The sequence below is a fragment of the Schistocerca piceifrons genome, chromosome 7 (genome assembly GCF_021461385.2).
Source record: "Schistocerca piceifrons isolate TAMUIC-IGC-003096 chromosome 7, iqSchPice1.1, whole genome shotgun sequence".
Taxonomy (NCBI): Eukaryota; Metazoa; Arthropoda; class Insecta; order Orthoptera; family Acrididae; genus Schistocerca; species Schistocerca piceifrons.
In genome coordinates, this window is record NC_060144.1 from 18,012,398 (window position 1) to 18,295,945 (window position 283,548).

Here is a 283,548-nt window from a genome sequence, read left to right on the forward strand (position 1 = left end):
GGATTGGGGGTAAGAAATGAAAGAGGAAGCCGCCTGGTGGAATTTTGCACATAGCACAACTTAATCATAGCTAACACTGGGCTCAATAATCATAAAAGAAGGTTGTATACATGGAAGAAGCCTGGAGATACTGACAGGTTTCAGATAGATTATATAATGGTTAGACAGAGATTTAGGAACCAGGTTTTAAATTTAAGACATTTCCAGGGACAGATGTGGATTCTGACCACAATCTATTGGTTATGACCTGTAGATTAAATCTTAAGGAACTGCAAAAAGGTGGGAATTTCAGGAGATGGGACCAGGATAAACTGAAAGAACCAGAGGTTGTACAGAGTTTCAGGAAGAGCATAAGAGAACAACTGACAAGAATGGGGGAAAGAAATACAGTAGAAGAAGAATGGGTAGCTTTGAGGGATGAAGTAGTGAAGGCAGCAGAGGATCAAGTAGGTAAAAAGACGAGGGCTAGTAGAAATCCTTGGGTGACAGAAGAAATACTGAATTTAACTGATGAAAGGAAAAAATATAAAAATGCAGTAAATGAAGAAGGCAAAAAGGAATACAAACGTCTCAAAAGTGAGATCGACAGGAAGTGCAAAATGGCTAAGCAGGCATGGCTAGAGGACAAATGTAACGATGTAGAGGCTTATCTCACTAGGGGTACTGTGAGATACTGCCTACAGGAAAATTAAAGAGATCTTCAGAGAAAAGAGAACAAACCACTTGTATGAATATCAAAAGTTCAGATGGAAACCCAGTTCTAAGCAACGAATGGAAAGCAGAAAGGTGGAAGGAGTATAAAGAGGGTCTATACAAGGGCGATGTACTTGAGGACAATATTGTGGAAATGGAAGAGGATGTAGATGAAATGGGAGATATAATACTGCGTGAAGAGTTTGATAGAGCACTGAAAGACCTAAGTCGAAACAAGGCCCCGGGAGTAGACAACGTTCCATTAGAACTACTGACAGCCTTGGGAGAGCCAGTCCTGACGAAACTCTACCATCTGGTGAGCAAGATGTACGAAATACCCTCCGACTTCAAGAAGAATATAATAATTCCAATCCCAAAGAAGGCAGGTGTTGACAAGTGTGGTAATTACCGAACTATCAATTTAATAAGTCACGGCTGCAAAATACTAACGCGGATTCTTTACAGACGAATGGAAAAACTGGTAGAAGCTGACCTCGGGGAAGATCAGTTTGGATTCCTTAGAAATGTTGGAACACGTGAGGCAATACTGACCTTACGAGTTATCTTAGAAGATAGATTAAGGAAAGGCAAACCTACGTTTCTAGCATTTGTAGACTTAGAGAAAGCTTTTGACAATGTTGACTGGAATACGTTCTTTCAAATTCTGAAGGTGGCAGGAGTAAAATACACGGAGCGAAAGGCTATTTACAATTTGTACAGAAACCAGATGGCAGTTATAAGACTCGAGGGACATGAAATGGAAGCAGTGGTTGGGAAGGGAGTGAGACAGGGTTGTAGTCTCTCCCCGATGTTGTTCAATCTGTATATTGAGCAAGCAGTAAAGGAAACAAAAGAAAAATTCGGAGTAGGTATTAAAATCCATGGAGAAGAAATTAAAACTTTGAGGTTCGCCGATGACATTGTAATTCTATCAGAGACTGCAAAGGACATGGAAGGGCAGTTGTACGGAATGGACAGTGTCTTGAAAGCAGGGTATAAGATGAACATCAACAAAAGCAAAACGAGGATAATGGAATGTAGTCGAATTAAGTCGGTTGATGCTGAGGGAATTAAATTAGGAAATGAGACAAAGTAGTATAGGAATTTTGCTATTTGGGTAGCAAAATAACTGATGATGGTCGAAGTAGAGAGGATATAAAATGTAGACTGGCAATGGCAAGGAAAGCGTTTCTGAAGAAGAAAAATTTGTTAACATCGAGTATAGATTTAAATGTCAGGAAGTCGCTTCTGAAAGTATTTGTATGGAGTGTAGCCATGTATGGAAGTGAAACGTGGACGATAAATAGCTTAGACAAGAAGAGAATAGAAGCTTTCGAAATGTGGTGCTGCAGAAGAATGCTGAAGATTAGATGGGTAGATCACGTAACTAATGAGGAGGTATTGAGTAGAATTGTGGAGAAGAGGAGCTTATGGCACAACTTGACTAGAAGATGGAATCGGTTGGTAGGACATGTTCTGATGCATCAAGGGATCACCAATTAAGTATTGTAGGGCAGCGTGGAGGGTAAAAATCGTAGAGGGAGACCAAGAGATGAATACACTAAGCAGATTCAGAGGGATGTAGGCTGCAGTACGTACTGGGAGATGAAGAAGCTTGCACAGGATAGAGTAGCGTGGAGAGCTGCATCAAACCAGTCTCAGGACTGAAGACCACAACAACAACAACAACAACAACAACATTTTAAACGGTAAGACATTTCGAGGTGCTGATCTGGACTCTGGCAGCAACTGACTGGTTATGCAATGTACATTAAAACTGGAGAATTTGCAAAGAGATGCAACCTCGATAGTTGGTAAGAACTAGTGGTTTTTGAGAGTTTCATAAAAAAGTATTAGGCAACGACTGACAAAAATGCGGGAAAGGACTACAGTAGAAGACCAATGGTAAGCTTTGAGAGATGAAATAGAGAAGGCAGCAAAGCATCAAACAGGCAAAAAGTCAAAGCCTACTACAAATCTTCGGATATCATAGAAGATACTGCATTTAACTGATGAAAGATTAAATATAGAAATGCAACGAATGAAGCAGACGAAAGGGAATACAAACGCCTTAAAAATGAGACTGACAGGAAGTGCAAAATGGCTTAGCGGGAGTGGCTATAACGTAAACGTAAGTCGATAGAAGCATATATCACTAGGGCAGGTGGACGATACCTGCAGGAAAGCTTAAGAAACCTTTGAAGAAAAGAGAAGCAGTTTTATCGATATCAGTATCTCAAACCGAGAGTAGGTACTAAGCAAAGAAGGGCAAGTCGAAAAGCGGAAAGAACAGAGGGGCTGTACAAGAGCAATGAAACTAAAGCCGGCCGTGGTGGCCGAGTGGTTCTAGGCGCTACAGCCTGGAACCGCGCGACTGCTACGGTCGCAGGTTCGAATCCTGCCTAGGGCATGGATGTGTGTGATGTCCTTAGGTTAGTTAGGTTTAAGTAGTTCTGAGTTCTAGGGGACTGATGACCACAGAAGTTAAGTCCCATAGTGCTCAGAGCCATTTGAACCATTTTTGAAACTAAAGGCAATATTATAGAAAGGGAAGAAGAAGTAGATGAAGATGAGATGGGAGATACGATACTGCAAGAAGAATTTGACAGAGCACAGAAAATCTAAGCCGAAACAAGGTCTCTGGAGTAGATGACATTCACTCAGACGGCTGATATCCTCAGGAGAGGCAGCCATGACAAAATTATTCCATCTGGTGCGTAAGATGTATGAGACTGGCGAAATACCCTCAGACTTCAAGAAGAATGTAACATCTCCAATTTCGGAGGAAGCTGATGCTGAGCAGGTGTAGACATTACTTAAATGTCAGTGTAATAAGTCATGGTTGAAAAATATCGACATTAATTATTTACGGAAGAATGGAAAACTGTTAGAAGTAAAACAAAAAAGGAGAGAAGTTATTTAAAACTTTTAGAGAAACCAGATGGCAGTTACAATGGTCGAAATGCATGTAAAGCGAACAATGGTTTAGAAGGGAAAGGGTATTAAAGGGAAGCAGTGGTCGAGAAGGGAGTGAATAGTGTTGTAACCTATCCCCAATGTTATTCAATCTGTACATAGAGCAAGCTGTGGAGGAAAGCAAGGAGAAATTTGGAGAGAGAATTAAAGTTCAGGAAGAAGAATTAAACACTTTCTGGTTCGCCGAAGTTATTGTAATTCTGTCAGAGACTGCAAAGAACTTGGAACTGCAGTTGAATGGAATGAATTGCGTCTTGAAAGGAGGGAAGAAGATTTATTTATTTAGCGTGTGGCTAGAGATACAACATCTATCATGATTGAAATTTACACTTGTATGTCTAGATTACGAATGTAATCTGTAGTTTGTGGAGTCGCGAGAGCAAAGTCACTGGCACTGCCGTTATACTTCCTTGTCCTACATTCGTTGATGTGCTGGATCGTCTGTTGTGTAGCACCACAGTCACACGCGGGCGTTTAAGTTACGTTCCACTTGAAGTGGGAGGCTGCACAATTCCCGTGGTTGGTTCAGATTCTGTTTAGTGTGGACCATTGTCTGCGAGGGAGGTTGAAACCAGGTGGTGGCGTCTTCTTCACAGGAGACATTGTTGGGCAGCATTTGTCGTGAAGTCTCTTCTGCCACTCAATGGTAGTTTGGTAGTTGCTGTTCCTCAAGTTCATGCCATCTCTTGTTGGTGGTTTTCTCGAACGCAGGCGATTAGCATTTACGTTGCTGATGTCAGAACGTATCGCTAGTTCTGGATTGACCATTATTTTATTGAATTCTCTTAAGGGAACGTCTTTACGTATCAGATCTGGCGGGGGGATATGACTTAGTACTGGTAGCCAGTGTATGGAAGTAGATTTGATTGTGCCAGTGATAAGACGCATTGTGGTATTTGGTTGGGTATGTATGATATTTGTGTCAGCACTATTGAGCCAGACAGCAGCACAGTATTCAGCAGTCGAGTACGTCAACCCTAGAGCTGAGCATCGCAGAGTTGCGGCTGTAGATCCTCAAGTTGTTCCACATAGTTTATGAATTGTGTTGTTGCGAATTCGTATTTTTGCAGCAACATTTTGGAGATGATGTTTGAAAGACAGCGTTCTATCCAATGTGACCCCTAGGTATTTAGGGTATCTGTTGTATCTCAATTGCTGCTGCACACCTTTAACCCCCTATTAGCCATTTTGTTGTTTAGGTGAAAGCAACAAACTTCAGTTTTACTGGTGTTTGCTTTGAGTCCCCACTTTTTTAAATTCAGAGTAGGCTTCCTGAGGTCTTCTGTCAGGATCTCTTCCATTTGTTCAATGGTTTGTTTTCCGATAGTAATTGCCCAGTCACCTGCATATCCGAATTCCCTTGAAAGAGTCTCTGGCATGTCTGAAATGTACAGACTAAACAACAAGGGAGCAAGAACCGACCCTTGGGGTAGCCTGTTGTTCAATGATCTTTTATTGATTACATCTTTCCCCTTATACACACGAAATTGTCTCTGGCTCAACATGGTGTTCAAAAATCATGCAGTCTTTCTACAAGGGATAACTTTAAGGAGCTTGTAGTGTACCCAGTCTTTCCATACTGTATCAGAAGCCACTTTTAAATCTATGAATGCCACTGAAGTCTTGAGTTTTCGTTGATAGCCTGCTTCTATGTAAGTTGTAAGAGGCATAACTTGATCTGTTGTATTCAAGTGTGGTCTAAATCACGGCTGTTCCACTGGAATGACCTTGAGTATATCAGGACCAATTCTGTTCAGTAAAAGTCTTTCCAGGAGTTTATATGCAATAGGGCGGTAGCTTTCTACCTTTTCACTTAGGTTATTTTCCTTCAGTCTAGCGATAATCTTTGTCTGTTTGAAAAGCTTTGGTATCTGGCCTCTTTTAAGGATATCAGTGTAGAATTTGGCTAGTCAGGCAGGAGCCTGTTTTCCACATTGAGCGAAGAATTTTGGTTGTAGGCCGCCCTCACCAGGGGCTTCACCTAATTTGGTGTCACTGATGGCGGTGTTTATTTCTTCCACGCTGAATGTGTCATCGGGGAGCTACATTTAAGAAGTTTCATTTCTTTCTTTGTATCCTTAGTAAGATTTTTGCTTTTGGAAATCTTGACTATATGCGAGGTAATCTTGTTTGGATGGATTTCTGACGTTGTCTGTGCAGTTGTTTTTCCATCTCCAAGTTTCCTTAGAAGAGACCAAGCTTCTCGGCTTGTTTTTGTGTAGTCAAGTAAGCTAACTTTATCTTCCCATTTTTTCCTCCTGGCTCCATCTAGTCTGTGTAAAAGGTGATCTGCAGTTTCATGGTCATTGCTCTCAGTAAATTGTTGGTAAAGGTTTCCGATTTCCTCACTCCATCCAGGAATATATTCTTTGCGATGCCCTCTATGGATATGTTTCTTTGCTGCAGATATCAAAGTTCCTATAAATCGTTCATAAGCTTTATATGTAGGTGGTATTCGACGTACACAATTATCAAGTTCTTCTGTGAAGCAGGGCCACTTGGCCTTATTGAGATTCCAGAGTCGTCGAGGGCTGGATGTGATCGGGGGGATTTGGATGCCGATTACGTATACCACAGGTCTGTGCTGGCTGTAAGGGAAGTCATTAAGCACCTTTCGAGTAGTTGGTAAAGGTTTGTTTCCTTCATCTCTGGGCACAAAACATAGATCAGGGCAGTACCCTCTTTTCCAGGCTGCTGAGTTGAATGTGCTTCGGTCTTTGGAATAAAAGACGTGGAAGAGATTGTTTCTGTCCATCCATTCCACTACTGCTTCACCATTTTCATCATTAGTTTTGTATTTACAATTCTGGTGGTGACTCTTGGAATCCCCAATGTAGACTGCTGGGTGTGGTCGGACGTCTACAACATTATTGGGCCACTTGGAGTTCGGAGGTTCGTAGATATCTGAAACGTCAGTGTCGCCTACTCTAATGACAATGGAGTGGATGTTCTCCTCAGTGCTAGTAGACAGAAGACATGCATTATCTATAGTATTTCGCACATATGTAGCATTACCATAGGCATGATGATACGTTGCTCCTAGAAGATCGCATCCTGGTGTTTTTCCACTGGATCGCAGCTGCTGTTACTCACTGGTGTGTGTTTCTTGTATGACTGCCAGATCAACTTCATGAGAGAGTTGCAGTTTAGACAAAGCTTCACTTTTAGCACGACTAATACCTTCAATGTTTAGTTGACACACGCGTAGGACAGATCCCAGGATCCTAGTGGTATTTTGGTCCTTAGAAGGACCCTTTGAGAAATCGTTCGTAATCATCTTAATTCTGTGTTGTATCTTGATCAGGAGGTAAAAAGAGACTTTACATCTGATCGCCTATTCGTTGTTGCTCCCTTAGCACCACCCAGCGGTCACGTGTAGGGTACTTTAAGGTTAGACCTACTGACGTGAGCAACATTGGACCCCCAGGGTAGAAGACGAACATTAGCGAAAGAAACATGAGGTAATGGAGTCAATGCAGGCGATGCTGGGAGAACTATGAGTAGTAGATGAGTTTTCCTATTTGGACAGTAAAATAACTGACGATGGTCGGAGCAGAGAGGATATAAAATGTAGAATGACAATGGCAAGAAACACGTTTCTGCAGAAGAGGAATTTGTTAACAAAGAACAGAAATTTTTCTGAAGCCATTTGTCTGGAGTGTAGCCTTGTGCGGAAATAAAGCGTGGACGATAAGCAATTCAGACAAGACAAGATTACAAGTTTTGAAACGTGGTGCTACAGAAAATACTGAAGATTAGGTGGATCGCATAACTAATGAGGAGGTACTTAACAGAGTTGGAGAGAAAAGAAACTCGTAGAATTACTTGACTAAAAGAAGAGTTCGGTTGATAGGATGCTTTCTGAGATATCAAGATGTCACCAGTTTAGTATTGGAGGGAAAGTATGTGTGTGTGTGTGGGGGGGGGGGGGGGAGGGGAGAGTGAAAATTGCGTATGGAGACCAAGAAACGAGCAAAAGCAAGCTCATTCAAATGTATGTGGATTGCAGCAGTTATTCTGAGATGAAGAGGCGTGGAGAGCTTCATACTGAAGGCCACAACCAACAACATTCTGTATTCGCTACTGGATCTGTTGCTATCTTTGTATATTCTTTGTATATTCTTTCCAGGCATTGTGTGGAGTAATTTCTGATGATACGTTGTGTATTTGTTTGAAAGGACGTGGCGATATTTCTCAATTTAGTTTAGTGGGTGATTGTACTGTGTATACATGTTTTTAATAAATAAAACATATTGCGAGAAGAAATTTTTCCTTTTTTAGCTATTCTGTGTCCTCAACATAGTATCCTGTTCTCTCGGCCCCCTCTCTGAGATGCGAGCAACTGCGCCATTTGTCGCCGCACGCTATGGCTCGCCCCGCGCACGCTAGCGTAGTGCGTACATGTGTTGCGTCCAGGGTAAGGGCACTTGGATCGAGCGAAATTTTCTGAATCCTTGACCTTGACTGAGAGCATCTTGTGCGTTGCTATACAAGTAACCACACTTCTGTAACTGTTCTATGACCACCTCTTTACCCACACACACACACTCGCCTGTAAAGTTCCTCTCTGGTGCATTCCATCGTTATTTCGTGTTACGTTTAGCCTCTTCAGTACCTGAACGCTCAGTGTCCAGTCGACCACCAGTCTGTCAGCGCCTTTATTTTACTGACAGCAGCGCCTCTGCCTCTGGCCAACAACGGCGCCCGGGTGGATCACTCATGTCTGAACCTGCAACGGCCTACTGGGTGATACGTGGCGCTTAATTCCTCAGGAGAGGCGGAAACAAAACTTAAGCACACAAGAATTGCGACTCAGAAAGTACTAATAATTCAAGATACATTTTCCCTGTACGATGAGCCATTCGTTTCTATGTTCCCTCAGACCCTGTAAACTAGCGAAAATTCATTTTTCATTTATATCATCACCAACATCGACTGTAATTTTCTTTTATAGTAAGATGTTCGTCTTTCTTCTCCTCAAGCAAGCTTTTTATCCTCTCCACCTCCTCCGCCCCCCTTCAAAGACACACACGTATGCAGACACATGAAAGTCGCTTGCTCGGTGACTGTGCGGATACATACAGCCACTGCAATATCGTATTTATCCACCGACACCGGTCAGGCGACAGTCATGCTCAAAAGTATCCGAACGACCTGAATTGCATTTCGCATGATTCGCATGCAACCCGCATAACGCAGCTGTCTACCGGGTTCTCTAATCACTCCACAGTACAGTCATTTGACTATTGAAAATGGTTCCAACAAGTCACCCCTAGAAAACACTGCTCTGTATCCCAATAACTCGAGATGTAAAGTAATACCACGATACTACAAATATCAGGGAACACCTTATCACAGATAACTGTCCTTGAGGCTTCTAAGGTTACATTTATTACAATAAATGACATACCTGAAATGTTACCACTCTCATTATCACGTCAGATAAGTAATGCACGTAGTAAGTTCGTCGTATTCATGATTTCCTCTTCAAAGTAACATACCGTACTTATTATTTAACACAAAATGACATTAAAAATCTAAGTTATTCACGAGCAGCTAGTTGAGAATATGTTTGAACTTCAAATGACACGACGAGCCGTCTCGTTCTGCATATGGATTCAACCCAGGTCGTGCAGACTAAGCAAAGATTTCGTGACTGACGGAAACTAACAGTCATTCCTGACAAGGCATGCAGAGAATGATATACCTCGATTTTAAACAGTATCACTTAGCAAATATCAACTTTAAATTACATAACGTAAACATTTTTAACAGACACGAATTCCTACCCAGCATCTATTGTCCCTGTTAACGAACTACGAGAGATGTTAAATACTGCTTCTTCACAAGTAACTTACTTGAATAAGCTTTGTGTTGGACAGGGATTCGAATCCAGAACCAAATCGTATTGTTATCGAAGCACAATTAACTGTGACATATCGGATTTTCTCGGCAGTAGCTAGATGTTTAAACTGAAGTGACGAGACGAAACATTAAGTAATTCCTTCCTAGGACTCCAACTCGGCACCTATCGCTGTTATATTCTAGAGAAAATGATCATTAAATATAGGTTTGTTACAACAGCAGCGACATGTGAACATGTTTGGACTACAAATAATATGACGAAGAGTTCAGTGCTGACTGGGAATCGAACCCCACACATATCGTTGTTGACTACATACGAAGAGACGTCAGCTACCGAATTTTTCTCCAACAGCAGCTCGGAAAAACATCCTTGAACTTACAGTGATCTCACAAATAGTTCTGTGTCTCACTGGGAGTCAAAAACGTCAGATATCGTTAGTGTTGACAACGAATGAAAATACACTAAAAATCAAAATTATTATCCACCAGCAGACAGGTGTTCTCATGCTAGAGCTTTATAATACATAATAAAAACTTTAGTGCCCGGCCAGGATTCGAATCCATTCACGCGCAATATGTACAGATGTTGAGGAATCTGCAGTTTTGAACAAACAACAAATTATAGTCGAGCTGTATTGTCACGAAGGGATCAAATTCCGCGTTAAGGGCGGTCTGAGTTGCATTCCCAGTTCAGAACCAATTTTATCGACATGCAGAACCTCAGATAAAAGATGGAATAAGTGTCCTGTGTCCCTACATAGCGTTTGTTTCGTCACTAGAAATAAATAACTAGTATAAGAAAGGTACTGGTGATAGAGTTTCTACATGTCGCCACTCCTGACTTTATTGTGGTTCTACCTAACGTCTACTTGGTAGACAAGGAATATCATGTTTAATGTGAATTTCAGACCACAGTTCCATTATACCTTTTTCACTTGGCGTAGCCGGAAGAGAATAGAATCTGTCTCTCCCTATCAAAAATCATCAGCAGAAGTTGGAATAGAACACAGACCTATCATCAATCCAACAGCCCACCAAATATTCTTCTCTGCAACTCATTTTTCTTTCATAATGCCGTTGCGCCACACTGTATGAGAATTCTGACACACAGGCTCCCTGTAGCGGTTTGTAACACGTTCAAGTGCATTCATTTACTTGGTTGACCGAATCGCCATGAACTAGCTGCCTCGGCTACCCAGTGCATACATTCGACTCTGTTTTGTAATCACCGAAATAAAATCACATAACTGCCACCTACACAGAACTGCCAACAGTGTAGGATGCAGAAATTTAAAATAGGAAGTGTTCCTTTCCGCTTGAGCTACTCTATGGCGCTATCTGTTTGTTGAAAACGTCGTGGAGTGCAAAAGAAAAGCTGTAACTGTCTGACTCTCAGAAGTCTAGATCCGGCCGTATGCATTATCTCGCAGCACTGTGGAATGCGGAATTTCTGGAGAAATTGTTATAGACTTCTGGACTTGCTGCAGCCACATGTCAGCTAGCAATGTAAGGCTAAGCATCGTGCAGTGTAGATAAGACGTCGTGAGTTCGAGTATATTAACTGCTACATTTTTTAAAACGCAATTCTGCTGTCTGCTGAAGTTATCAATCTAATGGAACTTTGAACATAATTTCCTTCACTTTTCAACCGAAAATAGTCGCATGTGGAAAAATTGCTAACTTCAGTGACATTTTGTTCCTTTCAGGTTTAATAGACGGCCAACCAGCAGATGCATCTCGAAACTTTTGTATTATGAATGGGGAGAACACATCAGGCCAAAATACGTCAGAAAAGTATTTTCTACATTAGCTGTCGTGTGGCAGTGGCATTTTATTCTTCTTCAAACCTTGTGTGACAGCTTTAACTCGGAACAAGTTTTCTACATGCATGTAATCAATAAACTGCATGTGCATTGTCAGACTTATAGATAACATAAGAGAATTCGCATATATCGTTGATGATTAATTTCTATCTCATGTTTACTATTGTTTTAACAACACTAAAAGAAACCTTACGAAAATTGTGCACTGTATTATAAAAAATGAAATAAAACTACCCACAATAACCATACGACGAAAGTCTGTTTTAATAAAACTGAGTATCTGTAGACAAGCATGCCTCTATCAGCACGAATTCGTAAAACACTACGCACTTAGACTTCGATTGGGTCTGTGTTTAATTGGTATGCTGTGTCATACTCAAGAGGTATGGAAATGTGGCATTTCATAAATAAAGCTATGTATTCCTAGAAACCCGATTTTGCTTGTCAGCAGTGGAAAGAGGCGTTACCTGTTGGGCAGTATTGTAAGTTTTTCATCATTGCACTATGAGCCGAAAGTATTTTCTTGCGATTTCCTTTTTGATGTTTAATCTGACTGCTTGTAGCTCTTTCACAGAAGGGATAAAAACGTTACAGTCAGAGAGGGTGGAACTGCAAACCATAACAGACGCTTTTTCACAGGTCAGCACATTACCACACGGCTAGTGAAGAGGTATGTGTCTTGGTTTCCTCTTACGAAAGCCAATAGTGGCTAGAACTCGTAAAACGCTATTTAAACGACGAGATTAGCTGCGATTTCCACGTGCAACGACTTTTCTGGGCCGAAAACCGTAAATTTACGGTCTTTTGTTACACCTCAAGCGATAATAACTCAGATTATTCAATAAAAATGACAGGAAAACTCAAGATAACTTTGAGGCGTAATTCTGTGCACACCAGGAAGTAACTCGTCGATCAAAGAGTTACCAAACATACCTCGCCTTGTAGCCAAATCTGTTACAGTACCAGCAGGAAGAAGACGATCCGATGTGTTCCTACAGCGGGGTGGGATGTGACCACAGCTGGCGTCTCAAGGACACAGGTGCCACGGCCTGTTACACGTAATGCGTCTGATTCGCATTTCTGTGTCTAGGTTTAGGGACTGGAGCGTAGTTACTAATAATACTCAGAACTGATGCAAACTAAGCATCATAAGTCAGTAACTTTCATGGTTGTTTTGATATTTCTTTTGTAAGTGTACTCAATATGGATTGGGGGTAAGAAATGAAAGAGGAAGCCGTCTGGTAGAATTTTGCACAGAGCACAACTTAAACATAGCTAACACTTGGTTCAAGAATCATGAAAGAAGGTTGTATACATGGAAGAAGCCTGGAGATACTGACAGGTTTCAGATAGACTATATAATGGTAAGGCAGAGATTTAGGAACCAGGTTTGAAATTGTAAGACATTTCCAGGGGCAGATGTGGATTCTGACCACAATCTATTGGTTATGACCTGTAGATTAAAACTTAAGGAACTGCAAAAAGGTGGGAATTTCAGGAGATGGGACCAGGATAAACTGAAAGAACCAGAGGTTGTACAGAGTTTCAGGAAGAGCATAAGAGAACAATTCACAAGAATGGGGGAAAGAAATACAGTAGAAGAAGAATGGGTAGCTTTGAGGGATGAAGTAGTGAAGGCAGCAGAGGATCAAGTAGGTAAAAAGATGAGGGCTAGTAGAAATCGTTGGGTGACAGAAGAAATATTGAATTTAATTGATGAAAGGAGAAAATATAAAAATGCAGTAAATGAAGAAGGCAAAAAGGAATACAAAAGTCTCAAAAATGTGATCGACAGGAAGTGCGAAATGGCTAAGCAGGCATGGCTAGAGGACAAATGTAACGATGTAGTGGCTTATCTCACTAGGGGTACTGTGAGATACTGCCTACAGGAAAATTAAAGAGACCTTCAGAGAAAAGAGAACAAACCACTTGTATGAATATCAAAAGTTCAGATGGAAACCCAGTTCTAAGCAAAGAATGGAAAGCAGAAATGTGGAAGGAGTATATAGAGGGTCTATACAAGGGCGATGTACTTGAGGACAATATTATGGAAATGGAAGAGGATGTAGATGAAGATGAAATGGGAGATATAATACTGCGTGAAGAGTTTGATAGAGCACTGAAAGACCTAAGTCGAAACAAGGCCGCGGGAGTAGACAACATTCCATTAGACCTACTGACAGCCTTGGGAGAGCCAGTCCTGACGAAACTCTACCATCTGGTGAGCAAAATGTACGAAACAGGCGAAATACCCTCCGACTTCAAGAAGAATATAATAATTCCAATCCCAAAGAAAGCAGGTGTTGACAAATGTGATAAGTACCGAACTATCAGTTTAATAAGTCATGGCTGCAAAATACTAACGCGGATTCTTTACAGACGAATGGAAAAACTGGTAGAAGCCAAGCTCGGGGAAGATCAGTTTGGATTCCGTAGAAATGTTAGAACACGTGAGGCAATACTGACCTTACGAGTTATCTTAGAAGATAGATTAAGGAAAGGCAAACCTACGGTTCTAGCATTTGTAGACTTAGAGAAAGCTTTTGACAATGTTGACTGGAATACGCTCTTTCAAATTCTGAAGGTGGCAGGGGTAAGATACACGGAGCGAAAGACTATTTACAATTTGTACAGCAACCAGATGGCAGTTACAAGAGTCGAGGGACATGAAATGGAAGCAGTGGTTGGGAAGGGAGTGAGACAGGGTTGTAGTCTCTCCCCGATGTTGTTCAATCTGTATATTGAGCAAGCAGTAAAGGAAACAAAAGAAAAATTCGGAGTAGGTATAAAAATCCATGGAGAAGAAATAAAAACTTTGAAGTTCGCCGATGACATTGTAATTCTGTCAGAGACAGGAAAGGACTTGGAAGAGCAGTTGAATGGAATGGATAGTGTCTTGAAAAGAGGGTATAAGATGAACATCAACAAAAGCAAAACGAGGATAATGGAATGTAGTCGAATTAAGTCGGGTGATGCTGAGGGAATTAGATTAGGAAATGAGACACTTAAAGTAGTAAAGGAGTTTTGCTATTTGGGGAGCAAAATAACAGATGATGGTCGAAGTAGAGAGGATATAAAATGTACAGTGGCAATGGCAAGGAAAGTGTTTCTGAAGATGAAAAATTTGTTAATATCGAGTATAGATTTAAGTGCCAGGAAGTCATTTCTGAAAGTATTTGTATCGAGTGTAGCCATGTATGGAAGTGAAACGTTGACGATAAATAGTTTAGACAAAAAGAGAATAGAAGCTTTTGAAATGTGGTGCTACAGAAGAATGCTGAAGATTAGCTGGGTAGATCACATAACTAATGAGGAAGTATTGAATAGGATTGGGGAGAAGAGAAGTTTGTGGCACAACTTGACTAGAAGAAGGGATCGGTTGGTAGGACATGTGTTGAGGCATCAAGGGATCACCAAGTTAGAATTGGAGGGCAGCGTGGTGGGTAAAAATCGTAGAGGGAGACCAAGAGATGAATACACTAAGCAGATTCAGAAGGATGTAGGTTGCAGTAGGTATTGGGAGATGAAGAAGCTTGCACAGGATAGAGTAGCATGGAGAGCTGCATCAAACCAGTCTCAGGACTGAAAGCCACAACCAACCAACTCAAAACTAAGAAACTCATTCACAGACGTTTTCGTACCTGGCTGATAGTCGAGCGCAACAAACAAGTAAAAATAAAAAATAATGTCTGTGTGAGAGAGAGAGAGAAAGAGAGGGAGAAGAGAGAGAGAGAGAGAGAGAGAGAGAGAGAGAGAGAGGGAGGGATAGAGAAATGTAAAAAAGAATGAGAGAGAGAGAGGAAAAAATTGTTGTAAAGAAATTGAATCATGGTATGTAAAGAAATCTTTCATTAAAATGATACGTTCCACATCATTACGAAATGTCATATTCATGATCTATGGAACATGTATTAAGCTAATCTATTCTATTGTAATCTAATCGTACTGCTGACCAGCCATGAAGAGTCATGAATTACCGAAATTTTCGCCAATATCAGTAACAAAATCTAAACTTGAAAACAAAGGCGACAATTTTTGTAATAGACCAGGACTCCTATCAAGACCCTCTCATCCCTGTTAACTAACCACGAAAGATGTCTGATATACCTCCATTCATAAGTAACAAAGTGTGCTTGCATTTAAAGATGAAGCACATGATGTGAAGTTCTGTGACAGAGATACGAACCCAACACGTAATTGGATTGTTAACTGTGACAGTTCTATCACTTCTGTTATGGAACTGAATTAATTCACTAAATTCTCTTGACATTCCCTTTCCATTTGAATGACTCGTGCTCTATAGTCCTCATGTAAACTAAGACACTGAGGAAGAAAATTCAATTTTTTGGCTAAAGAAATACTATTATTCACATAAGTGACAACTTTTATTATCGTTCACGATGCGTTATGAGGCTGAGAGACCAATACCATGATGAGAGTGGCTTGCTGGCAACAGTGTGTCTGTAGCCCCTTGGTACCAACCATGTCTCGTATTGCAACGGCTCAATCAATGAGTTGTCAGTTCTAACCATGCCAGCATGGTAACTCAGAGTGTTTGGTCAGAGGGTTAGCTGCCCTCTGTGGTAAAAAAACTGAGTTAATGCAAAACAACGAACTGAAATGGGTGTCTTGCAACGTCCACCCCAAGCAGTTACAACGAACGAAAACGAACAAAAAATAAATAAATAAATAAAACTGTGCTAGGGGTCAGCGTGTGAGAGAATTTTTCCTGATTTATTTTATGGAGCTGCGAATTTCCAGAATAAATTCTGTTACGAAATCGGAAGAAAACCTTTACACATCAAATCCTCTTGGTAGCTCGACTCAGTAAGTTGCGTTAATGGTCATAGATCTCGGCTTTCTGACTGCCAAACTGCTTCACAATATAAGCGTCTCTGAATAAATTCGAATCGACCACCAACGATAAGAATTTCAGTCTTGTTCTTCACTTAAGACTCACATGCCAGGGTGATAAGTATGAAGGAAATGAAACTTTTGATTACTATAGGGCCTCTATGCTGAATTTACACAGTATCAATTAGGAACTCTCTGCAGACATTTGCTAACAGCAGCTCTAGCAACTTACTTTTTCCCTGGGTAGCTTCAAATATGTGCAATTTTGTGGCCTTAAACCCAATTGAATATTTTAAATATTACTTTTGAAGAGCTTTCACTTCTCCATTAATTAATGTATGAACCTCAAAACAAGCAATTTGCGTGAATACCTATAGAGCATGTTCTGAAAGGTACTGACACAATGTTTTGCATCCATTTACCATAGGGAATCAAAGAAAAAAACCAAACACATTACATTGCGTTTACTCTCTCTGCCTTGACTAACACATATGAATCTATGACAAAAACAAGTATTTGAAGAATCTCTTGTGAAAGGAAAAAGAATAGGATGTGATGCTTTAATTATAGCGCAGTGGATCAGAAACAATGAAATTAATTCTGTGCCACATTGATGTATTGCATACTAGTGTAATAAAATACTCATCAAATAAAAATGGTTTTGTGCCTCCGTTGCTGTCGAGTGTGAAACACAAATTGCAGACAGAATTTATGGGTCGCCACTCAACATCATTACAGCATTTCACACCGTCGAGAGTAAAGAGTGGAGCAGACGTCGGCAGAAGGCGAGGTAGCGCAATGCCTCAGTCCCTGCTGGTAGGCAGCAAACGAGTCCCAGAGAACTCAGACGCATGCGGTGTTCAGAGGCAGATGGTCGGCCAAGAAATCTCTCGCTAAAATATTGTTCAACCAAACTGTTATTACCAATGTGAGAGAAAGCGAAATATATTGTAGATTCACTTGAATTACACTCATAGCTTCAGCACCGAGAGGAAAGGGGCGATAAAAGTTTTGTCGACATGTGCTTTCGGTTGCCAGACGTTGTGTTAGCTAGTCACGCGTTTTACCTCAAGACTACAGTCGTATTCAGGAGTGATGTACTCAGACTGCAGTCAAGACTTCCTCCAGGAAGTGCCGCAGTCTACAATGTTGCCAGATTGAGCAAACTGCCGGACATAGAATTCTGAGGGGAGCACGACTGTATTGTCCACCTTACCTGAACGACTCACGCTCTTTTTTTTTTTTCTAAGACTGTATCTACAACACATATTGCACGCTGAAGACCCAGAAGAATTTTTAAAAAATTTGTTTACGAGAGCAACGTTATGGTTCAAATGGCTCTGAGCACTACGGGACTTAACTTCTGAGGTCAGTCCCCTAGAACTTAGAACTACTTAAACCTATCTAACCTAAGGACATCACATACATCTATGCCCGAGACAGGATTCGAACCTGCGACCATAGCGGTCGTGCGGTTCCAGACTGTAGCGCCTAGAACCGCTCAGCCACCCCGGCTGGCAGTGCAACGTTAACTATAGTGTTTGAAGTGTTCATAGTACTGTATACGTGTGCGTAAATGCCTTCCAGTACCCACTAAAGGAAGACAAGGATACACAGTCTAGCTTCAATACTATAAATACGCCTCAGTTTGTGGATGAACTCAGACTTAGGTTGATAATCATTTTTAATATGTAGCAGTACTGTACCCATTGGTGTTAAACTCTTTTTCAACCAACGATTCCCACAGCTACAGGAACACTACTTGTGATACCTCTTAGACAAAATACTTATACAGTGCTATCAGGTGGAAAGATCAACCTGACACAAACTGTGGGAAGTTTGTTTTACAACCTTCGTACCTGGATAAAGACCTTTTCCTATTTGAGATATCTGTGAACGTTGCTGCTTAAGACGATTTAAGAAGAAACTAAGTTCCTTCAGCTACGACAATCCTTAAAGAAATCGTCTTAACGGCACTAAATGGTGGTTCGTGAATCGTTTACAGGCTGTACTCTGCCGCATTTCGCTGGTTGGAAGGCAAAAAGCTTACTGACAGATTTCACAGAAGGAAAAGGGGGATGAAATGTCTCCCACTGGAAGGTCATCTTGTTTTATTTAAATTATTACAAAATCAGGTAAAACGAACAGTGAGGTTGTCAGTATAAGCACATTACTGTCGACAGTATGATGTTGCACTGCCCAGTGCTTCTGATGATAAAGGGCCCGTTTACGTCAGGCGTATTGTATACAGAAGTGGAAGAGAGAGCACCACTAAATTCTACAATCCGTATGCATTGCATACACACATAAATTACTGTTACAGTGTACTTATGGAGCCCAATGAGTGAACTGCGTATTTTCCGGTGAGAATGTGCACTGGCAAACAATCTTATCTACATTAGGTTACTTAAACTGGTGTCACTCTGAGCTATAATTTATGGTCAGCGACTAAGTGTAAGGTCCACGACTCAGATGCAGGTTTTGCGACTGTGAAATACTTTCCTACATTATAGAAGCGAATATTAAATTTGAACTAAAATTGCAAAAATTTTGAACTTGGATAGCTTAGAATGAAAATCTTTCTGTTTATTGAAAAGCAAAACAATTGATTTTCTAAAACATTCTCTGTCACACACACCTTGAAACAGGTCACGTCGAGCAAATCATATGGAAGAACTGACAGCGACGTATATCGGAAGGCAGTAAGATTCCTTGTCTTTCGGTTTGGCAGTATTCAACACCCATTTCTAGGTGCAAGTAAATGAAGAAAGGTAGCGCGTTTTTGTTATCAAGTAACGTCTTCATCAATTACTTTAGTTTTTATGTAATCTACAAGTAATTGCTGATGTTTGATATTAACATGAAAGGGATTCCATAGACAGGGAAAGAACCTGTTCTTGGGCAACTACTTCTATAATGACCAAAAGGCATTAAATGATCTTCAAGCACATGTGTTCCAGCAGCGCTATGTAGAAAATGATAGTAATAATTGTGGTATCACCGCCAGACACCACACTTGCTAGGTGGTAGCCTTTAAATCGGCTGCGGTCCGGTAGTATACGTCGGACCCGCGTGTCGCCACTATCAATGATTGCAGACCGAGCGCCGCCACACGGCAGGTCTAGAGAGACTTCCTAGCACTCGCCCCGAGTTGTACAGCCGACTTTGCTAGCGATGGTTCACTGACAAATTACGCTCTCATTTGCCGAGACGATAGTTAGCATAGCCTTCAGCTACGTCATTTGCTACGACCTAGCAAGGCGCCATTATCAATTGCTATTTATCTTGTGATGCATGTACCGTCAGACCGATGTTCACCAATTATGGATTAAAGTTAAGTATTCCAGAAGCTACGTACTATTTTTGCTACTATAAAGACCTTGTCCTGTTCCAGACCTCACGCCATCCTGCGTGAGCTTAAACGCGTGCCCTTCGGCCTCCCGTCCTTGTGGATTGGCTGTCTTGCCAGTCCACAAAAATAATGACGGAAATAATCGAATTATCCGCTAACTTCACACTTCACAGTGGATTTTCTCGAACTAAGAAATTTGCTGAATTAGGGAAAATTTCAAAATGGCTTTACATCGAGGCTAAGACGCCTGAAGAGACTTTACATCCTGCTGACATGTGAATAGCATAATCTCCGCGTCAGAAGCTTGCTTCTACTGAACCATTTTTAGGCTGGCTCTGAGCACTATCGGACTTAACTTCTGAGGTCTTCGGTCCCCTAGAACTTAGAACTACTTAAACCTAACTAACCTAAGGACATCACACACATCCATGCCAGGATTCGAACCTGTGACCGTAGCGGCCGGCGGTTACAGACAGTAGCGCTAGAACCGCTTGGCCACACCGGCTGGCGAACCATTTAATAGACTCGCACTTTTTCCACGGTGACTAATTTTGTAAGTTAAGCACATCATCCGTTACAGCACACTCCTGGGGCTGGGAAATGTGACCACAATGGTCTGGTGGGACGAACTATCACAGGTGCAATGCGTGGGTTCAGTCATTTACTTTTAAGAGGCACAAACTGATTAAATTTACCTCTGGTAACCTCAGAGAAAGAGGTTATAATCCAGGATCCGCATTAAACATTACGTTCCTTCATTACCAACTGGGCAAAGCCGGTTTACGTTGGGAAATGACATAGGCGGAAGTCATGGTAAACAGAAATACTGTCGCCAGTAAACTTACTTACACTAGAAAATTTTATTTTATTTGATGAACTGATAGCCATTTAAAGGAACAGGGCTCTTATTTTACTTGTACTTGATTGAACTAGAGATGTTGAAAAATTTGGTGCTGGGCTGTGATTCGAATTCGTATCTCCTCTTTCGAGGATCTGAATCTCTTGGAACAGTATAGTTCAATCATTTTGTTCCTTTCCCCAAGACTGCAATCTCGTCTGTCTCCTCCAAAGGTAAGTCTGATCCAGTACAATAATATTCATAATTTCATTTCAAGCCCTATCACGTGCACACCGGCCTGCTAGTGAAAATTAAGGTGCATTTTTAATGTGGGTTCATGTGTTGCCGTCAATCGCAATAGGTGTCGTTATTTCTGGTCAAACACGCACACATCTTACTGTTGGTGGGTAAGCAATTGATACTTAAGCTATATTCGTGAATGACAAAGAAGGACGGTAGGTGTGCGGTTTGATTGTCGCTCAGGCACAAAAATTTGTATCCTTATTATTGTATCCTTATTCAAACACCTAGCAGCTGGTAAGAAAATCCAATACATAACATTTGACTTTACTTAGTTAACAATCCGCTTACGTGTTGGGTTCATATCTCTGTCACAGAACTTCACATCATGTGCTTCACCTTTAAATGCATGCACAATTTGTTACTTCTGAATGGAGGTATATCAGACATCTTTCGTGGTTAGTTAACAGGTACGAAAGCGTCTTGATAGGAGTCCCAGTCTATTACAAAAACTGTAGTCATTTACTTTCAAGTTTAGATTTGGTTACTCATATTGGCGAAAATTTCGGCAACTCAAGACTCTTCTTGGCTGGTCAGCAATATGATTAGATTAGACTAGAATAGAATAGATTAGATTAATACGTGTTCCATAGATCATGAATATGACATTTCGTAATGATGTGGAACGTATCATTTTAATGAAAGATTTCTTTACATACCATGATTGAATTTCTTTACAACAATTTTTTTTCTCTCTCTCATTCTTTTTTATATTTCTCTCTCTCCCTCTCTCTCGCTCTCTCTCTCTCTCTCTCTCTCTCTCTCTCTCTCTCTCTCTCTTCTCCTTCTCTTTCTCTCTCTCTCACACACACACACACACATTTTTTAAATTTTTATTGGTTTGTTGTGCTCGACTATCGACCAGGTACGAAAACTTCTATGAATGAGTTTCTTAGTTTTGAGTACACTTACGAAAGAAATATCAAAACAACTATGAAAGTTACTGATTTATGATGCTTAGTTTGCAGTCAGTTCTGAGTATTATTAGTAACTACGCTCCAGTCCCTAAACCTAGTTACAGAAATGCGAATGAGACGCATTACGTATTCCAGGCCGTGGCAGCCGCGTCCTTCAGACGCCAGCTGTGGTCACGTCCCACCCCGCTGTAGGAACACATCGGTTCGTCTTCTTCCTGCTGGTACTGTAACTGAGATTTGGCAACAAGGCAAGGTATGTTTGGTAATTCTGTGATCGACGAGTTACTTCCTGGTGTGCACAGAATTGTGCCTCAAAGTAATCTTGAGTTTTCCTGTCATTTTTATTGAATAATCTGAGTTATTATCGCTTGAGGTGTAACAAAAGACCGTAAATTTACGGTTTTCGGCCCAGAAAAGTCGTTGCACGTGGAAATCGCAACTAATCTCGTCGTTTAAATAGCGTTTTACGAGTTCTAGCCACTATTGGCTTTCGTAAGAGGAAACCAAGACACATACCTCTTCACTAGCCGTGTGGTAATGTGCTGACCTGTGAAAAAGCGTCTGTTATGGTTTGCAGTTCCACCCTCTCTGACTGTAACGTTTTTATCCCTTCTGTGAAAGAGCTACAAGCAGTCAGATTAAACATAAAAATGGAAATCGCAAGAAAATACTTTCGGTTCATGGTGCAATGATGAAAAACTTACAATACTGCCCAACAGGTAACGCCTCTTTCCACTGCTGACAAGCAAAATCGGGTTTCTAGGAATACATAGCTTTATTTATGAAATGCCACATTTCCATACCTCTTGAGTATGACACAGCATACCAATTAAACACAGACCCAATCGAAGTCTAAGTGCGTAGTGTTTTACGAATTCGTGCTGATAGAGGCATGCTTGTCTACAGATACTCAGTTTTATTAAAACAGACTTTCGTCGTATGGTTATTGTGGGTAGTTTTATTTCATTTTTTATAATACAGTGCACAATTTTCGTAAGGTTTCTTTTAGTGTTGTTAAAACAATAGTAAACATGAGATAGAAATTAATCATCAACGATATATGCGAATTCTCTTATGTTATCTATAAGTCTGACAATGCACATGCAGTTTATTGATTACATGCATGTAGAAAACTTGTTCCGAGTTAAAGCTGTCACACAAGGTTTGAAGAAGAATAAAATGCCACTGCCACACGACAGCTAATGTAGAAAATACTTTTCTGACGTATTTTGGCCTGATGTGTTCTCCCCATTCATAATACAAAAGTTTCGAGATGCATCTGCTGGCTGAAAAGAACAAAATGTCACTGAAGTTAGCAATTTTTCCACATGCGACTATTTTCGGTTGAAAAGTGAAGGAAATTATGTTCAAAGTTCCATTAGATTGATAACTTCAGCAGACAGCAGAATTGCGTTTTAAAAAATGTAGCAGTTAATATACTCGAACTCACGACGTCTTATCTACACTGCACGATGCTTAGCCTTACGCTGCTAGCTGACATGTGGCTGCAGCAAGTCCAGAAGTCTATAACAATTTCTCCAGAAATTCCGCATTCCACAGTGCTGTGAGATAATGCATACGGCCGGATCTAGACTTCTGAGAGTCAGACAGTTACAGCTTTTCTTTTGCACTCCACGACGTTTTCAACAAACAGATAGCGCAATAGAGTAGCTCAAGCAGAAAGGAACACTTCCTATTTAAATTTCTGCATCCTACACTGTTGGCAGTTCTGTGTAGGTGGCAGTTACGTGATTTTATTTCGGTGATTACAAAACAGAGTCGAATGTATGCACTGGGTAGCCGAGGCAGCTAGTTCATGGCGATTCGGTCAACCAAGTAAATGAATGCACTTGAACATGTTACAAACCGCTACAGGGAGCCTATGTGTCAGAATTCTCATCCAGTGTGGCGCAACGGCATTATGAAAGAAAAATGAGTTGCAGAGAAGAATATTTGGTGGGCTGTTGTATTGATGATAGATCTGTGTTCTATTCCAACTTCTGCTGATGATTTTTGATAGGGAGAGACAGATTCTATTCTCTTCCGGCTACGCCAAGTGAAAAAGGTATAATGGAACTGTGGTTTAAAATTCACATTAAACATGATATTCCTTGTCTACCAAGTAGACGTTAGGTAGAACCACAATAAAGTCAGGAGTGGCGACATGTAGAAACTCTATCACCAGTACCTTTCTTATGCTAGTTATTTATTTCTTGTGACGAAACAAACGCTATGTAGGGACACAGGACACTTATTCCATCTTTTATTTGAGCTTCTGTATGTCGATGAAATTGGTTCTGAACTGGGAATGCAACTCAGACCGCCCTTTACGCGGAATTTGATCCCTTCGTGACAATACAGCTCGACTATAATTTGTTGTTTGTTCAAAACTGCAGATTCCTCAACATCTGTACATATTGCGCGTGAATGGATTCGAATCCTGGCCGGGCACTAAAGTTTTTATTATGTATTATAAAGCTCTAGCATGAGAACACCTGTCTGCTGGTGGATAATAATTTTGATTTTTAGTGTATTTTCATTCGTTGTCAACACTAACGATATCTGACGTTTTTGACTCCCAGTGAGACACAGAACTATTTGCGAGGTCACTGTAAGTTCAAGGATATTATTCCGAGCTACTGGAGGAGAAAAATTCAGTAGCTGACATCTCTTTGTATGTAGTCAACAACGATATGTGTGGGGTTCGATTCCCAGTCAGCACTGAACTCTTCGTCATATTATTTGTAGTTCAAACATGCTCACATGTCGCTGCTGCTGTAATAAACCCATATCTGTCGTACACTAACGGAAAATAAGTCGCAACATCAAAAGATAATTAATGTAGCGTAATGAAATTTCGGGACGACATTTGTCAAGGTAACATATTTAAGTGATTAACGTTATAAGGTGACAGATTAACGTAAGTGCGAGATAAGCCATTGCAAATGGGTAATGCTGGTACATTAATAACCTGGCGTAACCGCCAGACTGTTGACCGCAAGCATGCAAACGCACGAGCATAGTGTTGTAGAAGTGCTGACTGTCAGTTTGCTGGACGGAATTCCATGCATGTTGCATTCGTCGGTCAATACAGGGACGGCTAACGCTAGTTGTGGATGACGCTGGCGTTGTCATCCGATGATGTTCCACATGCACTCGACTGGAGACAGATCTGGTGATCAAACAGGCCAAGGCAGCATGTCAGGACTCTGTAGAGCATGTTGGGTTACAACAGCACAACTGGTGGAATCACTAGACTGACGGACAGATTTGCAGTCAAGGTGCGTGGGATAACCACTAGAGCACTCCTGCTCTCATACGAAATCGCTCCGCAGACCACAGCTCCAGATGTAAACCCAGTGTGTTCAGCACACACAAAGGCTGCTTGCAGGCTCTCAACTGGCCTCTTTCTAACCAACGCACGGCCGCCGCTGGCACCGAGGCAGAACCACTTTTCATCAGAGAACCCATCCCGGGTTCCAGTGAGCTCTCGCTTGACACCATTGAAGTCGCAAAAGGCTGTGGTTTGGGGTCAGTGGTATGTATGCTACAGGCGTCTGGTTTGGAGCTATCCTTGAAGTAACCGATTCGTAACATATCGTTGTGTCACTGCAGTGCCAACTGCTGTTTAAGCTGCTGCTGCAGATGCAGTACGCTACGCCAGAGCCGTACGTCGAACACGATGGCCTTCCCTCTCGGCAGTGCCGTGTGGTCGCCTGGAGCCCGTCTTCTAGCGACCGTACATTTCTGTGATCACCACCGCCAGCCATCATGTACAGGGTCTACATTTCTGCCAAGTCTTCCTGCTTTATTGCAGAAGGAATATCCACCTTCTCATAGCCCTATTACACGACCTCGCTCAAACAGAATGAGGTAATGACGCCTTTGTCGTTTTAGAGGCATTCTTGACTAACATCAGCTTACCTTATCAGTTCTCAAAGTTAATTAAAACTCACAACCGTTACAATCTGTCTTTAAAGCAAACCTTATTTGCATCCTCCTAGTCGCGTTAGGAGCGCCATTCTTGTGCAACTGGCGCGAAATTTCAATGCACATCGTTTTGTAGATGTAGAAACACCCCTGCCAACTTTCGTCTATGTTGCACAACTTCTTTTTGGTGTTGCAATTTTTTTCCGTCAGTGTATTTGACCATTAACGGCATCTGTAAAATATCCTCAGTACGTTGCAATTGTCAGTTGCCGTCAAAATACTGTTCTGTGTAGTTGTGAGTGGATTATATCGGAGCTACACGAATTTTAACTTGGGCAAATTGTTCGTGAGCCGAAATGTTTGAAATTTCAAACTGCACCGTATCGATGATTTATACCGCGAACACGGAAAGCGGGAAAACATTACTCGCGATGTCACAATGTGGATGAATGTGTGTTGAATGAACGTGGCTCTGTGCACTATGGGAGTCAACATCTGAGGTCATTGGTCCTCTAGAACTTAGAACTACTTAAACCTAACTAACCTAAGGACATCACACACAACCATGCCCGAGGCATGATTCGAACCTGCGACCGTAGCAGTCGCGCTGTTCCAGATCAAGCGCCTAGAACGGCACGGCCACAACGGCCGCCTGAATGAACGTGACAGACGGTAAAAAGTGAAATCGTATCGTCACTGAAAAGGATTGTGGCGACAAGTAAGAGGACGATAGCTGAAAAAAATCAGTGCAGAACTGAACAGTGTAACTGCGGTTCCTATCAACACTAACACAGAGAATTGCAGGGCAAGAAGGGATTCCAAAACCAATCATCAGTGACGAAAGTGGCCATAACAGGAAAACGTGGTGCTGAAGCCATAGAGCCTGGGCTGTGGAGCAATGGAAGAAAGTCGTGTGGTCAGGTGAGTCTTGTTTCACACTGTTTCCAAAGTCTGGCCAAGTTTACATTCGAAGGGTTTAACCCTTTCACTGCGCATTTACTCTCAGCGGCTCGTGCCCTGTGCGCGTTATTTTCACCCGGTGCGTATATACACGACTGTAGCAGTCTACCGTTATTATTGAGATAAAAATGAGACGCAAAATCCAGTTTTGTCGGTGTAAATCGTATCCTTTTTTTAAATCTTTGTTCAGAAAGTCTTATTTTGTTCAAAAAAGGTACTTTATTAGGGGAAAAAAATACAAAATACATTACACTAGTAATACTTCAAAGTGTGACATCTCTCGAAACAAAAATTCAAACATAAAGGCGCATTACATTTTACACAGATGTATCTTGTGTCACTTCGTTTACCACGTTTTGCACATACAATACACTTTCCCTGGCGCGACCTTCTTCTTTGAAGTTCCTGGGATTAGCGAGATAAAGTGGCGTTCGCTTAGGCGTAAGGTATTGTCACCATCGGCCGATCTCCTTCCATGACGTCCCTCTGTTTGCGGTTGGTGGTGAATCTCTAGGATCTCCTTGATAAATTTCTGTTGAAAATCAGATACTGAAATATTTCGTCCCGTTTGAGTTTTATACTATAATGCACGCGCATTGAGCAGAGACAGGTCCACCAAATGAAAAAATACTTTTTTATACCATTTTACAGTTTTTCGTACACATTCTCATGTCGACGGCCCCCATACTTTAAGTGTAGCTTACGATGCAAGCTGGTTTTGTTTTTGGTTCATTCGTGGTTCCGTCAATCTTGTCAATCGCTGTAATTTCGCTTGTATGAAGAGTTGAAAGCATCCTCACTTCCCGCTTGTCCTGCCACTTCAGAGCAAGAAGTTTATCTGTTGACATAAACTCGATCTCGTCTTTTCTAAGTTTTTTCGATAAAGCAGGCATGCCTTTGCGGTTTGGTCTCACAGTTCCACAGGCATTAGTCACTCTGTCATGCAATTAAGAAAATAACGTTGGGCTAGTGTACCAATTGTCAACATATAATATGTGACCTTTACCAAGGTAGCGTTCAAGTGAAGTGAGAACAATGCTTCCAGGTATTCCAACATTTACACCAAAGTCAGTTTCTTTTTTTACGTCTGTTGCTGCACCCTCAGAAATAATAAAGTCAAGAATATAGTTTCACAATCACATAGCACAACAAATTTTACACCAAATCTGTGGCATTTGAAAGGAATGTACTGCTTGAAGAAGACACAACCTTTGAAGAGAACTAAACTTTCGTCAATGCACAAATTTTTAAAAGGATAGATAGCACCTGGAAATACTTAAGTGATCCACAATTCGACATAATTTCCAGATTTTGTCATCTCCAGGGTCCTTACTGTTATCAGCAAAATGTAACATTCTAAGTAACAGAAGATATCTATCTCTCGGCATGACTTGCACAAACATTGGAGTAGACGGTAAACTGATCATTGGTCCAATAACTGTTTATTTCATCTTTTTCTCACTTGAGCCATCAGAAAATTTGCAGCAAGGAAACAGTAAACTTCGTCACTGTTTGTGTTTTTGCAACGTCACAGTCTTGGTTTTTCACTGGCATCATTGCAAAGGTGTTCATAATATAAGTTACATTGCTCAGCTATGTAGCTCACAATTTCTTGGCTAAAAAAAAAAACTTGGAAGCAGTCGTATACAGTACATAAATCATCTAAATTGACGATTTTGCAACCGGAACCACTGTTCTCGAAATTATACACTTTATGGTCCAAATCAGAGTCTTTCCATCTAAAATCAACTGTTTTGTGTCTCTTAGGAGATTTTTCAGGCATACGCTCAAGCTCTTCTTCGGAATCGGAGAAAGAATCGACGATAACATCAAAATCTGGATCTGCATTTACTGGTTCGACGTTTGTTGGTTCACAAATATTTTTTATATTTGTGGTGACAGATTTATCTGCCAGCTCGTCGTCGTCGTTATCTGTCCACCCTTAATCAGCTGGATTGGTTTAGAATACTCAGCAGCTCATCGTCTGTAAACGGACGGTAACGTCGCGTCATTTTATTCGGTAATCCAACAATTAAACTGCATACTTGTGCAACAGTTACTTCCGACTCGCTTGCCCGATTGTCGGCGTTATACGTAACTATACGACTGTAGCAGGGAACCGCTGTAAGTATTTTTTACAGCAAATAGTATATATACACCTGGAGCACTGAAACGATTAGCGTATATTTACGTCTGGAGCAGTGAAAGGGTTAAAATGGCGGGAGTTCGGCAAAGATTTCGGCAGCCATATCGTGGTACTCCATGGGCCCCGTGGTAATTCTGCATGGTCCTACTACTGCCAAGGATTATGTGACCATGTTGACTGATTAGTGTTGTTTCTCAGTCGTGATGCTGTGTCCCGAAAAGACATGGCCCCTCTCAACCCAGTTTACACCGCCCACAACTGGTTTTGTCAGCACGAGGATGAACTGTCGCATCTCCCCTGGCCATCACAATCACCAGATCTCAATAACCTTCAGCCTCTGTGTTCTACTTTGGAGAGAAGGGTGCGGGATCGCTATCCACCTCCACCATCGTTACCGGCATTTGCCCCTATTTTGCAGGAAGAATGCTGTACGATTCCCTCGGAAACCACACAGCACGTGTATTTATCCATTCCGAGACGACTCGAAGCTACTTTTTATGCCAGCGGGTTTCCTACACCATACTACGCATGTCAGTGTGCTGTATGTTTGGCGTTTCCATGCGTTTGTCCAACCCTCATACTTATACGGACAAATGACACAAATGGAAAACATTAACAAACGGGTGGTATCTTTACAGTTCTAAAGCTAAGCACAGACTCTCCAAATTGGTGCACTATGCCCACATTTATAATCTCTCATTTCTCGCAATAATTTTCGTGAAAAGAAACTTTTCAATTAAAATACGTTCATAATTTGACGAAATACACGTTTTTATAAACCTCAGAGTTATGATTACAAGAGTATTGTTGTAACGGCGACCGGAACAGTCACGGGGTTGAAGACGGAAACGCGGCGGGACCCGCAGAACAAACCGCGAACAACAACACAACAGGAGAGGACGGACACGACCAACGAAGGACCTTACGACAACAACAAGAACGAGACAACAGAGTCAAGAAAACCTAACTAGACAACTATGTCCACTCATAAATAAAACACGAAAGTAAATATGCTGTCTAGTGCGAGGCAATCTGTCCTGAGACATACGCAACGCGCAACGTTAGACCGACAGGCTGAGCTTTTTTTTTTTTTGTTTTTTTTTCTTTATTGTGATTTCATTCCCCTGCCCCCTATGGGCAGGGGAGGGCTGTCAGCAGCACAATCCGCCGCTCTTCAGCCGAGTGACACGACAACTAAAACAAGAATAAAATGATACATACATAAGGAGATAAAAAAGGGCAACATAAAACAGAGTAAGGGGAGAAAATGGAGGTAAAAATACACTGACACGTAGACGTTCTTGGGGGACAATTAAAAAAGTCACCAGAAAGTTAAAAAAACACAGTTGGCGATTCTTAAAACACAGAGAAGACACTGAATGCACATGCACAGGTTAAAAGTTGCCACAGTATTAAAAACACTCCGAAACAACACACTTAAAACCCACTTGGAGCACACACGACAAAGAATAAAACTACCAGGTGGGACCTGCCGAGGGAAAGGTCAGAGAGGATGGAAAAGGAGAGGAGAGTATGGGGCAGCTGGGGAAGTGGCGGGATGAAGAGAGGAGGGGCAACCGTGGGTTCACGAAGAGGCAGGAGACACATGGGCCGGTAGAGGAAAAGGGAAGACAGGGCAGGAGGAAGTGCAGAGACACGGAAAGGAGGCATAAGAGATGGAGGGGGAGTAGCAGGCTGAGCGACAGGCAGGTGCTTAAGTACTCTATCGGAGACGCCGGTATTGGCCGCTGCAACCACGTGTTCCATTGTGGCGCCCTCACTCTAAATGCGGGCCAGGAGGCGCGCGCCGCCACAGCTTATGGCGCGATGGTGCAGAGATCTCTATGGGTCTTCGATGTCCATGACGGCTGGCGGGTATTCAAATTCCGCGGCGCGCGGTACCAGAAGTATGGTACTGGTTATTCATATCTTATGCAGTTTTACAAAAGAATATTCTAGAATGTGAAAGGTTTTATTATTAATAACTTTTCAAACAAATTATTTTTGAAATAAAATACTGTTGTTTCAAACGTGGAGAAAATAGGGTTCCGATTGAGATATACCAAGGGTTTCACATGTGTAGAAATTTTAGGCACTATACAAGGTGATATTTTCCACCACGTACAAACTCCAGGGATTGGTCAATGAGAGGATACGGAACAAAAAAGGTCTAATGAACTTATATCCGGAAATGCATGGTTTCCTTGCTATAGACCATTTATTCAATCATACCTTATTACAGAGACTGAGGCCTAATACGCGCAGTAACATAATGCCACAGTTACAGTATGCATGGTTTCCTCCTAGAGGGCGGTACTGTTCTTCATACATCATGCCCTGGTGCCCTCTCCTACCATAGTAATTGGTAATTCTATGTCCAATGCACTTATCTTGCTGACTCGCCTTGTAGTGGATGTGACACAGTGTTGTACACAATGGTTCCGCATTCGAATCGAGAGCTTGCCGACATGGTGTCTACTTACGGAAAGACAAATGGCAATGGGTGGCGGGCAATGAGATAGTATCGGGAGACCTATCCCCCTGACAACCACAACAGCATTCAATGTTTGCAGCAGCGTTTCGCCGCATGTCTGAGACAGGGTCGTTTCATGAAGCAGGAAATCCTGAAGAACGTACCCTTTCGGATATCAGACTTGGAGGAAAATGTGATTAACACTGTGGAAGGCGACCGCCATGTCAGTACCAAGCAGTTGGTCCGTCAGTACAGGATAAACCAGTCGACCGTGTTAACATTCCCTATGACAATTCTTACTACGCTTATCACTTACAGCGTGCGCAGGGCTTACTAGCAACAGACTTCCCACGTCGGGAGCAGTTTTGTCACTTGTTTCTTCACCACGCAACAACGATCCATCCTTTTGACTGATGAGACGCCATCTTTATGCGGGATAGTATGCAGAGCCTCCATAGTATGGTGACAGCAAATCATCAGCATCGGTGCAGCTGGAATGTGTGGTCCAGGATAATTGACGACCGTATTTTGGGGCCAGTCTTCCTTCCACGTCGCCTAACAGGGCGGAACTATTGGCGTTTCTTGCGGGTGACTTTGCTTCCCCCGCTGAAAGAAGTGCCATTGATGATTCGAAGCTTATGTGGCTGCTACATAATGGTGCTCCAGCCCACTTCGCCGTTAATGCCCGGACGCACCTCAATCGTGTCTTCCATGGTCGATGGGTCAGACTAGGAGGTCCAGTTGCATGGCCTGCTCGTTCACCGGATCTCAACCCGTGCGATTTCTGGTTACTGGGCCACCTCAAAACTATCGTCTATGCAGAACCCATTCCAGATGTGGAGACACTGGAGCAGCGCACTCATGCTGCCTTTGACACTGTTCGGATGCAGCCTGGTCGATGTCAACTTGTGAGACAGTACATGCTACGGCGCGTACACGCATGTGTTAAGGCACATTGAAACCATTTTCAACACACAGTGTTGGCTGCATGGCACAGCGCGTATTAGACCGTAGTCCGTGTAACACTGTACAATGGAATAAATGCTCTCTAGCATGAAAACCATCCATTTCCGATCATAAGTTCATTAGACTCATCGATCAATCTCTAGACTTTGTACACAGTGGAAAAAGTCACCCCATATAGGCCACTCTTTAGGTGTAGTAATTTTATCATTTTTCTTTAAATAAAATATTTTTAACTAACTACACCATTACAAACAGGAAGCTGATAACTCAATGCTGAGTAAGAAAGTTTAACGCGAAATAATTTCGACTATTTCTGGAACATACTAATCACACATTACATACTTAACAGACAGAATAGAAGAAATGTAAAGTGTTATTTGGATCATCACTTCCTTATTCTGTTTTTAATTACTTCATTCCGAAAGAAATAATTACTGTAATTACCCAGAGCTGTTACAACCATTGATGTCGACAGCTACATTACTTGAAAATTGTGCCCCCTCCTGCAGTCTACATCTCCACCTGGGTTCAGCGCTCCCTCTGCGTCCTTGAGTGCTGAGCACTCTGCCTCGCTGTGCGCGTTCGTTCGCTCTCCGCGATCCCTACGCTGTAGCAGATGATAAAGTTCCCACATGTCTGTAAACACCTGGAAACCATAGTCAGACCTGCGTCTTCCTCAGAATTGAATCCCAACACCCCACACTATATACCCCTTCCTCGAGAACCCTTCCATTACTTCGTCCTAGCTCGTTACATTTTCTCACACTCCAAAATCGGCTATGATCTTATTGTGTGACGTGTGCGTCTGCGAACAAACCGCCATCTACCTGTATCTGCAAACATACTGCCATTCTTCTCTCTTCTTCCTTCCATCCTACCCATATTCCCGATTCCTACTCCTTCAACACACGAAAAGCAAGTGAAAACTGAATAACATTTTGCAGCACAAATAAAACGTGTCATAATCCGCGACGTGAGAGAACCGCTATTTACGTGTGTGTATGTGGGAGGGGGGGGGGGGGTGCGGATTACTCCAGGACAGCTTACTGAACTCTGTGAAATAACGATAAATAGATCCAGTACAGTACTAAAGTGTGAAAGTTTACCGAAAAGTTGTCAGTGGAAGAATTTCGTTGGAGTGCTCGCATAAAATACCATTCATTGTTTGGAGTGTTTGAAGAAGAGGACGAGTTATTGAGTTATTGTATGTAAAATTATATCATAAATTCGGCGTGAAACCGGAAAACGCACTTCAATCAGTGCCTCCAAAATCATTTCAAAGAACTTCGTAATGAAAAATGAATCATTAGGTACATGTCACTGAGGATGCTGTAAAAATAAAAACTGATGACACTTGCGCGATAATCACGTAATTTCTTTATTTTACTGCAGAGACGGCAACTTATCAAAAAGAAAATCAGAACTTAAAAATGTCTAGCTTGTGAGAGGAAGTAGGTGATGACTTCAGTTAGCACAGCTGCATGTCTGGAAAATATTTACTCAAAATGCCTGGTGGACCAAAAGTCACTACCCGTCGTAAAACATTGAAAACATGAAGGTAATCTCGTTTGTTTTTGATAATGGTAGATGTAAACATCAAAGTGCAACGCTATATTTTATCAGATAGCCATTGATAGAAACACCAGAGTTCACTGCTGTTAAATCAGAGATCTCTGACATTGCTCGTAGTTCATTCTAACAGGTTTTCGAATAAAGGAAGAGTTTGTGCTTTAAAAACGTGGTAGAAAGGTAGGATAATTATTGAACTATGAGAAGCAATAGTTATGCCTCCCAAATATCCTGACGCTGCACCATTGGATTTCTTCTTTTTGGGTTATGTTGAGGTGTATGGTACGAAACTGCAAACAATTGAAGACTTGACAGCAGCTATTTACAACGCTTTTGTACACATTGATTCTAAAAAACAACTATGTAATGAAGTATACTTAAGCGTTCCTGGTCGCCTGACGAAACGTATCAACAAGATGGAAAACAATTCAAGCAAGGATGTTATAAACAATCCTGTTGCTTCAGTATATTGTTCAGTTATTTCATAATTCCAGCTGTTTGTTTTGTATTCAGTTAGGTTGCGATGAGTGGTATATTTTGGCCCATCCAGTATGTTTAAGACTGGAGAACAACGGAAAGTAACTCTGAGAATAATGATAGCAATCTTTCTTGAAACCTGCCAGCGATTCATTTGTCAAATTAAGCTTACCAAAAGGTGACATGTATTTTCCTGTACTACCCATATCAATTTTACATCAGTTGCTCACTCCGTTTCTGAAAAACCAATTGAATGCACGGAAATGAATTTTCAACCAGATTTTGTCCGACCTGATAGCTGAGTGGTCAGCGTGACGTACTGCCGTCCTAAGGGCTGGGTCGGGGATTTACTCCGCTCAGGGACTGGGTGTTGTGTAGTCTTCATCATCATTTCATCTCCATCCGGCACGCAGGTTGCCCAATGTAGCGTCGAATGTAATAAGACCTGCACCAAGGCGGCCGAACGTGCCCTGTAAGGGGCCCCCCGGCCAATGACGCCAAACGCTCATTTCCATTTTACCAGACTTTAAATATTCTAACGTACTCGCCCGATTTGGTATGACCTATCCTTACCACTTGCCACGCACGGGTAGCTCTGACAAGTTTACAGTGCCTGTGAACCCAGGACCTGCCACGTAAAGAGATCCCAGTCATAGTGACGTTTAGACATCAGAATAATAGCTGTTATACATGACGTAAAACATGTCAGTGAGGTAGGGGTAAACCCTATGTTACATCAAACAAACGGACTATTACTTGTACTATATATATTTGTTGTAATAATCACCATAAACTGAGGGTTCAGGTTGAATATTTGGCAATGAAGGAAAAATTAGCAAGAGAAAATCTTAATGAATCTAATTTCAGGCAAGATAAACACATGAAAATTTGCCAAAACAATTCCCCACTAGCGTAATCTCAAGAGAAAGACAAATACTGACATAACTTCAAGCACAAAAAATACAAAAACTTTACCCCAAAAATATTACACTGTCAGTGTTACAGAATCACACAAGTGACTGTACACTGACTGGTCTATCTATTAAATGCCTTCCTCGAATTTAAGCCCCTGACATGGACAAAAGGGAATGAGAGAAACTACGCAAATCAACTCCAGTCTAGAGCAGATCTGAAGTGGACACACTCTAGTGACACCCATACTTAGCGCCTGAGCAACGCGGTATTTACTTTGTGCAGATTGCGGCGATAAGGGCGACCTTGGTCGGCTGCGGCGTGTGTCGGCGGCAGATGCGTCGACGCCTTGCGAACTCGTAGGCCTGACAGTTCCACTCTGGTCTCTACTGGATGTACAGTCGTAAATACCCTAAGTTTTCATGAGGCGGAAAACTATGTTTTTCCCAGCTAAATTAATTTCTGTGTCCACTCATAACGCTGAGCGATGTGAACACTGTTGCTCTCAGATGTTCCGCAGACGTTAACCAGCACAACTCGTAGCTTGTAGTCTCCAATGTGGCATATTACGAGGTATCAGAGCCTCGTGAAAACACACTGCTTTTTACAACAAGATGTCTCTTTCGGAGCCTTTCTATGAAGAGAGTCCCCCCCCCCCAACTACTCACTCGTAATTGCCTATATTGTTGCATTCACCATATTGTGAGTTCGCCTCCTGGCACGACTACTGTTGTCCAGTGAGTGCTTTTGCTGCAGGTCGTCGTTTTTTTGTCCAGTGGGGTTTCAGAAACGAATTGGGGTATACATCTTGTCCAATGAACGTTCGCCCGCCTTTTATTTGGTAATAAGCTCCGTCCAAACAGGAGCTGTACACATGAACATCATGTGTCGTCCTCGCCAGTATCACGTGATTTTCGACTGTTTATCTAAATACTGGCGACTCACACTGTTCTCCTTCTCTCTATTTCTCAAAAATAGCCTCCCGCTGCGTTCCTGAGTGCTTTCTTAAGTTAAAAGGTTTTTACGCAGCAGATGTGGGTATTACGCCATAGACATGTGAGTGTCACGTGAATTTTGTCTATGTCAAGCTGATGACGCACTTTCTTTGTTCTCACATTTCAGAGTAAATGGAAGGGCTGTGTTCTCCTTTGAGACCACCGAAATGAATCCGCTGCCACATTAAGATGTTTACTCGAGCGCAGGTGGGAATCAGTTGACTCGCCCAACAGTGATTCATTGTTGTGTGGTCCACGCGTCGCGTCCATAATTGATCTTCCGCAAAGAGGGTTCACTGGATTATGGCTTTCCTAAGCTGAGTTCCGTGTCGTTGTGCCCAGGTCAGCTGGGAAGCCTCGCTTACACTTCAGACCACTGCTACGGAAATGCTACCTGTCTATCAACACGCAAATTAGGTGGATTTTGTTGGTTCCGAGCTCATGTTAGGCATGCATGAATTAATTACTCTCCATACTATGGCTTGTGAGGTATCAAATTCATCAGATTGATGAATACAATAGATTTCTTGACATAAAAATTATGTTAGGCAGTATAAATTATCCTGCAACCTTACAGTATCTGTTGTGGATACACTGACACTCAAATATTCTATTTCAGTTACATAATTTTTTTAAAAAAAAGTGTACTATAAATTTGACACTTTCCTGTTCATTTATAATTTTGTTTAGAAGAAATCAATACAAAAACTCCCATTATTTGAGGTTCCTTGGTAGAAGATGCTTGTTATTTCGATGCTTAGAAGATTATACTGTATGGTTCAGGTGAAACGGCGGTATTTCTAGCAAACAATGTTGTATTTAGTAAATCGCTCCCAAACACTTACAGATGGTTATAAACTGCCTGATTCATATGCTAGGCCCTTTTTTGCCTCTAGCGAGTTCACCAACTTTCTTCATTACATCTAGTCATCTGTGTTGAATTTTTTGGCATAAATATTATATATATCCGTTATCATTCTGCACGTTGCAGTTGTCACAATGGCGAAGATGGCAGTGACTCTCCATGAGTGGTCTCTATGTCCGCTCGCGCTGACACTTTTTCAGCAGCTCAGGACTGGCCTAAGCTCAAATCAGTTTCCAAATAACGTAACAGAACGTAGGCTGCTTGTTAGAATGTAGCAGTGTGGTAAAAAGGCACGAAGCCAGCCTTGACAAAGGGTAACTTTTCTGCATCCAGAAAGGTCTAAAGGACATTGCTTACAAAGGTCGACCGCTCAAGAAATTAGATTTTGTTGATAGAAACATCCACTACCCACAATAAGACTCCAAATAACTAAACTTGTAAGAGAATATACTACTGAGACGGAGCTGCCATAATACTCTGAGCTGTAGCAGACAAAGTACACGTTACAAACGAACACGTTGATTTATGTAACAACTTTCAAAGAGTAAACATGTGTGAAATAACAGAAGATCGCTAGGTGTAGTTACGGTTGAGCCACAACACTTCTGAATAGACATGAAAACCTTTAAACTATGTGTGAGCGAAACGGGAAATATCAAACATGAAATCGTAAGCCTGATTCGCCCTGGAACAAACAGAAGCGAGCCACAGTCAGCGAACGAGAAATCTCTCTGGTGTAAAAGATAGACGAGCGCGGGCGAACTGCATTCGGTCGTGTTCGGTTCGCATTCGCTATTGTTCGAGCCTGTTAGGCTGGTTGTTGTTCTTTTAGTGAGTCATCAAAGGAGGTTCATCTTATTTGTTCGCTTCGGGGTTAGTAATATAGAGAGGTTTGGTTCAAATGGCTCTGAGCACTATGGGCCGTAACATGTGAAGTCATCAGTCCCCTAGAACTTAGAACTACTTAAACCTAACTAACCTAAGGACATCACACACATCCATGCCCGAGGCAGGATTCGAACCTGCGACCGTACCGGTCTTGCGGACAGAGAGGTTTCTCCTGCTATGTTGTCTACTTTGGTTGTAGACGTGTTGCATGTTGTCATATTGTTGACACGTTGCATGGTCAGTGGAAAAGTAGTCTGAAGAGAACGTAACGTTGGTGATAAAACAACAAAAAATATAATTGCTGTTTCTGGGATGTAGGAGACCCACAGCACAGATGCTGTAGGAAAAGAAATATGATTGGCAGAAAGTCGCTGAAGCATTCTCAGGTCCAAATGAGGACGTGAGAAAGGCGATAAATTCATTAGATGCCTGCATCAGGTGGGAATGGTAAGAATAGCCAGAAGATTTTTATTTATTTTTTATTATGAAGGAATACACAGTATATTTCCTTGAAAGTAAATAAGTGTGAAAAGGTATCTGTTATACCGATTAAAATAAAAAATATATACGAAATAGCTGGTCATGATCGTTGCTTACGTTCATGATAGCTGTAACTACATGGCTAATGTATGAGTTTTATGTCACAGATTTTTGAGCATAAATAAAAATCGTTTACTTGGGATCATGCTATCTGGCCTCGAATGTACCATTACGCTGAAGCGCCAAAGAAACTGATATAGGCATGCGTATTCAAATATAGAGATATGTAAACAGGCATAATAGGCGCTGCGGTCGGCAACGCCTATATAAGACAAGTGTTTGGCACAATTGTTAGATCGGTTACTGCTGCTACAATGGCAGGTTATCAAGATTTATGTGAGTTTTAATGAGGTGTTACAGTCGGCGCACGAGTAATGGGACACAGCTTCTCGGAGGTAGCGATTAAATGGGGATTTTCCCGCACGATCATTTCACGAGTGTACCGTGAATATCAGAAATCCGGCAAAACATCAAATCGACGACATCGCTGAGGTCGGAAAAAGATCCTGCAAGAACGGTACCAACGACAACTGAAAAGAATCGTTTAACGTGACAGAAGTTCATCCCTTCCGCAAACTGCTGCAGATTTCAGTGTTGGGCCATCAAGAAGTGTCAGCGTGCGAACCGTTCAACGAAACATCATCGATATAGGCTTTCGGAGCCAAAGGCCCACTCGTGCCCCCTTGATGGCTGCAGAGCACAAAGCTTTACGCCTCGCCTGTTCCCTTCAACACCAGGGATTGGGAAGTTGATGACTGGAAACATATTGCCTGGTGGGACGAGTCTCATTTCAAATTGTATCGAGCGGATGGACGTATACGGGTATAGAGACAACCTCATGAATCCATGGATCCTGCATCTCAGCAGGGGACTGTTCAAGCTGGTGGAGGCTCTGTGATGATGTAGGGCGCGAGCAGTTGCAGTGATATGGGACCCCTGATTCGTCTAGATACGACTCTGATAGGAGACACTATGATTGTTCGTAGCTTTACCTGTCTGTTTTGAGATTATCAGAGAACAGTCATTAATAATAAGGAATGATAATAGTATGTGATCAGCGTATACAAACTTTGGGCGCTTGACAATGGCTTTATGCGTAGGGTCCGTTCATTGTAAGTTTGACCGTGAGTGATTTTTCTGAAAATATTTCTTTATCGGACTTCGTAAATTGAATAATTTCAAAGCGTTGGTCCGTACTGGACCTTTGATACAATTTGTGACACGGAACCTTTAGCCTTGCCAAGACGTAGTGTAATTGGAACAATAGCATGCAACATAAATGAAACACAAGATTAAATAATATTAGTGTATTCACAAAATATTATACTAAATTAAATTACATAGGCACTTACATTGATTCTGTTGCTGTGTGCGACTATGACCTAGCGAGATTGCATCTCAATATAATACAGTAGTTGCGGTGCGGCAAACAATTATCTGCAGCGATGGTAGATATTCGTCCGGGTGTAGGGCTTCCAGAACAAAAAAGGAGCCATCTTCTCGACAAAACAGCTTAACTGCGTAATTATTCTAATGTTTTAGCGGTTGCACGCCACATTCGATACAACCGCTTATACTAATTAATGTCTTAAGTAATTTTTTATTTATATTCAGAACTTATCTCTACGTTTTTGCAATATATCCACGCCCATCCTCCAAATGTGCCTTTAAATTGCCCCCTGAACCGTGAGGCGAAAGGACGCACCTGCAGGCGAGCAATTCACTCTAAAGCACATTCAGTACAATATTTTCATACATATTGAAATACAATTCATGGTATACAACGTCTGAATGAGGTGCGTGGATGTTAGCATTGCGGATGCCTGGCATGCGCAGTCGTGTGCATTTCAGTGTGGCAGTAGCCGTTAGAGTGTTAGTTGAACTCGCGATACGGTAATCACAATTTTTATACAGTTCGAATGTGCGTGCGCGCAAGACATCACTGTGTCAGGAAATTCCATTAAGTTTTTACAGAAAATATGCACAAACATCTAAAACAGGTACATTAACCTTAAAACTACTACATATGTTAAAGCAAAATACATTTCATTATTGGTCGTTGTATCTCATGGAAAGTATTACATTTAAAATGTCTTTCTGTTTCAGATTAGCTGTCCTAATACGATGTGTTGTCGTTTGCAGACGACGTTAACGCAAAGACAAGCATTGTTTTGGTAGTTTGCATAACGTAAATGTTATTGCATATCGACGTCACTGTTCACAGATTTGACAACCGATATATAGGCATGCTCACTCGTTGAACTGTTTATTTTCACTGATGACACTGTTCTTCCTAGGTCATGCATCGCGTGATAGAATCCCAGTGGATTTCCATTCTACAACATAAGTTCCGTGAAGGCATGGATGCAAGACTTCAGACGGCAACATGCTGGCATCGATCCTCGATTTGTACAGTTGAGAGCGACCGTCGTATTCCGAGAAGTCCCATCCAAAATTCCTCCACCCGTGGAGTTGACTTCAGTGCTGTATTGCGTCACTACAAATGATATTGCACTTTAGATGAACAGTTCCATCGTGCTCACAGTTTATCTGGCGATGTACAAAGAATGTTAGTAAAACAAGTTTTTTTGCAATAATGTTTCATCGCAATCGTTCTCATAGCGATATATGAAGAATAGTTTTAACAACTTTGCACACATACTTCATCGCGGTTGCAGGCATTTCGATGTATGTAGAATGCCTTTAAAGCAGTCTCTTTCACTTAAATCTTGTGGTTTTCCACATTTTGATACATATAACAAGTTCTGATCACATTTACATACCAACATATTACATTTTGCAACTTCCTGGCAGATTAAAACTGTGTGCCGGACCGATACTCGAACTCGGGACCTTTGCCTTTCGCGGGCAAGTGCTCTACCAACTGAGCTACCCAAGCACGACTCATGCCCCATCCTCACAGCTTTACTTCTGCCAGTACCTCGTCTCCTACCTTCCAAACTTTACAGAACTCTCCTGCGAACCTTGCAGAACTAGCACTCCTGAAAGAAAGGATATTGCGGAGACATGGCTTAGCCACAGCCTGGGAGATGTTTCCAGAATGAGATTTTCACTCTGTAGCGGAGTGTGTGCTGATATGAAACTTCATTCTGGAAACATCATAGCGAAAATGAGCAGATTTGCCTCTTCAAAGGTACAGTATGTAATGCAAAGGGATGACACTCAATCAATGGTATTAACACGCCGAATCTATATCCTGCTTGTCAATGAGCAAGAGGTGAAACAAACTGCTGGAGGAAACGTTTCATTTGGGATCAGATTCGAGGGGCGACATCATAGGCTGAGTGCAACAGAAAGCTCTTAAAGCGACCCACGGCGTGGGACAACAAACGGGCCAGGTGACTCATCCAGGAGGGCAAGTACCGGGCCACCGGAGTGGTACGGAAATAATTTTTATAACAATGCGTTGGGGAATTTGCAGATGGATACAAACAAACCAGTGACACAGTCGATCATGTGAACTGTGCGTGGTATGTTCGTGATGTATGCATGTAACTTTTAGGCGTCTGGCATGGGCACAAAATGTCCGATTGGCTGACATGGACTAGGAAGGAGTAAAGTGCCGAAATTTCGACGGACTTTGATGATAGGCCCTTTGCGATTGCCAGAGATAGTTTCCACAAAATAAAAGGAATTCTCCTATTCGTTGGAAATAGCCGTGACGTGGAGCATGAAAGGACCTAGGTGGGGGACAATTTCGCTGCGAGAGACACAAGACCGAAAATTTCATGAACTGTTCTCAGAACCAGTATCAAGTGCATAACGGGGCACATAACGCTCTGTACGACAGAAAGGAGGAATTTTGTCAGAACACTGCGTTCACTTCGGCTGACATTCAGCTAGGTATTAGCTGTAGCGTCATTGAGCTCCAACAGTGGAGAAACGAAAGAGCCACATAGTTAATTGTTCTTGCGAGAACTGAGAGAGCCTTGTAATTTGCACACTGCTCCATCCATGCATGTGCATGCATATCGCCATATTTCAAGACTGGGGATGAGTGCATGTTTTCTCGCCTAAAGAAAATCATAGGTGAGTTTCTGCTGATAAAATCAGAAAAGGTTTTGATTAGCTTTTATAGGACGAGAGCAGCCATGCAGCAGAGAGCTCATCGCAGCTAAGGTAAATATCACGTGCAGAGGTGTAAACTTGTCGGTTCACCAGTTTGTGTCCACTGTGAACTCGAGCAACCTTGAGTAATCTTTTGCTCAGCTTATCACAAAAACTAACCATCCTCCATAGACCTGATTGGTTTTGTACAGGCTGATAATTGTTTCTGTTTTTGTTCCAGTTTTTGTTGTTTCCGCTTCTCTTATTTCCATTATTGTTGTTGCGGCGCTTCATGTGTGGGTTGTCGCTTGTTGTGTATGATATGTTATGACTATTGTTCAAAATGGGTTGTGCCTGCTGATTTTTGTACGTGTATTGGTTTGCAGAAGGAAGCTGTTGATTCTGCTGCGCTGCGTAACCGACAGCGGCCGGCGACCAGGATTGACCATCCTGCGCGTTTTGCATACCACTGACGTAAACATTGTGGCAGCTGTTTTGCCATGCGGAACGTTGAGCCTCATATAACATATCAACAGAATCACGTACAGTCAGAAAATATTCTGCATCATTGTCTGGAATGTGCAGTAACTTCTCTTTAATGTTAAAAAACAATCTGACTTTCAGTGCGCGGAGTATATCGCGCGTAGCTACAGGTTCATCAACAAAGTGTCCCATATTCAATTATTTCTCAAAATATCGGCGAAAATTGCCGTGTTTAGCACTGAAAGGCTCTGGTTCCACAATCTGTTTCCTTAGACGTTCTTGTACCGACTGCGACCAAAATTTGGCCAAAAAAGCTCTTTCAAATTGCTCATATGTCACGCATCTCGGCTTCATTATATGCCCAGACAGCTACGTCACCCTGTACGAAATTCTCTTTCGGTCACTCCATGCTCTTGGGTACGCATTTCTAAACGCTTTCAGAAAAAATACAGGACGTACAGTACATTTTTCTGGGATGAAAGGTTGAATTTGCCGATGTTTCATCAGACTTTCTTCTTCTTTGACACTGCAATGTCGATTGCTTTCACTGTAATTATTGTAGTGATCAGGTGGTGAATGGAAAGGAATGAACTGTCCATAAATGCCACGATTGTAATCAGGTGTCATGTGGGCGGGTGTGTACTTTTGGTGCTGTGAGGTGTGTGTTGCGTACGGAGGTGAAGTGTCATACATGTGTTTTCAATACCAAAGAGAGAATTTTGATTATTAGCATTACTACACTCCGGTCGTGCGTCATAGTTTAGTTGTTTCTGTTGTGCTGCGTTGGATTGAGCTGCCTCAGCTATGACATTTTTGTTATTTTTGACAAATTCGGCTACGGTGTCGTGCACAACCGTCGGTAATTATTCCCGTATACATTGGTCAAAATATTTATTTTTCTGATCAACCCAGTCATGAAATTCTTTGTTTGTGTTGGCAAAATGGTTGTCAGTGTGTAATTGCAGTCTGTCTGTAAGTTGTTTATCCAATGTGTTAACCTTGCCTTCAATTACAGTAATCCAAAAAAAAATGTTCAAATTTATGTGAAATCTTATGGGACTTAACTGCTAAGGTCATCAGTCCCTAAGCTTACACACTACTTAACCTAAATTTTCCTAAGGACAAACACACACACCCATGCCCGAGGAAGGACTCGAACCTCCGCCGGGACCAGCCGCACAGCCCCTGACTGCAGCGCCGTAGACCGCTCGGCTAATCCCGCGCGGCTACAGTAATCCGTGTTTTTATTGAGTCACGAACTGATGGATAAAATTTCACTTGAGTGGAAACAGCTTTGCATGTAGCGTTTAAATGTTTGACTTCAGTTTGAATGTATTTTATGTCTTTTGTGGTTTTTTCCTGCTGTAAGTTCAATTCGGAATACGTATTTTTAGTCAAGTTCGAGCACTTGGCCGCTCAGTCTCGTGTTAATCTCGTCTACTCTTTCACACAAAGTGTCGTTACAGGCTTTTAGTGCTCTTAATTCAGCCTTAATCTCGTCATGTCGCGTTTTTAAAAACGTTATGTGTTCGTCAGTGTCTTTTTTGTTTTGAGTCATCTGATTTTTGTTTTCAGTCATCTGATTTTTGTTTTCAGTCATCTGATTTTGTATTGAAGTCATGTGATTTTTGTTTTCAGTCATTCGCATGATAATAGCGTCAATATTTATTAACTGAAACTGCCACGTCGTTTGACATGTCACGGACAAGAATGGGGTCTAAGTTGGATTTAGCTATTTGACTAGTGGTAGGCCTATTTACGAAATTTCTGTCACTTGGCATGTTAACTGCTGATTGATCGTTACTATTGGAGTCAACACTAATTGTCGATGTTTTGTCCTATGTCCAAGCTGGATTCGGTTTGCGTCTGTTGTCTGTCGTGTTCCATTTTTGCTAATTTTTACGTGTTACCACCATGCTACACGTAATGTATATAACAAGAAAAATCTTCAAACTGGTTTGAGAATGAATTCATGAAATTAATTCCGTATGACATCAATGTTGGTTTAACTGAGCAAGAATTGCAATTAATGGTGACATAGTTAACATTAATGGCTGCTCGCCATTTTGCGTTTCACACGACACAGTTCGGCCATTTTGTGAAATGGTCTGACTGTATTGTTGTAATAAACTGTATGATGAAAATAACTTGTAATACGCGATCTTGCGCAAAAATGACTGCTACGATTACGAAAAATTTTGAGAAAGCTAGGGAGCAAGCTACAATTAGTGAAAGCGCTTGGCCTAGCGTGCTAATTTATAAATGCGATGTCTTACCTTCTATCCAAGTATGCAGTGTAGATTCCAGATTTCATCAACAGTTCCAATGGTACGTCTTTTTGTTTGGTCTTTACAAATATTCAGTGGCAATGGCTAGTCAGATATGGTCCCATTATTCATGCAACAAAGGAAAACAATGTAGCAAATACAATAAAAGATCCAGACATGAAGTCGCCAGTTTGATTTTCCTGGGTATTCCGGTCTGGTTTGAAAATATCAGAGAGCAGATAACAAAAAATAAGTAATGATAGTAGTATGTGATCAGAGTAAACAAACTTTAGGTGCTTGACAATGGCTTTTTGCATAGGGTCCGTTCATTGTTAAGTTCGACCGTGAGTGATTTTTCTGAAAATATTTCTTTATTGGAGTTCGTAGATTGAATAGTTCCAAAGCGTTGGTTCGTACTGGACCTTTGATATAATTTGTAACACGGAACCTTTAGCCTTGCCAAGACGTCGTGTAATTGGAACAATAGCGTGCAATATAAATGAAACACAAGATTAAATAATATTAGTGTATTCACAAAATATTATACTACATTAAATTACATAGACACTTACATTAATTCTGTTGCTGTGTGCACCTATGAGTACGCCTAGCGAGATTGCGTCTCAATATAATAGAACAGTTGCGGTGCGTCAAATAATTATCTGCAGCGATGGTAGATATTCGTCCGATGTGGACGGCTTCCAGAACAAAAAAGGTGCAGTCTTCTCGGCAAGACAACTGAACTGCGTAATTATTCTAATGTTTCAGCGGTTGCACACCCCTATCGATACAACCGCTTATACTAAGAAATTCTTTATACTAAGTAATTCTTTATTTACATTCTGAACTTATCGCTACTTTTTTACAATATATCCACGCCCATCCTCAAATGTGCCTTTAAAACATGTACGTAAGCAACTTGTCTGATCACCTGTATCCATTAATGACCATTGTGCATTCCGACGGACTTAGGCAATGCCAGCAGGAAAATGCGAAACCCCACACGTCCAGAGTGGCTCCAGGAACACTCTTCTCAGTTTGAACACTTCCATTAGCCTGCAGACACCCCAGACATGAACATTATTGAGCATATCTGGGATGCCTTGCAACGTACTGCTCAGATGAAATCTCCATCCCCTCGTACTCTTACGGTTTCATGGACAGCGCTGCAGGATTCAAGATATCAGTGCCCTCCAGGTCAGTCGAGTCCATGCCACGTCCTGTTGCGGCACTTCTGTGTGCTCGCGGGGGCCCTAAACACTATTAGGTAGGCTCTTCCGTCTAGAAGACTATAGCCTATCAAGTAGGCTACGAGAAAAAGTCGTATGTGTATTTCATATTTTATCAATCATATTTTATTGACGTTCTGTTCCTTGTATACACTTTATTCAAATTTTTGAACTGCTTCGCATATGTCACCGCAGACATCAGAAACTTTCTGAGTAGTAGGTATTCAAATACAGAACAATGTAGGCCTAAATTTTTTTTATTATTCTGCTCGTCCACAACCAGCGTTTTGCTCTTAAATTTCATCCTCACTTCAACGGGAAGCCAGAGAAAAGCGTCAGCGAAGATACAGGCAAAGTTCCTGCAGAATGTTAAGGAAAGCAGGAGCTGCGGTTCAGTGAGACATCTAAACTCTTTTTCTCCTTCGCCACTTATATTTACTACGCCAAAAAAAGTGTGGTCGCCATTCAAAATAATATTCTCTGAATACCATAGTTTTGCATCGTGGCTCGAACTATCTAGCGTTACAGCCTGTGTGCCTACTATTAGTAACTCCAAAAACAACAACGCAGCATTCACCGGCTGCACTCGTTGTCTCGCGTTGTCTTCCATTCCCTCCACAACGGCTGTTCACAGGTACAGTAGAAGCGAATGGCGGTCAACTATGGCGAATTGTGTGCGAGCGCGCGTTCGCCTTTCATTCCTTCAGGTGTATGCCAGTCTTGAGCGTAACAGCAGAGGTTGGCGTGACAGACTGCTACACGACGATCAAAACGAAAATAAAAGCCTTAAGACTAACTTCCAGGAAAAATCCTTTGGCGAATGTATTATTAAGGCCTCAAAGATTCATAATTCCTCCAAAAATATATATACTTTTGTATCAGCTTACGTGTTAGTGTCCTTAGCGAAAGGACTGCTGAAGATGAAGGTGAATGGCCGAGAAAAGGAGAGAAAGGAGGAATGTTATGGCGGCTGTCCGAGCCAAGGAGTAAGTAAGTAAATAAGAAAGTAAGGGCCATTTGTCGTGTTGTCGATATATGAGAGCGTACGTTGTTACACAAGAGCACCACGTCTTTGTCGAGGAGGCCCGGTGGCTTCCTTTGAAATGCGCAGCGGAGGAGGCCGCGGCCTTGACGTTTTGTCCTTGAAGGCTGGCCGCACCGCAGCGAGCGGTTTGCCTTCGTGGTTCCCAGAAGAGTGCGAGCACAGGTTTCGCGGCGCTTGGCGGGTCGTCAGATTTTTGTGCCGCAGGTGGCACAGCACGTTTCAGTGGCACACACCGTTCGTCTCCCTCCGAAAGCAGGACTCGTCGCCTGTCACATTACGCGCTGGCGTATCGTCTCTTTTGGCGTTTGTGGGTTTTGGGCGAGACATTCAACGCGGTTCTAGGCGCTTCAGTCTGGAACCGCGCGACCGTTACGGTCGCAGGTTCGAATCCTGCATCGGGCAGGGATGTGCGTGATGTCCTTAGGTTAGTTAGGTTTAAGTAGTTCTAAGTTCTAGGGGGCTGATGACCTCAGATGTTAAGTCCCATAGTGCTCAGAGACATTTGAACCATTTTTGAACCATGCATCGCGTCCAGACTCGGAGACAACTGAAACTTTCACGTACTACGAGGCAGGACATACAGTGCGCATAACTATCGTCAGAGGCAGAAGCGCCTGCCCTTAATCGATAGCCTGCTTTCATTAAATCCTCGACTCGTTCCACTTTCATCTCTGTTGAGCAGCGAAATCACAATCATTCCTCTTCGCTACATATCCTCCACTAGCAGACGTTCTGCAAAGAGCTTCTCGTGACAGCAATTTCTAATCGTGGATGCCAGGTTTTTCGTAAGTAGTAGTCATTGCTCCGCTCACACAGTTAATAGACTGCTGAGAGACGGTTTATTTTATTCGCCATCTATGTACATTACAAGCAGCTAGGACTATTCGAGTGTGGTAGAGTCTCTACCCGCGGATCGAAGACACACATCGTGTATCACATAGTCGATAGATGGATCTGCCAAGTAAGTGACGTTTGACACCCACGGGACATTTAACACCCATAGGAAACGGAATAGTTTCACCGGTTGTCGAGCAAGTTAGAGAGTGGCGGCCAAAGCACAGTGATCAGAAAAGCTAGCTGGGATAACTTAGACTACAAGAATGCGATCACTCATCCAGTCCGGAAAGTAGAATCGGTCAATCCTGCTACTAGCAGTGACAGCAAAATGCGTAAATTTGACCAACGTCGGACGTTTACACTCCCAAACACCTATCAACTCGTTTAAATCGCGACACTAATTTCAATGAGGAGACCCCGAGGACCCGTACATAAAAGGTAAATAATCCCCTCTTTATAAAAACGTGAACATTGCACTGTGCGACCAGATCGAGCATATAAGACAATCACAATGAGGTCAAAAAGTCTACAACCTGCCCTCTACCAGATTCGAGAACCTCTGCCTCAACAAAGGGAATGCCTTCCCGAAAAAATAAGGTAGTTGTCGTCGAAAATTCGGGCGCCACATTAAAAACCGTTCGAAATCCGGAGAGAGGGAACCTGGTAAACAGAACTTTCTTGCAGGAACATTATATCCGCGCAGGAGTCATATATAAACTGACGCAGCGAAGCTAGTCGCAGCTCTGATACCACTCGATTAACATTTAGTGTGACAAATGTGTGTGCTTGAGCCATAAACCAAAAGAAAAAAACACAGAAAGCACAACAGAGCAGTTTGACTGTTCCACCAGTCGCCGATCACAGTCCGAGAGCGGGGAGCCAGTACCTGAATCTCTGACTCTTCGTCAGAGTCTCTGACCAAGTCTGAACCTCTGCTCTTGGTTGTTCTCTGCGTCGCTGCACGTTCCGGCCATACACAATGTTTACCCCAGCTGCGACGCGTAGCAGCCTCCGTAGTAGGTGGCGTAGGCGGATCTTGTACCAGTTCCATATGAGTCTGTGACTTCCCAGAGTCGAAGGCCTGCCCCACTGTGCGAGGCACCCCGACTCCCCAATGTAGGGCAGTCAGAGTGAGTGTCAGAGACAGCGGGAGACAACTCTGGGGTAACGTTTTCCGCAACGGGACTCGCAGTAGGCAGCAAGTTTGGATCCCCATCGTCGAGAGCAGACAGAGGGACAGGAGCGCACTGCTGTGTTACAAACTGAACTTGTGGTGGAGGCTGCAAAGGAGACGACCCCGACACGCACTCGCTATGGGGCGGCTCCATAGGAGCCACCGCTGCAACAGCACGAATACCAGATACTGTCTGCCCGGTCTCCACCTCGCCTGCGCTGTGTCGTACCACACAGCTGGTAAGAGTGACAGACAAACAAGGCTCAAGGGAAGGCAGGACAGGGTAAGGCACGACTAGCGCATCACCACTGCTTATTATGAATCGCGGGCGCCGCCGTCCAAGCAGTATCAGGAACGGGGTCAGGCTTTGCTCGCAAAGGCGGGAAATCACCGGCAGTGGTAATGGGAACTGTCGGAAGATCGCCAGAAACGAGGTTAGATGTAGCCCAAGTTATTATCAGGGGGGACAGTGTCAGCAACCGTTAACTCACTGCGCTGTTCCATAGAAGATAGTAACACAGAAACTCCCCATGGACAGTTCGTTCGAAGATGGCCACTTTCATCGCACAGAAAACACACTCTAACCTGTCCACTGCACGTAACATGAATACGATAGCCACAAACTTGCAAATGAGATGAAGTGTTCTTTTTGATTTGCATTTATACCGAACGTATGCCGCTGTAGCATTGTACAGGGATAGGCAAAATAATGTGAACAGTGGTAGTAATGGGATGGTTGTGTTTGACAGTCAACAACGCAGATAAGGCACGTGTCGCGTTGGACTGTGTGTGTTCTCAGTACGGACCAGGCACCAGTGCAGGTTGTTTACGAGTAGCGCACACTTCGTATTTGCATTTAGAGGCCGAGGTCGACGCGGAATGGAAGACCTAACAGAGTCCCAAAGAGAGCAGATGGCGGGGGCCTGATTAGTTGAAGCATCAGTAACCGAGTCAGCCAACTTATTGAATGTTTCAACAGCAACTGTTTCAACAGTCATGACAGCCTACACAGAACATGGAAAGGCATCATCGTCTAAACGTAATGGTGCGTGCAAATCAAAACTAAATGACAGAAATCGTCGTACGCTGACACAAATTGTGTATGTGTACAAACAACACCAAACTACGGCGGCTAAAGTGACTGCAGAGCTCAACAGTCATCTTCGAGACCCCATATCTATCGACAGTGTCCGCCGAGAACTCCATAAAGTGAATATTCATGGACGAGCTGCTATACCGAAACCATTAGTGACGACAACCAACGCAAAGAAGCGTAAAACATGGTGTCAGGAGCTTAAATGCTGGCTGGCTGATAAGTGGAAAGACGTCATATGGTGCAACGAGTCAACGTTTTCGTTATTTCTAACACTGGGCGGGGTTTACGTCTGGAGAACGCAAAGAAGCCTACAATCCTGATAGCTTGATTCCAACGGTTAAGAATGGAGGGGGAAGTGTGATGGTGGGGGCAGCCATATCATGGCATCCTGCGGGGCCTGTCATTACTCTAAAAGGCTGCGTTACAACCAACATTTTAGGTCATCATCTGTGCACCATGATTCATATGCTGTTCACCTACAACGATGCCATATTTCAGGACGATAATGCACCCATTCACACACTCAGGACAGTACAACTGTGGTATGAAGAGCATGCAACTGAACTGCAGCGTCTTCCCTGGCCAGCACAGTCCCCGGATTTCAATATTATCGAACCCTTGTGGGTGGTATTGGAGCGCAGACTCCGGAGCAGACTTGCACCTGCCTCGTCACTACACTGTCAATCATTATATGCCAGTATTGCGCCGGCCAGTGTGGCCACGCGGTTAAAGGCGCTTCAGTCTGGAACCGCGCGACCGCTACGGTCGCAGGTTCGAATCCTGCCTCGGGCGTGGATGTGTGTGATGTCCTTAGGTTAGTTAGGTTTAAGTAGTTCTAAGTTCTAGGGGACTGATGACCTCAGATGTTAAGTCCCATAGTGCTCAGAGCCATTTTTTTGAGCCAGTATTGCAAGAAGAACCGCAGCTGTATTACAGGAAAAGGGAGGTCCAACCTCTTATTAATAAACCATTCCCAAGCAAGTAGAGGAGTACACATTATTTTGCCTACCCCCTGTAGCTTTTGGTGATTTGATCAACGTTCACAGTGACTGCCTCCCACGTCACCAAACTGCGTCGAAACTTCAAAAAAGAAAAAATGGTTCAAATGACTCTGTGCACTATGGGACCTATCTTCTGAGGTCATTAGTCCCCTAGAACTTAGAACTACGTAAACCTAACTAACCTAAGGACATCACACACATCCATGCCCCAGGCAGGATTCGAACTTGCCACCGTAGCAGTCGCGCGGTTCCAGACTGTAGGGCCTAGAACCGCTCGGCCACTCCGGGCGGCGTCAAAACTTCCATAAGATAAATATCCTCTACCTCCGGAGGAAGACTGAATATTCGAAGATTGGTATACGAGTATTCGAAGTCCGCAGCACTATACTCATCGAACTATCTCTCTGCCGGAAGAGAGCCTGGTTACCGTGCTTCAGTAAGAATTTGTCTACTTCAAGGGGATCTAGGTATTTCACAAACAACGCATAAATCTCAGTGTCAAAATTGGTGGTATGCTCTTGGACAGAGGTAACAAATATCAACGAACCAGTCGTGGATTTATAAAGCCCCGTGCTGCAAGTTACGTGTCGACTTATCAAGTGAAGAATTCACGTTGCTTTTACGTGTAACACTCTTGGATGCCATGCGAAACAAAGAGGGGTGGAATAGCCCGCTATCGGACACACACCCAAAGAAGGTCAATACGAGCCAAGGACGATATCGCACACACAAAGGCACAAACACCACTGAAGAGATAAACCAGCAAACACTTGCGGCGGAGCGGGTAAGCAAAGAACGACCTGCTGGCTCGGCGCACAAGGCGGAACTGCTATTAGACCGAGAGTAGTGGACCCGTATGTATAAGATTTCTATACAGGACGTACCATGACTAGTAGCGGCCGCTTGGGGCGCTTAGCCGAGAGAGGATCCATGGGCGCGCAGGTGCACGAGTAGTAAACTTGACGCAAGTGGAAGCGTATGTAGGAAAAGGGGGCCGGTCTTGTTCAGTCAGGTGCCAAGCTACTTGTGTATACTTTGACTGCAAACTGCCGTAGGCACATCATGTTGCTAACCTCGTAGAAAAGGTGGAACACACTGCGAATATACTGCAGATGCTTGCTACAGTTTGCTGGGAAGCGGAAACGACAGTCCTCTTAACTCTGCATAACGTCTTGACCCGCTTTGTCTGCGATTATGGCAGTCGTCTATGGCAAAGCTACGAAAAAGACTTCGGATAAACTCGACATCCCCATTCCACGGCGCTCCGTCTTGTTCTTGGAGCCATGAAATCAGCAGCCCTCAAACGCTCTGTTTGTGGAAGCTTCTGCAGTGCCACTCTCCTTACGCCTGCAGATGTTGCCCGATAGTTTTCTCTGTAACCTATCTTCCATATTTGATTGTGTGTCCCTCAAGACATGGTTCAATTCCGTGGGGCTCAAGCAGGCGGCTCACAGACAAAGGACGAACCGAACTCCCATATTAATTCGTAGCTATGAGAAGTGGCGCCCTCCTTTACCGTTACTCCTACAATACTCTAAACTCTCTTGTTTTCGCTCTCCGCTTGGTTCCTTCTTCACCCCAGATTTGGTGTCTTACTAGCCATCCGATTTCAGAACGGTGACGGACATTAATTACGACGTGGAGCACTTCCTTACCAGACATTGGCACGAGTACGCTTGCATGGATGGCACTAAAAGTGAGGCAGGTGAGGTATGCGCTTTCTTCAGCCTGTCTAGCGACACCTGCCAAATCCTTGCGCTGCCGCGTGAATCGCCTGTCTACACGGCGCAGTTAATGGCTCTCAGGGAGGCTGTTTATTACAGAAGGCAGACCTTCCAGCTCGTATTAATCCTCAAGGACTCCTAACGTGCGTCGCAGAAATTACAACAGCCGGCGTTTGATAGACGAACAGATGTGTCTCGGATGTCTTGGCTACCATAACAGACGGACGGACATTGGGCATTAGCGTCCGCTTACGTTGGATAAAAGGGCATCAAAGCATTCTTCAAAACGAAACCGCTGACCGCCTCGTTAAGAGGGGCATTACGGAAGGAGAGTTCCGCCCAACACCGACCCCTTTTACGGATTTCAACTCGACGGCCAAGAAAGCTGCTCATGATGGCTGGAACAGTGAATGACACGTGCCCCAGCACCAAAAGGGCGGCCACCTGGAGGCCATAGTACCGTATGTCTCTTGGCGGCCGTGATTCACCTCGCTCACCCGCATTAAGCTAGGACATGTGTGATCAGGACCTGAACCACGTCGTAGTGGGACAGGCGGTCTTATACAAAAGAACTGATTGCGAGGGGCTACCCCAAACCCACAAATGTAAATGCTTTACTTCACCAGTCTAATATATACTTCAGTATTATTTGCTCGCGAACTATTTAAAAGACGCCGATATCCAGCTTTGACCTATAAGTTGTGTGGATTTTTGTCTCCTATGGAACCGGCCCGGTTCGAAAACTAGAACGTCTGTTTGTGTTTTTACTTTGCATTAAGAACATATCTGTGTACACGACGTCGTTGTTCAGCTTTCAATTGTAATTTTCTGCGGATGTCATTCTTCTGTGGAGCCAGCTGAGTTCCAATCCTGTGTCATAATTTTGTGTTTTTCAATACAACAACGAACTTATCTTTGTTCTGCACACCCTTATCATTCTTCTGCTGTGAAAATTGCACTGATGTTTACTTAACACTATTTTAACTGCTGCTGGCTGTATTGTGTTTGTCTTTTAGTGTTTTCTTATTTTACATCAAGAACTTGAGTTTTTACATCGAACTCTTTTTGTTCTTTAACTTTGGAAACTACAATTATGTTAATATGCCACTTTCTTATATACTGTTGGCTGTGTAGTCTTTGCTGCACCAAGCCAAAACAAATAAAAATAAAAGGGAACGGGATGGAGCACTAATTCATAGCTAGATTGTGTGGAAAAATATTCTCGAACCGGCCCCGCACACAGTGCCAACTTTCAAAATTCCGCTGGACTTTGTCACTGGAAAGCTATAATTTGGATCCAAAACAGTTCAGTTACACAGTTCTCGTATACCATGTTCACACACACACACACACACACACACACACACACACACAAAGCAGTATGGCTTCACAGTTAAGTAAACAAAATCAGATGAATGACAGCGATGGAAGCTGAAGAAATGACTTAAAATACGTGTTATAGTCAACACTTGACCCTAGGTCTCCTTGCTGACTAGGCAGGAATGCTATTCATTTTTTATTTCTATTTTTTTTTCTTTGATCTCATTTTGTTCTATATTGATCATTGAAATTGTTCGGGACGGATGTCCGATGACACCCGTTCAGGTTCCTCGTTGGTCCGTTCTCTCACGTTTTTTTGCCACAGACGGTAGCTAACCCTCTGACCGAGCAGGCTGATCTACCGCGCCGGCTCCAGCACACTACCTCAGCACTATGGATAATACTGCTGCACAGAGTAACAAAATCGAATACGCTTCCCCAACACAAACTTCAGTTCATATCTTGAGCTTATTTTCTCCTTCTTAGATCCTCACTATTTCCAAGTCTCACCAGCATTGAAATAGCACCTGAGCATTGGACATAATGAGGAAATCCGGTACCTCTGGTGTAGGTGATCTACAGATCTTATAATTAAAATTTCCTCGAGACATATGATTCTCATCTTTATCTAGGATAACGATCGAACCTGAAGAAATTAATTAAAGTTTGTGTCACAGCTGGGACTTGAACGTCTCCTTGCTGAGGAGGCAGGAAGGTGGGCCATTATACAGCACCATAGGTAACAGGGCCCCACCGACTGTGCAAAATCTTAAGTAGTAGTACATTGGTGTAACTTAGGAGAAAGAGAGATTTCTTTAATTCTCGACAGTCGAAATGCGTTTTGTGTTTGTTAACGCTATTCAAGCCACCAGACAAAACAGTAAAATGGGTCAAGCACATGGTAGGATTCCACCCATCTCCTTTGACCCATGATGCCCTATGTGATATCACGAGTTGACAATGTGAAGGATGTAAGCGGCCTGTTATTAAACATTATCTGCAGCTGTCTTAGTAACTGCTGTAAACAATGAAGTTTGTGAAATTTGCTGCTTATTCCAAATATATCATGATTTACGAGAGTGTTCTGAGGGTGGAACCTGAGAACACAGCTTAAATTGTTGCTAGAGAAACTAGTAGTGATTTTATTTATATTCTTGTTTCCCACAAATAATTGGTTGTATCGCTCCATATATGGCACAATTTCCAAGGGTAAGGTAAGGGAAGAACTTAAAAACACAACTTTATTTGTTTTTTTGTTTTTGAACAGTTAGTTTTTGTTTGCATTTTGTCAGTTTATTAGATTGAATTTTTGTGTTTATCATTTGCTTTGGAGTTGTGTTTGAATATTTTGTTGTTTGCAGCATTATTTTGTGTGTGTGTGTGTGTGTGTGTGTGTGTGTGTGTGTGTGTGTGTGTGTGTGTGTGTGTGTGACCTCCTATGATTAATGTGGAGTTGTCTATGGTTATTAAGTATGTTTCATGAGCTTTTCATTTGTTGTGAGATTATAGTTAGTTTATGGAGGAAAATCTCTTTGAAATAAGGGTTTCAAATAAATTTTCAGTTAGCTTCATTTTCTTGGGAAGGGGTGAGTATTCAATTCCAGTTTTTTTTGCTTATTTTTGTTAAGTGTATTCTGGAGAAATTTGTGTGTGTTGTTTTTCGATTATATGGTTGCTTTAGGTCGAGTGACGGGTGTCAGGTGCCGCCATCTTCATTTGAGCTATGTAGGTTACGCAAAATATTCAGTTCCAACTTACTGGTTTTTTTCCTTTTTTTGCATTTTTTCATTCAGTTTATTCTAGAGGAATTCGTGTGCATGATAATTTTATCATCCCCAACCAAACCCCGGGTTCCTGCAGCTGTCTCGTTTATTTCATTTCATTAGCTGATAGATAATGGTCGTCATCTTGAAGGATGTAACCAATCCATCAAAGCAGGCATGGAATCAGACCTTGCTCTACTCCAAATGTAATCCATGGAAGTGGGCTTTCTGACTTATCTTTATCAGTTTACAAACTTCAGCAAATGATGAACTTGGCCTGAAGACAGGCTATGTTCATGGCTATCAATGAAAACTAAAAGGTTTCTTTTCCATTGTTGTAGTTCCTAATAACATCGAAATATTGCATAGATTTAAATGGAACTGTTAGGACGTCACATTGTTTTTGTGCTTCTTTGGTATTAATCACCTCACTAGGGTTTTTGTAAAGGTAGTTTTATGAGCCTTGTTTTTGTGACACTATATCATTGAGAACACCGCAACTGGTTTTCTAAGGAATATCAAACATTTATAGCATTGATCTCCATGGACTGACGAGGTACCATTCAGTTACCTGTAGGCTTATCTATTTAGGTCTGCATTCTCATATTGTCATTTCTGTGCTTAGTCTGAATTATTTTCCTCTTATGGATCCACCTTTCCTTGTGGTTAATGAAACATTTGAGTGCACTGAATATACATCACCATGCTCTTTGCTGTTTTCAAACTTTTTTTATAGTACTTCACACAATCTGTTTCTAGTGGCTATGTTCCACTAATACATTTTTCTGTAACCAGTTCACTCACTTGCTCATACGTGACTCACTTTTGTCTGGACAGTGATATTTCTTCTTTTGAAACTCAGATAATCGAGCCTGTAGGGTTCGTTCTGTTCAGATCATGCCTAATTCCTTTCCATATGTTTCAAACAAGACCATATATTTTGTTTTGGTTCATCTCTCACACAGCAATATAGTGATAGACAGACCTGCAATTAAAGCACATTATTCCTTTACCTATTTGTTAAAACCTAATTTTCCTTCATTCCTTAAGTAGGCAAATTCACACTGACCATCATGGCACCATCACATCATGGCATCGTCACATCAAGGTGAATTCACACCATCTGCCACGTCAAGTCAATTCAAGTCACGTGATCTTAACTCCCATGGCTGTCCTCAACTGGTTTTTCGCAGGAAATGCGATCTTTGCAATATGATTTTCAACTGTTCTTATGTGCAGAGTGCACATACACAATGCAGAGCACATTTTTATAAGAGTGACATTTATTGAACTCAATGTGTTGCAGCTTGCAGGGACAGATTGTATGTTAGAGAAGGAAGACAGAAGTGCAAAACAACGCCAAAAGAGTGTAGGTCCGAAAAATGTCGTTACATGGTACAGAATGGGCATATTACACACTATACAAGGATCTCAAGGGGAAAGGGATCTGCATTTGATATTTTAGAAAGTTGAAGTCTCAAGTTTTTTATTTGTTACGTTAAATTACACCCAGAATTGCTAAAACTAACATAGTGTTATGAGCTGCCATCACATCCCATGAAGAACTGGTTTCTTTAAGGTTATCTTCAGTTGCTAGTCGAGTGCAAATTTTTGTACAACAGTCATATCATCCTCAATAGCTTTCCCTTCAAGATTTATAGGTTTTCTGTACATCTTGTATTTGGCTTTTAGTAGTTCAAAATCCTTATTTGAACTGGGGTTAGCTACTGAAATTACATAAATATTGACCACTGCCGCTTGCAAAAATGTTTCACACACAATCCAGAGAGTCACTTCCAATAAGTAAGCCTGTCACAAACATATTTAAACAAACAACTTGTAGTGTGTGAAGGTTTCATTCCATTTCTTTATGAAACACTGCAAAAGCCTGACAACACCAAGATAAATTCCATCTACAAATACTAATCCATCTGATTCTGTCTATAGTGCTTTTTTCAAGTTGCAACCATATTGTAGTCCATTTCAAAAATATTAAATATGGTACTGGTATTAATAAAATTCCACTTTATAAATGAAGTACAGGTCAAGCAATTCAGTACGCTCATGTTGTACAGTTCACACTGCAAACTCACTGCTTCAATTAATTTTTCATAATTTATTATATACTTTAACAGAAGAACTAACAAAACAAAACAATTAACTATGAATAATGACCAACAAACAACTCATACCAGCCACAAAAACCACAATAAAACGAAATATAGAGATCTGTACATGGCTTTATTTTGGAAGGAAATGAGATTTGGGGTCACATGACCAACAACAGATGGATGACATCAACTGTTGCAACTTTCTTCCCAAGAAAACTTGATGGTGCTATGAAATGACTGATGGGACAGGACAGCCAATATGGATGCTGGCATTTGAAATGCAAAATGGTTCAAATGGCTCTGAGCACTATGGGACTTAACTTCTGAGGTCATCAGTCCCCTAGAACTTAGAACTACTTAAACCTAACTAACCTAAGGACATCACACACATGCATGCCCAAGCAAGATTCGAACCTGCAACTGTAGTGGTCGTGCGGTTCCAGACTGTAGCACCTACAACCGCTCAGCCACCGTGGCCGGCGTCTGAAATGCATTGCAGAATGTTTTCACAAGACAGGATTTGATGTGATGGCTAATGTGAATTGGCTTTATAGCTTCCTTCGACAGACTAAGTCTAATTGTAATATTCAAGTCAATATATTCATAGTAATAACTGTGTCAATGTCTCATTTTCTTGTCCCTCTTCAATCTGATGAATAATTTCCAAAATCTGACCATTACTGTCTGATTCTATAGAGTATGAATTTGTACAACCAGCCCTAGTTCATATTTCGCAATTAATGCACTTCATTGTAAAATATTAAGTACTGTAAAACTATGTATAAAACCCACTTTATATGTGTAATAGAGGGCAAGTAGTTTAGTACGCTCATGTTGTACAGTTCATACTGCTGCCTCACTGCTTCAATTAATCTTTCATCATTTATTATGAATTTCAAACAAATAAATAACGAAACGAAATAATTTATAACAAATAACGATCAAAAAACTGATAGTAACCACAAAAAACATATGGCTGCATCTTGAAGTGAAAAAAGTATGTCGATTAGAATCAGGTTGATTAGTAGGTAGAATTTAATTGTATTTTGTCAGGCATTTGTAGCATTTCGTAAAGAAATGTTGTTTGTTTAGATACATTTTGTGGCGGGCTTATTTATCGTTAAGTAGCGCTCTGGACGTGTGTGAAACATTTTAACAGGAATCAGTGGTCAATATGTATGTGGTTTCACTAGCTAACCCAGTACAAATAAGGCACTTGAACTATTAAAAACCAAATACAAGACGTAAAGAAAACCTATTAATCTTGAAGGGAAAGGTATTGAGGGAGATACATGTATTTAAAAATACGCACTAGATGGCAATGTAGCTTAAACTTAAATAATTTTCGTGGCATATGCTGGCAGTGCATAACACTGTGTTCCTTTTAGTAATTCTGGTAGCAGTTAGACATAACAATCTCTAAAATATAAAATGAAGATTGCTCTTCCTCTAGCTCATCATATAGTATTGAAATTCCCTTTCTGTACCACCTAATGACATTTTCTGGACCCAGAATCTTTTTTGTGTTGTTTTGCACTTCTTATCTTATTGTGTAACATGAGTGTATCATTAGGATGTAGAATGTGTCAGATTATTAAAATAATAACCAAATGTAAATGGTCATGAGACTCACAATAAACATCATATGTAAACCTATACATGAAGTTCCAGTGTACAGATAACGATGTAGATTATAATGATAGTTACACAAACAAATTATAAGGCTTACATTCTCATTTACATAAAACACATTATTAAGAATTGATATACAGTGCTACATAGTCATTTCTTATAGAAATGCTTAAAATTAAACATATTCACTAATTATTACACATTGTCAAAAAATTTCAGTAAATTATAGAAAGATCTATTCAAAAGATAAAGGCTTTAGCTGTTTTTTAAAATTTATTGTTACCTCCAATGACTGGTTGAACACAAACTGGAAGTTTATTATATACTTTTATGCTTGAATAATGTACTTTTTTCTGTACACTGCTGAGATTTTTTATATTTTTGTGATGATTATTTTTACTTCTTGTATCGGGACCATGACATTCACTGTCTGTCCTGTTTGTTGTCTGATTATTATTCACAAAGCACAATAATGCAAAAATGTATTGGCATGGCAAGGTAAGGATCCTGAGTTGTTTGAATAAGTTTCTGCAAGAGCATCTAGGGTGCACTCTACCCAAAATTCTGATGACTCACTTCTGTGCAATAAAGACTTTATTTGCTCAAGACTGGTTTCCCCAGAATATTATGCCATATTTCATAAATGAATGGAAATATCCAAAGTACACAGCTTTGATCGTTTCGACGTCATAAACAGGCAAAATTAAGCGCACGGCAAATTCTGCTAAATTCAATCTCTTACGTAAGTCGGTTATGTAAACTGACCAGTTTAGAGTGGTTAATGTGTAATTCCAGGAATGTGGAAGACTCAAGTCCCATATTTCTCTGTCACATCATTTTTTCAATATTTTCCAATTTTTTGTTTGCTGTTAGTAACTGAATGAATTGAGCCTTGCTAACACCAGGAGACAGACCACTGGAAGTGAAGCAATCTAGAGCTTCTTTGAATATATTGGTTGTAGAGTTCTCTAGGCTGCAGTTTGATACTTTCTCCGTCATAATGGTTGTCTCATCTGGAAATTGGCTGCTGTGTGCTTTTTGTGTCACACATCTTGGCAGGTCACTGATCAAGATTAGAAAAAGTAAGGAACCAAGCACCGAGCCCTGTGGTACTCCACATTTCACTGTGCCCCAGCCAGAGCAGGCTGGTGCCATTGCAGCATTAAATGCTATCTTCTACCTTCTGTCATCTAGATATGATTCGAGCCACATCCCTACTTTATCATATAAGCCATAGTACCCAGCCTTTTGTAAGTAGAATTTTGTGCACTGTACAGCCAAATGCTTTAGACAGATCACAAAACATTCCAACTGGTGACATTTTATTATTTACAGCTTCGAGGATATGGCTGACAAATAAGAAATTGGTGTGTTCAATTGAAATACACTTTTGCAATCCAAACTGATTTTTATTAAGGATTTTACGTTTATTAACATGATCCATGATGCTCTTGAACATATGTTTCTCTAGAATTCTAGAAAGACTGGTTAGCAATGAAGTTGCCCAGCAGTTGAAACCACAGCTTTATCACCTTTTTTGAACAGTGGTTTAAAAACTGTGTATTTGAGGCTATTGGAGACAGCACTTGATTTATCTACTCATCAAATAAGGGACTGAGAATTTCAAGAATAAATTTGCAGCAGTGCTTCTGTACTTTCATTAATACATTATCCACTAAAGTGGAATTTTTATTTTTCATTTGGCTTATTACCTTAAAAATCTCGTCTGTTGTAATATAAGGTACATGCATCTGATTGATTTTGTTTGGCACTGCTTTTTGAAGAATATTCATATTTTCAAGTATAGATCCTTTACAACCAGTTTCATCCACTATCAGGGTCAAAAAATGGTTATTGAAAAATTGGCAACTCTATTACCTGCATTTTCAATGCTTCAATTATGACACACTTCGATACTGTCGGTATTTTCTGAAATTTTTCCTGTCTCTCCTTTGATCACATTCCAAATAGTTTTTATTTTATTATTTGAGCTGTTAATTTCAGGTTTGATAAACATGTGCCTGGATTTTTTAATTACATCTTTTAGGATGCTACAGTATAATTAGTAGTGTTCCCTTTCCTGAGGTTTGTTAGAATTTCTGAGTGAAACATAAAGCATTCTCTTTGTTTTACAAGATGTTTTGATTCCCTTAATGAGTCATTGTTTATTGAACCACACTGGTTGGTACTTCTTGAGGTTCTCTTAAGAAATACAGCTCCAAAAAGGGGTAACAAATTCATTCAGAAACATATTACATTTATCATTGACACTTCTAGCCTTATATACGGTGTCCAATTCTAACTGCTGCAAATGGCTGCTGAGGGTTTCTAGATTCTCATTGTTGATTAGTCTAAACGATTTTTTGATAAACTACTTTTGTTAGCATGGCTTACATCATGCATTTTAACAGCCACCCATCAAGATCTGAAAGACCATTTACGATTTGTATTATGTATATGTTATCAATTGTGTTACTGTCTATGAAGATATTGTCTTGTGCAGTCCATTATCACTCTTGTTGAAAAGTCAGCAACTGCCCTCAGATTAAAAGTGCTCACTATATTCTCAAAATCTGGTCTATCATTGTTACATGGAGGAAATTTACGTTAATGTCACAAATCATGATAATTTATTTGGTTTTTCAAGACAGACGAGTTAAAAGTGATTCTACTTGCTTTAGCATTATACTAAGCTTTCCTGAGGGAGCTCTGTAAACTGTAACCACATAAATAGACAGAGTATTAACATGGAATTCAATGCAGTGAGCCTCAAAATGCTGATCAACACAATAATTTCTCGCATCTATAGACTTGTAGACTATATAATTTTTACATACATTATAGCTTCACCATTATACAATGAATTCCTTGTGTAATTAGCTGCTATATTGTATTTATATAGTTGCATCATCTCGATCCTTTCCTTTAAATGCTGTTCAGTAAAACATAATATATGGTCATTATTTATTGCATCACTGTCATTAATCCAACAGACAACTGATCCAGTTTATTTCTTAGACTCATTATATTCCGGTGAAAAGTATAAAATTTGTCATTTTCTAAACTCTTTGTTCTGATGTCACTGTTTTGTTTTAAGTTGTAAATAGAAATTGTAGGAAGTGTACCACACAAGTTTTTGACCAAGTTAGTCCTGGAACTGAAGCCAGGAAACAAAAATCCTATAGAGTTGTATGTTTCCTGGTTCTTGTGCTTCTTCTGCTTACCTCTGTTACTCCTGATGATGGTGGAGATGCATCAAGAGGTGAAGGGTCTTACACTGCTGAAGATTATGGGGGGACTAATATTGATGAAAAGTCTTGAGCCACTGATTAAAGGTCAACAACAGTTGAAGTTTTTGACACTACTACTGATGAATGCAGCGGTACAGTAACCATAGGTTTGATCACTGCACTTTGAGTTTTCATGATCACTGTTGCTGTGCATGAAGTTTATAGTGGCGACCCCTGCTGATTCTTCCATTATTTGCACTAGTATGGTTGGCGCTTCTAAACTTGCCACTGGTGGCAGGAGAATTGTGATGTTTTTTACATTACTTGTTGAGGGCACAGTTTTTGTTATTTAGGCACCCATTGCTTCTTTACCCTTGTTATTTCGTTGCAGACCATGAACTTAAATGCTCTCATACAGAGTTGCCAAGAATATGAAAGTGGCATTGGGAAATGATTTACAATTTTTTTGTAATTCCCTGATAGTGATCGTGATTTCAACATTAACACACGACTTTTTTTTTATTAAATCATGCCTCCATGGGATAACCACAAGAAAGAAGGCAGTACATGTATTATTTCAAAATTTACCTTTCAAAACCTCATTGCTCGCCTACTCTCATCAAGTAAACGTCGTTTGCATCTCCTATCGCAATACACTTGCTCCCAGATTGTAAGGAACTTCCACAGCTTTTAAAGACTTTCAGATAAAGGCGCCCCTCATTTTACAGTTCCAGTTGTGTCAAGTCTTTGTTGAGCATTAGACAAAATTTCAGTGATTCTTCGACCAGGATTATCTGCAAAAAAAATGTATTTTGCAATTATTCTGCTGTATGTGGTTACATGTACAACTGACTTTTTTCCCACTTTTGTACGAGATTTCTCACTATTTTCACACTCACCAATTTTTATTGTAATGCTTTTCCTTTGTATTTAGAGAAGAATATCAAATTTGTTCTCCCTTTGTATCACCAATTTCTCAGTCATTTTCACTAAGCAAGCTGAGTTCTTAGGACTAATATATCTTTCCTGTTGGCTGTCGTCCTGCACATATTCATCAATTTTGTGTTGCGTTAATACTGATTTAATATCCCGTACATAATTTTCTGTTACTGAAAATTCTTTACTGAGTGCTTGTAACAAACCAGCATTAAGTTCCGTGTTCACAATTTTTTGACGGTTACAGTCTGTTATACCACATTCACACGAGAAATTTATCGTATTGAAATTCGCCAATTCGTCAGGTGAGCCCAGAAATGTATCACTATGCAATTTCGGTCATCTTTTATCATAGTTTTTTCACGCACTATTCAGTTTACGTTAATTACATTCCGATGTTTAACACAGCGATTTGCTACTATGTCTACAGATTATGCTATCTTCCTCCTCTAACATGCAAGCTATCCCTTCAAGATGCAAACCATTTGATTCCAATAAATGTCATTTTCGTACAAATGTGAACTCCAGCGTCCACGTATATAAGCTATCACGTTGTGTATGTGCACTTTGCGAGTAAACAAGTTGAAACGCATGTTAAGAAGATTGCAAATAACGTGAAAACAGAAAAAAAAGGTCAACCGTGGAAGTTGAGATCACGTAACTTGAATTGACATGAAATGCCGTGGCGTGACGAACAGTGTGAATGCACCTTGACGTGACAGTTCCGTGACGCGGCGGTGCCCTTACTGCCAGTGTGATCTGTCCTTAATACATTGTCATTTTTCGTAATCATACAAGTATAATAATGTATTTGTAAACACATTACTAAAATGTATTTCATCAGAACTTTCACTTGATTTTAAAATGCTTGAAGTTACATCACATTAAACTTCCTGCACATAAAGGACTCGTATAAGTTAAGGGGAGCCCTCCTAAGGACTGCACCTTAAACACTGGAATATAAGTGCTAAATTCCAGTACCTGTACTAAAAATCTGTGCGAGCGAGTATCTGTCGATTTGACGATATATCGATTTAAATTGTCCTTCGATAATGAAACGTCTTTCGTACAGAGAATGTTGTGAAATGGCGGGAATTGTAGACGAACGTAGCGAAGTGTACAAATGTGCGTTTATGACAGTTTGACATACATGCGTTAAAGTTTTTGGACTGGTTTGGTTGAAATATCTACCGTAAACTCAGTTGGAATACGGGGAAGACTGTGTCGTCGGATGTAATTGTATTGTGTTATGTAAGATTGGTAAACAGTTCTTTGTTGTGTGCCGAAATCAAACTAAGCGATTAAATAGTGAAGATAATATTAATAGGTACGTGTCAACTATTGCCTCTTCAACTACTGTCTGGCAATATATTCAGGTTGCTCAGTGTTAGGTGTTAACATCTACGAATTTAGAGAAAAGCAAAGTGAGCCCTTTCAATTTACTCTTGTTACTTACATGTGCATTTCATTACATTTTATACGCTTTATCGTAGTTGAGCCGTAGAAGAAATCAAGACACTGCGTTGTACCGAGGATCCATACGATAGTGATTTCAAATATGAGGACGGGGAATTCTGTTAAAAGATCGTCGCTGCGTGCAGCCTCTCCTCAAAGTGACGAATCGCCGGAGAAGATAAGAAGAATGTCATTAAGGCTGAAAGGTACAGCAAGAAAAACAAAATCTGTTAAAAATGACAGCTGTTCTTTACGTGCTGTCATTTCTGATAATGACGAAGCGGTGGAGAAGATAAGAAGAGTGTCACCAAGACAAAAAGGTACAGTAGAAAAGACAAAGTCAATTAAAAAAGACAGATCTTCTTTGTGTTTAGTCTCTTCGTATAGCGAGGAATCGGCAGAGAAGATACGAAGAATGTCACCAAAAGAGAAAGGTATAGGAAGAAAAACAATATCTATTAGAAGTGAGATATCTTCGTTGCTTGTGGTCCCCTCGGATAATGAGTCGCCGGAGAAGACGAGAAGAGTGTCACCAAGACAAAAAGGTACAGGAGAAAAGACAAAGCCTATTAAAAAAGACAGATCTTCATTACATTCGGTCTCTTTGGATAGTGACGAATCGCCAGAGAAGATAAGAAGAATTTCATCAAGACAGGAAGGTGTAGGAAGAAAAACAAGATTTATTAGAAGTGACAGATCTTTGTTGCATGTGGTCTCTTCGCATAATAATGAGTTACCGGAGAAGATGAGAAGAGTGTCACCAAGACAAAAAGGTACGGGAGAAAATACAAAGTCAATTAAAAATGACATATCAGTACATTCAGTCTCTTTGGATAGTAACAAATCGCCAGAGAAGATAAGAAGAATTTCATCAAGACAGGAAGGTGTAGGAAGAAAAACAAGATCTATTAGAAGTGACAGATCTTTGTTGCATGTGGTCTCTTTGGATAATAACGAATCGCCGGAGAAGATGAGAACAGTGTCACCAAGACGAGGTACAGGAGGAAAAACAAAATCAATTAAAAATGACAGATCTTCATTGCATGTACTCTCTTCTGATAGTGAGGAATCACCGGAGAAGATAAGAGCATCATCAAGAAAGAAATACAGAAGAGGAAAGCCAGCAATTAAAAATGACAGTACAAGTTCTTCAGACAAAGGTTACGGTGGTAGTTCATGCGGAGATGATGCTGATTGCCAAGGAAGAGAAGAAAAGAATGCCTCAGATTCTGGAGTTCTGTGGGCTAAAAAACGCAAGAGTGAAGGTGTGCTTGATGAATCATCAGAAAGTAGTTCTGATGACTTTCTTGTGCCAACACAGTCACTTGACTTAAACTCTGATTTCTTCAAGATTGAGAAAAAAGAGGTAGCTTCAGACCTTTGTGTGGTAGAAAGTAGTATTCTTGCTAGCATAAACAGGTTAAGTGAATCTGACGACTCAGATGATTTGCAAGATTCGACAGCTGATGAAATGGAAAGAGTGGCAAGCAAGCAAGGACTGCAGAAAGGAAATGACATGCTCAAGGATGAACATTATTCTGCTGGACCACTGAGTATAAGGGTGAAGGATGTTAATGGCGTTAAACCACCTTCCGTTGGAAGACGAAAGAAGACATTTAATGCAAAACTGCAAAAGGCCTTTGATAAGTGCAGTAAACCAGAGAAAAGTCAGCAAGAAAAGGCACAGGTTAAATCCAGGCATTTTAGAGTTGAAACCTCTACCCCTGATGTAAGTAAATTGGATGTTTCACAACTGTTGGCTTTGGGAGAGGGTCTGGACCCTAAACCTAAACCTGTCAGGAAAACAAAAAAAAGGAATATTTTGAAGGATATTGGGGAAAGTGAAGAAGAAGGAAGTAGTGATTGGGAAGAAGTAGATACCAGTACTTTCAAAGGGCAGGAGGTTAAACACACCATTCCTAAAGAAGGAATTGCTGTTACTGTGCAGGTTCCCAACATGCATCAGAAAAAGAAGAAGAAAGGCATTGATGTGGCAACGTATGTAAGGCGTCAAATAAATAGAGTACGGAGGGATATACAAATTCTTATGCATAAGGCCCATTTGTTATGTTGGGTTGCTCATGGAAATTATGTGAATAAAATTTTGAATTCAGAAATGCTAATGGCATTGGCATTGTCCTTGGTACCTTCAAAGTACTGTTATACTGACAGACATATAGATCTTGCCAATTTGAAACGAATTGTTCAATGGTTTTCAAAAACTGTGGCAGTACAAGAGAATGTTGATGATAAAGAAGATCTCTTCATTTCATTGCAGGCACAATTTCAAAAGAAGGCCGCAAAATCAAGAAAAGATATGGTACTGATGTTCGTGTGTGTGTTGCGCTCTTTAGGAATTAACACAAGGCTTGTAATATCTCTGCAGCCCCTGCCATTAAAGCCACCACGGTCAGAAATAAGTAACTTAGCTTCAAAAAAAACAACTTCAAAAGGCAAAAAAATAAAGGGAGAGTTGAAAAAGAAAGCACAATGTGGGAGAAAAAAGGATGCACCAAATATTTCAAAAGGTCTCATGGGAGAAGAAAGAGACAGTGTGACTGAAGAAGAAGCTATGAGGTTTATTAAAGAAGCAGCTGCAAAGAAAGTGGCGCAGTCAGGGAAGTCAAATCAGAAAACAAGCAGTGAAAATCCTGTAGGCATTAGAAAAAATGTAAAGTCTGAGGCTGCAAGTGATTCGAGCCGATCTTTGAGAATCAGGAGATCTGTTATAAAGTATGCAGATGATGGTGACACCACAGACAGTGATGAAGAAAAAATTCAGTGTGAACAAGAAAGCATCATGGAAACAAAAATTGCTAATACAAATTCTACAGGTTCCAAGAAAATCATCAGTATCAATGCTGAAAAGATAATTGCAAAAGATACAAAGGAGAATAAAGCAAGCACCTCTTGTACAATAGCACATTCTTTCAGTAGTGAAAGTAATTCTACTGCTGAGGTTAAAGTCCAGAAAAACCGAAAAGGAAAAACTGACCGTAGGGTATTATCTTCTGATCCAGAATCTGATGAAGCTCCTACAGCAGATACAAAGAAGAAGAAAGACGGATGTGACATGTGGTTAGAGGTGTTTTTGGAATCTGAGGAGAAATGGATCTGCGTGGATGTCTATCATCGACAGATTCACTGTGTGCAAGAACTTGCTGTAAGTAACTCATTTTTCGTGTAAGCAGTTGCAGCCTGTATGAAAATTTGGAAATACGGAAGCGTCTGATCCCGCCCGTCTGCTTTGACTCATGACGTCACAAATATGGCGGAAACAATAACAAACACACACACTTTCCACAAGAAGCCTAATGACACTAACGGGACAAGTGCGGGAAATGGGGTGTTTTGGGTGGGGGCAAACTAAATATAAACAAATTTAGACGCCTTGCGTAGCTACAACGTGTAAGTGAAGACAGCCATGCATGAATACCCACCCACCTCCCCAGGGGTCGTAACCCCTGCTACCCATAGAAGATAAAGATGCTGCAGTAGCTGATTAGTGTTTTTTGTCTTTTTAAAAAAAAAATCTCACGGGATAGAACGAACAGATCAGAAAGATAAGTATAATAAACTAAACAGAAATTGGAGGAAACAGATAATTAAAATAAGTAATAAGTGTTTTTAAATTAAAATATATATATATCTCACGAGATAGAACGAACAGATCAGAAAAGTAAATAAAATAAGATAAAACAGAACTGGAGACAGCCACACTCAAACCAAACTCCGCGTCGTCATGACGTCACACACGACAACACCCTTACGTCACGGGTCAAAGCCAACGCGTGGGATTGGACGCTTCTGTTGACCCGAAAATTTTGTTTTTGCAATCATAAATAAAATTTGCTGACACAGCAACTTCTTATGATGAGAAAAAAGAGACATAAGTATATTAGAAAGCCGCAAAATGGAAGTCTTATTTCCAGATATAGGCTGTGGTTGGACCAATTTAATTTCCTGTCAGGGTACTCACGCAAGAACTCAGCAGAGTCCACGTGCTGTATATGGTTGTCCATTACACTTATTTTATATCCTCATGTTCTTTCCGTGTCACATGAAACTGTACGTAATAAGTTTTATCGGCATGCAAAGCGAAAACCGTATGGGAATATTATTAAAAGCATTATTAGCAGAAGTTTCCAGGTTTTGTCATGCTATTTGATCTATTCAGAGAGGTGTATCTTCAGCAAAGAGGGTTAACTTGCTCGCTGAGATGGTACAGTGTGAGGAGTAGATCCAACCTGTCGGCTTTGACCTGTAATATAAGGCTGTTGTGGTGTGTGATATCATGACGGCGCGGAGTTTGGTTAGCGAGTTTGGTGTGTTTGTAGATGTCTTTATGTTGCTGTTCGTGGTGCCCTCTAGTGGTGTGTCTAGGGGTTTCGTGTTGTATGGTGTATTGGGTTCAGTTTGGTGTTACTGCTTGTTCTGGGTGTGTGTGGAGAGGAATTGTTTTCAGTGAGTTAACGATTTAGTGTTTGTTGTGTGAAAGTTATTGTAGTGCTGTTAGCTGTAAGTCGTGTGTTAATATGAGTAAATTAATTTGTTGCTGCTGTTGTTAGGTACGGATATGGCTGACAAAATTAACATTGTGTGTTTGCATGCTGAGATGGGGTCTAGTCCGATGGAGCTGATAAAGTTTCTGCAGCTGTTTGGCTTGTTGACGGAGGTCGTGAAGTGTGCTGTTTGTGGTCATTACATGAAATTGGCAAAAGTTCTGACGCCTCAGAACAGGGACAGATATATGTTACAGTGTCTGATGGATGACCTATGACGCTCCATACGCCGCGGTTCGTGGTTCGAGATGTCTAGGTTGGGCATGCTTGAGATTGTGTTGTTGGCGTACTACTTTTGTTATAAATCCTCTCAAAGTTTTTGTGTGCATGAGACTGGTGTGAGTGAGAGGAGCGTGCTTGACTGGCTTTTGTTTTGTCATGAAGTGTGTTTGGAGTTTATTAAGTACAGGGGTAAGTTGGGTGGGCCTGGGGTTGTGGTGGAGGTGGACGAGTCACAGTTTGGAAAAAGGAAGTATGGGAGGGGTAAGTCTGTGGTTGGTGTCTGGGTGTGGGGGGGGGGGGGGGCTGTTGTATCGTGGGGTGGATGTTTGAAATGTGTTTTTAGGGTTTTGGAGGGGCAGACTAAGAGGGAATTAGTGGGGTTAATTGAGGAGTTTATAGAACCGGGTTCTACTGTAGTTTCTGATGCTTCTTATAGGGGGTGGGGTAAGAGGGAGTACAATCATAAAGTAGTGAACCATAGTTTAGAGTTTAAAAATTGAGACGGGGGCCTGTACGAATACTGTAGAGGGGTTGTGTGGGCCGTTAAGTCAGTTCTTGGGAGGGGGAAGAGGTGCTCTTCTAACATTCAGTCTCATTTAGACGAGTACTGTTGGCAGAAGAGCGCCCCTGAGGGCTTTTTTTGTTTTTGCTGTCAGTAAGATGTACTGGCTGAAGGTGGTTGGTTAGGGTGGCTTGTATGGGTGGGTGGCTGTGGCTCAGGCGGGACGGGGTGTTTAGTTGTTGGTAGTGTTTGTGAGGGGAGGATCTAGTTGATTTAGTTGTGGAGGATCTATTTTGTTGCAGTTTTTGTTGAGTTGTAGTGTCTGATTTACATTTTTTGATGGGTATTTTGTTTTGGGGTGATGTGGGTGGTTGGGGTGGGGTGTGGGTGGGTTGAGTCCTTCTTTTGGTTGTGTATTTTTTGTTGGTGTGCGTGCGTGCGTGTGTGTTTGTGGCTCTGTGTGTGATTGTGGTGCTGGAACTTTGTTGTGGTATTCTGAGTTGTGTGGTTTGTGGGTATGTAGTTGAAGGAAAGGTTTAGATTCCAATGTGTGGTCGTATCTGTGGGTGTTTTGGTATTGGAAGCCGCTGTTGACCTATGTGGGTGAAGGGAACTGTTAGATTCCAAGGTGTGGCTGTAGTTGTGGGTGTTTTGGTTTCGGGAGCCACTGTTGACGTATGTAGGTGAAGGGAACTGTTCGATTCAAAAGTGTGGTCGTTGGTGTGGGTAGTTTGGCATTGGGAGCTGCTGTTGACCTACATAGGTGAAGGGGAATGTTCAATTCCAAAGTGTGGTTGTGGGTGTTCTGGTATCGGGATCTGTTGTCAAACTATATAGGTGAAGGAAAGTGTTAGATTCCAATGTGTGGTCGTGGATGTGGGTGTTCTGGTATCTGGAGCTGCTATTGAGCTATATAGGTCAAGGGAAGTGTTAGATTCCAATTTTGTTTTTGTAGATGTTGGTTTGGTGGTATCAAAAGTTTCGGTGGTGGTGTAATTTTTGGAGGTTTATAAGGTGGTATCAGGAATTGCGGTTGAGCTGTGTAGGTAAAGGGAAGTGTCCGATTCCAGAGGATAAAGTGTTTAGTGGAATTTGGGGAGTTTTGTGTTGTCGGTTTTTTTCCGTCATTTTGTGTGGTTTGGAATGGTGGTGTGTGTCTAAATTTGTTTATATTTAGTGTGTCCCCATCCAAAAAGCCCCCAATTTCCCAAGCTTGTCCCAGTAGTCTGATTAGGTTTTTTGCGGAAGTTGTGTGTGTTGGTTTTTCGATGTATTTTTGTGTTTGTTGTCATGTTTACATAATGACGTCATAGGCGACATATTGGAGTCGTAGTGGATGGTCGTTTCCGCCATATTTGTGACATCATGGGTCAAAGCTGACGGGTGGAATTGGATGCTTCCGTATTTCCGGAATAGTAAGGGCCTCAGCAATGGTGCTCATGGAACTCCAGTCTTGACTGCGGCCCTTTGGATGAGGTTGGAATTCCATTCCAGTAAGTAATTGTTACCCTTTGTGTCCTATCTGTAAGATAAATTTAATTCATGTCTCAGTTATTCCACAGAAGTGTGTTTTATTTAACGGTATTTCATGGTTGATGCAGTCGAAAGCCTTGGATAGATCACACAGTATTCCGATTGGTGCCAGTTTGCTGTTAAGAGGTTGCAGAATTTGATCAGTGAAGGAGAAATAGCATTATCAATTGATAAGTCTTGCCAGAAACCAAACCGACATTGAGATAGAATGTTATGGCTGCTCAGGTGATCAACAATTCTCCTGAAGACCTGTTTCTCTAGGACCTTGGAGAAACTTGTTAGCAAGGATACGGGTGGTAATTTTATACAACAGTTTTTTCATCTTTTTTTCAAAAGTGGTTTCACATTGTCATATTTCAGTCTAAGTGGGAAAGTACATTGAATTAGCAGTTCATTAAAAATGTGACCGTGCCTAAGTATCCTCATCGAAATATTATCAATCCGAGAAGAAACTTCCTGCCAGATTAAAACTGTGTGCCAGACCGAGACTCAAACTCAGGACCTTTGCCTTTAGCAGGCAAGTGCTCTACCATCTGAGCTACCCAAGCATGACACACGGCCCATCCTCATAGCTTTAATTCTGCCAGTACCTCGTCTCCTGGAACCCCAGAAGAATTTTTTGCTTTAATATCTTTGTCTTCTTGATATTATCACCCTAACTGTGATGGAAATTACATGCATCTGACCAACTCAGACACTCCCAGCTTTATGCAGAGGTGATGATGCATCACTCACCGACACTTTACAGCCATTTTTCTCAGCAGTAGTAAAAAAAAATAAAGAGTAAGTAAGTCTAGTGAAGATGATAGCAATTTCCTCTGTGTTTATTACTATGTTTCCACGATGACTTGTTTCTATACCAGACATATATTCTACTTTTTGCCCACCCCTCCTTTTTATAACTTGCTAAATGGTTTTTGGTTTTTTGCTTCGTTATTTGAGTTTTCAGTTTCAGATGAGATGTAGCCTGCATAGTTTCAGATTTTTGTGGCTCTTTTTAAAATATTACAGTATAATCTGTATTTCTTTTCACTGGATCACCAAAAAACCTCAGGGATTCATATATATTGCTTTTTGGTATAGAGGATATTCTGATTCATTTAGTAATCCAGGGTTTTGTATTAGCGCATTGCAGATTGTTTCTTAAGATTAATTTTTTCCCCAATTATATAAATTCATTAGATAACTGGTTAGATTTGTCACTAACATTCCTTTACATATATACAGGGCTCAAATCCATCTGCTGCAGGGAAAGGCTGAAGATTTCTAGCCTGTCATTATTGAGTGACCTGTAAGATTTAAAGGAATGCATAGCTTTATGACATAGTCATTGTCATTTACTGTAAGCAGTTGACTGTTGTCATGTGAGTCCACTGACAATTTGCCTTACAGTGATGCAGCAGCTTCTGCCTCTGTCCAAGAAAGTACTGTCAGTTAAGCTCTAACAGGTACTTGTTATTCTAGTGAGAAATTTAATTACTGCCCTCAGATAAAATGGTTCTTTAAGAAGCTTTAGTTGTCTCATGTTTTTGTTCAACAAATGTGGTTCAGAAGGTGTTCTGTGCAGTTCAGGCAAATACACGTTTGCCGTGCAGGAGCCTTGTGCACTCCCAATAGTATAACTGACCTCTCATTAGAAGTAATTTCTGTTCCACATGCTTCAAAGTGGAAATCTACACAGTAAGTACTTATTCAAGGAGTTTAATATTACATCAGTTTCAACATAAATTACAGTTTCCAATTTCTCCATAACAGATCTACAGTGACTTACTGCCACTGATCCATCAATTTGGGACATTTCAGTTCCACTGGTAACGTGGGATTCTGTGAAACATAATACTTATGTGTGGCTTATAGATTTAGCATCATTAATGCCAAGATGCAGTAGCTCCATTTTGCTTCAGAGGCCCCTGATATTTTGGTGGCACACACACACACAGTTTATTGTTACTGGTATTTGTGGTTGATTGTTGTAGTTTGACAGTTTAGTGTCACACAATATATTTGAAATGTTTTAACACTGCTAGTAGGAACACTGCTGCTGGAGCCATTCAACAGAGTAGTACTTCTCAGATTGTCTTGACAATCTTATCACTTAGCCGGAAAAAGTCTTGGAAACAGACTTGATGTTTGTTTGAGATTGGTGATAATGATTTTAGTTCTTGAGGCTTCACTCCTATTTAACTCAGCACTTAATTTACTATAAGTTGTTTTCCCTGGCCTTTGAGATACAGGTTATGAGTCGTGTGAAATCTGCTCCCAGTGTTGTTTAAGTTCACTGTACTGACATTTTTAAAAAGTCTAGCAACTGATTCAATTCACTCATATGCTGCACTTATTTCTTGATTCACGCATGGCGTGTCTTTGTCCTTTCACCTCCTATTGTCACATTTCTTGTTTTTTCTAATGCTTTGTCTGGTAGCTTCTCAGTGTAAAAATGAAAAAGCATTGGTAACAACACCCCTGTACATCGCCTCTTCCAGTACCTGACACACCTGTTTCCTCACTGACAGTCCTTTTGTCTTGTGTAGGGTAAGCCTACCAACACATTTTAACCATTCCAATGGGATACTCCAATCCACTCTCTCAAATGCCTTTTGTCACTCAACATGACATATGTAGGCTCCACATTTCTGTTAGCATCTAGTATTCTTTGTCTTATCATTCTCAAACATCAGATAGCATCTCGTGTTCCAAATTCCTTTCTTGAATCACAGATGATCCTCCATTCTCTCCCCACCCCTCTCCCCTAATGTTCTCAGTAAAGGGCAAAGGACACACACGACCAGTTCGTGTTACATACGAAATCAACAGTTCTTTAACTTTTGCTTTCTTTGAAATTCTATTTTCTGGTAATGGGACTAGAATTGTTGTAACTAGATGTTCATGCCAAATGTGCTCATCATATTTGCTACTGATGAGGTTTGTTAGCCAGGATATAGCTCTATTTCTCCAAGACTTTGTCATAGATACAGTTGATATTATAATGTCAATCAAAGTAATGATAATTAAATGGACACTCTAGCTGCAAACAGGCGTTGATATACTTCATTGGGAACATGTTGAAAAATGTGTGCCCCGACCGGGACTCGAACCCGGGATCTCCTGCTTACATGGCAGACACTCTATCCATCTGAGCCTCCGAGGGCACAGAGGATAGTGCGCCTGCAGGGATTTAGCCCTTGCATGCTCCCCATAAGACCCACATTCCCAACATGTCCACACCACTACATTCGTAGTGCGCCTAATAGATGTTTGCCCATCATACTCATTACTCGTGGCAGATTAGATTACGTATCGTGCATAAACTGCTCCACATTATTGTGTTTCCAGTCGGGAACCACTCATATAAAGAAACACAGTTGCAAGTAACCTCACAAAGATACAGCTCCTTCAATGATACGGGCAGTAATAAAAAATATTATTATTATTATTATTATTATTATTAATATAGTATTACAGCTAAGTGTGTTGCAATGTGTGCTAAAGATATGAAACCTTTTAATGCTGTTTCCGGTGAAGGTTTCAGAGAACTAGGCCAAGAATTAATAAATCTAGGTGCGCATTATGGAGAAGTTAACGTGGCAGATGTCATGCTACATCCCTCTCCTATAAGCAGACATGTCAAAGAACAAGGTGATGCAATACGAAACAGTATAATGCCTTATGTTATTGCGGAAGTTATTAATAAAACATGTGCTGTGACAGTTGATATGTGGACGGATTCACATAATCAGGTGCACTATTTGATGCTTACAACACATTACATTAATACAGATTGGTCTCTTGCGATCAATGTTTTATTTACAACAAAATTCCCAGACGTTAAGAAGACGGGAGTAAATATTATGAAAGAAATTGAAGAGAGGATGGCTGATTGGGACATTTCGCCGGACATGTTGCGCAGTTTTGTCTTTGTCTCCGACCAGGGTGTCAATGTAATGAAGGCTTTGGAAAATCAGGAAAGGATTCCTAGTGCTGCTCGTTATATAAACACAGCAGTTAGCCATACTTTCGATGAAGACAACTTTTTGTTAAATCATGCCCAAACGTCGCATCAACAATAAATACTGCAAAATTAATTGTAAGGTACATTAAGAAAAGTGGCATCTGCTCGTCTTTGAAATCATCGTTGAAACAAGAGGTGTGCAAGCGCTGGAACAGTTTGTACACTATGCGGAAATCCTTATACACTCAGTATAATGAAGTTGCTGCTTTGCTAAGGGAAAAGGACTCCGCTTACAGATTGCAAGGATATGATAATGAGCTTGCAGGAAAAATTGCACATTTTCTAAGACAATTTAAAGAGGCCACAGATGAATTAGAAGGCGAAAAAGAACAGACAATCCAGTTAGTTCTTCTTTAGTTTCATAAACTGCAACAGATTTGCAGTGTCATTGACACTGATTGTCAGGTGAGTAATTACTACAAATAAAAGCACTGTTTCATTATGATACGCGATAGATTCATAATTAACTAGCTTAATTGATGTGTACTAACAGATATGTATTTTTTAACAGGAGGTACAAAGGATTAAAAATCGAGCCTTGACTTTCGTTGGTGTGTGAGAAGATTGTGATCACTTCCAGGCATAAAATTATTACGTTTCTTTAACCGTCTTTCCGTGATCTTAATATGCATGAAATAAATGAAATGCAAGAAATTCTTAGCAATGTGTAACAAATGTGTGCTACTTACGCAGGTACAACATGCAATCATTAAAATAATCGTTTTTGCGTGATTTACTTACGCAGGTACAACATGCAATCATTAACATAATCGTTTTTGCGTGATTAGTGGGTAGTGTATTGTAGAGAAACGGGAATGTTATAATTTGTATAATATTTCATTAATGTAAAACACCTCGCTTTTACAGGAACATTTCGACGATTTCCACATCAGTTCTGTATTACTTGTCGCTTTTGTTTATTATCATAGATCCTTCAAGCACTGTGTCATCACCACCCAGAAAGAGAGATCATTTCAAGGAATGGAGGAACCACAGATCATCTGCAGCAGGTGATGTAGATCTCTACATTTTAATGCATCCCGGAGATGATGATGACATCTTAAAGTTGTGAAGCAGACATCAAACAAATCTGCTAGGCCTGCTGCAGCTGCAAGACGTATTTTATGTATCCCAGCTGCAAGCACACGTAGTGAAAGGTGCTTTAGTAAAGCCGGCATGTTGTGTGTGTGTGTGTGTGTGTGTGTGTGTGTGTGTGTGTGTGTGTGTGTTTGTGTGTGTGTTTGTGTGTGTGTGTGTGTGTGTGTGTGTGTGAAAGAGAGAGAGAGAGAGGCGTTGGATTCGTACAGTACAGTGCAGCAGACCGAGGCGAGGTGAGACGTCAACTGTGACCAGTCATGATCGGTTATCCATGTGTCCAGAATCCGGACAACAGACATGGGGCAAGTACGTGACCGAGCCGAGTCGTGTGGGGCCGTACAGGAGCGGCTTGGTCCCCCTGTCAACAGGCGAGCTGTGACCGGTCAAACACTGAGTGCTGCAGCACTGTAGTAGTATCTGTTCCCAAAAGAACAGTTACCGTTGATGACCATGCAGCTTCGCTAGAATGAAATGATAATTAAATGGACACCCTAGCTACAAACAGGCATTGATATACCTCATTGCTGACATGTTAAAAATGTGTACCCCGACCAGGATTCGAACCCGGGATCTCCTGCTTACATGGCAGACACTCTGTCCATCTGAGCCACCGAGGGCACAGAGGGTAGTGCACCTGCAGGGACTTATCCCTTGCACAGATGGCTAGAGTGTCTGCCATGTAAGCAGGAGGTCCTGGGTTCGAGTCCCGGTCGGGGCACAAATTTTCAACATGTCCCCAATGAAGTATATCAACACCTGTTTGCAGATAGGGTTTCCATTTAATTATCATGTCATTCTAGCGAAGCTGCATGTCATCAACAGTAACTGTTCTTTCGGGAATAGATACTACCTTCGTATATAGTTAAAATATGGCTTCCTGGCCATTGATCTTGTGCGAACGCACACGCGTTGCCCGAACTCGTACGGAACTTGGTAGATTAATCTGCCACGAGTAATGAGTATGATGGGCAAATATCTATTAGGCGCACTACGAATGTATTGGTGTGGACATGTTAGGAATGTGGGTCTTATGGGGAGCGTGCAAGGGATAAGTCCCTGCAGACGCACTATCCTCTGTGCCCTCGGTGGCTCAGATGGATAGAGCGTCTGCCATGTAAGCAGGAGATCCTGGTTTCAAGTCCCGGTCGGGGCATACATTTTCAACATGTCCCCAATGAAGTATATCAACGCCTGTTTGCAGCTAGGGTGTCCATTTAATTATCATTTCATTCTAGCGAAGCTGCATGGTTCTCAACGGTAACTGTTCTTTCAGGAACAAATACTACCTTCGTATATAGTCAATCAAAGTGGTCTTCGGTGTGGTGATTCATTCGAACAACATAGCTTTACTGGGTGTGGTCATATTATATGTGGTATAAACTGTCATTGCTCTCTTCTGATATGAGATTCTATTCACGCATCCAGTTGTAGAGGAATCTACAGTTTAACATGGAACCCAGTACACATTTTCTCATATAGGCTCTAGGTATAAAGCATTGCCATAACTGAAATTCACTCTTCGGTGACAGAACTGTGGATCGTATTCCTGACCTTAAAATTTTAGAGTGATATTTTCCTGTACAATTATAAAGTCACATGTAGACGTACTTGTTATCCAGAGTAATTGCAGATATCTTGTCTATAGTACTAGTATTCACAACATTTTGTGTACGCAGAGCACTAGTGTGGTATTATGCAGAGCTACTATAGCGTTACTTGCTCACTTCTGTTGTTGAAAAGACCAGTACTACATTAAAGCAAGTCATTATCATTGGAAACTTCCATTTACAGTTCACTGTATTGAAACTACTTATGGGAAATGAAATGTCCATTTTACATTTCAACAGTAAGAACCTCTCATATTGTACCACTGTTCTGCTTTTGACATTTAAAGCATTAAAGGAATATGTTTTATTCCTTTTATATAGGCGAGTGGGCAGTAGCTGCAAGCAGTGTAATTGTGCTCTTAAATATGTTTCAAAATCACAGTCAACAGAGAACAAGAAGAGGTAGTAAAATAAGTTCCTAAAAGGAGTAAGTAGTTATACACGTTATGAAAAGCTGTCATCAACCCAAAGCTTGGTTCAGACCTAAGATATATGCTCCATTTGTGTAAAGTCTGCTCTTGCTTGTTTCTGAACTACGGATAAACTTTTCAAGAATCCAGCCAGTTATAGGAGCCTAGAATGTTCCATGCTTAGCTATTTTCGTGTTCTATAGATCTTGTTTGTGATATTTATCATATAGTATTTGTCGCATGAGTTAACAAAAGTAATACATGGTCACTGTGAGTATATGGCATCGAGCAGGCTATCAGTATTGATTTGTTGTTGTAGCTATTGGTTTTGAAAAACTCTGGTGTGTTGGAACCTATGTTACCATCAATAGCTTATTATTGTGCATGCTTAATAGGTGTCATGGGAGGACGTGTGTTTACGTTCGACTGTATTTGTTACATGAAATGCCTTTATCTCAGTCTACATTACCAGAGGCCTTTACTTGAGATCTCTCTCTCTCTCTCTCTCAAATTCAACTCTGATGTTCATTAAAAATTATGTATATTGGAGGAGGTAATATGTTTTATCAATTCATATTAGAACACTGGCTCTGCTGAGTTTTGAGAGTGAAGTTCTTTGTACTGTACAATAAGTTACTTGTATCCGTTTCTCTGTGACATTTGTTTTCCATTTGTATGCTGTTCCCTCACAGACTAAGCAGACCCGTGACAAAAGTTGCAACTTTTCAGTTCATTCTCACTGACTTTAAGTTCATGTGGAACATGAGCTAAACTGTGATCTTGCAATAGGAATGAATCCTGCACATATATTCTACCGTATCTTCCTTCGCCGTCGTGGTTACCGTGAGACACCGTTATACCAAGAGGAAAGGCGCGTCGATCTTAGAGCATGAGATATGATGACCTTAAGCCATAGACAACACACAACGGTCGCGGTAGCACCTGATTCCAGAATAGCTGCAGTAGTTAAGATCTACGAACTATCCCCTGTTGACCAGGTCCCCAAAACTTAACTCGTAACGAGATCCCTTCAAAGCAAATTGTCATAACGATCGTCTATAAAGGCTTCGTACAACGAGAGTACATGTTACGGTTTATGGAATAATAACAGATACGACCAAACTGTCTTGTCTCTTCTGCTTTATTTAACATAACTTCGTTCACAGTTTCATTTCGCATTCACCATTCATTCACCGAAACCCTTTGATGAACAGTTTTGGTTGCATAACACCAACAGTCAATGATAATGATACAGCTTTTCTCCTTCTTATAAATTGAAGCCCGCTCTCCGTGATATAATAAAAAAAAAACGGTCTCAATACCGCGTGCCTCGTGAGACGCGAATAGACTTATCCTGGAATTGACCGCCCTGTAGGTGTACTCAATTTAATGACCACACTTCACTGTCCGCTATTTCGCGTAACTGAATGTCCATTTGTTAGTCTGATTATACACTGTAGCTATTTAAAATTCGTCCCTATATTTTTCACAACGCACAATTAGCACTTCGTTACTGGTTTTCTTTTTTTTTCTAAGAGTAAACGGAAAAAAAGACGCCGTATCATCAGCTTAGTCGATATAAAGCAAAACACCTTAATATGCCCAATTTTACCTCTTCTTAAAGGATCGGCTACCTTACTCATTAATTTATTACATATTATTTCCAATAACGCTAAACAGGTATCGCCGTTATATTTTAATTGTATTCAAAAGCATGTTACTACTATTATGACCGACCAAATCGTAACAAATCGCGCGGCGTGCGTTTTTAACGATAACTTTACGCTATTCAAGTTCCGTTACAGCTGTCTTGACTCGTAATGTTACACGGCCCCCCAGACTGTGATGTCTTGAAGAGGGTTCCAGACAGAACAGGAAATTTTTTTTTTTTTTGTACTGTGACAGGAGAGGGTATTTGTTTCGGCGAATACACTCACTCTCAGATTCACTCAACAAGTCAGTACATACATTCTACAATATTTAAGTTGAGTTAATGGGCCTAGACAAAATGCCCTTAACTAAATTCCACATTTGTTTATAGGTTGTCTTAGAAGCACTTCGCACTAATCACTTCATATTCACATCACATTTTTTTTTTTTTCTTGGATGAAGCCCTCAGTTCTTCAACCGACTGTGCAAGGCAGGGATCACAGCCGGGTTCGATGATTGGCATCCTAGGCCAAAACCCTTATCAGGCCACTTGTTTAACCAGAGAGGATTTGGTCCTTTTCTTTTCCTGTTAATTCCACTTTTAAATCATCCATCCTCGCTGTTCGGTGAGAGGATAAATCGTATTTCAGCGTCGTCATTGTTGCTGATACCAAGAAGGTATCTCATGGAAATCGTCGGTACATTCTTTAATTTTCTTTGTAAGTTAGTATAAGTACGTATTTATCCATTAGTGCTTTTATTTAGTCCACTGAGTGTAGTCTTGGTATCATTCAGTGTTTCTTGAATCTATATTTTGCTCATTATTGATAATACTTCTTCAGGTCTATGTGAGGGAACAAGCCTTTAATTACATCAGTATCACAATCTGCCAGGAGGTAGCTCCCTTCATGAGGTATTTTCATTATTTTATATGGACCTGTATATAAATATTGCCATTTCTTATTCAGTCTTTTCCTGGTTGATGCTTTTGGGTGATTTCTCAATAAAATTTCTTCCCCTACATCATATGTGACTACTTTCTTCACATTTTTATCAAAACGGGTTTTTCTCAATTGTGCTTGATGCTTCAGGTTTTCGTAGACCTTCTTCACCATATCTTCTTTCTTGGTAATCTTTTGTTCTATTGCAGGTAATTTCTTCATCCATTCTTGCACAATACTTTCACCAAATACTATTTGGTTAGGTGAATAACCTGTCGATAAGTGTGGTAAGTCATTATACACTTTCTCAAATTCATAAATCCAATCGATCCATTTATAATGTTGTTTGCGTATGTACGTCCGTAAAAATCGGTTCAACTCTCGGAAGATTCTTTCAACCGGATTTCCACAAGGGTAAAATCTTGAGATGTAAATGTGCTGGATTCCTTGTTCTTTCATAGTGTCTCTCCATACTTTGCTTGTATAATAAGCAGCGTTGTCTGTCAAGATCATTATAGGTTTGCCAAGCTCAGTTATATAGTTGTTGATAAATTTGCGTAACATGGGTCGAACGTGGAGATTTTTCAAAGGATATAATTTCACATATTTTGAAAAGAGATCATAGAAAGCCAATACATATTTGAACCGTCCACGTGTCATGGGACATGGCCCACAGACGTCACATGACACCAACATTAAAGGTTGTTGTGGGATGATAGGATGTAATTCTATCTTCCGACAATAGTTTATGAGTTTCGCCTTCTGACATATTTTGCACTTCTTAATAATATTTGTAGCTATACGTCCCAAATTTGGATGATAGCAGTATTGTGCTATTTTGGCTGTACATTTAGCGGCACCAAAATGACCCCAATTCAAGTGAGTGTACCATACTAGTGATTCTAAATATTTATTTGGAACACAAACTTTCCAAACATCTTCTTCGTCCTTCCTCCGATACAGTATTCCGGATTTTAATTGATACTGTTCTTGAGAGTGACTTAGCGTTTTGCTTTCAACAGCATGCCTAATGGCTTTCCACAACTTATCATCTTCTTGCAGTTGTGGAAGACTTCGAGATAGCTGTGAAATCTGCCTCTCACAATATTGCCTTGATAAATTCATGACTTTAAAGTCAATAGTCCGTTCTTCACACTCGTCAGCATTCTTTCTTTTCGGTAATCTTGAAAGAGCATCGGCTATGATGTTGTCTTTCCCTCTGATGTATTTGAGCATAATATCATATTCTTGCAGTAGCAAGGCCCACCGGGTTAAACGTGAATGGAACATCCTTCCTGTTAAAATAAAAGATAAAGCTTTGTGGTCGCAGAATACAATGATCTTCTTTCCATATACAAAATAGCGAAACTTTCTAAGTGACCAGACCACGGCCAGTACTTCCAATTCAGTAGTACAATATGCACGTTCACAGTTAGAGAGTGTTCTGCTGGCAAACCCAATTATCTTGATGGTACTGATATCTTCTGGATTGTCCATCTGGAAAAGAGTGGCACCCAATCCTGTTTCAGAAGCATCCGCAGCAATATAAAAATCTTGATCAAGTCTTGGATGATGTAACAGTGGAGCATTAGTCAAAGCATTGCGGATGTTATCAAAAGCTTGCGTGCATTCGGAATTCCACTCCCACATGACATTTTTTCTTAACAGCCGTAACAAACAGTCTTGGCTTCCTAACTGATTGGGTAAAAATCGTCGAAAAAATGAAACTAAGCCGATAAATGACTTAAATTCCGTTCTATTCTTTGGATAAGCACATCTGTTAATCGCATCCATCTTTTTAGGATTTGGTTTTATCCCTTCAGGAGTGATTATATGTCCAAGAAATTTCAATTGGTTATGAGCAAACTTGGAATTGCTCAAATTTACAGTAACTCCGTATTCCAAAAATTTCGCAAAAACTCTTCTTAATAAGTCCAAATGTTCCTCCCAAGTTTCAGAAGCAATTAGCAAATCATCCACATATAAAGTAACTTCATTCAAAAGGTCTCTGCCCAGTACGGTATCTAATGCCGATATGAAAACACCACCGCTTATTTTCAACCCAAATGGCATGACAGTAAACTGGTAACTTCGGCCCAGAAAAACGAATGCAGTATATTTTCTAGATTCTTTTGATATTCTAGTTTGCCAATATGAACTACGCATATCCGAAGAAGTTAAGAAGCGGGCACCATAAAACTTTTGTACTAACTCTTCTAGGTTCTCCGGTCGCGTTTGTACAGGTATAATGATCTTATTGATCTCTCTGGCATCCAACACCAATCTGATGTCACCATTGGGTTTAATTACCGCCACAAGAGGGTTACAATATTCAGAATCTGAGGGCTCAATAATACCCCATTCTAACATTTTATTGATTTCCTTTCTGACTACTTCTTTCTTTGTCCATGGGATAGAATAGGAAGTACGACAAAAGGGTTTATGTGCATACGTCTTTATATGGTATTCAAAGTCTTTTATTATACCCGGACGTTTACTAAAAATTGACTGATATGCTTCCAACAAGTAGTACAGTTCATCCCTTTGGATAACAGATAAATATTCTGATTCTAACACCTTTTCCTGCAATGACATTTTATCCATCATTTCTTCAGAACATTCAATAAGGCATATATCATACACATTTTCATCATCAATACTGACATATTTTACCATTAGATTCATACACAATTGATTTGGAATTACTCGGCCCTTTCTCAGGGTGGCTGTCAAAACATTACCATTGGAATTAAATATACATTCACCTTTCTCTAAATTAATGATTGCACCAGTCTCACATAAAAAATCCAAACCCCAGATACATGGTACTGTCATTTTAGGAACAACCAGGAATGTACTTTCTATTTGAGCCCCCTGTATTGTAACGTCAACACGTACCTGTTTCACAACTTTTTGCATTTTTGCGCTGAACGCGCCAGACACGGTACATCCTGTGATAGGAAAAGTGGGCATTTTTACCCCTCGGCTTATCTGTTTTAAACAGTCCAACGTCATGACACTAATAGTTGCTCCAGTATCAATTAATATTTCAACATCAACATTATTTATACTTGTTGGAATTATTGCCTGTAAAATTTGTCCACATTTATTAGAAACTTCAGGTTTTTCTTCAATTAATTCATTCCTTATATCCTGATCATTATTGTACCTTAATACTCTCAGTTCAAATTGATGCCTGCCTTCCTTCTCCTGTCCAGTCATCCTAGGAAGGCATTTGGTGACTGGTATTAGTTTAATCTATCTCGTTGAGTCATCGGTGGGGGTTCATGAACTTCCACAATCCGTACAGTATGATCCGAGTTATGGTATTCACCCCGTCGCACATTGGAGGCTCCTTCGCCCATTGGTATAACTCCTTGTGCTGGATGAGGACTCGAGGCATTTGCTCCATCCTGCCGATGAACATTATGCTTCGAATTATCTTCCCAAGGTCGAATGCAATTGGGTTCATCACTTGGGTACCTGTTACTCTTATTAATATCACTACTATGCACATTCACATCACCATATCGAGGTTTACCTCTAGCACAGTAAGTATCTCTTCTATATTTATTACAATCATTGTTTTTATTGCAACCATAGGATGAAGATTGTCCACGCTCCTGTGATGCGGGTTTGACCTGGTTTTCGGTATTATTATTATCATACGTTAAATTATTATTATTATTATTCGTATTACTATGAGTGTGAGTCGACATTTGATTACTACTCATTTGTCTTGCGTCTTCCATAATCATATCTATAGAGTCAATCACCGACAAGAATTGTTCTACGTCGTGGTCAGGAACATTTATTAACTTTTCATGTATATTTATGGGCAACCTTCCCTTCAAAATTCTGATCACTTCCTTGTGAGAAATTGGATCACTCCAATAACGTGTCTTATTTATGTACTTTTCAAAATATTGCCTTAAAGTACTCCTTTTACTGTTAAAATACTCAGGTTGGTAAACCTCTTTTCTTAATTTCTCTTGTTTACTCGACGACCAGTATTTAGTCAAAAAAAGTTGTTCAAACTCAGCGCAAGTATGGCAACTTTCACTTACTTCGGCGGCCCATAATGCGGCTTCTCCGGTAATTTTGGATACTATAAATTGAAGTCGGTCATGTTCTGACCAGCTACGCGGAAATATTCTTTTGAAATTATTGATAACTATTTTCGGATGCAGGTTGTTCTTTTCAGTGGAGAATGTTGGGAATTGTCTACTTTTAAAAATGCTGTTCTCCACCTTTAAAGAAGACAAATATCCTCGCTGACCAAAAGAATCATCATCTTTACCAACCGAATCATCAACTTCCCAATGCAAATTTTCACCACAATTGTACTTCGTATTATCACATGTTCGGTTGTTTTTCGACCTATTCTCCGAACGTTCGTCCTCTGTCAACAAATTTTGTGATGACTTTTGTTCTAACTCCGCCAATTTATGATTGGTTTCCTTTTGCCATTTAGGTAACTCATCAACTATTTTGTCTTTTATTTTCTGAAATTCGCTAGTGAAGAGCTTAATTAATTTATCATTTCTACTTAGGTGCTCATTGATATTTTCATTTGGCTAGGATCCAATAGTAGTCTTAACCTTGTCTACAATTTCATTTCCTTTTATTTCTATCCATTCAGATAGATCTTCGTCAAGTCTTTTAGTTTGATCTACTAAATACTTGTCAATCCCCTTACGAGCATTGGACTCAAACTCGACTATTTGTTTCGAAAGCTCTTCTATCTGTGCGCTAGCATTGAAACAGCTGCTTTCACACTTAACCATCCTATTGGACAAGCCATCATAACTCTTCGAAACTACCTCATATTTCTTTTCTACTTCATGAAGTTTTCCCATTAAATTATTATATTGCCTTTCTAAGGTGTTAGAAAACTCTACATCTAGTTCTCCAAATTTCGCATTTAATTGAGTCTCCCAGTCCGCCTTTAATTCTTTCTTAGTATTTTCCAGTTTATAATCAAAGGTGTTCAGTTTACTTTCCAAAGAATCCATTTTAACTTCTAATGAACCAAATTTGGCCTCAAATTTTTCATTTAACTTTTGATTGTCCTCTTTTAATTGCTTATTATCTTTTTCTAGTGAACCAAGTCTTCCATTCATTACACCCATTTGAGTATTTATTGATACCAGCATATCAAACATTTTTTGATTAATATTTCCATTTTGAGGATCAACTTGCTGATCTACTTCCGAAACCTCAAGATCTTTATGTTCTCCCACGCTGCTTACGTTACTTATCATTGTATTTGAATCTCCTAACGGCTCTAAATCAATAACTGTATTATTATCTATACATGTCTCCTGTCCCACATTGAGCTCATGGGATGCATCATCCCTATCCTCTTCACTTTTCTCACTCTCTCCACTCATTACTCTACTCAACTGCACATTATCATGTATTCTTTTCGTTCGTTTTGACATGATTATTCACTACCAAGACATACACTTATTTTCACTATGTATTTATATATATTTATCTACCGAAATCACAGGTCTCAACTTCCCTTTTTTTATAATTATACAGTTATTTTAATCATACCTGGTAGTATCGCTCACTTTTAGCGATTATTGAAGAATACCTCTTTCATTGGACAGACTCACTGGCTGCTACAATATTTTCCAACTCTAGGGTTCGTGAATCCGGATGACACTCGACTCGATGCAGCAATCCTCCTCGATCGAGCCGCACGTTGTGGCGCCACTTCTACCGTATCTTCCTTCGCCGTCGGCGTTGTCGTGGTTACCGTGAGACACCGTTATACCAAGAGGAAAGGCGCGTCGATCTTAGAGCATGAGATATGATGACCTTAAGCCATAGACAACAACACGGTCACGGTAGCACCTGATTCCAGAATAGCTGCAGTAGTTAAGATCTACGAACTATCCCCTGTTGACCAGGTTCCCAAAACTTAACTCGTAACGAGATCCCTTCAAAGCAAATTGTCATAACGATCGTCTATAAAGGCTTCGTACAACGAGAGTACATGTTACGGTTTATGGAATAATAACAGATACGACCAAACTGTCTTGTCTCTTCTGCTTTATTTAACATAACTTCGTTCACAGTTTCATTTCGCATTCACCACTCATTCACCGAAACCCTTTGATGAACAGTTTTGGTTGCATAACACCAACAGTCAATGATAATGATACAGCTTTTCTCCTTCTTATAAATTGAAACCCGCTCTCCGTGATATAATAAAAAAAAACAGTCTCAATACCGCGTGCCTTGTGAGACGCGAATAGACTTATCCTGGAATTGACCGCCCTGTAGGTGTACTCAATTTAATGATCACACTTCACTGTCCGCTATTTCGCGTAACTGAATGTCCATTTGTTAGTCTGATTATACACTGTAGCTATTTAAAATTCGTCCCTATATTTTTCACAACGCACAATTAGCACTTCGTTACTGGTTTTCTTTTTTTTTTTTCCTAAGAGTAAACGGAAAAAAAGACGCCGTATCATCAGCTTAGTCGATATAAAGCAAAACACCTTAATATGCCCAATTTTACCTCTTCTTAAAGGATCGGCTACTTACTGATTAATTTATTACATATTATTTCCAATAACGCTAAACAGGTATCGCCGTTATATTTTAATGGTGTTCAAAAGCATGTTACTACTATTATGACCGACCAAATCGTAACAAATCGCGCGGCGTGCGTTTTTAACGATAACTTTACGCTATTCAAGTTCCGTTACAGCTGTCTTGACTCGTAATGTTACAATATCATGATGTATGTCGTGAAAACCATGAAAAACCTAAATCCGGGTGATAAGGAACTACAGTCTTAAATTATTTTGTTCAGTTTACACATTGTTAACCACAACCTATTGTGTTATACTTGTACTAACTAATGATAAGACCCCCCCCCCCCCCAAAAAAAAAAAAAAAAAAAAAAAATGTATGCAGTGGGTTTGCTTAGCACAACAATGATACAGGTAGCCATACAATAGTTGCAACCACACTGGAGAGGTGTCTGTGGAGAGATTAGACTAAAATATTGTTCCTGAAAAAACAGCAACTGCCTTTTCAGTGGTTACGGTTGAAACAGTGTGTTGGGTGATAGACTGATATGACCTTGCAACATTAACCATGGTAGTCTCAGTTGTTGGTACTGCAGGCAGCTGAACTTGAAGAGAAACTACAGCTGTTATATTTCCCAGGGATACACAGCTCTAATACTGTATACCTTAATGGTAATATTCCAGAAATAAAGTAGTCCCCATTTGAATCCCCAGGGGGCACCACTCCGGAGGATATCATAGTTAGGAAAACAAATCTGGTATTTTATGGGTCAGAGCTGGAAATGTTAGCAAATTTAAAAAGACAATTTGGTGGGCTGAAGCTAGGACAAATAATGGGAAGTAGTTAACTAAATGTTGTTGCAGAAAGAGAGACCATTAAGAAAGACCAAAATTTAATTGCCATGGGAGACTGCACTTCAGGATTAAGGAAAGCAAGAGAAGGAAAAATAATCGGACAACATGGACTGCAGTAAAGGAATGAAAGGGAAGCCTGGTGGTAGAATTTTGCACAGAGCACAATTTAATCGTTCTTGACAATGGTGAAAGAAGGTTGTATATGTGGAAGAGACCTAGAGACATAAGGTTTCAGAGACAGACATTTAGAAACCAGGTTCTAAACTAGAAATCTTTTTAAATAACAAATGGGGACTTGGACCATAATTTATTGGTCATGAACTACAGATTTAAACTGAAGAAGTTGCAGGAAGATAGGAAAACAAGGAGATGGGTACTGGAGAAACTGAAAGAACCAGTGTTTCTTCAGGCTTTCAATGAGAACATTACACAATGATTGACCTAAGCAGGGGAAACACATACATCAAAGACAGTTGAATAGCTTTGTGAGATGAAATAGTGAAGGCAGCAGGGGATCAAAAAGGCAAAAAGATAAAGCAGAGCAGAAATTCTTGGATAACACACTAGATAGAGTTCTAATGAATGAATATAAAAATTCTCCTGACAAAGTAGGCCAAAGGAAATACAGGCATCTAAAAAAGGAGATGGATGTAAAGTACGAAATGGCAAAACAGTAGTGTCAATACGAGAAGCGTAAAACTGTAAAAAACTGTATGACTGTGGGAAACGTAGATGCCTCATATAGAAAAATTAAAGAAGCCTTTGGAGAAAAGACAAGCCATTGTATGAATATCAAGAGCTCATATGGCAGGAAAGCACTAAACAACAAAGGAAAACAGGAAGGAATATATACTGGGGCAAAAAACTTGAAGTCTATTGTGGACAGAGAAGAGGATGTAGATGAAGATGGATGGGAGATAGGATACCGTGAGAACAACTTTGCAGAGGTCCTAAGTTGAAACAAGACCCCTGGAGTAGATACCATTCCCTCAGAATTATTGAGTTCCTTGACTGAGCCAAGCACAACAAAACTATTCCACCTGGTATGCAACATGTATGACGCAGGTGAAATTAAGTCAGTTCCCACTCCAAAGAAGGTGGTTGCCGACAAGTTTGAATTTTACCAAACCATCAGTTTTGTAAGTCATGGTTGGATGGAATAATGACACATCATATATGCAAGAGAATGGAAAAATTGGTGGAAGCCGACCTTGGAGAACAACAGTTTGGGTTTTGGAGAAATGTAGGAGCATGCAAGGCAGTACCGACTGTATCTTACAAGGTATGCTGGAGAGGGCAAACCTATTTTTATAACTTTGTTGACTGGTCTACAACTTGTGAAATTCTGGAGGTAGCAAGGATAAATCCAGGGACAGATGGGTTCCTTCCAACTTGTATGGAAATCAGGCTGCAGTTGTTTTTGTGGTTGTAGTCTTCAGTCCAAAGACTGGTTTGATACAGCTCTCTCCATGCTACTCTACCCTGTGCAAGCCCCTTCATCTCCAGGTAACTATAGCAGCCTACATCCCTCTGAATGTGCTTAGTGTATTCATCTCTTGTCCCCCTCTACGATTTTTACCCTCCACACTTACCTCCAGTACTAAATTGGTGATCCCTTGATGTCTCAGAATGTGTCCTACCAACTGATCCCTTCTTCTAATTAGGTTGTGCCACAAATTTCTTTTCTCCCAGTTCTATTCATACATCCTCATTAATTACGTGATCTATTCTTCTAATCTTCAGCATTCAGAAGACTTCGTGACACTTAAATCTATACTCACAACAAAAAGGTTCACACAAATGTTGTGCCTATCGCAACTCAGCATATCCTCTATATGGTGAGTAGCAACTTTCCTTCTCTGGTATTGTTAAATTCCAGCCTGGATTTTCCATTGTTTGATTTAAATCTATACTCTGTGTTAATAAATTTCTCTTCCCCAGAAATGCTTGTGTGGCCATCGCCCTTCTACATTTTATATCCACTATACTTTGACCATCATCAGTTATTTTGCTCTCCAAATAGCAAAACTCATCTACTACTTTGCCTTATTTCCTAATTTAATTCCCTCAGCATCACCTGATTTAATTTGACTACATTCCATTATCCTCATATTGCTTTTGTTGATGTTCATCTTACATCCTCCTTTCAAGACATTGTCCATTCTGCTCAGCTGCTCTTCCAAGTCCTTTGCTGTCTCTGGCAGAATTACAGTGTTATCCACAAACCTCAAAGTTTTTATTTTTTCTTCTGGACTTTAATTTCTATTCAAATTTTGTTTCCTTTATTGCTTGCTCAATATACAGATTGAATAACGCTGGGGATAAGCTACAACCCTGTCTCACTTCCTTCTCAACCACTGCTTCCATTTCATGCCCCTCTACTCTTAAAAGTTTCTGTACAAATTGTGTATAGCCTTTTGATCCCTGTATTTGATCCCTACCACCTTCAGAATTTGAAAGAGAGTATTCCAATCAACATTGTCAAAAGCATTCTCTAAGTCTACAAATGCTATAAACCTAGATTTGCATTTCCTTAACCTATCTAATATGAGAAGTCGTAGGGTTAGTATCGCCTCACATGTTCCTACATTTCTCCGGAATCCAAACTGATTTTCCCCCAGGTTGGCTTCTACAAGATTTTCCATTCTTCTGCAAAGAATTCTTTATGGTATTTTGCAACCATGACTTATTAAACTGATTGGTAATATTTACACCTGTCAGCACCTGTGTTCCTTGGAATTGGAATTATTACATACTAATAATATTATAAAAAAGACAGTTGCTGCTCACCTTATAATGGAGAAGCTGAGTCGCAGATACGCACAATGAAAAGACCGTCACAAATAAAGCCAGTAAGGCCTTCATCAAAAATAGACTACACACACACTCACACACACACACACACACACACACACACACACACACAAGGGGGGGGGGGGGCAACTCACACACAAGACTGCAGTCTCAGGCAGCTGAAACCAGAAAGCTTTATTTGTGACAGTCATTTTCGTTGTGCCTATCTGCGACTCAGCATCTCCGCTATAGGGTAGCAGCAACTTTCCTTTTTCATAATATTCTTACATTTCATCCTGGATTTTCCATTGTTTAATTATTATATTTTTCTTGAGATCTGAAGGTATTTTGCCTGTCTCATACATCTTGCTCACAGGATGAACGAGTTTTGCCATAGCTGGCTCTCCCAAGACCATCAATATTTCTAATGGAATTTTGTCTACTCCTGGGGCTTTGTTTCGACTTATGTATGTCAGTATTCTGTCAAATTCGTCACGCAGTATCATACCTCCCATCTCTTCTTCCTCTATGTCCTCTTCCATTTCCATAATATTGCCCTCAAGTACATCTCCCTTTATAGACCTTCTGGAGAGTCCTTCCAGCTTTCTGCTTTCCCTTCTTTGCTTAGGACTGGTTTTCCATTTAAGCTCTTCATGTTAATACCGGTGGTTCTCTTTTCTCCAAAGGTCTCTCTAATTTTCCTTGGGTGGCATCTATCTTTCCCCTACTGATATATGTGTCTAAATCCTTACGTTTGTTCTCTAGCAATTCCTGCTTACCCATTTTGCATTTCCTGTCAATCTCATTTTTTAGACTTTTGTATTCCCTTTCAGCTGTTTCATTTGCTGCATTTTTATATTTTGTCATTTCTTCGATGAAATTCAGAATCTCTTCTGTTACCCAAGGATTTCTACTAGTTCTCATCTTTTTACCTACTTGATCCTTCACTATTTCATCTCTTAAAGCTACCCATTCTTCTTCTATGGTATTCCTTTCCCATGTTCTTGTCAGTCGTTTGCTAGTGCTTCCTCTGAAACTCTCTACAACCTCTAGTTCTTTCAGTTTATCCAGATCCCATCTCATTTAATTCCTACTCTATTGCAGTTTCTTCAGTTTTGATCGACAGCTCATAACTAATAAATTGTAGTCAGAGTCTGGAAATGTCTTGCAATTTAAAATCTGTTTCCAAAATCTCTGTCATACCATTATATAATTTTTTAACCTACTCGTGCATTACCCCTATTTTTTATAACTCTGTATTCACCTGACTAGAAGTTCTGTTCTTTCTGCCACCAAACTTCACTGACTCCCACTATATCTAACTTTAATCTATTGATTTATCTTTTTAAATTTTCTGACCTACCTCCTCAATTAAGGAATCTGACATTCCACGCTCCAATACATAAAATGACAGTTTTGTTTCTCCTGATAACAACACCCTTCTGAGTAGTAATGCCCGGAGATCCGAATGGGGGACTATTTTACCTCTGGAATCATTTACCCTTACGATAGATCTGCGTGCCCTCTTGAAAAATTATGGCTGTAGTTTTGGCTTGCTTTCAGCTGTTCACAGAAATGCTGTTTTGGTTGTTGTTACAAGGCCAGACCAGTCAATCATCCAGACTGTTGCCCCTGCAACTACTGAAAAGGCTGCTGCCCCTCTTCAGGAACCACATGTTTGTCTGGCTTCTCAACAGATACCCCTCTGTTGTGGTTGTACCTACAGTATGGCTATCTGTAGATTAGACTGCAGTTATTACAAGTGAAAGGCATGAAAGGGAAACAGTAGTTGAAAAGGAAGTGAGAGAGTGTTGTAGCCTATCTTTGCAGTTGTATAGTCTGTACACTGAGTAAATAGTAAAGGAAACCAAGGAGAAATTTAGAAAGGAAATTGCAGTTCAGGAAAAATAATAAAAATTTTGAGACTTGTCGACAGCATTGTGATTCTATTAGAAATGGTAAGGGTCTTATAAGAGTAATTGACCAAATGAATACTGCCCTGAAAAGAGGGAATATGGAAAAATTGACAAAAGAAAACAAGGGTAATGCAATGTAGCCAAATTAAATCAGGCGATGTTGGTAATTGAATGAGGAAAATAGGCACCAAAAGTAGTGGACATTATTTGCCTTTTGGGCTACAAAATATCTGATTGTAGCTGAAGTAGAGAACACACAAAATGCAGACTGGCAATAACATTAAAAGAGTTAATGTTAACTGATTCTTCCGTTGCTTGTTGGTAGAACAACATAGTAAATGAAAAGTGCAATATGGTTTATGTTCTACGTGATTAATATATTTTGTTAAATGGTTTTGGCTTACAAGATCACCATCAGACTTTAATTGAAAATCATTGACTGTGATGGCCTTGTAAGTCAGAACACAGTTAAACAAATAAATTGCAATGTTGTACTTTTCATTTTTTAATGAAAGTTTTTATGAAAAAAAATGAGAAAAGTTGTTAGGAAGTCTGACATCATGAGGTGTTGGGTATTCTGCCAGATATCAGTATTGTTCTTGCATGATATTTTGATAACATGACTATCTTCACCAAGTGCTACCTGAAGCTGCTCATTGTGTGAAATGGGTCCAGTACTTACACCTACACTCCTCTCCCTCTATCGGTGGTTCCAGGCATTCTGTCTATGGTCCACTCCCACTAGCAGTATTCTTAGACATTACCACTTTGGTACGGAGTGCCTGTCTGTGACCTGGCATTCCACTTTCTGCCTGCTGCAGTTCCAAGTGTACTCTGTGTGGTCCGTTCCTGCTTAGATGTCCACAGGCATTCCATCTTTGGTCCAGTATGCCAGCCCGAGTGCTCCCACTAGAAGCACTTTGCGATGTTCCATCTTCATTCTGGTGTGCCTGGTGCTGTGTGTGGGGTTTGTTTCTCATGTCCACACCCTTAGTTCTTCTTTTTATGGAGTTCTGCTGCTGCCACAATTGTGTTTTTAGCAACTCCAGTGCAGGATCACAGTATCTACTGAGTTGGTACCCATGGTGACTATTCATCACCTTTATCTTCGTAGACTCTGTTATAATGCTGTCTCAGTATCTGGGAATCTGTGCCAAAACCCTCGTCCCATCATATTTCATGGAATAACGGAGTTCAGTGACTGATTTAGTCGGATGTGCCCACATCTTGCTCTTTGTCTAGATCATGTGACGGCTGGTTGAAGGACCTCCTGAATTTGTTTAGCCATATACCCAGTCTTGCAGAACACTGATCATAGATGCTCTGTTTCGATTGCCAGACTGTCTGTGTCTGACAAGGTGTGTGCTCTGTGGACCAATGTCTTCAGAACTCTGTTCTTCTGCACTGGGTGGTGACAGCTACTGGCTTGCAGGTATAAATCAGTGTGTGTAGGTTTATGATTCATGCTATGGCCAAATGAGCTACTGGCCACCCTTTTCAATTTGCATGGTGAGCTTAATATGCGGCTGGTGTAAGTTCAGGAGTTGCAGAAACTCATTGAGCCTATCCGCAGCAGAAACTTGTTGAGCCTACCCGTAGCATTAAGGCAAATCACAAAGGTATCATAAAAATACCTGAAGAAGTATTTAGAAAATACCTGAAGAAGTATTTAGATTTGTATCTAGTCGTCTCTAATGGCTCCTCTCGAAATCTTTCCATGACCACATTGGCAATCACTGTAGACAGAAGGCTGTCCATGGCTACACCTTCTGTGTGCTTGTAATGTTGGCCCCCACACAGAAAAGAAGTTGAGGTCAGTACATGCCAGGACAGGTCCAGTAGAGCATCATCAAATAGTGCCTCAATGGGGACAACAGCAAAACTCCACAAAAAGAACAACTGAGGGAGTGGACATGGAAAACAAAACCCTGGGTGCAGCAAACTGAAAATGGAACATTGCAGGGCATTTCCAGCAGCAGCAGACTGCAAGGAGAATACCTGGAAGTCCATCAAACCGAAATCAGAATGCCAGTGTGCAGATGTGTGCACTGGACTGAGGAAAAAACACCAGTGCTTGGCCTGGCACACTAGATCAAGGAGGGAATGCCTTAGAACATTTCTAGTGGGAGCGGACCACACCAAACCGAAAACAGAATGCCAGCACTTAGATAGATATATTGGACCAAAGAGGGAACACCTAAGGACACTGCTAACAGAAGTGGACTGCAGATGGAACACCTGGAATTGACGATGGAAGAGAGAGAGCGTAGGTTAAATACTGGACCCCTTCCACTCATTGAGCAGTCTCAGGTAGCACATGATGAAGACAACAAATCACATTGTTGAAATATCATGCAAGAACAATACCGACATCCAGCAGAATACCCAACACCTAAATTTGTCAGCAGATCGACAGAAAAGTCTGAAGAATCGCATATTAGGAAGTCTATTCTGGGGGTATTTGTCTGGGGTATAACCTCACATGTAAGTGAAACATGCAAATGTAAAACAGGTCAGATAGGATGAAACTTTTGATATGTGGTACTACAGAAGAATGCTGAAGATCAAACGGGTAGATCAGATTGGCAGTGAAGAAGCACTGAATCAAATTGCCAAGGGAACAAATTTGTGCCATAATTTGACTCAACGAGGAGATCAGTTGATAGGACAAATTCCGGGACATCAAGGAATCATCAGTCTGGTGGGGGAGGGGGGTTGTGGAGTATGAAAAACATAGATGGAGACCGAGGCATAGCTGCAGTAAGTAGGTTCAAATGGAATCAGATTGCAATTGTTATGCATAGATGAAGATGCTGGCACAGGTTACACTAGTGTCGAGAGCTGCAACAAACCAATCTTTGAGCACAAGGTTACAACAACAACAAAGGTAAGTTAGGCAGCAATGTGAGTTATTAATATTAAATTGAAGCAAAAATAAATAAAAAAGTGTGCCTTGACACCCGGAGATGACAGATGCTGTGTGTGTGTGTGTGTGTGTGTGTGTGTGTGTGTGTGTGTGTGTGAGAGAGAGAGAGAGAGAGAGAGAGAGAGAGAGAGAGAGATATTCTCTGCATCTCAAAGGCTACCCTGCCCAATAGCTGAGTATACTTTTAAATTTGTCTGTCTGCTATTCAATGTGTCCTCTATATGGTGAGTAGCAATATGCCATATTTCACAGTGTTGAAATTGTTACATATGATTGATTAATCTGGTTTTTACAGTATTTATTTGCTTGTAACTGCTTGCTTGAGAGACAGCTGTGTTTTCCAAATGTGTCCCCAGAACAGGACTTCTGGAGCAGTTTTCTGTCTATTATGCGTAGTTGTTTGCTATTCTGAGAGTACTGGAATAAACGAAACCACATTGTGGCAAGAAACTCCTCATCTGCTGCTACAATTCCCAAAGTGCTCTTGCCATCTAAAGTGCAATCCAGCAGACAAGTTGGTGCAGTGCACTTTTCATCCCTTACAAAGATAGGAGGGGAGAAGTTTCTACAAGATACCAGGACACACTTACGCAGCCACCAGGAGCACTTGCCGTATCTGTCTTACTCTTTATTCTGTTCCTCTGTAAGCAATATCACAGACAAGGCAAGGAGAACCATGTCTTCATGTGAGCAAGACTCAGCAGCCTGAAGTGACGGGCGATAACAGCAGTCAGTGGAGACTACAGTGCGACCATATATTCATACTTCTGCCTAAGGTGAGCAGAAGTGGTCCTTACACAGCTAAGCTTCTACATCAACATTTACACTGTGCAGTGCATAGCAGAGGGTGTTGTGTACCTGTACTAGCAATTTTCTTTCCTATTCCACTCCCAATGAAGCAATGGCTTTATTCAAGCCTTATGTGAAATGTACGTTGTCAGCAGTGGAATTGTTCTGCAGTCAGCCTCAAACACTAGTTCCCTAAATTTCCTCAGTGGTACCTCACAAAGCCCATTGTCTTTCCATTAGGAATTCCTATTTGAGTTCATGAAGTGTTTCCATAATGGTTGTGTCCTTGTCAAACCTACCAGTAATAAACCTAGCAGCACACCTTAATTGCTCAAGTTTCCTACTTTAACCTGACCTGGAGGGGATCCCATACACTGAGGAATACTCAAGAATGGGTCACACTAGCGTTCTATACACTGTCTCATGAGTAGATGAGCAACACTTTCCTAGAATTCCCCCACTAAACCAACATTGACAATTCACATTCCCTGCTATTGTCCTTGCATGTTTGTTCCATAACTCTGTAGTGTTATGACTAGATATTTAATCAACACAACTGTGTTTTCGAACGTTATAGGATTGTTTTCCATGTTCATCTGCATGAACTTTCATTTTTCTACATTTAGAGCAGGCTGCCACTCATCAAGTAGAAATTTTGTTTAAGTAATGTTGCATCTTACTAATGTTGCTCAACGATGATACCTTCATCTATCCCACAGCATCAGAAAACAGCCTGAGATTGCTGTTCACCCTGCCTGTCAGATTATTACGTACGTAGAGAATAAGAGTGGTCCTATCACACTTCCCTGGGACACTCCTGATGACACCCTTCGTCTCTGATGAACACTTGCCATCAAGACAACATACTGGGTTCTATTAGTTAAGTTTTCAAGCCACTTACATATCTGGCAACCTATTCCGTATGCTTGTATCTTCGTTAACAGTGTGCATTGGGACACGGTGTCAAACACTTTCCAGAAATCTAGGAATATGGAACATGCTCCTTGCCTCACCCATAGTTTGCAGAATGTCATGCGGGAAAAGGGCAGAATATTGCATGAGCTATGCTTCGGATATGACCTTTTCACATATTGTTTTCTCTTATGACCCGAGTACCCACCAGTGTGTGAAACATGCAGAACACAGGAGTCTATGAGTGTGTTTTATTTTCTGACCTGAGAGCTGGTCTGTCATTTGCACTACCTGCCCACTATTTTAAATGATAACATGAGTGATACAGGTTCTAGGTTTTGTGTATTTTTTGTGTAATTTACATATTAAATCCTGTTAGTTCATTGTTCTTGTTTGGTTTTTTATTTATTTATTTTATTTACACGTTAAGTTCCGTAGGACCAAATTGAGGAGCAAATCTCCAAGGTCATGGAACTTGTCAGTACATGAAATTACAACATAAAAGTAATAACAGATAAAAATAAATGTTTATGAACCCAAAAATGTCAGTCCATAAGTTTAAGTAAACACAGTGAACAATAAGATAAGAACCAGCTTAATCTTTCAAGGAACTCCTCAACAGAGTAGAAGGAGTGACCCATGAAGAAACTCTTCAGTTTTGATTTGAAAGTGCGTGGATTACTGCTAAGATTTTTTAATTACAGTGGTAGCTTATTGAAAATGGATGCAGCGGTATACTGCACACCTTTTTGCACAAGAGTCAAGGAAGTCCGATCCAAATGCAAGTTTGATTTCTGCCGAGTATTAACCGAGTGAAAGCTGCTTATTCTTGGGAATAAACTAATATTGTTAATAAGAAATGACAGTAAGGAATATCTATGTATTGGGAGGCCAATATCAAAATACCCAGACTCATGAACTGGGGTCAACAAGAGGTTCGTGAACTTACTGCCTGTTTCTGAGCCAAAAATATCCTTTTAGAATGGGAAGAGTTACCCCAAAATATAATACCATACAACATAAGTGAATGAAAATAAGCAAAGTAGACTTATTTTTGTGTCAAACTAGCACTCACTCCAAATAGCGTCCGAATAGTAAAAACGGTAGCATTAAGTCTTTGAACAAGATCCTGAATGTGGGCTTTCCACGACAGTTTACTCTCTGTCTGAGCACCTAGAAATTTGAACTGTTCAGTTTCACTAATCATATGCCCATTCTGTGAAATTAAAATGTCAGGTTTTGTTGAATTGTGTGTTAGAAACGGTAAAAATTGAGTCTTACTGTGATTCAGCATTAGTTTATTTTCTATATGCCATGAACTTATGTCATGAACCGCACTATTTGAAATCAAGCCAATGTTGCACAAAACATCCTTTGCTACCAAGCTAGTGTCATCAGCAAACAGAAATATTTTAGTGTTACCCATAAAACTAAAGGGCATATCATTTATATAAATAAGGAACAGGAGTGGCTCCAACATTGATCCCTGGGGCACCCCCCACTTGACAACACCCCACTCAGACCCCACATCACAGCCGTTATCAACATTGTGAATAATGACTTTTTGCTGTCTGTTGTTATAGTAAGAGGTAAAACAGTTGTGAGCTACTCCCCGTATTCCGTAATGGTCCACCTTCTGGAGAAATATTTTGTGATCAACACAATCAAATGCCTTACTTAAATCAAAAAAATATGCCAATCGTTCAAAACCTTTTCTTAAGCCCATCCAGTACCTCACAGAGAAAAGAGAATATAGTATTTTCAGTTGTTAAACGACTTCTAAAGCCGAACTGTACATTCGATATCAGATTGTATGATATGAAATGATCAATTATCCTTACATACACAGCCTTTTCAATAACTTTTGCAAACACTGATGGCATAGAAATAGGTCAAAAATTATCTACATTATCTCTTTCTCTCTTTTTATAAAGCGGCTTTACAACTGAGTACTTGAATCGCTCAGGGAACAGACCATTCCTAAAGGAAGAATTACAGATATGGCTAAATACAGGACTAACATGTACAGCACAGTACTTTAATATTCTGCTAGACACTACATCATAACCATGAGAGTCATTAGTCTTTAATTAGTGACTCAATCTCCCTCTTGTCTATATCACAGAGGAGTATTTTGGACATCAGTCTCGGAAAGGCATTTGCCAAGAAAGTTGTATGATTTCCTGTAGAAACTAAATTTTTATTTAATTCACCAGCAATGCTCATAAAATGATTGTTAAATACTGTACATAACTCTGATTTGTCCATGACAGAAATATTTTTACTACGAACATGTATCGTCGAACTTGTGCTGCTGACCAGGCACTTCCTTCACAACTGACCATATGGTTTTAATTGTATCCTGTGAATTACCTATTCTGTTTGCATGCCACATACTCTTAGCCTTCCTAATAACATTTTTAAGCACCTTACAATATTGTTTGTAATGGGCTACTGTAGCGTGATTACGACTACTTCTAACATTGTGATGTAATTCCTGCTTTGTTCTACAAGATATCCTTATCCCACTAGTCAGCTAGTTTAGCCAATCTTCGGGATTTTGCGTTCTTCTGAACTTCACATGCTTTTTCCGTTGTCTCTGCAACAGCGTTCGGACCTGTTTTGTGTACCATGGGGGATCAGTTCCATCTCTTACCAATTTATAAGGTGTGAATCTCTCAATTGCTGTTGCTATTATGTCTTTGAATTTGAGCCACATCTCGTCTACATTTGCATAGTCAGTTTGGAAGGAATGGAGATTGTCTCTTACAAAGGCTTCTAGTGACACTTTATCCGCTTTTTTAAATAAAATTATTTTGCGTTTGTTTCTGGTGGATTTGGAAGAAACGGTATTGAGCATAGCTACAACGACCTTGTGATCACTAATCCCTGTATCAGTCATGATCCTCTCTATTAGCTCTGGATTGTTTGTGGCTAAGAGGTCAAGTGTGTTTTCGCAACCATTTATAATTCGCGTGGGTTCGTGGACTAACTGCTCGAAAAATTTTCGGAGAAAGCATTTAGGACAATCTCGGAAGATGTTTTCTGCCTACCACCGGTTTTGAACAAGTATTTTTGCCAACATATCGAGGGAAGGTTGAAGTCCCCACCAACTATAACCGTATGAATGGGGTATTTATTTGTTACGAGATTCAAATTTTCTCTGAACTGTTCAGCAACTATATCATTGGAATCTGGGGGTCGGTAGAAGGAGCCAATTATTAACTTAGTTCGGCTGTTAAGTATAACCTCCACCCATACCAATTTGCACGGAGTATCTACTTAGACTTCACTACGAGATAAACCACTACTGACAGACACAAACACTCCACCACCAATTCTGCCTAATCTGTCTTTCCTGAACACCGTCTGAGACTTCGTAAAAATTTCTGCAGAACTTATTTCAGGCTTTAGCCAGCTTTCTGTACCTATAACAATTTCAGCTTGTGTGCTTTCTATTAGCGCTTGAAGCTCAGGGACTTTCCCAGCACAACTACAACAGTTTACAACTACAACTCCGACTGTTCCTTGATCCAAGCACGTCCTGTATTTGCCATTCACCCTTTGAGATTGCAGCCCACCCCGTACTTTCCCGAGGCCTTCTAACCTAAAAAACTGCCGAGTCCATGCCACACAGCCTCTGCTACCCGTGTAGCTGCCAGCTGAGTGTAGTGAACTCCTGACCCATTCAGCGGAACCCGAAACCCCACCACCCTATGGCGCAAGTCAAGGAATCTGCAGCCAACATGGTCGCAAAACTGTCTGAGCCTCTGATTCAGACCCTCCATCCAGCTCTGCTCCAAAGATCCGCAGTCAGTTCTGTCAACAGTGCTGCAAATGGTGAGTTCTGCCTTCATCTCGTAAGCAAGACTGGCAGCCTTCACCAAATCAGATAGCCGCTGGAATCCAGAGAGAATTTCCTCAAATCCAAAGCGACACACGTCATTAGTGCCGACATGTGCCACCACCTGCAGCTGGCTGCACCCTGTGCTCTTCATGGCATCCGGAAGGACCCTTTCCACATCAGGAATGACTCCACCCGGAATGCACACGGAGTGCACACTGGATTTCTTCCCCTCCTTAGCCGCCATATCCCTAAGGGGATGAATGGACTAAGGAATATGATCACAAAATTTGAAGAAGCAGGTGAATTAGGTGTTGCACCAGAAGAGTGAGGCAGCCCATTGTCATGGCAGTTATTCATGAAGTTGTTGTAGCTATAGACAACTGTGTAGAAAGTGCTTCAGATTCTGAAGCCAGGTGTCACGGAAACTGCCTGTCTTCTGGTCAGCTATTCAAAAGCTTCTGCAGCACATTTTACACAAGATTCAGAATGTGCAGCAAATGAAGCCACAAGATAGGCTACAACACTGTGACTTCGCTCTTTATTTTTTGGCATGTATGGGAATGGATGACATGTGGTCGGGAAATATCCTTTGGATAGATGAGGCACATTTTACTCTGCATGGTGCCATGAATGCAGAGCACTGTCACATATTGGGTTCTATTCTGTCACATGTTGTGCAGAAATGTCCACTGCACTCACCTTATATGAACATGTACTGTGATTTCAAAAGCTTGTTCATTCTCAATTATTATTATTATTTCTTTCTTTTCTCAGGCGTTATGTCTGGTCAAAAATGAAAAGTGACGCAGACCTTGATCAAGCGTGACTTAACAGTACGGTATATGTTACATTGCATTTAGGAACTTTCGGGTAATTGAACATGTATCAATAATTACGGATTTCTGTAGTTGTATATATAAGTTTGGATGTAGCTGTATTGCATTGATGTACTGGTGGATATTGTGTGGTATGACTCCTGTAGTTGATAGTATAATTGTTATAATGTCAACTTTATCCTGATGCCACATGTCCTTGACTTCCTCAGCCAGTTGGATGTATTTTTCAATTTTTCTCCTGTTTTCTTTTGTATATTTGTTTTATTGGGTATGGATATTTCGATTAGTTGTGTTAATTTCTTCTTTTTATTGGTGAGTATGATGTCAGGTTTGTTATGTGGTGTATCTGTTATAATGGTTCTGTTCAGTATGATTTGTATTCATCATTCTCCAGTACATTTTGTGGTGCATACTTGTATGTGGGACCATGTTGTTTTATAAGTTTATGTTGTAAGGCAAGCTGTTGATGTATTAGTTTTGCTACATTGTCATGTCTTCTGGGGTATTCTGTATTTGCTAGTATTGTACATTCGCTTGTGATGTGATCTACTGTTTCTATTTGTTGTTTGCAAAGTCTGCATTTATCTGTTGTGGTATTGGGATCTTTAATAATATGCTTGCTGTAATATCTGGTGTTTATTGTTTGATCCTGTATTGCAATCATTAATCCTTCCGTCTCACTGTATATATTGCCTTTTCTTAGCCATGTGTTGGATGCGTCTTGATCGATGTGTGGCTGTGTTAGATGATACGGGTGCTTGCCATGTAGTGTTTTCTTTTTCCAATTTACTTTCTTTGTAATTGTTGATGTTTTGTGATCTAGAGAGTTGTAGAATTGGTTACGAAATTGCATTCGTGTAGCCGATGTATTTATATGAGTGATTGCTTTGTGTATTTTGCTAGTTTCTGCTCGTTCTAGAAAGAATTTTCTTAAATTGTCTACCTGTCCATAATGTAGGTTTTTTATGTCGATAAATCCCCTTCCTTAAATGAAACAACAAGTTTACTGTTACCAGTCACCGTTGACTTTCACGGTGACTGGTAACAGTAAACTTGTTGTTTCATTTAATGTCAGTAACAGTCACGGTAAAGCCTAACCTAAAAATGTTCTCATTTAAATCCCCTTCCTCCTTCCTTTCTGCTTAATGTGAATCTTTCTGTTGCTGAATGTATGTGATGTATTCTATATTTGTGGCATTGTGATCGTGTAAGTGTATTGAGTGCATCTAGGTCTGTGTTACTCCATTTCACTACTCCAAATGAGTAGGTCAATATTGGTATAGCATAAGTATTTATAGCTTTTGTGTTGTTTCTTGCTGTCAATTCTGTTTTCAGTATTTTTGTTAGTCTTTGTCTATATTTTTCTTTTATTTGTTCTTTAATATTTGTATTATCTATTCCTATTTTTTGTCTGTATCCTAGATATTTATAGGCATCTGTTTTTTCCATCGCTTCTATGCAGTTGCTGTGGTTATCCAATATGTAATCTTCTAGTTTAGTGTGTTTTCCCTTGACTATGCTATTTTTCTTACATTTGTCTGTTCCAAAAGCCATATTTATATCATTGCTGAATACTTCTGTTATCATTAGTAATTGGTTGAGTTGTTGATTTGTTGCTGCCAGTAGTTTTAGATCATCCATGTATAGCAAATGTGTGATTTTGTGTGGGTATGTTCCAGTAATATTGTATCCATAATTTGTATTATTTAGCATGTTGGATAGTGGGTTCAGAGCAAGGCAGAACCAGAAAGGACTTATTATTATTATTATTATTATTATTATTATTATTTTAAGGCAATGACACATTGTGGACCTGTTAAGTGTACAGTGACATCTGCACGTTATAAGAACCTCATCGCTGCAACATGTGATTCCAACTTTGCAAGAACACAACTGTGTCCACACCACTATTTTCATGCAAGCCTCTGGCACTTGACAGGTGAAAGATTTGCTTTGAGAAACCTTTGGTAATTACCGCAACATCTCTAGGCAACTTCAAAGTGTAGGGCCTTTCAGATCCACTCCCCCTCCCCTCCCCAACCTAAACACTTGTGACTTCTGGTTGTGATGACATCTGAAAGATCATGTCTATCGGGGATGTATCCAGACTCTTCCTGATCTGAAGGCTAGCATATGATGCATATCACTCTGATTGTACCAGGCATGCTGCGAGCAACTGTCGACCATGCTGTATTATGGATGCAGCATATTGTCGAGTCAAAAGTCCATATTGAACACAGTGTATAACTTGTGACTGTATCCTAATAAATGTCACAAAACCACCATTACCATGTTTTTGACCATTCTTCCCCCTTTCCTGTATCCACACCGCAGTTTGACTGCTTACAGCACCATACTTTCACCTGGTGGCAGAAAGTGAAACTATTATTTTTTCAGCATACTCCGTGAATGCACCAATTAATGAACCTACAATGTTTCTGCATCCTGCAATGTATACAGCCCACACTGTGGCGCTCAGAATGCAATCAGTTTAATTGTATCCACCCTGTTTTAACAACCTATCTGACCGGTACATTGTGTAGGTTGGGTGAATGACAGAACACAGAATACCATTGTGGGAGGATAGGATATTTGTCATTTCAGGGCACTATGTGAAGTAATCAAGGCCCTGGTCAGGAGTGACACTGAGCTTTTTAATTAGCCTGTGATTTTGAATGATAAGAAATGTGTTCATCAGTGATTGTTTCAAAAAATGGGGTTTGTTAGAATTGCAGAAAGAAAAAGACACGGAGGATTAGTTTATGGTGTGTTAAAGTTGGATGTTCTCTCAATTTTGAGGAAAAGTTTGACATGTTGCAGAGAGGCTGGTTTGTCCTGTTTGTTGCAAAACTGACCAGCTACATCTGCATATTTAATTTTGTCAATTTGTTTCTGCTTGGATACATTTTCAGTGTTGTTGACAACTTTGATTCTAAGACAGTGCTTTCTAGTCTTTCTGAGACCTTTGCTGAAACAAAGTTGAGCACCTAACTAAACTTTTATTTTTGGAGGATACCAGTGCTGTTATTGTAAAGCCATGAAAAATAAATAATATTGAGTTAATGTTCAGTCAAATGAGACTCCTGTGTCTTTACAAAGTTCTTTTTTGCGAAACCAAGTAGGTGCTCTTGTTTCTAACTACCTTTTTATAACTCCTTAGTTGTTGGCCAGTGCACACTGTAAATAATGCTCAAAGTTAATTTGCTTTCTTGCTTTTATTTTCACTGCTGCCATAGCTAAGACTCAACTTTTGCAAAATGTTGCAAGTCAGTGTGTCATCTTTGCAGAGCTAAAGAAATTATACTTTGATTCAAATGCCCTTAGAGCCCAAGTATTTGCTTGTTATTTTCTAAATCAGGATAGTTCTAAATAGAATTCTTTACTGGTGGAGAGAGCTCATTATTAAGGCTAGGTAGGAAGCAAAAGAAATGAACAGAAGAGTAAAAATGGCGTGGAATGTTTTTTGTAAAGTAGATAGTACAGTTAATAAAATGTTCTGGGCTGTTATGCCGAGGTTGAATGTATTTCACATTTAAACTCAATGCATCTGTTGTTGCTATCAGCCCATGGCTGGAGTCTGGTTCACATCAATCTTCAGTACTGGGATCCAAATGTCGTTCAGTTTCATGCACTCCTCCTTCCTATTGAAATTCCTGGGTGGTATTTTACAATCTCTATGGCCTTTCTGCATCCACTTGTGACTGCAGTCACTTGACTCCTATCAAAATGAATGGGTCATCTCCTGGCTGCAAAGCATGTTCCGCAATAGATTGACAGATCAGTTGTTGCGGAACATGCATTACAGCCAGGAGACCACCACATTCAGTGTGATAGGACTCAAGTACTGGCAGGCATAAGCAGACAAAACATTGGGTTTAAAGTGAAATCCTTTCGGCCATGGCAGAATAGCCTGGAACATTTTATTAATTGTGATTTTTATGGCTGAGACAGTTTACATTTCACAGAGTAGATAGTATTTTCAATGCATAGCTTCCCAATGTGTCTGAAACAGAAAGTTTACAATCAGTGTGTTTTACCCATTGTGCCTTGCGACAGTAAGGCATGGACTTTGTAGTTGGAAATCAGTCAGCCCTGAGGGTTGCTAGTGAGCAGTGAAGAAATGCTTGATGAGAATTACTAGGAGGCAAGAAAACAAGCAAATGAATCAGGAACAAACTGAACTGAAATACGTGACTGCAGTGAAAATTAAATGGGAGGTCCATGGAACATGTAGCCAGGTTAGTGGATAGTAGTAGGTGGACCATACATAGATGGTGGCAGTCTAATAAATATTAAAGTCCAGCAAAAGAGTTGCAACTGAGATTTTTTGAAACAATTTAGAATCATAATAAACAATATTCAAACCCTTTCTGTTATAACCCATCAGAAAATTTAATTTTGTTCCTTAGGGGGTAATTACCTTTGTATAGTGAACTAATGATAAATTTATTTTCAGTCTCGAGCCAGCCAGCCTGTGCATTATGTAGCAGCATGGCAGGATGACGGTACCATCAGAGATGTGACTCGCCGGTACTGTCCTAAGTGGCATACTGTGACACAAAAGCTTCGTGTTGATGAGGAATGGTGGAAGGAGTCACTAAAACCATTTACAGGCCAAAGGACTGCTCGTGATCATCAAGAGGATGAGGACTTGTACCGTCAGCTGCAGGATCGGCCCATGCCAACCACTCTTGCAGAGTGAGTTTTTTAAACAGTATTATATATTGGATTATAGAATATAAAAAGTTTGTGACATTCATTAAATAATCTCAAATTTGACAAGATTGAACTTCAAAACCGTCAAAGGTAGACACACTGGTCTTTGACAGTATAGTGAGCAGATGTATATTTTTTTTATAAATTTGTCAACTCACTGCATAATATGTTTTATAATCTAGAGCTCCCTTAGAGTTTTGCTGATCACCCTGAGTGACTGTTAATCTTAAATTATTTGTACTGTTTAAAATGAACAAGATTATATTGTTGGGCTTGCCATTAGCACCAGTCTTTGACATGCGAGATTTTCATGTGTATCAGTCTTTTACACTTACATGAATCAGTTATTGGCAGGTAGCTCAACATAGTTGTAAAGGATCGTGAATAATTCGATGATAGTTTCAATACAGAAATGTGTGTTGCCTCATAACGTTCGCCAAACAGAATTGAGGCAAGTGTAAAGTCATACGAGGCACATGACTTTCAATGAAAAATATCGTAGACCATTGGTTTTCTTGTTCAGTTATCAAGACAGTAACATATTTGCAATGTAATCATAGAATGTGGGACCACACATCCAACCACTTTCAGATTATCCAAGCCCCCATGTTTTTTGGTGTGCTGTTAGCTATTGCATCAGCAATTCTCTCACCTGGGAAAACGAAGGGAAAGAAAATCATAAGAGGAGCGGACTTAGCAGCAGCATTTGCTGTTAAAACGTGGAGCATTACAATAAGGGCCCAAAGATTTGCTAATTTGACTGTGCTCAGAATGATATTCTTCCACTTCCTGCATTAATCCTCCAATTTATTGTAGAAAATAGGAATATTTGCTTTTTATTTGCAGGTTTGTTTCACTTGTAGTTAAGTTACAGCAGATTATGTAATTTTCATGTGTGTTATGGAGATGATTCATTTGCTGTTTTCTTTCCTTTCTGAAGAATAAATTTTATAGCATTTTTGCAAAAATATTAATTGTGCTTGTTGAGCAGTCCATAAATAATTATATTTTTCTTTCCTTTTCAGTATTCTTTTAGCAACTGAAATATTCAGTTACTTTCTTTCAGAAGGTAAAATCATTTCATTTGTGCAAGGTGAAAATAATTGAATGGCATTATTCTTTATGCACTATAATTTATAGTGATCACTTTCCACTCTGGATTAACTTACCAGATGGAGCAATCCTTCAAAGGAAGCTACCGTAATGGATGATCAGCAGAACTAATTGGACACTGTTCAGCCAGCTGGCTGTGTTCAAGCACCTAGGCACCGATCAGGAATGAGGGAACCACATCACACGTGTGATCCACCAAGCTGCCGAATTCCAATGGTCATCTTAGAAGGAAGCCTGTACCTTGCTGGACTGATATATGCCACTCACCACACCTAGGCCAGGCATATGCTTTGCACCAGTTGAAGTGCTGCTCAACAGTAGAAAAGCTCATAGCCTTTCAAGTCATAATGGGTAAAGACTGACACACACAATCAAAGAGAGCAATAAAAGGTCATGACATGTGTTCCTGGACTCTTATCAACTGATCTATTTGTTCTGGAAAAGTATGGGAAACCCTCAGAGGGCTTTTTAGTTAATGCAGTTGCTTACCAATAGCAGTGGTGCTGAAGCAGGAGAGCAGGAGTGTCTCCTAATAATGCCCGGAGATGTCGCCCAGATAATGGCAAAGCATTTTACGACGACTATTGTCACTGCCATTCAGGATCCAGCCTTCCACCGCTACCATGAGACCGTGGAGATTGGTGATCTGGACATAAGGTCCAACAGTGCTGAGTCTTACAACTGCCCTTTCTCCTTGTGGGACCGAATCCAGTACAGCATGCTGCAGCTCTTGCAGATGGCATCAAAGGAAATCCTCCTTGAATGTTTTAATTTGATATGGCAGACTGGACACATTTCCAGCTTCTGGAGGGAGGAAATTTTGAGACCTCTGCTCAAACCAGGAAGCACCAAATGTGTCCCACTAGTTACCAGAGTGCCACCTTAACAAGTTGTGTGGGAAAGACCTCAGAGCTGATGGTCAACCATAATCTGGCCTCTACGTAAGAGACCAGGCAACTCATTAGCCACAGCCAGTGTAGATTCAGGTGATGTCAATCATCTGTTGACCATCTAACCCTGCTAGAGGTGACTACTGTGCAGGCTTTCTTATGTAGATAGCATTGCATTAGGATATTTATTGAGATATTTATTACAGTAATAAGGTATATGACACTACTTAGAAGTGCAATATTCTTGGACAGCTCCAACTGTGGGCTTTCTTGGTTACCTCCCCATCTTCATTCGGTCCTTCTTATCAAGGATCAAGTTGGCGATGAAGTGTTGAATAGTTTTGAACAGGAGTATGGGGCTCCCCGTGGTAGCGTTTTAAGCATTACCATCTTTGTCTAGCCATAGGTAGTATAATGTCAATGGCGGGGAGTCCTCTATAATGCTTCTTACTTGTGGACAATTTTACAGTTTTTGTTCCTCCTCTAGCACTGTATCAGTGACTTGCCAGCTACAACTTACAGTGAAGAGATTGAAGGAGTGAGCTGCAAAGACAAGTTTTAAATTAGCTACAGATAAGTTAGTGTGTGTGTGTGTGTGTGTGTGTGTGTGTGTGTGTGTGTTTGTTTGTTTGTTTGTTTGTTTGTTTGTTTGTTTTAATTTTAGTTGTTCTTGTCATATTTTGAATTTATGTGGGTGGCATATGGCAGGCTCAGTTTGGTGATGTTTCTGAACCTCATTTTTAATTCCAAACTGTGATGGCTACCACACCTAAAGGTCATAATACCAAGGACCCGTAAATCACTTAACAAAGTGGCTTAGCTGCAGGTCTTGGGTAGTGGACAGGGCATGTCTTCTCCAGTTTTACAGGGCTTTCATGAGATTGTGACTAGACCATGGGTGTGTACTATAGAGATCAGTGCAACCTTCTTATTTGAAGATCATTGATGCTATCTACAATGAATGGATCAGACTAGTCATGGGTGCTTGGAGGACCAGCCTCTTACCCACTCCCTTTGCTGAGGCTGGGCCCACATTCACGATACGGCGCCAACTCCTCATGGTGCGTCAAGCATATAAATTCCTCGCTGCTCTCAGTTCGCCAGCATTCCGTACTGTTGTCAGTCCAGTTATTCAATACCTTTTTTCCCATAGTCCAAGAACAATAAGGCCCTTTGGGATCCGTGTGAAAGTCTTCTAGAGTCAGTTGATGTTATGTGGCAAGTTCAAACCCAAATCCAGAGTTGGAGTGACTGCCAGGTGGTTCCTAAAGAGGCTTAGAATAATTTTATATTTACTGTGATATTGTTTTTAATACCACATTTTACACCATTTCAAGTGAGTGTCACAACTGTGTAGCTGTATTGACAGATGGATCCAAACAGAAAGCCTCCATTGGTGGTTGTTGTTGTTGTTGTTGTTTTCTTGATTGTGACCTCAAGAATTTCCTGTGTTTGATGCAGAACTATACACAATCTTGAAGGCACTGGAGCAGATGAGATGTGTTGCAACTGCTAAATTTCTCGTCTGTGTCGACTCCCTGAGTGTCTTTCACTCTCTACAACACTTGTATCGAAGTGGATAAAATAGTCTCGGATATGTAAGATGCCCTTCTCCACCTACAAAGTCTGACAAGGGCGGTGGGCACATCGGTATTATGGGAAACAAAATGACAGATGTAGCAGTCAAGGAGCAAGTCTCAATAATAAGATAGCTTAGTCAGGGTGTATACGACCCGGGAGATCCGGGAAAAACCTGGGAATTTTTTCATCCGGGAGAAAACCGGGAAAAACCCAGGAATTGTTTATAACTCTGGGAATTTTTCATTGTTTTGGTTTTCAGTTAAATTTTTTGTGAATTTGACTGGTAAGAACCAATACTCCAATAAAGGATATTACTGTATCCCGCTACTGCAGAATAATACTGCAGCAACAAAACATGAACGAGAGGAAACAAACGAAAATAAAACTTAAGTTGCAAAGGAAATGTTCCGTATACAAAAATAAAAAAAAAAAAAAAAAAAAAAAAAGGTGCTCATACAAGTGTCTGCCAATAGCACAGTACGTCGAAGGCTTAGGAAGACTACGCAATGCTTCATAACAACACATTGCCTCCGATGAGAGTGACATGACCACTGTTAAAATTAGTGTGTTTTGAGCAGTTGCAGGCGGGCTTTTGCGTATGCGCAGTTTAGTCGCGTATGAGTAATACCTTGTCCCGCTTCTGGTTACAGAAGTGTGGCTGGGCGCCACTACCTAATATTGGCCCAGTTCGGAAATATAGTAAATCTGGGGCTGATGCACAGAGCAGTCCGAGTTGTTGTGGGGAGGTGGGTCGTCTCCACGTGACCTGTGTTTACGTTCAGTGATTTTGTTTCATCTTCGTTTATTGCTCTCACGTTAAATGATGATGAAACGGATTTTTGTGGCCGGGAACTATCAAATGAATTAAAATACGTTCGCTTAGCAACGGAAGGCTAAAATATGTTATTAGTTTCAGATTTTATTTCCACTTTTCTGATAGTCAAGCATTAATTGCCTTGCAGAACAATGAACTTTTTTTTGTCGGTTTGCTAAAGAGATTTGGCTTTTAATCTTTTCTGCTGAGGCAGTCAATTTATTTGAAACGAAGTGTTTAATTTCACACTCTTGGCGGGTTTCAGCTGTTCACTACATTTCAAGTGCATGTATGGCATTATACCATAATAAAGAACCAAACACGAGATAATACAGCACTGGTACTCCAAGAAAATTTACATCCGAATATGGACATACAAATGTGCACTTTAAGCCGAATTATGCATTTTAGTGTCACGAATTTCTGATGCTCTTGGAGTACCCTCTGATGTCTTGTTTCTTTTATGACATAATGTAAGATCAAAATGTTTTACACGTACGAACATATGGGCTTCCTGCATCATCGTAGCTACGCAAGCGAGATGACGCCTGTTATCTGGCACTCTCCTGCAACTGCTGAAACGAACCTATTTCTAACAGGTCGCGGGAAAATATTGCGAATGGTGGTTTGAAAAGAGTTACATTCAAAGCAAATTTCCTTTTGCACAAGATGAACTGTGTACGATGAGTTTCTTAGATCACAAAGCGTTTGACTCCATTTAAAAATCAACTCTTTGAGGACAACCATTTAGAAGAATTTCGAGCCAGATCAGACATTTACGTCGTTATTAAAAATTTTACTGGCACATTCGTGTGACGTAGCTTAATTTAAACCATGAACTTTTCTTATTTGTGTGTTCGCTCTAGTTAAGAGTGATCTTGCTATTGGCTGACTATATCACATGTCCTATGCTGTCATCAGCGGCGAGATCAAGTGACATGAGCTACAACTTGCTTACAAAAGTGCATCGCTCTCTCGATTTCAGTGCTTCGGAAAGTGACATGCGGTGTTTGGTGCAATTCAAATTTATACTTTCGTAATACGAAAATATGCAGCGTACATGCCCCCCACTCCCGGGAGTTCGTTGTTTGCAGTGCCGGGAAATTCTAAGTTGGTATATAAAACCATGAACATTCAAAGGATTGATGAGTTTTACAGTGCCGAAGAAGAGTATACTGTCACTTAACTCGAAAAAAGTGTATTTTCACCCGGGAGAATGTGTATTTTTAACCGGAAATTCCGGGAAAAATCAGGGAATTTTTTTTCTTTGTCCATGTATACACCCTGTTAGTGTGCCATTCCCCTCCATGGCATCACCTTGCTGTTGAAGTGCTAGTCATCTTTCAATGGGAAGATGAGTGGTTGGAAGTGACAGACAATAATCTGTATCTGGTAAAGTCAACAACTCAGCCATGGTGTACCTCCTAGTCACACAGATGGGATGAGGTACTTTTCACTTTCTTTTGCGTAGGACAGCCCTATGAGGCATGGCGTCTTGCTCCAGTGAGAGGACCCTCCAAAGTGTGATGCTTGTGGATCATGGTGCACCACATTTTACTAGGCTGTGTTTTATATCCAGACAAGTGAGTAGAAGTTAGTTTTTGTAAGTGGTGAGGCAGTCATGTTTCCCGGTGTAGTTATGTTAGCTTTTCTCTTGTATTATTGTGTTTTAATTACCAGTTTTAGAGAATTTCATTGCCCTCTATTCTAAATGACAACCAAATGAATGTAGTATGATTTTTATGGTTTCATCAATGTCTGACGTGTTCCCTAAAATTTTAGGGAGAGGTTTTAATGTGTCATCGTGGCTATGTTGTTGTTGTTGTTGTTTTGTTTTTTTTATCTCCCAGTCATATTTCCCTGTTTATGAAATGTATTCGCTGTTGCAAATGTGGAAACCATCTGCTATATAATGGAATGACAGCAATGAAAATATGTGGCTCAAACACAGATTTCCCACTTATCACGAGCGGTCATCTTACCTTTATGCTATTTGAACATCCCTTACAGCAAGACCCCCAACTTCCGTACGTTATGAACCATTTGTCTGCAACCTGCACTTGTACATTCATTATGTATGTTCCCATACAGGGAGACATTTTAATTGAAAGTCACTTGTCTGGTGTCAACAGATAAATACGATATTGCAGTGTCTTTGATGTTCAGAAGCATGATGCAACATTCCGTCGGACATGCATGCACGTACTTGTTATATAACACTTCATGTTGTAATGTTCACTTATGTTTGAATCTTCATGAAGAGCATACACAATGAAATGACATTCCATTGTATATAATACCTGTATGAGTGATACACAAATAAACAATACAATTTATTTGTGTGTGTGTGTGTGTGTGTGTGTGTGTGTGTGTGTGTGTGTGTGTGTTCTTGCAGTTTATGGGCACCCAGTAGTGAGGTTGTCAGTGCTGTCATGAAAATTGGTTGAAACAGATGTGGTTAAAAAGGCTGAAAGTCACAAAAGAAGTAGGAGGAAGTCCTGTGTAACTACACGCACTCTCAGCCAACCTCACGAATAGTCACCTGCTCAGTCACACTATCTCAGATCCTTCAAGATAAAGTAATAGCAGTGAAATGACATAAAATGCCAATTAAAACAGAGTAACTTAAGAGGAATGCTAAAATAATTGCTCAGGAAAATATAATATTTCGATGCCTGTTTTCAGAAGTTCGATGCAACAGGCACTGCGGTGACTACAGTGGTTATGAAATACACAAAATTTATTTGAAGTTGCAAATATGGACAACCATCAACTGCATTTAGGATATCTGTGCACACCTCACAGCCAGACCCATACTACCACATTTTGTCAACCATGTGTCTATAACCTGCACTCATATGTTCATTACATATATTCCTATACTGGAGCGAAAGTTGCTTGCTCAGTGTTGGCGGATAAATACGATATCGTAGTGCCTGTCTTGTTTTGAAGTGCGATGCAATGTTCCTTCGGGGATGCTTGCATGTCCATGTTCACAGGAACATTATATCGTACTTCTCATCAGCACAGGCACTGCAATATCAAAATTCCCCCTGTAGTCATTTTAGCTCTCTTGTGGTATTGTGTTTCAATTGTCAGTTTTAGATTATTTCATGGCCTTTACATTATCAGGGTGTATATGACCCGGGGGATCCGGGAAAAACCCGGGAATTTTTTCATCCGGGAGAAAACCGGGAAAAAACCGGGATGTTTTTAGAATTCCGGGAATTTTTTGTTGTTTTAGTTTTCAGTTAGATTTTTGTAATTTTGACTGGTAAGAACCGATACTCTAACAAAGGATATTACTGTATCCCGCTACTGCAGAATAATACTTCATCAATACAACATAAACGAGAGAAAAAAACGAAAATAACTTAAATTGCGAAGGAAATGCGCCTTATACAACAACGACACACAGTACTCAGCCAATTGAAAATGTCTCAAAGGCTTTAGGAAGACTAAGCAGTGCTTCATAACAACAAATTGCCTCCAATCTACCGGGAAAAGGGGGCGCCAAATTGATATTCTTAAGGAAAAAAACTTGTTTCACGAAGCGCCTAGCATCCAGCGCACGTTTCTCTATCGATTATTCATAAGATTTTGAAACGCTTCCCTATTAGTTTTTGAATATTTTTGAACACATTTTAAGTTGATTTCTGAATGAATCATAAGTTGACTTATGAATGCATGCATAGTGTACGTGATGTCTCTGTCAGGAGAATCCTTGTCGCATCTAGAAATAAACTTTCCGCAGACGAAAGGGGACGCGGCTATAAGAGCTGAGGGAGTAAAGCCGAACGGATGAATGCCAATCGCTGTCTGATTATGTGGTTGATTGGGTTTGCGAATGATCAGCATTGTTATAATTACTAGCAAAATCCATAGATTCAGACTACCAGAATGGAAATAAACGACTGACAGGAATAACATGTGAGAAAGATTACGTACTATCTTCTCAGGGTATCCAAGAAAAAGAAATTCTGACAGAAAATTTTTGGCCAGATCGCTACACTAGTAAGGACCAGTAGTACGGTTCCCGGTTAGCAGCCGCGTACATTGTATTCTGGAAGTAACGCGGAAAACGTGTTGCTCGAACACGTAAAAGCGGCTAACCAGAAAATAATCGCGGGATAACTAAACCTGTGATTCTGGCAGGGTTACTGAAGTTAATCGGCAAACAAATTTTGACAGTGGCAGCAATAGCTACAGAATTGGTGATGACAAGATTGTGAGAACGAGGAAGGAGAGGAAACGGGAACATCACACAAATTATGGAAGAATAAGATGATTCCCAAATTTATATAAAATTTCGTAATACTGCTTTTCGATCTCACGCTTGAGAAGCTGATGCGCATGAATGAAATTTGAAACTATTTCCTAACATAAAGCTTTTTGCTTGTAGTAATGCCTAATAGGCATTTGTTACTGGTACTTCATGGATTATATTCTGTCGTGTTATAAAAATGGCCATTTGTGCCAAAACAGTCTCGTTTATTTGGTGTGTTACAAAATTGCTCCCATATTAGAAAGGCCTTTTTTTTATCTAGCAGACAGTGACAAAATAGACGTAATCAGATCAAGAAACCACATCAATCTTGAGTATCATTTGTATTAACAGCTTTTTCAGTATTAGATAACAAAATTTCGATTTTTCATTTAGCAATACGTTTGACGAACTTTGTTGAGGTAATAGATTCTTTCGCAGAAAGGAAATCACGCCATGTAAAGCTGTACCAAGCTTAGAGAGAAAAAAATTCTAGGAGCTAAGGTTTGAAGAAATGTGTAATTTATTGCTTAACTCTTGTCAGTATTGGTTTTAAATATCCTATATTTAATATTATGTCACACAAAGCAACAAGTTATTAACTAATAGGCAATAAAGAGTTCAGATTTTCTGAAGAGTTCTTGTTCTCTCGATTACAAATAATCCCATCCGCTATTAATTGTGAGATTTTTTTTTTTTTTTTAAGAGGGAGAGGCTGTCAAACAGGCCGACTGGGAGAAGGAGAACTACCACAGGACATTTCAATTTCCACTCTCCTGAGTATAGTTTGGACGTGCGGTAGAAAAATGCTTTATGAAGAGTCGTGGCACTGCACTTTGGCATACTTCAGACCAAATAATATGTCTCACATTTCCTCGAATACATATGTTTTATGTTTCAGACTTTTCAGAAAGATGTGAACTACAAGATGAACATATTTTGAAAATTCGATTTTTTTTAGTATTGACCTGGTTTGCAAATGTCTGAGATCCGGGGCTGATGTGCAGAGCAGTCTGAGTTATAGTGGGTAGTCTCCACGTGACCCGTGTTTACATTTAGTGTTTTTGTTGTTTCCCCTTCGTTTACTCTCACGTCAAATGAAAACAAAACGGATATCTGTGGCTGGGAGCTCTCAAGTGAATTAAAACACATTCACATAATGACGGAAGGCTGAAATATGTCATTAGTTTCAGATTTTATTTTATTTCCATCCTTCTAACAGTCAAGCATTAATCGCCTTGCAGAACAATGAAGTTATTTTTGTCTGTTTGCTAAAGAAATTTGACTTTTGTTAACTTTTTCCGCAGAGGCAGTCAATGTATTTGAAACGAAATGTTTAATTCCACAGTACTGGCCAGTTTCAACTGTTCGCTGCATTTCAAGTGTACGTTTTCATTTTCCAGCACGTATGGTACTATGCCATAATAAAGAACCAAACACGATATAATACAGTACTGGTGCTCCAAGAAAATTTACATCCCGAAAAACACACAGAAAAGCTGAATATAAGGTCGAGGTCTCCTTCATTGGGAATCTGGACATAACGAATGTGCCCTTTAAGTATGCACTTCAAATGTGCACATTTTAATATGGTTAACGAAATTCCGATGCTCTTGCAGTATCCTCTGATGTCTTGTTTCTTTTATGACATAGTGTATGATCTTTCAATGTTTTACACGTATGTACATACGGGCTTCCTACGTCATGATAGCCACCCAAGTGTGGTGTCACCTGTTATCTGCACTCTCTGGCAACTGCTGAAACGAACCTATTTCTAAGACGTCGTGAGAAAATATTGCGAATGGTGATTTGAAAAGCGTTTAGTTTCAAAGTAAATATCCTTTTACATAAGTTGAACTATGTGCAAGAATGTACCATGAATTTATTAAATCACAGAGCGTTTGACTCTCATTTAAAAATCAACTCTTTGATGACAAGCCATTTAGAAGAATTTTGAACCCTGAAGATAATACATTTATGTCATTATTAAAAATTTTACTGGCACATTTGTGTGATATATCTTAAAGTATAACACGCGCAAAAACGATCAACAGTATATGCGAAAGCGTAGTATCTCTTGCAGCTCGAGACCAATATTATATGTGAAAGCTTTGCTTTTCTTGTAGCAACACTATGTATATTAATTTAAACAATTAACTTTCTCTGTTTATGTGTTCGTACTACTTACCAGTGATGTTGCTGTTGGCTGACTACATCGCGTGTCCTATGCTCTGAATATCCGCTGTCATCGGCTGGCGAGATCACGTGACATGAGCTACGAACGGCTTACAAAAGTACATCGAAATCTTGATTTCAATTATTCGAAAAGTAACGTGCGGTGTTTGGTGGAATTACAATGCATACTTTCATAATACGAAAATACACAGCGTACATGTTGCTGCATATCAAAGATATTTCCAAAACGTATCTTTTTCCCTGACTTTTGTTTTCTGAAGTGCCGGGAAATTGTATGCCCGTGTATAAAACCATAACCATTCAAAGGATTGATAAGGGAAAATATACCGTTACCCGGGAGAAAGTGTAATTTTACCCGGGAAATCCGGGAATTTTTTTTCCTTGTCCACGTATACAGCCTGATTATCTTGAAGGATCTGAGAAAGTGTGATTGTGCAGCTGACCGTTAGTGAACTTGGGTAAGAGGCGGTATAGTTATGGAGGACTTCTTCCTCCTTGTTTTGTGACTTTTTCATCCTTTTTAACCACATTTGTTCCTACCAAGTCACAGAACTGCACTTACAACTTCACTGCTTAGCTCTCATAAACCACAAGCAAAAACACACAGACACACACAATATCATTTATTTGTATCACCAATGCAGATATTACATACAGTGGAATGTCATTTCATTTTTGTACAGTCTTTGTGAAGATTCAAACATAAGTGAACATCACAACATGATACAGGGTGATAATTATTGAACTATATGAAATAAAATCGTCATAATTTCTGAACTGTTCGTGTTAGGACATTCAAACTGCACAGCTGGCCATGGGGAATGATGGGAATTATTATGCACAAGCATAGTTTGGTTTAGCGAAGAAGCCCACTTTCATTTGGATAGGTTCGCCAGTAAGCAAAATCGGTGCATTTGGGGGACTGAGAATCCACATTTCATAATCAAGAATTCTCTTCACCATCAATAGGTGACTCTGTGGTGTGTGTCCGGTGATGGAATGATTAGTGCAATGTTGTTTTGATGGCACAGTGACTACCGAACAGTACGTGAAGGTTTTGGAAGCTGATTTCATCCCCATTATCCAAAGTGATCCTGATTTCAACAAGATGTGGTTCATGCAAGATGGAGCTCGACTCCATCAAAGCAGGAAAGTCTTTGATGTCGTGGAGGAGCACTTTGCGAACCACATTCTGGCTCTATTCTCCGGATCTGAACACATGCGACTCCTTTTTGTGTGGCTATATTAAAGACAAGGTGTACAACAATAACCCCAAAACCATTGCTGAGCTGAAAACAGCTGTTCTGGAGGTCATTGACAACATTGATGTTCCGAAGCTTCAGTGGATCGTGCAGAATTTCGCTATTTGTTGGCGCCACATCATCACAAATGATGGCAGGCATTTCGAACATGCCATAAGCTAAATCTCAATATCTGTAGTGACATTTTGTGTTGCATAAAGTGTGTGCACGCTGTAGTTTGTTACTAATTTACTTTTGTTCCATATAGTCAAATAATTGTCACCCCTATATGTTACATTACAGGTACATATTTCATTTTCACTTTTTTAGTTGCTGTGTATTATTCTCATTCAGAATGGAGTCAGAGGTCGACAAAAGTGAACTGTAGGATCTTCTTGCATACATTGGCTGTCACATAAGCTGTAGCTGTGGCCACCTCAGCACCTTTGGTCACTGCAATGAGGATTCTGCTGTTTGCATGTTGCGTAACTCACACTTTCAACATGAAGCAGAAAAACAAAAACATTATGAAATATACACTGTTACACAAGTAAAATCATTTATATTCACATAAATTCATTGACAAATATATTAAATTACTGCTACATCCTGTCAGTTTGCTACACTACATATCCACCTCACCTGTGTAAAGTAACAGGTCGCACAGACAAAGTAATTAACACCTTTCATATCCTCCTTGTCTTCTAGTGAATTCCTTGTAGGGGCAATATGTGAGCAATTTTGATTTTTGCTAATATAAAACCAGTTACATCACGCAGCTGAAATTTTCTGGGGACAGGGCCACAAGAGCTGGTGACAGCTTACTCAGGCTGGCCGTTGCTGACAGGCAAGCTCTGGTCTTTGGCGAGGACACCTAGTCAGTTACATTTCGAATTTTCTGAGGCTGAACACCTGAGGGCACTGGCTACTTTAAGGCAAGCTCCCCTCATTTGCGTGGGTGACTTGTCAGTAGCGTTTGGAATTTTTTGGCTGAAGGACTGCACAGTAGTGTGGTGCTTTGCCTTTCAGTTACCAGTAAGCCATTCGTCTTTCTTTGTAGAGATGCGTGGTTGATTATTTTGAATTTTCTCTTGTGGGGGGAATTCCAACAGCAGTCTCCTCTAATGCATTTGGGGTGCCAGTAGGCCACTAGCTTCAACTGGCTAATGTGTAGGGGCACTTTCTTCACGGGGGCACCAGGAGGGGAGAGAAGCGAAACTTTTGGTCATTCTGGCATTAGACTGATTCTACAGGCAGTTTGGTAAGTGTTGCTTTGCTAGCATGGTTGGTTGATCTGAACCAAAAATAGAAATGCTTTTATTTTGATCAAGTATTGTTTGATTTTAGGGTCCTCACAGTGATATTTGTTTTGTTTAGTATTGCAGTACTTACTTTTGTTGGATCACAAGTAAACTTTATGTTAGCGAATCTTTGTGTACATGTTTTCACGTGATTGTGCATTACAGTGCGAAGTGCATAGCAGTAATTCCTTTGCATGCCTGTTTAGCCCCACAGATGGCATGCCTACGCAATTCTATGTATTTCCATACATTAAACAGCAGTTAGTAAGTATGTATACTACTGGAGGGCAACAGCTGTTGGTAAGCAACTGAGCTTTATATTGCGATACTAGCCATTCTAGTGCAATCAGGTGCTATAAACATTCCCATTGAATCAGTGTTGTTTGCAGGGTCCATAAGATTAATTATACAATATCACATGAAGTGTGGGATATATCACAGGTCCAAGAGTGCCTTCTCCCAGCTGCTCTTCGTACGGTAGTACATGTGTAATGTTGACAGGTGAACTTGCTTCAGCTTTCAGTACACTCTTTCATGCAAATTACGTAGAATAGAACCCAGGTAATAATGAAATGAAAACTTTCTTCAGCAGCCAGTACATTATCTCACTCCATTTTGGGCACTATAGTATCTAAATAATACTGGTACAAGAAGCTGCTTCTGTGCACAGTAAAACATTGGTCAATCACTACCACCCCTGCCCCTCTACATGGCCACCTCAGCCAGGATGCACATGGCCCTAAATAGTTGTGTATGCATCTACATTTATTTAGGATTATGTAGTGACATCTGGCATAGATTTTGTAGATAAATAAGAATTTTAACTGTGTGGAACATCATATAACTTTGTTATTTTTCTTCAATTCCTGTATGGCAGTATAAGCCATTTTGCTGGTTCGTCATTTCATAAACATTAATTGGCAGCCTGCAGAATTAAAATTTATTGCATACTCCTTACAAAAACTTACTTTAACGTGCATCCCTTCCTTTCAAGATTTACTGAAAATCTTATGGCAAACATAGCAGATGAAGAATGTTATACCTAATGAGAAAATAGTGTTTGCTCAGAGTGGCCAGAAAAAGATAAGAGAAGATAGACTGAATAGTTGCAACCGAAGAAATGAAAGATGATAACCCTCCCAGGTAGATACACCACCCCGACTCCCCCTACAGTAGGATCCCCTTTGCAAGTGTGGCTTGGCTCCAAGAGCCTGGAGTAGAGATGTCGTCGATCTTACGGAACCGGTGATTTGGATCTTTCTTACTGCAGCCCAGAAGAGTGGTTCCAAACCTTGCTATTGTACATATCTGGTGTCTGTGCAGTTTGAATTCAATTGAGGTTCAAATTATATTCGTGGGCTGAAGAGTATGCTATGCATGCTTTGTTAGACATCTGGCACTAGATGATGGCCTAATATTAAAAAATAGTCAATATTTGTAAATTCTATGTTTTAAATAAGGTCATTCCATCTCTAAATTAATAATACCTTTCTTAGCAAAAAATATTATTACTACAGGGTGGCACATGAGTAGCTGATACATTTTAACATTGGATAAAAATTGTATGGTAATTTTATTTTATTCAAATTTTGCTCCAATGTTTTTTATTTCATGGAAGTATAAGTAGAGGTCATGATGCTGCAATATCGCCAGTTCCTTGATTCGCAGTTAGCGTTTCGCCATGGCCAAGTGTGGATGTTTATCTGTTCAGCAGCATGTGAAGGCAGTTCTCCTTTATGCCCAATTGAAAAATGGCACACCAATGCAAAGGTGATTTAGGTCAATATTCTACATGCGTTGGGCTTCGTCAAGGAACCCAATTCACTGATTAATGAAAAAATTTGAAGGAGAAGGCAGTTTGTTGGAAGGGAAGCTGCCTCAGACACACTGTTTGTTCTCCAAAAAACATAGCAGTGCTAGGGTCGCCATCCAATGAACTCCAAGCAAGTTGGCCTGGCAAGCACCAAGGAAAATGGGGATATGTTGTCATTCTGTACAAAGAATTTTACAAAGTGATCTCATGCTCTTCCCTTACAAACGACTGTGTTACAGAAGCTGACTCAACAGAACAAAACAGAAAAATATAGAGTATTCATTATGGGCAAAAGGAAAAGGTAGAACAATGTTCAACACATGGTTCCACCTCAGTGCAGCATTAAACAAACAAAATGTTGGATGTTGTGATAGAGAAAAACTGCAAAGTATTCATGTTCATGAAAAACGATGCATGGGGAAAAGTGACAGTGTGAGAAACTCTAGCCAGTCATGGTGTAATCAGACCAGTGTTTTTCAATGAAACTGTCAATGCTGATAGATACAAGATATTGTTGAAAAACGACATTGTACCACATTTTCTTACTACAAATCTTCTGATGAACACACAGTGGTTTACACAAGATAGCACAACACCTCATACAGCTAATGCCATACTGAATCTTCTACAGGAAACATTCAGCAGTCATGTGATATCCCATTGACACACACAATGCCACCATTGGAGATCCTTTTGGCCTCCTTCAAGTCTGTATTTAAACCCAAGGCTTTTTTTGTTGGGGGAGAGTGGGAGGCGGTGTTTGAAAGAGAAACTGTTCCCTTTGGGAGCACAGAATATTATGGAAATGCCTGCCAGTATAGTGCAACTGTGCAATGAGATAATGAAGACTTGTGCCACGAAAGTGGTAAGGAATATGTGTACTTGTCTTCGTAAAGTTGTCTGCTGCATTGGAGCGCATATTGAACATGTGATGAAGTGAAATGCATTTCTATGCACCATACTACCTGTGTGTAAAACTTGAAAATTTTGATTTCAGAAATAAGTGTTGTGGCAATATTAAATGTGTCAACTATTCGTGAACCACCCTGCATGCTATTAATCAGTACAGGACCTACAAAAATAAAAAAGAATGTGCTGACTAATATCATTTGTGTTACATTTACTTGGGTTACAAAACTGTGCCACATGATCAGCACTGTGTAATCCATCAGTGATTGTAAAGGAGCTTTAGTAATAATGCTTTGGGATACAGGATCTTGCCGATTATAATTGGAAGTCTCCCATATAGAAGAAAAAACTTCCCAGTTTCTTCATCGAATTTTGAACTTCTGAGATAATTTTTGGCCATTACTAGCTCACCAGCATGAAACATAGGTTCACTAGCTTTTTCAGTGTGTTCTTATATCCTCTGGTTAGCACTGATCTTGCTCTTCATATTGCCATTTGATTACTTTTAGTGAGAGACCAGGTTATTAATGAAAGCTGTGGCTCATCTAATTCTTTGTGGCCACTATTTCTAGAAGAGCTAATCCCTTATTAAAATGTGACAATTCGTTTTAAACTTTTTACGGTTCAGGCATTAACTTAGCCCACCTTGAATGTTCAGTGTAACTGTAGGTCTGACAAAGAAGGCCTAATTCTTTAATCATGTGTTTCAACAGATCTTGTGGAGATATCTTCTGCCTGGTTTGATGCAGCCCACTATGAATTCCTCTCCTGTGCCAACCTGTTGATCTCAGAGTAACATTAGCACCTTACATCCTCGTTTATTTGTTAGATGTATTACACTGCAGTTTTTACACTGTACAACTTTCTCTGGTACCACAGAGGTTATTCCCTGATGTCTTAACACATGTACAATCATCCATTCCCTTATTATTGTCCATGTTTTCCATACGTTCCTTTCTTCGTCAATTCTATGGAGATCCTCCTTTTCTTTTCTTAAAGTCAACTGAATTTTCGACGTTCTTCTGTAGCATCACACTTCAATTCTCTTCTGTTCCAGTTTTCTACATCTACATATACTGATCAGCCATTACATATGACCAACGATGTACTATCAATATAAACCTGTCCAGGTGATAGCAGCGTTACCTGGCAAGGAATGACTGCTGGTCACACACACACACACACACACACACACACACACACACACACACAGTGCATGTAGTATCACTGAGCGTGCTGCCTGTGTGTATAATGGGGAAGGTGTACAATCTATCTGAGTTTGATTGAGTAGAGATTGTGTTGTCCCAGAGGCTTGACACAGTCATTTCGTAAACTGCATGACTTGTCAGATGTTCAAGCACTGCTGTGGTGAGTGTCTTCAACATGTGGCAAAACCAAGGTGAAACCATGTCCAGATGCCATGGGGTTGGGCAGCTACCCTCATTACAGGCATCAGATGTCCTAGGATGGGCAGACTGCTAAAACAGGACAGGCAGTGACCTATGGTGGAACTAACATCAAATTTTAATGCTGGGCAGAGTACATGTGTGTCTGAACACACAGTGCACTGAACACTCCTAACGATGGGCATCCGTAGCCAATGACCCATGCTTATGCCAATATTAGCATCACGACATCAGCAGCTACGTCTGCAACGGACATGTGATCATAAGCACTGGCCATTGGCACTGTGGCAGAGCATTGCATGGTCTGATGAATCCTGATACCTTTTTCATCATGCCCATGGGAGTGCGCAAATCCTTTGCCATCCAAGGGAAGAGCTCCTTGACACCTTTACAGCAGGGTGGAGACAAGTTGGCAGCAGCTGGGGAATGCTCACAAGCGCAACCATGTGTCCAGTGGAACTCTTGAAAGGCACCATGATGGCCAAGGTCTCCGCAATATCCTTTCTTTCAGGAGCGCTAGTTCTGCAAGGTTCGCAGGAGAGCTTCTGTAAAGTTTGGAAGGTAGGGGACAAGGTACTGGCAGAAGTAAAGCTGTGAGTACCGGGCGTGAGTTGTGCTTCAGTAGCTCAGTTGGTAGAGCACTTGCCCGCGAAAGGCAAAGGTCCCGAGTTCGAGTCTCGGTCGGGCACACAGTTTTAATGTGCCAGGAAGTTTCAAACAAAAGTAATGCTTGAAAAGTCTGCCATATGGCTCCACAATAACAAGTTGAGACTCAACAGTAGCAAGACTGAAACTATGTATTTCTTCTTGCACAATCTACAGGAAAAATTAAATGAGTCTGACTCTGTAAGACTTCTAGGAATCCACCTGACCCGAAATTAACATGGAATACACACACTGAACTGTTATATACCAGACTATCTAGAGTAGTCTTTTTGTTAAGGAAACTAAAAACATTAGTTAGCAGAAAACAACTTTTATCTTCTTATTATGCCTTCTTTGAATCTTACTTACAGTACGGAATAAAATTATGCAGCAACTCATCTGGTGCTCAGACAGTGTTCATGTGGCAGAAGAAAGCAGTTAGAGCAATTACAGGTATTAAAAGCCAAGAATCATGTCGAAAGCACTTTTAGAAACTTAATATCTTAACATTACCTTCTCTGTGTATAAAAACGTGTCTTCTTTCCATAACAAAAAAAAAAAAAAAAATACATACCTTACCTTCCAGAACAGATGTTCATTCACATGATACCAGATATAAAAACAATCTTGATGTAGACTTTACTAGGCTATCTAAGGTCCAAAGTAGCTTTAAACAAACAGGATTAAAATTATATAACAAGTTACCACCATCACTGAAAGACCTACAAGGTGATGCCTTCAAGAAGCAGTTGCACAAATTGTTAGCTGATAAGTGTATCTATGATGTAAAGGAATTGGAATTTAGTAGAGAGTGAGAGTAACTATGATGTTAAGGAATTGGAATGTAGTAGAGAGTAACTATGATGTAAAGGAATTATAATGTAGAGAATAACGCTTTATCCTCATGTGATGTAATCTGAATGTACATAGTTTCCCAATTTTAGATTCACTATCAAATGTAATGTGAAAGCTGTCTATTTCAACAAATGTTGGCTAATGACAAGTAATAAAGAAAAAGCCCAGTGTGTTGGATTGTTAGTTCTCCAGCTGCCACCTTTTCCCCCAGTGCACTAGGCTCTGTGCACCGTGGCTGCACGCTGTCAACAATGATGGTATCACTCCAAGCCTGTAATTGGCGGCCCACAGTGTGAGAGACCTAGAATGACTGCACCATATTCAAAACCTCTTCCAACATAGGGTTCTCAAGCTGAAGGGAATGGTGATGCACCTCCTTCTCTGGGGCTGAATGAATGATTGTGCCTCTGACCATGGTGTCCACATCAGATTCCTTAGCCATGACAAAGCCACACTTATGACTGAGGCCGTGCAGTTGAGACCCCCGAGCCCAGTACAGTTGCTGCAGCTGTTTGTGGCATTGGTAGAATTCCACACATGGCAATTATCACCTTCTTCTGCCTGTGGTGATAGAACTATAGAAAATAACATGTATCATCAAACAAAAAAAAAGGCGACTCTGGTTCTTGCAAAGGAGGTAAGAGGCACATTAAGTGATATATATACAAGGGGTATCCATAATAAAAAAAAAAGCACTTTACAGATCTCCATGTCAGTCACTTGGAACCGTACAATTTGTTGATGAAACTGGTTCTTGTAAGTGTCTCACTCTTTGCGGATTCGTCATAGCGTGGGAACGGGGGTGGGCGAATGACCACTGGCGGAGCATTGGTCAATGTAGCCAACAATCATTCCAATTCAGCCATATGTGCCTGCTGTTATTGCAGAAGGAACATGATTAAAGCCTCCATTGAAGCTCTGAACCACAGAATTAAAAAAACGTGAAAATTTCAACCCTTAGTCATTGCCACTTGTGTTCTAACAAGGACACAAGGAAACACATGGCCATAAAAGAAATATAAATGTATTGGATTGTGGAGTAACATAAACAAAAATACAATGTAAGTAGTGAGATTTATGGAGTGAGATCAACAAGAACATAATGCAAGCAGTGTACACTTACCGAATACATCAACATCAGGGCCTGGAGGCCCATCCATGATCTTATAAAGACACTATCCCTGCCAGTTGTTGTTGGAGTAGCGGTGCGCACGCATGGCATACCAAGTGACTGGAACTTGGGGGTGCACCATTTGAATGTCGGCACACGATATGCTTGCCATAGTGGCCCAACTCACATCTGTTGTGGCAGTAGTTGTAGTAACCGGCAAAATACAATCTTACATACAAATTTGAAGGGGCATAAGGGGCCACATACAATTACTAATAACCATATTCTTAAAGCTAATTATCGAAGACTGAGTTTTGTTTCATGGAAACCCCCTATATCTGATGGATTTGGAAAGACCAAAAAGAGATTTGAACTTTTAAGTTTTAATTAACATATTTCTTGCGAAAAATAAATATACGACAATGTATAAATGTTTATTTTGACATTTGCAAGACAAGACAAACATTATAAAATGTAGATCATTGATTTATAAGCCATTGAGTGAGTCCCCTCGCACGTCATCCCTCAGGATGTCACTTCCAATTTGTATCTAACCTTGTGTTTTGCTGTATCTCTCTCTATTCCCTATTACAACCAAAACACATTTGCTTATTCGACCTTCATTGAACCTTGCCATGACCTGGAATAGTGTATCATTATACACGTAAAACTTGCTGCTCTTTTTAAGTCTTAAATCAAATATTATGATTCTCATTTTCAAAAAGGGCCCCAACTGCCAGATCATCTTAAAAATCACGTTCAAGGTCACAGCCATCAGTAGCAATGTTCGGGCCCCTTTGTCACCTAAAACTTTCAGATAAAGCATTTTGCTGTATTCCGAACCATTTGGCGTTATGGATTGAAGTAGTCCACCCTGTATATTAAAAGTGTGATGTATCTCAGCAGAAATGATGATTCAAAATCCTTCATGGTTACTCATGACAGCGAAGGCCATAAGTTATCAGTGCTCGGCAAATACGTGCTGCCAGTATTACAAGAATCTGGGTCCTGTTAAACTATATGGGTCACTGACATTGGACATCAGTATTTATATTCCCTATTGTTTGGAAAATTGTAGAAATTGAATTGAAAGGATGTGTGTGTGTGTGCTGTTCCAGAAAATGTATTCTCAACAAAAATAATTAGTTTTTGAAAATATAATATTACTGGATAGATCAAAAAATCCACTCACCGAGCGGACAGGAGAACACACACATAAAGGTATTTAAATTTGCAAGCTTATAGAACCAGTAACTCCTTCTGGCAGAACGTTTGAAGGACAAGGAAGAGAAGTGAAGGTAAGGATTGGTGAGGTCTATGAAATGGGGAGTGTTCAGAAAAGTCACCCAGAAGCCCAGTCAGAAGAGACTTAGTGGATGGGATGAGGAGGACAGTATTTTCCATACTCTCCCCATTTCCTAAAACTCACAAGAAAATATACTGTTTATCGACATAATAGTGACGACTGATGAAAATGGGTTATCATCATCATCATCATCTTCTTCTTCTTCTTCTTTAGTCAAAGGACTGGTTTAATTAAGCTCTTCAAGCTAGTCTATCCTGTGAAAGCGTCTGTATTTCTAAGTAACTACTGAAATCCACCTCCATTTGAAACTGCTTATTGTATTCGAGCCTTTGTTTCCCTCAACAATTTTTATGCCCCCCCCCCCCACACACACACACACACACAATCAAGTAAATGTAACACACACACACACACACACACACACACGTGATTGCAGTCTCTGACTTCTGAGGCCAGACTGCAAGCAGCAGCATATGATAGGAGAGTCAATCGGGTGGTGGGTGTAAGGAGGAAGCTGGTCAGTGAGGGGGACGGATAGCAGTGTAGGGATGCGGGACAGTGAAGTGCTGCTTGTGGAAGCATACAGGTACGAGGTGGAGAGAAGGTAGGGCAGCTAGGTGCAGCAAGGAAGTTAGGCGGAGGGCAGCTGGGAGGGGGGGGGGGGGGCGACGGGAGGTGACAACAGGAGAGAAGCAAAACGAATTTGGGTGTGTTGGTGGAGTAGACGGCTGTGTAGTGCTGGAATGGGAAAAGGGAAGGGGTTAGATGGGTAAGGACAATGACTTTCAAAGGTGGAGGCCTGGGGGGTTAAGGGAACATTGGATGCATTGCAGGGAATTCCCCATGTGCACAATTAAGAAATACTGGTGTTGGCAGGAAGGATCAAGATGGCAAAGGGATGGTTCAGCTGTTTCTTGACCAGAGTTTGTCAGTGGCCATTGGTGTGGACAGAGAGCTTGTTGGTTGTCATGCCCATGTAGAATAATATTGTTTAACTGTTATCTTTCGTTACTGGGGTAGATTAGTTTATTATTATTTGTGTGAAAACAATGTTACCTTATCATGTTACGTGTCAATGCTTCTTACTAAAAACTTGAAAGATGATGCCTCCCACATAATAATGTTGGTGTAAGTGTAGGGTGATGTGGAGCAGACAGACATTTCTCACCAAGTCCTATGTTATACATGGAAGCAAGAGAAAATTAATAAAAGTGTCTATAAATATGAACAAGTATACAATTTATTTACCACCAATACAAAGTTATTTTTTGAAAGGTACATAAGGAAGATGCCCTCTGTTTGCGTAAGTCCACTGCTGCAAATGTTCCTTGAAGTTATCATACACGTCAGTGACTGAAACTTTGTCACCAGTGGCTTGCTTGTGTTCTTGGTTACTCGTGATATGCCTGTGGAACACACGGTCTTTCAGCAACCTCCATAGCAAAAGTATAATACACTGTGGTCAGGCACCTGAGCTGGCCAAATGATTTTGCCGAAATGAGAGATAAGAATTACAAAAATTTTATGAACTACAGCCATACTGTTTTGCCCAGTGTGGATTGTTGCTCCCTCCTGTTGGAAACATTGGTTTCGGGGGTCAATGCGAAGCTGTTGTAACTTTTGTTCAACAAAGCCTTCCAACATAGTCACCTAATGTTCTGAATAAATGGTGACTGTTTGTTTATTGTCATTTCCAAAGAAGTACAGGCTTACAATTCTGAAAGCACCATCTCACAACAAACTGTCACCTTAGGAGGCTGCAGGGGCTTTTCATGCAGTTCCTTAGGGTTCACTGCTGACCATTATTGCATGTTTTGTTTGTTTATACAGCCAGAAACATGAAAATGTGCTTCATTGGATGTCCCCGTTTTCCCATAAAACAAACTACTAATGGTGGTGCAGAAAGCAATCTTGCTTCATTGTTTCTCTCGTTAGTTTGTTATACAAAAATTTTCATTTAGATTTGCAGTTGCATTCCTCACAACATCGATCTTTAATGTATGAAGTACTTACTAGTTGTCCACCCTGTAGCTGAATAGCCAGCCTGTTTGATTGCCATGTGCAGGGCCTGGTTGATTTTTCCTTTGTGGAGGGACTGGAACGGAATGAATCATCCTCATGATGCAAATTGTGGAGCTAGTTGAGTGAGGAGTAGTGACACCAGTGTCAAGGAAGCTGACAAGAGCCAAGAGGGTGGTGTCATGACACCACGCCTCCCAGTACCGCATCTGAATGAAGCCACTGTAAGAGGATGACATGGCGCCCCGTCAGTACTGAATGACCCACATGGGTCAGTACGCGAATCTGGTTAAGGGTTAACATTTATTGTGTCACCTCTTGCTGGTGCCTGCAGCATTCTACAACACATTCTGAAAACTATCCTTTTGTACTAGGAAGATAGAGGTAGTGCTGACACTATCAACTGGTCAGTTTTTAAAAACTGACAAGCATAGTAAAAGATGACCAAGAGTAACCCTTCCATTGCAACAGTAAACTTAATTCTTCAGTGGTGACTAGTGGTCGTAATAATGTATTTTTCCACTTTGAGGATACCTTTAGAGGTGTTCAGTAATCCACCTTCGGCCAGTAGGTGTGGTGCACAAGATTTTCATATCATAGCATTGTGTTCACAGAATTTGACCCATAATTTTAAAGTATTTTTTTCCTTCATGGTGTCTACCTGAAAGTGAGAAGTGCCTTTTTCACTGTTTTCTCTTAAGTTATCGGGGTAATATTCCTAAGATCACACATTTGCCATTGTCTCTCGTTTACAGATTTTCTAAACTTGTGTCAGAACTGTGTCATAATGTAGATGTCATATACATTTACTACAAAATGAAAATGCCATCAGTGTTTTCCTCTTTCCCATCTCCAGTATTTTTGGTTATGTCTACAAATTTCTAAAATCTTACATTTACTACCCTTGTGGCATTAAGTACTGCCACACCAATAGTTTTCTTGTCCTACATATCTACAATGGTATTTTACTATGACCATGTAACCTATGGGCTGAAGTTTAAATTTATATAAAAAATCTGGCACACCAGGCATAGTATTCCAGTGGACATTTGTTTCTGCCAGTTGTCATTGCAAAATTTTATTTTTGTTGCATAACACTGTTAAAATAACACTAGTTTTGAGTTGTAAAGAGTTACTTAAATTTCATGTACATGAACAACTGGAATCTTTGTGTGCCCCCCCCCTTTTTCCTGTATGCCTCTGACTACTCTTATTATCTCTTAAGCGTTCTTCAGGAGTTGCTGCTAATATCTCTCTCTCTCTCTCTCTCTCTCTCTCTCTCTCTCTCTCTCTCTCTCTCTCTCTCTCTCCCTCTCTCCATGCTTGAGTTACGAATATATGTGGTTAGAAAAAGTAACAGACGGTCTCATTGTTAGCAAGAATTGTTGTTCTTATTTGTTACAGGTACAAAAATCATCCCCTCTATGTTCTGAAGAAAGACCTGCTCAAGTTCCAAGCCATATATCCACCAGATGCACCTACACTTGGGTTCGTTCGTGGTCACCCTGTTTATGCTAGGGAATGTGTCCACACATTGTACCATAGGGAAAAATGGCTGAGAGAAGCAAAAGTAGTAAGGCTTGGTGAAACACCATACAAGATAGTGGGACGTCCAAGGTGGGACCGTGTAAGAACTTTAAACTTATCTAAGATAAATCTACATATAAACGTATTAATATTTCTGTTGTAAAATAAGATTTAACTTTTCTTATCAAACAGTAAAAGAACAAATTAAGAAATTGAAACTGTGTCACTTCACATATGTTTAACGCATCGGTCGGAGACATTTTCAGAAGTCACAACAAACATTAATACTCTTATTTCTTGATTTTTGTCAGTTTCAGTGGTAGGAAAAATGAAACTGAAAATGAATTCTCCTGTTAAATAAGATATAAAACAATCTTTTTAAAATGAAAACTAAGTATTGAAGATAATTGGAAATTGTGTAAAAACAAACTGAAAGTATTGTATTTTCCTCCTACATCTACATCTACATCCATACTCCGCAAGCCACCTGACGGTGTGTGGCGGAGGGTACCCTGAGTACCTCTATCGGTTCTCCCTTCTATTCCAGTCTCGTATTGTTCGTGGAAAGAAGGATTGTCAGTATGCTTCTGTGTGGGCTCTAATCTCTCTGATTTTATCCTCATGGTCTCTTCGCGAGATATACGTAGGAGGGAGAAATATACTGCTTGACTCCACAGTGAAGGTATGTTCTCGAAACTTCAACAAAAGCCCGTACTGAGCTACTGAACGTCTCTCCTGCAGAGTCTTCCACTGGAGTTTATCTGTCATCTCCGTAACGGTTTCGCGATTACTAAATGATCCTGTAACGAAGCGCGCTGCTCTCCGTTGGACCTACTCTATCTCTTCTATCAACCCTATCTGGTACGGATCCCACACTGCTGAGCAGTATTCAACCAGTGGGCGAACAAGCGTACTGTAACCTACTTTCTTTGTTTTCGGATTGCATTTGCTTAGTATTCTTCCAATGAATCTCAGTCTGGCATCTGCTTTACCGACGATCAACGTTATATGATCATTCCATTTTAAATCGCTCCTAATGTGTACTCCCAGATAATTTATGGAATTAACTGCTTCCAGGTTCTGACCTGCTATTTCTTAGCTAAATCATAAGGGATCTATCTTTCTGTGTATTCACAGCACATTACACTTGCCTACATTGAGATTCAATTGCCATTCCCTGCACCATGCATCAATTCGCTGCAGATCCTCCTGCAAATAAGTAATGTAACTAACAAGGAAAACTTAACAATATAGTAATAAGTGTGATCATGGCAGACAGCGGTAAGGACTAAACCAAAGGTGATAGGCTTGCTATTCAGGAAAATTAGCTACAATTTGGGGGTGGTTGCTGTTATACTGTGCATCCTTTATGGAGAGCAATGAAAATATGATGCATGGCAACACAGGGAAAGTCATGGAGAATGTTGTTGTGGTCTTCAGTCCTGAGACTGGTTTGATGCAGCTCTTCATGCTACTCCATCCTGTGCAAGCTTCTTCATCTCCCAGTACCTACTGCAACCTACATCCTTCTGAATCTGCTTAGTGTGTTCATCTCTTGGTCTCCCTCTATGATTTTTACCCTCCATGCTGCCCTCCAATACTAAATTTGTGATCCCTTGATGCCTCAGAACATGTCCTACCAACCGATCCCTTCTTCTAGTCAAATTGTGCCACAAACTTCTCCTCTCTCCAATCTTATTCAATACCTCCTCATTAGTTATATAATCTACCCATCTAATCTTCAGCATTCTCCTGTAGCACCACATTTCGAAAGCTTCTATTCTCCTCTTGTCCAAACTAGTTATCATCCATGTTTCACTTCCATAAATGGCTACACTCCATACAAATACTTTCAGAAATGACTTCCTGACACTTAAACCTATACTCGATGTTAACAAATTTCTCTTCTTCAGAAACGCTTTCCTTGCCATTACCAGTCTACATTTTATATCCTCTCTACTTCGACCATCATCAGTTATTTTGCTCCCCAAATAGCAAAACTCCTTTACCACTTTAAGTGTCTCATTTCCCAATCTAATTCCCTCATCATCACCCGACTTAATTCGATTACATTCCATTGTCCTCGTTTTGCTTTTATTGATGTTCATCTTATATCCACCTTTCAAGACAGTGTCCATCCCGTTCAATTGCTCTTCCAAGTCCTTTTCTGTCCCTGACAGAATTACAATGTCATCGGCGAATCTCAGAGTTTTTATTTCTTCGTCATGGAGAATAGGTGAGACAAATATCTCATTATTTGTGAAGTCAAACAATGGAAAGTGCAGGGAGGAGTAGCAACAGTTGAAGGACCTTTTTGTCTGTCTGCAATCAGTGCCACCTCTATATTGTCATTATTTGTGAAGCTCATTCTGATTCAGTCTCACTATCCAAATACGGTTTTATATGATGGTGCGATATCACAGATAGGTGTTAAACAAAATCCGTTTTTGTAATGCCCTTATGTAGCATCTGGTCAACAAAACAGTACTGATAGATTTGTTGATGTGTTTGCTTTGGGCAGTTAGCCTGATCATAATAAAATTAGTCTTAGTGGTGTATCTCAGTGAAATAGTGTTTCGGTGAGGAACATGATTGCATATAATTTGCTGTGCTCTGTAGTTGGTTGGTTGGTTGATTGGTTGGTTTTGGGGAAGGGGACCAAACAGCGAGGTCATCGGTCCCAGGATAGGAAAGGATGGGGAGGACGTCGACCATGCCCTTTCAAAAGTACTATCCTGGCATTTGCCTAAAGTGATGTAGGGAAATCACAGAGAACCTGAATCAGGATGGCCGGACGCGGCTTTGAACCATCATACTACCTCACTCAGTATACGTAGTTGAACTTTTGGAAGTACAGAAGTAAGAGTGTAAACTCCCCAAACATTATCTTTCTTTATGTCCTCATTTCTAATTTGCCTAATTTCTTCTGGGGAATTATCAAGCTTTTCCAAAAGCTTGTTTCCTTATTCTGCCCTTACTTTCTGCTTCCATTAATAAGTTATCTTTTTCACTGTTATTTTCTATTTGTTCTATACCCCGTAAAAATATTGTTTCTCTCTGTGCAGCAACTAAGTAACAGTATTTATTTTTTATTTTTTTGTATATCTCTTGATCTCTATCCTGGAATCATTCTTGTTTAGGTTTCCTACATGTTCAGTTAATTTAATTTCTGAGTGGTTTGTTTATTTTTTATTTATTTTTTCATTTATATCATTTCTTTGTTCTTTCTGGTACCTCTTCTATTAGCGACGGATGCCCTTTTTTAATTATGGTACCAAGATTGTGCAGCAGGTATTGACACTGTAAATGTCAGGATGATATCGTAGGATGGTGTGCAGTCTTGTAACCAGAAATGTTGCAATATCATCATCATATTTTATTCAGCTAATACTCATACAGCTGCTGAGATGGATCTTGGTGGCATGTGTTGACACTGGGCAGTGGAGCTTGCCTCAGCAAAACACGTACAGGCAGCCAGTAGACAGGGAGACACCTACAACAGAGGCACAGCATCAGCATGAGCATATGGCTACATAAGACACTCTCCACTCGCAGCAGAATGTAAGTGGGACGGTCAGCTTGCAATAGGGTAGGTGCACGATGCTCCAAGGCATGGACTGCGAAACAACAACCCATTGGAAATGTCCAAGAAATGACCTGTGACAGCATGAAGGGCAGCGGTGGATTTATAATTTTTGCACCCTAGGCACACTGTAATGTGTGTTCCCTTCCTAAAATATGTCTTAAATAATAATTGTGTAGTCTTTAAATCACAACCAATGTTTTAATTGATAATAAAAAATCACATTATAACCTGAAATTTTTGAAACTAATGTGAAGAAATAAACAAAACTTACCAGTCAGGAAAGTTTGCATTTGGCTTTAATGGCAGCAAACTTGTTAATCATATCTTCATAGCTGAGATGGTCATCAGTTAGGAGGTCACCTTTGATGTGAATAATGGACACAATGTTCAGTCTCTCCCCAGGCAAGAAAAAATGCAGGCATGATTTCAGCCTTTTATGAGCTGAAAACGAGCATTCTGCTGAACAAGTTGTAAGTGCTGTACATAGAAACATTAAAAGAGCAAGGTCAGTGTTCGTTTCTTTCATAGGAATTTATTCATTTTGACTGGTACATCACCAATCTCACAAGATTTCAAAAGTGCCACAAAATGTACACATTCACTTGTGAAGCAAGGTTCTAAATCACTTTCATATGATACTTGGAGTTTTACTGTGTGTTCAGAAATAACGTCTGGTGAACCTTTGTAAGTTTACTGAAATCTATAAAGGAGTCTAACAGTGTAATTCAGCTTACAAGTTGTCAAGTATTGGGAAAAGTGTTTCAACTCTGAAGTTCTCCCTGCTAGTCAGAACAATTTCTTCAGTGTCTACTACTTCATCGGCATGAAGTTTGCATTTCCTTGAGCTTTTATAAGTGCATTCGTTGCCCATATCAATCGTACTCTCTGTGGATTTATTTTCATAACAGTTGAACATGCCATGAATAGAGCTAATAAACCCTACAAGTGATTCATATAATTCATGCACTATTTCAATATCAGTATTTACACTTTGCAATTTCACATTTACACTATTAATCTCTGGAATATGTCCTTACAAACTGTCATCATGATTGTTGTTTCTGGTCTGCTGAGTTGATTTAGTAAAGCTGAAGCCTCATTTCATGCAAATGGTTCCTCACAGGTATTATTGGTAACATGTGTGAGAGCAGTGATCACACTCTCCCAATTTTCTTGTAGACTTAACACATGCTTCCTCTCTTGCCGACCAAAATTATTTTGATAAACATTTAACTGTTCTGCTTCTTGGTTTCATGAAAGAAAAAAGTTGATCCCAGCATTGTGTTGAACCAGGGAAAAATTATAAACATTCTGCGCTAAATTGAAAAATAAACATGCTTCCTGATAACAGCTTGTAGCACTAGGGCTGACTAAATACAAAAAATGTGCTGCACAAGGAACAAATGTTCTTTCGGATTTCATTCTTTAATGTGTGCCTTAAAACCTGTGTAGGTTCCTGACAAGTCTTTTGCATTGTCGTATGATTCGTCTCTGCAGTCAGTAATATGATTGGAATTTGTAGACCGGGACTTTCAGTACAGCCTCAGCTAAGTTTTCAGACTTGTGTACCAGGTTTGGTAAAAATAGAAGGAAACATCCAACAGGCTCACCACTCTAGTTACATATTTTAATACGAAAGATAATTGATAAATATGTGAAATGTCCACAGTAGAATCTACTATTATAGAGAAATATTCGACCTGATTGATATCACTTATGATAATTCTCTTTATTCATTCACAAAACAGCTCCATTATTTCATCACAGATTTTTCCTCCACACTCTGCACGTGGGGCTTCCATGGCCGCGTGCCCCATTTCCTTGAGGAATTTTTAAAAGTCCGCGTTTTTGAGGTACGTGTAGGTTCTGCCTTGTCAGACACCTTTATCCAGGAAAACTGTGTGCCTCATGGTTCCATCCCGAGCGTCGTCCTCTTTTTCACCATTAACCCTATAATGGCCTGTCTCCTGCCGGGCGTCCGCCCCCAGTAGCTGACTGGTCAGCTTGACAGACTGTCAATCCTAAGGGCCCGGGTTCGATTCCTGGCTGGGTCGGAGATTTTCTCCGCTCAGGGACTGGGTATTGTGTTGTCCTAATCATCATCATTTCATCCCCATCGACGCGCAGGTCGCCGAAGTGGCATCAAATCGAAAGACCTGCACCAGGCGAACGGTCTACCCAACGGGAGGCCCTAGCCACACGACATTTCATTTCATTTCCTGCCGGGCATCTCCAGCTCCCTTTTTGTTGACGATTTTGCCATCCACGGCCATTCTTCACGGACCTCTCTCATTGAGCGGCATCTTCAGCAATGTCTTGATTGTCTTTATTCATGGAGCATTGACAGTGGCTATCGTGTTTCTGCTAACAAAAACGTTTGTATTAATTTCTTGCTGCGCAATTGGTTTCTCCCATCATCTTTACATCTTGGGCCAGTTGCTCTTCCATTTGTTGAAACTACGAAATTCCTGAGACTCCTGCTTGATAGGAAAACATCTTGGTCCTCCCACATGTCTTACCTAGCAGCCGTTGCATGCCACCATTGTGGCATCCATGTGGCATCTGGCACCTATTACACTAGCCTGGTTGAGAGTCTGTATGCAGAACACCGTCATGGCATCCATTTGGCAGCTGGCACGTTTTACACTAGCCAGGTTGAGAGTCCGTATGCAGAAGCTGCAGAACTACTGCTGTGACTTCTCAGCAGATATACATGCTCTGTATCTGCCATGCGTGGCCACCTATCCTATGCCTCCCTCTTTGATGACTCCTAATCACTATCAGTTTCAACATCGGCAGACCTTTGCAGTCCTTAACTTGACTCCTGAATCTTTATACCATAATATAATCAGTCTGATATCTTGTTATACCCCTTGACATCTGCCACATAAACAAAGAAAACATGACTCCTAATTTCACATATCTAATTCCCCTCAGTTCCTTGTAAACAATCAATGTTTCAGCCCGTTTGCTGAGACCCTCTTCAGGATTTTCTGATGTTCCCAGGTAAGTGAATGCTGTCAAAGACCAGTGTCCCACAGTTTTCAGCTATCTAGGAACAGCAGAAGATCCTGAAGAGGATTCCAGCACAGGTGTCAAGACATAAATTGTGTAGAAGAAATTGAAGAAAAACATGAAGCAGCATGGTAACCTAAGAGATTATACCTTCATTCTCTGTCTTATTTATGTGTCTGTTGACAATTTAATGCCTTAACCTTTGTTCCAGCCATTAGTTCTATTCCACCCAGGACTTTTCATTACCAAAATGTAGATTATGATGAACAAAGAGCCTACAGTCTGAAGTAGTTAATTATATGTATATTAAAAGCTAGCAGTCAGTGTATATTAAAAACTAGCAGTCAGTGTGTATTAAAAGCTAGCAGTCAGTGCTAGATTGAGAAAATGAGTGGAGGTTCCAGCAAAATTATCACACTTTACCTTTCTGTTCCCTGCAGGCAACACTTTACTGCCAATTTCCTATTCACACAATGTAAAATTTGGAATTTAATAACGAGAATATAATATACAATAGATTAAACAATGGAAAATCCAGGATGGAATGTAACAATATTGTGGAAAGGAAAATTGCTATTTACTCTATAGTGGAGATTTCGAGTTGCGATAGGCACAACAAAAAGACTGTCACAAATATAGCTTTCAGACAGTAAGGCCTTCTTCAAAATTAGATGACAAGTGTGATCGCCTAATTTTGAAGAAGGCCTTAGTGGCCGAAAGCTATATTTGTGATAGTTTTTCTGTTATGCCTATGTGACTCAGCATCTCGTTATGTGGTGAGTAGCAACTTCCCTTTTCACAGTATAGATACAATAGATTGCTACTTATAGAGGAGGCATTGACAGGCAGATACCCACACTAAAAGAAGACTGTTACTTATTAGTAGGTATCACCCAAGATCCTTCTCCAGATGTAGAAAACACATGCACACACACGTTTAATCACATGTACACAACTAACACCTGTGGCCACTGTCATCTCCAGCCACTAGGTTCTGACTGCAATAAGCAGCGATCTCAGCTGGAGTATGTAGTAGGGCTATAAGAAGAGGTTTGGAGAGTGAGAAGGATAGCAGGATAAAGAGGGGAGAAGATGCTATACTGCTGCCAGTGGATTTGTGCAGGGATGTCGGAGGGCAGACTGGTGGGCTGCTAAGTGCAGATTTGGGAGGCTGTGCATGAAAAGACAAGGGGAAAGTAAAGAAACAGAGAAGTGGAAAGGAGTGTGCAGGTGGCCTCAGGAGAGAGCAGGTATGTGTATGGTTAGAGAGGGAGCAGGGAGGGGGGATAGAGGCAAGTAGAGACAGGGAATAGCAAAGACTGAGGCCAGGGAGCTTATGGGAACAAAGCATACGTTGTTAGGGAGAGGTCCCAACTGTGCAGTTTGTAAATGTTGGTATTAGTGGGCGGAATGCAGATGACACAGGCAGCGAATCATCCACTAAAGTCAAGTGAGCATGTGGAGTGGCTTGCTCAGCTACTGGTTGATCCAGCTGTCTCTTGGCCAGTTTGGCAGTGACAGTTCCTGTGGATGGACAGTTTGTTAGTGGCCATGTTCACATACAATGGTGCCTGCAGTTGCAGCTAAGTTGGTAGTCCACATGGATGACTTCACAGATTACCCTGCCTTTGATAGGAGTATTTATTTATTCGTATGGCTTATGTCTCACTTAGGAACGTCATATGTAAGGTTAATTACAGACAAAAATATACGTAATACATACAAGCAGACAAATAATCCAGAGAAAATATTTTAACTGAATATCTATGTCTTAAAACTATGCAGTTCGCAGAGTCCACCAGGAAATTTTCGTGGTATACTCTCTTCAATCAGGTGCCATATAGTTTGCACAGTATCACCACAGTCACCACACCAGGGCATCTTTGAACCCCCATTCATACAAACAGGCACCACATCTTCCGTGCCCTGCATGGAATCAATTCAGGGGTGTCCGTAGTTTTCTGGAAAGACCAAATCCATTCATATGTTTGTTAGGGTCAGTTATAGGATGAGAATTTGTTGGAGGAAACTTCTGCCAAACCTCTTTTTCATTCTTGACAAACATCATATACAAGAGGCACATCTTACATTGGCCAGCATGGTTCTCTAGATTTGAATCTGCTGGCAAAAACCGGAAGATAAATATAAATGGAAGGTGGTGACATACGGCAAAAGGAAAAACAAGGTGACAGATACGCAACAAAAGGAAAATGACTTTTTAATAATTGGCGATTCGCTGCTGAAGAATGTCACTGTCCCCAATTGCAAGATCGATGTAGGACCTGGAATTAGAATGCAACAACTCTGTAAACATTTTAAAAATATGGTAAATGCAAGACAAGATAGTACAGAACCAGATTCTGAAATCAGACATAATTATAAAGGGGTGTTTATACACGTTGGAGCGAATTCATTAAGGAGCAGCAGTGAGGAAGAAATGGCAAATGAAACAAGAAACATGATTCGTTCTACAAGAAATATGTATGCAGGATCTCAGCTGATACTTAGCAGAATCATAAACAGAAGGTCAGTGGGTGAAAAATATATCACCAAAATAAACTGTGCTCTTAAAGAACAATGTGATCGTCTTGGGGCAATTTTTATAGACCCAAACAAATTCCTATGTGAAAACTCAGTAGCGAAGGATGGCTTGCATTTAAATAGACTGGGATCTGTAACATTCAGCAGAATGTTTGCAGATGTCTGCAAAATCATTAGAAGCAAGGGAAACTAATATGGCCTGAAGGGGGTGAAAAATCATACTCTCTAGCTGGAAAAGAAAAATATAAGCACCATACAAAAAAAGACGATACTAAAGAATTTGCTTCAGAATACACCTCAAAACATGTAAACCAACAAAAGAAAAATTACGTAAAAGTACTTCATCAAAATATTCAATACTTAGGGAACAAAAAATTAGAAGCAGAAGTACTCCTGAGTGAAGTAAGACCAGACATATTATGCATAAGTGAACATGGACTAACTGAAAGTAAAATACGTAATGTTGCAGTAAAAGACTACAAACTAGCTAGATACTTCTGCAGATCTAAATATAAGGGTGGTGACGTTTGTATATATATATTAAAACAGGTACTCTACTAAAGAATGTAAACAGTGAAGCTGCTACATTGCCCATAGCTAGAGAAAAAGACTTTGAAGTTACTGGTATAGTGACAGAGGATTTTAGAGTGTTTTGTGTGTAAAGGTCACCATGTGGCAATATTAGCATCTTTCTGAAAAAAAATTGCTAGCTTATTGAGAATGAATATGAACAGAAATCTTATTATATGTGGAGACTTCAACATTGACATGGGAAAAGACACAAAAATAAGACAGGATTTTGAAGAATTGTTAATACAGCATAACATGAAAGTAACAATAACTGCACCAACAAGAGTGACTTCACAAAGTGAGACAGTTATTGACAACATAATTACTGATATGTGTAACTATGAGTCACATGTAGTTCACACAGAAATATCTTATCATCATCGACAACTAATCAGCTTTTGTAGAAGTAATGACACAGTATCAGAACCAAAACAAACAACCAAAGAATTTAGGATCATAAGTGAACAAAATATCAACATCTTTAGAACAATGTTAAGTAAGGAAACCTGGAATGAAGCCCTACAGGCCCAGAGTGGAAATGAAAAATATGATGCATTTATTTCAACAATTAAGTAACATTTTAGTGTAGCATTTCCCAAAGCAAAGAGACAAGAAAGGCAGCAAGATCAAACACAGTGGATTACCAGTGAAATACAAGAGCAACGAAAGAAGCTTCAGGATCTGAGACTGATGGGCGAAGCTGAAAACTATGAAATGTTAAAAAAGAAGTATAGAAAAACAACAAGAGAAGCCAAAGCAAGAGCAATTGGCACCACCGGAACTCAAAAAACAAGGCAAAGGCAGCTTGGAATGCAATCAATGCCGAAAGAAAGGAAGAAGATGGGTCAAACAAAGAAGAAGGTATTAGGTCAATTAAAACAGACAACACAGTGGTCACAGATGGTATGGAAATAGCAAATGTACTGAATAATAACTGTATCAGTGTAGTAGAGAACTTAAAATTGGAAAGAAATGGTCAACAACAGAAGGGTATTAAGGTACCAAAAAGATCATGCAGTACTATGTTCTTAAGACCAGTCACGGAAGATGAATTGCGGAAAACTATACAGAAACTGAAGTCCAAGAAATCAGCTGGTGATGATGAAATATCAAATCATGTAATAAAGCTGGTAAGTGAGCAGATTAATAACACCACTGCTGAACATAGCAGACTGTTCTTTCAGAGATGCAATTTTTTCAGAAAAACTGAAGATAACGAAGGTTGTGCCAGTGTACAAGAAAGGGTATAAGGATGACCCCAACAACTACAGACCAGTTTCACTGATATCAGGTTTCTCGAAAATCCTAGAAATGCTTATGTATACCAGATTAGTTAATTATTTGGACAAACATAACATTCTCATACCCTCACAACACGGTTTCAGAAAGGGTAAATCTACAGAATCAGCAGTTGCCAGTCTAACAGAATACATTTTACAGTCCTTAGATGAGAAAAAGATTGTCTCTGCAATGTTTCTGGATCTCTCAAAAGCATTTGACACAATTGACCATGAAATGCTGATACAAAAATGAGGCAACTATGGCATTCGAGGGCAACAAGGTGAATGGATAAAATCATACTTGTGCAACCGCAAGCAGTATGTATCATTAGGAAACTCATACCAATCAGAAACCAAACCCATCAAGTATGGAGTGCCGCAGGGTTCGGTAATGGGGCCATTGTTATTTAATGTATTTGTTAATGATATAGGTGTTGAGGAGGAAGAAAAGAAAATATTGTATGCTGATGACATGACAATACTAAATAGTGACCAAAATATGGAACAGCTTGAGAGAAGAGCATACATATCTGCAAATGTCAGCTTAATGGCTATTGGAAAATGAACTTGTTATAAATCTAAAAAAGACTATGTATGCAATGTTTAAAAACAAGGAGAAGGCTGTAGACATGGATTTAGAGGTTGATGGAACAAGGATGGAAGAAGTAGAATCTGCTAGATTCTTAGGTATGCTTGTGGATAATGAACTGAGATGGAAAAAACGTATTAATAATGTCTGTAAGAAACCGAGCTCTGTCCTAATCTTAATGATGCAGCTATCACAGTATTCAGACAAGAACCTTCTGTGTACAGTGTATCATGGACTTTTCGAGTGAGTTTCCCCACAGAGTCACTTCATACTGTAAGTAAGAGACAAAACGAGTGTTCACATAAAAAAAAATAAAAGGGCAATTAGGACCATTTTAAAAAGAAAGACCTCTGAAATGTGCAGAAACTGTTTCAAGAAGTTAGGTATCTTAACTTTTTCATCATTGTATATATACAAAACAATAATGTACAGCACAAAAGGTAGTGAGGACTGGATTACAAATGCTAGTGTACACACCCACAATACTAGAAGGAAGAATGGAGTACGGAGCATACCCCACCGACTGGCAATGCTAGAAAAAGGACCCCAGTACTCCAGTATCAGACTACTAAGAAGTCTGCCTAAAAACCTGCAAGATAGTGTACTTGACAATGACTTTCCAAAGAAACGTAAAGACTATCTCACTGAAAAAGAGTTTTACAGTGTTGCAGAATACTTATGCCATTAAATTTGTGTATATTGTTATTCATTATCAATGATGTAAAAATGTAAGCTAAAGGTGTAGAAAAATAAGTGATAATGAATGTTAATACTTTGACATGTCCTATATTACACGTACATTTACTGCACACAATGTAATCTTACAGGATCAAATAAAATTCAATTCAATTCAAAGGTGTATTCTGTAACTGTTTATATAGAAGTGAGTTCTGGTGAGTGAAACACCTTTAGAACTCTCTTATTACTGATGCTTTTCATCTAATTGATGGAGGTGCAATATTACATAATACGGGCAGCCATGGAAGTGACATAGATTTGATAGCACCACTCATTATTCTCATTGCTGGATGCAATTTGATGTCCAGTATGTGTACATGTGGACTGCTTTTTCATACTGGGCACACTATTCTGCCATGGAGTAAATCGACGTCAATGTAGCAGTACAAAGTGTATCTACATTTGCACCCCATCCTGACCTAGCCAGTTTTCTGACAATGTCAGTTCTTGTGTTCACTTTTTTTGCTACGTTTTCTAAATGGTTCCTAGAGGTACGAGCCCAGTCTAAAATGACCCCAAAGTATTTTGGGTATAGGTTATATTCCAGGAAGACATTTTTGGAGACATTTAATTTGCAATGTGCCTCATGTTTATTAAGATGATAAACATCATTTACCTCCATTTTAGATCGATTTGGCTTCAATCTCCAGTTCTTGGAGTAGTAGCCCAAAATGGGTAAATTTGTGGTCAAAGATCCTTCACACTCTTACAGCTTTCTTGCTTAATAATGTAGCGCTAGGTTTTCAGCAGATTGTATCTTTTTAGTGCTAGTGTTTGACATATTGTGGGTATAAAGATTAAAAAGCGATGGTGATAACACACAGCCCTGCGGTAGCCCATTATTCAGCCTTCACCATCTGCTTCCTTTGTCTCTAAGGAATACTTGAAATCATCTGTTGCTGAGCATGCTATCCATTAAATTAACTAACTTTCTACTTGTTGCAGTATTATGAAAAGGACAGCGGTAACTCGTATATAGCAGAGATGCTGAGTCGTAGATAGACACCACAAACACACTGTCAGAAAGTGAGCTTTCAGCCAACATGGCCTTCGTCAGATTTAGGCAAAACACAAACACACCTCTCACACACATCACCAAGGTCACTGGCTGCTGAGGCCAACTTTTTACGTGGTATGATTTCTGCATATTTAAGTAGCATGCCATGATGCTGTATGGTGTCAAATGCAGTTCCGAGATTAACAAATGCTAGTGTAGTCTTTAATTTGCATTGGTACCTGGCTTCGATGAAAGATGTTAGTGACAATACCTAATCACAGCAACTGCGACTCTTTCGAAAACCGGCACAATGCAGTGGAGTTACTTTGTCAATTAATGCTTGAATTCAATTTAACAACATTCTTTCTAATAGTTTATAAACTATGCTAAGTAGCAATATGGGTCGGTAATGTGAGCTTCACTGCCATCTTTACCTGGTTTTTTTTGACAGCTATTACTTTTGCAGCCCTAAATTTTGTTGGCAATTTTCCAGTGATCTGTATCATATTATACAGCAGCCTCTGCCCATATTTTTCAGGAACTCTGGATACATTTAGTTGAAACCAACTGCTTTGTTTGTACGGACACTTGCTAAAGCTTCCTCCAGCTCATCAGTTGTGAACTCGAATGAGACCTCTGGATGAGGGACTAGGTGTGAGCGTTTGAATCATAACTGTGTCTCCACAAGTCTAGTGCAGTTTTTGTTCTTAACTGCCTTAGAATTCTGCAACAAGTGTGTGGCAACTTTGTTTGGTGTGATGTGTTGGCATCTCTCAGGCTTTGAATCTGACACAATTTCTTCATTAACTGTGCACTTTTATTATTCAAATGGGTGAAGTCGAGGCTCTCTATAGCTTCTCGCATTTCCTTCTTTTGTGATCATTCAGAGGTTGAAGAAGTTCATCCGCTGTTGTATTTGAATTTGCAAGTTGATATTCCTTGCATAACTCATCACACTCATAGGACCATCCTGGGATGTATTGTTTCCTGTGTCCTATGAGTATTGTTCTGTTTGCTGCCTCTTTAACAGCTTTAGTGAATCTTTCATAATTCGTAATTTGCACAGGAATGAGGTCAACAATCTCGTCGAGTTTGTGAACATGTTGTGGAGAGTTCTTTCTTGCTTTCTTTTTTATTCCATTGCGCTTTAGCAGTTGAATTTACTAATGGTGTCTGGAAGCCATAATAAATGAGAATAGACCTATATTGGCTCTATGGAAAAGACTGGTATAATTTTCCTGTTTGCCAGTTCATTTCCATTAGCTTGACCATTAGTGATAAAGCATAGGTCTGGTGAGGCATCTTTCTGCCATCTTGCTGATCAGAATGTTCCTTTGTTCTTTGCACTAAAAACCAAGTAGAGGTTATTCAAGGACAGCCAGTCATGTAAGATGTTGCCCTGTGTATCAATAGCCTTATATCCCCAATCATGGTGGTGGCTAGTAAAGTCTCCAACATAGATGGCAGGGTCAGTAAAAAGTCTGAATGGGAGTGTGTGCCAGATCACTATTGGAAGTTTAGATGTTGACAATAATAGTCCTGCATGTCATCACAGCCAAGATAAAAATGTTGTCTGTAGAGTACTTGGAAACCACTCTGTAATCAGCTATGTCTGTCCTCACATATGTTACTATTCTGTACCCATGGTGTTTGTCGTGAAGAGAATCTACCAGTCTATATCCTGGAATTTTTCATCTGCTTTGGAGATCACTGTCATCTTTTATGTGTATTTTTTATAGAGTAATTATGTCCACATTATTCTCACTGCATAGACATGAGAGATATTCACATTTGTTTTTAGAAATTCCTTCAATATTCAGGTCACAGTTCTTCAAGGTTGTGCCCATTGTCAGAATTTTGGGGCCTTGAGGATGACCATTTGAATTTACTAGTGCAGTGACCATGTTAGCTTTGTTGCAGCACTGGTTGGAAGATTAGCCAGTGAATTACTGTTGCCCAGGAAATGGTGAAATATGATAATGATGTTTAGCACCTTCTTTGGGGAGGCTCCTTCTTGGACTAGCAGATACGTAGTAGTGGGATCGAGATCTACCGAAGTGAGCTGAACAATCGGGCAAGGGAACAGGAGCAGATACGAAATAGGGGCAAACCAGCATATTGTGCAGGTTGGTTGGGTAGGTGGTGGAACACTATTGTATTTAAGGTAGGGAAGATACGTCTGATCACAGGGCACAATGAGATTGTAACACACCTGGTGTACATCTGGTGAGTGACCCTTAAACTGTTTCTCTCTTTGACGTGTGCCCTGTCCACACCACATATCCGATACTCCCGTGCAGGTCCCATTGTTCTGCTCCACACTGCTGCTGGCTTGCTTGAAATTACGTATTTAAATATGCAAGTGGGTTTGGGGAGCCACTCAGTGCTAAACACAACACTGTCCTACATCTGGTATGAATAATTACTTTGTGAGATGATAAGAAAATCACAGGTTGCACTGATTACTCTCTAAGTCATGTTGATGCCAATTAACATTCTTGGTGATAATCCATCCACAATTATCACTTCGACGAGCGTATGCGTAACCAACATGACGCGGGTGATTGTTGATGATGCGAAGCCAAATGGTCGAACGCAAGTTCTTAAGCTCGTCACATATACACAGATATCTGGTACCAGTCCTTCTTGGCACTCTGTAATAATATAAAACTGTTCATAAAAGTTAATTTACATTTCACAGTTCTCATTTGTATGAGCATGGGTGTAACCGTCGTGACGTGGCTGATTGTTGATGCGGAAACGCAATGACCGAACACAAGTTCTCGCGCTCGCTACGAGACACTGGCACTTGATTGCATTCCGTTGTGGTAACTGTTTTACTGATCACATTAGTTCATTGCGGGAGGCCGAACATGGCGCAGATGATTGATATTGTACGTTACTACATGCAAACGGGTGGATACTCAAAATATGTTATCGGTGGTACTGCTCATACTTATTTACTTCTTTATGCACTTTCACTGAATCCATTTCCATATCTCATTACTTCACAACAATAGTACTTGTACTTGAACTTCCATAATAATACCTTTCCCATGCAGAGCTATCCACAACACAACACAACATAACAGCTCTGTGTCGCTTGCTCAACTCTGCAGAATGCAGCTACTCGCAGAGGTACTGCACAACCAAACCAGCAATATGACAATATGCTTACATTGCAGATTTGGAATAGGGGCAGACCAGCATATTGTGCACGTCTGGTAGTTGGTGGAACACTATTGTATTTAAGACAAGGAAGATATGTCTCATCTCAGGGCTCAATGAAATGTCATCAAAATTCTGGCAGAAAACAAGATTCTGTTGCTCCAGTCGTGGGGGGTACAGAGAACCAATATTCTGAAAGCTAGAATTGGTATTATCATTTTTGTTTTTGTCTAAGGCCCGTGTATATTGGATATTTTTCCCCAGAGTTTGAGATATGTACGTTTTCTGTAGATTTCATATTGATGTGATCACAACAGTTGTCTGTTACTTCAATTACTAATCAAAACTGCATTGGAATAATTATTTGGTGATATGCTTGTTTCCAGTTTTAGTTTTACACTTTGAGATCACTTACCTCATACTCCATTGTCATCTGTTTGTTATTAGATAAATCGTAAAATCATCAAAGGTGTCCCAGTGGAGTATTTTGGGCCTTGGCAAGTTGAAGACTATGTCCCACCTACTGCTGTTGATGGCAAGGTTCCAAGGTCTGCATATGGCAATGTGGAACTGTATAAACCAAGCATGCTGCCTGGAGGCACTGTCCACATGCAAAGTAAGTAAATTAAACACTTACGTAATCATGTAATTCCAACATTGGTTGGGCATCAAGGTAAGGTATTCAGTATATTTATAATTTATTAATTAGGGTTTTCATCAGAATTACATATAATATTTGTATTAGTGATTACTTTCGAACATTTTCATTAATTCTCAAAACATTAGCTACATTAGAAAGTACAGTGTTAGTAATAAAACTTGAAATTGTCTGGAAACATTTAATGCCCTAACACTAGTAGTAGTTCAGATAAATTATCCAAATGTAGTCATTCACGTTGGATATTGTGTTGGTCTTGTCATTATACCCTACGTATACTAGAGCAGTGTACACATAACAAGACAGGTGAATGAGAAAGGGAACATTTTGTGGTGGTGCCAGAGTGATATCTCCCTGCCTCCCTCCCTCCTTCCCTCCCTCCCTCCCTCCCTCCCTCCCTCCCTCCCTCCCTCCCTCCCTCCCTCCCTCCCCTCCCCTCCCCTCCCCTCCCTCCCTCCCCAAAAGCTGTATGTGACATAGGTGATGTTGGGCAAGAAATATTACTGTACGAGCAACATATAGGCATATAGTAATTTTGGTATCTTTTTCTTTAGCTATATTTCAACCATTAAGATGCGTACCATAATAAATTTATCAAGGTTTACACGTAAGAACAGAATGGTGGTGGAGGAGGAATCATTGAAGTGTCCATTGCTGAAACACAGGCAGAAGACGATATTGGAGACAGATAATTTAAAACTGGAATGTCCCATTTCAGGTGTAAAGAGGAGTAAGATAAATAATGATTAATCCCTGGGTCAGAAGTTGCAAAAATGCTGTTGTTGAGTTGGAAGAAATGATGTGTCAAAAGCAACCACTCCAGTGTATCTCCTATCTTCCTTTGCTGCTCACAAGCCAGAACAGAGGAGGAGTGATGGAGTGACACTTTTGGAATAGCCAGTGGTACCTAGATATGATTCAGTGGCAGGGAAGGTGGCTCTTACCATAGTCAGCACAGTGAAGTTTCAGAAGGAGAGATACCCTTAGATGTGGGAAAGAGACCTAGTTTCATGTCCCATCTGTGTTGAAGACAGTTAAAGTCTGAAATGTGGTTGGTATACCAGTATCATTGTTTTGCATGTAGATAATGGATACAAGAAAGTTGTCTAAGGCTTGCTATTTCTTGGAAACAGTATTTCCTATTTTTAATTTGCCATGATAGAGTTGTCAATAGCAATACCTTCACTAGAAAGTAACCACAAATGGATGTATCTCATCACCAAAATTGGTGCAGCTGGCTGGAAAATGAGGTTTAGTGCTACAAACAGAACAGCCGCTTAAATTTCAGTGCAGCAATAGTTCTTGTAGAACAATGTCAACATACAAAGTAAATAGTAGAATATGTTAAACAGAATGTGTGTATATCAGAGCTGATGATAACTTACATGTACTATATGTAATTTGAAAGTGCTGAATGCACATGATAATGTATATGTATTTCAGGCCACTGATGATGCACTAATAAATTGAGGTGAAACATTTCTGGCAAAACAAAGACCTGAGTCTCTCCCAGTGTATACAATGTTCGGACAACTTATGGGATGTAGCAGAGTGATGCTGTTTACAACTACCAATATTTTGATAGGAGCACACCCTGCCATTTTCAGGGCAAAACTGCAGCAAGTAAGTGCTATGCAAGGGAATTTAGAACCTCAGTTTTCAGAGAAACTCTGAAAGGATAACACTTGCACACACTGTAAACACTGGTGCCATCACAAACCAAACGTGACCAATGTCAGAAGTTGTTGATAGTCAAATTAATAATCTGTGGGTGAGCTAGCGTATACTCTGTACTGCCGTTTCTTGAGAAGGGAGACAGCAGAATTGCCAGTCCATGTGGCCGAGCGGATCTAGGCGCTTCAGTCCGGAACCACGCTGCTGCTACGGTCGCAAGTTTGAATCCTGCCTCGGGCATGGATGTGTGTAATGTTCTTAGATTAGTTAGGTTTAAGTAGTTCTAAGTCTGGGGGACTGATGACCTCAGACGTTAAGTCCCATAGTGCTTAGAACCATTTGGAGACAGCAGGATTCCGTGTAGAATTTAAACAAAAATCACCACCTCTATTTCTAAGGTTACTTGCTAATTTAATTTCAACAGCTTCTTTAATAACACTATCCCAATAGCTGGAAGTGCATGCCAGTACCTCCATGTTGTTATATTCGATAGAATGATTGGTGCCAAGACAATGTTCTCCAATGGCGCATTTGCGGGGCTGTTGTAAGCACGTGTGCCACTTATTGCACTCTGTACAGTTGACACGCAGGTCACCGAATCTGGCGTCGCACTCAATAAGACTTGCACTTGGCAGCCGAACTTACCGCCTGGGAACTCCTGGCCACTGGTGCCATACGGTCATTTCCGTTTTACACACTGTACACCAGACAGTCACAGTCCTGGTAGTCAGGCCAATATATGACATGTCACAACTGCAAGGAATGCACTAAACATCCACCGTACACAAACCAAGATCAGTCTTTACATTTCACCCTGATCTTAGATGGTGGTCGAAAAACACACTTCACATCGTATTTCCACAAAATATGACCAACCATGTTGCTCCCTGTGTAAGGCAAAAAGGCCATAGACTTTGGTGCCACCTTGGTACTATCATCACTCAGCCAGTGCACAGTTGAGCACAGCGCATGCCTGATCTGTCTTTTAATGTAACCATTCTGACGAATGGTGACTTCGAGAGGGGCCAACTCAGCTGAAAAACCCTCAGGGCCCGAGATGACATGGGCCCTGTGAACCAAGGTACAAATTTCCCCTTCACATTGAGCCTGACAGTGGAGGTAAATGTCAGAGGGAGTAGGCTTCCAGTTAATAGCATGTCCCAACGTACCTTCTACCTTCCTCCTGACAAACACATCAAGTAAGGGAAGGCAGCCATCCTTCCATCTCCATAATGAAACAAATATTCAGTGGATTGAATTCAGGTGTTCAAAAATGTCGTTCAAATTCTCACTGCCATGAGGATAATAACAAACAAACTGTATACATATCTGAAAGAACATGTAGGTTTCACAGCCAACCACTCCCAGGCACGTGTTCGAAATCTTCCATAAACAAATTGGCAATAATAGGTGACAACGGGCTTCACATCACAACTCCATCTATCTGTTCATAGTACTGGTGGATTGAATAAAAAGTAAGCACAAGTGAACATCAGTTGAAATAGGTTAGTTAATTCAGCACCAAACCTAACCTGCTTCAATCGTAATGAATTGAACAGAGGAACGCAAGTGAAGAAAGAGACTCTACTATATCACACATCAACATCACTGTGGCTACAGTGAGTCTACACAAAAGGCTTCTCTTAAATGGGCAGGAACACATGTACAAACAGCATGTTCCTCCTGCAGTTTGGATTGTCAAGGTACAGACAGGTCTGATACAACAGCATTAATGAGTCAGATGCACATTAGCATCCAGCAATTTTTCGAGGGGATGCTGGACAGGATCCGACAAAATGCGTTAACTAGCTCAGAAGGAAAATAAAAATACATGTGGTGACACCCAACAGCAAAGGTGGAGGTGTGGATGAAATGGGCTGACATCTGGGCTACCCTGCACTACAGGCATGGTTTGCGGGTAGCATTGGAATGCTTTCCAGGAGGGTATGTGTGGATGGGCATAGCTAAGCAGAGAGAGGAGGGAGAGAAGATGGATAGTGAGAAGGGAAGGACGAGGCAGACTCAGAGAAGGGGGTTGGGGGACATGAACCGAGAAAGGGGGTGGAGGGGATGGACAGAGAAAGGAGGGAGGAGGAGTCAAAACATATAGAGAGGGGTGGGGGATTGGAGGAGGTAAACAGAAAGAGGAGCAGCTGGTGGAGACGGACAGACAGGGACACTTCGGGGAGACAGACAGAGAGAGGGGCAGTTGAAGGAGATGGACAAAGAGGGGAGCAGTTGGAGTAGGCAGACAGAGAAAGGGGCAGTTGGAGGAGATGTAAGGGAGAGCAGCATTTGGAGGTGATGGACAAAGAGGGGCAGTTGGAGGAGATGGACAGAGTGAGTGTCACTTGGAGGAGATGGAAGAGAGAGGAGCACTTAGAAGAGATGGACAGAGAGAGGGAGAGTTAGAGAAGCTGGACAGACAGAGGGTCAGAGGACATGGACAAAGAGAGGGGGAATGAGGAGAGAATGGCCAGAGAAAAGTGTGAGGAGAGGACATATAGAGACAGGGGGGTTGAAGGATGTGACAGAGAGAGGTTTGTTTGGAGGAGACAGACAGAGGTTTGTTTGGAGGAGACAGAGAGATTAGTAGGAGGAGGAGGAGGAGATGGACAGAGAGAGAGGAGTAATTGGAGGAGACAGATAGAGAGAGGGGTAGTTCAAGGAGATGAGAGAGGGGGGTGCAGTTGTGGAGATGGAGAGGGGGGGGGGGGGCAGTTGGAAGAGACATCCAGAGAAAGGGGCAGTTGGAGGAGCTGGAAGAGAGAGGAACAGTTGGAAAAGATGGACAGAAAAAGAGGGGTTTGGAGTAATGGGCATAGAAATGAGGGTTAGGGGAGACGAACAGAGATAGGGACAATTGGAGTAAATGGACAGAGGCGGGGGGGGGGGGGGGGATTGGAGGAGGTGGACAGAGAAAGAGGGAGTTGGAGGACTGGTAGAGGGGGGAAGGGGCAGTTGAAGGAGATAGACAGGGAAAGAGGGGGTTGAAGGTGATGGACAGAGAGAAAGAGAGAGTGTTTGGAGGAGATGAGCAGAGAGAGGGGTTTTGGAGGAGGTGGACATAGAAAGGGGCAGTTGGAGGAGATGAGCTAGAGTGAGGAGTGGTTGATGGAGATGAACAGAGATATGGGCAGTTGGAGGAAATGGAGATGGGGGGAGAGAGAGGGAGAGAGAGATTATTGTAATTCGTTTCTTATACAGGGTGATTCACAAAGATTTGCAAATATTTTAATATGTTATTCTACAAGTAAAACTAAAGAAAAATGTTCATTTAAACATAGGTCTACAAATGTTTAGTTATGAGATACCGCTAATAAAAGATTTGTCTGAAATTTAGCAACTTCACTAATATGAAGCCATTGCAAAACTGTACAAGGTTAGAGTAAATCATGATTTCCTTTGTTATTATTGGTCTGGTGAATCAAATCCCAGATGTGTATCTGCAGTAGTTTTCCAGAATATCCAGAGAAGCAAAGATTATTATACAATTAAATTTGTTTACTTTCCGTTAAGAATGTAGAAAAGTTTGTCATTGTTGGCAACTGTTAGTGAGTTGTTTGTCATTTCCTAACGCCAGTATTATAAAAGATGTAACACATTAGTTTTCTGTATTGTTCAGTGAAAGAACATAATAACAACAGTGTATTTAAGTGAAACCACGTAGTAACTGTTGTAGCTTGTACATTATTTATGAAATAAGGATGCCTTTCAAATTTACAACAGAGGAATAAGCCGATATGGAGTTATGGAGTTTATTTATGGCAAATGTGACGGTAATGCTATAGCTGAAGTTAACGAATATTGTGTACATTATCCAACTTGGAGGATTCAGAATGTATGAACCATTAGCGGAGTATTTCGAATGTTACGGGAGACAGGTTCTCTACCTAGCGTTTATAATCAGTATGAGCACTCGATACGTGAAGATGATGATGATATTATGAATGCTGTTCAACGTAGCCTGGGTACCAGTACATGACGTATCTCTCTACGATTAGGCATTTCACAACCTAAGATATGGCGTACACTGAAGTACAATAATCTGTATCCTTCCCATTAACAAAAAGTGCATAATTTACATTCGGGAGATCCTGCCCCTCACTTGGAGTTTTGCAACTAGTTAAACGCTGCTGGGCAGTTACACAAATAAATTTTATTTATTGATGAGGCACATTTTACTCGAGACGGTCTAAACAATTTACATAGCGAGAAGTATGGCGTGAAGCAAATCGACATGCAATAGTGCAACGCAGTTTCAAGCAGTGATAGCATAAACATGTGGTGTGGTACAAGCAACACACACTTTATTGGACCATTCATTTTCCCAGGACGTTTAACCTGTGAGACGTACTTACAATTCCTTCAAGAAGAAATGCCCTGCTTACTGAAAGATGTCCCACTTGCTACACGATTGCAAATGTATTTTCAACAGGACAGCTCACCTCCACATTTCATCAATGCCGCTAATACACATTTAAATGAACATGTCCCGAGAAATGGATTGGTCGTGGTGCTACACGTCTGTGGCCACACAGATTGCCCAGTTTATTACCAATGGATTTTTGTGTTTGGGGATGGATGAGTGACATAGTTTATGAGGACAATGTCAGTACAAGTGAGGCATGACTTGCTCCCATTATGAATGTAATAGACAAAATTAAGAACAATCCTGTGAAACTGAAGTGAGCAACAAAATCTGTTCATAGACGTGCAGCTAAATGTATTGAACTCGGTGGAGACATTTTTGAACATTGGTTGTGAATGTATTGTGAAATTTTATGTACACTGTGCAACTTACTTAACAAATACTAACAAAGAGATAGAGGGGCTGGCCAGTACTTACCTCAGCTCAGTACAGCCGATAGATACACAAAAAACAGAACCGAAAATTTACGTTCCTAGCTTTCGGAACTTTGTTCCTTCATCAGGGAGGAGAGAGGGGAAAGAAAGGGAAGAAGGGAAAGTGGATTCAGTTACTCACAACCCAGTGGTTTCCTCTCCCGCAACTATCCTGCAGACCTTGTCCACAAACAGATCTCCCGAGCAATACATTCCTTCCCGTCCAACAACAATGTTCCTACCCCCAGACCACACAGAAGCATCCCCCTTGTCATCCAATATTATCCTGGCCTCGAATACATCAACAAATTACTCCGCCAGGGATATGACTTTCTCAAGTCAACCCCTGAAATGAGATCATCCCTTGACAAAATTCTCCCCACACCACCCAGAGTTGCCTTTCGTCGCCCCCCTAACCTCCGTAACATCCTTGTCAAACCCTACAATATTCCCAGACTACCTTCTCTACCCAATGGTTCCTACCCCTGTAACCGACCCCGCTGCAAAACCTGCCCCATGCATCCCCCCACAACCACCTACTCCAGCCCCGCTACTGGTAAAACATACACAATTCAAGGCAGGGCCACATGTGAAACTACACATGTCATTTATCAGCTGATATGCCTGCACTGCACAGCCTTTTACATCGGTATGACAACAACTAAACTGGCTGAGCGCATGAACGGACACAGACGAACTGTCCGCCTAGGAGATGTCCAATACCCAGTAGTAGAGCATGCCCTCCAGCATAATTCTAGGGACCTAGGAACCTGCTACACCGTATGTGCCATTTGGCTTCTCCCACCCAACACCAGTCCCTCGGAACTGTGGAGATGAGAACTTGCACTCCAACACATCCTTTCATCCCGCCATCCCCCTGCCCTGAACCTACTTTAAACAACCTCACTCCCATTTACTCTTCAGTCTTCTCCTCTTTCCCTTTCCTCTTTAGCCATTCATGCATCTTTTCATCCTACATAGTTGTGTTTATATTTATGCTATATACCTCTTTACTTCTGTATGCATCCTCTTTGGTTTGAAGCTGGCACAGTACTTACAGTAGAATATCTTTGGCTCCCCTCTGACAACCATGCCTCCATCCTTGCCACCCTCCCTGTTTTCCTTTCCCTGTTGCTTCATAGCCTGGGTTGTGAGTAACTGAATCCACTTTCCCTTCATCCCTTTCTTTCCCCTCTCTCCTCCCTGATGAAGGAACAAAGTTCTGAAAGCTAGGAACGTAAATTTTCGGTTCTGTTTTTTGTGTATCTATCAGCTGTACTGAGCTGAGGTAAGTACTGGCCAGCCCCTCTATCTCTTTGTTAGTATTTGTTTCACATCTTTATATGAGATTTTCAACTTACTTAACACTGAGCTTTGTTTTTTCCGGTTTAACATGAATTCACATGTGCTATGGTATATTAATAAAAGCAGATTATCTGGCACATTCATACAGTTTCAGTAACGTTATTAGCATCATTTTTCCAAAATTAAATTCTCTACAACTTCTCTTGGAAAACTTCATGCAATTGTCTGGAATTTAAAAAACAAATTGCGCCAAGTAGTTAATAAATTAAAAGTTTTACAAAATTAAATTTTTGCTTCTTTGGATTTTCTGGAAAACTACTGCAGACTCACATCTGAGACATGTTTTATTAGATTCACCAGATAAATAACAACAGAATAAATGGAAATGGTGCCTTACTTTAATCTCGTACAGTTTTGCGATGGCTTCATAATAGCGAAGTTGCTAAATTTCGGGCAAAATCTTTTATTAGCCGTAACTCTGTAACAAAACATTTGCAGACCTATGTCTATATGAACTTTTTTCTTTACTTTTACTTGTAGAATAACATATTAAAATATTTGCATATCTTCGTCAATCACCCTGTATATGGTGTTAATGTGTCAATAAAGTCACAAGAATGAGCACTGCAGTGATTCAGTATTTTTTCTGTATGTTATGGGAGTGAGGACCATGCCATAGGGTTATTTTGACATTCTCTCTATAATCATATGGTGTAAAACAATAGAGATTCCGATATCCTGTTATTTGTGTGCAATGTATGTGACATGCTCGTGTGCACTCTCTCTGGATTATGGCGCAAAACAACAGAGATTCAGACGTGTGTGTGCTGTACATGTGTCATGCATGTATGCAGGTGAAGTCAAGGGTAAAAACCTAGTTTTACTCTAAAGCTTTTGTGCATATGTAATAAATCTTAGTTTTTTCCACTCTTGGAGACAGTTTTTATTTTTTGTGTGTTTACATAATCTTAAAGTCTGATCAAAATTAACTTCATAGTTCCAGGTTTGAATCGTATAGCCAGAAAACTGCAGATAGACTGTGCTCCTGCATTCACTGGCTTTGGGCATACCAATGGAATATGGGGTCCTCTCTACGATGGGTTTGTAATTTGTGAAGAATACAAGTATGTGCTGGCTGAAGCATGGCAAGCAGTAAGTCTAATCTTTTAAATTCATTTTTAGAGTATCATTATGGACCTTTTGCAGTGACTGCTGTGATGTCAATCTCCAAAATTGTTCTAACCAATCTTGAATTTATTATAAATTGTCATCTGATTGGCCAAAATGTGTAAAACAATGCTATTTATGATCACCAAACAATGAGCTGTATCTTATTATGCAAGCCCCGTATTTCACGTCCCTTAAAGCTGTGATCTTGTATTGTGAGGGGTCCAGGACACTTTTGAATTGTGGCCCGTCACACAGTGTGAAATTCATCCTTCAGTATCAAAACAAGGAGAGCAGGAGTGGACCTACATTTACAGCTTCATTCTGTAAGCTAGTGGACGGTATGTGCGACACTCAAGCCCACACTTCTCTGATTTTACCACCATGCCCCTGACACAGCATTGTAGTGTACTGTGTGCTGTCTGCCGTAGTGTAGCGGTTAAAATCACTGGCTGCCAGTGAGCATGTCACCAGTTTGATCCTTGCCGCCTTAAATTATTTTCAACGTTTATGCCTTTTGGAAGGTTCTGGGTTCCAATTATTGATAGAATATTGGAGTTTACTAGAACATTCAATTTATGTGCGGAGTACGCACTACTGAGGCAGGCAGTTCAATTCTACGAGGTTGAATGTAAAGTAATGCCTCCACCTTCGTTCAGTGGGTTTGGATTAGAATCTTTTAATAAATCAAGCACTGTTTCCGCAAGCACAGTCTCGCAGTTCTCTCAGCGTCTTCGTCAGAAGCATAATGATGTCCCCCGTGGATCGTCTGTCACTATCAGGAACAGGTGGAAGTCAGCTGCTGGATTGTATGGAGGATGCCGTACGGCAGTGAGATTCAGTCTCTGAATTTCTGCTGTGGCAGCATGTGAAGTGTGTGGTTTGGCATTGTCATGCTGCAGGAAAACATTTCCCTTTTCCTTTCGGACCCTTGTTAGCCGTTGTTTCAGAGTTCGCAGTGTTGTGTTGTAACACTCTGAATTTATCGTTGTTGATCAAGGAAATCAACATGGATAAGACCATCTGCATCCCAGAACACTGTGGCCATGATTTTTCCAGCTGAGAGCTGCATATTGAATTTCTTTTTCTGGGGCGAGTCTTTGTGTCAATATTCCGTAGACTGACATTCCATCTCCGGGTCGTAATGGTGTACCCACGTTTCGTCTCTCGTCACAGTTGAATGGAGAAAGGCATCACCTTCATTCACATAATGCGAGAGGAGTTCCTGGCAAATTTCAAGTCTGTGCGCTTTCGTTTCAGCAGTCAGCATCTGGGGTACCCATCGGATACAGTTCTTCCGATAGCCAAACAAAGCAATGATGTGACCCACACTTTCTTGTGGAATGCCGATTGCGTTTGCAGTTTCTCTTTGAGTGATACGACAATTGTCCTGAATCAATCTGTCAACATTTTGCTTGTGAAACTCATGTGGTTGCTGTTGCAGGACGCCCAACTCTTTGTTTGTCACGCAGGTCAGATGTTCCCGCCTCAATATCTTTAAACATACTTGCCCAACAACTCACAGTACTCACATCAACACAATCACCATAAAATGCTTTCATTTTCTGTTGAATCTCCTTTGGGGTGACACCTTCTGCTGTCAAGAATTCAATGACTGCAAGTTGCTTAAATCGCATTGACCGACCGTCTGCGCAGGGTTCCATACTTTACACTGTGCAACACAACCGTTCAATGCTAAGGCTTGCCGCCAACTGGAGCTGTAGAGAAGAGGCTACAGAACAAGCCAGTACCTGCTGCTTACCAATGCTTTCAACTGTTGAAGAGTTACAAAGGTGGAGGCATTACTTTTCAGTCAACCCTCGTATGTATGGTCAAAAAACAAATTTCAGTGTGAAGGCTTGTTGAAAACACTGCTCGCATAACTGGTACTAAATTCTAGATTCCGTGCGACACATGTTGGTGGTGACACCAGTGTCACTGTAGCTCCAGTGTGGCTACACAGAGGCCATCACGTAAATGGACAGGAACACGTGTACAAACAGCACATTCCTCACATTGTCCAAGTCCAAACAGGTATCATTATCATTGGGTTGTCTGCCTTGCAGCATGTTTTGACTGCATAGTCCTCCATGCTTTTGTCTTCTGCGTTCCTCTTCATTCTTTGGTATCCTTCTCGTGGCCTACTGACATCATCCAGCATCTGGAACCTTCTTCTGCCCTTCCCTCTCTTTCCCAGAATGAAACCTTCAGTTGCGTCTACTTCTTCATTCCTGACTTTTATCAGTGCACAGCTTCTCCATTCTACGCCATATCCACATTTCACAAGCTTCAATTCTCTTCTCATTCTGTTTTCTCAACGTCCACATTTCTGCTCCATACAAAGCAATGCTCCATATTAAGCACTTAACCAGTCACTTCTGTAATTCCTTGTTTAAATAACTAGTTAGGAGTCTTCTCTGCTTTTGAAATGCCTCTTTCACCAGAGCCATTCTCACTTTTTTAAGATGTTGGCAATCCATGTCTTATTTAATCCAACTTCCCAAATACTAGAGTGCTCTTACCTGTTCTGTGATTTCTGACCCCAACTTAATTTTCACTTTTCTTAGGCCTTTGACCATCCTTTTGGTTTTCTTTTTATTAATTTTAATACCATATACTACACAGGCTTCATTCAGGTCATTTAGCATTTGAGTCAGTGTCTCCTTGATTTTCTGCAAGGATCGCCATGTCATCTGCAGATCTTATACATTCAATTTTCTGCCCACTTATCCTGACGCCTCTAGTCCCATCCGAACAGCTTTCCAGTACTTTCTCCAGATAGATGTTAAATAGGATAGGTGAGAGACAACAGCCCTGCCTAACACCTCTCCCAATCTTGGTGTCTTCAGAGATCCCATTGCCTATTCATACCCAAGCTTTTTGATTCAGGTACAGATTTGCAATCCATTTTCTCTCCTTCCACTTTACTCCCTTCTTTTTCGAGATATCTAACAGCTTATCCCACTGCACTCTCTCAAAGGCATTTTCGATTCTATGAAGACAGCATACATTTCTTTGCCCTTTTCTATGTATCTTTTGCCGACGGTTCTTTGAAGTCCAGTGGCATCTCGTGTTCTCTTTCCCCTTATGAAACCATATTGTTCTTCACCAAGTGTTTCTTCCAGCATTCCATATAGCCTCCTATTCAGAATTCGTAGAACTACTTTTGCTGCCTGCGATATTAGGCTGATTGTCCTGTGGTCTTCACACTTTTTGGGATTATTAGTCTTTGGGATTGGGACTATTATACTTACTAGAAAGTCTTCTGGCCATTCCCCTTTGTCATGGATGTAGTTGCAAAGAGAGGTCAACTCAGTTTTGCCTGTTTCTTTTAAACTCAGATTTCTACCAGAATGTCATCTACACCACAAACTTTGTTGTTTTTAAGTTCTCCCAATGACTTGTTTACTTCTGAACTTAGGATAAAATCTCCTTTTTCATCTTCATTTACTGATTCTTCCTTCTCAAGCTGCAGATCGAAAGGTCTTTGATCCACTTCATAGAGAGTTTCAGTATATTCTTTTCATCTATTCTGAACAGTGTGTGGGTCGCTTAAGAGTTCCATCTTTCCCTTCTATCTCCATATTTGTTTTGTTCTTCCTTCCCTGAAATACTGTTTCCTTGGCTACTCGATACATCTTTTCGCACTAGCCCTTTTTCTGAGCAGATTTCTATCGTTCATTTTTCCCTGGCCTGATCAGTTTCTCTTGTCAGCTCATTGTTCAGTCTTCTGCATTGCCTTTTTCCTTCATCAGTTTGTGCGTTTTTCCATTTTCTCCTTTCTGCCATCTTATAAGATCATGCTATCGGGAACCCATGGAACCTTCTCCACTTGCACTTCACCAGACCAACGACGTCTTTTCTGGTTGCTTTCAAGGTGTCTCTGAACTGGTTCCACTGCTCATTTATGCCCTCTGTCTATTCTCTAATTTTGCACTTGTCTCGAAACTATTCTTCAAGCTTTTTGGTTATTCCTTTTTCCTTTAGAGCATCCAAGTTAAATTTCACTCTCACTTTACCTACCAACATTCTTTTCAATCTAACTTGCACATCTGCTACAACCAAGTTGTGGTCAGAGTTCATATCTGCTCCTGGATAAGCCTTGGTATTTCTCATGCATTTCTGGAATCTACTTCGTATTAGTATGTAATCGATCTGGTATCTGCTATTGTCTATATTCGACATCCATGTGTACGTCTTCTTTTGTGATATTCAAAAAGCGTGTTTCCAACTACAAATGAGTTTTCCATACAAACTCTGACTATTCTCACACCTCTTTTGTGTCTGTTACCCATTCCAAATTTTCCAACCACATCTCTGTCTTTCTCTTCACCAGCCATGGCATTCCAATGTCCCATTACTGTGATGCATGCCTTTTTCTTCTCCCTCTCCACCAGAGATTCCAATTCTGCTGCAGCACTCTTCAGTCTCATCGTCACTGTGTTGGCTGCTTAGCATGTAGACCTGTATCAGAACTACATCTTTCTTGAGACATTTCAACCTCAGCATCATCAATCTGCTATTATCATGGTTTTTACCTTCTTCTTTACCATGATAGCTACTCCATTCATTCCATTTTTTTTTCCTTGCCTGAATAAAATAGTTTGTAGTAATCACTCTGTAACACACCATTGCCTTCCCATCTCACCTTGCACTTTCCAAAAATATCTATATTGTTGTGCTCCATCTCTTTTTTCGCATTTTTCAATTTGCCAGATTGTAAGAGGATGCGAACTTTCAATGTTCCAATCCATAGCTTTTCCTTTTCTTTATCTTTACACTTTCAATTAGCCTCAATGTACTCTCCTCCTGAAGATCAGATTGAGGGGATGTTTCAGCTCCGGAATCATTATTTTGCACAAAGAGGGCCATGTCAAGTGTGCCTTGGGAATAGTAGTGTGGTAGCTTCCCGTTGCTTTCCACGTATGATACCAGCCGCCCAATTTGGGCCAGACGCTGTTTGCAATCACTCACTCTTGAGTTGGACACTGCAGCTGGCTGTTGGTCTGCGGGGTGTACCACCCATATCTGGAAGGTGTTCCCCAATCCACCATCTGAGGACGCGCTCTCTAGGGGTTTCAGGCTCCCCCTAGGGCAAACAGGTATGATTCAACAGCATTGGTGAGTCAGATGCACATCGGCATCCAGCTATGTTTCCAGATAATGCTGGACAGGATCTGAGAAAATGGCTTAACTAACTCAGGAGGAAAATAAAAAAAAAATTGGCAACATCCAGCAGCAAGTTCATATAGCCCAACAACAATGTAAACAGTTCCAGTGGTAGCTGCGTCGTGTGTGTGTGTGTGTGTGTGTGTGTGTGTGTGTGTGTGTGTGTGTGTTGGTGTCGGTGTCGTGTGTCACAGTGAATCTGAATATCCCAGAAGCTGACAAAGTTCCTAATGAGGGACGTGACATGGCAGATGATGAGTATCAAGTGCTCTGTGTCAAAGATGATATCACAAGAGAAGTCTTCATCAGTCGGTAATAGCACACAGAGGTAGTGCACCAGAAAGCAGTATGCTGAAAGATGTTCAACATGCTTCTGGATGCTGTACCCGTGGTAGTCATGGAAGACCATAGTAGTAAGAGAAGAGATCAACATCTTTTAATGTTGAATCCAGACAACTGGAAGTACAGTGAAACCCCATTTTATGTTTTTATGCAGTCCAGACTTTAAAAAACACAAAATTAAGGAAAATACAGAATCAATGAAAATGTTAAAACCCCCAAAGTACATGCAAAAACATGTGTAATTGGCATATATGATTAAAAATTGCAATCCACACCAATACTTTGTATAAAACCTGTAAGTGAAGGAAATTAAATATACAAAACAGTGTTATACAGTAATTTGTGATAATGAATTTCATCAGTTCTTAAAAAATCACAGATGTGTAACAGCAAGTAAAAACTCATCAAAAAATTGAGAGTGGTATCTGGGTACATGGTAATCGAGCTATTTCCTGACATGCTACAATCAAAAATTATATGTTCAGAACACGTTTTTCAGAGCTCATCCTCTGTGCTGGTTCAAATGGCTCTGTGCACTATGTGACTTAACATTGAAGGGCATCAGTCCCCTAGAACTTAGAACTACTTAAACCTAACTAACCTAAGGACATCACACACATCCATGCCCGAGGCAGGATTCGAACTTGTGACCGTAGCGGTCGCGCGGTTCCAGACTGAAGCACCATAGTGGCCGGCATCCTCTGTGCTCACCCAGAAAAACGCAAAGTGATGAACACATAGAATTAAACCAAAACATCGCAGCAGCTAAGTGGCTGAACCATAAGCATTAATGCAGAAATCTGCAAAACGTAAATGACAAACTTCTTCAGCATCGCTGTTATTGTTGAATGCTTTTCTAACGAGCTGCATTTCATATGCTCACCACTGTTAAAGTGTTATTTTAGGCTTGATGAGAGAAACAGAGACTTGAAGAAATGAGTTTACTTCCCCACTTGACATTACAAATTTATTAGAAGTTAGCTGACGGAATTTCTGTACACTGTGTGAAATGTAAATTTGAAAGAAAGCTCAGGTGCTGCAGTTTCACTTCGTGTCCTTTATCACTGCTGGCAATCTTTATGATCTAGATTGTGTGGTGTGGCGGTGCAAAGTATGTATGTGAATAGTGGGGGTAGTTGTTGCAATTGTGTTGTGTCAGATTTGAACACAGAAGTCTTTAAAATGTGCTATCGCAAAACCCTTGGTCTACATCCATGTGACATCTGTCATAGCACATCATATGCACGAAAAGTATATTTTCAGTACTTCACAAAGTGCTTTCATCCCTACCTACACTCGCATCATTGTAGGGCCACCCCCCTCTTCACACATCCAGTAGGTGAGTTCATTTTATGTGTGTTAGTGTGGTGTGGTGGCTGTGCTGGCTATTGGGTAACTTAACAAGTCACCGGCCAATACGAATTCACTAGCTGGAAATGGGCAACATTTCCTCGATGAGGATCGAGCGTATTCTTTGAGACTCCGTGTTTGAATTTAAAATGTTGACGGTTGATATTTTTGCTGAATACAATACATTGGAAATACATGCAAAAAAATTGAGATTGAGTTATAAGTGGCACAGGAAAAGGTGGTGGCTGGGCCCTTTCGTCACATATTGGCTCTGTCCGAAACACTTTGCGTCGACTGTCTTGTTTTACCATTAGCACTGCAACTTAGCAGTAGTTGTATCATAACTGCACAGTGAAGCTAAATGTTGCAATGTTTGTTGGCAACACCGATCTTGGATTGCACCAGAATTTCCTGTCATATCTCACCTCTCTACAATGGCTTAAAATTTCCCTTAATCCCACCACCACTGCCTGTGGTGCAAACCATCTGTCTTTTATGCCACTTACAACTCATTCAGTCACATCAAATGCCAATAGGAAAAAAACAGGACGAAGTCAAGCGAGACGTCGAGTAAGAACTTTGAATCGAAGTAAACCTTACCAGGAAGGAATGTAAAATCGGAGAATTTTTAGCTCTGATCTTACAGGTTTTTCACAGGGGCTACGAATTTATGGTATAGAATCGCTAAAAGCGTAAAATCGAAGTTGCACTGTAGTGACAGTCAGCTTTGAGTCCATCTAGTAGGTAGCATCACTTATTCTAGAAGAGGTTTATTGTTCATTGGCACTGATCTCTGCAAGGCAGACTAACATTTATAATTGGAGTTAGAAACCCTAAATTTATGCCTCTACCACCAGGTTCTAAATGACACAGATTCAATCAGCTCTCTTTCCAATTCAACTGCCAGCCAGAAAAATGGACATTTGGTGAACTGAGGATGACTTTCTGTTGTTCTGTTCTGGGCAAAATGTGTGTTATTGTAAGAAAGGAAAAATTGTATTTGATGAATATATGCTATAAGATGCCAAACAACAGAGCCATTCTGTGCACACGAGGAAATTGCAGCTAACTACAGCTGACGTCTGGTATGGAACACACCAGTGTGACCCAGTAGATGTTGCTCAGTATACTGGTCACGTGAGAAACTTCCTTGGAATCTGCTCCTACTACAGACACTTTGCAAATAATTTCACTTGTAAAGCACTGGCTCTGCAGGAACTGCTGCACAGACACCAAATCTTATTGAAATGAAGAGCCAGAAAGACCAATCTGTAACTTTAATGAGGAGTTGACATCTACACCAGACCTGCCAATTTTTTAAGAGTGTGTCGTGTCTGAACCATGCATTGTCACTATGGATTATGGAATATGTGCATTGCTGGAGCAAATCAAGGAAGATGTTGAAAAAGTAATCGCTTTTGCCTGTTGAGTAATCTCAGAATCGACAAAGGAATTACTCTTTGACTAAAAAGAATGTGTTGCAGTTGTCAGTTCTATTTCTATGGCAGACAACCACTAGTTGACCATCGTTCTCATTACATTACATTTATTGATTTCCATGGATCCCTTGGAGAGGAGTCTCTGGGAGTCAATGCAGGCTGACAAGCCTTAAGGGGCTACAGGGTGATTGGCTGGATGGCTACTAAAGCTTTAGGAATACAGCTTCACAGTGTGAGGGGCAATCATAAAATGTGAAGTGTAACCTCGAAAAGATAAAGTTGTGTAATCAAAGGGGTTGATACAAGAAAAGTGCTAACCCGCAATTTAGTTAGGATTTGTCTTGTCACATGATCTGTTATGTTTTTGAGTGCACCATATTCTGGTAACAAGTAGTTCCACTTGTACCATTAGAAATTGCTACGTGTTGTGTAAATTGTTTTGTCTTGTTATATTTATGTCCTTGTCTTTGAATTTCGCCAACATGCAGCATGTAATAATTGAAAATGATGCTCTGGTGTGTTAGCACTTTCTTCTGCTGGTCCTTTGAGTTAATTTTTGTCTGTAGTCCCCATACCACATGTATAACAGCACTAGAGGAACAAATTCAAAAGACACAGGCCATTGATAAAGTGCAGTGTCAGGCAGTAATTTGTTTTCTGCATCTAGAGGGGAGCAATACTGCTGCAGCAGAAATGTTGCAGCTATATCAGGTCAGTCCCTATGTCTTCTTTTCCTGCCTAATTACTGTGGATGAGTGCTGGATGTAAAACTGTGACTCTATGTTAAAGGAGCAAAGCAAGCAGTGGAATTAAATGGGTTAACCACCTCCAAAATAATACAGATCCTACCATCATTTGGCAAACTGATGCTATGCTGTGGTGCTAACAGTTATGCTTGTAAGGGGCTTACTACCAATATCTCCTGGCAGGTTTTTTGGTGGCTATCAAGATGAAGTGTCACCGGAAGCTGTCCAGGGAGGTGTTTTTGTTCCATGACCATTCATTCTGCAGGACATAGTCAAACTTGCTGCTTCCTTGAACTATAAAATTTTACCTTACCATCCCATATTCTCCCAACATGGCATCTAGTAACTTTTTCCTTGGATGGAGGAATCATCGCGTGGCAGGCATTTTCAGAATGACAATGAAACTACCAGCTCTCTGAGACTGAAGACGTGCGTGCATGTGTGTGTGTGTGTGTGTGTGTGTGTGTGTGTGTGTGTGTGTGTGTGTACTGCTGACAAAGGCCCTAATGGCCGAAAGCTATGATTGTGGGAATCTTTTTATTGAGCCTATCGTGACTCAGCATCTCCGCTATATGGTGAGTAGAACTTTCTTTCTCTGGTATTGTTACATTCCATCCTGGATTTTCTATTATGTCAAACAGTTATTCTGTTACAACGGCAAGACTTTGTGCTCGCCATATATATAGGGAAACATTCCACGTGGGGAAAGTATATATAAAAAACAAAGATGCTTTAACTTACCAAACGAGAAAGCGCTGGTATGTTGATAGACACAATAAAATAAAAAACACACACACAGATATTCAAGCTTTCACAACCCATGGTTGCTTCATCAAGAAAGAGGGAAGGAGAGGGTAAGACGAAAGGATGTGGGTTTTAAGGGAGGGGGTAAGGAGTCATTCCAATCCCGGGAGCGGAAAGACTTACCTTAGGGGGAAGAAAGGACAGGTATACACTCTCGCGCGCGCGCACACACACATCCATCCGCACATATACAGACATAGGCAGACATATGTAAATGCAAAGAGGTTGGGCAGAAATGGGTAACAGGAAGAGAGAATATATTGAAGAACAAGTTCCCATCTCTGGAGTTCTGATAGGTTGGTGTCAGTGGGAAGTATCCAGATAACACTGTGCCAAGATGTGCTGGCCGTGCACCAAGGCATGTTTAGCCACAGGGTGATCCTCATTACCAACAAACACTGTCTGCCTGTGTCTGTTCATGCGAATGGACAGTTTGTTGCTGGTCACTCCCACATAGAAGGCTTCACAGTGTAGGCATGTCAGTTGGTAAATCACGTGGATGCTTTCACACGTGGCTCTGCCTTTGATCATGTACACCTTCTGGGTTACAGGGTTGGAGAAGGTGGTGGTGGGAGGGTGCATGGGACAGCTTTTACACTGGGGGCGGTTACAAGGGTAGAAGCCAGAGGGTAGGGAAGGTGGTTTGGGGATTTCATAGGGATGAACCAAGAGGTTACGAAGGTTAGGTGGACGGCGGAAAGACACTCTTGGTGGAGTGGGGAGGATTTCATGAAGGATGGATCTCATTTCAGGGCAGGATTTGAGGAAGTTGTATCCCTGCTGGAGAGCCACATTCAGAGTCTGATGCACATCGTTGTGTACTGACCTAAGTTCACCACAGGATGAACATATCTCAGCTTCAACCAACACTTTTTCAACTTTTTTCACACCAGAACTCTAGTTGCTTTCTAGTTCACCTTTATCTCTCCCCATCTATTTTTATTTTCATTTTCATTTTAGCCTCATCTTACACTTTCCACCTTCTAAATACCATGTCACCCTCACAACATCCCCACAACGACCCCATCAAGTTTTATTTACATTCCCTCTGCAAACATGCCTTTGCCCTAGCCAGATTACGCTCCCATATTTTATTTACTCAGGCTTGTCTGACATTTGGCATTACCCCCAAAGGCCTCACACTTGAAGTTCCCATCTCTGGCTGTAACCCTCCTTTCCATCAGTCCCTATACCAGTTCCAAACCGAACAATCCATAGCCCTCACCCACCTAATCCTTCACCTACACATCAACTCAGCCAATGAACACACCCGTCAGCTCCTATCCCTAATCAAAGTCCTCAGTCTTTCCTCTCCCACATCCACACCGTCTGTTCAGAGCATCCTCCTACCGGCCAACCACAAATTAGAACAGCATGCCACCCTCCACCTCAAAGAACTATCCAATCTCCTGGTTTCCCACCTCCGGAAAGGCAACTCACTCACCCTCCACAACCTTTCTGACTAACCTCAACCTCCTCTCATTGCACACAGACCCAGTCTCTCCCATCTACTCAGTCTGCCACTTCCAGCTCCACTCTCCCCAAAACCTCAAAATTCTAATCAACACAATCTGGAACCACAATACCCTAATTCAGTAGTTAACCATTCCTCCAAACCTCACTCCCAATCTGAAACCTCTGTCCTATCCAAAGGCCTCACCTTCAGCCCTAATCCCAGATTCAACCAATCAACCCTTGTCAAAGATTTACTGTCCTACACTCGTAGTCTCTGCTGGAAATACCACCTTGCCACGAAGAAAAATAATCCAAATCCTAGTCTTAATGATCCAACTCCCCAAGACACTATCCAAATTGAACCCTGCCTGGAACAGTTCCGTCCTCCATCACAGCGGACCCACCTCCTCTTCCTCAAAATCACCCTCTGCAGACCTTCCAGGAATTTCTCACTTCCAGCCTTGCCTCTCAGTCTTTCTTGAAAAACCTTAATCCTACTCCCAACATCACCACAGCTGAAGCCCAGGCTATCTGTGATCTGAAGGCTGACCGATCCATCGTCATTCTTCCGACTGACGAGGGTTCCACGACCATTTTACTTGATCGTCGGGAGTATGTGGCTGAGGGACTGTGTCAGCTTTCAGACAACACTACATACAAAGTTTGCCAAGGTAATCCCATTCCTGATGGCCAGGCAGAGCTTCAAGGAATCCTCAGAACTGTAGGCCCCCTACAAAACCTTTCACCTGACTCCAACAACCTCCTGACCCCACCTGCACCCCTACCTTCTACCTACTTCCTAAAATTCACAAACCAAAACATCCCGGCCGCCACATTGTAGCTGGCTAACAAGCCCCCGCAGAACGTATCTCTGTCCACGTAGATCAACACCTTCAACCCATTGTATGCAGTCTCCCATCCTTCGCCAAAGACACCAACCACTTTCTCGAACGCCTGGAATCCTTACCCAATCTGTTACCCCCGAAAACCGTCCTTGTAACCATTGATGCCACTTCCTTATACACAAATATCCCGCGCGTCCAGGGCCTCGCTGCGATGGAGCACTTCCTTTCACGCCGATCACCTGCTACCCTACCTAAAACCTCTTTCCTCATTACCTTAGCCAGCTTCATCCTAACCCACAACTTCTTCACTTTTGAAGGCCAGACATACCAACAATTAAAGGGAACAGCCACAGGTACCAGGATGACCCGCTTGTATGCCAACCTATTTATGGGTCGCTTAGAGGAAGCCTTCTTGGTTACCCAAGCCTGCCAACCCAAAGTTTGGTACAGATTTATTGACGACATGTTCATGACCTGGACTCACAGTGAAGAACAACTCCAGGATTTCCTCTCCATCGTCAACTCCTTTGGTTCCATCAGATTCACCTGGTCCTACTCCAAATCCCATGCCACTTTCCTCGACATTGACCTCCATCTGTCCAATGGCCAGCTTCGCACATCCGTCCACATTAAACCCACTAACAAGCAACAGTACCTCCATTATGACAGCTTCCACCCATTCGATATCAAACGGTCTTTTACCTACAGCTTAGGTCTTCATGGCAAATGAATCTGCTCCAGTCCTGAATCTCTGAACCATTACACCAATAACCTGAAAACGGCTTTCGCATCCCACAGCTACCCTCCCGAACTGGTACAGAAGCAAATAGCTAGAGCCACTTCCTCATCCCCTCAAACCCAGAACCTCTCACAGAACCACCCCAAAAGTGCCCCACTTGTGACACGATACTTTCCGGGACTGGATCAGACTCTGAATGTGGCTCTCCAGCAGGGATACAACTTCCTCAAATCCTGCCCTGAAATGAGATCCATCCTCCTTGAAATCCTCCCCACTCCACCAAGAGTGTCTTTCAGCCGTCCACCTAACCTTCGTAACCTCTTAGTTCATCCCTATGAAATCCCCAAACCACCTTCCCTACCCTCTGGCTCCTACCCTTGTAACCTCCCCCAGTGTAAAAGCTGTCCCATGCACCCTCCCACCACCACCTACTCCAGTCCTGTAACCCGGAAGGTGTACACGATCAAAGGCAGAGCCACGTGTGAAAGCACACACGTGATTTACCAACTGACATGCCTACAATGTGAAGCCTTCTATGTGGGAATGACCAGCAACATACTGTCCATTCGCATGAATGGTCACAGGCAGACAGTGTTTGTTGGTAATGAGGATCACCCTGTGGCTAAACATGCCTTGGTGCACGGCCAGCACATCTTAGCACAGTGTTACATCTTCCGGGTTATCTGGATACTTCCCACTGACACCAACCTATCAGAACTCGGGAGATGGGAACTTGTCCTTCAATATCTTCTCATTACCCACCAGGCCTCAACCTCCGCTAATTTCAAGTTGCCGCCCCCTCGTACCTTACCTGTCATTCAACAACATCTTTGCCTCTGTACTTCCGCCTCGACTGACATCTCTGCCCAACTTCTCTGCATTTACATATGTCTGCCTACATCTGTATATTTGCGGATGGATGTGTGTGTGTGCGCGAGTGTATACCTGTCCTTTTTTCCCCCTAAAGTAAGTCTTTCCGCTCCCGGGATTGGAATGACTCCTTATCCCCTCCCTTAAAACCCACATCCTTTCATCTTTCCCTCTCCTTCCCTCTTTCTTGATGAAGCAACCATGGGTTGCGAAAGCTTGAATATTTGTGTGTGTGTTTTTTATTTTATTGTGTCTATCAACATACCAGCCCTTTCTCGTTTGGTAAGTTAAAGCATCTTTGTTTTCCTTGATTATGTATAGAACTATCAATGAAATACTTAGAAATGTTTTCCCTGATGTGTACCACAGTTTGCTAGATGTACTCACTTGGTGCAGTAATGATCCCCAATTTTTTAAATAGCTCTTTACATTGAGCACAACTACTACTTCAAGTTATCATTCTTATAGCCAGTTTGAAAACTGTGTCCTTGTTTTGTGCCTTTGATAGCAAGGAAACAATCCCACCGCTATGAACCGAGTGTCTCTAGGGACAGTATGTCACCCCAAGACACTGTCTGTTACAAACTGAAGATAGAATCCTAAGAGTATAAAATGCTGCTGATATTCTTTTCTCCAATATCTTTGTGTGTTCATTCCATATTATTTGATAATTAATGTTCGTCCTTAAAGACTTCGTGTTTGTTACACAATGTACAGGTTCATCATTTTCACATAACCTGATAGTGTTTTTTCCCCCCTATACTGCTTGGTTTTTGTTTTATTGAATGTTAATTTATTACATACTGCCCAATCGTAAACATTCCTGAGGGTTGTGTTTGCTTTCTCTGATAGGAGTTCTGGTGTTTTATCCTTGACTGATGTTGCTGTCGCCAGAAAGAGAACTTTTTCACCATATCTTATACTGTCTGGAAAGTCACTGATGTACAAGTATGTTAAAACATAATTGAACTCAGTGCACTACCCTGAGGAACACCTGTATTCATGTGTTCCTTATCTGACAATTTTTTTAGTAAAAATTTATTGTCAGCAGATGTTTGAACTATATTTACTTTTTTCTCCTTGTTTTCCAGGTAAGACAGGAACCATTTGTTTGCTGTTCCTCTTATGCGTAATGCTTGTAGCTTGTGTATTAGTAGTTTTTGTCAGGAGTGTCAAATCCCTTGGACAAGTCTAAGAATATGTCTTTAAGACTACTAAACATGTGAGCTTTCAGCCAAAAGGCCTTCTCCTAAAGTAGGCAACACACACACTTTCCTGCATGCACAACTCACATGTGTGATTACTGTCTCTGGCCACTGAGGGTCCAGCCTCAGTGACCAGAGACAGTGGTCATGTGTGTTTGGGTTGTGCATGCGAAAAAGTGTGTGTGTGTTGAATACTTTAGAAGAATGCCTTTTGGCTGAAAGCTTACATGTTTAGCAGTCTTGCTGCACCTGTCTGTGACTCAACATCTCCTCTATACGATGAGTAGCAATTTATTGTTGTTATTCCATCCTGGATTTTCCTTCCTTTAATATGTCTGTAACACAGTCATCCTTGTCAAGATCTTAAAGTACCTCTTTCATTAATTCTGTAATGGCCAAAATCGTACTTCTCTCACTCAGAAGAAAAACTGTTGTTTATTAAAAAAGTTGTACTTATTCATGTAATTTCTTAGTCTGTCTTTCCATGCTTGATTCAGGTACTTTTTAGAATGAAGACAGTAGTGAAATTGGCCAGTAGTTTTCAGTTTTGTGGATTACCTCTATTTAATGAGGGCACAACTTGTGCATGCTTTAAATACTCTGGAAAAATAGCTGAACCAAAGGACTCATGTCTTATGTTTGTTATAGGAGCTTTTATGTTGTATATGCACCCCTTCAGAACAGAGACGAACCTCATCTGTGCATGCTGACTTCTTACTTTTTAATTGTTATATTGTCTTCTTAACTTAAAGCTCTGTTGAAGAAGACAACATTATTGTGCTTCCTGTGTAAGTCATTGTGGGTATTACATGTGTTTTAAGAAGATTTTGCTGCAACTGCTCTGCCCCATCAGAGGAATAGTCATTTAAAAAACTTTCTAATTCCTGAGGACTCTCTTTTATTCTAATCCCACCTTTTATTTGTATGTTACCTTTGTGACTGCTTTTTCCACCCACCTGCATATTTTTTTATACCTGTGATAGTAATCAGGGAACTGTGGATTATTGCAGTGCTTTTATAAAGATCTGAGAAATGTAAGTGTCTGAGATGATTTTCTAATAGCTGCAGTTATCCATCTATGGATGGAATGTCGAACATTTCCTGAAAAGCAGAAATGCAGACTTCTACAACGAAAGTATCTGCCAAGACATTTGTCATTGGAAAAAATATGTTCCAGTGATGGTTGAATATGTAGTGAGTGACTAATACCATCAACAAGTTTCATGGTCATAGCTTAATTTTTTTCGAAGTGATAATTTAAACTTTATGACTACCCCTCATAGTATGCAAAATTGTATACAAACACAAGGATGCAGATTACCTTTCGTGGAATCCATTGTATGAACATTATAGCATTGCTTGTACGCCACAGTGTGTGCTTTACTGAATCTTGCAGCCAAACAAATGGAATGCACAGAATTACGGAAGATTATACAGGCCTTTGAGAAGGGAGAATTCAGATTAATTGAGTGAACATTGTATAAAAGAAATTACAACCAAATGCAGTGGAAATTATTGATCATTTCCCTGAAGTACTATCATGAAAAATCTGACATCAGGCAATGTGGAATTTGCAAATATTGTCGATACAGTTGATGGCGATATCCCTACCGTTTTTCGGAATCTCATTGACAGAAGCACGTGGCTCACCACGAGGGCTCTGGTACTAATTACTCCTTCAGTTGCTCCATTTCACCATACTGAAATTGACCTTTGAGAGTGACCCTTGTGTTGTTTTGGAGCTGACAGGGTTCGCAGGTGTGACGTTCAGTTCTGCAGTTACTTTTGCAGCTGTTTACTTCTTAATTTTCTTCACAGTCCTTTTCAACAATTGTCAGTCCCGATTACTCAACACACATATTGTGACTTAGCTCATAATGTTTTACCTGTTTGCCTGTATGCAGTATAAATCTTCAACAAGGTGCTGCTTGAAACACCAAATATTTCAGTTACTTAGATTACAGAAGCACCCACCATATTAACACCAACAATTTTCCCATGTTTGAATGTACTGCCTTCCGACACAATTCACTCACAACTACACAGATCACAGTTCTAATTCTGACTGACATTTACAGCATATTGAGGACATTGCTCAGGTGTCATTCGTTGTCAAATACAACAGCGCAATTTGCAGGCTTGGCTACCATCTTATTTATGTTTGAGCATGCATTTCTCACAGTGTTTCCATATTTTTGTCCAGCCTCTGTATACTAGATAACAGCAACTGGTTTTCAACATATTAGAGAATAACTCATGAAGTTTTGTTTCCTCATTCATAAATGTCAGTGTGTGCACCCCTAGTGCCACAGACAACACCCATATATCTTTGGCGTGAGATCGCAGTTCTCCTATCCAAATTGCTTTCCAGTTTTTTAAATAGTTTTGCGTTTCAAATACTTTTTTTGACAATTATTTGTGATATTTGCTCTGAAAGTAATTTATTGGTTGATTCTCATTCGGCTTTGACTATCTTCTGCTATTATTGCATCAAAAGATCTGTTGTCCATGCACATGTTTACTTCTTGTGTTGAAGTCTCTCAGCTGAGTGTGTTTACATTTCCTAGTGAGCAGTTAGGGGTTGCCACAGATCTGAAAGCTAAGAACTGATAAATTTATTTGTGCATTGTACGCAATTAATTTTAACAGTTTCCTAACAGTATTTCTTTCTGTTTCTTGTGAATTAACTGTAGAAAAACTTTTGGAAGTTTTCTCACTTTGTAGTGTTCAATTTTCCCTTACTGTGCCAGTGGATGCATAAATAATTTACTTATTTATTTATTTTAATAGAGAAAAGTAATCATGTGCAGTATTAGTCGTAGGCTAGTAGTGTTAATAGCAATAAATACATTATTTATAGAGAGAAAAATTTGAAATCGCTGCAGTCAGTTCATAAAATAGTTTTATTGTAGTGGCATAACTTAGGTAATGTAGAAGTATAGTGTTCTCGACAATTTCATTCCCCCCCTCCCACACACACACACACACACACACACACACACACACACACACACACACACACACACACACGTAGCAAAAATAAGTTGATAGACTAGCAGGGGTGTAAAATCTGTGCTCTTCAAGTGTAGTTGGAAAATGCAAGGGAGGAACTGGATAGGATGAGGAGGGTGGAGGGGGCTGGGTAATGGAATTGCATTGTTAGCTGCAACAGACAGAAGACGTGCTTTGTTGGTGCTGCACATTTTAGCGATTTTAACCAAGACACACACTGCAGTGTTCTTCAGCATGCCAGTGTAGAAGTATGCACAGAAACAGCTAAGAGAAAAATCTGTGCAATATGCACATTTATTTTGATGTAAAAGCCGACTTCAAATCAACACGAATCTTGTACACATGGTCTCACACAAGGGAAATTCTGAAGTTCTAGATTCACTTTTTTTCTATATGTGTCACTTCTACATAATCTTTCACTGTTTGTATCAATACTCATTAGTTTTTTGATCTATTGTGAAATTTAGAACATTGTGAGTGCCATGAGAAACTCATCCTGTTTTTGTCGATTATAGTCTAAACTTAACTGTGCTCTTCGAAAATTTTTAAGGACATTTGGCCTATTCTTATTCGAAGCAATTGTCCTCTAATTGCATTGCACAGTAACATGAGAAATAGATTACTTTTGAAAGTTTCCAGACACTTACAAAACTATATTTTCGTAAGTTACTGGTACGAGTGTTTTGGATACCTAACTTATTTCTTAGTAGATCAGCATTTGTGTTTCACAGTTCTGCAAAGAATACATCACCCCTGAATTTCATTGTATATCGGTGCAAATAAACTTGCATTTTTGAGTGTTTTTGGAAGCTACCTTTGCATAATCTACGAGCAATTTGTAGTAAATGAGTGTTTGTGATTTAGCTACTGTAGCAGTTATTCTAACTAACATATTGTGTTACATCTAGTTTTCCCTTAAAAAGAAGTGGCCCAATAAATTATTTGCATTTACCATAAATTAACTTCATTTTCGAGTTTGCTGATGTGTTAGGAAACTAGTAATTTTTACCACAGGTTTTTGTGTTACGTTAATAGAAACCTCCTTTTATGTATTTGCTTCAGTTCTTGTAGGGAGTCAGTAACATTTTAGCTAAACAGATTAAAGATAATCAGCAGGCTGAATTTAAAGTTATTTGTTCACTGTCTTGTAATACACTGTAACAGCCAAAATGCAACCTCACTGTGAAAGCTGTTTTCGAACACAGGATGAGTTGGTTGATGTTCATATTAGACTACTGCCAAACGATTGGTAGCTGCTTCGAATCGATGTGTTGGAAGAGCTGTCGAGAGTTATACCTGTGATACCTGTACCAGAGGTACTTCAAGTACTGTCCTCTCCTGTGGATTCTGTCTCCTCTGCGGAAAGTACGTGATCTGTAATTACCCAACCACTTGACTGCAAGAGGCGTGTCAATGGTAGATCTAGGCGCCCTGTACAGGGTGAATGGGGACCAGGGAGGACTCAGATCGTTGTACCAATCCCCCTAACTAACAAGTTTGACATGCTGTCTTTCACTGAAACTGAAACTGAGCCAGTGGAACTAACTTCATCTGTTTTGGGAAACGTATTTTGTCCAGTGTTAAAAAGAGGCAAACACGAAAGGGTAAGGGGGTCTATTAATCGTCAGCACCTCATACGTATGAACAGCAAATTATAGTGACCCTTATGGAAATGGCAGCAAAAGACAGGATTGGACACCATATGCACTCTGTGCTTATGCCTGGGGGCCTCATTCAGCATGTTGAATGAGCTATTCAGCAGCCATTGAGGAAACAGGGTGCAACCAGCTATAGATTTTGGCACACATTGGAACAAATTATGCCTGTTGCCTGGCCTCTGAGTTCACACTTGCATCATTCCAGTGACTGGCAGAGAAGGTTGAGAAGACCTTTGCAGCATTGTTCCCAGAACTGATCAAACTGATCATCGCTCTTTGGTTTTGAGTAAGTGGAAGGACTTGACCAACTTCCTGGACTTGCGCTCTAGAGTTGAGAACTGTAGGGTCCCCCTAAATTGGTCAGGTGTGCACTACAGATCAGAGGCTGCTACTCAGATAGCTGATTGTGTGTGGGATGCACACAATGTGTGTGTGTGTGTGTTTTTTTTTTTTTTTTTTTTAAGTCTAGGTGACTTCACCCAGTTCAGATAATATAGCTGTGCAAAACCTGGAAATATCAGTGTAAGATCAAAAGAAATGCCTCCCACTAATGAGAGTATTAAAATTCTAGTGGAAAGTGTCAGAGTTTGAAGGACTCATAAAAACAGTGGAGCTCACATAATACTATGCCGAGAAACTGGTTGAAACCTGAAATTGATAGCAGTAAGATTTTGGGGAGAAATTTAAGTGCATACCAAAAGGATAGGCAAATGGGAAATGGAGGTGGTGTATTTTATGCAGTAGACAAGAAACTCAAATCCACCGAGATAGAAATTGAAGGTTGCATGTGAGATGGCTTGGGCAAGACTTAGTATCAGGAATGGACATAAAATGATAATTGGATCCTTCTATCACCCACCAGACTTATCTCCTGATGTAACTGAAAACTTTAGAGAAAACCTTAGTTCACTTGTACATAAGTTCCCCAATCACACAGTAATCGCCTGTAGAGACTTTAATCATCCAACAATTAACTGGAAAAATTACATTTTTGTTAGTGGTGAGCATGATAAGACATTCTGTGAAACAATATTAAATGCATTCTCTGGAAACTACGTAGAATGGGTAATAGGAAACCCATTCATGATGGCAATATATTGGATCTAAAAGCATCAAATAGATCTGACCTCTTTGAGGATATCCACATCAAAACTGTTAACAGTGACCATGTTGTGATTGTGACAACAATGATTACCAAAGTACAAAGGACAGTTAAAACAAGCAGAAAGATATGTATGTTCAGTAAACTAGATAAAAAATCAGTAGTGTCAATGAGAAACTTGAAACTTTCAACACCGGGCAGGAGCATGTAGAAGAACTATGGCTCATCCATGCACTGGATAGATATGTACACAGCAGAACAGCTTGCAGGGGAAGGAACCTCCATTGTATACAGTCACTGTAAAGAAACTTCTAAAGAAATAGAGATTGCTGCATAATAGGTGTAAAACAAAGCTTAGGGCTATCTATAAAGAGATGCTGAATGAAACGCCATTGACGGTCAAGAGAGTAATGCTTGATCCATTTAATGACTACTGTAGCAAAATATTGTCAAATGATATTTCACAAAACCCAAAGAAGTTCTGGTCATACGTAAAAGCTGTTAGTAGCACCAAAGTTAGCGTCCAGTCCCTAGTGAATGAGACAGGATGTGAAATTGAGGGGCGCAAAGCAAAAGTTGAACTGCATACCTCTGTGTTAATGTTCCTTTACAAAGGAAATCATCATCATCATTTAAGACTGATTATGCCTTTCAGTGTTCAGTCTGTAGCATAGTCCCCCTTATAAAATTTCTCCATGATCCCCTATTCAGTGCTAACATTGGTGCCTCTTCTGATGTTAAGCCTATTACTTCAAAATCATTCTTAACCGAATCCAGGTACCTTCTCCTTGGTCTGCCCCGACTCCTCCTACCCTCTACTATGAGTCTCTTGGGTAACCTTGCTTCTCCCATGCGTGTAACATGACCCCACCATTTAAGCCTGTTTGCCCTGACTGCTACATCTATAGAGTTCATTCCCAGTTTTTCTTTGATTTCCTCATTGTGGACACTCTCCTGCCATTGTTCCCATCTACTAGTACCTGCAATCATCCTAGCTACTTGCATATCCGTAACCTCAGCCTTATTGATAAGGTAACCTGAATCCACCCAGCTTTCGCTCCCATACAACAAAGTTGGTCGAAAGATTGAATGGTGTACAGATAACTTAGTCTTGGTACTGACTTCCTTCTTGCAGAAGAGAGTAGATCGTAGCTGAGCACTCACTGCATTAGCTTTGCTACACCTCGCTTCCAGTTCTTTCACTATGTTGCCATCCTAAGTACTTGAAACCGTCCACCTGTTCTAACTTTGTTCCTCCTATTTGGCACTCAATCCGTTTATCTCTCTTTCCCACTGACATTACTTTCGTTTTGGAGATGCTAATCTTCATACCATAGTCCTTACATTTCTGATCTAGCTCTGAAATATTACTTTGCAAACTTTCAATCGAATCTGCCATCACAACTAAGTCATCCGCATATGCAAGACTGCTTATTTTGTGTTCACATATCTTAATCTCACCCAGCCAGTCTATTGTTTTCAACATATGATCCATAAATAATATGACCAACAGTGGAGACAGGTTGCAGCCTTGTCTTACCCCTGAAACTACTCTGAACCATGAGCTCAATTTACCGTCAACTCTAACTGCTGCCTGACTATCCATGTAAAGACTTTTAATTGCTTGCAAAAGTTTGCCTCCTATTCCATAATCTCGTAGAACAGACAATAACTTCCTCCTAGGAACCCGGTCATATGCCTTTTCTAGATCTATAAAGCATAGATACAATTCCCTGTTCCACTCGTAACGCTTCTCCATTATTTGCCGTAAGCTAAAGATCTGGTCCTGACAACCTCTAAGAGGCCTAAACCCACACTGATTTTCATCCAATTGGTCCTCAGCTAATACTTGCACTTTCCTTTCAACAATACCTGAGAAGATTTTACCCACAACGCTGATTAAAGAGATACCTCTGTAGTTGTTACAATCTTTTATGTTTCCATGTTTAAAGATTGGTGTGATTACTGCTTTTGTCCAGTCTGATGGAATCTGTCCCGACTCCCAGGCCATTTCAATTATCCTGTGTAGCCATTTAAGACGTGACATTCCACTGTATTTGATGAGTTCCGACAATTTCATCCACCCCAGCTGCTTTATTGCACTGCAATCTATTGACCATTTTCTCCACTTCCTCAAATGTGATCCTATTTCCATCATCATTCCTATCCCATTGTACATCGAAATCTGAAACATTACTGATCGTATTTTCACCTACATTGAGCAACTCTTCAAAATATTCCCTCCACCTGCCCAAGGAATCCACAGGATTCACCAGCAGTTTTCCTGACCTGTCCAAAATACTTGTCATTTCCTTCTTACCTCCCTTTCGAAAACTGCTAATTACACTCCAGAATGGTTTTCCAGCAGCTTGATCCAAAGTCTCTAACCTGTTTCCAAAGTCTTCCCAAGATTTCTTCTTGGATGCTGCAATTATTTGTTTGGCTTTGTTTCTTTCTTCAACATAACTTTCTCTGTCTACCTGAGTTCTAGTATGTAGCCATTTTTGATACGCCTTCTTTTTCCTTTTACAGGCTGCCTTGACTGTGTCATTCCACCAAGCTGTTTGCTTCATCCTACCTTTACAAACTACTGTTCCAAGACATTCTTTAGCCACTTTTAGTACTGTGTCCCTGTACCTTGTCCATTCCTTTTCCAATGACTGTAATTGACTACATTCAACTAACTGGTACCTTTCTGACATCATTGTTTGTACTTGTGCCTGATTTCCTTATCCTGAAGTTTCTCCACTCTTATCCTCCTACATATGGACCTGACCTCCTGCACTTTCGGCCTCACAATACCAATTTCACTGCAGATTAAATAATGATCAGTGTCATCAAAGAATCCCCTGAATACACATGTGTCCCTCACAGCCTTCCTGAATTCCTGATCTGTTATTATATAGTCAATGACAGATCTGGTTCCCCTGCCTTCCCAAGTATACCGGTGAATGTCCTTATATTTAAAAAAGGAGTTTGTGATTAATAAGCCCATACTGGCACAGAAATCCAAGAGTTGTTTCCCGTTCCTGTTGGCCTCCATATCCTCTTCAAATTTACCCATAACCTTTTTATACCCTTCTGTTCGATTTCCAATCCTCACATTAAAATCACCCATGAGCAGAACACTGTCCTTGTCCTTTACTCTAACAACTACATCACTGAGTGCATCATAAAAACTATCCATCTTATCTTGATCTGTCCCTTCACAATGCGAATATACTGGCACAATCCTAATTTTCTTGCTAGACACTGTCAAATCTATCCACATCAGTCGTTCGTTTACATACCTTATTGCAACTACGCTGGGTTCCATTTCTTTCCTGATGTAAAGCCCTACACCCCATTGTGCTATTCCTGCTTTGACTCCTGACAGGTAGACCTTGTATTCTCCCACTTCCTCTTCTTTCTCACCCCGTACCCGAATGCCACTAACAGCTAAAACGTCAAGCCCCATCTTACTTGCAGCCTCTGCCAGCTCTACCTTCTTCCCAGAGTAGCCACCATTGATATTAATAGCTCCCCATCTCATTACCATTTGTTTGCCAAGTCGTATCTGAGGAGTCCCTGGATTGTCAGTTAGAGGTGGGATTCCATCACCTCCAAAGGTCCGAGGCATTTTGCTCTGATTGTTGCCAGCATCATATTTAAAGTACCAAGGAAGCAGGTTGCTAGCCTTACTTGCCCCGAGTCCCATTGAGTTTTACCCCTAACGGTTGAGAGACTAACCGGTGTATTTGGTAGTCTTTGCCGTATGAGCACAAAGGTGGCCACGACTCAGAATATGTCCGAGATGCCCAGCCTTATTCCAAAGTAACTGGTATCCCAACTCTCGGGACCACTTACTTGGCCACTCATACGTCGCCCGTGGTTCATGAACTAGGACATGACAACAGGAACCCACACCATGAACAATGGAAAATCCAGGAGAATTGCCCCAATTTAATCCTCGTACCACTGAAAAGATTAATGAAATAAGCATTAGTGTAAATAAGGAAGAAGAGGCACATAGCAATCAGTCACAATCCCATTAGTTTTTATTATTCTTGCAGATCTATATTTCAGCTATAAATAGCCATCTTCGATGCATTTGAGTTATAATTCAACAGATTTTTGGCAGTACATATCACCATATGTTCTTACAGATGTATAGCCAGAAGTGACGTACTGCCGTGACTGAAATTCAGCAAAAATGGCCGTTTACAGCGAAAATCTAGTTTTGCAGGAATAATAAAAATTAATGGGATTGTGACTGATTGCTGTGTGTCTCTCCTTCCTTACAGTCTATTTTCTCTGTGCACAATGGTTCCTTATGCGATCATAGTGGATTAGTGTAAGTGGTGTTCAGAAACAGCTGAAATTGTTAAAAATAAACGAAGCCTCAGGGTCCAATGGAATCCGTGTCGAATTCTATACTGAATTTGTGGCTGAGTTAGCTCCTCTTCTAACTAGCTCTATATAATCGCGTGACATGCACGCGTGCCATCTAGTGACGGGCTGTGAACTTCCACGCTCTGGTCAGAACCACACCTCGTTACACACGCCACGATATTACCCTCCTGTCACCGGTTTGCGCATTCCAGACTCCAGCTCATTTCTTTTTGGGTGCCCCTTATAGAAGTGATTTACAAAATTACTGTCCAAATCCTTGACATTGATTTGTTGTAGAATCTTGGAGCATATTCTGAGCTCAAACATATTAGCATATCTCGAACAGAATTACCTCCTCATGCCAACTAGAATGGATTCTGAAAGTAACTATTATGTGAACCCAACTCTCACTTTTCTCATGTGACGTACTGAAAGCTCTGGATCAAAGTAATCATATAGATGCAGTTCTTGATTTTCAAAAAGCATTTGACTCAGTGCCACGCCTACACTTATGCTTATTATCAAAAGTATAGTCGTATGAGGTATAAAGTGAAATTTGTGACTGGATTGAGGCCTTTTTGTTAGGAAGGATACAGCATATTATCTTCGATGGAGAGTCATCATCAGATGTAGAAGTAACTTCAGCTAGGGAAAAGCAATGGCACCCTTGCTGTTGATGTAGTATAGTGATGGCCTTACTGACAATATTAACAGTAACCTGAGACTTTTTGCAGATGATGTAGTTATCCATTATGAAGTACTACCTGAAAGAAGCTGCATAAATATTCAGTCAGATCTCAGTAATATTTCAAAGTGATGCAAAGATTGGCAACTTGCCTCAAATGTTCAGAAATGTAAAATTGTACACTTCACAAAACAAAATAATTTGCTATAGTGTGACTATGATATCTACGAGTCCCTGTTGCAATTGGCCAACTCAAACAAGTACCTATATGTAATCTATATATCTTACTTCATTGGGATATGAAATGGAATGATCACATAGGCTCAGTCGTGGATAAAGCAGGTGGTAGACTTCAGTTTATTGGTAGAATACTGGGGAAGTGCAATCAGTCTACAAAGGAAATTGTTTACAGATCACTTGTGTGATTGGCTTTCTAGAATATTGCTCAAGTGTGCGGGACCAATACAAAATATGACTCACAGGGGATATTGAACATGTGCAGAGAAGGGCAGCATGAATGGTCAGAGGCTTTTTGGTCTGTGGGAGAGCAGCACAGAGATACTGAAGAAACTGAACTGGCAGACTCTTGAAAATAGATATAAACTATCGCAAGAAAGTCTGTTAACAAAATTCGAAGAACTGGCTTTAAATGATGATTCTGGGAATATACTACAATCCCATACGTATCGGTGACATAAGGATCGTGAGGATAAGATTAGAATAATTACAGCACGCCCGGAGGTGTTCAAACAATCGTTCTTCCCGCGCTCCATACGTGAATGGAACGGGAAGGAACCCTAATAACTGGTACAGTGGAATGTACCCACTGCCATGCACCTCATGGCAGTTTGCAGAATATAGGTGTAGATGTAGGTGATAAGAAGGGTGCTAGGAGAAGGACAGGTTCAGACAATATCACCTCATGTATCACCAGTAGGTTTGACCAACTGTCAGAGTTTAGTGGGAAGGAGTCTATTGTAGCCATATGTTTAAGAAGCTAGCAGCGGACGTCAACAGTTACGAAGCCTAAGTCAGTCATAAATTCAAAAAGAAAGAAAAAAGTTCTGTTGTTAGGTAGTTCTCATGGCAGAAGTGTAGATTGACAGTTGCAGGAAGTGTTGGGGCATGAGTACCAGGACACCAAAATTGTGAAGCCAAGTGCAGGTGACTGATAACATAGGGGAGCTATGTAGGAATTTTACAAATGAGGGTCAGATAATGATTACGGCTGGTGCTGGGAATAGTCTTGATAGAGACAGGAAGTATGACATAGGTGGTGACGTGGAAAAGATAGCTACTCAAACTGGTGGCTAGTATGTTCACCTCGTGCAGCGGTTTCAGTGTCATGATAGGCCTTATGTTAATACAGCTATTAGGCACTCACATTTAATATTGGGCTGGCGAAAGCACTGATGACGGAAGGTATGACTCACATTCAGTGGTGCCAGTTGAGCCTTACTATAAATTATATTTCACTAGGCATGACGTGCACCTCAATAGTTATGTGAATGGGTGGTTTGCTTATAAGTGGCAATGTAGTTGGAGGTGGGCAAATTCCTGTAGTCTTAGCTGATAGGTGTCCCTGCTTAAGGGAAGCCTCTCTAACAAAGGAACCACCTTCAAAAAAGGTCAGATATCTGAGTAATGTAGTAGTTAGCGCATTTCATCAAAATATAAGTGGTGTTAGAGATAAAGTAAGTGAACTGTTTGTGACATTTGTGGTATATCAGAGCACCACTTAAACAATAACTATTCAGAGCCTTCCTACAAATGGATACAGATTAGCTGGGTATTTTTAAAGTAGCTCTTTTCTGAGTGGAGGAGTGGTGATGTAAATGAAAAATGGTATTCCATTAGAATCTGTTGATGTATCAGAACACTGCATTGAACAGGTCTCTGAGTGTTATGCAGGAGCAGTTGAATTTAGTGACCCTATAAACTTTTAACTATAGTCATATACAGGGTGTTACAAAAAGGTATGGCCAAACTTTCAGGAAACATTCCTCACACACAAATAAAGAAAAGATGTTATGTAGACATGTGTCCGGAAACGCTTAATTTCCATGTTAGAGCTCATTTTAGTTTCGTCAGTCTGTACTGTACTCCCTCGATTCACCGCCAGTTGGCCCAATTGAAGGAAGGTAATGTTGACTTCGGTGCTTGTGTTGACATGCGACTCATTGCTCTACAGTACTAGCATCAAGCACATCAGTACATAGCATCAACAGGTTAGTGTTCATCACGAACGTGGTTTTGCAGTCAGTGCAATGTTTACAAATGCGGAGTTGGCAGATGCCAATTTGATGTATGGATTAGCACGGGGCAATAGCCGTGGCGCCGTACGTTTGTATCGAGACAGATTTCCAGAACGAAGGTGTCTGGACAGGAAGACGTTCGAAGCAATTGATCGGCGTCTTAGGGAGCACAGAACTTTCCAGCCTATGACTCGCGACTGGGGAAGACCTAGAACGACGAGGACACCTGCAATGGACGAGGCAATTCTTCGTGCAGTTGACAATAACCCTAATGTCAGCATCAGAGAAGTTGCTGCTGTACAAGGTAACATTGACCACGTCACTGTATGGAGAGTGCTACAGGAGATTAGTTGTTTCCGTACCATGTACAGCATGTGCAGGCACTGTCAGCAGCTGATTGGCCTCCACGGGTACACTTCTGCGAATGGTTCATCCAACAATGTGTCAATCCTGATTTCAGTGCAAATGTTCTCTTTATGGATGAGGCTACATTCCAACGTGATCAAATTGTAAATTTTCACAATCAACGTGTGTGGGCTGACGAGAATCCGCACGCAATTGTGCAATCACGTCATCAACACAGATTTTCTGTGAACCTTTGGACAGGCATTGTTGGTGATGTCTTGATTGGGCCCCATGTTCTTCCACCTACGCTCAATGGAGCACGTTATCATGATTTCATACGGGATACTCTACCTGTGCTGCTAGAACATGTGCCTTTACAAGTACGACACAACAAGTGGTTCATGCACGATGGAGCTCCTGAACATTTCAGTCGAAGTGTTCGTACGCTTCTCAACAACAGATTCGGTGACATGATGGATTGGTAGAGGCAGACCAATTCCGTGGACTCCGTGCTCTCCTGACCTCAACCCTCTTGACCTTCATTTATGGGGGCATTTGAAAGCTCTTGTCTACGCAACCTCAGTACCAAATGTAGAGACTCTTCATGCTCGTATTGTGGACAGCTGTGATACAATACGCCATTCTCCAGGGCGGCATCAGCGCATTAGGGATTCCATGCGACGGAGGGTGGATGCATGTATCCTCGCTAACGGAGGACATTTTGAACATTTCCTGTAACAAAGTGTTTAAAGTCACGCTGGTACGTTCTGTTGCTGTGTGTTTCCATCCCATGATTAATATGATTTGAAGAGAAGTAGTAAAATGAGCTCTAACATGGAAAGTAAGCATTTCCGGACACATGTCCACATAACATTTTTTCTTTCTTTGTGTGTGAGGGATGTTTCCTGAAAGTTTGACCATACGTTTTTGTAACAGCCTGTATAGATCCCGTAACTCTAATTTCAGGATATTTCTTTTCAAGCTAGAGAGAGTTCTTGGTTCATTTCACAGAAAGTACCAAAAATTAATAGAATCTGGTGACCAATATTAATTTTATAAGTGACTAGTGACCCGTCCTGGCTTTGAATAGGTAGTAGAATTAAGTATTTACGCCAGACAACGTGCCAATAGCAGTCATTTTGTTCAGCGGGCACTGCGTAGAGTTATGATTAAAAATCAATGAACAACAATAGGTTAAATGTTGTAAGCAACACAATCCTCTTGCTTCCGTACTGCAGCTATTAAAGGAGAGAGTGGTCTGCCCGACCATAAACCATTAATAATGTGAGCCATGCATGAAATGCACAGCACTGCAAGTTCGTCAGCAGGGCAGTCAAGCCCGTCCACTGCAAGTGTCAAAATTCCTACAGTAATTATTGAGAGAAAGGCAGAAAAACGTGACTAGGGACTTTAATTTATCACAGTTCAGCTAGTTTGCACCAAATATTTATAAATTATTTACACGAACCTTCCTTGTGTAGCTCTGTATCGATCCCCAAAAAAAAAAAAAAAAAAAAAAAAAAAAAAAAAAAAAAAAAAAAAAGGGAGAGAGCCTGTGATTATTCTTCATATGTAAGCTGAAAAAGACAGCAGAGGACCTTTTGTTTTACTAGGTTTTGGGAGGTGCTCATTCGGCCACCTCAACAATGAAATGTCATTTATGATTATACGAATGTAAGGCAACAGAACACTCAGTCCCCGAGCGGAGAATATCTCCGTCCCGATCAGGAATTGAAACCGGGCTCATTCACCTGGCAATCCAACACACTGACTGCAGACATACCAAGATGGATACAAAGGACTTTAATTTATAACATGTGGAGAAGAAGACTGTATGTATATATGTAGAGATTCTAGTAATAATGACATTGCATGGCTTAATGTCCTGGTGCAAATCTTCCAGTTGGATGTCACTTCTGTCTCTCTTGCCAGTTATCCAACCAGGAAAAGGTGACCTAGAGTTCAATGTGGGGTCCAAAACAGGTTTCATTTCTGATGAATTTTCACATCATTGAGATGTGAAAGCTAAGTTAAAAGACAGTAAAAAATCCATGGTCTGACCCAGATTCGATGTCATGAGCTTTCGGTTTTCAGGCACACTCTTTATTGCTAGACAACAGGTCCCAACTTGGAGTCTGCTTAAGATTTGCTACTGTCTGGAGTTGCAGCAGCTGTTCCACTGAAAGGCAATACCATCGTTTTCACAGTCAATTTTCATGAAATATCTACACAAACCTTCCCTGTGAATCACTCTCTCTATTAGATAAAAGCATATGAAAATCCTGAGATTATCATAAACATACAGACAGAAGCTAGGTTCACATTTTGCTTTGAATCTGAAGTAGATGCGAATTCTGCCTCAAAATGCAAAAACACGAAATTACCTAATAGATACTATTTCATAGAAAATTGTCCAGATGAACTACTTGCTCAGAGATAGATTGATATAGCTTTATTTTCTGCGTATAAATATTGAAAATGTAACAATTTTCAGTTCCTGGTATCGTACATCATCTGGCGAAGACCAATTTGGAAAGATAATGTGTGTGAGAAACTGTATCAATGCACGTGTTGCTCTATTTCTGTGACGGTTGTGGACGATCGAATGTTTTATTTAAAATACAAACTGTGGAACGCAGTGTAGTACTCAGCCATGGGACCTAGCATTTTATAACAAAGAAATGCATGTGTGTGTTTGTTACCGTAAGTTCAAAAACTTGTATAATGTGGACACTAAAGTTGCAAATTAGGTGGCGGATGTTTACTGTGACAGGAAGTTTCACTCTTTTCAATAGAACAATCGTCTATTGAAAGCTTAAATACAAGTAAACAAAGACAACTAAGGCCATTTCAGCAAAAAAAACTGTTGAAGTTCTTGCAAAACCAAACATTCCAATAAAAGCATTCATTCCCAGTCAATACTTTTTCTGTTTTAAACAGTCAGTTTGAAAGAACTAAAACTTCACTTGTGTAGCATGACAACTTTTTAAATTTGTGCATCTAACCATTTACAAACAAAAACTAGATGCTACATTTTTCTGGTCCCTATATATAGTGATAGAGATAGGAGAAAAGAAGAGAAGAGATTGTGCAAGGAAAGAAATGCTGGAAGATTTCCTAAGTAATATTATCTAATGCAGACTATTCTTTTAAACCAGAGTGCTGGGTAGCAGTAGCACAATTGTAAACAACATTTTTGTTCATTCTTTGTTACTAAAGGGTCATTCCAATGATAAAAATTGAAGTTTACACCATGATGTATAAATTTTAACTAAAAGGAATTTGTGAATTTGGGTGCACACACACCCACACCCACACCCACACACACACACACACACACACACACACTTGCATGTGCTAAAATGGCCGCAATCAGGAAATTGCAGTAGCCCAAAACAAGCAGTATAATAAGGTTCTTAAAAGTCATTGCAGGGGCAAAAAGCTTATGGCATGCAAATAGAATACCTAAATCTGAGGATAAAATTAAAAGCATATGATCAGTCATGAAGGAAGTGTCTAGCCAGTAGCACAATTCGAAGATATGAAGAAAATGTGATATTTAAAGAAATAATAATAATAATAATAATACTGATAAGTCAAATAGATATGTAGCATTTAACAAACACTTTCTGAATATAACAGGTGAATCAAATATAAACTTTATTTCTATGAGGACTCATATAACTCCCTTAGAAAATGGCTTTCCAAGACTGCTAGCTGAAATACACTTCTGTGATACTGCCAAGAGGGAGGCTGAGACAGTAATTAAATCACTGAAGATGGGGCTCCCATGGATATGATGGGGTATCTAACAGTATACTAAAGCCGTATGCTGCATATGTTACCCCAGTAATTCGCCACATTTGTAATTCTTCCTTCAGGAATGGTCAGTTTCCTAAATGATTAAAGTACTCTTTAGTACAACCACTGCAGAAGTTGGAGCATAATGGAATAAGATGATTAGCTCAGAATTGGTTCCTCTCACACTTGAAGAACAGACAGCACAAGGTGCTTTCCGCAGTAATGAGAATGGCTATGGTGTGGCATTTGATTGGGGCTCTGTGAATTTGGAGGGAGGGGTTAGTGTTGTGACCACTACTGTTTCTTCTCGTGATATTTCTGTTTACCGTATTTACTCGAATCTAAGACGCACCTGCAAAATGAGACTCGAAATCAAGGAAAAAAAATTTCCTGAATCTAAGCCGCACCTGAAATTCGAGACTCGAAATTCCAATGGAGAGAAGAGTTTTAGGCCGCACATCCAAATCGAAACAAAGTTGGTCCATTGTAATACAATTTAGGTTGAACGAATGACGATACAGCTACAGTAGTTTGGTTCGAGTTTTAAGCTTAGCAGTTATGCTTTACCATGTAGCCATTGCTATGCGTCAGGTTCTCCGTCCGTATTTATACGGGTACCATTCCTTTATCACGTGCTTCGTCTGGTTTGAATTGATTGCTTATTTTTCTTTGATCTGGCAAGTGCCGTTCTCTTTGTTATAGGTGTTCACGTCATTCTAAGCTGAAAATGCATTACTGTACTGTGTCATGCATTGTTTGTCGCATTCTGATAATGAGTGTTTACGACCTGCCGCCGCTCGCGGCATGGCTTGCTTTTGTGCGCGCAACCGCCGCTTAAAAAGAGGAATTGTCTCATTAGCGGAACATTGGCAAGAGACTGCTTGCTATTTGCTGTTACTTACACTGGTGCTTTCTTTGATAATGATCAACAAGAACCAAATAATAGACTGCGTATGATAGAAGATGTTCTGAATGAGAGTTTAGCGAAAATTTTTCTCCGGTTGAAAATCTTTGCAGGCCTCTGTAGTACATTACATTCTGTACAGATATTAGTCATCTTAGATTTAAAAATCTAGTCAATTGCCGTGCTTCATTTCTGACTGTATCACTATTAGGCATAAGAACAATACGAATATAAACATGACATGATATGTGTATTATTCCGCGTTTGCTGTTGTCTCACTCTAGTTTCGTAGTTTATTAGGCAGACAGGATTTAAATGAGATAGCAGCAAACACGAAAGAATACATGGCAAAATGTTTATATTCGTATTATTCTTATGGTGAAGAGAATACTGCATATGATTCACAATTCATAAAAGTTCTTATTAGCAATGATCTCTTGTCCCAGGTAGGAAAAAATTCAGACAAACAATCTTGCCAGTCGGATTTTCGTAGTACGCTGAAATGCTGCTGCATTCGAAGATGAACAATACGGAATTTGTATTTACTTCGTTGGATAATTTATGAAAATGCAGTGGTCGAAACTCGGGGCGGTGAAAAAAAGCTCGTCTTCCACCTTTTTTTTTTAAAAAAAAATTACTGACGCAGGGGTTTTGTCGCCAGTATTTATCTTTGTGCCTGCAAAGCATACCTGTATAGCGCTACATAATTCAACGGAAGAAGTTAGTTGTGGCGGCACCTACCAACATTTTTCAGAACTGCCGCTTACTTTGCACTCGATTCTAAGCCGCAGGCGGGTTTCTGGATTACAAAAACTGGAAAAAAAGTGCGGCTTAGATTCGAGTAAATACGGTACTGATGATACTAACTTGCTAGTGAAGGACATTGAGTGCAGCATAGGCATACTGAATAACACGGTTCAAGACATATGTCCATGGTTTGTAGAAAATATATCAATTCTAAATCATTGTAAGATTCAGTTTTTATGGTCTCTGACACACAATTCAGCAACTGATTACACAGAATGTGCAGGTGATAAGTGAGCCTGAACAATCCAAATTCCAAGGTATTCAGGTAGATGGTAAGCAATTATGGAATGTTCTATACACTGTCTGAAAATTGAATACTGCTTTGTCTATCATTACAACAGTATCTCCAATAAGTGATAGCCCAACACAAAAATTATTCAACTTCACTTATGACATGGCATATTTTGGCTAACTCTCCCATTCACAAAGTGTGTTTTTGGCTCCTACAGACAGTTTGAGCAATATGTGGTGTAAGTTCACAAACCTCTTTTTGACTTCGGTTCAGGAGTCTGGGGATTCTCACATTAGCCTCTCAATATAAACTGATGAGGAAAAAAGTCACAACACCAAGAAGGAGTTGTGCAACATAAACTAAAGTTGCTAGGTGTGTTTTTACATCTGAAAAATGATATGTATTAAAACATCACACCAGTCTCATAATAGTGGCACCACTATGTGGATGCAAATCAAATTTGTTTTAAATACACACTATAGTGGTCGTGAGCATTAGTTACCCTTGAGATTAGATGCAGTGAGTTGTTACTCAAGAATGCCATTAAGGCAATAAAAAATGCCATTATCAACACCTCAGTGAGTTTGAACAAGGCCATGCAATAGGGCTACGAGAAGCTGGATGTTCCTTCTGCAGTACTGCAGAAAGACTTGACAGGAATGTAGCCACGGTACATGACTGCTGTCATGAAGCTGATTCTGCCTTGATACCAATGATGGCCATGTGTTGATCAAGAGGAGACCAGTTGGTTGAGGGCTTGCAACCAACCTGTCCATGTGCTAGACACACTGGACCTACATCTGGAGTTATGGTGTGGAGTCTGATATTGTATGACAGCAGGAGCACTCTTGTGCTTATTCCATGCACCCTGACTGCAAATTTGTATGTCAGTTTGGTGATTTGACCTGTTGTGCTGCCATTCATGAACAGCATTTCCAGTGGATGTTTTCCAACAGGATAGCGCTCACCCACATATTGCTCAATCACCAGATCTATCTCCAATCGAGCACATATGGGACATCATCAGACGACAACTCCAGTGTCATCCACAAACAGCATTAACCGCCCCTGTATTGACTGACCAAGTGCAACAGGCATGGAACTCCATCGCACAAACTGACATCTGGCACCTGCACAGCACAGTGCATGCACATTATCATGCTTGCATTTAACATTTTGGCCATTACACCAGTTGTTAATATACCAGCATTTCACCATTGCAATGGCTTTGTCTCATGCTTACATTAACCAGTGATCTTGCAATGTTAATCACTTAAATATATTACCTAGACAAATGTATTTCCAAAATTTTTTTTGCCATCATTTTTTTAAGTGTCATTTTTGGTTAACAGTGTGAGCTTATTCCCAAGAATTAGCAGCTTCCACTCATTTAGTACTAAGCAGAAAACCATCTGAATTTGGAAGAAGGAAGGAAGATTAGGATTAACGTCTATTGACGTTGAGGTCATTAGAGAGGTAGCACAAGCTCAGATTGTGTCAAGGATGGGGAAGGAGATCGGCCATGCCCTTTCAAAGGAATCAAGCTTGCATTTGCCTGGAGCAATTTAGAGAAATCATAGGAAACCTTAATCATGATGGTTGCACGTGGATTTGAACAATCTGAATTTGGTTTGCATCTCCTTGACTCGGATGCAAAAAGGCATGCGATATTTTGTAGCATCCATTTTCAATAAGGTACCTTAAAAAACTTCAATAATAATTGTCACGCTATTAAGTCCAAATTGAAGAATTACCTCATGACTTACTCCTATTCAGTCGGAGGGTTCCTGGAAAAAATTCAGCTAATTCCTGTCTTGTATTGTTGATTATGCTAGTATATACTCAACAGCTTGTTGTTTGCATAGGATTTGTATAAATTTTATGTTATCTGTTATTAACTTTTCTTATGTTAATTTCATGTGCTGACTCATTCCATGATCGTGGAGGAAATTTGCTCCCCAACTTTGTCCTGCAGAACTAGACATATAAAATAAAAAAAAATTATAATTCAATTTTCAGAAAATTCTCCATGATTTGTTCAAATGCACTGCAAATTTATTTCTTAAAGTCCTGTATGTCTGTAACATCGGTCTAGAACACCTAATCCATTACCAACCCGATGGCAAGAAATCTAGTGATGTGAATTCAGTTTATCGATGTGACTACTGAATAGTACCTTCTTGTCCAGTCCATCTAACTAGAAACTTTTGAAACCAGACGTTTAGTTGTCAGCTGGCTGGTGCCCCATCCTGCACAGGTATGATGGCAGGTTGCAGATGTTCCAGCTGGTAGCACAGCAAACTCTCCAACACATCTAGGCAAATTACTATTGATGGAAGTTTCACTAAAAAAGACTGGGCTGTTAATGCTGTAGTCCATAAGTCTGCAGCACACATTGACAATGACACTGTCTCTTTTCATTTCATGTGCAACATGAAAACACTGGTACATATATACAAATGTGATAATGGTTGACTCAGTAGAGAAATAAAACTTTTTGAAATGTCATTGTTTGCGTCAGTTTTGACTAGCACACCCACTGCAAACTGTTCTCACAGCAGTTTGCCCTGCGACTTAAAGCTGCTAGACCTTGTAGGTGTTAAGGATATGTACTCTCTGCTAAGTCTTCAGTCCAGTCACATAGTGGGTCTGGTATACTATAGGTGTGTATTTTGTTCACTAGGCTACAACATATTTTTCCATTAAATTCTGACAAATTATTGTAATTGTGTACTTCTCATTTTTACCTCTAGATAAGTGAAAGGCATCAGTTCTGTGAACACACTAATTGTTAACTGAAAACAAACATACCTTTTATTAATATGGCATTTTATTGCTGTGGTAATCAATAAAATCTTTTCTCTAGGTATTAATAAACCTTATTCTGCTTGAAAGAAAATTCCTCCCATTTTCTTCTTCCTTCTCTCAGTGTTGGTTTGAACTGTGAATATGCTGCTCCAAATCCTTCCTTAGTACATCATTATTATTTGAAATATAAGATAGTCACACACAGGAACATAAACAGTACCTATATTCTGTATGATTCAGTACAAAGTTTTACAGTTCTTCAGGTCTGTTGCTTCTGAAGCACAAAATACCATCTTAAGTCTAAAATAATTGATCTCCCCTCCCTGCGCACTGATTGAGATAGCTGCAGTAATGCATCAGTGACATGGATGAAGGGCAACAGGCAGATTCCATATTATCAGATTTCTAGGAAGTGTATGACACAGTGTCTCACAGGAGATCGTTAACAAAGGTCTGAGCATATTGCAGATACGAGAGTGGCACAAAGTAACAGTTGTACGCTGTTCTGGATGGTGTAGTGTAACGACGTAAGTTTTGTATAAATGATTTTCTTTTGACATATGACCATGTGCAGACTTCGTCACCTACGTCAGTTACAAAACACTTCACAATTATTTAAATTCTTTTTAAAGTTGTCTCTGAATGGTTTTTGAACGAAACTGTAATTAAAACATCATCATTTGAGTCATATGCACAGAATTATGTCACTCAGTCCAATTGATTTGCGCAAACTTTTTTCAATTTAGATGTCGTTTGTTTCTTCTCAGAAATTATATTAATGCAAGTTATCTGCCTTAATAAATATTAAAACCACGTTGAATAAACTTTTAAGACTCAAACTCACGATGAATGTTGTCAAAAATTAATAATCTTGTCAAATAAATCAGTAATACTTCTTCCTTAATATAATTCTTCATAAATAAATTCTTGGAACACGTATTTAAACTTTTGTAGTATACACTAGTTTATTATCTTCATATATACTACATATAGACGTGAACATGAGCCTTGACGAGATAGGACTGAACATTTACAACTTGATTAAACTTTCTATGACATCATTGTTGTAGAAACATTACAAATTCTTATATTTTCAGTTTTTAGAAGCACGATGCAACAACTCGGTTTCAGGATCTTCTGTTGCTCTTTGGCTGTCGACCCGCGACGTATAGTGGCCAGCAATTTTCTCTCTGGTCCCGGCAGTGAAGATGCTGTCTCCGTTCGTTGCGCCGTCCTCTCCGTACATGAAACATAAAAATAAATACAAAACTTTAGATAATTCACAAATATTACAAAATACAAAAACAAAACACTAAATTAAACTTATATTCACCTGCAAACTGGGCTGACACTGGTGGATGAGTGACGCTTCAATTTCGTGTCCCACTACAATGGCGTGTATTCATCAGAAAAGGGGAATCACCAGGAGCGCCCCAGGGAAGAATGATACTCTCATCTTGTTCTGTATGTACATAAATGATCTGACAGAGTGAGCAGAGATCCGTAACTGTTTTACAGAAGATGCTGTGGTGTACAGGAAAGTGACTAGAGGAGGATTGAGGATGACATAGACAGAATTTGTATTTGGTGTAATGAATGGCAGCTCTGTTGCGCCACCAGAGATCTATGACAGACTGCTACTAGAGGAATTACCACCTCATGTGACTAAGAGGCATTAAGACTAACAAATAGTCCCACAGCAGGTCCAGTGACCTCTCTGTAGACTGACTTCAATTACTTTTAGACTGCACTATCTCTTTTTATGTCTATATTTTTTTTATCTGTGCAAAAGGTGCAAGGAGGAATTGTTCTTTGATGTTTTGCAGTGAAAGATTTTAGAAAGACGGGATTTAGAGTATCATCCATTATTTTGTCATCTCCTATTTAGGAGGTAGTATGATCAGTGAGCAACTGAATGCATGATTTTGACTTGTTGACAGTACTACAGATAAGATTTCATGTAATATTATGAAATAAAAAGCGCATCTTTTAATAGGCTTTTTGAACTTGTAGTAGGGTAGCTGATGTAATTGTTTCTGTCAACTTTCAGTTGTCGTCCTTTTTATCTCATCCTATTCCTTACCCTATATCAGCTTTTGATTTGTTCAGCTGTGTATATTCTCACTTTGTAACATCATTTTTAAACAAAAGTTAGGTAGAACACTTGCCCCTGAAAGCAAAGGTCACAAGTTCGAGTTTTAGTCCGGCACACGGTTTTAATCTGCCAGAAAGTTTCATATCAGTGCACACTCCACTGCAGAGTGAAAATCTCATTCTGGAAACATCCCCCAAGCTGTGGCTAAGCCATGTCTCCACAATATCCTTTCTTCCAGGAGTTCTAGTTCTGCAAGTTTCGCAGAAGAGCCTCTGTGAAGTTTGGAAGGTAGGAGACAAGGTACTGGTGGAATTAAAGCTGTGTGGACAGTTCGTGAGTCTTACTTGGATAGCTGAGTTTGGTAGAGCACTTACCCACAAAAGGCAAAGGTCCCAAGTTCGAGTCATGGTCTGGCACACAATTTTAATCTGCCAGGAAGTTTCAAAAGTTTGGGATGATGAATCTCCCCATTCACTTCAGCGTTCTATAGATTCCTATATTTTCCTTTGGTTGAATTACATCATGTACTTTTGCACACCTCCTGTATAAAATTTTGTTTCACACCATTAATATTGCTGTCCTTTAACATATATAATTTTTGTAGATATTACTTCTGGTTTTCAGTTTGTATAGTGTAATCATTTTTGTTGTTTCAAGGAAGAAGAGGCGGCAGAGACACGCTATGAAGAGAAGAGGTTAAAACGGATCTATGGAAACTGGAGACGATTAATCAAAGGTCTCTTCATAAGAGAACGATTAAAAGCAAGATATAATTTTGGCCCTGTCAAAGAGATAACTATTACCAAAACAAAGAGAGCAAAGAGATTCCTAAAGTCCAAAAGAATGAAAACTGTTGATTCTGATGATTCAGATTGGGAAATGGGAGTGTGTGACTAAATTTAACTATTTTTTAAGGTTGAACTAGTTATTGGTAACATTTGAAACAAACTGCTCTAAGATTTTCTTCTTAATTTGTTGTAAACTTTTGGTAAATGTATAAGTCATAGAATTATTTCACTCATGAAACATTACATTTATTTCCATGAGTTTGTGAATATTCTGGTCAAAGTACTGCAAAGAGCTTTTATGACAGTTATTATTTCATCATGTAATTTCTCTACTTCCACTATTTGCTATTATGTGTTGTTACATTTTATGGCCAGTATTTGTATAGTTTTGAATCTTTCAGTAGCTTTTTGATGGCTTATGTTGAGCTTTTGTGTGATAGTACTTTTGAAAACTAAATTTTTATTTTATGTTTCCCCTTGACAGTAATATTTGTCTGGTTTTTGTTTATATAAAGTGTGTAAACAATAATTGTTTACAATGCACCACAGTGCATTTGTGGATAAAATCAAGGTGTACAGATCGATTCAGGACACTTGTTGTGAATCAAGCTGGGAAGCAGCTTCAAATTGGCCTACAAAAGCCAACTGCGTTACAGCATACTAGTGCCAAGTGACATTTTGGTTAAAATCGTCCTTGAATATAAAAAATCCACTTTCTCTTGCACTTGTAAAATGATAATTGTGTGCATTTTACCTTAAATTATTGTGAATTTTGACAGCATAAAATTGACAATTAAATTGTTTTGTTTGTGTACCCTTCTTACAAAAAAAAAAAAAAAAAAAAAAAAAAAAGACTGTAGTTGTTGTAAGGGTTAAGTGTAGATACAATTGTAAACATAATTAGTTTTTGCATAACATTAGCAAAAGTCTTCTTTCCTCATTACCCTCACAGGAAAGTTGAAAATAATAATAATAATGTTTACGAAAAACTTACTGAGCCAGTGACATAAGAGGACAAGAGGGTGGCTTTTGTAGGGCAATTTGAGGGTGTTCCCCCACTTTGATGCACCATGGTACAGTGTAAACAGTTATCATTTACACAATTTATGTGTGAAAGCAAGTTTGCACCAGCTTTGTGTTGTTTGTTTGAAGCAGAGTTTATCTAATTCACTATTTATGAATTGTATAAATACTTCTTTGTATATGAAATGCTGCTGGCAGCTGTAGTTTTGTAAAGATATTGTTTGTTATCCAAATTTTAAAATATATTAATGCATTTTAAAAAAAACTAATCTACATAGTGTAACTGCTTTTGACAAGATTCTTACATATTTCTTCCCTGATACAGCGATGGAAAATATACTACACTGCCATTTAAAGACTGAAAGCTGTTAAGAAACTACGTACTTGGAACTATTATGGGGTCAGCACGATACAAGTAACACTTCGCCTCTGTCAGTTGTGTACTCTCCTGTTCCACTGAATTGTGGTGGATGACATCTACGGGTACTTCCTTCCATTACTCCTGCAGCATGCTGAACAGTTTTATTTCTGTGCTAGGAAATTATAGTATGGCTGTCAACTAGGACTGTAACTTGTCTTCAGTTAATTTAGTTAGGTTCAATTCAGGGTTCTGAGCTGCCCATTAAGTTACATTAACTCCAACTTCAGCTTTTGTAGTTGTTTTTCTGCTGTCCCATTCATGGCCTCATGACATGCTAGACTTGGTTGTAAATGTAGTCTGCTTTCTGTTTGTACCGTGGTGGTTAATTGATGTGGATTTAGTGCAAGGAAGTAAAGGATAAGTCTTTCAAAAGTTGTGAACACAGAGTACTTGGAGCAAAATAATTAAGACAAGAAAGACAGTGAAAAATTTAAAAAATGTGTTCTCAAAAAGAAATGATTGAAATGATTGAGACAGGGTGAAGGAAATCATATGCAACATGTGTGGCAAGTATGCTGAAGGAATCACTGTAAATATCTGTATGAGGAAACTTCCTGTAAATTTACAGCAGCATTTAAGGTATTCAACGAAACAAGCATCCACATCTGATACATTGTGCAGTAGTGTACCTATGGTCAGCACCATTGGTTCCCTGAATGCAGGATCCATCTTCATCCAACCACAAGTGTCACTGCTATGCCAAAGCGGGCATTTCACAACTAAACTTTTGCAACCAGTACTCACTGATATTGGGACTCACTGCTCTACAATATTGCGTTAGCCATGTTTTAGTGAAATAGTTGTAGTAATTCATATTACTGAGAAACTTTTAATAACACTTCCTCATGTAAACAACTCTGTTGCAGGGTTCCACAAATTGTGTTCTGCGGGAAGGGAATAAGTGCTCTGTGAAAAACTCTTAAGAATATGGCGGTCCTTTTTTAAATTTTATTGACCCACAAAATAAGCACAGTCTTCCATCAAAGTACGAGGATTCTGAAAGTGTTCCCTCAGAGGAAATGTTGGGAAACCTCTGCTCTATTGTTAACTGTGTGCAAAAGGAAACTTACTGTACCAATTGAGGCATCAGTTCAATATGACATAATTTGGTGCATTTGTTCAAACATTGTGTTTCTTAACAGTTGGAACTCAAAAATATCTTTGCATTATCAAATTGGTGAGTGACATCAGACAGATAAAATTATGAAACAATACCTGGCCAGTACTTAGCTCTAGGAGTCAAGATCATACAACTGCCAATAGAAGCACAAAAAACAGAAAATTTAATGTAACTGGACAGATAAAAAATCTACTCACCTAGCAGTGGCACAACACACACATAAAAGGTCATAATTGGGCAAGCTTTTGGAGCCAGTGGTTCCATCTTCAGGCAGAAGAGTTGAAGGGGAAGGAAGAGGGGTGAAGGAAAAGGACTGGTGAGATTTAGGAAAAGGGGTAAATGTGGAAAATTCACCAAGAACTGCGGGTCAGGAGAGACTTGCTGGACAGGATGAGAAGTAAAAACATTCTTGGGGACTGCAGCGGACAAGATTTGAAAACTTGACAGCTTAAAGGTGGAAGACAGGGTAATATGCAAGACAGAGATTACTGCTAAAACATCTTGTACGAGTTAATAAGACTGAAAAGCTAAGTGCATTGTTCGTAACAGAGGTAGGGGTGAAGAAACAAGTAGTTACTGTGAAGAAATGCTGAGACGGAAGAAATTAACATAAATTAAGACCAGGTGGATGGTCAGAACCAAAGACACTAGTTCCCACCTGTGGAGTTCTGAGAAACTGGTGTCTAGGGAAGAGTCCAGATATGCATGCGGTGAAACAAGCACCGAGGTCACGATTGTCATGTTTCAGAGCATGCTCTTCACAATATTTTTGTCAGACCACATGCTCCTTCAGCACCCACCTCCCTGTCCTTCGGCTCCCTTGTGACCGTCCGTGCTGCAAGACTTGTGGTGTGCGTCCTGCTACCACCACCTGTAACTGACAAAACGTATACAGGGTTGCCACAGATTCTGAAAATCATAGAATTTCAAACTCATCAAGGAAATTTGAAAAAAAGAAAAAAACACTCAAATATCGCGTTTTTGTCTCAGTAGATGAACTGGTTTATTTACTGAAGTGTCCTGCATCATCGCTGGCTGGATGCACCACTTCCCTACTCCCTCATTCCTACTGCTTCTCCACTTCATACCACGACCCTCAGCTTGCAATCAGTGCTGCCACCACTTCTTGCTGCTAGCCTAACAGCTGCCAACGCGAGGCAGGGAGGCATGAGGAGTGGTTTGTTTGGATCTGATTCTCAGAGACAATTGACGCAGCAGCCAGAGAAGGCGGTCATGAGTGTATGAGTTGTGTCTGAGTGATTGTGTGTGAGCTCGTTTTCTGATAAAAGCTATGGCCGAAAATTTAGTTGTGAGAGTGTAATTGTCTTTTCTATGTGCCTGTCTGCAACGCAGCAATCTTTACGGCGAGTTGCTACCTATCTTCATTATTATTGATTCTCAGAGTATTTAAAGAAGTTATCTGTTGTATGGATTGATTACCTCTGCTCAATTCAGCAACATGGTGTCTGTGACATTTAAAAAGCTGGTCACACGAGTGGACTTCCATGAAAGGCCAAATCTGCAGGCCATTTCTGTGGGTATCTGCCAATCTGAAGCCCTCCATTTCCCACTAAAGTGCAGGTCCTGCCCATCAAATGTAGTCTCACCAACCTACCTGCCTGCAGGCCGAGTCTGGGTCTGTGTGTGTTTGTGTGTGTGTGTGTGTGTGTGTGTGTGTGTGTGTGTGTGTGTGTTGTAATGCAGTGGACCCAGGACTGCGGTGCTCCCCGGCAGGCCAGAGGCCATGGGCGATGGGTTTCAGGAATTGCGACTGTCCCACCACAAGTACGTTGTACAGTGTGGTGTTTTATAGATATTTTATTTGCTCGAGAGCATGTTGGCACTTCAAAAGTAGTTTATATGTTAGCAGAAAGTATGGACGATAAGAGGAAGAAAACTGTGACAGTTGCTGGCAGTTTCTGCTCTTATGTACTCACATATGTCTCGCAAGAAAAATCTCACAATACCTGTAAGATAACAGACATAACACGGTGGGTAATAACCAACAATAAAGAACATATTAGAACCAACATTTTATTGGCGGTCAACTACAGTGTTGGTTTACACCATTCTTCCCTACTTTACACATTTCTCTCAAGAGGCCTACTTTTTTCTGAGGTTATTTCTGAAATCAGTGAAGGTATTTTAAATGCATCTTGCGACTCCAAGCAAAAGTTATTTTGTCACCAAATGTGTTTTGTTTCGTTGAAATTAAGTAACATCAGTGGTCTTCATGAAACACATGTACCATTTGGCTTGCATCTTCCATCTAAAAACAGTTCATTACAAAAGATGGGGACACATTCACCGCCACAAAGCCATTGTTTTTTTGTGGGAAATATCGAGGACAAGATTGGTGGATAGCAATGTGGGGCTGTTTGCTGCTGATGCTGTGGTGTACGGGAAGGTGTCATCGTTGAGTGAGTGTAGGAGGATACAAGATGACTTGGACAGGATTTGTGATTGGTGTAAAGAATGGCAGCTAACTCTAAATATAGATAAATGTAAATTAATTCAGATGAATAGGAAAAAGAATCCCGTAATGTTTGAATACTCCATTAGTAGTGTAGGACTTGACACAGTCACGTCGATTAAATATTTGGGCGTAACATTGCAGAGTGATATGAAGTGGGAAAAGCACGTAATGGCAGTTGTGGGGAAGGCAGATAGTCGTCTTCGGTTGATTGGTAGAATTTTGGGAAGATGTGGTTCATCTGTAAAGGAGTCTGCTTATGAAACACTAATACGACCTATTCTTGAGTACTGCTTGAGTGTTTGGGATCCCTATCAGGTCGGATTGAGGGAGGACATAGAAGCAATTCAGAGGTGGGCTGCTAGATTTGTTACTGGTACGTTTGATCATCACGCGAGTGTCATGGAAATGCTTCAGGAACTCAGGTGGGAGTCTCTGGAGGAAAGGAGGCGTTCTTTTCGTGAATCACTACTGAGGAAATTTAGAGAACCAGCATTTGAGGCGGACTGCAGTACAATTTTACTGCCACCAGTTTATATTTCACGGAAAGACCACAAAGATAAGATAAGAGAGATTAGGGCTCGTACAGAGGCATATAGGCAGTCATTTTTCCCTCGTTCTGTTTGGGAGTGGAACAGGGAGAAAAGATGCTAGTTGTGGTACGAGGTACCCTCCGCCATGCACCGTATGGTGGATTGCAGAGTATGTATATAGATGTAGATGAAGTGGAGTCCCTTAGTAAGATGTAGTCGGGCTCCCTGTTGATCAAAGCTCCTTCTGCCACCCAATCCACAGCTCTTTGTGCTTCAGTTCATGTTGGCAATGTCCCAGTGTCTATTACTCCTCACCAATCTCTGAATATGGTCCAGGGAGTGATTTTTCATAGGGACCTCATCCTGCAAACTGATGAACTCCGGGCTAGTCTGAAGCAGTGTGGTGTTAATTTTGTTCGACATGTGCAAAAGAGTCGCAAAGGCAACCGCACCAATACTGGTGCCTTCATTCAGGCTTTTGAGGGGGATACCCTCCCTGAGAAGGTCAACGTTATGTGCTGCAGATACGACTTAGCCGTACGTCCATTCACCTATGTGTTGCTTTGGTTGCTTGCATTTTGGGCATATGCCTTCCTGCTGTACGGCGGACACTCTGTGTGGTGATTGCGGATACCCACACCATGACAGAGGTCCCTGTGTTCCGCCACCTGTGTGTGTAAATTGTGCTGACCATCACTCCCCGCACATGACAGTTTGCCTGTCTTATAAGAGAGAGAAGAAAATCCAAGAATAGCAGCCCTGGATCACTGTCTTATACTGTGGCTCGCCAAAAACTGAGAGACTCCATCTAGTGTCACTATCTCCAACATTTGCCTCTGTTATTTCATTTCCTCCTCCTACCTCTTCCTTACCCCAGCCCTGTCTCCCCTCCCCCTCCACTGCAGTTCCACGACCTCCCATCCAGGAGCCACTCCCCCTCCCTGACCGAAAAAGTGCCCTCCATCTTCGGAACCTGCCAGTGATTGAGCTCCCTCCCGGGACAGCTCCCCCTGGCGTCTCTCAGGCCGTAAGACTCCCCACCACTCGGCCTCAAGATGCATCATCTGTGCTCCCCACAGTCACCCGCGCCCTTTGGGTTCCAGATGTTGCAGACGCCTGTACTGTGCCCTGCCCTCCTCCACCTCTGAATGAGAAGAGGAAGAAGAAGAAGAAACATAAATCCCAAGACAAGACCCTCCTGATGCCCCCGGAGGTGCCATCTCCCCCCTTGTTACCTGAGTCTGACATCTTATTTATGGATGTCACCCCATCCTTGTCGATGACGGCTACTGACCAAGTGACATAACCTCCTCTCGGCTACTTTATGTCTAACCTGGACTCTCATCACACAAGCATCCAGTGGAATTGCAATGAATACTATTGTCACCTACCAGAAATTAAATGTCGTGTCCCCTCCTATGCGTTCTGCCTTGTTCTTTAAGATAATATCTGTGATGACCACTCTCCAACATTTCGTGGTTATCGGGCATTATGTCTGAACTGTCCTGGGCCTGGGGTAGCATCTCGTGGGGTCTGCACTTTGGATTCCCCTACTTACCAACATAGAAGCAATAGTGGTTCGAGTGCAAGTGACTCTAGCAATCACCATTTTCAATGTCTAGCTCCCTCCAGGTAGTCTACTTCCTTACGTTGCACTGTCTACCTTAATCCAGCAACTCCCACCCCCATTTCTCCTCCCTGGGGACTTCGGTGCCCACCACCACTGTGAGTGACTGCCACTTCAACAGGTGGGGGTCTCCTAATTGACTAACTTATTATGGACCTCGATTTGTGTCTCCTCGATGATGGTTCCCTTACCCATTTCAGTGCCGCTCATGGCACCTGTACTGCTATCGATCTACAATCTCCTCCCCTGCCCTCGTGGCTTTCCTACGATGGTCATCCCATGATGACCTTTGTGATAGTGGCCACTTTCCAGTGATTCTATCATTTCCCTGCTGCTCCCAAGCAGACAGGCCCCTACGATGGGCATTCCGCAGGGTCAATTGGCCTTTATATACGTCTGCAGCAATTTAAGTGAAACCCTTGACAGACCAACCTCTTCACTTTTAAGCGTCTCCATGCTGAGGCTTACCTTACCAAGCAAAGTAAAAAGGAATTCTGGGAGCGCTATGTTTCCTCCCAGGAGATGTATGGCTCTTCATCGCAGGTTTGGTCCAAGCTCCATAGCCTTCTTGGCCACCAGCAACAGTCAACTGTCTGGGGTATTAACCTCCAAGGTGCTCTGTGCTCTGATCCATTGGTCCTCGCAGAACACCTCGCGACACACTTTGCTACGGCATGGGCATCCTCTTCCTATACTGCTACCTTTCTCCGGTAGAAATGCAGAGTTAGACAGACACCCCTCTGCTTCATCCCACACCAAACTGAGCCCTATAATGAACCTTTCAATTAATGGGAATTCTTGGAGTTTCTTACCTCTTCACAAGACACAGCCCCAGGCCTGGATTCCATTTATTTTTTATTTTATTTACACATCAAGTTCTATGGGACCAAATTGAGGAGCAAATCTCCAAGGTCATTTAACATGTCAGTACATGAAATTACAACATAAAAGTAATAGCAGATAAAAATAAAATGTTTATGAACCCAAAAATAGTCAATTCATAAGTTTAAGTAAACGCAATTAACAATACAACAAGAATCAGCTTAATTTTTAAAGGAACTCCTTGACAGAATAGAAGGAGTGACCCATGAGGAAACTCTTCACTTTCAATTTGAAAGTGGATTACTGCTAAGATTTTTTAATTCGATTGGTAGCTTATTGAAAAAGGATGCAGCAGTATACTGCACGCCTTTCTGTACAAGAGTTACGGCACTCCGATCCAGATGCAGGTTTGATTGCTGCCAAGTATTAACTGAGTGAAAGTTGCTTATTCTTGGGAATAAGCTAATATTGTTAACAAGAAATGACAGTAAGGGGTATATATATTGAGAGGCCAGTATCAAAATACCCAGACTCATGAACGGGTTGACAAGAGGTTCGTGAACTTACACCACTTATTGTTTCTGAGCCAAAAATATCCTTTTAGAATGGGAAGAGTTACCCCAAAATATAATATCATATGACAAAAGCAAATGAAAATAAGCAAAGTAGACTAATTTTTGTGTCAAACAATCACTCACTTTAGACACTTTTTGAATAGTAAAAATGGCAGCATTAAGTCTTTGAACAAGATCCTGAATGTGGGCTTTCCATGACTGTTTACTATCTACCTGAACACCTAGAATTTTGAAGTGTTCAGTTCACTAATCATATGCCCATTCTGTATTAAAACGGCAGGTTTTGTTAGAAACGGTAAAAAGAGAATATAGCATTTTCAGTTGTTAAACAACTTCTAAAGCCGAACTGTACATTTGATAGCAAATCGTGCACTATGAAATGATCAATTATCCTCACATACACAGCCTTTTCAATAACTTTATCCAACACTGATGGCGTAGAAATAGATCTAAAATTGTCTGCATTACCCCTTTCTCCTTTTTTATAAAGCGGCTTTACTACTGAGTACTTTAATCATGTAGGAAACTGACCATTCCTAAAGGAAAAATTACAAATGCGGCTAAATACAGGGCTATCAAGTGCAACACAGTACTTTAACATTCTGCTAGGCGCTCCATCATATTCATGAGAGTCCTTAGTCTTCAGTAATTTAATTATCCACAACCAGATGGTCCAACACTTCGACCTTTTGCCAGAGGCAACATCTCCTCAGGGTCTTCAACCCCATTTGGCTCACGAGTGCTTTTCCGTCACAATGGTGAGACAGTATAGTTATCTCCACCCTCAAGCCTGGGAAGAACCCGTCTCTCGACAGCTACCTCCTAAGTAGCCTGATGAATGTACTTTGTAAACTGCTCGAGAGGATGGTTAGCTTCAGATTATGTTGGGTACTCGAATCTTGGGGCCTTTTGTCCCCGTATCAGTGTGGCTTCTGGGCAGGACAATCCCCACCTGACCATTCACTCAGATTGGAAACAGCCACCCGACAGGCTTTTACTCACTGCTGGCACCTTGTCGCAGTCTTCTTGACCTACATTAGGCATATGACACGGCTTGGTGCCATCACATTTTAGTTACCTCAATGACTGAGGCTTCTGTGGTCCTCTTCAGATTTTTATCCATGAATTTTTATCTCACTGACTCTTCTGGGTTCGATTTGGCACTTCACTCAGTGCCCCTCCAATTCAGGAGGACAGTATCCCACAGGGTTCTGTGCTGTGTGTGTCACTCTCCCTCTTTGCCATCAATGGGCTGTGACTTCTGTTGGGACAATGGTTACCCCAGTGTGGTACGCCGATGATTTTTGCATCTGGTGCAGCTCCCACTCAGTAGCAGCTGCTGAGTGCCAGCTCCAAGGCAACATCCGATGGTCCTCTGCGTGGGCCATCTCCCATGTCTTCCAGTTTTCTCCCTCCAAAATGCGGGTTATACATCTTTGTCATCAACCCACAGTACATCCCGATCGAGAACTTTATTTAGGCGGCCAGTTCCTCGATGTTGTAGCACTGCCCCATTTCTTGGACCTTATTTTTGTTAACAAGCTGACATGGCCACCTCACATTCGCCACCTACAGACTACATGTATGCGGAAGCTTAATGCTCTCTGTCTCCTGCCCAACACATCTTGGAGTGCAGACTGTACCACTCTTCTCCATCTTCACCATGCTCTGGTCTTGTCCAGACTAGATTATTGTTCTCAGGTTTATGGCTCACAAGCTTGTTCCACTTTGAAACTGTTTGACCCTGTTCACCATTGTGGGGTGCATCTAGCTATTGGTGCCTTGAGCACTATTCCCATTGATAGTCTCCTCACAGAAGCGAGGATTCCTCCTCTGCATGTACGATGGAGCCAACTCCTGGTTTCTTGCGCAATCACCAACTGCCAATTTCCTGACCATCCCTTGTACCCTGCCCTCTTTGCCAATCAGGGATGTCTCCCTCCTGACACCCACCCATGGATGGAATTGCTGGTTGGCATATGCGTTTCACTTCCCTCTTTCAGAATCTCCATCTCCACTCACTGTAATGCACCCCGTGTCTTTCCTCCCATACCCCCCCCCCCCCCTTCCCCCCATCCATTGAACGCTGCTGAGACCACGGATTAGGACCAATCTGATCCAGGGTCCTAAGATCTCTGTCACCCCTATGGTTGTGTGGCATCTTTTATGTGCTATCCTTGCAGAGTTCCAGGGTGCCACTATCTTTTACACTGGTGGTTCTAAGACAATCGATAACGTAGGATACACTTCTACGTCTTCTACTGGCTTAGAACACCATTTATTGCCGGGATCATGAAGTGTGTTCACAGCGGAGCTTCTAGCCATTCACAGAGCCCTCTTTTTTTGTTTCTCAGGCCTCCCTCCACAGTGTTTTAATGTGTTCAGACTCAATGAGCAACCTGCAGGCTATTGACCGACAGTACTCTCATCATTCTTTGGTCTCTGCTATCCATGACCTTCTCTCTGCCCTTGTCTGTGCTGCCCGTTCAGTTGTCTTTCTCTGGGTCCCAAGTCATGTGGGCATCCCAGAGAATGAACTGGTTGACTGTTTGCTAGAGGAGGTGGTACTTATCCCCCATTTTCTTTCATGATACCAGCTGCAGGTGTGCGGATCTATGTCAAATCACTCTTTGCTCAAAAATGGAATGACATCTGGTGCACTACTACTCATAGTAATAAACTCCGCACAATCAAGGATTCTACTGCAATTTGGCACTCTTCCTTCCACTCCTCATGGAAGGAGTCCACTGTTTTATGCCGCCTATGCATTGGTCATACCAGGCTCACCCATTGTTTCCTCCTACATAATGACCCACCCCCACAGTGTGGTTGTGGAGCCAGACTGACAGTATCCCACATATTGGTGGAATGTCCCCTTCTTTTGGCCCTTTGTGGTAAGTATAGTCTTCCCGATTCCTTAAATTTAGTGTTAGCAGACGATTCACAGATTGTTGAACTGGTCCTCAGTTTCCTCTGTGAAAGTGGTTTTTATTTCCAGATATAAGGTTCTCTTTTAGTCTTAGAGCAGGGGCAGGTTGGTTGTGGTTGGGACCTCTTTTCCAGTCTTCTCAGTCTGGGACCCCACAACCACTCCCCCATGGAAGGACCGTCCCTCTTCTTTTCCTCCAGTTTATAGATTTGGTCTCACCTTTTATGTCTTTTATTGTTTGTGTTTAATCTTCATTATTTTATAATTTGACTCCCCCTGACTGGATCTGTCCACTTTTAGCATGACTTACTTCAGAATCGCAGGACTGATAACCTTGCCATTTGGTCCCATAATCCCTCTTAATTAGTCGATCAGTCAGTCTGTCTTGCATATTATTTTGCCTTCCACCTGTAAGTTTTCAGGTTTCCAATTCTCTTCCGGTGCAGTTCCCAACAATCAACCCTCCCTTCTCATCCTGTCCCGTAAGTCTCCCCAGACCCGTGGTTCTGGGTGATTTTTCTGAAATCCACCCCTTTACCTCTTTTCCTAGACCTCTGCAGTCCTTTTCCTTCGCCTCTCTTCCTTCCCCTTCAACCCTTCTGCCTGAAGAAAGAGCTACTGGCTCCAAAAGCTTTCCTAATTATAATCCTTTATGTGTGTGTTCTGCTGCCACTTGGTGAGCCGAACTTTTGTTTATCCAATTACATTATATTATCAAAAATTGATTGTTTTCATTATTAAAACAGAATAGCAATCCCACTTTTCACACCTTACATGTTCATACTTCGTGAAGAAAAGAAGGGATATTTGCAGGAGCAGAAAAGGGGGTGATCGCCATGGCCGGTTATTCAGACCGTAGACTGAGGGGTGGGAACTGTACATGAAAATAATGTAAACAAGATGGTGCCTTTGTCTTGACTACCTTCCAAAGAGGTGGTGACTTGAATGCAGAGAGTTGTAATCTGGCATTGTAGATGTGGCAGCCAAAAAAGTAAGAAAGGAGGTCCCACAGACCACAGTGGCTGGATTCTAAATTTTCTTTTAAGACGGGACAAGTTTCGAAACTATCTATTATCAACTGACAGGTAAATTTATAAATGTGTATACAATAAATGCAAAAAAGTCATATTCATATAATGGCCAAGACCTATGACTCTAAAACAAATGAAAATTGTATTAGGAAACAAAATCAAAGGACATGAGATAAGAGTTAAGAACATCACTTTAAAGAAATACCAGGACCATTAAGGGCAGTGTTCATTCTGTTACCCTATTAATCAAGATGTAAAATTGCTAACTGCTTGACCTGCAATAGCAGCACTCTGTGTTCACAAAATTCAGCTCACGTGTTTGCAATGAGAAACAAGGAACAATTAGCACTGTCAGCAACAGACATGACAGGGGAAACATAGAGCAGCATCCACAGCCTACCCAATTGTTTACACAAAGATCGTATAAGCAAGCATAGAAAACTATTGATAACTGCAGTTGTCATCAAATGGAAATAAACTGCCTAAAAAGTTTTTGAATATTTGTAGTAAATGGTTCGTTGCTGACTGGACATACAGTGAAACCATTATGTTGTCCGTCCAACTTCTGGGTCAAATATCCTCACTAGATGTTTGTTAGGGTAAATGTTTGTGAAAGACAAGCTTTCCTGCTGCACAGCCTGCAACCATCCCAGCAGATGTGAATTTCCACCTTTCTCACCTGGTCCATGTGATAACACGCAAAGTGCCAGTCTGTCATGAGGGGCTCATGAACGACCTGTAGAGCTGTGTCTCACTGATCATGAAGGGATTGCAGTGACAGTGCCTGTGTTGTCAACCTCCCATAAATGCTCTAGGATCTGTGTTTGTCATATGTAAGACAAGGGGACTTAATACAGAGGTTACCTATGACAGGTATCTGTTTGCAGCAGCAGGGAGGTGCTGATGGGAAGAGTGGGTGGCACCAAGGACAAATGATTCACAATAAAGAGACCTAAACTATCCCAAGCTCGTGGCCATATGCCCCCAGCAGTCTCACTGAAAAATTACATCATTACAATCCCAAGACGAAGAAGCATCCTTGTCGGGTCATCATAGTGGCGACATGAGTTTGCACTATACATGGGTGGGTTAGGCAACTTTGCCCATTGAGGTAAGCTGAAGTGTCTTGGGAACTCGCAGGAAACAAAAGTTGCATGCAGCTTGTCCGAATTTATTTTGGAATCAGCAGATTATGGCCGTGAGCAATCTCTGACTTCAGGTGCATTGTTACTCCATGGTGCAGGCAAAATGATTGGGTTATGGCGTGCCGTTGGCTGCTGCGGAGACGTAACCTAACCCTTGTGTTGTGTCGAGGTGCCTTGGCTGGGAACAGATGCCACACACGATGTCATTGGTGCAGCACTGCGTGGGGTGGTGTCCATCTGGCTTTTTAATATTCGCCAGTGGTGTATCACCGAGAACATGCAATCTGCCAGTGCGAATTATTTTTCTTGAGAGTTGGAATTGTGCTTTTCTTGAGAGCTGGAATTGTGCCATTATTGCCAGTTGCAACACCGTCAGTAACTTGATGATCCATAGGATCCACTAGGTCATATCTGGCATGAGAGTGCAATCAGTAGTTGTGCAGAGGTGATGCCGAAGTTGTGAGTATGTGTTGTCACGAGTATGTTGTGCCTAGATGGCCTCTTGTATCTATTATTCCAGGGTTCAAGAAAGTCTCTGCAAGAGAACAGTCTTTGCTGTGCTGCACTTGTTTTCATGCGGCAGCAACAGAATAAGTAGTTTGGCTTATCCTGCCAGATGGCAGAGCAAGTTAACCTATTTCGAATCATCATCTGAAATGCCAGTTGCTTTGAAAATGCTGTCTACTGTTGCGAAACACAAAGCTGAGTGAGTGGAGTCAACTGTGGTAGTTTGAGGTGTGAGCTGAACCTTTGAGGTGAGGCTGAAAAGAGAATTGCAGCATTGTTTGGTGTAGTAGGCAGCAACTAGTTGTGAGGACGTAGTAGCCAGTTGCTCGTATCCAATTCACTGCACTGAAAGCTCAGAAAATGTGAAAGTGGCATTATGATTATGTTGCAAACTCCATTGGTTAAAACTACAGTCTGTGGTAGCATTGTCCTCAAAGTCCAGAAACAGATTCTTTTTCAGATGTCAATTGTTGACGTGTAGTCAGACCAGTGTTGTCCGTAGGTACGAGGTGTGGATTATCGATACACTCAGTTTCCACCACTGCATTTGCACAATTATGACACTGCATATCCTTCACTGCAACCATGTTGGCACTGTAATACGGAATGATGTCTTGTGCAGTGCATTGTGTAATGGCCATACTGTCATGGCATGATACACTCGACGGGATTAACACGGGTAGCGAATTTAATGCATGTTTCATGACAGACACAGGGTTACCAGCGTTACCTTACTGCCATAAAAAGCACACACAGTTCCACACAACACATCAACACACACAATGACAGTAATTACCAGCAACAATTTTTTTAAATGTTTATGATAAATAGTTTAAAATGTTAAGCTATAATTAGCTATAGAATCTTCTAGCATTTCATTGGGTAAAAAAATATTCACAGTATCTTTCCAAGATTGTATTTCATTACAATAATTAAAAAATTTAATTGTGTTGGTCTGGCCTGGCCTGCAGGCCATGGACCCAGGGGTCCACCCAGCCCCACCCTTGGGGTGTCAAGTACCTGATGGCTGTTGGGTTTGTATAACATTAATGGAACTTTTTAGGCAAAGATCATAACACAGCACACCCAGAGGATGGGCATTTTCAGCTTTTCGTCTTGTTTTGGAAGCTGAGCAATGGCATGAGGGATATTGGGGGGGGGGGGGGGGCACATACCAACAGATTCCATGGGCAGCTGGCTGTAGAGCAATGACCTCAGAGCGAATGGCTGATGAGATGGACTTAGGACAACCGCATGGCAACAATAGTGGCCCTGGGTCCTTCCAGAAGAATACTCTAAGCGAAGACTCGAGGATTGTGTGACTGGTTCTAATGATAGTAGCTGAAATTTCGGAAGAGATTAAGGCAGTGTGTCACCTCAAACCGTCAGAACAGGTTACTGGATGCTAGGTTGAGATCTGGAGTTGTCATTCGTTGTTTACCGTGGACACTGTACCACAAATCATAGAGCCCAAAAAATAAAAGTAATTAATTTTTCACTTGTTTGCAGATATGTTATGTATTGACATCCACAGAAATTTTTCCATTTGGGAAGTGGGATGGAGCAAAGTGTTAAAATTGTCATCTTTGTTATAAATGAACTGCTGTTTCGAGACCTGTAATGACATCCATAGACATTATAAAAATGGATGTGTGAATGTAGTCAAACAAGTCTAGATGACAATGATCAAACTTGCAGACCATCTCTCTGTGAAGAACCAGGAATCGTAAGAGACGAGGAGGCCCAGGCCCTTGTGCTCAAAGACCAATGTATTACAATTGGGCAATATTGGAAAATGTCCAAATCAGTCTTGAATAAGTTTTCTACATCTTGCACGACATTTTGAACACGATATAGGTCGCTTGCGCATTGTGCCTTGCGACTAGCTACAGGCATTATAAAAGGCCACTGGACTGTGGCAGCAGTGAAAATGTTACATCTTTGTCAAATTTCTTTATCTACCTAACCAACATGGATCAGTACTGGGTGTACCATTGTGTCCCAGAGGCAAAGGAGACAACAGAAATGTGTGGTTTCATCATTGCTGAGAAAGGTGAAGGCACAACCACTACAGGGGCCAAGTGATCCTGAGTGTATATTGCAACTGCTCTGCTGTAGTGCTAACAGGTTACACTCATAAGGGGCAAACCATCACAGCAGAATACTCTCCGTTGTATTCACATAATTAGTTTGGTGCCCAACGTAAAATATAGCAGGAACAAGTCCTAAATAGTTGCTGTTCTGAAGTGGATCGCTGGCACATTTGCAACTAATCTCATCACAACATGGATACTACTGTAACCAATAAGATGGGTAACACAATAAGAAATCATTAATAATCATGTATTGAAATAATGTAAAAGATAAAACTCATCTTTAGTTTGATAATAAACAGGAATGGCACTGCAGTAAAATATTTGAAAACTAATCTAAACTGGCTCAGTTATGTCTAATATAATAATTGTTCAGTCTGGACTGCTGTTACGGGGTGTATACGATCCGGGACAAACCCGGGAATTTTTTCATCTGGAAGAAAACGGAAAAATCTGGGAATTTTTTAGAATTCCAGGAAATTTTCATTGTTTTGGTTTTCAGTTAATTTTTTGTAATTTTGTCTGGTAAGAACCGATACTCTAACAAAGGATATTACTGTATCCCGGTACTGCAGAATAGTACTGCACCAATAAAACATGAACTAGAGAAAAAAAAAAATAAAACTTAAGTTGCAAAGTTAATGCGTCATATACAACAACAAAACACAGTTCTCATACAAGTGTCTGCCAACAGCAAAATATGTCAAAGGCGTTAGGGAGACTATGCAATACTTCATAACAAAAAATTGCCTCAGATGAGCGTGACGTCACAACTGTTTACATTCAGATTCGTTTTAGCTGTTACGAGTGGGCTCATGCGCATGCTACTGGCTACAGAAATGTAGTTGTTGGCTGTGTAAGCAGTCGCAGCAAGCAGCTAGATGCAACCGGGAAAAATTTTACTGGCGAGCGCAATCTGCCAGATTCACGCATGCGCATCGCTCCTGGATCTATGGTGGGGGGGATTCAAATTCTTGAACAAAAACACCTTGTTTCACAAAGCGCATAGCATCCATCGCACGTTGGTGTATCGATTACTCATATGATTTTGAAACGCATCCCTGTTGGTTTTTGAACACATTCTAAGCTTATTTCTGAATGAATCATAAGTTGATTTTTGAATGCGTGCATAGTGTACGTGATGTCTATGTCAGGGGAATCCTCGTAGTATCTAGAAATAAACTTTCCTGCAGGCAAAAGGGGATGGGGCTGTACGAGCTGAGTGGAGTAGAGCCGAACGAGTGAATGCCGATCGCTGTCTGATTATGTGGCTGATTGGGTTTGCGAATGACCAGCGTTGTTAGATTCAGATTCCATAGATTCAGACTACCAGAGTGGAAATAAGCGACTAACAGTTAATAAAGATTACCTATTATCTCCTCGGTATATCCAAGAGAAAGAAATTTTGACAGAACATTTTTGGTCAGATCGCTACACTATAGTTCAATTCTTTTATCTTGGCGGCTCGCGCATGCCCGCCCAGACGCGGGAGATTGCTGCGTAGCCAGTTGCACACGACGCACGCGCCAATAGAAGCAGCGCCATAATATAGCATAGTTCGCAAGCTTACGTTTATGGGGGAGCGCGCAGTTCATGAAGTAAAGCCACCACGGCCGTATTAACCATTTCGCTGCTACAAAGACGTGTTCCCTGCATTCCGCGCTGTGCGCGATTTTGTCACTGCACTGCTCGCCTGTGCAGACACATCGTGTTCCGACTGCTTTGACACCCTTATCAATCGATTCCACAAAAACTATTTGGCCAAAAAATTAGATTTTTACACATCATCTTGGCTGATACCTTCCCCCCATAAATGACTTAATTTTGTTTCGATGTTCAGCGCAGTTATTATGCAGCATTAAATATAGTAAACCATTGCACGAAATTTTGAAGAGTTTGCAGAGGTAAAAGTCCCTAGAGTATACTTTCCGTATGGTCGATTTTAGTTGCCACAATGTTGAGAATGAAATGTGGACAAGATACCTAAATTTCATATAAAATTTACTGTATAACAATAGCTCATTTAAGTACCACATAGGTGTCGTATGTAATATTGAGAAATATTCCGTCTTTCGCGACTGTAACAAAAGTTTTATTTACACTGAGCACGTTTGGTTTTATTTTAAAGCACTTCAATCAATCAAAAGGAAGTAGACAAAATACATTAAACAAAACTGTGGGGTTACAAAAACATTAGGACTTGAATATACCGTCTATCAGTGAAGTGCTCTGAGCTATGTCAAATATAATTTTTGTATGTGGCACACACAAACATCATTTATTTGCTAAAACACTGATCTGCCAACACAAACGTTGAATATTTTGTTACCGCAGCACAAAACTACGAAAGGTGACTTGGCAATGGAGGAGACAAAATACTGTCCACTGAAGATGCTTCAAAAGAGAGAAACGCGTCTGGTCTAAATAAGCCCCTTATTACAGTTGCAGAAGAGGAATATATTTCAGTACCATTGGTAAAACTGCGACTGTGGAACAAAAACAAGAAAGAGAACACGAGTACCATTGTGTATGTGCCATAGCAGCCATACCCTTCCTTGATTGAAGTGCTTTAAAATAAAGCCAAACGCGTCCGGTGTAAATAATACTTTTATTACAGTCGCGAAAGACGGAATTTTTCTCAATATTACATACGACACCTATGTCGTACTTAAATTAAATGAGATATTGTTATATAGTAAATTTTATATGAAATTTAGGTATCTTGTCCACATTTCATTCTCAACGTTGTGGCAACTAAAATCGACTTTACGGAAAGTATACGCTATGGACTTCTGCCTCTGCAAACTCTTCAAAATTTTGTGCAATGGTTTACTACATTTAATGCTGCATAATAACTGCGTTGAACATCGAAACAAAATTAAGTCATTTATGGGGGGGGGGGGGGGGAGGTATCAGTCAAGAAGACGTGTAAAAATCAAATTTTTGGGCCAAATAGTTTTTGTGAAATCGAATGCTAAGTGTGTCAAAGCAGTGGGAACACCATGTGTCTGCACAGGCGAGCAGTGCAGTGATGACAAAATCGCACACAGCGCGGAATGCAGCGAGCACGTGTCTGCAGCAGCGAAAGGGTTAATGAAGAGACAAAGCACTAGAAATTTCAAAAAATTGCATTCAAACGAATATAATTCGTGAAGTAAGGCACTTCGATACTGTTTTTAAATAATGAAAATGTTAAGCATCGCACAAGGTATGAACTCATATCACTTACCAACTCAACACCTTAAGCGTTACGCTAACACACCTCGTCTGACTACATAGCGCCAAGAGGGAGGACTACAACATGTCACGCAAAATACTGACAAACACTGTTGGTATGACTATGAATTACTCACGCTTCGTCGAAGTACAATAGGAAATAAACAATTACCGCTCTTCTTTAGTGCGAAAAAGCGGTTCGTGAGATTGAAACAAACACCTTTCCTTCCTATCGCCTGAATTACGAGTCGTATTGCTTGTTTCGTTTAATTAATTAATAGAATATGAAGCAATTGGTATAAAGAACGCTTTTTCCAAACTTTCTATAAAAGAAAGTCTGCTATCAAGACATTGCTTTTGTTCTATTACTTTATTTATGACTGAACGTTTCTAATACTGAAGACACTCGTCCATGCTATGCACTGCAGTAGAGATCTGGCAACGTCGTTCTCTGTTCATTGGCTGACTGTGTTTTGTGACGTCAGATGCGCAGAACGAACCTAAACTCGGCCGCCAACATAAATGACGCGCACTTTAGTAAGGGTCAGTTGCATAGTCGCCAGTCAGCTGTCGCTTAAGTTCTATTCTGGAAGTAGCGCGGAAACGCGTTGTGCGAACATGTAAAAACGCCTGACCGGAGAATAATCGCGCGATAACTAAACCGGTGATTCTGGTAGGGTTAGTGAAGTTAACCAGCGAATAAGTTTTGACAATGGCAGAAATAGTTCCGGAATTAGTGATGACAAGATTGTTTGATAGAATGAGGAAGGAGAAGAAACAGGGACATCACACAAATTATGGAAGAATATGGCGATTCCAAATTTATATAAATATTTCGTACTACTACTACTACTACTACTACTACTACAATTACTACGTTTCGATTTCATGCTTGAGAAACTGGAACGTATGAATGAAATGTGAAACTATTTCCTAACATAAAGCTTTTTGCATGTAGTAGGCCTCATAGGCATTTGATAACGGTACTTTAAAAAAAAAAGAAGAAGAAGAAAAAAGAGGTGCACGATGTCAAACCGGGCGGTTGGGAGCAGGAGAGGCACCATAGGACATTTTCATTTCCACTGTCCTGAATATAGTTTGATGGCATCCATTACAAAATATACGCGTTTCAATTCCACAGAGCGAAATCCAGTGATGTGCAATAGAAGAATGCTGTGTGAAGAAGCGTGGCACTGCACTTTGGCACACTTAAGACCAAATAACATACCTTACATTTCCTCGAACACATATGTTTTATGTATCAGACTCTTCAGAAAGATGTGCGCAAAAAAAATGAGCATATTTTTGAAAATTCTTTTTTTTTAATTTTTGACATTTAACTCAAACGCTTGATGGAGGAGGGCGGGCACTATCTAGTATTGCCCAGGTGCGGAAATATCGTAGATTCGGAGCTGACGTGGCAGAGCAGTCCGAATTGCTGTGGGGGGAGTGTGTAGTATCCACGTGATCCGTGTTTACATTTAGTGGTTTACCATTTCCTCTTCGTTTACTGGTCTCTCGTGAAATGAAAACAAAGCGTATTTCTGTGGCCGGGAGCTATCGAGTGAATTAAAATACATTCACATAATTACAGAAGGCTAAAATATTTTATTAGTTTCAGATTTTATTTTATTTCCATCTTTCTGACAGTCAAGCGTTTATCGAGTTTGCAGAACAGTGAAGTTATTTTTGTTGGTTTGCTAAAGAAATTTGCCTTTTATTAATCTTACCCGCTGAGGCAGTCAATGTATTTGAAACGATATGTTTAATTCCACACTATTAGCTAGTTTCAACTACACGCTGCATTTCAAGTGCACGTTGTCATCTTCTAGTACGTATGACATTATGCCATAGTAAAGAACCAAACATGAGACAATACAGTACTGGTACTACAAGAAAATTAATTACATCCTGAAAACTACACTGAAAAGCTTAATATCATGTCGAGGCCTATTTCATTGGGAATCTGGACATACGAATGTGCTCTTTAAGTATGCAATTTAAATGTGCACATTTTAGTATGGTTCACGAAATTCTGATGCTTTTAGAGTATCCTCTGATGTCTTGTTTCTTTTATGACATAATGTATGATCTTTTAATGTTTTACACTTACGAACATGCGGGCTTCCTGAGTCATCGTAGCTGAGCAAGCACGATGACGCCTGTTGTCTGGCGCTCTCTGGCAACTACTGGAACGAACCAGTTTCTAAGATGTCGCGGGAAAATATTGCGAATGGTGGTTTGAAAAGCGTTAATTTAAAAGAAACTTTCCTTTTATGCAAGTTGGACTATGTGCGAAAATGTACAATGAATTTCTTAAATCACAGAGCGTTTGACTCTCATTTAAAAATCAACTCTTTGGTGACGAGCCGTTTAGAGGAATTTCGAGCCCAGAAGATCAGACATCTATGTCGTTATTATGAGGAAATTGATTTAGTACTATGGGATGTCCTCTCTCCTCTCTGGTAACTAATTTATTTGTGGATAACTTCGAGGACAAGTCACTGGACTCGGCAAAATTTTTGCTGGCACATTTATGTTATAAATCCGAAAGTATAACAAGCGCAAAAAAGGTCAACATTATATATGAAAGCTTAGCTTCTCTTGGAGTATGTGAGAACTTTACTTTTATAGTAGCTACACTACGTATGTTAACTTAAAACTTTAACTTTTCCTGTTTGTGTATTCGCGCTACTTAACAGTGATTTTTGTATTGGCTGAGAACATCACGTGTCCTATGGTCTGTACATCCGCTGTCATCGGCTGGCGAGATCACGTGACTGACTGGATTAGAAAAGCGCATCGTAATCGCGATTTCAATGGTTCAGAAAGTAACATGCGGTGCTTGGTGGAATTCGAATTTATACTTTATAATACGAAAATATGCAGAATACATGTTGCTGCCCATCAAAGATCTTTCCAAAACATGTTTTTTTCCCTCAGTTTCGTTTTCTAAAGTGCCAGGAAATTCTACACCATGTATAGAAACATAACCATTCAATAGATTGATAAGTTTTACAATTCCAAGGGAAAAATCTACAGTCATTTAACATGGAAAAAGCGTGTTTTCATCCGGAAGAAACTCTGTTTTTAACTGAGATATCTGGAATTTTTTTTTCCTTGTCCGTGTATTCACCCTGTGTTAGACTCATTGTAGCTTATACTCAGTAATTGATAGACACTTTGACACTCAACATTTACTATCCGATGGTTGTTCATTGATAGCAAATATGAGTGAAACCGTGTGGTCACTTTTGATGACAGATGAATTTTCATCTGCAACGTTTTTGGCGGATGTAGGCAATTAACGAACTCTTCTCAGATGCACAGCATTGTTTCTGAAAAGGTAAATCGAAAACAACAGCAGAACTAGATCTGGTTACAAGGATAAAGCATAGTTTTGAAGAAAAAGAATTTTTATCAGTGACACTTTCTGACCTTATTAAGGTGTTTGAATACATTACTCATAAGGACATTCTAAATAAGCTCAGTGAGTATGGAGTTGGGGGCACTGTTCCGATAAACCTCAAATCTTATCTGGGAAACAGAAAGCAGATTGTATCAGGCCAAGGGGCACTGTTGCATGAACGGAAGTTGGAATATTGCATGCCTCAGGGAGCAGTAATGGGCCCCCTCTTGTTCTTAGTTTTTGTAAACTACTTACACTCTCACAGAAAGTTGTTGCAATTTATAGATGGCACAACATTGTACTCAAAAGTTGTCGGTCTCAACAAGCCTCGAGAAGAAGCAGACGCATTGTTTGATGTGACACAAAAAAATGGTTTGCAACAAACAAAATCGAAATCAGTGAAGAAAATATGCAGAAACTGGTATGTAACATCAGTAACAAAAGGTACCTGAACTGTGTAGAGATTGTGAAACTTCAAGGGTTTATTGTCGACAGCAAATGCACTTGGCAAGAAAACACTGATATGTGTGACAAACTGTAATGAGTCGTATACCTCCTGACAAAACTGAAATGTGGTAACTGCTCAGTCCCTCCTAATTGTACATTATTCATTGTTCCACAACCATATCACTCTTACTATGAGGTTACTCTACAGGCTACAAGAAACCACTATTACTTGAAAACAAAAAAAAAGCACTAAAAATCTTAACATTGAGTAAGAGATGGGAGCATTGCAGGCCATTATTTGCAAAATTGGGAATAATGATTGTTCATATATTTTTGTGCTTCCTTCATGATATTGAAAATCTGGAATCTTTCAGCATGAGACACATGACCACAACATGCACTCTAATGATAGCATAAATGTATCAACTTGTTGACTGTCCAAAACAAGAGACAGCTTTCCAGGCATTTCCCTCAGAATGTTTAGCTCACTACCTATGGAAGTGCAGGTTTTGCCACTGGAGTGGTTCAAGAACAAAATTTAAGACACTTAAAACTACATCCACTATACTCCATGCAGGAAGAAAATGAATGGATTTACTAAAACTAGATTGAATGGATCTGTAGTAAAACGCTTAAACTGTTAAAAAACTTGTAATGTATATAATTATAATAGGTCAGTTATTTTGGCACAGTCTACCCAGCCATCTCTGGTGAATGACATAGATTTGGCAAAAGGCCATGATTTCAGTGCTCCCTGTGATGTCACACATAAATATCAATGTAAAGATGTACAATTTTAATGTCTTATGCACGTGTGGCACTTGTGGCAGATGATAGTAACTATGACCATGTCTGGTGGCACCCTCTGCACTTGTAGCTGTATACCATGTGTGATGGAGTACAAAATCTACACATCAATACCTAAATATTCTGACAAAGTTAGGGAGACTGTCGAAATGAAACATAGCAGTATGGTGTGCTTGGTGGTTTTCTCCATGCTGAAACAACTGCACTCATTCTGCGCAGTACACAGTTACATATGATGTAAAATTTTGCCCCAATGTATAGATTTATCACTTCTAGCTATAAACTGCAATCAAAGCCTTATACTGGAGCTGTTGACCCTACACTAGAAATAGGCTAAGTCTATTTTAAGTATTAGTAAGCTTATGGACAGTTCTTGCCGCAAAGCAAAAGGGATTATACATACTGATTCACTCTGAAAGGTTAAAACTACAAATGACGAATACTACAAAAATGTTCTGGATGAACACACTGAAAAATGACAAAGGCACATAAATCATCAATCGACACAATACACATATGTAGTCACAAAGACACTGTAGGAGTCGCTATACCAGGACTACCATATATCCATCACAGTCACTAGATTTGGCACCCTCTCACTGTCACCCTGTCACCTATTCCCAATTTTACATGAATTTGTGGCTGGATAACGTTTTGATTCCAATGAAGAGATCAGGACACCCATATGCCCATGCTTATTTGTTCTTTTTTAAAGAAAAAAGAAACCTTACAGAATGAGTGCAGCCACTCTCTGGAATAACCTGAATGAAGTGCTTTGAGCTAAATGGAGACTGTTGAAAACAACAGCTTTTTTGCATCAAAAACATTGTCATTGACTGCCAAGCTAACAACTTTCCATATTGCAAGACTTTGAAGGGCTGGGATGGGTATGTGAAGTTTGATAGTAATTATATAGTCTTCATAAATTAAATAAATACGCTGGTAACCCAATAAGATACATGACCTCCCAATAATGAGACACAAAATTCACAAATGTGCCTGTTGATTTAGATATGCATAAATTTTTTTCACATAGATGAGAAATTAGTCAGTTAATGCTACCTAAACCAGTGTATCACAAGCATTCTTGAAGACATTCTGTTCTGCAGACTTTTCACAATACATTAAATGGCAGCAACTGTCACCTATCTTTCATAAGCACTATACTCAATACAAAATAGTCATTATATTTTTTTATTTAATGTGGTCATTAGCAAGCTATCCTCCTATTCAATTCCATGTTTTGTAGAATTAATACCTATATGGCATTATACTAATATATTTCCATTAATCAGACCAGTTCATCTAGACTACATTTAAACTTGTCATCATTAAATTTGTCTGGAAATATAATGTTTAATGTGAACAAAATATCATATCAAAAATAAACGTTGAAGAAGTTTATCACAGGTATGTTAAGACTGTTAATTTGATTACGCTATCCACGGAAGCTACCATTACACAAGCTAACATTCTGTCACTTTCAGCCTTTTATCCATACAACATCACTATTATGCTTGGTTTGTTTCTGTTTTCTGAGAAGAATTGTTTACAGCATATAATACACATATATGTTTATATAATAACATTTAAGTATTCCTGTTCTGAAATCACTGAAGATGAATTGAAACTATTATATTCTGATCAACCAGTTTTACCAAGGGTGCTTCACAGCACTATCATTTTACATTCTTTTTGAGCAAAATTTGAGTGCCTTCATCTACAATCTATCTTCCACTGGTATTTGCAACGACTTATCCTTGAATATTACACACACACATACATACATACATACATACCAGGTGATCAAAAAGTCAGTGTAAATTTGAAAACTTAATAAACCACGGAATAATGTAGATAGAGAGGTAAAAATTGACACACATGCTTGGAATGACATGGGGTTTTATTAGAACCACCCCATATTGCTAGACGCGTGAAAGATCTCTTGCGTGCGTCATTTGGTGATGATCGTGTGCTCAGCCGCCACTTTCGTCATGCTTGGCCTCCCAGGTCCCCAGACCTCAGTCCGTGCGATTATTGGCTTTGGGGTTACCTGAAGTCGCAAGTGTATCATGTTCGACCGACATCTCTAGGGATGCTGAAAGTCAACATCCGACGCCAATGCCTCACCATAACTCCAAATATGCTTTACAGTGCTGTTCAAAACATTATTCCTCGACTACAGCTATTGTTGAGGAATGATGGTGGACATGTTGAGCATTTCCTGTAAAGAACATCATCTTTGCTTTGTCTTACTTTGTTATGCTAATTATTGCTATTCTGATGAGATGAAGCGCCATCTGTCGGACATTTTTTGAACTTTTGTATTTTTTTGGTTCTAATAAAACCCCATGTCATTCCAAGTATGTGTGTCAATTTGTACCTCTCTATCTACATTATTCCGTGATTTATTCAGTTTTCAAATTTATACTGACTTTTTGATCACCCGGTACATACATGCATACACAGGTATGTACACATTTATGTCAGTCACTGTTGTGAGTAATTCACAGAGGTATTAACTAGGCTGTGGCAACCTGAATATGAGGAACACCTAGGGCAAAAAAATAGGAAAAAATAAGGAAAACAACTGATTAGTGATGTGGAGTCATTCCCTATATTAAAGTAATTAAAAATTGTTTTGGAAATCATTCTGATGTACAGATATGTGAATCATTTAGTTAAATTTAGCTAGCAGATAATGCGACATGCAGACATAACGGGCAAATAAAGATCCCAGAAATTTTATATGTAATTGCATTTTAAATAATTTAAATGTATTGTTAAGTAAATGAAAATACTATTTTCACACAATATTGAAATCTAAGACTGATAGCGGCCATGAACAAGGGAATATCAGTCATTCACTGTCTTTTGACTTCTATGCTCCCATCAGCCATTGCTCCTAGAGCCTTCTTACAGTGTATAATTGATACTTATTGTATCAGATCAGGAGCTATGCTGTGAAGTGAGTTGTCATAGTCATTAATACAGATTACTTATCAATGTAATGAAACACCACAGTGTTAAACAATAACAATTACAGTATCAAACTAATTGTGAGTAATGGGATAGAGCTGGTCCTATTACAGGAGGAGAAGGATGGGCAAGGTCAAGGTCACCACTCCCTCACTACTTTAGACCAATTGGGTGAATTAGAAACGGCAGTAAATTCAAAAATGAGCGTACCTAATGATAGAGAAAGCTGCCACAGCCTGCATGGTTGCAATTTTTATCCCCATTTCGCATACCTGGTGAAATGTCATGCACACTCTGTGATTTATTACCCAGTTATCATAACTGATGACCTGTCACTCCCCCCCCCCCCTATGATTTACAACCACAAATGGCAGGAAAGCTGGTGCAGCCTGCATGGTTGCCAGATTTTTGCAAGACGGCTGTCATTTGACAGAAAATTCAAAGGGGCATTGTCCTATTGGTTGTGAAAGTTAGTGCAGCATTCATGGTTATTAGATTTGGCTGGAGGAAAAAAACTTAGCCTGCATGTGTGCTGGATTTATCCCCAATTAGTATAGGTCACTATCAACCACATCCCGTCTGTAATTTATGATCCAAAAATGGCTGCCAAGGATTTTTGCCTCAATAATAGTTGTTCCAATATAATTTGTCACATTTACTATATTTGAACTCGTGTCCTAATGCACCCTTATCTTTATCATTGTAATTTATGACACAATATGGCTACCATAAGCTTTTTTTCTGAGATAGTGTTAGCTACCACAATTAATTCACCCACTATTAAGTCACTACCTAATATACCAGCCCATAGTAAATCAAACACTATGATCTTACAGTGAACGTGCAAAAATGGTGGGAAATTAGAAAAAAAATCAAACATCCTATGTTTAACATGGTGGGGAGCCCTCTGGTGTATCCTATGTTATTCACCTGACCTAAATTTTAAACTATGTAGGTCACTGCTGTAGCCTATATGGTCTCAGAATAATTGCCACTGCTATGTGTATTCAGGACAAGACTGTTTAGATGTCGCCACTCGTGCCATTCTGTTTGCGGAACACACGCCACATTGCACAGTGTCCCACAGCCACCAGACTTGTGAGCCATTAGCCAGGCACCATTCTGTCATCTGGAGTTAGTGGAGTCCAGAGAGATGTTGATATATCACCATTAGACGTGTCCCCAACCAGCACTCCACTAGCATGTGGTGCTGCAGCCAGAGTGAACAAACAGATACTTCTAAAAACGATCTATAACACTTAAGAAAATCTGTATTGAATTACAAAATTTATTTGGGTAGCACTTATGCGTGAAGACGGTGTAGTTCTTGTGAAGCCATGTAAGGTAAAGTTCAAGAACCTGTATTCGAAGAAGACAGTGTGCATCACAATCAGTACTGGCCTATTGAAATACGCACCACAATTAAGAAAAGAAAATCATGACTGATAGCAGTAGAAAAGTTATTTTCTAAGCAAACCCATTACCAAAAGTCCATAAACCTATACTTTTTGTGTATTAATAAAACACAACGACAAGCAACCAATCAATAAAATAGTGTTCCCTGTGTATTAAATGTTTCATTTTGAGCAAGTGCAGCATAATATTTTATGCCTTTTGCTGTCACTGTATTATCCCTAAATAGTGGAGAGAATGTCACGGATATGTCGTGTGACTTGAGATGACAATTTTTTTCCACATAGGTATGCATACCCACAGTGGATCAGTTAGCGAACAAAAATACAGAGTTCGCAACTTCAATAAGTGAATTAAATCAACAGATGTAGTCGTATGGGTTGGTTCCATCTACTGAGCTAAGTACACTGTAGGAAAAAAAATTGCAACACCAAGAGCAGTTGTGTGACATAAACGGAATTTGGTAGACACGTTTTTACATATGAAAGATGACCACTATTTAAATTTCATACCGGAAGCATAAGAGTGGCAATGACAGTGCCACTATGAGTATGCAAATCAGGTTTGCCTTGAATAAATTTTGTAACAGTCGTGAGTGTTAGTTACCTTCTAGTTTGGACATGGTGAGCTGATGTTAATCAAAAGTGGGTTTAAGGCGATAAAAGATGCTATTAACACCATCTCACTGAGTTTGAACAAGGTCACGTTATAGGGTTACGACAAGCTGGAAGTCCCTTCTGCATTATTGCAGAAAGACTCTGCAGTAATGTAGCCACTATAAATGATCACAAGAATGTACAGTTGCAAAAAGACAGATTCCAAACGGCCACGTGGCACTACCGAGAGACTATAATGTTCGGCATATGGTTCTGGTACATTGTAACTGCATCTGCAGCAGCAATTTGAGCAGCAGTTGGCACAACAGTGACACGGCGAACTGTTACGTATTGGGTACTCCAATGACAACTCTGAGTCAGATGCCTTGAAGTGCGCATTCCACTGACACCAAACCAACACTGTATGTGATGAAATCTGGCTCTGCTTCAGAACCACTGATGGCCATGTATTGGTTAGGAGGAGACCAGGCAAGCACCTGCAACCTACCCGTTTGTGGCCCAGACACACTGGATCTACACCTGTAGTTATGACCTGCAGTGCAATTTCGTGTGACAACAGTAGCACTCTCGTGGCTATCCCACGCTTCCTCACTACATGTCAGTCTGGTGATTAGATCTGTTGTGCTGTCTTTCATGAACAGCATTCCAGAGAGGTTTGCAACAGAACAATGCTCACCCACATACCACACTTCTAGCACATGTTCTACTGCATGTCAAAGTGTGCCTTGGCCGACTCAATCACAATATCTTTCTACACTCGAGCACATATAGGACGTTATTGGACGACACCTCTAGCATCATCACAAGTGGCATTAACAGCCCCTGTATTGACCAAACAAGTGCAACAGGCGTAGAACTCGAAACTCACACAAACTGACATCCAGCATGTGTACAATGCAATAAATGCAAGTTTGCATTCAACATTCTGGTGGTTACACTGGTTATTAATGTACGAGCATCTCACATTTGTAAAGGCTTACCTTGCACTTACATTAATGTACAGTCTTGCAATGTTAATCAGTTAAATACCTTATCTAGACAAATGTATTCTGAAATTTCATTATTCTGAATTAATTATTTTTAGCGTTGCATTTTTTTTTTCTTTCAGATACAGTTACTCAGTAGTTTCATACTAAGTGCATAACACATTTACCTCTTCAGCATCCTCAACTTAATATCAGCTACTTTTCAATGTCCTCGTGGCTGTATGATGGCATACCCTAGTGCAATACATTCTAATATATGTGTTAAAAATGTGGTATTTGGTGAAATATTGCCATGAAGGAAGATTATAAAACTGCTACTGTGTTTCCCTATAAATAATGTTATTCCACAGGCTCGAGGCTGCACTGGGATGTGTTGCATGGTAAATATCTGATTCCCTTATGTGACGACTATACAACACATGACACTGATATGCATAGGTAGGTAGCTGCTATGAGATAGGAGAGAAAGGGTATGGCTTCTCTCTGTTTGACTGCACCTTCATTAGATTCCTCTGATGCCAGTTGGTTAACCCCTTTATCGGCAAATCATATGTGGATATGTTGCCACTTATTGATGACCTCATAGTGACTGCAAGACTGGGTTTCACGGTAATATGCATCCAATAGGATGTGTATCTGTCTGTGAATTTTCTCTGCATCTTATACTGTCCAGAAAGCCAATGGTATAAAGGATGAACCAAAACTCCACTGACGAACTTTCAGATGGTGTTCAGGAATACCTTCTGAGTATTTTGGTACAAGAGACTCAAGGTCTCTGGCAGTTTGTTACAGAGTTATTGCATTTCATTTGATTTCTTATCCGAATTAGCTCTCTATCTGTATTGCACTGAAAAAACTGTACAACAGTGCAAATGTCAGTGGTATGCATCGTGTGTCCTGTGTCCGCACACTCACAATACCTGCTGTTGACAACACTAATGCCTTCCTTACCTTGTTGCCATCAAGTTTTTACTCGGTACTAATAAGTTCTATCTGGGGTTTTGTTTTCCAGCTGTTTTAGTGTTACAACTTCCTTGTACACTGTGTTGTTCTTTAATGGATACAAGTGTGCCAAGAAAGGCCATTCAGTTGCGATAGCACTGTGTCCTGAATGGCGCAGTGGTTGACGCACCTGTATAGTAAGCAGGAGATACTGGATTCAAACTCTGGTCCAGTACACATTTACACTCGTCACCACTGATTCCGCGTAATGGCCCGATGCAGATGACATGAGTAATCCCTTATCTTTTCTTTCCTTTCTCCCCTCCTCCACCTTCAATTTACATATAATATATCACAACTGCGGATTTCACGTGGTGTCTGTTCTTTCAGACATGTCCACAAGAACAGACACCATCCATTCATATAACTGTTGACTAAAACTTAATCGTCAGCAGTTGTGTGAACTATCTCTAACATTTGAATCCTATTTTCCAGGTAAGATTGGAATCACTCATTTGATATTTCTTTCACACTTAGTGCTTCTATCTTGTTTAGTAGTGTATTATGCCAAAAAGCGTTAAAAGCCTTTGTCAAGTCTAAGAATACGTCAGTAACACAGTCATCCTTGTTAGTAGCTTCAAGCACCACTTTTTTTAACTCTGTAATGGCTGGTATTGTGCTTCTTCCACTTTTGAAATCAAACAGCACTTCATTGAAAATGTATTTATTTGTGTAACTCATTATTCTGTCTTTCATAACTGGTTCAGTTGTTTTTGAGAATGCAGGCAGTAGTGAAACTGACCTGTAGTTTTCAATACTCTCCCCATTGTCTCTTTTTAGCCAGGACACAACTCTGTGTGTTTTTGGCCATGTGGAAAAATACTTGAACTAAAGCATTCGTTTATTATATTTGATATTCGGGCTCGTATGCTGTATGCACACCATCCGAACAGAGATTGGAACCTTATCTGTGTCTGCTGGCTTCTTATTTCTTTAATTGCTGTATTGTCTTCCTGACTTCAAGATCTGTTGTGGGAAACATCACCACCGTGCTTGCTGTGTAAGTCTACATAAACATCTACATCATACAACGCAGGCCACCTGACGGTGTGGGGCGTGCCTGCTCCATTCATGAATGGCACATTGAAAGAATAATTGTTAGTAAGCCTTTGTGGTACATTTAATGTCTCGAATCTTCTCATATGTGGAATGAAGTAGTATGTTATTCAATTCTTCCTGGTAAGTACTCTCTCACTGTGGGAGCTACATGTGTTTGAGGAAGAGTTTGTTGCAGCTTCTTTGCAATACCAGAAAAATAGTCATATGCAAAACTTGCTAATTCCTCAAGATTTTCTATTATTCTGCCCTCTGTCTTTTATTGGTATGTTGTTATACTTGTGTCTGCCTTTTCCAGTTTCATGTTTTATAATATCCCATACGACTTTGCTTTTACTTTTTTGCCTTGTGTAATACCTTGTCACTGAATGATTTTTTATAGCATATATATTTTTTATACCTATGATAGTAGTCTAGGTAATGTGGACTAGAACTGAGAAATTTAAGTGTCTGGAACGACTTTCTGATAACCACATTTATCTATCTATTTTCCTTAGTGCTGCTATTGTCATGGCTGCAACACTTGCTCTGAACACTTGCACTTGTGGGGACTTGGTACTGATAAGTATCTACCATGCATGTATTGACTTATAATGACTCTTTTCCTATGTTGTGATGTTTCATCTTTCCTATTAAAGTGTGATTTAGTCTTCTTTGAATCTGGCTTATGTTAAAATCTCTGTATGATTGTCTGTGCTATTGTAATAAAGTATCCCAATTTTATTCCCTCACCCACAAGTGTTATTTTGGATACTCGATCCTGCCAGTTTCCTGCAGTGGTGACCCGTGACAAGCACACTGTTTTATCGGTTACATCCAATTAACACACAATGTAGTGTTCCACTGGAACAATGGATTGTTACATCGAACAAGGTATGCTTGGACCATTTTGCCAAAAAGGTGATATTTGTAATGGATCTCTGTTTGTAGTTAATGATAATGAACAATGTACCTAGGACTATCTGGAAGTGACTATGTTTCACCTACTGCATGTGCTGATACCACACCCTGTTAATCTCATTGACTCCTCAACCAATACTAAACAGATTAACCGAAAACAACAATGTTCATGTGACCAACTCCGGTTTTAGTTTGGCTTCATCGTGAGAGTGTTCCACATCTGGTCTTTTGTACTGCCACGCTGAGAACAATGCAGTCAAATCTACTTTTGCCACCATGTGAAGCTCATGTGGCTATGTTACGTGAGAAGAATTTTGGTTTTTCTCCTACACCGCACATGATCAATGGGCCCTGTATGACAACACCGCCCCATGAATCACGTAATCTAGCTCCATATGAACATTTTTTCCGTGACGTTTCAGCACCATGAGGTCTGCCACCAAAGTTACCTACCATCCAACCGGAACGGGTAGCATTATTTCACGGTGAGGAGAGACTTCGCCAACGTGACGTAGGCACGCGTCATCATGAGTTTCACGAGTTTTCCTATCGACTGTTCTGTGCATTCTATATACATCGACTGTTGTGTGCGTCTTGAATCTGCACTGTTCTTAGTTGATTGACAAGATGAAGGCAAAATTAAATGGAACTAGATGGTTTAATATTTGCAGCAACATTCGGAATTACTTCCAACTTCAGTTTCTCAGGTTAACGTTTCTGCCCACAATGCTTTGGCTTTTATAAAAATAGGAAACACTTTCATTTCTCCCTATTTCACGTTTTTATCCACATGATTTATGCAAGATTAATCGGACTAAAAAATGCCTAGACACTTTCGTTATAGTTATGATTCCTTCATTCAGATACTCGTAATGTTCATGAAACACACAATAACATCCCATATTCTTTGAATTGCAGCTTAATAATTAATTATTTCATGTCTCTATCCACAGGATTTAGACACGATTCATCGGATTTTTTTTAAAAATGGGGTAGCATTCATTTCAGGCTAGAAAAATAACAAGACCCTTTCGTTATGGTTATGATTCCTTCATTCGGATATTCGTCATGTTCATGAAACACACAGTAACATCCCACATTCTTTGGATTGCAGCTTAATAATTAATTATTTCAGGTTTCTATCCACACGATTTATGCACGATTCATCGGACTTAAAAAAAATTGACTAAAAGCTTTTTTTTTTTAGTTTCGTTATGGTTCCTTCGTTCAGACATTCATTATGTTCCTGAAACACATAGTACCATCCCAAATTGTTGGGATTACAACTCAATAATTAATTCAACTGGGATGAGCGTAACAGATAACTCCTGTCACTTCGTTTGTACCATGGAGGAATATACCTCCATGGTTTGTACACATGTATTTACATTTAGCTTTGACGTTATCGGTACAACCGCAAAGATCGATATACGCACTCATGTAGTCGATTTAGGTTATTTACGTCCGATGACGTAGTGTTACGTCACTATGACGTAGGGTTTTCCTCACCTAGCGACTAGCGTGAGATGAATGCTACCCAACCGGAACATACGCAGACATAGTTTGCTATTGCAGACAGTATTCTGTCGTAAATGATGCGTCAAAATTTACCACTTTATTAAACAGCGTTGGTAACTATGCAATTCTAATCAGCGAAAATGATTCAATCGCCTCCAGCCACGGGAAAATTTTACACAGCAAATGCTGCTTTACAACAGTGCTTATACATATCTTCTGAACTGCAACACTTAATGCCGCACTATACACTTTTTTATATAGTCACGTAAATTGCATGCAAATGTACAAACTTCCTTGATTTCTCGTGAAGGCCATACACGAGACAACGATTTGTTGACAGCGAATCAGATCTTCGCACTTTCTTAGCAGCATAATTTCTACGATGGTGGCAGCAATGGCAGCCGTTAAGCGGCATCTTGTACCGGAAGAGGGCTGAGCGGCCGCGGAGGAGCCCGACAGCATCGCCACTGGTCCCTGAAACACTGTACGAGGGAATCTCAGTTACCGGCTGTTCGCGGCAGGCCAGCTCACAGCCGACAAGAATCAGTTTTAACTACAGCTGAAAGACAGAATACTGGTGCTGGTTACACGCATGTTTTGGGAGTCACCAACAGTGGCGAAGCGTTCTCTAAGGCTCTAAGGGTGAGTCTACCCAAAAAAACTTCAAAATAATTCGTCCAAACTGAATTTAATGCAGTCTGATCACGTATCCTCGTAAATTTTTTCAAACATTTAAGTTTGAATTTCGTATAAGCCTCCGCTAGTATAATGCGTTATTCCTCTAGCTTTGCAACCAATAGCAACTCGAAATTCCGTACTTGTTAGAAGCATGGGTAGTAAGCCCGTTTCTTGCGTGTGGCGGACTGGGAATTACAACTCATTCAGCAGTTCCCTAAAAGATAGCGTTACTTCCCATCGTCTGGCACTCGAGCAGCAAGATCAAAATTTAGTAGCCTTACTTATTTCAAACGTTAATAGTTCCGTACCTTGTATGTAGTACGACACGTGCTTGTGGTAAAAGCTAAAACATGAATTCCGTAGTTAAAATGTAGTATGTAGTGTTAGTAATTAACTAATTAGTGAAGCCCTGTCACGTGTGAGGTGTCACCGTCAATTTGTCTTGTCATTGTGTTATCGAAAGGAAAGCTGTAAGTTGTCTAGTATTCCTGACTACCTCAAACTAACATGAAAGCGTTTATTTCATCTCAAGATCCACTGCATTTTTTAACTGAAGAACTTGTATTCTTCTCTTGTCTTTCTCTGGAAGATAAACTCCTGGTGAAAGAACGAAAGCGGACGTCAAGTGTGCCTATTAAAAAACTTTACGAAAAATTTATAAGACGGTTCCAAAGACAATGGTACAATTGAAAACCGTGGATAAGTGGCAACCTTGTGAGGCAGAAACTTGACTGTTCTCAGTGTATGCTATCTGGAATGGTAAACTAAAAAGCATGAATGTTCCATTTCACATATCACAGCAACTGTTATACACAGTTATAGGTACAGTAAGAACTGACCATGCTATTTCAGAAGCAAAACGCCTGGAAGCTTTCAAACATAATGAGAAGGTTGATCCAAACAGATGTATATTAAAAAGACTTATTTCGACTGCCTGCGTTTTAGCACGGTAAGAGTTAGTTCTTCGACATCATGACGAATCTGAGGTGTTAGTAAATAAAGAAAATTATTTAGAACTTTTGGACTCCTTGGCAGAAGAAGAACCATAATCGATCATTCGGCATCGTATGGAGTATTTTACGAACCCGGTTAAATTCACTAACACTGCCAGAATCACCAGTTAAGTTATCCAATGTTTATTTTCCTGTTAGGCGTTATTACGTGTTCATGCAGCGCGTTTTCGCACTATTCCACGAATAGATTACAAGGAAAGTAGTTGCTAACTGGGGACTGTAGAACTGGTCCTTAGTAGTGTAACGATCTCACAAAAATTTTCTGTCAAAATTTCATTTTCTTGGATACATGAAGAAGTTAATATGTAATCTTTCTTACAAGTTATTCCTGTTAGTCATTTAATTACATTCTGGTAGTCTGAATCTATGGATTTCGCTAATAATTATAACAATGCTGATCATTCGCACACCCAAACAAGCACATAAACAAACATTGATTAGCACCCATCCGTTCGAGTTTACTTGGCTCAGCTTGTGTATCCCCATCCTATTTTGTCTGCATGAAAGATTTTTATTTCTGGATGCCTCGGGGATTCCCGTGGCACAGACATCACGTACCCCATGCATGCATCATTCAAAAATCAACTTATGATTCATTCAGAAATCAGCTGAAATTGCCGCCCAGGGCAGGTACGCCAGTTTGCCCCCCCCCCCCCCCCTCCCCCTCAAGGTTTACCCATAGATCCGGGCCTGCCTCTGCCATGCACATCAATTGAACCAAGTCCTCCTCTGTGTTTGTAAAAATGTTACACAAGTAAAAATTTTTGTGGCGAATCTATCAGGATTTTAGCCATTCCAGTAAAAGAAATTAACTTCTGAGGTAAACGGGCTTTAAAATGCCAAGTACTTGTGATACAAGGTGGAATTTTCATTGACATGCTGTACAAAACATTAGTCTTCGCTGTACAGACTTGAGAGCGGCACCTACTGATTCGATAAACAATGAATAGTGGGACGATAATTCTTTACATCAAGCAATTGGGCCAAATATTATACCGGATGTGTGATGTCGTCAGTCATACGACCACACTGCCGCCCGAGAGATCGACCCTCCGGATGCGATTGTCTCGATAAACGGAACTGAAGAACGGCTGTGCTGGCCAAAGAGTACACAGCCAGTCGCAGTACTTCTGCTCGCCGCGAGGCGCCGCTAGGGCACTTCACGTGCAGCAGGAGTGTAGTGCAGTTGTGCCAGTCTACAGTTCGTAGCAGCACTCAGTGGTCAGCCAGCGCATATGTAAGTCGTCGTCTGCAGCTCGGTCATTGCTGCCATCAAGTCTTTGTAGCTCCGTTCCAAGCCTTCAAATTAATCGGATTCGATAGTCAAGATTACGAGAGATTAATTCGTCACTGCAAGATTTGTGACGTGTAAATTAAGTCATTCTACAGACGCTTAGTCTAGTCGCGTTTTCTATAACTGTCAACCAACTGATCATGGACTACAGCAAAGTTAAATGATAAATACTAATTAATTGCGCTTTCCTGTTGTAGCAGCCAAGCAGTCTTGGCATAGTAGAACCCACGTTTCCACCTCCTTGGTTACCTCATATTTGCCACCTCATGTTGTCCGCAGCTCGTGGTCTTGCGGTAGCGTCCTCGCTTCCTGCGCACGGGGTCCCGGGTTCGATTCCCGGCGGGGTCAGAGATTTTCTCTACCTCGTGATGACTGGGTGTTGTTTGTTCTTCATCATCATTGACTTGCAAGTCGCCGAAGTGGTGTCAACTAAAAAAAGGACTTGCAATACGGCGGCCGAACTTCCCCGCAAGGGGCCTCCCGACCAACAATGCCATACGATAAAAAAATGCCACCTCATGTTGATGGACTCGATTATGGTGGAAGATCGAGAGCCATCAGATGGCGAAGAGCCTGCCTCTGAAGCTGGTCCTCCTTGTATGGCTTTGAGATGCTTCCTATTGTATGGAATCTAGCCATATTACATATGCCAAGGTTTTCCAGCGAATGTTTTTGTGTGTTATTAAAATATTTTCAGAACGTTTCCAGTTTATTCGTGCTTGGGTTCTGTTCCTGTGCCTTTTGTTTGACTGTGACTTTTTGAAAGTGCCTTTGTATGCATCACTTCGTACACATTTGGGCAAGTGTTTGATTGTGTTCTATTTTTTGCCACTTTTGTATAGTTAGTATGCCTTTGCTTCCTGTTATCACGGCTGCTATGCAGGCAATGCCAAATGTGCCGCTTGCCGCGCATGCGCCCCCGCAGCACACAGTTGCCGTAGGCCAATTCCGTTAGTTTCAGCTGGAGCAGACGACTCAGCTGACGCACTCCGTATCGGAGTCGGTGCGCGCAGCGACGACGGCCCCGCAAGCCGCCGGGCCAGCCGCTGCCCGTGTCGCCGACGCCCTGCCTGCACCAGTTCCACCGCTCCAGGCGTCCGACGAGAGGCCCGAGCAGTGGGATGAGTGGCGCTGCCAGTATGTCGCCCCTACCGCCGCATACGGAATACGAGGCTCAGTGCTCGCCAACTATTTTCTAGCGGCGGCAGGTACGGGAGTGTTTCGCGTCATCGCGAAGCTCTTCCCTATCACTACTCCGGATAAAGTCCCTCGCACAGACATTTTGCAGACCCTTGACGCCCATTATGCTGACCGCATGCATGTTGCGGCAGCTCGGTTTAAATTTTTTCGCTGTGGCAAAGCATCCTGACTTTCAAACATTGGATCGCTGAGCTCCAGGGGTTGACACGCGAGTGCAATTTACGGTGCCCGTGTGGAGAGTATTACAATGATAGCATGATTCGTGACACCGTCACGCAAAACATTCAAAGTGCGAAACTTCGCGACCAAATTCTCCGTCACCCCGACCCTACGTTAATGCAAGTTGTGCAAATTGTTGAGGCCCAAGATTCCGCGCGCGGATTTGGCGAATGATAATTTCAGACCAAACGGTGTTTGTGCAGTCGGCGATGTTTTCAATTCCGCCGCTGCTACGACCAGGAAACAGCCTCAGCGCACAGCCCGGCGTATTTCCCCAGCCGCCGCACCTAGACGTAAATGGCTCTCAAGTGCTACGGAGACCCGCCCGCCTCGATCAGCCGGCGATATCAGTTCCCACGGCAGGAACAAAAATAAGTCTTGTCGTCGTTACTTTAATGCTCATTCTCGCACTAATTGTCCTTGTCGCAATGAGACTTGCTTTACATGTGGCAAACTGGGCCATATTGCCACGATCTGCTTGCAGGCTTCTAGGTCTCCGACCTGTGCTCGCATTCCCCGTAAGAACACACGTAAGTCGTGTAACCAGAGTAACATTATAACAGGCGCCGACACCTTTGCACGGTGCACAGCCCACAGTGTTACTGCGAACTGTGACGTGCTCCCCGGGCACAGGCTCCCACTAATGTTCAAGGCCGCCCAAGATGTAGACGTGGACCTACCGCTAGTTCCCAAAACACACCTCATGTGTTTCGCACAGTGTTTCAGACTCCAGTAACGTGTCCACACGCACACAGGACAATCTCTCTCCCGTGTGCCCTAGTCCTAGAAAATTGGGCACTTATGCAGTTTAGCAGGTACGGAAAAAATTTTTCATTTTTTTTCAAAATTTGATCGATTATAGTCAAATTTGATACGCTGATTACGAATACGATATTTATTTTCGCCCCAGTCAATTATTTACATCAAAAAAATTGTTTAAAATTTTTTTAAAATTATTTTATTTTTCAATATTTTGTCGATATAGTGAATTCTGATGCGCTGATTTCGAATATAACATCCATTTTCATTTTCCCTCTGCCCGATAAGCGCGGCGCTGCCGATGACGCAACATTGCGTAATACACTAACTAATCAGTATTTTCAAATCATAGGCGGCCGCTGCCGCGGCCGCATTCCAAAAAAAAAACTCCCAACCTAACCTCAAGTGGGCTACGCTACAGATCAATTTATGCAGTTTAGCAGGTACGGAAAAAATTTTTCATTCCAAATGTATCTGGCTTGGAGAGCTTTGTGGGTGAATATGTAAAGATTGTTGGTGATTGTACTTTGTATTTTCATAAATAAAGTGATCTGTAGCGTAGCCCACTTGAGGTTAGGTTGGGAGTTTTTTTTTTGGAATGCGGCCGCGGCAGCGGCCGCCTATGATTTGAAAATACTGATTAGTTAGTGTATTACGCAATGTTGCGTCATCGGCAGCGCCGCGCTTATCGGGCAGAGGGAAAATGAAAATGGATGTTATATTCGAAATCAGCGCATCAGAATTCACTATATCGACAAAATATTGAAAAATAAAATAATTTTTAAAAAAATTTAAACAATTTTTTTGATGTAAATAATTGACTGGGGCGAAAATAAATATCGTATTCGTAATCAGCGTATCAAATTTGACTATAATCGATCAAATTTTGAAGAAAATTGATAAATTTTTTCCGTACCTGCTAAACTGCACAAGTGCCGAAAATTGTACATTTGCCTAACTGTTTCTGATAAAGCCGTTCAGCTTCAGCTGGACACAGGCACTACCGTCTCATTGCTCAATTATTCTACATATCTGTACTTAGGTTGTTGTAAGTTGGAGAAATCTCAGACAGTGCTGACTACCTGCAGTGGAGACGAGATTAAAACTTTTGGTTCTTGCGTTTTGCCTGCTACATACCTCAATGTAACGAAGTCTGTTCTGTTTCACACTGTCCACTCTAAGTCGTGTGCAAACATCTTTGTCATGGACTTATTTAATATTTTCAATCTGTCTATCCACAATCAGGTTTTGCAAGTGAACTCTGTGAGTTAAGTTGTTGTGCGACGAATTTGCAGATTTGTTTAGTGAAAGTTTAGGTCTGGCCAATAATTTCATTGCACATGTCACATTGAAGGAAAATGCTCAACCACACTTTTTCCCATGCCCGCAATGTGCTGTACGCACTGCGTGACCAAGTAGCAGACAAGTTAAAACTTTGGCAAGCAAATGGCGTGTTAGCTCCCATTTCTACTTCCCAGTGGGCTACACCGTTAGTTGTCGTGAAGAAACCGACAGGTAAATTGCGTTTATGTGCAGATTTCAAGGCAGCAGTAAATCTACAGACTGTTATAGACACTTACCCGCTGCCACGACCGAAGAACTTCTGGACAAGTTAGGTACTGGTCGCTATTTTTCCAAAATAGACTTACGCGATGCCTACCTGCAAATTCCGTTGGATGACGTGTCCCAGCAGGTATTTGTGCTTAATACGCACGTGGGTTTGTTTAAATTTTTGATGCTACCGTTCGGTAGTGTATCTTCTCCTGCAATATTTCAACGATACCTTGAACATCTTACAGCTACAGTGCCGTGCTGTGGCAACTATCTCGACGATATCGTGGTGTCGGGTGGTACCGCGGAAGAACATTAGTCTAATCTTCGTGTCCTGTTTCAAGTGCTTTTACAAGCTGGCCTTAAGTGTAATAAGGACAAATGTGTATTTTTCAAGACTGAACTTGAGTACTTAGGCCATGTCACGAACTCTCAACGTGTTCACCCGTTGCAGTCTCATCTCCAGGCTATCAGTCAGCTTAAAACGCCCACAAATTTGTCCGAACTTCAGTCGGTACTTGGAAAGATTATATATATTATTATTATTATTATTATATTATATCAAATGATTATGATATTATATCAAATTTATTCCAAAAGCAGCTCAACGTGGCATTATTTTACTTCAAACGGATACAGACACTTCCCGTGTGGTGATTCTACATCTACATCTACATGGCTACTCTGCAATTCACATTTAAGTGCTTGGCAGAGGGTTCATCGAACCACAATCATACTATCTCTCTACCATTCCACTCCCGAATAGCGCGCGGGAAAAACGAACACCTAAACCTTTCTGTTCGAGCTCTGATTTCTCTTATTTTATTTTGATGATCATTCCTACCTATGTAGGTTGGGCTCAACAAAATATTTTCGCATTCGGAAGAGAAAGTTGGTGACTGAAATTTCGTAAATAGATCTCGCCGCGACGAAAAACGTCTTTGCTTTAATGACTTCCATCCCAATTCGCGTATCATATCTGCCACACTCTCTCCCCTATTACGTGATAATACCAAACGAGCTGCCCTTTTTTGCACCCTTTCGATGTCCTCTGTCAATTCCACCTGGTAAGGATCCCACACCGCGCAGCAATATTCTGACAGAGGACGAACGAGTGTAGTGTAAGCTGTCTCTTTAGTGGACTTGTTGCATCTTCTAAGAGTGCTGCCAATGAAATGCAACCTTTGGCTCGCCTTCCCCACAATATTATCTATGTGGTCTTTCCAACTGAAGTTGTTCGTAATTTTAACACCCAGGTACTTAGTTGAATTGACAGCCTTGAGAATTGTACTAATTATCGAGTAATCGAATTCCAACGGATTTCTTTTGGAACTCATGTGGATCACCTCACACTTTTCGTTATCTAGCGTCAAGTGCCACCTGCCACACGACACAGCAATTTTTTCTAAATCGCTTTGCAACTGATACTGGTCTTAGGATGACCTTAGTAGACGGTAAATTACAGCATCATCTGCGAACAACCTAACAGGTTCTTCAACAGCACGTGTTAAAGCTACTTCATCAGGGCCATTGGGGTGCTGTTCGCACCAGGCAGCTCACTCGTAGACATTTTATTTGGATCGGTTTAGACAGTGACATTGAATAGATGACCTCCAAGTGCAGAGTTTGTGCTGAAAATCAGGCGAGTACCCCGTCACGACTTCCAGATTGGCCAAAAGCCTCGGGCCCTTGGCAATGTGCCCATCTTGACTTTGCTGGACCTTTCTGGAATACGAGATGGTTAATCGTCGTTGATGCGTACAGCAAGTTCCCGTTTGTCATTCCTATGTCGTCCACGACGACTAGATCGACGCTTCGGTCTCTTCGGTCCATCTTTTGCCTTGCAGGTCTCCCAGAACTGTTAGTTAGTGACCATGGCCCAGAGTTCGAAGACTTCTGTCGCGCCAATGGCATCCGTCACCTCTCGAACGCTTCTTTCCATCCCCAGTCTAATGGAGAAGCGGAACGCTTCGTTCGTACTTTCAAAGAACACAGGGCTCGTTTACATCCTCACTGCACCTGTGAACAAGCGCTCCTGCTGTTCTTGTCAACGTACCGCTCTCAACCGCGAGACGGTGCATCGCCAGCTGAGCTCCTCCACGGTCGTCACCACCGTACCCTTCTGCAGCTGCTGCATTCCCCTACGCACCTTACGCCTTCGCTTCCTGTGCAGAATCGTTTCCGCACAGGCGACGTTGTCTTCTTTAGAAACTGGTTCACGGCATTGGGGCGAAGGTTGTATCATCCGGCCGTTGGAAATTTTCTCCGCTCAGGGACTGGGTGTTGTGTTGTCCTAATCATCATCATTTCATCCTCATCGACGCGCAGGTCGCCGAAGTGGCGTCAAATCGAAAGACCTGCACCAGGCGAACGGTCTACCCGACGGGAGGCTCTAGCCACACGACATTTCCATTTTATCGGGACCCCCAATGCCGTCGTTTCAAATGTCATTTGTCTCAGCTGCGCCCTCGTCCTGGGCCTTGTCCTGGCGCTGCTCGTCTGTTCGCCGCGTCGCAGACGGCCGGAGGACATCCGCCCTCACGTGGCGTGCCTCATGGCTCTGGGTCTGCCGACACAGAAACCGTGGATTGGGTACCGGCTGTCGCCGGGCCCCCGCCGCCGCCCACGTCTCCCGAGGTCACTACCCTGACGGGTGTGATGGATTCACTGCCGCCCACGGACAGCCCGATGGCGAACCCACCTACTGTGGACACCGCGGTTGTGGGTGGACCGTTGCCTCCTTCCGCACACTTCCCTCGTTTATGTGTGGAGCGCAGGGCACTGGCCGGGAGGCAGACCGGGGCCAGAGTCGACGGCCAGAGCAACCCCCGGTCCCATCACTAACGGTCTCACCCACACCTTCTCCACGTCCTCGTCGTAGTCACCGTGACACACATTGTTCGACGGAGGTGCGTCGTTTTGGGGGGGGGGGGGGGGGGGAAGGGTATGATGTCGTCAGTCATACGACCACACTACCGCCTGAGAGATCGACCCACCAGATGCGATTATCTCGATAAACGGAACAGAAAAACGGCTGTGTTAGCCAAAGTGTACACAGCCAGTCACAATAATTATGCCGTTAGGCCACGTCATGTGCAGCAGGAGAGTAGTGCAGTTGTGTCAATCTACAGTTCGTAGCCGCGCTCAGTGGTCAGCCAGCGCCGATGTTAGTCATCGTCTTCAGTTCACTCATTGCTGCCATTAAGTCTTTGTAGTTCCATTCTAAGTCAGTCTTCAAATTCACCGGATTCGACATTCAAGATTACGAGAGATTAATTCGTCACTGCAAGATTTGTGACTTGTAAATTGTCATTCTACAGATGCTTAGTCTAGTCGCGTCTTCTACAATTGTCAACCACCTGATCATGGGCTACAGCATTACTTGTGTTTTCCTGTTGTAGCTGCCAAGCAGTCTTGGCATAGTAGAACCCACGTTTCCATCTCCTTGGTTACCTCATATTTGCCACCTCATGTTGAGGGTCTTGATTATGGTGGAAGATCGAGAGCCATCAGGATGATCAAACTTTTCTTTTCTACTGCAGCTGTACAATTCGATTTTACAATGTACAAGTATCTTGAATGAGATTTTCACTCTGCAGCGGAGTGTGCGCTGATATGAAACTTCCTGGCAGATTAAAACTGTGTGCCGGACCGAGACTCGAACTCGGGACTTTTGCCTTTCGCGGCCAAGTGCTCTACCAACTGAGCTACCCAAGCACGACTCACGCCCCGGCCTCACAGCTTTACTTCCGCCAGTACCTCGTCTCCTACTTTCCAAACTTAACAGAAGCTCTCCTGCAGACCTTGCAGAACTAGCACTCCTGAAAGAAAGGATATAGCGGAGACATGGCTTAGCCGCAGCCTGGGGGATGTTCTTGTTTGACATCTTGCAAACTAAAACTGTGGGCGTAAGATGCTGTAAGTTCGAAATTGAAAACTGCATTAAACCGAGTAAAAGACTAAATTATTCTGAAATGCGTCTTGGAAGCTAAGCAGAAGTATCTTAATTAATTTTAGTGAAATAGAAGCAAGTATTCAGAAATTGATAAGGTTAGCATTCGAAATAATTGACACAGCAGTAGTAAATATGGAAACTAGATTCCAGGACTTCCATGAAACAGATTTGACAGAACCTGTGAATGAGATAAAGTTCTCAGTTTATACTAGGCCAAACAATTTACCTGTACGTGAAGCTGAAAATCTGCTCAAAATATATCCTTTCATTGACAGTGAAAAACGGAAACAAGACTTACTTTTTTTTATTTTTTATTTGCAGCAGTGAAGGTAAATAATGTCTGCAACCTCAGGACCTCCTTCTATCCATTATAAACAATGGATTTAAAATACGTGTTCTCTGAACGTGTGAAATTACTGTCGTTAGTTCTTACAATCCCAGCAAGCACCGCATCTTCCGAAAGACGCATGAGTACGTTAAAATGCGTTAAAATTCTGCTTTCGCAACACAATGACAAACGACATACTGTCAAACTTAGGGATTGTGGCTGTAGAGAAGGGAAGTACGAAATCTTCAAGCAGACGGCAGAAGTTCAGATGTCGTGTTAACTATGTTTACGCCCAGGAGGATAGAACTAATTTAGAAAAGGATGTAATGGTGAGTTACTACGTGTTATATTTCTACTAATGTGTAGATGTTAAACAGTTTTATGTTTTTATTTATAATAATTTTTGTAGTAGTTTCAGTCTTAGTAGAATTATGTAACTAAGTTGTTTTTTTGCAGTGTTTCTATTTAACAAGTTTTTGTTTTAAGATTTTTTTTTGTTTCGTTATTCTCAGGCTACCCTACAAAAAAATGCCACGTTTCGCCACTGGTCTCCGAAATTCATTAAATGACACATTCCAAGAGCACCTGCAAACCCAAATAAGTGAGTCAAACTAGTTTTGCTCCAATCTCTCAGAATAACCACTGGTTCTCGACGAAAATACGAATCAGTATCTTCTTGTCGACACTGGCTCAGGGAAAGCACAATCCCGAAGACAATAACTTCTTCAGACATTTCGAAATCTCTTCTACTATGACCCACCAGTGATACAGCTGAATGGCACAACTGTTTGTAGAGTGGATTTTGGTGTATGTACACCTTCCACTTGGAAGTCCATCATTGGCAGGGCTGGCTACGAACTTTTTGCGGCGAACTTCATTTTCCACTGCCCACGCATTCAAACCCAGACATGGCAGTTTCCCACACTATAGCAGTAAAACAGTTACAGCGTACTTACTATTTGTTGAAAGCAAACATGACTGACAGGACCAATAAATATGGAGGCAGTATGTCAAAACGTATAAATTTATCTGAAGAATATCGAGTTCTACACGCGTCATTGACAGCCACAGAAAATGAGTTTGAAGATATTAAGCAACAACTGTTCGAAGTGCCCTGCAGAATCGCTACCAGTTCCAATCGTCCACATTCAGGCACTATTACCGCATGTGGAAAAGCTGCAGCGTTTGCCGAACGACCTTAGTGGTTCCTACACAAAGGAACTGAAATAAGAGAACAAGGATGCTTTTTGATATCAATCGGCTGGAGTCACTAGTTGGTAATGGAGCGGAGAAACATTGAAGTTTCTCACAGCGTCTCACTTTCGAACTTCAAGGGATAGCTGATACAGTTCAGACTAGTGACAATGACTTATGTACAAGCTCCCTTCTACTGGTGTTACCATGCTCTGTTTTTAACGACCTGTTTGGAAATGAGGGGTGTCGGAGACAAAACCGTACATAAAATCAATACTGCACCAAGACCTCCTGTCCTCCACAAGGGCAGGGGCTGCAACCAGACAGGTTACACACTGCTCCACCAGAGTTCAGTTTTCGCGTGCAGCCCCCGCTCCCCCACCCCTCTGAGTTTCAACACCAATCGCTTTCCACAGAAATCGACATTGCAACGTCACTATCATAACTATGGCCCTCGCTGTCACTACGGTCAGCTTCTTAGTCCTGCCCTATCTGAGTGAGTATCTAAGGTTTTAGGGGTACCACCACAGAGTCAACCACACAGAAACAGCCTATCCGTGCTCTGCTTGGCTGCCTGTATCATCAGAGTTGGTCGTGATGCACAATCTGATTGGAAAGCACTGCTGCTTCTGACAAGCCTGCCCACGAGTGCCTGCACTGAAAGGGGGTCTCTGTGGGGACTTCGTACTGATCAGTATCGACTGCACACACATCTACCAGTCTGCCTGCTTAGGTGAGTGGTAACATGCTTGTCTACCATGAGCGGGCCCAGGTTCGATTCCCGGCTGCGTTGGAGATTTTCTCAGCCCGTGGACTGGGTGTTGTGTCGTCCCCATCATCATCTCATCCTCATCGACGCGCAAGTCGCCCCATGTGGCGTCACATGCAATAAGACTTGTAACACGACGGCCGAACTTCTTCGAATGGGGCTTCCCGGCCAGCAATGCCATACGATTACTTCATTTCATTTTTACACATCTACCATAGAGTAACTAGTTTTCCTGGGTGTGATGTTTCCTCTTTGCTATGAAAGAGTGATTTAGTCTGTTCTTTGTATCTCTCTGAAGCCGTCCTCATACGGGTCAGTTAGCTTGCATTGACGTGGACCTGTACGACTTTTGTGATGTCACTCACTGTTATTTCAAGTTGAGGAGCCATTCCTTGTGTGAAATACATAATACGTTATGTGACATTTCAGCAATTTGTTACAAAATGTTGAACCAATAATAGGCAAGAACGCTGTCTACAACACAAACAGAGCTTGTGACATGCCATGTTGTATTTGTCGTTTTCAGCTGAAACCCATATTTGATTGATTTCATATCATAACTTACATCCATGAACATATGCTGTTCCTAAGCACCATCATACTGAGAATCCCTTGAAAACGCGGCGTTATTGGTAGAATTTGTAGTAATAAAGCGACGAGAAACGTCGTATTGGTAGTTTAAGAATTTTCGTGATTTAGTCATTTTCCTGTAATAGCACACATAAATGTCAGTTAATAACACATAGACGACTAAAACCTTCAAAAGATTGTAAAATAAAATAGTACGTTAATTATTGCAGAAGTTAAGCTTAGCGAAGTTGGCAAAGGTGCAAAGTAGTGAAATAATGTGTGTCAAATTCGTGTATTACTACATTCGTTTCTTTATTTCACTTATGTGTTTTTTAGGTGGGTGTAGGGCTTTTATGTTAAATTACTAAGAAACCCAGCATTTTATAAGTATTTATTGATCGCTGTGCCCAAGACTTCACGTGCACGGAATTTACTTTTGACTTGTGAAGCTTCTTTGTATACAGCATTTGAGGTACAATGCTGTAACAATACGAGTCAAGATAGATGTAACGGAATTTGAATAGCGTATTTGCCTCTATTGTTTACGGTAGAGAGATCGATCTTTCGGTCCTGTCTGTATATTTTATGTATAATATTGCATTAATAAAGGCTGGGCGAGGGTAAAGCTATCGTTAAAAACGCACGCCGCGCGATTTGTTACGATTTGGTCGGTCATAATAATAATAACATGCTTTTGAATACAATTAAAATATAACGGCGATACCTGTTTAGTGTTATTGGAAATAATATGTTGTAAATTAATGAGTAAGATAGCCGATCCTATAAGAAGAGGTAAAATTGGGCATATTGAGGTTTTTGCTCTATATCGATGAAGCTGATAATACAGCGTCATTTTTTCGTTTACTCTTAGAAATAAACAAGTAAAGAAGTGCTAATTGTGTTGTGAAAAAATATAGGGGCGAGCTTTAAATAACTACGGTATACGATCAGAGTAACAAAAGGACATTTAGTTACACGAGATCGCAGATAGCGAAGTGTGGTCATTAAATTGAGTACACCTACAGGGCGGTCAATTCCGGGATAAATCCATACGCATCTCACGAGGGACGCGATATTGAGACCGTTTTCTTTAATTATATCGCGGAGAGCGGGCTCCAATTTATGAAAAGGAGAAAAGCCTTAACTTTTACGCGAACACTTAATAATTGCGGATCGGAGAGAAAAGTGTGTAATTGTCTTACGCCTAACAAACATTCGTGGAGGCGGTGGCTAAACTAGAAGAGTCAATTACAAAATACTGTATCATTATCATTGACTGTTGGTGTCGAGCAACCAAATCTGTTCATCAAAGGGTTTCGATAGAACTTGGGAGTTAGGGTTCAGGCTCTCGCATATACTCCACATCAGTGTGTGAATGAGTGGTGAATGCGAAATAAAACTATAAACAAAGTTACGTTGAATAAAACAGAAGAAACATGACAGTTTGGTCGTATCTGTTATTATTCCATAAACTGTAACACTTCTTATCGTTGTACGAAGCCTTTATTGACGATCGTTATGACAATTTGCTTCGAAGGGATCTCGTTACGAGTTAAGTTTTGGGGAGCTGGTCAAGAGGGGATAGTTCGTAGATCCTAACTACTGCAGCTGTTCTGGAATCAGGTGCTACAGTGGCCGTTGTGTGTTGTCAATGACTTAAGGTTACCATATCTCATGCTCTAAGATCGACGCGCCTTTCCACTTGGTATAACGGTGCCTCACGGCAACAACGACAACGCCGACGACGAAGGAAGATACGGTAGAATGATATGAACGAAGACACTGATTGCTTGACTGACATGGGAGAGGTCGTGCGGTAGCGTTCTCGCTTCCCACGCCCGGGTTCCCAGGTTCGATTCCCGGCGGGGTCAGGGATTTTCTCTGCCTCGTGATGACTGGGTGTTGTGTGCTGTCCTTAGGTTAGTTAGGTTTAAGTAGTTCTAAGTTCTAGGGAACTTATGACCATAGATGTTAAGTCCCATGGTACTCAGAGCCATTTTTTTGACATGGGAGAGAGCTGGCTGTGTAAGGAGCAACTGACCCTATGGTCCACTTAGGCAACATGAACTGTATGGCCTTGTGCTTTGTTTGTGGCCATGGCATTATAAAAGTTCACCCAGAATTGTAAGCGTTTAAAGTAAATTTTTAGGGATAAGCAGGATTCGTGGTATAAAAACGCGCTCACATGCTCCAATTCCCATCAAAGTTTCAGCTTCTGTGTTACATAAGAGAGAAACAACTTTGAAGGGTTTTCAGTAATGAGATAATGCATGACGCTGTCGAACAGTTACATCACACATCGCTTTTGGTAGGTGTTTCCAAAGAGTGAGTTGATGGTTTCGAGCTGCAGAAAGTCACACCTCACGACCTTCACTGGATTATGGAGACCACATACTCTTCAGTATTTTAGTCGTTCTGGTGTATTCAGAAACCCCCAGCCGTTTTCTAGGCATTTCATTCGTAAACAAAACGAAATCAACATGCAATGAAAAGCACCCAAATCACAAAGTAAACCTACCAAGTTAAAAAAAAAAGCTAACAGCACTATCTGTTGGATCTTTGGTGTACTATGAAACTAACAGCATCATCCATTTGTTCTTAGATATACTACGTCATGATGATTACACATCTGAACTACTAAACTGAGGAGAAGATTTTAGTTAAAACTTCAAACTATATCTTTTTTCCATGATTCAGTTTTGCCCCATGCTATACTCAATCCACCTGTGCAAACCTCATGAAATTTCGTCTGTTAGGTTTGGAGATTAGAGTATTCAAACAGACAGATACAAGGTTTTAGATAAAACTTTAAATCATGATACTTTCTTTTCCAGTGATCCAATTTTTATGAAACAAACCTACACATTTCCCCAAGGTGCGAACAAGTTACCTATGAAAACCCCTGGCAATTCGTCTAGTACAGTGGTCGTCAAACTGCGGCCCATGGCCACATGAGACCCACGGTTCTCAGCTGTGTTTTATAATAATACTAGCAACCCACCCCAGTTTCACGTGGGTAGCACTAAGTATCTACTTCAAGACGAAATTTCAGCCATAGCCACAATTGTTTGAAGAGTTATGGTTAAAATTCAGGGAAGAACGTTAGGTAACTGAATATTATCACTGTCATATTATAAATTAAACGATTTAACCAGTAAATGCCACTTGCAGGTGTACTGCAGCACTTAAATGCGTGAGCGGAAGTAGGAGGACAAGACCGATGTGGCCACACGTGGCATTGTTGCCAAATGTATTCAAGATGGCGAATCCAAGATGGTGGCAATAGATGTGGCAATGCCGCAATGATATCACAGTGGGAAGATCAACTTTTGACGGGAAATTAGGTAAATTGAACTACCTCCACTAACCTAACACCCTCCCCCCCTTCCCTCTTCCAGAAAATGGCGGGAAGTTGAAATTTTAGCATGAAAATAGGTCAATTGGGTTACCTCCACTAACCTAAGAAAATGGTGGGAAAAAGGTCACTTGGGCTACCTCCATCCGACCGCCACCTCTTCCTTGGAATTGATGGGGAAATGACTCAGCTTGTGCTGGACTGCTGGATAGGAAGGACAGTACTTCATTTATTTTGGAACAGTTTATTTAGGGACAGATTGCATGTAGTTTATTTATTACAGTGACACAAAACACTCACTCTGACATGCTTGGGGTCATAGTACACAGCCAACAGACCTGCAAACTACTCGTAAATTAATCGAAATAATGCAGTAAACTGATGTACAGGCACACAAACAACTCGTATATTACCAAAATAATGAAAAGCACAGCCCACAGACCTGTTCACAAAATAATTAGACAGACACGTTCACTACACATAAAATTGACAAAATAATGCATATATAACGCTCTGGCAACACACCCACAACGCTTAAGCAGCTAAAAATAAGGCAGTGCACAAACATTCATTGTACGTGAAATCGCTTTCGAACTATCGTTAAGAAATTCGACCGCGACGTATCAGCAAACTGTTCCCTAACGTGCACACACACCAACGCCGCTGACTCTGCACACGCGCTTTGCAGGGCCAACCAGAAGCAAGCCAGTGCCGGAGAGACAAACGCCGGGGCGCGAACAACTGTTCTCATGCAACTGCTGCCTGTGGCAAGCAGGTGAAGGTCGCCTCTATTTTCGGGTATATAGTTAGAATTCTTCGAGAGTTGTACTGAAGTCACATGTCTATGTAAATAAGAGCCAAGTCTCCCTCTGGACGTGTTCACCAAACCACTGTTGCTGACGCATAGCTGTGGGTCCAGTGTTGGGAGAGATGTTTACATAGCAGCTCACCCTCAAAGACGCAGCTAAAAGGTTCTCGATGTTATACTGACGCCACATGTCTATGTAAATAGCAGCCAAGTCTCCCTCTGAATGCGCTATAGAAATCTATTGGGTGCATTCTCCCTAGCGATCCTAACAGGACATGCAAGATGCCTCCATACGTACCTGCTGGTCCACCACAGGCCTAATTGCCAAGTGAGAGATGTCTGCAGCTAAAAGGTTGTCAGTGTTATAATGATGTCTCATGTCTACGTAAATAACTATTAAGTCTACCTCTGGATGCACTATAGAAATCATCCGCAATGCTTTCAGAAATTGTTAACAAAAATAGTCCAGAATAACATCGAATGCATTCTCCCTGATGCTCCTAATGGTAGAGCCTGTCCATCACATATCAACCTCTCACGGAAATCGTAAAGTGTTGCAGAAATAGTTAACGGTCGCTTTTGTTGTTGCTGTACGAGCTTTTGTACTGTCTCAGCTTGTCTGCATGGAAATTTTTGTTCTAACAGGAACTGTACGAAAATAGCTAAGAATAATACTGTATGGATTCTTTCTGATTGTGCTAACAAGACATCCTGTGCTACCCTTCCTGGAAATCGTTATGTCCTGCTTTCAACATATGTCTCAGAAATGGTAAACGTTCTCACTGCTATGTAGGGGCTCCTTTGTCTCAGCACAAAGGATGTCTTGTGACTGAATGGAGCATTCTGATTGGCTCTTACTGAATTTACCTGCCAAATTGCTGCTGCTGCTGCTGCTGGTGCGGGAGCACTGTCCGCCATTTTTTTCTGCAGATGAGAATTTCAGCAGCAAAACGGTTTTGTACAGATCGCCATATTGCACTGACAATTAAACCTTTCGAAAGTGGTCTACAGATCGTCAAGTAAGAAAAGACACTTGCTGAATTACACTGCTCTACCGCTGAGGACAGAAGATTGAATATTACAGCATGAAACACATCTTCAACCCAGCAATGTATCACCGTGTACCATGTCGATGTAGCATACATACAATTCGCATTCTGCACCATGCAAAACCGCCAGACACTCGTACATATACAGCGGAGACAGACAGCATAAGCACATGCATTGTATATACTCCTCGCAGTACTAGATATTTCCCAATGCGTAACCAGTGGACCGAAGTCACTCTCCGAAGTGTTGTACAAAGTCAGGGTCGGTTCCTCTCGGCACAAAGGCGTAACTGTTTCTGGTCCTGTCCTGCTAGCTTGCTTGCTTTCTGCACCCATCTCCAGACTCTGGGATTACAAAAACATATTTAATTTCACATGGTTTGCCAGAATATCATACAATTTTCGCGATACTTCTCGATATCAAGCACATAGCAATATCGCTTGCATAGCAGTATTGCTTGCGCGGTATAATTCCGAAGATGTAGACTGGAAATTATTTCTCTAGAAACTCTAAACTGTAGCGAGGTGGAGTAACTAGAAACTGAGCTCGTCTGCGAAGACCTTTAAGTGAAACCTCGAAATAAATAGAGGAAACTGATATTTACACTCGCGAATACCGATGTCGCTGATATATCAAATTCCAAATCATCCTTATAATTTAGTAAGCCAAATAAGGTTTTTTTTCATGTCTTGAGAATCAGCAAACATGTCTTCCAACCATCCTTCACCTGCTAGATGCACACAACACACACCACAATCGATGTTCTCTCAACCAAATAAAGACAGGAAATGTGCAGAAGCAGTCAACTGGACAATTTACATGAGAGGGAATAATGGTCCAGCGCAAACACGCGTCCATTTGAATCTTCTCAGATTTCCACCGAGAACACACGTGATTACGAAAGCTGTCCAACACACAGTGAGTATTAGTTTGCTGTTCAGCTGGCTAGAGGACGATACTGTTAGGTCAGGTACAATCCTGCATCCAAACAGGCCTTTCCATTCGGACAGCTCCTGTAGTTAGCCGGAAATGTGAATCATTCCAGCCACAAGTCATCGCCCCCACACACTACGCACCCCCAGACGGAATCGTCCTAGGAAACCGGCTACATATACATATTTTATCACCATACTTACAATTAAATATTACGATCGCGGTCTCAATTGGATGACATTCGACAATATGTGAAGCATCGTTAATACATCCTACCGATGGCTCTGGCTCTGGAAATATAAATATCTGCACCTTTCTTATGACTTGACATACATTTCCCTTTGCTTTCACTGTATTACACGTCAAATCCATACTTTCTCTTGCGATTGGACATAGTCATTTTCTTTGCACATGTCGGAACACACACGCATACTTTAAAAGCCTAATGCTCAAGGCGAACCTATCATACATCCCTTACTGCTAAGTATAATACTTCACCAATAACTGATTGCTGGTGGCACAAAACAATACCGAGCGAAAATCAGCGATAGGTTGTCATGTTTCATACGTTTTTCCTGCGAGGGGCGAAACTATGTCTTGGAAAGAGAGTCGCCAGATGTCAAAAAAACATGATCGCAACGACCATGTTACTGTCACAAGCGGTCTTGGTTCTACAGGTGCTCACAGGTATCCATGTTAAAAGCTATGCTTTCTTTATAAAACAAGGTATTTCATTCCTCCGAATGAAGTTGTTTTTCCAGGCAAATACTGTGACAATGAATATAGACAGTGATCGCGGGAGTGTATATTGACAGACCAAAAGTGAGGTTACACGGCGCCGACGGTGTAAGCTCGTTACAAAATCACCAAATTTAGAAAGTGATTCGGCAAAAACGCGGTATGAAGTCGTTATTTGCAGCTCCTTCATGCTGCCGCTAGATGTTCCTCCAGTATTTGTAATGCATTCTGTCTCGATGCCACATCAGAGTTTCTGCGATTAACTACTTGGTCATAGGCGATGGTTGATTGAGAATGATCAGAAACAGTAGATGGTGTTGAGGTTGAGGTCGTAAAAAAATGTATACAGGCTTTTCAGATCGCTAGTGCTACCCTTTCCGGTAGAAATGCTGTCTGCATTTTGGAATCAAGTCTTTACATTCAACTACATACCTGCGTTGGATTCTATGGAGAAGTCTTTTAATAATTACAGGCACTAGTGAAACATGTTTCTGGCACTCTCATATCTCGAAACGAGTCACCCTTTTGGAACCTATCTGCTACAGTAAAATTTTAGATAGAGCCTATGCCTCTTGCAACTGCTGCCATTTCTGCAGCTTTGCGCATGTGATCGTTCCAGTTTAAGTCGGAACTGACCAGAAGTCGGAGAGAGCTATATCTACCACCTTCTGCAACTCGTGTAGAAACAGAATGATCTGTGTTACTGTGACAGGACCGTGTTTTGACCATTTTGTGGAAATGGGAATATGTTGTCGTAGCTCTACCAACGGTGTACGATGTGTAAGGTTAGCGCCAAATGAAGCCTGCTCCTGCAACACGAGGTAGTGTAAAAGACACTAGGGGAACTGAGGGAAGGACAAGGATTTTGCTACTGTATTGTGGAGCATCCCCAAACGACATACAGGTACTGCAGTCTGAAGCAGATCCGCATTCCCCAGAGCCCATTCACGTCTATCACCTCAACATGCTATCATCGCTATTCTGTACCATCCAACAGAGAAAAATTAAGAGCTATGAAAGCTCCACTAACTTCATCCAATAGCGAACTCGATAAGATTTTTACCACATCTCTCTCCTCCCATATATTGAAAACAAATACCATCTGCATGCTGGCATCGAGCACATGTGACGATCCTACTAAATATATACAAACCAGAGTAAATTTGCATCACCTGTACTGTAGGAGGTTGACCGTATCCCAAAAACTATACTATAATTTGCAGGAGACGCTCTCTGTGACCCTGTGTCGTTGTTTGAAACATTGTTTTTTGTTCTGCTGATCCATTGCCTTTCCCAGAAAACTAGACATCGCATGGTGTAAATCTTGTTGTTGCTGCTTCTACAATAACACACCACACACACTGGATGATTTTGAATAAAATACAGTTGCAACATAAGGAAACTGGAAGAGTTTTCTCAGTGTTGTGGAGCGTTTCCAATCTGCTGTCCAAACGAGATTGGCAAGCTCTACATTTAAACTCATGTGTCACAGTGACAGGATATCCGATGACTCTGTGTTCCATTTTGATTGATTCCTCGTGTTGCAGTCATGTACGTGATCACTGTTTCAATGCTAGCCATCCCCAGATGGCGTTGCCTCTACCAGAACTGTCAGTCATTATGTGGTAACCAGCAGCATACCAGTGGACAGATGGGAAGGAAAAGACACCGTCGGTGTACTGTAATAACAAGAATCACAGTTGATAGTGCGAACAATTTTAGTAACTTTACAGTAATTTCGACACCAACCAGTGATGCGACAGCATGCTTCCCAGTTTCAGTATCATTGCTAAACCACCCCTTCTCTACTTTGCGAATATCATTGTGAATGTAGATAGATGACTGTGCAGTACATCCATCTATTGTTAATTCTCGAGCATATGCTTCATCAAAGTATACCAGACAGCGATCTAAATATTTCTGGCACATCAAGCATAGTGCATAATTTACCATCTGTCTCTATGGGATTGGAGTCACAGGGCAATCTTGCAGTTATAGGATAAAATTAGAGATTGAAAAATCCCCTCACACTTTCTTTGACCAACCTGCCCTGCAGCACCTTTACCGATTTAATCTGCAGCTGACCAGAAGTAGACCACTACATACCGCGTCTCGTGAGTGAATGGAGCTTGCCAATCTATGCCTGTCCTATTGGAAAAGATTTCTCCAGAATCGCCCATATCGAGGAGGTTAGCACGCATGACATACATCATTCTTGCAGGTTTCTCTACGATAAACTATGGTAAAATAAAAAAGTACTTCCTCAAAATAGCGATTATATGTGATAGATGCACAATAAGCTTTCTAGATATGTATAGTGTCCACTGTTCACATCCGATCATGGTTCAGAAATTATTCCAAGATCGCATCAGTCCTTTATAAAATGATGGTTAGTAATGGACAATACCTGTTCCAGGGAAACAGATAAATGCATAGCGGAGACGTTTGACATGTGAAATTACACATCATGCCGCCATTAACTCTGTAAACAAGACATCTGTCAAGTGGATGTAGACACGGCGGTTGCAGTACGTCACAAGCACCTGTCGCTAACTTAGAATCACTTTAGTTATGAAACTGAAGTCTCGATTTTATATCCAAGATGCGACAGGGGAATGGAACACGTCACATAAAACTTTGTTCATGTACAGGAATGTATCGAAGCAGCATGGTAACGTTTCATCACCCCTGAAATGGAAGTCCTCTAATGACCGAGAGGTTTGCTGTTAACGATCGCGAGTAGACAGCGCCCTAAGTAACACACAGAACACATGGTTGTATACAAGTCGAATGCAGGTTATGTCACACAAATGAGGGATCCTGACAGAACAATGGAAAAAAATGGTCAAATGACCTGCAGCAACATCTCCCTCCCTCTCTAGAATGCGTCATCAGTCTGACATTAAATCGTACCTCGTTACAACTCCATCTCAACCGATCACTCCATCCATTCTCTGTCATCTCTGTCATCCTTAAACGTAGATGCATGTAAGTTTAGAGGCAGATGGTTCTCTGCTTTCCTGGAAAGTGTCAAATACAGCAGTCAACTCATGTGTACCACTGTTGCCTCAACAGACATACAGTAGAATGCTGCCTCGTCGGAAAAAAAGTAACAGTTTCCCTGGATCGCAGCGCTTCCACTCTCACTTGTTGACTGGGCGATCACGCCAGTCTGTCGCGAGTATCAACATCCCTACAGAAGTTCCTGAGATTATCCTGTACATATAGAGAGCAGCGGGCAGGCAACTTCAGTTTATATATGTAGAGGTGGGGAAAAATGCATCTAGCAACTAGCATCCAAATCGAAACTTATACAGAAAGAAAAACGTGGCGGCGGAATTCAATTTATTAGTATGTATAGAAAGAGATTGTATGTATATTTGTATTTTTCTAATAATAACAATAATAATAACATTGTGTTTCTCGACGTCCTTTCGCAAGTGTCTCAATTGTACATCAATTCTGAAACTTACGTCTACGTATCCAGTTATGCAAATGGGAACAAGCGACGTACAGCTGAATGTGGAATCCGCAATATGTTTCGTTTCTGGCGAATATCCACCATCACAAAGAGGTATTTGAGAGGCTGAAATACAGGCCTGACTAAGATTCGATCCCGCAATGTTACGGTTGTCAGGCACGTGCTAGAGCATCAGGCCCTAGATTAGGTTAGATTTACTTTCATTCTAATTGATCCGTAGTGAGGAAGTCCTCCAGGATGTGGAACATGTCAGAAAAACAATACATGACAAATATTTACAACTAAAACAAATAAGCTAATGTACCATTCCACAGGTCCCAAGTGGAATGATCATCATTTTTTAATGAACACTATATGAAAGAGTCATTTTACAAATGACTAATGCACTGAATTTAAAATTAAAAAGTTTATTTATTTATTTATAAGGTAATAAACATGTAATACAACTACTATAATACTTATTTACAGTGAACACATTACTGCACTGAAATGGTGCAGAAGTTAGATTGTGCTTTTACACACACACACACACACACACACACACACACACACACACACACACACACACACACACACACACACACACATTTACAATGAACACATTACTGCACTGAAATTGTGCAGAAGTTTCATATATATACAGGGTGTTACAAAAAGGTACGGCTAAACTTTCAGGAAACATTCCTCACACACAAATAAAGAAAAGATGTTATGTGGACATGTGTCCGGAAACGCTTAATTTCCATGTTAGAGCTCATTTTAGTTTCGTCAGTATGTACTGTACTTCCTCGATTCACCGCCATTTGGCCCAATTGAAGGAAGATAATGTTGACTTCAGTGCGTGTGTTGACATGCGACTCATTGCTCTACAGTACCAGCATCAAGCACATCAGTACATAGCATCAACAGGTTAGTGTTCATCACGAACGTGGTTTTGCAGTCAGTGCAATGTTTACAAATGCGGAGTTGGCAGATGCCCATTTGATGTACGGATTAGCACGGGGCAATAGCTGTGGCGCGGTACGTTTGTATAGAGACAGATTTCCAGAACGAAGGTGTCCCGACAGGAAGACGTTCGAAGCAATTGATCGGCGTCTTAGGGAGCACGGAACATTACAGCCTATGACTCGCGACTGGGGAAGACCTAGAACGATGAGGACACCTGCAATGGATGAGGCAATTCTTCGTGCGGTTGACGGTAACCCTAATGTCAGCGTCAGAGAAGTTGCTGCTGTACAAGGTAACGTTGACCACGTCACTGTATAGAGAGTGCTACGGGAGAACCAGTTGTTTCCATACCATGTACCGCGTGTGCAGGCACTATCAGCAGCTGATTGGCCTCCACGGGTACACTTCTGCGAATGGTTCATCCAACAATGTGTCAATCCTGATTTCAGTGCAAATGTTCTCTTTACGGATGAGGCTTCATTCCAACGTGATCAAATTGTAAATTTTCACAATCAACATGTGTGGGCTGACGAGAATCCGCACGCAATTGTACAGTCACGTCATCAACACAGATTTTCTGTGAACCTTTGGGCAGGCATTGTTGGTGATGTCTTGATTGGACCCCATGTTCTTCCATCTACGCTCAATGGAGCACGTTATCATGATTTCATACGGGATACTTTACCTGTGCTGCTAGAACATGTGCCTTTACAAGTACGACACAACATGTGGTTCATGCACGATGGAGCTCCTGCACGAAGTGTTCGTACGCTTCTCAACAACAGATTCGGTGACCGATGGATTGGTAGAGGCGGACCAATTCTGTGGACTCCGTGCTCTCCTGACCTCAACCCTCTTGACTTTCATTTATGGGGCAATTTGAAAGCTCTTGTTACACAACCTCAGTACCAAATGTAGAGACTCTTCGTGCTCGTATTGTGGACAGCTGTGATACAATATGCCATTCTCCAGGGCTGCATCAGCGCATTAGGCATTCCATGCGACGGAGGGTGGATGCATGTATCCTCACTAACGGAGGACATTTCAAACATTTCCTGTAACAAAGTGTTTAAAGTCACGCTGATCCGTTCTGTTGCTGTGTGTTTCCATTCCATGATTAATGTGATTTGAAGAGAAGTAATAAAATGAGCTCTAACATGGAAAGTAAGCGTTTCTGGACATATGTCCACATGACATATTTTCTTTCTTTGTGTGTGAGGAATGTTTTCTGAAAGTTTGGTCGTATCTTTTTGTAACACCCTATATATATATATATATATATACGTGTGTTCCTGAATAATGCACACTTTTTTGTACAAGACTAAGTGACTTTAAATCCTTGTGAAGATTATTCTTATTTCTAGTATTGATTCCATGAATTGAGCTGTTGGTTTGAAAAAGTGATATATTTTTAATGACAAATTTCATTAAGGAATAAATATATTTGGAAGCAGTAGTTAGTATCTCTAGTTCCCTAAACAGTCTTTTGCAGGATGTTCTTGAGTTCACACCACATATAACTCTTACTGCACGTTTTTGTGGCCAGAAAACTTTAGCTTGGCTTGATGAATTACCCCAAAAAATAATCCCATATGACATTATGATATGAAAGTAAACATAGTATGCCAGCTTTTTCATTTTTATATCCCCTATGTCTGACAAAATTCGCATTGCAAACAGAGATTTGTTAAGACGCTTCAGCAGTTCTGTAGTGTGCTCCTCCCAGTTGAATTTATTATCTAGCTGTAATCCAAGAATTTAACGCTGTCCACTTCTTCTATCTTCTTGTCATTGTATGTTAGACATATACTTGTGGGACATCCCTTACAAGCTCTGAACTGCATGTAGTGTGTTTTTTCAAAGTTTACTGACAAGGAATTGGCTAAGAACCAGTGATTAATGTCCACAAATATTTTATTAGGTGATCTTTCTAAGACTACACTTGATTTGCTATTTATTGCAATGTTTGTATCATCGGCAAACAAAACGAACTTGGAATCTGGTAATGTTACTGATGAAAGGTCAATAATATACACAAGAAAACGTAAGGGACCCAAAATGGAACCTTGTGGGACCCCACATGTAATTAGTTCCCAGTTGGATGATGCCTGATAGCTTGATACATGTCACTTTCCTAATAACACCCTTTGTTTCCTGCCAGAGATATAAGGTTTGAACCATTTTACAGCATTTCCTGTTACTCTATAATATTCTAATTTACTTAAAAGGATATTGTGATTACGCAATCAAATGTCTTTGACAGATGACAAAATATACCAGTTGCGTGCAATTTTTTGTCTAATGAATTAAGCACATTTTCACTGTAAGTGTAGATAGAACCTTTTAGAAATCCAAACTGTGACTTTGACAGTATGTTATTTGAGATAAGATGGTTATAAAGCCGACTGTACATTACTTTTTCTAAAATTTTTGAGTATGCTGGCAACAGTGAAACTGGACGGAAATTTGATGCTATTTCTTTATATCCCATCTTAAACAGTGGCTTAACTTCAGCATATTTCCACCATTCAGGAAATATTCCACTGATAAACGACTGGTTACACATATATCTTAATATGTTACTTAGCTCAGAATCACATTCTTTAATTAACTTTGCTGATATTTCATCATACCCACTAGATGTTTTTGATTTTAAAGATTTTATGATGGATATTATTTCTGTTGGGGTAGTGAGGGTCAAATTCATAGTATGGAAGTTACTTGAAATATCTGGTCTGAGGTATTCCATAGCAGCATCTACCGAACCTGACAACCCCATCTTTTCAGTAACAGTTACAAAATGAAACTTCCTGGCAGATTAAAACTGTGTGCCCGACCGAGACTCGAACTCGGGACCTTTGCCTTTCGTGGGCAAGTGCTCTACCATCTGAGCTACCGAAACACGACTCACGCCCGGTACTCACAGCTTTACTTCTGCCAGTACCTCGTTTCCTACCTTCCAAACTTTACAGAAGCTCTCCTGCGAACCTTGCAGAACTAGCACTACTGAAAGAAAGGATATTGCGGAGACATGGCTTAGCCACAGCCTGGGGGATGTTTCCAGAATGAGACAGTTACACAATGTTTGTTAAAAATTTCTGCAATACTATACACATCTGTCACCAATGTATCATTTACTCTTAATGCTATTTGTTCCTCTTCATGTCTGGTTCTACTGGTCTCTTCCTTCACTATATCCCATATTGTCTTTATTTTGTTATCTGATATGACTATCTTTTCCTTGTAATATATTTGCTTTGACATCCGTATTACAGTCTTTAATATTTTGCAGTATTTCTTGTAATGTGCTATAGCATCAACATTGGAACTATTTCAGATTGACAGATACAGTTTTCTTTTTGTTTTACAAGGTACCCCTATTCCTTGAGTAATCCATGGCTTCTTTGTAGACTTTGTTCTAACGTTGGTAAGTTTTGGGGGAAAACAGTGTTCAAATAAGGTCAGCACTTTATTAGCAAAAGTGTTATATTTTTCATTCATGCCATGAGCACTGTAAACATCAGTCCAGTGAATGTCTCTGAGGAGTGTCCTAAAATAATCAATTTTTGGCTTATTGATTACCCTCTTGAGCTCAGATTTAACAGAGTTAGTATTCTGTTCAGTATTAACATTTAACAGAAGGAACTGCATGTCATTGTCTGAGAGGTCATTGATTATTGGTTTTGTAATATAATTTTGTTCATTGGACTTTTCTATAAAGATATTATCAATGGCTGTTTGTGAGCAATTGGCTATCCTAGCGCAGAACTTTACAGTGGGAATTAAGTTGAATGATAATGTTACTAACTAAAATAAGTTCTTATTGGGAGAGTCTATAAGGAAATCTACATTGAAATCACCAGCAACCAATATTTCTTTGTTTTTGGTTGTTAAATGGGCCAGTACAGCTTCAAGGTGGTTTACAAACAGATTAAAGTTACCTGCAGGTGCTCGATATACACTTAATATTATGAAGGATGTTTTGTGAAATTCTACTTCTGTTGCACATGCTTCCATATGCTGTTCTAGGCAAAATTTATGGATGTCTATATTCTTACCTTTATGACAGTTCCTGATGAATGTGGCAACTCCTCCTTTCTCCATTTCTGATCTACAAAGGTAGTGAGATGCTAACCTAAACCCCGTAATACTTAAAAGATCTATACCAGTGGTCACATGATGTTCAGAGAGGCAGATTATGTCAGTTGGGTTTGAAGACTCTAATTCATCTATGCAGATAGTTAATTAATTAATTTTATTTCTCAGTCCTCGAATTCTCTTCAAGCTTCGCTGCTGTCAGACGTTTCGGTGGCTGATCACAGTGCTGTCGTTTTCGCAGCAGCGACGGGGTTCAGTGAATTTCCACGAAATACTTATAAATTATATTCATGAACTTTTATCTTGAATCCATCTATCAGTCAAAACCAGAACAAAATCCCTACAACACTTTTAGAGATTAGCCCGTACATAAAGAGAGAAATGGGCAGGGAACTTTATACTGCGCAAAATAGAAGAAAGAAAAGAAAAACGTAACACCCTTTCGAAACCCCGTACTTGTCTCCCAACCCGACCCCTAAGTTTGAAATTTGGCTCAGACGTGCATACAGCTCTTACATGTAATGGTGTAAACTCATGGCGCCCTGCGACGCCACCCTCGAGCCCAGCGACTATTCAGACAGCAAGGTGTGGACACATGCGAAAAAAGGCCACAGTTTAGAATTTCGTGTAAGGGTGGTTAATGATGTCACATTGGGACGATATTGCACCACAGTTCTGCTCAGTGTCACCATAGACGTATCACACGATGGGAAGGTCGTCACACTCCCCCTTACACGTATGCCATCCCTTCTTGTTACACCCCTGCGATGGGGGTCAGCACTGCGACACCCAGCGTTGAAACCAAGCGGTTTTCTTAAGGGTGGCCGAGAAAAACATTTCTGACACACCACAGCTCAGAACTGATACGACAAGACCTCATGAGGTGGCATAAAGGTCTTCATTTAAACCACTCGTCCCTTGTGGTGCGGAATCCCACGCTTTTCGAGGTCAAAAACTACAGCTCGAAGTACGACGAGCAGCAGGACGACGTTCTTGACAAGGTATGACATTTCTCACACCACATTGACAACTGAAACCTTCTCTAAGGACACTGTGGGACTGCAACCCCACTGAACGTTACCTGACGCCTTTGGACTGCAGTGCTACTGCAGCTTTTGCTCTGCTACATGGGGTGGACTGTTAGGGGTCGTCCAAAATCATTCGGCGAAATATCAACGTGATCCAAAGCTGCAAAGTGTGTTTATGCCTTTTCAGCCTGCTTGATTAGCGACCTCCTCTGGCTTGATCGTGAAAGATTAACACATGCGTGAATGAAATGGCCCAAGAGTCCATCTACCCCCCCCCCCCCCCCAACTCCTCACCCAGTTCGGCAACACTCTTAATGCACCCACACACCTTTGTTGAGCACTTTAAGAGCCTCCTGCTCAGCAAGGAACAAAATTACTTACAGAGACTGCAATAATTTAAGATGTACTTAATTTTACTGATGTTGATGAATTCAGCCATAAACTAAGTACAGCTGTCCACTCACGTCAGGGACAGAGGGGAAAGTAATGCGGCCATGGTGGGGTTCGAAGATGCGAAGGGGGGAATGTTAAATTGTTTGTCTTCCACTACTGACAATTGACAGGCTTGCACGATCAGTCGATCAGCTGCTCTGATATAAATTCTGATGTAGATGTAACATGGATTCGTTAATATCCGTTATAGAATTGGTCGTCTTCAAATATGGCATATATTTGTAGCAAAGAGTATGAAATAAAATTAAGACTATTGTAGCACAATGCAATGAGAAGGAAAAGACATTCAAAATATTTAGTAAACGTTTTGATCGTGTCTCATCTTGCATCATTTATTTAAATATAAGTACAATTACTGTTATTGTGCAGTTAATTATCCTCTCACGAAGATGGCATTTCACTTGGCAATTACAGTGTCACAATTCCAGCGTTATTGCTCATTTCCTAATCTAATTCCCTCAGCAACACCCGACTTAATTCGACTACATTCCATTATCGTCGTTTTGCTTTTGTTGATGTTCATCTTATATCCTCCTTTTAAGACACTGTCCATTCCGTTCAACTGCTCTTCCAAGTCCTTTGCTGTCTCTGACAGAATTACAATGTCATCGGCGAACCTCAAAGTCTTTATTTCTTCTCCATGGATTTTAATACCTCCTCTGAATTTTTCTTTTGTTTCCTTTACTGCTTGCTCAATATACAGATTGAATAACATCGGGGAGAGTCTACAACCCTGTCTCACTCCTTTCCCAACCGCTGCTTCCCTTTCATGCCCCTCGACTCTTATAACTGCCATGGGGTTTCTGTACAAATTGTAAATTGCCTTTCGCTCCCTGTATCTTACCCCTCCCACCTTTAGAATTTGAAAGAGAGTGTTCCAGTCAACATTGTCAAAAGCTTTCTCTAAGTCTACAAATGCTAGAAACGTAGGTTTGCCTTTCCTTATCTTTCTTCTAAGATAAGTCGTAAGGTCAGTATTGCCTCATGTGTTCCAACATTTCTACGGAATCCAAACTGATTTTCCCCAAGGTCGGCTTCTACCAGTTTTTGCATTTGTCTGTAAAGAATTCGCCTTAGTATTTTGCAGCTGTGACTTATTAAACTGATAGTTCGGTAATTTTCACATCTGTCAACACCTGCTTTCCTTGGGATTGGAATTATTATATTATTCTTGAAGTCTGAGGGTATTTCGCCTGTCTCATACATCTTGCTGACCAGATGGTAGAGTTTTGTCAGGACTGGCCCTCCCAAGGCCGTCAGTAGTTCTAATGGAACTCCCGGAGCCTTATTTAGACTCACGTCTTTCAGTGCTCTGTCAAACTCTTCACGCAGTATCATATCTCCCATTTCATCTTCATCTACATCCTCTTCCATTTCCATAATATTGTCCTCAAGTACATCGCCCTTGTATAGACCCTCTATATACTCCTTCCACCTTTCTGCTTTCCCTTCTTTGCTTAGAACTGGGTTTCCACCTGTGCTCTTGATATTCATACAAGTCGCTCTCTTCTCTCCAGAGGTCTCTTTAATTTTCCTGTAAGCACTATCTACCTTACCCCTAGTGAGATAAGCCTGTACATCCTTACAGTTGTCCTGTAGCCATCCCTGCTTAGTCGTTTTGCACTTCCTGTCGATCTCATTTTTGAGGCATTTGTATTCCTTTTTGCCTTCTTCATTTACTGCATTTTTATATGTTCTCCTTTCATCAATTAAATTCAATATTTCTTCTGTTACCCAAGGATTTCTACTAGCCCTCGTCTTTTTACCTACTTGATCCTCTGCTGCCTTCACTACTTCATCCCTTCTACTGTATTTCTTTCCCCATTCCTGTCAATTGTTCCCTTATGCTCTCCCTGAAACTCTGTACAACGTCTGGTTCTTTCAGTTTATCCAGGTCCCATCTCCTTAAATTCCCACTTTTTTGCAGTTTCTTCAAGTTTAATCTACAGTTCATAACCAATAGATTGTGGTCAGAGTCCACATCTGCCCCTGGAAATGTCTTACAATTTAAAACCAGGTTCCTAAATCTCTGTCTTACCATTATATAATCTATCTGAAACGTGTCAGTATCTCCAGGCTTCTTCCATGTATGCAACCTCATTTTATGATTCTTGAACCAAGTGTTAGCTATGATTAAGTTGTGCTCTGTGCAAAATTCTACCAGACGGCTTCCTCTTTCATTTCTTACCCCAATCCATATTAACCTACTATGTTTCCTTCTCTCTCTTTTCCTACTATCGTATTCCAGTCACCCATGACTATTAAATTTTCGTCTCCCTTCACTATCTGAATAATTTCTTTTATCTCATCATACATTTCATCGATTTCTTCATCATCTGCAGAGCTAGTTGGCATATAAACTAGTACTACTGTAGTAGGCATGGGCTTCGTGCCTATCCTGGCCACAATAATGCGTTCACTATGCTGTTTGTAGTAGCTTACCCGCACTCCTATTTTTTTATTCATTATTAAACCTACTCCTGCATTACCTCTATTTGATTTTGTATTTATAACCCTGTAATCACCTGACCAAAAGTCTTGTTCCTCCTGCCACCGAACTTCGCTAATTCCCACTATATCTAACTTTAACCTATCCATTTCCCTTTTTAAATTTTCTAACCTACCTGACCAGTTAAGGGATCTGACATTCCATGCTTCGACCCATAGAACGCCAGTTTTCTTTTTCCTGATAATGACATCCTCTTGAGTAGTCCCCGCCCGGAGATCCGAATGGGGGACTATTTTACCTCCAGAATATTTTACCCAAGTGGATGCCATCATCATTTAATCATACAGTAAAGCTGCATGTCCTCGGGAAAAATTACAGCTGTAGTTTCCCCATGCTTTCAGCCGTTCACAGTACCAGTACAGCAAGGCCGTTTTGGTTAGTGTTACAAGGCCAGATCAGTCATCCCGACTGTTGCCCCTGCAACTACTGAAAAGGCTGCTGCCCCTCTTCAGGAACCACACGTTTGTCTGGCCTCTCAACAGATACCCCTCCATTGCGGTTGCACCTACGGTATGGCCATCTGTATCGCTGAGGCACGGAAGCCTCCCCACTAACAGCAAGGTCCATGGTTCATGGGCATAGTAAAAAAGATTCATTATATTTGGCGCTCAAAACGAGTGGCCGCAACGTAAGAATAAGTGTACGTAAAAAAAATTTAATTCCAATTTCTAATATAAGATTTGTATTTCTATTTCTCTAAGGTAGAAACTCATTCAAATGAATTTTTTGCTCTCTCAACATCATAACTTTCTTCTATAGCATTTTTTTCCTTTGATTCTCTACCAAATGTAAAATCGTAGCTAGTTGTGGTTTAGCTCAGTGATTTTGAAAGGGTGTATTAAGAAAAATCTAATTTTGCAAAAATCGATGTAACATTGCTTCGCATGTGAAGATAGAGAACACAAAATGGCCGATTTGTCAGCGCAATGATAAAAGAACATCGTAATTAGGAAAATTATTTATAGTATTAACATTATTTATTGTTATTTATATATGTGTTCACTGTTAACACACATTCGTGTGACGAATTTTTCCCAGTTTTCCGGAATTTCATATTATGGTCAAAGGCGGTAAAAAAGAGAATCTACCAACTGAAGCCATGGCTTCACCATCAGATTTCGAAAATGAAGCGGTAAATCTAAATGAATCACTCATAGATTTGACTGCAAGTAAGTTAGAAAATCAAACTCCGGACTTGAACATGTCCACCGCAAATTCGGAGATCACACAATATAACGAAAATGGTCGTCCGTCCACTGCAATTAATACGACGGAAGACAGTATTGCGCTTGACCCACTTACTACTTTTCTGAAAAATTTGGAATTACGCGATCAGCGGAAAAAAGAGAGGGAAACATTACGCGATAACAAACGTGATCACTGGGAAAAGAAACAGGAACAAGGAGACAAAGAATTAAAAAATGAAATAAAAACGGAATTAGACAACAGCAGGTCCGAGCTAATGAATATGAAGCAAGCGCATGTACCAATTTTGAGCCAAGTCAATAAACTGGACAGTGATACAGAAAACCTAAAAACTTCGCATTCCGCAGTACAGTCGGATGTGGAAGACTTAAACAACAGCATTTACGAATCTCAAAATAAATAACGGAGAGATTTTGGATGAACAGCTAGAATCTCACAAAAGGCAAATAAATATTGGAATATCCAACTGGATAATCACTGAAGTGACGGGACTGGATGCAAAAATTAATGTTACCGTCGACAACGCTGCGTGCGAGAAGAAATATGTTCCGCCATACAAGCGAATTCAGGCGCCGCGCACAATGCGGAGGCGGGAAATGAACGCTCGCATCCGAAATTTGGAGAAAGCCCTTTCGACGACAATGCACGAAAGACGACATTCGTGAATGAAAGCATTTTCCAAACGCCCGACTTGTCGCCAGCATAATGTAATTACGAAGACGAGCGTATAATGAATTAGTGAAAATCGAGCAAAGTCTACTCAAGCATCGTCGTTTTCAAACATTTGCCGAGGACAAGAAGTCCATTCATCCAATTGTATTTATACTTTAATTCAGGAATGTCTTACCCAGATACTGGTCTGAATGTCAAAAAATTCAGTTCATAATGTCACACATCAATGGTGACGCGGCCATATGGGCCAGTGAAACCTCCGAACCTTGGAACATTTCCTTTCGGTGATCGACTCCTTAGACTTAAGCCAAGAAGACGCAAAATCCTACCAAGCATTCACGAATAGCAGCAACAATTGCCACAGTGTTGATAATCCGAGTGGTAATGGACAGAGTAAACGTAATCAGCACAGAAAAGGGCAATACGACAAAACGAATGTGTCTGGTTACAATAATAATCCAAACCATGCTTCGAATGACGCGAATACCGGTTATGTAGCCAGTAAATAGAACTATGGCGACAGTAACTCTGGAAACACTACGAATCCTAAGCACAAGTTGGAGATGGAAATAATTACCATGACGCTAACCACGATGAAAAGGCACAGTGGAAAAGGCGGAATGGAAATCAATGGAGTAACAACAACAATCCTCCGAACGAGTCAAACACAAATGAACTGAACAAGAACCAATATCCGAGTAGTAATAACGGCAATCAATGGTCAAACCAATAACCAATTTTATGGTTCAGTAACCAGACGCCGAATATAATGCAAGCTGTGCCCATCATTCCAAACACGAACAATCAAAATCATATTGACATTAGTCCTTTTACTGCGGAGCGAGTATGTGAAGTCGGAGAACAATTGAACGCCCTCCTGAGCACAGTCAGATCTATAAGTGGAGGCAACCCCACAATCAACCTCAATGCACTACGTTGCCGACATCAGGGACGAATTATTAGAAGAAGCTAATGTCTGTAAACATGACGATGAATACATGGTGCAAGCTGCAATTATGGTCACTATTAATGGTGTTAGTGTGGAAGCAATCATTGATACTGATACCTCTACAAGTGTCATAAATCAGACCTTGTTCGACCAAATTAATCACATAAAGAGATTACCTTTATTGCCCATGCAAAATTGTCAAGTTTCTGGTGCATTAGGCGCTGCCGCACAGATACTTCAGCAACAGGTGCAGGCCGATCTCTATGTAGAAAACGAGCAACTTATGTACCACTTCTTGCTCATTAAAAATTTATCACTTCCTTGCATCCTGGGATGGGATTTTCGTGGTAGAAATGCAAAGACTGACCTACCTGTGGGAAAATGTATGGTTACAAACAAAGGCAAAAGAAATGCACTACTGTTAATTAGGATACTGTTGTAATGTTAAATTGGTAGGCACAAGAACACTCCACATTTCTAAGGATTCCGAGATGTCAGAATTTCCGCACTTGGAAGATAATAATGCAGCAGTACTTAACGATTCAGCATCAATTGCAGCAAAAGCATCAGAGTCGACCTATCCAAACCAAACACAGAAGGTAGGACTGGCAACTCTCATTGAAAATTATATGCCAATATTTGCTAATAAACCTGGCATCATAAAGGATTTTGTGTATAATATGGAGGTTGCCCCACACGAAACTTTTTGTAGGCAATCATATGACATGCCGTGGAGTAAAAAAGGAAGCTGTAAAGACGGAAATACGTAAGATGTTAGACTGGGGAATAATCGAACCATCGGACTCCCCATATTCTAGTCCTCTTTTAGCAGTATCCAAACTGCTGGTAAGATAAGGTTAGTGCTTGATGCCCGGAACATAAACTAAATTATCATACCAGTCCAAACCGGACCAGAAAAATTTAGAAGAACTTTTGCAGCATTTTCATCACACTTATTTCCTCTCAAGCCTTGACCTCTGATCATCGTACTGGCAATTCCTATTGAGTGAAAAGTCAAGAAAATAGACAGCATTCATTTTTGCTGGACTCAGTTATCAATTCTGTGTTCTGCCCTTAGGCTTGAACGTCAGCGTAGGAGTTTTCATTGCAGCATTACACAAGGTTCTGGGCCCCACGCTACTCGACAAAGTCACAGCATATGTAGACGATTTGTTAATAGCCACTGCTACGTGAGATGAACATGTTGAGATACTGCAGACAATTTTTCGAAAATTCAACAAAGCAGGAATAACTGCCAACCTTGCCAAATCCAAATTTGGGAGGTCGGAGATAAAATTTCTCGGGCACATTATCTTGCCTGAAGGAATCATATCTGAGCCAGGAAAATTAGATACTATTGAACACCTCGCTGCACCAACAACCAAAAAACAGCTAAAGTCTAATCTCGAAGCCGTTTCGTTTTTCCTATGATTCATACAGAATCAATTATTGAATGATGAAAACCTTTGCTTGGATCTGGAATGATCAATGACAAACTGCATTCGAAAAGATAAAAGCAGCACTTGTAAATGTGAAGTTATTGTATCATCCGGACATGCTTTAGGATTTTTGCATTGCAACTGACGCTTCTTTTTGCGGTTCGGGGACGTGTCTGTTCCAAATTGCTAAAACCGAAGAAAAGACAAATATAAAAATAATTGCATTTGCGAGCAGACGATTGTCAGCATGTGAAAGGGCATACACGGTAACTGAACTTGAGACTCTTGCTGTTGTATGGGCCTTAAAGAAGTTTCAATATTGAGTACATGGGAAACATATACGAATACATTGCGACCATCAGTCCCTTAGCTTTCTGCTATCATGTAGATTGTTAGATGCATGACTCACCTGGTGGGCGCTAGTTTTACAAGAGTATTGTCTGGAAATAATGCATCTTAAAGGCAACAAAAACGTGATTGCAGATGCTTTGTCAAAACTTTCACAAGGCCTTACTGAATTTTCCAATTGGATTGAAACATCTGAGAAATTTAGAATCTTAAAAATAGATGTGAAACATTATCACAACCAGTTTCTCCATCTCTGTAAAAATATAAGAACATTACAGGATTCCAACCCCCAGTGCAGAGAGAAACTGCAAACTTTTCAACAAACTCCAAATAATGGTTTTAATAACCACTTCTCTGTATGAATTGACTTCCTTTATCATTGCAATGATGAAAATTCTAGTAACTGGTATATACCTGACAGTCATATAGTAGATCAAATTTGGTATACTCACAGCATCTGGGGACATTACAGAGCCAAAAGTGTGCCAGAAAGCTCCAAATTTATTGTTATTACCCAAATTTACATCGTGCTGCCTTGGACGTTTTGAAAAAATGTGCAACATGTCAAAAGTGCAAACCAAGCAACATAAGCAATCAGATGTTACTGCAACTTATCATACCTTCTAAACCATTACAAACCGTCTCACTGGATGTTACATGCCCTCTACCTACTGGTAGGGGAGGTGTTAAATATGTTATTGCTTTATATCATATTTTTTCGAAATATTTAAATCTTTATCCTGTTTCATATGATATTTTTTCGAAATATTTAATACTGTATCCTGTTCGAACTTCAACCTCGAAGACGATCAGCACAAAAATAGCAAATGATTACATTCCCAATGCTAGCAAACCCAACACCGTAGTTTCTCATAATGCCACATATTTTATGTCGTTCTACTGGAAAAATTCCTTACAGGAAAACGGAATTAACCATACCCTTATATCTTTTTACCACCCACAATCCAATCTGGTGGAACGAATTTTACGAGAATTTAACAGATATATATAAGAACCTACATCCCACATCAACATCTATCAAATGGATAGATTACGTAAAACCCTTTGAGCAAATATATCGACACATTTTATGCCACATGAATTGATGCTTATTGAACCTCCAGACGAGAACTGGATAAAACCTTTACCAGTAATTCACCGTCCAAGGGTATCTCATGAAGATAAAATAAGTGAAACTTTGAAAAACGTACAAAAACATGCCATACAACATTAGAAATATCATGATTCGTGTGTGCACAATGTTATCAAATTCCAAATTGGTGAGAAAGCTCTAGTTAAGAATCATCGCAAATCACCACTCCTTAAGAAACTGAATAAAAAATGGCAGAGATTATACATTGCACCTTTCGTAATAGCAGAAATTCCTCATGAAGGAATCTATTTATTGAAAATATCATTCAGTGACAAAGTCAAGGGACTATACAACGAGATAGATTTAAAAACTATAATGAATGATTATACGTTAGTAGACAAAGTGCTACTTACCCACTTGAAGTAATGACCTTTATTTAAGGAGTATAAGTATTTGTATGTGAGCAACCTTACCAAATATGTGACCTGTACATAGATTTCATGATTTATGTATAACAAATGTGAATTTTTTTCTTTCAGTATTTAGCTTACACGTTTTTCTTTCTGAATTAGTTAAGCAGGTAATTTCATTCAATAATCAAGGATAATTTTTCAAACAGAACTTTTTCAAACATTATTTATTGCTTCAGTGGATATGAATCATTAGTGATGTCATAAATAAAGTTGAAAAAATCATTTAGACTTTCTTTATGAAGTCAATGAGTAAACTCAAACTTTGAATTGCTTGACAAATAGTAAATTCCATTTTTCCAATTACTTTTCAAATAATTTAGATTTTTGTGCTAAGGTGTTATTTGCAATGTATGTATATAAAACCCTAATATAGACGGTCTCTAGGGAATCAAAGATGTTATCTTGCTTAAACTATTAGATTATACATCCTTCTGATGTATATGTGGTAGCCTTTTGGCTAAATTTCGTGCAATTTTAAATTCGTAAGTAGGACGCAGAATCGCAAGATTTTCTCTACTTGGCCAAGCAATGAGTATCATTTGAATGAGAAAGGAAGTTATGCTTTCTTTCCTGTGAATATGTAAATGGTTACGAGTAACTGAATTACGAGTAGTTTATACTTCTAATTTCATTGTAATTCTTTATGGACAGTAATGATGATCTCCTGGTCAGTGACCATTACTGTGAAATTCAGTATATGGACCTCCAACGCGAGTATAAATACGAGTATAAATAAATGTACACAGGCAGCAATGAACTTTCACAGAACTGTGTTTCAAAGAATGCTTAGATATTGTAACTATAAAACTTGTCCACGGTGAATATGTTGATTGAGACTTTTAAAATAAAGTGTCATCGTATTTTTCACTGAACAATGTTGTCATTTACTGGAACATACACTACTGGCCATTAAAATTGCTACACCACGAAGGTGTCATTCTACAGACGCAAAATTTAAACAACACGAAGAAGATGCTGTGATATGAAAATGATTAGATTTTCAGAGCATTCATACAAGGTTGGCGCCGGTGGCTACACCTACAATATGGTGACATGAGGAAAGTTTCCAACCGATTTCTCATACACAAACAGCAGTTAACCGGCGTTGCCTGATGAAACGTTGTTGTGATGCCTCATGTAAGGAGGAGAAATGCGTACCATCACGTTTCTGATGGATTGCAGCCTATCCCGATTGCGGTTTATCGTCTCGCGACATTGCTGCTCGCGTTGGTCGATATCCAATGACTGTTAGCAAAATATGGAATCGGTGGGTTCAGGAGGGTAATACGGAACGCTGTGCTGGATCCCAATGTGTTACGACCCGTGGCTCTACCCTTCATTCGATCCCTGCGAAACCCTACACTTCAGCAAAATAATGCACGACCACATGTTGCAGGTCCTGTACGGGCCATTCTGGATACAGAAAATGTTCGACTCCTGCCCTGGCCAGCACGTTCTCCAAATCTCTCACTAATTGAAAACGTCTGGTCAATGGTAGCCGAGCAACTGGCTCGTGACAATACGCCAGTCGCTATCTTGATGAACTGTGGTATTATGTTGAAGCTGCATGGGCAACTGTACCTGTACATGCCATCCAAACTTTGTTTGACTCAATGCCCAGGCGTATCAAGGCCATTATTACGGCCAGAGGTGGTTGTTCTGTGTATTGATTTCTCAGGATCTATGCACCCGAATTGCGTGAAAATGTCAGTTCTAGTATAATATATTTGTCCAATGAATACCCGTTTATCATCTGCATTTCTTCTTGGAGTAGCAATTTTAATGGCCAGTAGTATATATAAAAACTGAAGGTTGTCACAACATACTGTGTGTAAAATAATCTTATTTGAAGAACAGTGATACCATGTCAGCTACATCAATGCGTATAAACTGTGTGAAGTGTTTCATTCAGTGACCATAAACTGCGATCAGACAGAACACTTTCCGCATTTTGTGCTGCAACCAAAACGAAAAACAAGTGTGATCAATAGGACAGAATCCGCCCAGGAACTGAAAACCTTATCAGTTTGTTAAAAACAATGTTTCGTATGTGTTGTCGGAACATTGTGTCAACGTTCTTGCATTGGCATCAACGTTTCATCGCCAGCCGCCGCTAGCGCCGTCTGAACCATCGTTGAAAAAGTTTACGCAGCGCCGTGTGAAGCCAGCGAATGTTTGCCGAACTGCCTGTAGAGAGACTTCGGACGCAACGACTATTAAGTGCACTTCGTGTTCAGATCAGAATGGCTCTGAGCACTATGGGACTTGACATCTGAGGTCATCAGTCCCCTAGATTTATATCTACTTAAACCTAACTAACCTAAGGACATCACACACATCCATGACCGAGGCAGGATTCGAACCTGTGACTGTAGTGGACACGCGGTTCCAGACTGAAGCGCCTAGAACCACTTGGCCACTCTGGCCAGTCCACATTCAGTGAAATATTATGAAAGAATGGCAGATTCAGGACACAGCACCTGCCTAATAAAACAACTTACCTTACAGGGCGATAAGCTAGCATCTACAAATACAGCTATTATAACATATACTTTGTTTTTTCAATACCACCTACACCGAGCTGCTATCCATCCATAACAGGCAGCGATCCAGAGAAATGCAAGTGCCCTTGCCCAAGAGGAAGGAAGAATGAAAATCGCAGCCAGCAGCCATCAGTGAATCGCAGCAGGTCCATCTGGACCTAATACTTACAGACGGGGGGCGAGAACTGTACCTGACTGTCCCCACCGGCCGCCGTTCCATTGTGACCAATATTTTTTCGATTTTTTCGGCACCTCAACCAACGTTTCAATCAAGTCACTCGTCATTACACCACATGAAGATTTAAATAGAAAGATATTATGAAAAATACATTCCAACAATAATACACTACACACACACACACACACACACAGTAAAGTTTTAGGGTACACTGTTACTGATACCTGGTTAATTCACAGCAAAACAAATTTTTATGCAAATGTATTGTGAAATATTTAAGATCTTTCCTTTTTTCAATTTATGATGTATTGTTAATCATAATCCAGAGGAATATCCTTTTCTGTACTAATATGATGTTAATAACAAAAAGTATATTCATTGTTCTATGATAATGTAATTAATTGAGATTTAAGTTAAATATTTAAGAATTTATAAGATATCAACATGGTAGAACACTAGTTGAATGACTTGACTTTAAATACACTCCTGGAAATTGAAATAAGAACACCGTGAATTCATTGTCCCAGGAAGGGGAAACTTTATTGACACATTCCTGGGGTCAGATACATCACATGATCACACTGACAGACCCACAGGCACATAGACACAGGCAACAGAGCATGCACAATGTCGGCACTAGTACAGTGTATATCCACCTTTCGCAGCAATGCAGGCTGCTGTTCTCCCATGGAGACGATCGTAGAGATGCTGGATGTAGTCCTGTGGAACGGCTTGCCATGCCATTTCCACCTGGCGCCTCAGTTGGACCAGCGTTCGTGCTGGACGTGCAGACCGCGTGAGACGACGCTTCATCCAGTCCCAAACATGCTCAATGGGGGACAGATCCGGAGATCTTGCTGGCCAGGTTAGTTGACTTACACCTTCTAGAGCACGTTGGGTGGCACGGGATACATGCGGACGTGCATTGTCCTGTTGGAACAGCAAGTTCCCTTGCCGGTCTAGGAATGGTAGAACGATGGGTTCGATGACGGTTTGGATGTACCGTGCACTATTCAGTGTCCCCTCGACGATCACCAGTGGTGTACGGCCAGTGTAGGAGATCGCTCCCCACACCATGATGCCGGGTGTTGGCCCTGTGTGCCTCGGTCGTATGCAGTCCTGATTGTGGCGCTCACCTGCACGGCGCCAAACACGCATACGACCATCATTGGCACCAAGGCAGAAGCGACTCTCATCGCTGAAGACGACACGTCTCCATTCGTCCCTCCATTCACGCCTGTCGCGACACCACTGGAGGCGGGGTGCACGATGTTGGGGCGTGAGCGGAAGACGGCCTAACGGTGTGCGGGACCGTAGCCCAGCTTCATGGAGACGGTTGCGAATGGTCCTCGCCGATACCCCAGGAGCAACAGTGTCCCTAATTTGCTGGGAAGTGGCGGTGCGGTCCCCTACGGCACTGCGTAGGATCCTACGGTCTTGGCGTGCATCCGTGCGTCGCTGCGGTCCGGTCCCAGGTCGACGGGCACGTGCACCTTCCGCCGACCACTGGCGACAACATCGATGTACTGTGGAGACCTCACGCCCCACGTGTTGAGCAATTCGGCGGTACGTCCACCCGGCCTCCCGCATGCCCACTATACGCCCTCGCTCAAAGTCCGTCAACTGCACATACGGTTCACGTCCACGCTGTCGCGGCATGCTACCAGTGTTAAAGACTGCGATGGAGCTCCGTATGCCACGGCAAGCTGGCTGACACTGACGGCGGCGGTGCACAAATGCTGCGCAGCTAGCGCCATTCGACGGCCAACACCGCGGTTCCTGGTGTGTCCGCTGTGCCGTGCGTGTGATCATTGCTTGTACAGCCCTCTCGCAGTGTCCGGAGCAAGTATGGTGGGTCTGACACACCGGTGTCTATGTGTTCTTTTTTCCATTTCCAGGAGTGTATTTACTATCTGTTAATATTCTACAAAAGCATACCTTCCAAATAGTGCAAACTAAAAATTAGTGAATGCCAGTGTAAATGGGATTTTATTAAAACCATCAATAATTATGCAGTGTCCAACTACTATTTTAAACATCATGAACACCTGATTGTAGTATAACTAGTAGACATGCGCAACCCTCGGCTCATGGGGTCGATTTTGTTTCAAACGGTTTTGTTTTCCCTGGACCCTCCACTGCTGAATTGGCGAGCCTGTCGAAATTTAACAAAACTGTAGTCAAAATGTGAGAATACACATATCAGTGATAGAAAGCCATTGTAAAGGAAATTATACCCTATGATCAATTGGAATAACCGGTATCTGTCTATGACTAACCATAGAATCTACTATTACAAAAATGAATGATAATTTCAAAAATATTGTAAATAGTTTTTAAATTCCTGTCCATGGGGCGATATAATATTGTGCCCTGCCTGCAACATAATAACATACTATTTTCTTTTTCTATCAGAATATTAATGTTTAAAGATATAATTTAACCGCTGAGTCAATGGCTGCGCTGCAAGTCAGCGAGTATGTATGCCCAGAGAATGAGATCAGTGTACCATTATCATCTGTATTTTGTCCTATATAAGAATGCACGCTGTTTTTTTTTCTCTTCTTTAATCATGCGCCTGTCCGACAGCATCTTACACTATCAGACTCCTATTTTCTTCCATTTAGATTGAATGAACTAAACTTGTATTCCTGCTGGGAATTTATTTAATCATTCTATTATTATCGCCAATTGCGGGTACTAATATAACCTTATTAAGAATGCTTTATTCTTTTGCTCCAGGACTGAGCTAAGATTATTGTAATTTCATAGTTTTTACCCGAAATACGGCACAGTTCTTCGTTATGTTCAGAACTGTGAGAATTATTCACAAAATGTTAGATTTCTGTACAAATTATTTACTTTGTTAAATAATAATTGTTTAATTTAACATTTCTGCTTTCATTTTGTAACAGCAGTTCCAAATTTCCAATTTATAGATGTTATAGATATTTCTTTACTATATTTTTTTCTTACAGTGCCAATGTGATACTCAACAGATTAAATCAAATTATTCTGAACTTCTCGCAAGGTGAGAAGACAGTTAGAAATTACCCTGAGATGACAAAAAACACAAATTAACCGTTTTTCAGCATTCTGCTTACATACTGATCTTGACTTCAAGCGAAAAATGTAAAAAGAGTAAAATAAATTAAGAAGTGAAGTGATAATATTGTGCATTCAATAGTATTGTGTGCATTTTCTGATAAAAATAATTTTTATTATAAAGTCAAAAGAAGTGGCATGTGTGTGAAATATCTAATTCATTTACTTTTAATTAGGGATAAGAAGTGATACCTCTAATTATTCTATGTACTAATAGTTGTGTGTGAATATTCAAGTATTAAAGGCAACTAGTCTCATACGTATATTTAAATAATAGTCGAACATAAAATGTAATTGGGATACATTAAGTTGGAAGACATTTTGCTTAACAGTCATTCAATTACTGAACTATTGCCAATATATGAATGTACTATAAGCTTAGGTTACATCCATTGTAATTTACGCTAGCTGAAGCATAAATTTCCATAATTCCATAAGAATATTCATCGATATTTATAAAATATACCATAGTCAAAGAGATTCAGTATAGAGGTCAACAGCAAATATATTGCTCTGTTACTATAGCTAATCTATTGGTATCTCATAATATGGTAATTTATATATGTTGTCTGTTAATACGAAAACTACATATGCAGCTTGATGTGCCACTCCACAATGTCATTATTGGCTCCTGAGCAATAAAGTTTGATGACCTCTGGCCTAATGGTTTTGGAGATTAGCGTGTTCAGACAGAGAAGACAGTTTTGTAGTTTCATTATTAGTAGAGACTAGAAATATTTTTTTCTGTTACCAGTATAAATGATGTTATAAAAGTGTAAGTGCATTCTCACTAATGAGTGAGTTTGTTCAATTTTGTGAAGTTGTATAACCTGATAGCCTTACTGACTGGCTATGGTACTTTTTTCTTATAATATGTTTACAGATATTGAAGTTGTGGATGTTGTCGTCACGTGAGAAAAGTGCACACAGTGCACGTCGGCAATTTATTTCCTAGAACTTCTGAAGTCACATTTCCTTTATTCTTTGAGAGTTCGATTATTCCTTTGTTTATAGTGTTTGACATTTTACCTTGAATTCTTTATTGTAATCACAAAAATAAATAATTATACACTCCTGAAGCTTATTAGTTTCTCTGTATGTGGAATAAAACCAAGCAGATCGCTATAAAGTAGTGAACTTGCAAACAAACAGAACCATACAAACAGACCTGCAGGGTCAAACGACATTATCAGAGCAAGAGACCGCACTCAAGCACACGGAAAAACAGTTAACAGATCTTCGTGACAATATCCAGAAATAAATTGAGGAACTGCAATTGACAATGGAGGAGCAAAATACTTCAGCAGTGAGCCTCCATTCGACTGTTTACGGCAGATATGCAACGACGGGAAAGCAGCAAATGAAAGTGCATATGCTACATCTCTTGCCGGACAAACCAGAGCTGTAATTTGCGATGCCTGAGTCAGCATGCGAGCAAAATGAGGTAGTGCATGAGCACACGAACTTTTCTGTGGTAGTGAACGCATTAGATGCCAGGGCAGCTGCATTTGTCACGGATATCACACTCACGCTGCTGACAGGTGAGCAATATACATGTTTAAAAATGTATTAATCCGCAGAATGTGTAAACCAATAAATCAGCGTATGCAGCAGTTGTTGAAGAGTGGAAAAATATGAGACACAAAACCTTCCGAGTATTGGTGACGCCTGTGAGGTATCATCAGCGAAACAGACTTACCAAATATGCTCCTGAGGCACGTACGGTTGGCTCAGTTGCCTGGAATGGTCAAGGCAGCAGTGGTGACTTTCAAAGAACAGGATGTCCAAGCGTTAATAACAATGGCTGACATAGTTTACGCAATACTAGACAATAAGCGAGCAGCGTGTGTAGCGACGGTAGTGGATGGTCACGTGCAATAAGAAACAGCATCAGTGCAGAAAGGACAACAGGTAGATTTGACAAGACAACTGCAAGAGATTACGGGGCAACTTACTACATTGCAAAGGCATGTGTTGCAGTTATTGGAGAGCAAGAGGAAATTATTTGGACAAAAGCCAAGAAACAATGATATTACTGAAGTTAGCCAATAAGAATGGATGTGTTGATATCACTGGCAGTTCTGTGGTAGAGCAACGAAATGTATATGCACCATGTGCATACCCAAATGGTAGCAACAGGTGGCAGTAAGCGCAGCAGGCTGCAATACACGAGAAGAGCACCTTTAGTTAGGATGTAAGATCACTGAGGGACACAGTACATTAAGTAATTTGACCAGTTTACTTATTCCATCACAGAGATTGTACGTCAAGTACGTGAGATCAGGCCACTACTAGTAAATCGACACAGGATGAGACATTAGTGCGCTGCCTTTCAGGGGCTGTGAGACCGCAGCTGCATGTCTGTGAACGCATCCAATAGCAGCAAATAAGTCACCAAGAAATACTTATTGAGAATTCGGAGGTAGGTATGGGGTCCCAAAATAGTTTCAAGTGGAATTTTGTGCTGGCAGAGATATCAAGGGCCATGTTAGGTATGGATTTCTTGTGCCACATGAAGATTGAAGTAAATATTAGCAAGGCACAGGTTAAAAAAGACTGTGAAGTAGTTATAGCTACACTTGGACAGAACACATATTCCAGCATGGACCTCATGTACAATGGTGTGACACAGGGCAAAAAAAGGCAGCACAGCGGTACTTACGCTGAATGTTTTGCACAACACAGAGCACCACATTCATACTATGCCCAGTCAGTCGGTATCGCAATGACCTCAGAGATTAACCACAGGTCATATTTTCAAAAACGGTTCAAATGGCTTTGAGCACTATGGGATAACATCTGAGGTCATGAGACCCCTAGAACTTAAAACTACTTAAACTTAACCAACCTAAGGACATCACACAAATCCTTGCCCGAGGCAGGATTCGAACCTGCGACGGTAGCAGCAGCGCGGTTCTGGACTGAAGCGCCTAGAACCGCTCGGCCAGCACGGCCGGCGGTCGTTTTTTAGCAGTCAAGGCTGAATTTGACGATCTGCTTAAAGCCGATCTAACAGCCCATGGGAGTCTCTGTCACACTTGGTGAAAAATAAAGATGGTACATAGACCGCTTGTGGTAACTATTGGATGCTAAATACCCAAAGTCCCAGATCGTTACCCAGTACCCAATATCAGAGATTTCCCAAATAAGCTAGCTGTTGACACAGTATTTAGTGGCATGGCTGCAAAAGCCATATCACAAGATACCACTCACAGAATGAGATGTACCAAAGACAGTTATCACAACAACATTTTGGTTGGTTGAATACATCTGGATGACATTTTGCCTCAAGAATGAGGTACAGACATGACAGAGGTTTATAAATGAGGTACTAAGAGAGTGGGAGTATTGTTTTGCTTACTTGGATGACATCTTGGTGTTCTTTGACTCAAAGGAGCTGCATGAAGAGCACCTCAAGGCCGTTTTCGAGCGAATTAATAAATTTTGTCATAATGATCAATGAGGTGAAATGCATGTTCCAACAACAGTAAGTGACATTTCTGGGACTGTAGCTGAACTACCACAGCCAAAGGGTTATCGACAGCTTAGAAGATTTTTAGAGATGATAAATTTCTACTGCCAACACCTGCCGAGAGCAGCTGATATCGAAGCACTGTCGTCAGCAGCACTGGAAAGAACATGAGCTGCCAACTGCACCTACAGTGGACCACAGAAATACAGAAAGCATTCGATCAGGTGAAGACAGATTCACAAATGGCAGTTCTGTTAGCATGTTGGCACACACAGTACCACACACACCACTGTCTACAGTGGTCGACGCTAGCCAATGAGCATTAGGGGCAGCACTCCATCAATATGCGAATTAGCAGTGGCAACCTTTGGATTTTTTAATTCATGTAAACTCACAGCAGGAAAGTGGAGTGCATATGACAGGTAGTTCCTAGCAATTTATGAGACTATGAAATATTTTCATCCTTACATAGAAACCAGGACTTTTACAATTTAAACCAACCACAAACCGATAACGTTCACGTTCAGTAAACTGAAGGACAACTGTTTCCCATGGCACTTCCAACAGTTGGATTTTATAGCCAATTTAAAACAGACTTTCACCATATCAAAGGGGCTGAAAACGTCGTTTCGATTTTGGATCCAGAGTAGAAACGATTTCCCACACTACCGATTACGAAGAATTGGCAACAGCACAGGCCACAGGCCAACAACTACAACAGTTCAAGCAGGACAACACTGCTGCACTGCAGATTCGGCAGGTATGGTCGGCAGGTCCAAAAATCAGCACATGACATGATGTATCACTAGACAAACATAGCCCTTTCGTTCCTGAGGAATTACAGAAGACTGTCTTTGATAGTGTTCATGGACTAGCTCACCCAAGTACAAATACCACCATGGAACTTATAACAGACTGCTTTGTGTGGCCAAAGATTAAGAGGTTGTGCAAAGGCATGCCTGGCGTACCAGATATGTAAGGTTGCTCAGCACATTCACAAACCACTAGGAGACTTCATGCAGACTACAAGACAATTCACACCTGTCCACTTGGACATCGTAGGACCATTGACGCCGTCAGAGGGGTATCATTAATTATTGATGGCTGTAGACCGTTATATGAGATGGGTAGAAGCAGTGCCACTGGAATAT

At 40.7% G+C, this 283,548-nt stretch overlaps 1 protein-coding gene across 2 annotated transcripts; it reads left to right on the forward strand.

The window, feature by feature from the left end:
- The first annotated feature begins 65,350 nt into the window (after positions 1–65,350).
- On the forward strand, positions 65,351–200,164 carry LOC124805278 (DNA repair protein complementing XP-C cells homolog). 2 transcript variants are annotated; one of them, XM_047265790.1, is made up of 8 exons: positions 65,351–65,582; positions 65,749–68,873; positions 77,468–77,548; positions 108,129–108,370; positions 133,257–133,479; positions 150,311–150,479; positions 159,343–159,497; positions 199,209–200,164. In XM_047265790.1, the coding sequence occupies exons 2-8, from the start codon at positions 65,814–65,816 to the stop codon at positions 199,446–199,448; spliced, it is 4,170 nt and encodes a 1,389-aa protein (XP_047121746.1). In that variant the 5' UTR covers positions 65,351–65,582; positions 65,749–65,813; the 3' UTR covers positions 199,449–200,164. The 2 variants fall into 2 exon arrangements, with proteins under 2 accessions (XP_047121746.1, XP_047121747.1); XM_047265791.1 differs by lacking the exon at positions 77,468–77,548 and having other exon boundaries at positions 65,351–68,873.
- The last annotated feature ends 83,384 nt before the right edge of the window (positions 200,165–283,548 follow it).

Coding starts and splice junctions, on each gene's coding strand:
- LOC124805278 (XM_047265790.1), top strand. CDS start 65,814: ATGAGGACGGGGAATTCTGTTAAAAGATCGTCGCTGCGTGCAGCCTCT. Junction 77,549..108,128: donor CCACAGATCATCTGCAGCAG/GTGATGTAGATC, acceptor ATTTATTTTCAG/TCTCGAGCCAGCCAGCCTGT. Junction 150,480..159,342: donor AGGCACTGTCCACATGCAAA/GTAAGTAAATTA, acceptor TTAACTTCATAG/TTCCAGGTTTGAATCGTATA.